The sequence below is a fragment of the Eleutherodactylus coqui genome, chromosome 2 (assembly GCF_035609145.1).
Source record: "Eleutherodactylus coqui strain aEleCoq1 chromosome 2, aEleCoq1.hap1, whole genome shotgun sequence".
Lineage (NCBI taxonomy): Eukaryota > Metazoa > Chordata > Amphibia > Anura > Eleutherodactylidae > Eleutherodactylus > Eleutherodactylus coqui.
Window position 1 is genome coordinate 217,462,068 of NC_089838.1, and position 208,445 is coordinate 217,670,512.

At 44.1% G+C, this 208,445-nt stretch overlaps 5 protein-coding genes across 13 annotated transcripts; 3 read left to right on the forward strand and 2 right to left on the reverse strand.

Moving 5' to 3' along the window:
• Positions 1–21,303: 21,303 nt before the first annotated feature.
• On the forward strand, positions 21,304–70,928 carry BNIP2 (BCL2 interacting protein 2). 3 transcript variants are annotated; one of them, XM_066592481.1, is made up of 11 exons: positions 21,304–21,495; positions 43,497–43,613; positions 46,600–46,661; positions 49,815–50,000; positions 52,955–53,131; positions 55,572–55,674; positions 57,052–57,183; positions 62,801–62,887; positions 62,990–63,088; positions 65,111–65,146; positions 68,036–70,065. In XM_066592481.1, the coding sequence occupies exons 1-11, from the start codon at positions 21,434–21,436 to the stop codon at positions 68,040–68,042; spliced, it is 1,068 nt and encodes a 355-aa protein (XP_066448578.1). In that variant the 5' UTR covers positions 21,304–21,433; the 3' UTR covers positions 68,043–70,065. The 3 variants fall into 3 exon arrangements, with proteins under 3 accessions (XP_066448578.1, XP_066448576.1, XP_066448577.1); XM_066592479.1 differs by lacking the exon at positions 68,036–70,065 and adding an exon at positions 70,081–70,928 and having other exon boundaries at positions 21,305–21,495; XM_066592480.1 differs by lacking the exons at positions 65,111–65,146; positions 68,036–70,065 and adding an exon at positions 70,081–70,928 and having other exon boundaries at positions 21,307–21,495.
• A 13,081-nt stretch (positions 70,929–84,009) lies between these two features.
• On the forward strand, positions 84,010–90,611 carry GTF2A2 (general transcription factor IIA subunit 2). The gene is made up of 4 exons (XM_066592482.1): positions 84,010–84,242; positions 87,803–87,907; positions 89,249–89,375; positions 90,332–90,611. The coding sequence occupies exons 1-4, from the start codon at positions 84,171–84,173 to the stop codon at positions 90,355–90,357; spliced, it is 330 nt and encodes a 109-aa protein (XP_066448579.1). The 5' UTR covers positions 84,010–84,170; the 3' UTR covers positions 90,358–90,611.
• A 6,815-nt stretch (positions 90,612–97,426) lies between these two features.
• MPHOSPH10 (M-phase phosphoprotein 10) lies at positions 97,427–106,967 on the reverse strand. Its single transcript, XM_066592490.1, has 11 exons — positions 106,827–106,967; positions 104,029–104,701; positions 102,268–102,440; positions 101,721–101,943; positions 101,387–101,528; positions 100,046–100,113; positions 99,657–99,794; positions 99,367–99,477; positions 98,302–98,409; positions 97,936–98,166; positions 97,427–97,690 (listed from the first exon to the last, which is right to left on the reverse strand). Exons 1-11 carry the CDS (start codon positions 106,907–106,909, stop codon positions 97,541–97,543), a joined length of 2,100 nt encoding a protein of 699 aa, XP_066448587.1. The 5' UTR covers positions 106,910–106,967; the 3' UTR covers positions 97,427–97,540.
• A 66-nt stretch (positions 106,968–107,033) lies between these two features.
• FAN1 (FANCD2 and FANCI associated nuclease 1) lies at positions 107,034–133,793 on the forward strand. 7 transcript variants are annotated; one of them, XM_066592484.1, is made up of 15 exons: positions 107,034–107,205; positions 107,911–108,078; positions 108,547–109,726; positions 110,348–110,488; positions 115,242–115,443; positions 115,540–115,773; positions 116,595–116,726; positions 117,071–117,179; positions 119,050–119,169; positions 123,473–123,637; positions 124,706–124,871; positions 125,570–125,673; positions 125,861–126,055; positions 127,713–127,841; positions 133,594–133,793. In XM_066592484.1, exons 3-15 carry the CDS (start codon positions 108,595–108,597, stop codon positions 133,729–133,731), a joined length of 2,967 nt encoding a protein of 988 aa, XP_066448581.1. In that variant the 5' UTR covers positions 107,034–107,205; positions 107,911–108,078; positions 108,547–108,594; the 3' UTR covers positions 133,732–133,793. The 7 variants fall into 7 exon arrangements, with proteins under 7 accessions (XP_066448581.1, XP_066448584.1, XP_066448580.1 ...); XM_066592487.1 differs by lacking the exon at positions 107,911–108,078; XM_066592483.1 differs by lacking the exon at positions 107,034–107,205 and having other exon boundaries at positions 107,228–108,078.
• A 4,086-nt stretch (positions 133,794–137,879) lies between these two features.
• On the reverse strand, positions 137,880–204,010 carry MTMR10 (myotubularin related protein 10). Its single transcript, XM_066592491.1, has 16 exons — positions 203,760–204,010; positions 203,446–203,506; positions 180,460–180,596; positions 179,696–179,768; positions 178,914–179,056; positions 173,262–173,352; positions 171,797–171,953; positions 164,674–164,761; positions 164,035–164,123; positions 163,339–163,469; positions 155,084–155,153; positions 151,069–151,139; positions 145,850–146,019; positions 143,169–143,339; positions 141,675–141,857; positions 137,880–139,236 (listed from the first exon to the last, which is right to left on the reverse strand). Exons 1-16 carry the CDS (start codon positions 203,814–203,816, stop codon positions 138,634–138,636), a joined length of 2,295 nt encoding a protein of 764 aa, XP_066448588.1. The 5' UTR covers positions 203,817–204,010; the 3' UTR covers positions 137,880–138,633.
• Positions 204,011–208,445: the final 4,435 nt, after the last annotated feature.

A 208,445-nucleotide genomic window follows, 5' to 3' on the forward strand; every position in this document is an offset into this window, starting at 1 on the left:
CTGCAAACAGTGTTGGTACCAAGGCTAACGGACCTCTTTAACGTCTTACTGGGGGGTAATAAACTCCCTAGACAGGCACAGGAGGCCCATATTACCCTTATTCCTAAAGATAATAAGGATCCTACACTTTGCGGAAATTATAGGCCTATTTTGCTTATTAATTTGGACGTAAAGCTATGGGCGAAGCTTCTGGCGAAAAGGCTCGAGGCCCTTGTCCCTTCCTTGATCGACGAGGAGCAGGCGGGTTTCGTGAGGGGGGAGGGATAACTGTCATAGATTACTACATGCAGCTTGTTATGCCCAAAACCACCAAATTCCCCTAGCCTTTGTAGGCACAGACGCAGAAAAGGCATTTGGTAGGGTGAATTGGACATATCTGAAAAGAGTACTGCTTAACTACAATCTACCTCCCGATTTTGTATCTGCTATATTTACACTCTACGCCAAACCCCATGCGAGACTAAGAGTAAATGATACTATGTCGTCTCCATTTGAAATAAATAATGGTACACGACAGGGGTGCCCTCTCTCCCCCACACTATTCGTTCTGGCTTTGGAACCTCTTCTGGTCGAGGTGAGGCAAGACCCGAATATTAAAGGCCTATCTATAGGGGATAAGGTATTGTCCACTGTGGCATTCGCTGATGATATTGTTTTTTTGGTCACCAACCCTATTGAGGGCCTCCCCGGACTAGTGGGACTGCTGAACCTCTTCGGAGAAATTTCAAATTTCAAAATCAACTTCCATAAATCCACCGTACTAAATATCTCTATCCCCCGCGCCCTTTCTAATACCCTCTCGTCATCCTCCCCCTTTACGTGGTCAGAGGTCTCACTGGACTATTTAGGAGTGATAATAACAAAAAAAGCGGAAGACCTGTTCAAGGCTAACTTCATACCACTAGTAAATAAAATTAAAAACCTGAGAACATATGATATACCAGTTATATCGTGGTTCGGCAGAAAGAACATCCTGAAGTCCTATATTCCCCCCATAGTGCTATATAGAAAAAGGATGCTTCCTATTCACCTTCCTACAAGCTTTTTTAAGACCCTGCGCACCATCTTTTCTGGTTTTGTATGGAGGCACCGGAGGCCGAGACTGGCCTACAGCCTAATGATAAGGAGGGGGCCCGAGGGAGGCATCGATCTACCTAACATAAGTGATTACTATAGGGCTTTGCAATTAAGCTACTGGATGAATCTAGTGAACCCGATAGGAGACAAGTTACTATCAGCAATGGCCCTGCAATATAACAGGGAGGCCTTGGAGGGCGATATATGGCTACCGGAAAAAAACTGCTATAGAGCAAAGAACTTTAATCCCTTACTGAGAGGCCCGTGTGAAGTATGGGATGGGGTGAGAGAAAGACTGGCTCCGTCACCCTCACCAATCCTCCCGCTGAACACAATACACAAATTACTGGACCTCAGGTCAGACTCAGTCATTGAGTCGATCTGGAATAAATTCAGAACCCATAAGATTGGAGACTTGTTCTCCATAGCTCATCTATCCCCTCCGGAGATTCTCCAAACCCTCTTGCCTTCGCACAAGCTGTCCTTCCTACACCAAGCAATGGTGACCAGGGTAATAGGAGAATTCATTAAAAGGTTTAAAGTGGCGAGACCTATGCTCTCCTTTGAGACTACTCTGAACAATAAAAACCCGAAATCAAGGAAAATTGCCCCGTTGCGTAAACGCTACATAATTCCTCAGAGTATAACTAAACCAGCCTTCATTAGCTCCTAGGAGAAGGAGCTCGGCGTCTCCCTATCCCAAGGGGACATCAATTCAATATTAGCAACATCATTGGTATCTCTCCCTGTATCACGGCTCAGGAAGCGTATTACAAACTACTTGTAAGGTGGTATGAGATGCCGCAGTGGCTTCATGCTTATAAATTAGCTTCCCAAGATAAATGTTGGAGGTGCGGTAGAGAGGTAGGGTAATACCTTCACCTATGGTGGAACTGTACCCCCCTAAAACCCTATTGGAGGGGAGTTGAGGAGATCCTGAAGAAAATGAAACCAAATTTTGCGCTCTCACCAGAGATATTGTTCCTTTGGAAGCCTTCCTCAACATTCCACCCCAGAAAGGACAAACTGATGGCCTTCCTGATAGACTCAGCAAAAGCATTAATACCACTGCACTGGCAATGCGAAGCACCCCCCTCGCTGAAACAATAGAAAGAAAGAGTAGATAGACTCTTTAATCTCGAGGAGCTATCGAGTTGGAATAATGGCACACACGACAGATTTACCAAAATCTGGACTCCATGGCGTAGTTTGAAGCTCTTGGACATCTTTGTCCACGGCGGTACCCCTCCTACTACCCGCACATGAACCCCCCCTCTTCCCCCCTCCCTTTCTCCTACCTCCCTCCCCTCCAATTATCCCCCTCCCCTTCCTTGCATAGTTGTATATTGAGAATTTTCTGTTTTATCTCACCGCCCTGGTCTCAGGACTGGTGTTAGGTGGCACGGAGAACCGGGATGAATGAGATGTAAAATGTTTACTTACTGTAACTGTAAGCAAATAGCTATACTTTAAACCTAAGCTTGTAATACGAACCAAATGAAAGTCTGTTTCTTGCATTTAGTGAAAATCTTACTTGCTTTTGATATCCTGTATGACTTGTTTGACAAAAAACTTGAATAAAAAGTGATTTGAAGAAAAAAAAATAAATGTCCCAGAGACAAGGAGGTGACCCACTGGAGGTCATGCTTAATTATTCTGTCAATCCAAGACTGCAAAAAGATTTGAATATGCCAAAGACTGGATGTTTAGATGTGGATAGATAGAGAACATTTGCAAGCGATTGTAAATGATCATGGATTCGGAATGAAGTGCTATGTATAGAAGTCCCCACTTGGAAAGATGTCAGATTATGGTCAGAGCATGTATAAATGAGAAAGAAAATAGTTAAATATGTTATAAAATTCTGTTACTTGCCTTGAAAGAGTAACTTTTTCTCAAAATGTCTTCAAAAGATAAGGTACATTCCAGTGCACTCTAGCCAGACAGCAGAGGGTAATTTTAGAAGTTGCATTCTCGTAATAACTGCATGTTGAAAATATGTGTGATTTAGTAGCCTATGATATTATTGCACAAAAGGTAGGATATAATTTTTGTTAAATCTGATCTTGTTATTTGACCGTTAATAATAAGGATTTATTTTTATGAATTTTTGTGTGTGTGGAGGGGCCATATATGCATCTTGTTTGTTATCTGTTCTATGATTCATGTGTACCATTGGACAGCTAGGCATAGACTAGGAAAGACACGCAAGAGATGGAGCTAAGTGATATAAGGGACTGGAGGAGATATAGGTAGGATTTCTCTGACGGGACAGTTTAGCAGAGGGGACACATATCTCCAATGGATGGAATATATGTGCATATATACATATATATTCTTGATGCGTGCACAACACAAGTACATGATATATTCAATATATTTGGTGAAGGGAGAGGGGGGTCCACAAAACATGCAGATGGGGAATACAGGTGTCCAGATCATCCTCAGTCAAGGGGGGAGAAACACTTCAGACTAACATGCATAATACCAAAAGATGAAATAAAAGATGAATAGATAACCAGCAACATATAGTAGGAGAGGCTGGTATTTGTATGCAGCAGAACGGTGTTGATTAGCTGTCATGGGGTGCCGCTTGAAGCTCCCCAAGTGGCACCCCATGACAGCTCCTCTGGTAACCGACAGCATGTAGCTGTCATGTCCACAGCACACGTGGCTTTAACCTTCAGGGGATGCATGTTTTTATGTCCCTGAGGATTAAGGCCCGTTAGGCAGAACATAAAAAGGCAATGGGGCAATCACTAAGAGGGTTAAATAAATCCTTGTTATTAATTTAATTCTGTTTGCAATATACTTACCAGACTTGTCAAGTACACAATTGTCTCATTACTGTTTAGCATCATAATTCAATAGTATTCAAATTAGTAAAACCCCTGGATAGCACCGATCACAATGAAGTCAATAAAAAGTTAAAGATTCAGCTGTCCTGATGCATCAGATCCAACAGGGCAACTGAGAGTACTCACCCCTGTCCTTCATGATGTCCCGCGGTGATCTGGTCCTCCGGGACCTGACGCCGCTCTTCTGCGCATGCGTGCCAGATGTATTATGTCACTCGCACGCACAGAAGGCTTGGAGCCCCAGCAAATTTTAAATCTCCTGGCTCACGGCTCCTGAAGGTAGCCGGGAGGCAGATGTCATCGGGGACCGCGCTGACCAGACCCTGGGCCCATGATGGCCAGTATCCAATGGATATCGGCGATCATAGAAAAGTGAAAAAAAAGTCTAAAAAAGTTAAAGTTTCAGCTGCCCTTATGGATCGGATCCATGGGGGCAGCTAAAAATATCCACCCCCGTCCTCCGTGATGTCCCACGGCGATTGGGACCTGTAGCAGGCTTCTGCACATGCGCAGAAGGCCGGAGAGCCCAGAAAATTTTAAATCTGCCTGCACCTGGCTGTCAAAGATAGCTGAGTGCAGGAAGATGTGACCAGGGACTGCTGTATGCGGTTCCCAGTCATATGATCACTGTTATCCACCGGACAACAGTGATCATGTAAAGTTAAAAAAAGTTGAAATAAAAAGTTTCAAAAGTTAGTTTCATCTCCCCTTAAGGATCGTGTCCGTGAGAGTTGATGAAATTACATAACTAAGGTCCCCGGATTTCTCTCACCATTGGATCTTTATTCGCAGATCTTACCAGGGATTCTGTGCATGCACCCGTCAACAAAATGACAGCTCCAAAATTGCCCAGGAAATTTAAAATCTCCCTGCTCTTGGCTACCAATGGTAGACAAGAGCCTGGAGATGTCACGGGGGGCTGCGGTAAATAGTTTCTGGTCATGTGATCGTCGTTATCCAATAGATAATGGAAATCACGTAAAAGTAAAAAAAGCAATCAGTGAGAGATTAAACTTTTTACAGGAGACCTATGTATTTAAACCCCACGCAATCCTCCTCCACGGACATTACCTGGATTCTGCGCATTCCCCCATCAGCAAAATGCCATAAACATGCGCAGGAATCGGGGAGGGCCTGGGAAATTAAAAATCTCCTTGCTCCCGGCTACCAAAGGTCCCCGAGAGCCTGGAGCAGTCACCAGTGGCCTCGTTGAGCGGTCCCCGGTCACATGATAAAAAGGTAGCGATCTACCTTAGCCGGTCTTATACGACCAGATAGGCATTACAGATTCCGCATGCGTCTGATCTACGGTTATAAGCAGATTAATCAAACGCACTGGATTACACAATTTCGCTCACATTAGCGGGTTTGAATTTCGTTATCCACTTGCAGAAAACTGAACGCAGCAGGTTCTATTTTACCCCGGATATCCACAACATAGAGCCCATGGTCGCAGATATACCCGCAGCCCATACGAAACTACATCGTGTACGGGCTGCGGGTACCCGTGTGATCACTAAGCAACGATGTGGGAAATACAAACAAAAAATGGTGTACTGCGCATGACCGCCAGTCTGAGTACGCAGTTATGCGCAGTACATTACGTGGCTGTACACAGGGCCACAGCCGAGCTCACAGCCGGGATCTGCTTCGAGCCTCCTGAAGCCCCGGGAACGCTCGCCTTCCTGCAGTTCCAGGAGCAGCCAGCTGAGTGCCTTCTGTCTGAGACCACCACACCTCAGCAAGCTTACGAAGCCGCACTTTTCACACCCTATCCCTGCCACTGGGGGCAAGAAACACCCCCAAAAAAGCATGGGAGGAGGTGGGATACCCAGTTTTATTGCCCCATGTGCCCATCCCAACCAAACCCCCGTAATTACCCATCTTCAGACACACCACACAGTTTACAATATTACTTTTATCTAAGATTTAGGGAGATTTAGGCGTGGAGTGGAAGGGATTATTTTTAGTAAGTCAATTTTTTTTCTGCACAAGTGAGCAATGGGGCCTGGAATTACGGTAATTCAGTTGTGCCCTGAAATCCAACGGGTGTGCCCTTGATTATAGGCCTAGCCATGTGTCCTGTAAGTAGATTAGGGCCACAATGGGTATGTTTCTGAACACAAGACAAACAGGGTATCCATTTTGGGGTGCATATCTTCATTTATATGTGTGTACTGTACAAAAAAAAACAGTTTTTATATTGACACAATTGCCAAAAAATGAAAATCGTAATTTTTTTCTTTCTGTTTTGCTTAGATTCATTCAAAAACTGTGGGGTCAAAATACGCAGTACACCCCTACATTAATTCTTTAAAGGGGTTGTCCCGCGCTGAAACGGGTTTTTTTTTTTTTCAATAGCCCCCCCGTTCGGCGCGAGACAAACCCGATGCATGTGTTGAAAAAAAAAAACGGATAGTACTTACCCGAATCCCCGCGCTCCGGTGACTTCTTACTTACCTTGCGAAGTTGGCCGCCGGGATCTTCACCCTCGGTGGACCGCAGGGCTTCTGTGCGGTCCATTGCCGATTCCAGCCTCCTGATTGGCTGGAATCGGCACACGTGACGGGGCGGAGCTACGAGGAGCAGCTCTCCAGCACGAGCAGCCCCATTCAACACGGAGAAGACCGGACTGCGCAAGCGCGTCTAATCGGGCGATTAGACGCTGAAAATTAGACGGCACCATGGAGACGGGGACGCTAGCAACGGAACAGGTAAGTGAATAACTTCTGTATGGCTCATAATTAATGCACAATGTATATTACAAAGTGCATTAATATGGCCATACAGAAGTGTATACCCCAACTTTGTTTTGCGGGACAACCCCTTTAAGGGGTCTAGTTTTGAAAATGGGGTCATCAGTGGGCTATGAGGCCTTAAATGCCTTCATGCAAAATTTCTGAAAGCCACAGGCTGCTCCTTTCATTTTGGACCCCATACATAGGATTAGGGCCACATTGGATAAGTTTCTGAACACAGGACAAACAGGGACATCCATTTTGGGGTATAAACTCTCATTTTCATGTGCACTATAGAAAAAAAACTGCCTTTAAAATTATGTATTTGCAAAAATATGAAATTTTATTTTTTCTTCTCTAAATTGCATTAATTCCTGAAAAAAAAGTGAGCTAAAAATACTCATGACACCTCTCAGCGAACACATTAAGGGGTGTAGTTTTTAAAATAGGGTCATTTGTGGGGGTATCTATCATTCAGACACCTACGAGCCGTTGCAAGTTGGCTTGGTGCAGGAAAACAAAATGTTCCACAAAATGTTGCTAATCAATGTTAAGTTTGTACGTCTCCTAAATGGTTAAAAAAACGAAAGTTTTTCAAATGTGCATCCAAAATAAACAGATGGAAATATATATCTTATCAAAAATTTGTACAGTATGTTTGCACATACTTGAGATATTGCAACGTGAAAAAATGATAATTTTTTCTTTCAATATATTTTATTGATTTTACAATATATATATATATATATAACTTTATCTTGTCAAAAGCGATAGAGTCGTGGTTTCGCTTCTCCATCGTCTTATTGTAACAATTAAAAGAGAACTTATGAAAACCAACAAGATATAATTGTTACATTCAATTACTTGACAGACAGAGGCAAAGGGGAGGGTGGAAAGTAGAGGTTGGGATGGAGGAGGGGGGTGTCAGGGGGGGGGGGTGCTCCAGGTTGGCCCCCTTGTCTAGTTTTACCACTTGTGGCGTCGTTGGGTCAGTCATAATTGCCATTCTGCAGCCACCTAGTGAATGAATGTGAGTTACGTGCGTCTATCCAGACCGCCCAGGTGTGGTAAAAGCTCTCTTGTCTGGTTATGTCGTCCTGTGTCCTCAGTTTCTCTAGTCGTTCAATCTCGTCCATCGCCCCCACCCACGCACCTCTGGAAATTTCAGTATCCTGCTTCCAGAATCTGGGAATTACTTGTCTTGTGGCCATAATGAAAAATTTCAGTAGGCCTTTTTTAAATGAGTGGGTGCCGGGTGGCGGGATAGACAAGAGTGCCACCTCAGGTGTCAGAGACAGCGGCTGCCCGCTCACCTTCTCGTATAGCTTCTCTGTATCTTTCCATATGGGTGTAATCATGGGACACTCCCACCATATGTGTAGCATCGAGCCCACTTCCCCATGGCACCGCCAGCAGGTGTCTGGCGTCGCTGGAAAGAGAGAATGGAGTCTTTCCGGTGTCATGTACCACCTTGACAAGATTTTAAAATTCAGTTCTTGTAACCTACTGGACACCGACATCTTGTGGGTGTGCTGGAATGCCTTGTTCCAGAGCTCTCCGGGGATGGGTCGACCCAGCGCCTCCTCCCACGCGGCAATCCACCTGGGGGTGTGGTCCCCTAATCGCTCTTCTAGTAGTTGACCATATAATAATGACACAGTATGTCTAGGTGCCTCTTCCATGTCACATAGTTTCTCGAATGGTGTGAGCGTTAAGTTCCACCCTCGTTCGGGTCTTATCTTACTCAGGTAGCTGCGGACCTGCAGATATTGCATCCATGAGCCCGGGGGAGTCCCCCCATTCCCCTGTAAACTCGCCATGTCACGGATGCCCTGCGCGTCCAGCACCTCCCCCACCCTTGCTTCAGTCCCAGAGGGCAAAAATCCCAGACTACGAGTGTCCAGCGTTGCCGGGATCTGTGGGTTTCCTGCTAATGGGGTGAGGGGACCCGGGATGGATGTCCGGCATCCCCCCTTCCATGCCCCCAGGAGCGTGACCATCAGGGCCGAGATCTCCACCCTCTCTCCTTTAACCCCCCTGACCCCCTTCGGGATCCAGAATGCCCCTTTTGGTGAGAAGGTGTTGCTCTCTTCTTCTATTTGCACCCACAATTTATCTGACCTGTGGTGGTATAGATCTAATATCAGGGTTCCGATTGTGGCTTTATGGTAAAGATATATGTCGGGGAGGCCTACCCCCCCTTTGGATTTTGGCTTGGTTAGGCTTTTGTAACTAAGCCTTTTAGCTCCTCCCCTCCATATGAAGCGGAGTATGTGACTTCTCAGTCTGTCAAAAAAGATTTTCGGGGGATTGCATGGTGCGGTTTGAAAGATATATAGGAGCCGTGGAAGGACATCCATTTTAACTGCATTCATTCTACCGAACCATGATAGTGACCCTCCCGCCCATCCCTCCAGATCTTTTTTCAAAGTTGACAACAGGGGTTTATAGTTTAATTCATATAGTTGGGTTGGGTCGGGTGGGATCTGGATCCCTAAGTATTTAATTGAGTCGCTTCCCCATTGGAATGGGAGGGCTGTGGCTATGTTCCTGGCTTCTTGTTGTGGGATCGTGATATTCAGCACTACTGACTTTTGGACATTTACTCTATAGTTGCTAAGCTTACCAAAGGTTGCAAACTCTTGCATGATGTTGGGGAAGCCTATGCGGGGTTCGGTGACATATAGCAGGAGGTCGTCTGCATAAAGTGATAGTTTATGTTCCTCTTTTCCGCTCCGTATTCCGCGTATTGATGGATTATTCCTGATGGCGTTTGCGAGTGCCTCCATAACCAGGATATATAACGTGGGGGATAGGGGACACCCCTGTCGTGTGCCATTCCTCACCTCAAATGGGGCCGACAGCTTACCATTGACCCTGACCTGTGCCGAGGGGCGGTGGTAAAGGGCCTGTATCCATGCTATTGCTCTGGGGCCCATTCCCACCTTCCGGAGGGTTGCTTCTAGGAATTTCCAGCTGACTCTGTCGAACGCTTTTTCAGCGTCGACAGATAACAGACATAGTGGGGTCCCTTCCTTTCTAGCCCGATCGATCAGGACCAGGGTCTTTATAGAGTTATCTCTTGCTTCTCTCCCCAAGACGAAGCCCACCTGGTCTCCGTGAATGATCCGGGGGACCGCGGGATTCAATCTATTCGCTATCATTTTGGAGAAAATTTTGAGATCGCAGTTGATGAGTGAGATTGGTCGGTAACTGCCACACGACAGGGGGTCTTTTCCTGGTTTGGGTATTAGAACTATATGTGCCTGAAGGGCCTGGGGTGGGAAGGGGCAGCCTCCGGAGACCTCATTAAATGCTTGGAGCATCATGTCTATAATCAAGTCTCCGCATATTTTATAAAATCTCGGGGAGAACCCGTCCGGGCCCGGGCTCTTCCCCGCTTTAATTTCTGAGAGTACCTGTCTGAATTCCTCTGGTTCGAAATCTCTTTCTAGTCCCTCGGATTCCTCCGGTGGGAGGGACCCGGGGGCGTAGAGGTCCAGATATTCCGATATTTTTTGTGCGTGTTGGGTTTCTGTCTCGGTCCCAGTCTCGCGTATGTTGTATAATTTGGAGTAAAATAATCTAAATTCCTCTAATATTTCCTGTGGGGAGTGAACCCGCCCGCCCCCTGAGGAATTGATGGAGTGTATGTGCGGGTGAGCTGCCCTCGGGTGTAACGCTCTGGCGAGCCATCTGCCACTCTTATCGCCGTACTCGTAGTAGCCGGCTTTCAGTTTGTCCCTTCTGCAGAGAGCTTTTTGATCCAGGATATCTAGTATTTTATGCCGGAGTTCTGATATCTCCGCTTGGAGGATAGTGGAGGAGGCTGCTTTGTTGGAGGTTTCTTTTGAGTTAAGTTCTTGTATTAATTGGGTGAGGCGCGCGGTGTGGTCCCTTTTGATCCTTGCACTATGTGAGATGAAAACCCCTCTCAACACACACTTAAGGGTTTCCCATTTTATTGGGGCGCTCGTGGGGTCTGACTTGTGATCTTTTTTGAAGTTTTCTATGGTCTTCTTGATGTCGTGCAAGCATGCGGTGTCTTTAAGTAAGTTTTCATTGAGACGCCATGTATGTGTCCCCCCCATGGTGTCCCCCGAGCCCAAGGATGCGTATATCGGGGAGTGGTCGGACCATAGGAATATGTCCATAGAGCACTTAGGAGCCCCATCGAGCAAACCATGTGAAATGAATATATAGTCGATTCTACTATACGAATTGTGCGCTGTGGAGTGAAAGCTGTAATCTCGCTTACCCGGGTGGAGGATGCGCCATAGGTCGATCAGATCCATACTCACGAGTATCTTTTGTACTTTGCGGATGGCTGCCTTGGCTAGTGCTGAGCGTCCCGTGGAGGAATCCAGCCGGGGCTCCATACACATGTTGAAGTCGCCTCCTAACACGATCGGAGTCCCCTCTGCGAAGTCTGAGAGTCCCCGGAGAGCCCTGGAAGCGAACCCCACCTGTCCTTGGTTGGGAAAATACATATTGGCAATTGTGAGAATTTTGTTAGCAATAAGTATCTTTATAAATATGTACCGTCCTTCTTCATCTGACTTCTGTGCCAGCACCTCTGGGGCCAATGACTTGTGCAGGGCTATAGAGACCCCACAGGTTTTGTTTTCTGGGTGAGTGGAGTGAAACCATTTGTTATAATATTTGTTTCTATTGCAGTCCGGTGCACCGGTTCGCGGGAAATGTGTTTCTTGGAGCATTACTATCATCACCCTTTTCCTGTGGAGCCTGTACAGCACCTGGTTGCGCTTGTTGGGACAATTAAGGCCCTTTGCATTGAAGGAGCATGTTGTTAGGTCAGTCATTGGGATGTGCTGTCAGTTGGCCATAGTGTTTGGGCGTCTTGGCCCTTTGTCTTACCCAAGGGTGTCGCCTGGAGCTGGAGGGGGATGAGGGACGAACATAAGGGTGGATCGGGGCGGAAAGGAAGGGAAACTTAAAGCCACATGTGGACATCGATAAAGAAACGATTATTACTATTATTGTCCAATGTGGTGAACCTTCTAGAACTAATAGACGACTGACGTCTATGCAACAACGTGATGCTGCGGTCCCTAGTGGGAGGGAGGCTGGGTGAGTCAAGTCCACGAGCCGCGCCTCCCCACCCCACGTCTGCTGTGAAACATTATGGTGGGCATCCAGACCTTTTACGAGATAAGAGTGTGAGGGACAGATAGGTATAGTAAGTAGGGAGAGGTGGTTTAATACACGTGTTAGTGTTAGAGCAGATGAGAGGAGTTTGTTGTTATTTGGGAAGGAACAGGGAGGTCCCCTTTTCCGTTGCGCCTAAGAGGGGCGCATTGTTGAGATGAGAGAAGAGCAGACAGATTATAGCGGAAAAATTCAGCGTGTGGAAAGCAGTTGGATGTCTGTGTTCTTGATTGGAGGTCCGATGTAATATTATGTCCTTTCCAGAGATGCGACTAGTCGGTCTCTATATGGTAAGTTTGATAGTTCTTTCCGTGATCCTTGTATTCTAGGCCACGGCTTATGCTTTGTTTTCCGGACTTGTCGTTAAGGGCGATGCTTGCGTGCGGTGGGTTCGTCCGGTCCTCTCTTCCGGTGGTATCGTTCGAGATTCGGTGGAACCTCGTGCAGATGCAAAACTAGGCCAGACTCATTTAGGGTGTTCTCTTGGTGGACGGCCCCTATCGTCCTTTTGTGGCTGTTTGCGTCTGGAGATAGCTACTTGCCACTGGTCCCGGGGGGGTTGTGGAGTCGGGGCGCTTGTTCTCTGCCATTCTGGTAGTGAGACCATCGGAAGTTTCAATGTTGTGAGGAACTTAGGTAAGTCTCCCAGTGTTCTAAATATAACTGTCTCTTTTCCGGCACCTGCTATCAGCTGGAATGGGTATCCCCATCTGTACAGAATTTCTTTTTCTTTGAGGATTGTCAATAGGGGTCTCAATGCTCGCCGTTGCTGGAGTGTTCTTTTGGATAGGTCTGGTAGTATAAGTAAATTCCTGTCGCGGAATTTTATCGGACCTTTGGATCTGATCAGACGTAGGATCTCCTCTTTTTCTTTATAGAAGTGGATCCTACACACCACATCTCTCGGTCTTTCAGGATCTATTGATCTGGGGCCCAGCGCCCTGTGGATCCTGTCTATCTCGATTGAGTTGTTCGGGGTTCTGTTCAGGAGATTGCCGAAGCATTTCTGTGCCCAGGCCTCTAGGTGTTTGTTCTCGACTTCCTCACTTAGTCCCCGTATTCTCAAGTTGTTTCGCCTATGGCGATTTTCTATGTCATCTAATTGGGTTGCTAACTCGGCGATTTGGCTCGCGTGTTCACATAAGATGTCATGATGCTCGTCTATTCGGTGGAACACTTGTTCTTGTGTCTCTTCTGTTTCCATGAGACGTTGTCCCATCTGGTGGATTTCTTTTTGTAGGGACTGTAGCGCGGATTTTTGGGATGAGGCAAACTGGGCAAAGAGGTTGTCTAAGTCCCTCTTGGTGGGGATGGATCGGAGATGCTCCTTCCAATTCCAATCGTCCGAGTCTGATTCGGACGATTGTATCTGGTTGTTGGCGTCCCCCTGGAGTTGGTGCAATTTTGTGCCCATGCTGCGTTTTTCTGACCTCGGCGTGTCTTGCTGGGCTGGGATTGCAGTTGCGGGGGTATGTCGTTCGGTGTACTTGTTATTGCCACTCATCTGGGGCATAGGTGTGTGTGGCAGCTCTTTTTTCCTTGCCCCTTGTCTCATGTGTGCTCCCCCTTCATGATCTTTCAGTGGGGGGGCCCACCATTCGGGGTCTCTGGGGTCTTTGGGGGGTTCCTTCCCCTTGTTTCCTTGGGGCCTTGGTGGTGGTCTTGGGGGGGCTGCCCCCTCCTCCTCACTGTCATGGGGGGGTTCCAGGGGCTGGTGTGTCCCTTTCAGGGCCTCTGCATACCCCTTATGTCCCGCGGTGCCCCCGCCCCCTGAGCCCGCCAGTTCTTTCTTACTGGGGGTTGGGGGGCTAATATGGCTCTCCCCCCTGTACCTGAGCGGTCTCCTGCCATCCCCCGGGTGTCAGCGCTTCTCCCCGCTGATGTTTTTGCGGCCGCGTCCCCGTCTCTCTCCACTTCCGGTCTCGGGGTTGGAGAAGATGGCGGCCGGGCACGCACTTCCGGTAGGGCCTCTCCGCGATGTAGCTCCGGTCTTGGTCGTCCTGCAGCCGCCGGAGGTGGTGAGTGCCCTCTGTCTGGTGTCGGGGGGCAGCTGGGGCTTTCCGGCAGCTCGCCGCTGGTGTTCTCCGGCAATTCGGGGTGTCCGCGCGTTCGCGCGCTTTCTTCCGGCGCCGTTCCGATCGGCTGGGCTGTGGGTGATGGCGGGCTTGCTTGCGGTGTTCCCCTTGGCGTCTGGATCGGGGAATTGTCGCTCCGACCGGAGTCTTCTTGGTCTGCTGGCCGGCGTTTTCTCCCCCTTCTCTCCTCCATCTGTTCCGCCGGGGGTCGCTTCCCGCCTCTACCCTCCTGCTGCTTGCAGCGCTCACCGGCGGCCGTCATGAAGCGATCCAGCGGTCCCTTGTCTTCTGCTTTGCTTTTTGCTGCACTGTCCCCTCTCTTCTTCTTGCCCATTCCTGCTTTTGGGCTGACTTTTAGGAGGTCTGGATGTCTTTTTTATTTGTTTTTATGGCGTGGGGAGGACGGAGCTCCTGCTACCTGCGACTTAGCTTCTCATGGTCCAGGCCACGCCCCCCAAAATGATAATTTTTTCAAAATGTTCCCAGTTTTGGCGCTTTTTATAAATTTGCATGAAATCCTATTGGTCTATGTTTATGACCTAAATGAAGTACAATACGTGGTGAAAAAACAATGTCAGAATCACTTGGATATGCAAAACCTTTAGGGAGTATTCTATGTCAAAGTGATTTCCAAAATTTGGCTCTGTCACTAAGGCGCAAACAGGCTTCGTCACTAAGGGGTTAAAGTGTATTACAAAGTTCATACTGAATACATGGAATGAATACGGTTATTTTTATGTACTGCTCATCTCATTAGGTGCAAGTAACTAACACTGCTTACTTGGATTGAATGTCTGACAATAAATAAAGACTTGTCATACTTTTCAAGTATGATGTATACACTCGATTGCCAAAGTAATATGTTCTAACTGTAATATGTATCTTTATTTTCAAGCGGTCATGTTTCAAGCCTTAGATAGGTGGTTTACTATTGTACATCTAGACAATGGCCTTTCTCATGTATTAGTGCCATAGCTTTTGTGCATCTCTCAAGTCACAGATATAATCCTGGAATATGATTTAATTCTATTTGCTCTTAATGGAGTTCAGGAAATTCATCAGACACAAACTAAGTATCTTTCTGCTGCTAGGCTCACTAAATACAAGGGTGCTCTCCTAACCCCATTTAATCTCACCATTAGGAGATGTTCTCTATTGAACCTACCTATATGGGTCTAAAGGGGGAGGAGAAAATACGAGAGGAAGCAGAAAGACGGTAAAGACTACAACTGCCTTTAATTCATGAAATCAGAAAATTAAGATATGTTAAAGAGAATTCCATTGTACAGATAGTCCCCGACTTGCGAACATTCGACTTACGAATTTCGCTAGATATGAACTATCTGTCCTGCACAGTATGATGGAATGCTATGGCATTACATCATACTGTGCAGGGACCGGACAAGCTTCTATCAAGCCTGATAGAAGCCTGTCCGGTGAGATCGCGGTTGCTAGGCAGCCGGGGCCTTCTGAAAGGCCCTAGGGCTGTCTATGCAGAGCGCCTAGCAAGCCGTGCGCTTAATGGGCACTCTGCATAGGCAGCCCTGGGGCCTTTCAGGAGGTCCCAGGCCGCCTAGCAACCGCACAGCGTCCCGCGATCTCAGCGTGGGACGCTGCACGGGCCCCCTGAACGTCGGGTGCAGGCTGTTTCTTACAGTGGGCACCCGGCGGTAGCAGTTCCGACGAGCCGCGCCGCTCGTCAGAACTGTTAACACTCTAAATACCGCTGTCAGAGCGGTATTTAAAGTGTTAACAGTTCTGACAAGCTCGTCGGAACTGCTGCCGCCGGGTGCCCCCTGTAAGAACAGCCGGCACCCAACGTTGTATGGAGCGGGATCCACCCGCGATCCCGCTCTATACTACCATTTGTTCGGACTTGCGAACAAATCGACTTGCGAACAGGTTCCTGGAACGGAACCTGTTCGCAAGTAGGGGACTATCTGTAATGTAATTTCTAAGTTTTTTTGTAGATGGCTTTAGATATTACAAAGACAGGATATGCACTGGCCATGTAAAGTGAAGTACTACCATGACAACCACTCCCAGCTAGGATGTCGGCCTAGGTGGTGGAGCTGAAGGCACTCACTGACACATGTAAAATGACTGGAGGTAAGGCTGTAAGCTACAGACAAGGTCCAGGTACTCTTTGAGAATTGCCCACAATTATGGGCCCATTGACGTAGTAGAAGCTTTGTGGGGGTCAGCGGCAGGGGCGTAACTATAGAGGATGCAGGGGATGCAGTTGCACCTGGGCCCAGGAGCCTTAGGGGGCCCATAAAGCCTCTCTTCTCCATATAGGGAGCCCAGTACTATGAATAAATCATTCTGGTTGGGGGGGCTTGTTACAGGTTTTGCATGGGGGCCCAGAAGCTTCAAGTTACACCTCTGGTCAGCGGACAAGCCAATCAAAAATGCATCAGACTTGTTGTCAGCACTACCCAAACATGTTGCAATTATCTAAGTCTAGGCTCATACCAAAGAGACCACTCCAGAGTCAAGAGGAAACAGAAGGGCGTATGAAGCTGCTAAGGCTGCAGCTCTATTGCCTCTAATTGAGGTGATGGTGTCTGCTCTAACACACCCTGAAAAGGGGATGGGCTTTCCTTGTCTTGCAGGCACAAGCACCACAGAGTGAGGTGGAGGAGTGGAAAGCAAAAGGAGCTGAACAAGGAGATAATGGTATTTGACACAGAGGTAAACTGACCTGCCTCCCATAAGTGTTATACCCCATGATGATGCATCTAATCCATGGACTGATACATCAGTCGGAGTAGGCAATGTGTGGCATAGTGTCAACAGTGTTGTAACAAGGTTTATACAGGCTGGTACTGTGTGTGCCTGTCATAGCCCGGGTGAAATGGTAAAGGTACCTGCCCAACACACTGTGTGACCATCTTACTCTTTTCAGAGACTGCAAGTGGTTCTCATCCAACTGCCAGAGGCGGGACGATATGAGAGTATCTTTGTATGTTTGGATCTCTTTTTAGGTTGTGACCACAGCTACAGAAAAGAATATGGCTAAGAAGCTTCAGTCTGAGGCTCTATTCACACGAGCCTATATACGCGGCTATGTAGGCGCGTTTTCAAAGCCGACCATCTGAGACATTGGTTTCCAATGCATTCGTTCACATGGGCCAATATGCAGCGCGTAAAAGAATTGCACTGTAAAAAATAAAACTTATGCGACCAAAATCCGCACCTACTATTATACGCTGGGTAAAAAGATAGTTCTGGTTCCGTCTTTTGACCAATATGTGCTTGTGAATCCCATAGACTCCTACGGGAGCTGGATAAAGAAGGGAGGTGCAGACAGTTTAGCAGTGTACAATGCTGTGAAAAGCTTACAGGTGCCTCTATTTAGGCATTTTAAGGATTTATGCCGAGCAAGGGATTTCCAGGCTGCCACGTATTTTTTCGCCAAAGCATCGCACATAGCTGTGTGAATGGACGAGAAAACGATAATTAAGCTCAGGACTTGATGGTGGAAAATCGTCCATTGATGCGAATTCACGACGTGTCCGAGTGAACGTAAAAACGCACACCCTCATGTGAAGGAACCCTAAGGTAGTATATCAATATAGAGTCCCCTGGGGTAATAGAGGGTGGTAGGGACCACATGTTGTTAATGGAGTTCTTGAGAGGATTCATAATCTTTTAATCATTATTCAACTTCACAGTTCACAAAGTAGTGGCAAAGAAGATAGACTCTGTGGGAGCCTCAAACCTAAGATTAGTGAAGCCAAAGAGGAGAAACAAAAACCATGGATAATGTCCACTCATTACTTTATACTCAGGAACACACCCAATGGAAGACGTCACTTAATCCTTTGAGATTTTGTTTGGCCAGACCGCTGGTATGAAGTTGGGCTTCCCACAACAGGCACACAGACGAATAATGGTACAAAGCACCTGCATTTGATGGTGATTTATAGTCGAACCATAAAAACTGGGACAGGCATAGTGCAAGATGATTTTTCAGGAATTACATATATTAGTTCAAACACTGTTAACAGCATGAAGTTGCATCACGGTTATTGTTAAATTGCTTATCAGATGTATACTGGAAATATTTATACCTTGTTTTCCTTTTCATAGCAGTAGACCTGTCAATGATGCCAGTCTGATACTTACAATCACCTCTCCTCTTTGTAAGACGACTCATCTTCAACAAAGAGACACAGCCAAATGTACACTCGCCAAAAAAATTAAGCACCTAGAAGGAGTTGTCACTTTGCTGAAAAACTCAGCATGTCGTTACATCTAAGGCAGATATGTGTTGCAGCCGTTCTGAGGCCTGCACCGGGCTTGCAGGCCAGACCAGGTTTTGGGTGTGCCCTTGCTTCTCCTGGAGCTGAGGGGCGTGATAGTTGCAGGAGTAACGTCAGTCAGCACCTGGTGCTGAGTAGCTTGGCTCCTACTTAAACAGTGCCAGCATAATCTCCTGTGCTGGTCAATCCTTCAGTTATCTGTGGACAGCGATGGAGGAACACACCTTGGCTGAAGCTCCTAGCTAAGTTCTCTTATGCTTTGTTTGGTTTTCGGTTTTGACTTTCTGTTGTGCTAGGGCTCCCCTATAGGGACTTGTCAGTGGCCCAGGCACGCGTGCAGGCTCGCACTTGTCAGAGCGGTCGGTCCGCCGAGTAGGCAGGGCCCCTCCCGGGTTAGGGGACAATAGGGAGAGCATTCCCCTTTAGTTTTTGTTTCCTTTTGCACAGTTGTGCCTTTTGTTTGTGTTTTACAGGTTGCATTTCCGGAGGATGCAACAATATGCAAATAATTAGTTCCCCCCTTGGCCTATAAAAAGGCTTTCAGAGGCTACTTGTGTGTAGTGACCACTTTTTCCGCTAGTATAGAGCTTGTTGACCATTAGATACCACTACAACACAAGATTTTGCCCAGTTACCAGAGGTTGAGAGGGTATTGTAGGGTCCAATGTTACCCAAGCTGTTTCTTCAGAAAGCATAGACACTTTATTGTATCAGTACATATGTGTTCAGTAGAATCGCTCCCAAAAGACTGAACCAACAACAAAAGGGTACATACTCTCTTATACAATTCACACAAAGACATTCCTTCCTTATCTAAAAATAAACTGATTGGTTGCATTTCAGTACAGTATTAGTACTACAGCAGTACAGGTGTAGTATACTCTTCAAACCTACAATTGCTGTCTCATCTCCTGTCCTAAAATAGGCATACTTCCATCCTCCTTTTTACAACACCCACCATCTAATTTAAACTCCTTCTTATCCAAATCCCAGCTATCACAAGGGGGCGCATTATTGGAATGCAAGAAGCTGGATAGTTGTGTTGACTAATTGTCCACCACCTCGGCCGTTCTGACCAGACTGTTTCCAGGTATAGGGACCAGTGGATGCATGAGGGTATGCACACAAGGTGACCGGGCTCAGGACGCCCTGGACAGACCACAAGTAGAGAGGAATGTCTGATCGCCCGACAAGCACGAGCAGCTCCAACTGTTTTATTGTCCACCATCCAGAGGCAAGTGGCACCATTGTTATAGGCCCCTGTATCTATCGGAACCATTTCCAGTCGCTTGACCGAAGGACATTTGGTCGCCCAGTACGTGTACTGAATTTGGCACCCATCATTTGCAGTGGTGTAGTAAACAACAAAACTGTTACGGAGTGGAACTGAGTTGCCTTCAGCAATGACGGCCATGTTCGTGTCTGGAGACCTTGCGGTGAGACCTCCTGCCTGTGCTGTGGAGCTGCACACTGCTGGTGTGATGGTCTGGGGGGCCATCACATACAACAGTCGGTCACCCCTAGTAGTGGTACGAGGGACAATGACAGCTCAGCGATATGTTCAGGACATTCTGCAGCCACATGTGTTCTTCTCATGGCGGCTTCCAGCAGGATAATGCTCGGCTGGAAACACAATAGTGTCACAGGAATGTCTTCACAACATTGTCCATGGCTGTCCGGTCACCAGGTTTGTCATCAATAGAGCATGTATGGGACCATCTGAGACGCCAACTGTGACAGCCTACGAGTTTGCACGATCTAGAGGCTCAGTTACAGCAAATGTAGAGCGATATGCCGCATGATACCATACAAGACTTTTTTGCCACCATACCCACCAGTAGGTCATCAGTATTTTAATCCTCTTTTCCACAGAATGACTGTCGTGTGTTAAAGAGCCCTCCAGACCTCCCAGCGGTAATCCCCCCCTGTTCTTCTACACAGGATCACCGCTCAGTAATGGGGGCGGCGCGGGAGAGCAGCCCACCCACCTCCATTCACAGTGAACATGCCGTTGTTGGCAGATGACCACTGGCATGTTTAAACAGAACGAGGCGGCACAACAACAATTTGATGGTCTGCATGAAAGATGCGATCAGTGAGTTATCACTGCTCGGTCTGTCACTGCATGCCCTGTAAGGGGCTTTAGTAGTTATCACTGCTCGGTCTGTCACTGCATGCCCTGTAAGGGGCTTTAGTAGTTATCACTGCTCGGTCTGTCACTGCGTGCCCTGTAAGGGGCTTTAGTAGTTATCATGGCTCGGTCTGTCACTGCTTGTCCTGTAAGAGGCTTTAATAGTTATCACTACTTGGTCTGTCACTGCATGCCCTGTAAGGGGCTTCAGTAGTTATCACTGCTCGATCAGTCACTGCATGCCCTTTTAGGGGCTTTAGTAGTTATCACTGCTCCGGTCTGTCACTGCTTGCCCTGTAAGCGGCTTCAGTAGTTATCACCGCTCGGTCTGTCACTGCTTGCCCTGTAAGGGGCTTTAGTAGTTATCATGGCTCGGTCTGTCACTGCTTGTCCTGTAAGGGGCTTTAATAGTTATCACTACTTGGTCTGTCACTGCTTGCCCTGTAAGGAGCTTTAGTAGTTATCACTGCTCCGGTCTGTCACTGCATGCCCTGTAAGGGGCTTCAGTAGTTATCACTGCTCGGTCTGTCACTGCATGCCCTGTAAGGGGCTTCAGTAGTTATCACTGCTTGATCTGTCACTGCTTGCCCTGTAACAGGGCTGTAGTACCAGGAAATGCCAATAATACTAACTGTACAGAGCTTTGTACAGAGGGGGAGGGGAAGGGACATTATGCCCCTCAACTCATTGTGGGGGTGCTGAGAGTTGAAGCCTCGACGGCTTATAAGTACCTAATAACCACGTTACATAGAAGTATATGCGTCATATAATATATATAAGAATACTTCTTGATCTCCCCCCAGTTACTTCAGACAACCCTGTACAGCCGTATATAGCGTATATGTCACGTGACAAGGCAGTTCCCGCGCATTCTCCCGCCCTGAGGCGCCCCTCCCCCACACGGCACAGAGGTGCGCCTCACGCCCCACACTGCGCAGTGACGTCACGTGATCTCAGCGGCAGCCCACCAGCCGAGCGTTCTACAAGGAGCGGTCACGTGGTGCGCTGACATCACGGTCATGTGGTCATGACGTCATCAAGGTCCTAGTAGAGGGTAGGAAGCGCCGCTACCCTCCGGGAGGCCGAGCGTGCAGAGGAGCGGGCCGCCACCGATGACATGCTTCATGGGGACGGACCTGCGGACATGTCTGCTGAGGAGCCCGACGTCCGGAATGCCGAGTGAGTTATCAGTGCGGTCAGTGGCCGCCGGGGGCGTCATCCTGATGTTACTGCGGAGCTGATGTGGTGGTGAGCGGTGTCCTCACATGTCTGAAGGGGCTGATTAGTGCTGGAGCCCTCGGAGCTGACCCCACAGGCAGTGGTGTGCTACAGCCGAGTACTGCCACCGGTGCTGGTACCGTATCACTTACAATAGACCGAACCAAACTATGGTGTCCTACACGAGCGTAACCAGCTGCATGCCGCCCGCGTGTGACAGTCGCGCAGCACGAAGAAATTGCGTTGCGTACTGACTGCCATGCGCTGTTGGGGTGTGTGTGTGCGCGCATGATAGATAGAATGTGCCGCCATCTTTATTGCGCAAAATCTGCGTGCAGTAATGTATGACCGCAGCCTATGGCAGAATGGTACGGCGTGTTCTGTGTGTGCGATACGCTATTCCAACGCGTTCGTGTGAAGGAGCCCTCGTACGGGTGACCCTCGAGGGGTGGAAAATGGGGAAGGTGAGGGGGGGGGGGGAGTAAAAGAAACCAAACAGTCCTTAAACACCCAGATCAGACAAGGAGGTTCTGAGGGTGATGTGGATGTGATCAGGCGGCCAGCAGCGAGCTACACGACGCACGCAGGGGTGCTGTGCCGTTATGGTAATAGGCGCTGTGTCACACTGGTGTATTTACGCGTGCAAGAAAAAATTGTGCGCACAATCCGCAGTAAATAGAGCGTCCTGAGATCCGTGGGGGCGCTCACACCCGCGCGTTTTGCACACTTTTGGCTCCGTGCAAAAAAAAAATGCACTGTCTTTCTGCACACCAAAGGTCTCCATAGGAGTCAATAGGGGGGAGGTGTGCAAACGCACGTGGAATACAAAAGGAGGGGAGTGAAAAACGTGGTGTAATTCTTCTAGAAAAAGAACACCTCCAGAACTAATTGGCCATTTCAATCGGCGCATTCGTTTGCGTGCGAATGAACATGTGGGGGCAGCAAGTACAGCAAAATACATGGATGCGGCACAGTAAGGCTGGGTTCACACAGGGCGCATTTGTTGCGGTTTTGCCGCAGAACTGCTTCAAATGTTTTTGTCTTGCGTATTTTCTTGCAGATTTTCCGCAGCGCTTTGTTACTTTTGCAGCGGATTTTGCTGCGTCCATAGAGGTCTATGGGCAAAAAAATGCTGCGGAAAAGACAAAAAATGGACATGCTGCGTCTTGAAAAACCGCATCGCAGCTGCATTTCCGCACTGCGGCAGTGCGGAAAAAATCCGCCCTGTGAGAACAGCTTTTTGCCCAAACACATTTGTACTGCAAACGCAGCCGTTTTGCCGCAGTGCGGATATGCAACAGCAAACCGCGGCAAAACCGCCCTGTGTGACCCAGGCTAAAGCCTCGTGCGTGGTGCATGGCAGCCGCGCTGAGGCGTGGGTGCAAACGCCTGTGTGCAGCTGGCCTAACTGAGAAAAGCTTTCCTTCTTGCGGTCCCCACATTGTACACTAATAGAAGCTGCCTGTACCTCCTGGAGGCGACATAACCTGAGAATGACCTTGTCAGAAGCCCTATGTCTGACACTGCAGGGGGTCTGTTCTCAGGGGTCTGGCAGTCAGACAACCACCAATCAGAAGCCTAAAACAGGATGAAAAAATAAAAGGTGCATTCTGGTCATTTAATGATGTACCCTCAGGATAGGTCATCAGTAGTTGATCGGCGGGCATCTGCCTTCATGATTCCCACCGATCAGCTGATTTCTCCCAACCCTCCCCTCCCTCCAGTCTTCTGTCAGTGCAGCGGGGCCGGACACCTGCATCGGTGGAAGTGTAATAGAAGGCATCCCTCCCATTTGAAGGCATCCCTGACCCCACTGAGCTGACAATAGGCCGGAAGATCAGCTGATTGGCAGGGATCCCGATCAGCAGACCCTGGCTCATCAACTGTGGATGACCTATCCCAAGGATAGGTCATCAATAGTACATGCCTGGCATACCCCCTTTACACCTTGGTGGTTGTAGCCATGTTTTGCTTATTTTCCTGCAGCATTGGCTTCGTGCCGTACATTCTACCATCACAGCATTTCCTCCTGTTGGCTTCAAGGACTCATACCACCCAAATAATTTATCCCTTAGCCACCGGATTGGTGATAAATGTATGGTCCCCGCAGTTGGATCGCTATTGGTCACCTATGGAGAGGATCTTGGTGGGATAACAGAAGTCTTGAGAACCTCATCTTCATGCTTCCTGCAGTAACTGGAGACCACAATGTAATGTCTGACCCGCTACACAATGGTCACAAACACCACCGGTGGCCCCATGGACTTACAGTGGGTCCTGCCCATTCTTTAGCAGATCCGTCACAGTTGTGGGCATAGACTTGGTAATATGCCACCACTTTACAGGATGGCAGGAACAGTCATGAAGCTGCAGGACTAGTCGGGCGCGGTCATACCTCCGGGGTTTAAAGCCAAAATTGGGGGTGGATCATAAAAGCAGAGACGGTAGAAAGGACAAGAACTGCTATTTTTATTTTATTTTTTTTTAATCTGCTCCCATTTCGGCTTCAAATGAACAAAACCCCCCACCCCTGTGACGACACCCTGACTTGCTGGCTGCAGACAGGCCCTTGTTCCGTAATTGGCGCCTGACTGGTGATGTCATCAGGCGGGGTGCTGCACACTGCTTTTTTTTGTTTGGCCTGAAGCAATGAATTTAGTAGGAAACCTGTCCAGGTAGACGCTTGTGAGACATGCTACACTTGTACTATGTGATCTGTGCTGTGTGAGGCCGGCTCACACGTGTGCTAAAATGTTGTATAAAACAGCGTCTTACCTGCGATCCCCCGCAACGTGTATAAAATGGCGCACATACGTGTTGTAATTGTGCATGCACAACATTTTCATACGTGCCCATAGAGAACAATAGGGCTCTATTGTGTGTAATAGGTGGTAAAACAGAACCTGCCGCCGCCTTACATGTGTAGTAGTATATATAGTGTATATACGGTAATGTGAAGGGATCAGTGTATGTTTATGGACTCCACCGCATAAGATGCAATAACATGACACTCGTCTGACCGGCTTATATGGTGGTGGAGCAGGAAACTAAACTAGCAGATGCATTGCAGCTGAGCCAGTCCTCCTGTGTAGGCCGGATCACCTCACCATATCTGTACCGCGTATCACACGGGCTCTGTATGCTAAACACGGCATGTTCTATTTTGTTGCATACGTATGTGAGAGCCCATTGTTCCCTATTAGCGTATATATGCGCAATTATATCGCGCGTGTATACGCGCTGTTACTTGGCGATGGGGGGGGGGGGAGAGGGGGGGATATCCAGACAGAAAACCCCAGGTGCACCGCGCATGATGGTATGCACGAGTACGTGGTCATGCACAGGACAAACTTTCCGCCATACGCTGTAGCTCATCCTGCTGCAGCAGCTCACGGGCTGGTATCCACCAAAATCTAGAATGTTTCATGGGGAGAAGAGTTCCTGCTTCTCTCTGTATCATCGCCAGTCTCCACCCACTCGTTAAGGAAGCCTAAGAATTTAGAGATACGGCCTGCAAAGTGGAACACTACTGAGAAGCATGCAGAATACGGGTCATAGAATGGCCAGATATAGTAACTATGATCAGGTGAGATTAGAACAAGTGTTCAGGAGTTTGGGGATGTGATGCATTAAAGTTGGAGGTGAGGTGACCGCTGGGCAGGAGACTGGAAGAGGGGTGATGGATTAGGGTCACTAGTAGGGTGAGGCAGAGAGAAGTCTAGAGACCCTGTGTTCTAATATTGCTACATAACATATCAAACAAGTGGTGGCTGAGTAATATCATATTTTCACTGCTGAAATGTATGATCCCCCAGCTGAATCCCTGAGACCAGCTAATTAATGGGGTTATCTCACTATTAAAAGAAATACATCTGACAGCTGGACCTGACATACTATATTTGCCTCTCTTCAGGCCCCCAGGACACAGCTGAGCAGTTCCCTGCCCTGGCACCAGCTCCTGGTATGTATGTCCAGCGCTCACATCTTGGGTGCCATGATGCCAGGAATTCTGGACGGTGGCGCTATGGCCTCTGATTAGCTGAAGTGGTCACCTGTCCTCTGCTGGACATACATCCTGGTATCCGGTGTGGGAGCTGCGCAGCTGTGTCCCGGGGACTAAAGAGAGGTGAGTATTATGTCTTTTTTTATTTTATGCCAGGTCCAGCTGTTAGAAAGTTGTTTTTTTTTTATCATAGTGAGAAAACCCCTTTAACTTAAGACTAAGTTGGGCCATCAATAGTAGATCCCCACAGATCAGCTGTCTACCTGGCAGTTGTGCTCATGCTCTGAACTGATTTCTGTAGGATACAGACAGCTCTGTTCTAATTACAGTGGCCAGGCTTCGTATTACAGGCAAAGTTCCCATTCACTGCAGTGGTTAACTTTACATGCACACTGGCCCGATGAACTGTTAATTAGCAGGGATCCCAGGAGGGTAGATACCTGCTGATCTGCTCTCTGCCTGCAGGATAGGCCATCAATAGTTTACAATTAGACAAACTCTTTAAACATTTTGCCCTCAGAAATACTTAAAACATAGTAACTATAAGCCTGGATTTGTAATTTTTCTATTAAAGGACCACGCCTGCAAAAAACACATTTTTGTTTCATGTTTGTCACACTCTGGATGTCTCCTGTGTATTCCAGGCACTTTCATTCAGAGCATCCTCCTTGTCTGATATTTATCAGCCATGACCTTGAGGGCTTATTCTGACGTGCGTATATCAGCTGGGTTTTCACGTGCGGCTGATATACGCTGTCCCTCTCTGCAGGGGGAGGAGGTGGGACGGGCTGGGAGCAATGCAATTAGCTCCTGCCCCTCACCACTATTTGCCCTGGGAGAGTGTGGGGGACGGGGACGGAACTTAGCTCCACCCTGTCCTGCCCCTCCCTTTGCAGAGGGCTGGAGAGGGGGTGGGAGCTAATTGCACTGCTCCGCCTCCTCCCCTGAAGAGAGGGATAGCATATATCGGCTGGGTGTGAAAACCCGTCCGATATACAGACGTCTGAAGCCGCGCTGAGAGTGAGATTTTTTAATTTAAAGGGGTTCTGTTATTAAACAAACTAAGGCTGGGTTCACACAGGGCGGATTTGCCGCGGAATTTCGCCGCGGCAAATCCGCCTGCGGCCGCTAATCTCGTGATTAGCCAGCCATGTGGATGAGATTTCTCAGAAATGTCGTCCACCTGGGACGGCCAGTCCGCTGCGGTAAGTCAGGCTGGAACCGCGGCTGCGGTTTCAGAATATGCAGCATGTCTATTTTATTTTTTTTTGGCCTCCGCGGCCGCGCTCTCCTCTATGGGAGCGCCAGCCGCAGAGGAAGAGCGAGCGGCCGGGCCGCTTCAAAGCCGCCGCAGGTTTTTCCGCGGCGGTTCTCCCGTCGGAAATCTCGCGGTTTTTGTTGCGGCCAAACCGTGAGATTTCCGGCGGGATTACGTCCCGTGTGACCCCAGCCTAAAATTCTATACTCCCCTATTCCTCCCCTGTCAGTCTACTTACCTCATCTTCTCCCTGCTGAGCTTCTTCTGCTTCCTATGAGGTTACATACATTCACAGGTAGTCTCCTTCCTGCCCAGCAATGTAGACTGCATCACAGTTCACAGCCTAGGAGGTAGTGCCGAGTTATTGCAGAGACTGCGCATGCGTCCTGTGTCTGCAATAGATCAGCATTCCTTCCTTCCCGTCAATGAACGCTACAGCATAGGGACCTGACCTGCCAGAAGAAGAATGCGAGGAATGCCCGCTTTAGAACAGGAAGCAGAGGCTTGCTGTTAGCTGATACGGGGGACTGGTTAAAATCAGCGAGCAGAAGATGTGGTAAGGAGTCTGCTTGTGGAGGAATAGGGGACTATAGATTTTTTTTTTTTTTACAAAACCCCTTTAAGGGTACATGCATATAGACAATTTAAAGGTGCCTGAAAATCTTGGGCGCAACAACTTACATCGGACAGCGCTTGGACCTAAATAAACTATAGACCATGAGTATACAGCCAGGAGGATGAGCGGTAATCTCCCCTATTATAACTGTGTGACAGGAGCTATGTGATCATCAGTAACTGACAGGAGTTTCTGTGTCCTCTGAGGAGGCAGTTTCACTGGTAAGGATCATGTAATGGCATCGCACAAACTGAGAATTTGACTAGAAAATGAACACATAGCCCCAAGTAGATCTGAGCTGGTCAGAACTGAGATCACATGACTATCCCTAGAAGAATCCAGGAGGTTCAGACAGTTATAACTAACAAGGTAACACTAGCTCACTTGTATATACTGGGGGGACAGCTACATCATGAATGATTTTTAAAAAAATTATTCAATCGGCGTGGCCCTTTAAGTTCTTAACAATATCTCTAGATGCTTCGCGGCCTCCTGGAAGTCCTGCCTGCCTAGTTATGTAGCGACGTGCCAGTAGAGCAATTTCGCAATTTCGCTGGAACTGGGTAGAGTCTTGCAGAGGTTAAGTGGCCAACTTTATTTTCCCCCTGTGTTTGATGATGCAGCTAGAACTAAGTGATGGCGTAAAGCCTTTAGCCTGTCATGATACAGAATTAAGAGGGATTGATTTTTAAAAAGGGGAAGTACTCTGATTGCCGTGCAGCATGCCGCTATACTAAGTGGGTTATGTGGGCAGAGTGTTCTCAGGACATATGTCATGCAGGCTGTTCCTGAGATGTACGAAGAGTTGTGTGCCTCGTCTTGCACCTGCAGGAACCATATTGGGGATGGCATTTTAAAATGCTGGTCGTAATAAACTTCCCCTTTTTAAAGCATATATAACTTTTCAGAATAAGCTGCCGTGTGTTCCTGAGGAGTAACACTATTTCCGGACATTATGTGGTTTGTTTCCTGTATCTTTCACCAGTTTTCCCTTCTGCAGGCTCTATCTCTAACTTTTAGTCTACCTTGAACTGGTGGGTGTAGACTACTGCTACGATGTCTCCCATACACTGCACTCAGTGTATGGGACAACCTTGTACAGCAGTACTGAGCAGTGTATATGTAAGAAGTCTTACACCATTGGATGTAGCAGAGTCTGCGTGAGTCTCCCTGCCTATCTCGCTCCTCCTCCAGTCTCCATAGACTTCTTTAGGCAGCATGAGACAGCAGCGAGCGGTCTTCACATGTCAGCAGGCAGTGGACAGCAAATAAAAAAGGGAATGCCTAGTAGCCAGCACTTTAGCAGGATTTTTCTGCACTGTTACTTTTGGTCACTTAAAGGGATTTGGTCTTTTTTTTTTGCTAATTATCATATCAGTTATTTGTTGGAAAGTTAGTAACAGTATGTAAAGTGAAGAAAAGACGCATATCCATCCAGTTCAGCCCATTACCCTCCCAATGTTGATTCAGAGGAAGGCCAAAAAAACCCCCAATGAGCTAGAAGTCAATTTTCGCCATTTAAGGGAAAAATAAACTGCTTCCTGCCTCCAACCTGGCAATTAGAACAATCCCTGGATTAGCGACCCTTCTGAAGGTATTTCATGATTAAAATGTATAGTATTGTTTCACTCAAGAAAGGCGTCCAGGCCCCCCTTTAACTCTTTTAGCAAATTTACTATTACCACGTCCTCAGGCATGGAGTTCCATAATCTTGGTCACTAAGGGGTTAAACCAGAATATTGTGTAAATTAAACCAGAAGTGTGCTTGTAGATGACATGGATTACTTCTTAGGCATATGTATGTCTTGAGATACATTGGGTAAATGTTGTGTCTTAAGCTGCTCTCACACAGGCATCTGTAAAAACGCCACGTCTTAAATGTGGTGTCTTACGTTTACAAACGCGTTCCACAGCGTTTTTAATGCATCCCATCATTGCAATGGGGGCTGAGGTGCATTAAAAATCACTGAATCAATAAAATGGAGCAGAGAGTTTGAAGGTCGCTGGTCTAAGAAACCCCATTGAAATCGGTGGAGGCGTTTTTACAGCGTTTAGCTGAAACGTTGCGCTAAATGCTGTAAAAAAAACAACAAAAAAACGGTCCGCGTGAGTGTGGCCTTAGGCCTCATGTCCACGGGGAAAATCGGGCCCGCTACGGATTCTACATGGAGAATCTGCAGCGGGTCCCTCCTGCCCCGCGGACATGAGCGCCGAAAATACGAATAAATAAGAATTTACCTATCCGTAGCGGGCGGCGAAGCTCTGCTCTTCCTCACGGCCGGATCTTTTTCGGCCGGCGGATGAATTCCTGACGCCGGCGGCACGTCGTCGTCGACGTGCCGCGCGCATGCGCCGGGCACATCCGCCGAGCCGAAGCAAGGGAGATGCGGCCGTGAGGAAGAGAAAAGCTTCGCGGCCCGCTGCGGGTGAGTAAATGCTTTTAATTCCTATTTTAGGTCTCCCGCGGATCCGGACGGCTTCCATAGGCTTCAATAGAAGCCCGCGGGAGACCCGCACGAAAATGGAGCATGGTCCAGATTTTTTCATGCTCCATTTTTTTTAAAATCCCTTTTATTGACGATCCGCGGGTATTTATGTACCCGCGGGTGGTCAATGCATCCCTATGGGGTGCGGATCCGCGTGCAGGTAATCCGTTGCGGATCCTAAATCATATTTTCCCCGTGGACATGAGCCCTACGGGAATCGCCTTAGTGGAAACTACATAGAATGGCCAGCTCATCTGTTCCTGTAGTCCCAGCCACTTCATGTAATGGAAGGGAACCAGAATGAGGTTGGAGTCAGGTAGAGATAAGTGCAGGTCCCAGAGCTGAGACCCACATCTATCAGACACTTATGGCAGATCCTCTCGTTCTGCCATATATTTCCAGGGTGGGAATATCCCTTCAAGGGTGAAAAGGCAAGTTTAATATTTTGGGGTAGACCTCCTCTCTTACTTGGCACTTTTACCCATCTCTACATACCTTCTTCCCTCCTCTGTAATCTTAGGAAGTTTAAAATGTTGGAAGGGTCTTTCTTCTTTTTTAATAGAACATGCTTCAAAATTCTGGCTAGTACAACTAAAGGGAGATCTGACAAATATTCATTAATGGAGGGTAAAATAAAAATTGATCGTGAAGGGTTAAATCCATCATATTCATGCTTTCCCACTCGCCTATATGGGCGCAACCTTCTGAAAGAGTCAAGTCGGATGTGTGTGCGCTGACCCAACCAGGGGGACCGGGTGACTGAGACACTGATCGCTGGACTCCCCATCATCTTAAACTACAAGTACTATAACCTACTGTATGGTGCTTCTTGTTGACAGGTTTAAATCGTAAAGAGTAAGAAAGGGACCTGCTCTTCATTTTATATATATATATATATATATATATATATATATATATACACACACATCATGACCGCTTTGAATACATCCAGACATACTTTCTAACAGCTTCAGAATGCATGTTATAGACTTGGGTTCTGCAGCCACGAATCATCCGAGAGATTAGATTTATTTCTCTGAACTTATTATAGGTTAGTTCAAGTTCCAGAATACCTTAACCTTTTCCAATCCAATTTTGGATTCGGGGTCTCCTAAAAGGCTTTCTCTTTTTGCTGTTCTACAACGGTGCCATCTGCTGGCTAAAGCCAGTATGTGTGCGCCAGAGCAGCTCAGACAGCAGAGTGTCTGGCAATAGACGGTAAGAATACCCTGTCAGACGTCTTCTGACATTGGAACTGTACTAGCTTCAATCACAATGTAGGAATATGTCAGACAGTGGATTGGAAAGGGTTAATGTCAAGGCTTCCTTGCTAACCGGTCCTTGGACCACAGAGCTTTATAAATACTCGTATGTTTCATTACTCATCGTCTCTGCAACCACAAGAGATGTTTGACAACAGTTGGGTGAGTCCTTTGAATGGCTGTTTTCAGGCCGGTTTGCTGCTCAGTATTTCCACTAGCATTTTACTCTACAAGTGATACTTTTGTAACCTTGGATAAAGGATACAAGAGGTCAGTTGGGGGATAGCGACGCTACATCTGGTTGGGGAAGTGAGGCCTACATAGATTACAAGTACATTCTCAATCATGGAAGTTCCCATAATATTAATATCCAGAACTTTTTAAGCCGCTTGCACATGGGCGGGTCGGACCCCGCATGCGGGATTCCCCTAGCGGAGTTCGACCCGTTGACCCCAGCTTACCGCTCCGACGGTCATCTCCTCTACGGCGAATGTGCCAGCCAGAGCATCAGTTGGCAGATACGCAGTACAGAGGATGCTGCGCCGTTGCTATGGCGATGGCATGGCCGCCTCTGCTGCGAATGTGCTGGCTGGCACATACACAGTTGAGAGGACACTGCGCCATCGCTGTGGTGATGATGCGTCTCCTATGGCCATTCTGCAATAATGATTGCAGAATGGCTGCAGGACAGACGGCTTCCATTGACTTCAATGGAAGCCGGCCGTGTGTAGCACACACGAAGTTGGGTTTTTTCCCAGTGAGCGGAAAATTGCAATCGCTTCTGCTTTTGGACAGAAAATCGTGTTTTCTCATAGCGTGCTATGGGCTGGAGGTGGAATCTCACTCCGAATTGTGCAATGCAAATCCGCCCGTGTGCAGGAAGCCTTAATTGGGATAGACATGTTTTTGAGAGATCCCAAGCTGATTAGCTATTAAGAGGATATTGAGTAGCATTACAGGATATCTATCAGGATTTCTACTGATGTATGTATAAGGTGAAGATGTTTGACAGATGAGAATATCACCTTTTGACAGTGAGGGAGATGAATGAGTGGAACAAGTTGCCACGAGAGGTTGAGAGTTCTCTTTCAAACAGAGGCTGTCTGGGATGATTTAGTGAATCCTGCACTGAGCAAGGGGTTGGACCTGATGACCCTGGAGGTCCCTTCCAACTCTACCATTCTAGGATTCTGTGCTCAAAACTTTCATTTTAGCAGGAAGAACTATTGCATATAATTGGAAAAAGTGATCCACCATCTGTATTATCGTGCATCCAGCTAATTCCTGAGAAACTGTATGGGGAAAGATACTGTATATCTCAGTGGTGAAACAATTGCATACAAACTGGAAAAGCGCCTTAAGGGAACGTTGCCACATTGTTTTTCCCTACACTGTAGTATTCTATCTGGGGGTGTTGTCGTCACTGTGACGGAGCCCCCCAAATGAAAAGGAACGGAACAATTCAATGTCATTAGCCAACGGACATCACTTTAGAGAAACCTAGTCAAATGGACACCAGTGTCTATTTCACTAATGACAGTGAAGGTTCCATGCGTTTCCGTTTGGGGGCTCCGTCGCAGTGCTGTCTTCGCCGGCTGTGATGGAACCCCCAGATGGAATTGCACAGCAGTGAAAACGTGGAGACACTGCCTACATAATGTAACTTCATGTAGAGAGATGGGGGGTGTTTGGATAGTGTTGTATGTCATCGCTTCGGTTATTGCTAAACGTGTCTGTAATATGCAGTATATAGAGGTGTACGCGGCACATCACAGGATGTCCAGTTGAAGGTGCTTCGTTCACACACGCAGCATTTCTGCCATGTTCAAGCTTGGCTGAAGCCTTGCATATGGGTGAATAAGACGTCTTAGAACTGGGTACCTGTTGAAGCGCTGTGTATTTGTGGACTGGATATCTAAGGCCGGTCTCACATCTGCGTTGAAACGTCCAGTCGGAGGTTCCATCGCAGATCCAGCCCAAAATACCAGAAGAGAAAGTGCTTCATGCAGAGCTTTAGCTTCCGTCCAAAAGCCGGGCAGCTGCGCCAACAGCGTCCGGACCCACTATAGTCAGACGCGGAGCCGGTCGGCTACGGGATTCCCCTTTCATACTCCCTGAATGCAAAGATGAAGCCTCATGAAGGTTAAGGCCGGGCTCACATGACCGTATCATAACAAGCAGTATTAATTTTGCCGCGTTTTTCTGTGTATTGAATTGTGTATCCTTGCGTATGCGTACGTCTTCACGCACGTATGCTTACAGATGTACTCTGTATTTTGGGCATGAAAACAAACGCAAGCAGGAAACGATCTGGGAAGTTGCCCAACCCCATGGAAACGTCCTTCTAGCGCTCAGATGATCACACAGGCGACATTTTTCTTGTGCTTTCTTGTGTTGTAAGAATCGTTAGCAGGGCTCTGAGAACCGTGTCCTCACCAGAGGGTGGCGCTCTCTTGGCTGGTTTTTGTCACTTTTGCACAGCTACGTCCGATGCATCAAGAGCAATGAGTTCACCCATATCAAAAGTATCCATAGTGTGTATATAATAGCCTGCAGTACCCGCAGACAGCAGCCGGGCCGGTGGGCCCTGGAGGCTCCCGCACCCTCTGCCTACAACTTACTGCTTTCTTTTAACTTCCTTCGCAGGTCTCCTAGCAACGTGTTGTGTTTTTTTTTTTTTTAGTTTTTTTTTTAAAAACCTTTTAAGGACTTATTCACACAGCCGTAAATCTCGCGTGAGTTTAGTGCATTTTGCGATGCACAGATATGAACCCTATTTTGAATGGACTTATTCACAGGAGCTTTTTTTTTTTTTTTTTTTTTTCCTTCCTTGCAACGATGCTGCCAGGATAAAAGTCGCAGCACGCTCTTTTGGTTGTTCTTGCAGAACGCCTCACTTTGTTTTAAACGTGACCTTTAAGGACCTTGCATGGCATTCACATTAAAGGCAATGAGAAACCCTTGCGATCTACTGACCCGCGTGAAGCACGCTCCTGAGGTTCCTCATTTCACAGGAGCCTTTTTGAATGAAGAAGACCTTGCATTGGTGTGAAAAATGCTACTTTGCTGATACGGCGCTCACCTGTATGAATGCAGCCTTAGGCCGAATGCACACGGCCAGGTCGGTGCCGCCCACTGACCCCCGCAGCAATTTTACGGCGACATTTTGAAAACAAAATAGATCATGCTGTAATTCTTCTTCCGTAAGTGGAAATTACAAATCACTTCTACTTGTGTGCATGAAAAATCCTTTTACATAGGATGCTATGCAGGGATATTTCTACAGAATCCGCTGCCAGGCGCACCCTGCGGATTTTGCAGCGAAAATCCCTTAAGCTGCAATAGCCAAGCCCGTGACAGGCCTTTTATTACACCTGCGTTATAAGCTAGTGTCCTGCATCTGCTGACCTGAACTTGTATCAGCGTTCACCATGGCAGTCACTCCGGCCTGTTCCTCTAGAATAGGCTAATAAAATGGGTGTATGACACCGCTTGCACACGAACGGGTCGGATTCCGAAGTGAAATCTGACCCTGTGCCCAGCTGGTGACCCCACGTACCTGTCCGCAGTCCACTTTATACTATGGATTGTGGATGGTGATGATGCGGATCCTGCAACCTTTCAGCAACCGTGATTGCGGAAAGGCCACGGGTCAGACGGCTTCCATTGACTTCAATGGAAGTAGTCTGTACAGATTCTGCCTGAAAACTTTTTTTTTTTTTGTGTTCGCTCTGAGTGGAAAATCGCAATTGATTTCCGTTGGTGTGCAGCCGGCCTCAGATTACTGTCCTGACATCTCAGCATTATTAGACACTACTGCTACTAGCCTCAGGATGTCTGTGGTGGAGGCTACATGCCAGTACTATTGTAAGCTGCACTTGCTGATAATGGGGGCCATTGACCAGGCTTTTCAGTTTGCAGGAACACTTCGCTATTGCTAGAAGCATGTGAGTGGTGAGTCATGTGAGCGCTGAACTCCATCACATCTCAGGAAATTGGTGCCGTCACGGGGCGGCTAGATGGTGACCCTGCCGGCCACATCCCCACAATGTTGTATTGGGAGCTGATTTATAGGGTTACAGGAGTTGTGCTCTGATGCACCAGCACTTCCCTGCTTCAGGAATCTGTTATGTAACTTTATACTGTAATATATAAATGGTTTTTGTTTTTTTTAAAGGGAACCTGTCACCAACTGTGAGCACCGTAAACTTATGTTATAGCACTCCTAGGGCAGATATCCAGAAGTCTGGGAAGGTATTTAACTTTTTTTAGTAGACTTCTATGGGAGAACGCGAGCACAGCAATCTCAAGAAAGTCAGATTTTTGTGCACTGCACGACTTTAAGACGGGGACACCACCGGAACTAAGGAGCAATACTCGCCTATGCTGTCTGGGTCCCAGCTGCTGTTCTCTGCCGCTGCTCCAGGCTTTTCCTGCACTGACAGATCTATTGCTGTTAGTGATGTTTCAGAACCCCGCCTCCAGCAATAGATTGCTGTGGTTGGTTCTCGGTGCTGGCTCGATGCCCAATCACAGCCATTCATTGACTGTCTCAGCCACTCAGCTGGCAAGCTCACATCGCACTAGCATGCACATCACACACACTGTGCGATGTGTTAGCCGGCCCCATTGAAAACAATGGGAGAGGCATTCCGAGAGGTCATAGGCACCGCAATGTAGGGGGAAAAAGCACTCTTGTACAGGACCCCATTTAAAAGAATGGGGTTCACATGCGTGTGAGATTTGTGTGTCTTGCGGCTCCCAAATCTTGCACAATTTTCTCAGCCATAGGCTAGAGTATTTCTGGCTAAGACTACCATGTTGTTTTTGCTGTCTATCCTTATATATATCTCACCCGTATAATGTGTAGCGCGGTACGTCACATAATTGTGGCACTTGGTTTTCTGCATTTATATTTAATGAGTCTGCATTGTCTGCACGGATAATTGGGCACAGTAGTATGAATATTCCATGACTTGGCCACCAACCAATATACAGACCTTATTCAGCAACGATCCATATTTGCCGTATTCCTATACAGTATATGATAGCCTGCACAGGCGGGGGGCGGGGGGGGGGGGGCGGGGGGGTGAGTGTACCTATAGATCTGTGTCCTAGGAGTAAACAGTTAGTGATGCGCTCCTCCCCCGATGTGTAGAGATGACGGGCTGTCCTCGGTGTAGTGGCAGCCCTGCCGGTTTCCTGCTTCCTCTCTGCTTTCCTCCTGGGGTTTCCTGTCCTACTGCTGCACAGCTGATGATTGTTTGAAGCTCATTGTTTTGTCTTGTTCCCAGGGACGTGTCTTCTTCCTTCGGCAGTCCAGGATCTCCTCTTCGGCCCGTGTGTTCCTAGACTTGAGTTAACGACTTGGCAGGATCTTGTATAGAATCTACGTGAAGTGACCGCTGCCATTTGTTAGCGGCTCTGATGGTGGAAAGCTAGAACTAAGTGGCTGAGGATAGATGAGGGCTTTAGTTCATGTATTTGTTAGCGCTGTTGTACTTAGTAGGGTTGCTCTAGTCATGGTGGGTACATGACCAAAATTAGCAGGAGATACAGTATCCGACAACTTCTAAAGCTATGGGATGTATGAGTGTGTTAGTATTGGGAGCCTATGATATGCTGACACTTGGTGCGGTGTAATGCATCGGTCAGCTAGTACTACAGTGGATGGCAAATATCATCTCAATGTTTGTGGAAGAGAGTTTGTTGAATGGGTTTCTTGGCTGTAATAATTAATTTTCCTGCTTGCGAATCAGTCTCCAAACTGTTCGTGTCACGGACGACACGATCCTTGCAGAAAATAGTAGCATCCTAATGTATGCATATCTATGAGTGCAGCGTTTTTGCGAAACGAGCAGTGTTTTTATTCTTGTGGCACGAATCGGCGTAGTTTACTGTACTTTTTCCTCACATTTGCGCAGTAATAAAATACGCACAGATTAAAATCGCTAATTAGTCCAAGTTCCAGATATGTTCTTTTTCGTGCGCAATTACGCAGTGTTTCACACTTTTCTAAGCATATTCTGCGTGTGTTTGTGCATCCCCATTTGGCTTCTATAGGGACTTTTGGTGCAGGTAAAAAGAGCACACTTTTTTTTTTTTTTTTTTTCCATGACCCGAAAGTGCTGGAAAAATATGCGTACTTCTTTCGGACGCAGGATTTAAATCTCCTTTTATAGAATTTTATAAAATTGTGATCATTACACTAAAGTCTCACACACACACACGTACTTTTTACTGCAATTACCGTAATTGCTTCCATTGAGTTCAATGTGGCATTGCAGACCTGAGCTGGAATGTGGCGTTTTTCTTATGCCGTGATTTTCGAGCGCTGTCTGCTCTATTTCGGCGCATTTTAGCTCACCTCATCACCCATCACAATGACGGGGATGTGTTAAAAAGCACTGTTTGAAACCGCTGATAAAAACTGCGGCATTTTACCGGCGCTATGTGTGCGAGTGGCCTAAGGCCTCATGTCCACTAGAAAAATACAATCCGCGCAGAATCTGCCGCGGATTTCCATCAGATATCCGCACACATTGTTATTAATGTGATAGCAATGTGGCCGATCCCGCGCGGAATCCGCGGCAGAATGGAGCATGACGCATTTTTTTTCCCCGCGCATGGAAAACGCAATTCTTTTAAAATGCCATCCGCGGGTGCAAAAATCAACTTAATGGAACCGCGGATGGCCAATGATTCTCTATGGGCAAAATCCGCAATTCCATTTACCCAGTGGACATGAGGCCTTAGAGACCCAGTGTTTATTTCTGGTCAAGGGAAGACTCCCATGGGATATACTTGTAATTGTCCTTGTCACCGTGTCCTATAATGGGTACCTCATTACCTGAGGAGGGCGGCTGGGAAGAACTATGACCTGTGGAGCAGAGCATTTGTGAACTGCCGTAAGAGATCATTGACCACTAGACTTCTTTCATTTACACAAGTCCATGCAAACAGAGTTCAATAAATGACCCAGAAACATCTAGTAGTTTTTGATGTCGGACTAAGGTTTATTTAGAAAGCCTAGACTCTATCCCCCATTGTACAGAGTTTCCCGAAAATAAGACTGTCTTCTATTAATTTTTGCCCCAAAAAGACACTAGGTCTTATTGGGGATGTCTTATTATACTTGCCTAGAAGACTCTGTCTAGGTCCCTCCTGCTGCTCTCCACAACTCCAACGCGCTTCCCGCAGTCCAGGGACGCTCATGATTAGTTCTTCGATCACTGCTTAGCTAGTCAATGCGATGGCTGTGATTGGTTTATCCAGGGCTGCACTGATTGGCTGAGCAGTGGTCGAAGAACCGGTGTCAGCCGTTGCTTTTTAGAGGTGGGATTTATAAATCTCTCAACCAGGAAGTGATGTTGTACAAGCGGATGGGGACTGCGGGAACCACGTTGAACCTCTAGAGAGCAGCGGCAGGGACCTGGACCAGCCTGCTAGGTAATGCTGCTTTTATGTAGTGTAACTAAGGCTTATTTTTGAGGTACAGCTTTTCTTTCAAGCCTCCCTGAGAAGTTGGCTAGGGCTTATTTTCAGGGTATGTCTTAGTTTCAGGGAAACAGGTTGTGAGCAGTTGGTTGGAGAGTTTCCCACAGTATACTTCCAACTGAAAGGCTCCTAAGTATGTCATAGGCTCCATGTAACAAAGGAATTCCATGCGCAGGGTGTGCTACTTTTTTTTTTTTTCTTCCAGAATTCCTGCATAACAAACTACAGCTACAACATATCCTGCTTATTAGCAGTGTGACTGAGGCCAGGAGGATACTGTCTTCCCCTACATCTATGTTTAAGGCACCTATATGTGCCCAAGCTTTTCCAACACCTGCGCTAGAACTACAGCCAACATGGCCTTGGGAAATCAGTTTTATGCATTTAATATTTCATAAAAATACTGTAATGGAGATGCTGTCATTTTTTGTCACTTTGTGTCGGAAGCTGCCCCCATCCAGCAGATTGATGGGCAGTCTTGGTCACTCGGAGTGATTGACTTGAGGCCTGTTTTGGCCTTCCGCCCCCCAAGCTCTTGGTGGATATTTCACTTCATTATGTTTTGGACGTCCAGTAGCTTTATATATAAATATTTTATGCAGTATCTATTATTCATGCCCACATTATTGTAATAAACCCCTCCTCCTGTATTACCCAGTAGTAATCTGTGTATTGAGAGCACACGCTGCTTATGAATACTGTATTTGTCCGGTAGTCGCCCATGCCTGCTTACTAATAGAGACGACTATAGTGCTGACGTGTCCTGTAAGTAAGGGATCAGCTTCCCGGTGGCCAGCACACAGACCGCTAAATGAATGTTGGACATGCATCCTATTAGAGGACCCCATGCACTATCCTAGCAAAAGCATTTGCACACCCCTATCAGTAGAATGGATCGTGTTTTATTAGCATGTCACGTATCCTAAGCCATGCTACATATAAGATGCAGGTCCTTGGAGGTGTCAGCCATAGTTTGTGATGGGAACTTCACGCTAATGGATATACGGATTATACCGCTGTGCAGAAGCCGTCTATCACAAAGCACAATGCATCGGCCCGTCTACAATGGAGCAAGGAGTGGTGTCATTGGACAGTTGAGCAATGGAAGGACGATCTGTGAAGTGATGAATCCCACTACCCCATCTTCATGTCAGATATATATACCTGGTTGTGGGGAATCCTGGGGAAGCCTTTTGGCCGAGTGTGTTGTGCCAGCCATTTAGAACGGCGGAGGTCCGTTATGGTCTGGGGATGTCTTACGTGGCATGGACACGGTCTGTTTGTTGTGGTGGCAAGAACCGTAAACACAGAGGTGTACCTTGACTTTATCAACATTATTGTTATGCTGACAATGTAGCAATACCTCCAATAAGCGACCATGGCTTGTCACAAAGCCAACGCTGTTTTATGTTGGTTTGAGGATATGGATGTCCCCCGATTGGACTGGCTGAACAGAGTCCTAACCTGAACTCTACTGAACATCTTTGGGATGAACTGGAACATCGGGTCAGGAAATATGAACAGCATTCATCTTCTTTGAGAAAACTTGGCCGATGTTTGCAGGATGAATGGAGGGAAATGACAGCTGAAGTGCATCAGATTTTAGTAGAAAGTATCCGATGTCATTAGGGCCAATGGAGGCCCCAATAAGTATTAACATATGTAAATAAATACATTTGATTCTTGCTCGGATGTCCAATTGGTAGGATGGTGTACTTGTGGTATTGTGCAGCCAGCCATGTACATCTGTGTAGCTGCAGTCACTCTTCACTGAACATCACAAGGAAATGATGCCAACACATGCTACACTTCTGTGTTGGCATCAAGACGCGCTGCTTCTAATCACCGGCTGCATGTTGGTGATTCTCACTTATTTCTTTATCAAGTTCAATGAATTAGAATTGTCATTCAAGCAGAGACGAGACTCTTCTGTGTGCGTGTTCTTAAAGGGGAACTACAGACTGCTTGTGACATGCCCAGATACATGTTGGTGTGTGTTTTATGGCCCAGTTTCACATCTGTTTAAGTCACCATTTGGGCACATTACATTTCTGGTTTTGGGCAGAATCATTGAATCCATTGTATTTGCAAGGAAGGATGCTACATAGGGAGAAGAAGTTGCGGTTTCCCCAACACTGCGCAGATCTTTGATGCCGGTAGTGTGCTTGGCAGTTGTTACAGCCTCTCCGTGCCTCAATTCTCCCAACTATGAAGTTATAGTAATAATTGGTTTTAAGTAAAACCATGCAAAACTGGAAGCTGTTAATTACCCCTCCCCCCCCTATATATATATTTCTCCACACAATGGCACAGATTTATCAAAACTGTCTAGACGAGAAACTGTCTTTGTTGCCTATAGCAACCAATTACAGCAGTCTGAGAATTGAAAGCGGACCTGTGGTTGCTATGGGCAACAACGACTGTTTCTCTTTTACTGTGTTTTCATAAATAAGGCACTATATGTGTATTACTTCATTAAACCCTATCCTTATGCACAGCAGTTCCTAAAGGGATATGTGCCATGTACCCTAGATAATGGTACCCTCCTCTTACTTAATGTGGCTGCATACAGTGATGTGAGCCGGGAGGAGTCTAATATATTGCGCGTGCCTCCTGCCGCCAGCTATGACGGTGTTCTCTTTGCTATTGTTAATCCTAGCTAGGTGTCATGACTAGGAATCCTGCATTGAATATATAAATATATTGGACTCCTTTTGGCATCAGCTGCTTTTAACAAAAAAAAACGGAATAACCTATATGCTGGAAAAAGAGATTTTATTTTTGGCATATTGCCCAGCCCTAGTTGGTGTTGGTCTGTGATCTGGAGTCACCACTGATTTCCAGAACCAATTTCTATTCCTGAAATCCGCCCCAGGCTTCTCGGTGAAGTGCCGGCGGAATGGATCTTGGCTTAGAATTGTGTTAGATTTTCATCACTATGTGGAGCCCTTAACTTCTGGGAATCGTCTTTGCTTCATCAGATTCTTCATCCCAAAACTTCTGCTGCCCAATGAAAATAAAAGCAGCAATGCAAGTTGGTGTCAGTGCCAGGGTGTTTCCTGGGGCTCTGGAGTGGACATGGGGAGACCATCCAAAAAGATTTTCTCCCTATGTCCACTTCATAGCCCCAGGAAACACCCTGGCACTGACCTTTACTTGTATTGCTGCTTTCATTTTCATTGGGCAGTAGCAGTTTTTTGGCCATTCAGTCTTGAGGAGAGAGGGTTGGTTGTGCTGGATGTTTTTCAAATTATCATCTTTTGTTTTAGCTTTTGTTTTTAGAGGACCCCCCCCTTTTTTTTTAAATATATATAGCAATGATCCCTTTTGCAAGGAGCTGGAGAATTCTTGACAGTTCCCATTATCCTCAAACGCCTTCAATTAACCCCCTTCCCACTATAGGACGTACATTTACATCCTGCAGTGTCTGGGTATGTATGAAAGATTGCAGGACGATATTTCTTCATACAGCGCGGGTGCCGGCTGTTTATTACAGCCAACACCCGGCGGCAACAGCTCCAGTAAGCTGCGCAGCTGATTGCAGCCATTAACCCATGAAATGCTGCCGTCAATTCTGATGGTGGCATTTAAATCGTTCAGGGGTCCCATATGACCCTCTGCGATGAGAACGCAGGAGGTCGTGCAGGTGTCATGGCAGCCGGGGGGGTCATCTGAAAGGTCCTAGGGCTGTCTTAAAAGAATGCCTATCAAGCCATTCCCGTAGGGTGGCTTGATAGGCTGCCTGCCCAATAGCAGTATGATGCAATGCTATGGCAGTACATCATACTGCAGGAGTGATCAAAGCATCGCAAGTTGTTGTCCCCTCTGGGGACCAAAACAATAAGTAAAAGCAAGAAAGAACAATAATAACAAAGAAACAGATTTACAATAAAAGAATCTACATATACATATTTGGTATCGCTGCGTCCGTAAAAGTCCCATCTATCAAAGTAATGCATTATTTACCCTGCAAGGTTAACGTCGTCAAAAAATAAAGCACGCAAGAGTTCTATCTCCAAGGAAAAAAATGCAACAAAAAGTGATCAAAAAGTCGTAAGTATTCCAAAATGGTACTAACGCGAACTACAGGACGCCCTGCAAAAAATGAGCCCTCGTACGACTTTGTCAGCGGAAAAATAAAGTTACTGCGCACAGAAGATGGTGGCAGAAAATAATTTTAAAATAAATGTAAAAATAAAATTCGTACAGCATGAAAAAAACTATGTTTGGTTTTGTAGTAATCGTACTGACCCAATGAATACAGTTATCATCTCCCCTTTGTTGCAGTCTGTGCACTGTTGAAAAAAGATGGCGGAATTTGGTTTATTTATTTTTTCATTTTACTCCACTTAAAGTTCTTTAAAAGTTTTTTTAGTACATGATATGGTGCATTTAAATAATACCATTGAAAAATACAACTTGTCCCACAAAAAAACAAGCCCTCATACAGCTACTTCGATGGATAAATAAAGGAGTTATGACTTTTTTTTTTAAAAGGGGGGGAAGGGAAAAACGAACGGGGGCGGGGGAAAATAAAAAGCCGCGTTATTAAAAGGTCTTTTCCAATTACCTAAATCTGCAATTTGAAGTAATGGGAAAACCCCTTTAAGGAAACTCTTATTTCCCTGTAATACCCCAAACTTCCACTACCACAGACACTGAAACGTAAATTGGGTGACGAAACATTATATTTCCCTTAATTTCAAATGCAGCTTGTGTCTTCTGAAGCAGTCACATTGGTACACGTGTGTGATGGTTTACTCTCTTCACGTTATGATGTTTGGAGTACCCTGTTCTACAGTATATTGTAGTAGTCATTTATTTGTGGTTTTTATTTTAGCCAAGACCCCTTTTCTGGATCCTTCGACAGACAGGAGTCTGTGGCTACTACTGAAGCAAGGCTCAGGATGGAAGGCGTAGAGCTTAAAGAGGAATGGCAGGATGAAGATTTTCCAAGGTATCCAGATCTGTTGCTTTTGTTTGAATTTACTGCAGTTTAGGGGAAACCGTATTCATTTCTCGTAGTTTATCCTACATATACCTCAGTGCTATACATAGATCATAATTGCCTAGTAGAGACCTCAGACCTCAGACACTCATATCTACATATTTTACATCCCTTTAGAGTTCTGTCCCCATGGGAGTTCACAATCTCTATTCACCTATCTGCTTGCTTTTCGCTTGTGGGAGGAAACCAGGGTATCGGAAACCCATGCAAACAGGGGGAGAAACATATAAACTCCATGTAGATGTTGTCCTTAGTTGGATTTGAAAAAAGGACCCCAGTACTGCACAGTGCCTCAGTGGTTAGCACCGTTGCCTTGCAGTGCTGGGATCCTAGATTCAAATGTCACTAAGGACAACATCTGCATGGAGTTTGTATGATCTTCCCTTGTTTGTATTCCTGTTTACTCCCACACTCTAAGAACCTATTGTGAGCGTATATTAAAGGGGTTGTCTCGCGCCGAAACGCTTTTTTTTTTTTTTTTTTTTTTTTTCCAATAGGCCCCCCCCCCCCCCCCCCCCCCCCCGTTCAGCGCGAGACAAACCCAAGGGATGGATTTCAAAAAAAAAAAAATATATATATATTACTTACCCGAATCCCCGCTCTGCGACGACTTCTTTCTTCCTTCTCCAAGATGGCCGCCGGGATCTTCACCCACGATGCACCACGGGTCTTCTCCCATGCTGCACCATGGGCTCTGTGCGGTCCATTGCCGATTCCAGCCTCCTGATTGGCTGGAATCGGCACACGTGACGGGGCTGAGCAACGCGATGACGACGTGGGACCAGCTCTCCGGCACGAGCGGCCCCATTCACCAGGCAGAAGACCGGACTGCACTAGCGCGTCTAAAAACGCCAGACGACAGCGAATTTAGACGGATCCATGGCGACGAGGACGCTAGCAACGGAGCAGGTAAGTGAATAACTTCTGTATGGCTCATATTTAATGCACGATGTATATTACAAAGTGCATTAATATGGCCATACAGAAGTGTATAACCCCACTTGCTGCCGCGAGACCACCCCTTTAACTTTTTTCACCAGACTTCTGCTCTATTCAGCAATTCCAGCAACCTGATTGATGTTTGGGTTGGCTGATTCACCGCCCCTTTACTGCCCCCTTTGATTGCGGTGTATGTGGTGTGCTAGTGCGTGCTCATGTTTATGCAATCCATCTATCCTCGTGCACATCTCAAAAGGTGGCAGTGAAGGGGCGGTGAATCAGCAAACCCAAACAACCAATCGGGTTGCTAGAATTGCTGAATAGGGCAGAAGTCTGGTGGAAAAAGTTAATATGCATTGGGAACCCTATCCAGGACAGAACCCAAGATCAAGTTATGTACATGCGCTGTAAAGGATATGGCTAATTTACTACAAAGGCAGTTCACTTATTAGAATGTTTTGGAGTGTGTAAAAACTGTAGTATGCAGAGGAAAACCACGTGAACATGGCCAGAACATATTGCCAAGGTAATTAGCATGGCATTGCCCGGGATGCATACCACAGGTCACACCTCAATGTAAGCAGCCTGGGCACGGACTTTGCAAACTCAAAGGTGTTAATATTCTATAACGTGAGGTGCAGCTATACAGATACCGGCCATTTCAGGTACTAATGCACAATAAAAGTTGCATAAAACGGTTCTAACTACCAACTGGTGGGCTATTCCGTCCCAGCCTAAACCACATTAGCAACACCAGTCCAATTGTAACCCCTGTACTCACTCAGTCTTCAGAGTATAGCAGTTTCCAGAGCTTTCAGTGTCAGAGACTGCACACCTACTGGAGCTGACCCATTAACTAGCAGGTGAGCTTACTCTATGCTGCTTTAGGCTTCATGTCCATGGGCGGATCAGATTCCACTCTGGGCTCCCTGCCCTGACCCTGCCCGCGGCGGAACTTCTACTTACCCATGCGGGTCTTCTGCAGGGCTCATCTTGTCTTCACTGTGGTTGTGTGCGGAAGCTTCGGCCGGTGCGCTGCTGCACATGCGCAGTGAAGTGTTTGGTTTTTTTTTTTAAACACCTGCTTTCCCCGCAGGATCTGCAGTCCATCTGCAATTCAATTGCGGACAGGCTGCGGATCAAACGGCTTCCATTGACTTAAATGGAAGACATCCGTGCGGGATCCGCAGTAAAATGGAGCTGGCAGCAATTTCTTTTTTTTTTTCTCTCCAGACCAAAAGTTCCGCTAATCAAATCCACATACTTTTATTTCACTTATGGACGCCCATGTTTCCCTATGCGCAAGTGACTCACAAATCAGATTCGTCTGTGGACAAGAGGCCTTACAGAATGATAGCAGTCTGGGAGAAGTGTACCTCTCATCCACTACAACTCCTATCATCCTGTCATATTAGAAGGTCCATGAAGATGTAATCCTTGGTGAAATGTGAATTTTTACTTTTGTTCTTCAGTGGTTAACCCTAGTTGGTCGCATAGACATTTAACTGTATTTCTTAATGCTATCATGATTGGAAAGCACTTTAAAAAAATCTCAATGAATGAGCACGGCGCACCTGATAGACTGGTTGGGGACATTAAATGCCAGCCATTGCATTTACAATAGACAGACCAGTCCGCCGGATTGGTTCTCTATCCTAACTTGTAGAGAGCAGCCTCCTCGGTCATGTCTGTCTGTCCTGTATGCCCTTTAAATATAGATTGAGCATAAAGACAGAAAGAAGGGGCTAATTTAATTCCATGAACTGGTAGAGTAATACCTTTATATTGAGTTTTCAGGTTTGATGTAGGATTTATATGTATCTTTCCTTTTCAAGTCTTACTATTCCACCTTTCACTTAGTTTGCACACAACCTGATGATTACTTTATCATATGGTTTCATAGGCGGCTGTTAAAAGCCTCTAATCGCACAAGGGCAATACTTGGTTTGCTTTTAGCTAATTCTTTTTAAACCTTTTACTTTGTTCTTCTGAATAGACCACTTCCAGAAGATGATCATATTGAAGGAGATTTCTTGTCTGGATCAGATGGCAGGCCAGGTAAGCGACTAGTTGGCATTTATAATGATACCTGTATTGTATTGTTGTAAATGATATATATATATATATATATATATATATATATATATATATACATTAAGAAATCCCAGTATCTTGCCATTTCATTCAGCTCTATGGGACTGCCAAAGATAACCAGACGCTTGTATTCTGCTGTCTCCGGCAGTCACATTGAAATGAATTAGGCAGCAGTGGGTTTTTTTTTTCTTTGTTTTTTTTTCAGGCATTAGGCTTTTAATATAACTTCAAAAACTAGTGGAACATGTGACAAAATGCCACTAAAAACACACGTAAAAAAAGGGGTTTGTTTACGTGCCCTTTTGAAACCTACAAAAAAAAACTGCTGTGCATGGATGTTTTTGGCTTTATCGATCGTACTCTAGTGAAAGTGTCCTTGGTGTCTATAACGGCCAATTGCATTTCATGTTTTCTCTTCTAAGCTGCAGTCAGTTTTGCTATGAGACCGTTCTATCCATCTCTTCTGTGGACTTGCAGATCTTACTACTGTAAAGAGATGTTAGAACATCTTTGTCCGGTGTCAGCCCATACATGCATACGATTCTGATGGTAGCAAGTCATTGCTGATACTTCAGGATTTTAGATCCATAGACTACTACACTGATTCTCAACCATAATAAAGCAAGGGGAATCCTACATTACATCAAAGAAGCTTGGTGTAGAGAAGAGTAAAGACTGTGGAACTCTCTGCCTGAGGACGTGGTGATGGCAAAATCCATAGAGGAGTTTAAGAGGGGACTAGATGTCAGAATATTACAGGTTGTTAATCCGGGTCTTATAGTCGGGTAGAAACTATCAGAGGTTGATCCAGGGATTATTCTGACTGCCATTATGGAGTCGGGAAGGAATGAGGCTAATTGGCTTCTGCCTCTTGGTTTGTTTTTTTTTGCCTTCCTCTGGATCAACAAGGAGGTTGAAACAGGCTGAAATAGATGGACATTGTCTTCATTCAGCCTAACATACTATGTTTCTATAATTGTCCAGTGATGTGATGTGGCTTGGATACATTTAGCTTTGCTGCATCATTGAGCAGGCTGAGTTCCGCTTGCCTTCCCTATTGTAAAAGTTACAGGTTTTTTACTGTGCTCTGGGGAACCCCTGATCAAGGCTCAAAGAACTCCGGGCTCCCCGGGAACAGAGGTTGGGATTGGAACGTTACGTCAGTGAGCTCTAACACTTTGTCTTCTTGCGTGTTGTATCTCAGTTAATACATAAGTTCTTTCAAATGATTATTCCTATGCACATGTGGTCTTGGAGTAATTTCTACTACGTACAAAGTACATCTCTAAATGTCTCTTGTTTTGTGTCCCTTTGTCTGTGGACCCTGTATGTCTGCTTTAGCTTGGGCATATCCAGTGCTGGATCAGTCAATTTACTGTATCCCTTACTCAGCATCTCATAACTCACGCAAGTATCTACTCCTAGCTCTATCTGCATGTTACTCAATCTGCCTGTCTGTGCCTGCTATATTAACAGCCATCTGTGGTTTGACCTATTGTGTGCACCCTCCTCAGTCACATCCTTTTTAATGAAGAATTAGGTAATTCATGACAACCTTCATACACACGCATTTGGGATCCTATCGTACGATATAAAAATGATATATGTGGATATACTGTACATAATGGGAAAACTTAATAGCCAAAGGAACCCCATAGAATCTCCATGCTGATGATGTCCTCTACTTGTCTCACGGAAGTTAAGCCGTAGTGACGGTATGAAGTGGAGAACATGCTGTTTAAAGGGAAAAAAAAACTAAGTGGCACGCTTTAAAAATACAATCCACACAATGTTGTTTCTTAGTCTTGTTCAGTACAACTTCATATCAGGAGGACATTGTAAATTACTGCGACGCCCAAAAGATTTAGATGGTTATTGCCATTTCAACAGACTAGGCATAAATCAATACAACTGAATGTAAGAAACTTTGTAATGTATTTTCTTACAGAAAAAAAGACCCTTTCTCAGTGTCTGTCTGCAGCTGCTTCCTCCACCAGAGAAGTGGCTATCGTGTGTTCTATCTCAGCTCAGTGCTGGATTTACATCTACACTGCTCAGTACTGCTGTATAATGTCCTCCATGCTGCTGCTTTTGAGGGTGTGTTACAGAGATGTAGAAGAGCACAATCTCCTCTTCTCTGTGTGCAGTGTATGGGAAAATATCATCGCAGAGGGTCTCCTCCCACCGGGTTCATCATGATCCTTTTTTGAGAAATGAATGATTGTGGAAGTCAATGGGAGTAAGATTACAAGACTGATTACATTGACAAATCGTATACATCAGTATAAAGCAGTTACTACTAAACAAATGTGACCCAAGCCTAAATGCAGTATGTTTATCACTGGAAAACCAGTATACAGTATCTTGATCCCTTTTATAAAGCCACAATATTTTAATGGTGTTGACTATTTTTTTTTCTGTTTTGTGGTATGAAATATCCTAGTAGACTGCAGTATTCCGTATTCCACGCAAAGAAAAAAAGCTTGTAGGATTTTTTTTTTTTGGTTTTTTGTTTTTTTCTTACATTGCCAACAAGCTACAACTGTATCTTATTCTCTACCTAAATATACATTTGGAACCCCGCCCCCTTCCTCCATCCTTTTTGCCTGGGCATACATCAGGTGTAGGTTCTAATAGGGATGCAGACAGACCATTAGATTGATATTTTTGTCAGAATGCCCAAAAAAACTTTTAGAGGGGTCTATAAAATTAGGAAACCCTGGCTGCTTTTTCCCAGAAGCAGTGCTACCACTGTCCGTGGACTTGTCTGGTATTGCAGCTTAGCCTTAATGAAGGGAATGGGATTGAGCTGTAATGTTAATGTAATAAATGACTTCATATACTGTAAGAAAGCCATAAATTTCAATCGCCCTCATGCTCAAGTAGCATTTCACAAGCATACAGAGAAGTCCTGACCGCTGCATGCTAAGAGCAGTCACACGTTACAGACTTCACGGTTCTTCATGCTTTTATTTCTTGTGAGTTGTTCTCATCCCACCTTTTCTTCCATCCGTGTTGCGATGGACACGTTCCAGTATACCACAAGAGGGCATCGCATTTTACAGAACTGTTATAAAGTCCTGACATATATCGCCTTCTATATTTTCTCTCTATTAGTACCTAGTCCCGTTGAAACAAATGGCGGTAAGAAAGCAAAGAAGAAGCTGGTGGCTCCCAATCTAAGCCTAACACTAGATCGCAGTGACTGCTCTATCTTATCTGAAGACTTGGATGAAAGTGGAGATTTGGATTTAGATGATCTAGATACACCCTCTGAAAACAGCAATGAATTTGAATGGGAAGGTAATGGCTTCATGGTTTCATGTTGTGTATTTAATATCCTTCATCTGCAATTATTTTAGAGTTAGTAATGACTCTGCTGACAATATCCCCCATATCTGAGATACGGCATTACTGATTGTGACATGCAGTGTATAATGACTTTTAGATGCCAGAGGTGCTTAACTCATGAGCTGTATGGCTTAGGGAGACCTTGAATACACAGAGTTGGATTAGTGATAATCCCCTGAAGGCAGCTTACTTATAGAGAAAGATTTTTTTCCCTCAAATACAAGAGTTATGACGTATAATTCCTAGTTAAACTCTTGTAAAGCCAAATGTCGTGATTTTTTTGTCTTTTTCTGTATGTGCATTGAACAAGAAAAAATAGTTTGGGCCCTTTTTTTTTTTTTTTTCCCTTCCCTTTTTTTTTTTTTTTAATTTCCAAAGCATTTTTTTTGCCTTTTCCTATACTTTTGCAGTAGTTGCGCTCTTCGTGGTGTGATGCAAGATGAGGGTGACCTCATCCCAATCTAGCCCTAGCAAGAAACCCTTCCCAGTGAGCTAATTGGGAATAGTTGAGTGTGATTTTAAAAAATGAGATGCCAGTGGACACCAATAAAAAGGTACAGGGTACAAAGATCAAAAAATGGATCCCAATATAGCGGGTACTGTTTATGGCAGTGCTGCTTTGGGCAGCTATAGTATTCTTTTATATGGATTTTTCATTCTAATGCATAGAAATTGTTATGCTTTAATTTTACTTAACCCTTTCCAATCCACTGTCTGACCTCTGAAGACATTATGATTTAAGGCTGTACAGCTCCGATGTTGGAAGATGTCAGTCTGGGTTCTCGTACTGTATATTGCCAACCTCTCTGCTGTCGGAGCCTATCCAACGTCTCACCTCATGCAGTACTGGCTTTAGCCAGCGGATAGCGCCGTTTTATAACAGCAGGAAAATCTATACCTCTTGATGGATTTTTCTGTTCTATAAACAATAACAATCTGCTAACTGTGAACTACCGGTGGTCTACGACTGGTCCTCACAATGTAGCCACGCTCGGAGGGGTACTTGTACAATTGCTGGTTCTAGGCTAGAGACACCACCACATTGAAAGGCAGAAGTGACATTTAGGTGTCTTTTTACCCCTGCAGGTATAGGCAGAGGTACATCAGAGGAAGGGGGATGCATATACAGATAACAAGCCTCTGTTTCTGTGATGCCCAAATAATAATTTTTGGCCAGTTAAAACATAATGGGGTAGATTTATTAATCCCGTAATAGCCAGTGTAAAACTAGACTGGGCAGTCTAAAGATGAGCCAAATTGATTACAGTGGCTTATACCGGATGATGCATTTGTTGCATCTTTAAACACGTTTGTCTAATATTACACAATCATTATTTCCAGACATGCGCCCTCCTGGTCAAGCCAAAGCTTTGTTTCCCTTTTCGTTAATAGAAATAAATACAAAAGGGGTGTATGGAGTTGGATCAATTATGTCTGTTCTTGTGTGGTATTTTTTCTTCAGTACTGATGTTTTCCTGAGCTGTTAAATGGTTTCATGGGTCCTCTCTGGCACGCCAGACATAGGCACCAAAGAACCATTAACCAGCCTAAAGTGTGCCCTCCTTTTAAAGACACTGTAAAGGGTTCCTGTCTGTTTCTTTTTTATTTTTTTTTTCATTTTCTATGCTGCTGTTTCCGTTGTCGTGGAGGATAGTTTCCTTTAACAGCTAAGCCTAGGAAACGGGCAACTAACAGTAGGTCACTTCCTCCTTGTTTTGTGGTAAGGCCGCAGGCTTCTTGGTTTTACCAAAATCATGAAAATCTAAAATTAGCCACATAATCAAGCAAAATATTGTGTAACCTCTTAATGAGATGCTTTGTCAGTGTATATATTTAGCTGTGATCTGGCGCATGTCCACGTGTTAATTCATATCTGATTGTATGCTTGCCTGCTACACGGCACCATTAGTATGTCTTGTGCAGCTTTAGCCATTCAATGGATAAGCAGTTGATAGCCCCTGTCTGTGCAAGTAATCACTCTCTCTGAAAGGACTCTGGAAACAATATGAACACATGCGTTACATCAGGCAATACCGAGTGGGGAATTCTTCTACTTGAATTTGGGAGACAACACAATGAATGTGATATTCGGGGAGGAAAAGGGTACTAAAATATCACTGATGTCTTTCAGTGCCCGATTTTGTTCAAACATTGCATAGATATCCAATACTAAAATTTGGCGCATTAAAAAAAATAAATTTTGTTACTTCATTCTAAATGGTAATTTGATCATATCACCACCTTTTACTCCCTGATTGTACTTAATGTATTCTCTGCACGGACATTAAAATGCCAATGGGGGCTTCCAATCTACTGTGAAAGCAGCTGATCACATAAATAGTGGTCATTATCTAAGGTGCAGTGTTGTCTTCCAAAATCAATGCATCGACTCTTACTAGTGGTGTGGTTTATTTATGGTTGGAAGTGTATTACAAATTGTCGGTAATTGCCCAGATCAATACTGGTCACATCTATCTATCCATCCATCCATGTTCTTAGTTAATCGAAAAGAATAATGCTTGCAGAAAGCATTGTTCCCAGAGATCCAGCTGAAGGAAAGTGGTTAAAAGAGTTTTCCAGGCTTTTTTTTTAATTGATGATCCATTTTCAGGATAGGTCATCAATATTAAATCTGTATTGCAGACTCTCTTCACTTCAGTATGCCTGAGCTTGCAGTACATTCCCCAAACTGTACTAGTTTCCAGCATGCAACTGCTTCAGGAAACTGCTGTTTGTTGGGGCTGCCCGTTGTTGGAACCCTGCCAATTTAATATTGATGACCTCCTTTGATGATGGGTCATCAATAAAGCAAAAAATTTTCAAAAGGCCTGGAAAACCCTTTTAAAGATCTTAAAATGTTATAATCTCGTAAATGTGAATCTTCAGTTAGTTCTATGTTTTGACAGATGACCTTCCAAAACCAAAATCCACTGAAGTACTTCCAAAAGGGTCCATCCCAGAGTATACTGCTGCTGAGGAGAAGGAGGATAGCAGACGCTGGCGTATGTTCAGGATTGGAGAGCAAGATCATAGGGTGGACATGTCGGCCATAGAACCCTACAAGAAAGTGATCAGCCACGGAGGTAATCTAAAGGAGAGAAAAATTGGACTTGGCATCTCCTAAAGGTTGGGTGATGGATGGGTGTATTGTGTCTGAATAATCAACAGAGAGGATAGCTGCTGCCGCCTAGTACGCTGGTTGGCCATTGGTCCTGCTAGCATCACAATTTAAGATTGAGAGATGTAAGACAACTGGCACAACCAGTTAGTAGGCATAGACTGAACCTGCTGGTTCTTACTAAAGTATATTTTTAAGAGAGTCCAACAGCATCAACTCCACTTTGGGTCTACGTCTACCAATGAGTTGCACCAGAGCCTTCATTCTCTTACCTCTTCATTTTAAATGGTGGTGATCTGGACTGTGGCCTTGCTGTGTGTACTTGGCTTTCTGTATGATTCATCATGTTTCAAATTCAATAGTAAATGTTGTCACTGCAATAAGGACAATGGGAACAATATGTATTTGAAGATATCTGTTGTATAAAGTGATGAAAAGGCATATCACAATAACCGCCCCTATGACCTGCACAAAAGCATTATACAATCTGACATAACATAGAGCCTGATAACTAGTAGAAAGGGGCCATGCTTCTATTCTGGGTGTTTTACCCCTTTTGACTTGGGGGTTCACGCCAAAGCGTGAAATATCCATTTTCTCTTATCAACTCGCAACATTTTTTTGGGAGAATTGCGCCAAAACACCAGCTTTTGTTTTCCACATACTACTAGGCTTGACCTTTTCTTATCTTTGAGCTATGCCTTTTGGATCTCCCTCGAACTTCAGTGAAGCCGGCTCAGGTACGAGAAAGTAGAAATAGTAGAACTTCTGTGGGAGGCAAAGTTTAACAGTACTGTACGTGTTCCAACTGCTGCTCCGTGAATTTGAAGTCTACAAGTAGTTTGGGGTTATTTATATTTCCTACTGACATGTAAAGAGATAACTAGCAGAAAAAGCAGCCAGATACAATGTATGTACTACAGGAAATGTTCACTCGCCATTTGACCTGATAGCATGCAGAAAGCCAGATTGCTTTATAGAGGAGCAAAAAAAACTTTTTTTGACCTGTAAGGAGGCAGCAGGTCTTACATTCCATTAGATGTCAAGTAAGTAATGCTTAGACTAAGGGTATGTGTAATTAACAAGTGACTTAAGCAGTGTGTAATGTTCTATGCAAAACAACATATTTAAGAATAGTGTTTTTGTGTGTGTGTTTTGTTTTTGTTTTTTTGTCAATATGTATACTAAAAACTAATCCTGACTTCTTGCAGTTTTTACACTGAGCACCAAACCTAATAATTAGGCTGATTCTCTGGCCCAATGTCTGTGCAGCAGGGCTGGATATCCTCATCGGTTGTCAGAGCGAAAGTGTAGTAGATGGCTTTGAAATCAATGCGAACAATACCTCCTACAACACTTCCAGCTCTCACTGCAATGAGGAGCCAGAAACTGAGAGTGAAGTTACTACTTTGATCACAGATCAATGACATCCAGCCCTGCTTCTCTGACAGTGGGCGGAAGGATTAGCGAGGATCCCCCAGTGGCCAATCCCCGATGATCAAATACTGATGAACTATCCTAAGGGTCGGTCATTAGTGTTAGAAGCTTAAAATATCCCTTCAACAGCAGCTATGGCAAAATGGCCACCCCTGTAGTCCTACATAGATATTTTAATATATTTTCGGTAATCAAAAATGTTATAGTATCTTGGCTTAATTGGTTGGTGTATGCATGTAAAAATCTGATACATGCCCTTTAACACAATGAGCTGATCTAGGATACACTCAAAAATTAGTTACTCCCTTCCCTCAATGTGGACCTGTCAGACACTGACTACAGCCACTCTGTTCCCAGGTAATTCTTAAAGGGGTTTTCCGGGTTATTTTTTGTTGATGACCTACCTTCAGGATGACTACACACCCTGTGTGTTGCCAGTTACAGCAGGTGCCGGAACAACTGATGGGACTGGGGTCCCGAGCAGCAGTCCGCAGCCCATCAATAACAATTGCCTGGAAAACCCATTTAACTACTACTACTACTACTACGGTGTCTGATTTCTAGATTTCTTTTCTGTACTCTTTACCTACTGAACATGCATGCCTAGGCTTATGTCATACAAATGTATTCCCACCGTGTTTTGCACATGTAATACGCAGTGAATAAAACCCATTGACTTCAATATTTTCGTTCACATGAGCATATTTTGTGCACACATTTCGTGTCCCCCCCCCCCCCCCAAAAAAAACAAAAAAATATGCAGCATGCTCTATTTTTCTGCACATTTGTGCATGAAAATAGCACATAATTAATTTAGTAACTTGCCTATTTCAATGGGTGTGCTTTTTATTTTTATATTTTTTTGCGCACACATGCACTACTCCCATCATGCAAATACACAGCGTAAATGCGCTTACGCCCGTGTGACGCTGCCTTATTGAAACTATCCCACTTCTGTTCTGTTTCAGGTTACTATGGAGATGGCCTGAATGCTATTATTGTATTTGCTGTGTGTTTTATGCCAGACAGCGGTCAACCAAACTATCGCTATCTAATGGACAATCTTTTCAAGTAAGTGATGTGCTGCTGAGATCCGGATTGCAGTCCTGTATGTAGGATTATTTCATGATCTGTTCACTCTGTGGCTGTGTTCGCATTGCAGTTTTTTTAGATTGCAAGACTAGGTGATATACCCCTACGTTGCATATATAATAGGTGATATACCCTGCGTTGTATATATAATAGGTGATATACCCTGCGCTGTGTATATATAATAGGTGATATACCCTGCGTTGCACTGCTATTTTATGAATAGCGGTCCTGGAATGTACAAAGGGGGCCACAAATAGGAACCGAGCACCGCACTGTTATGGAAGCTGTCCAAAAGAAAATCTGTGTTGCCCATAGCAACCAATCACAGTGCAGCTTTCATCGTATCTCAGCAGTATAAGAAATAGTGACCCATCGCAGCACAGCTTTCGTTTTTTGCTTCGGCAGCGTGAGAAATGGCAACCAATAATAGCCCAGCTTTTATTTTACCTCGGCTGTGTAAGACATGGCAACCAATCACAGTGCAGCTTTCATTGTACCTCAGCTGTGTAAGAAATGTAAGCTGCACTGTGATTGGTTGCTATTGGCAACAAAAATTACAAGGGAAGTCGGTGAGTTTTCGTTTTTCAATTCTGCCAGTATTCGCCGTCTGGTGCTGAAGAACGCTCATGCGAAACTACACTCAAATTGGACCAGAACGGTGGATTTGTATACGACACACAGGTTTTATGTATAAAATAACATTCTAGGAATAAGAACTAGAAGGTCCAGCTGCAGTTGTAACTACTTCTGACACGCCTGAGGATGTAGTCACACCTGACAGGTTTGTTGCAGATCTTTCTGGATCTGATCGTTCCATCCATGTGAATGGGGTGGTCCCTGCAGGAAGAGCCCGGCCTCATGCAAGATCTTCAGATGGACTGGACAAAAAGAAATCTGCTGTGTGTGTTAGCAGCCCTTATGGGAAGGGAACATAAATCTTCTGGCCATTTTAGTAGAACGCTGCTGGCTTTGTTGGCATCATTAATTATAATTGTTATTTTGATCCATCCGCCTTCTTTTGGTCCTTCTGGAGGAGAACAGAAGTGTCTAAAAATCAAATATCATGCAAGCTGTTGATTGAAAAGAAATCTTTTTTGCTTGTAAAGTTATTGTAGCATATTTTATGCTCCCTACTGATGGTCATTGAGATGTGGAGCGTCCCAGAGAAAACATGCCTGGTGCTACAACCTCCATTACCCCAGCCTATGCAAGACAGGCAAGGTCTAGGGTACTACATGAAGTGAATACTGGACGTTACTGATATTTTTATGCACTTATACCGTTTTGTCATACATTCTGTCTTCTGTTTTAATATATTCCATGATGTAACAGTCCTAGTGACACTTGTTTTGGCAGGTATGTTATTGGCACTTTGGAGATGCTAGTTGCAGAGAACTACATGATAGTCTATTTAAATGGAGCCACAACCAGGAGAAAAATGCCGAGTCTTGGCTGGCTGCGGAAATGCTATCAGCAAATTGATAGACGGTAAGGCTGATCTCACAGTAATTTCCTTCCTTTTTTTTTCTTTCTCCAGAATGTCTACATTTTATGTCATAAACACTATATTCTGATTCCTTAGCATGGCCATCTCTGATTTTAAAGTGTTCCTGTTCTCAGCTTACTAAATGTATTTCTAGGTTCTGTTCGCCTCTGTTTGTCACTTCAGTTGTTCTGCTCCATCATAGGAACAGAGCAACGAAATTCATAACCATGCTGGGTCCGTTACATGACTGACGCCACAGGGCACCCAATAGACTCCTTTGACTATAATTGGATGTGTCAGATTTCTGCCATGGTGACCATCATGTTACTGGATTTTTGGTGGAATCAGATGTGAACACAGCCAGTTTTCACACTTGGTTGGGGATTCCGCTTCCTGTCTTTGGATGCAACTGAACGGCGGAGGGGGGACCCCTTTGACTATAATGAGGTCTGCCTCTCTTCTGCCCAGTTTTAGGACTGAAGAAAAAGTGCTGCATGCAGTCGCATCTGTGACAGAACCACCAGCTGCAGGATCTGACGCAGATGTGAAACCAGCCTTACAGAGAGATTTACTTACATATAGTTGGCTTCACAAATATAAACTTTTAATTAAATGACTTTTTAAGATTTGTCATTTTTACATAAACATAATAAATAAACCTCCCCCCCCCCCCCTTCCTAAAGTCCAACAGTCCTTCCTTTATCCTCTCATCTTCCCATAATTGTGGGACCATAGAGGTCTCCTGTATTGCAGATTCTTCATACTTAAAAGTGGAAGCTAGAAAAAACACCCAAGGAATGCAAGGACTTTCTTGCTACCTCCAAGAGTTTGTAAGGTACTACAAGGTCATATCATAGTTCATCTCCCACTTTTACATAACTACCCATTTAACAATCTGAATGTAATACAGAGCAATTAGGAGGAATTAATGGATACTGCCTTGCATCAGAGTATGGTCAGTTAAACCTATTCTATCTAGCGCACACATCCTTATCTTATTTGTTTCTATGATTAATATTTTCTGTGTCCATCACAATCTCCGTCAGCCCACCCAGTTCCTACATATTTGCACAGAGATTAGCTCACTGGAATATTGCTGAATACATTCAGTGGCATCTGACCATGGGCACTTAGCAGTTTTAACCATATCTTGTTGTACTTTGGTCCTGCTTTGCGCTTAAGGTATCTCCCTCTGTGCCATGGCAGGAGCCGATTAATCTGGTCTCTTAGTGTAGGGAAGGTATTAACATACTAACATAGTATGTTAGGCTAAAAGAAGACAGTCCATCTAGTTCAGCCTGTTTCCAGCCCCCCCCCCCCCCCCCCCGCCTTGTTTATCCAGAGGAAGGCATAAAAAAAAACAATGAGGCAGAAGCCAATTTAGCCATTTGGGGGGAAGGATTCCTTCCCGACTCCATAATGGTGGTCGTCATACTCCCTGGATCAATGTTTGAAAGTTCCTACCTGACTCTGAGACCCGGATCAACAACCCCGCTGGTTATTTAATGTGTATATCCTGTAATATTATAACGCTCTAGAAACTCATCTAGTCCCCTCTTAAACTCCTCTACTGATTTTTGCCATCATTACGTCCTCAGGCAGAGAGAGTTCCACAGTCTCACTTCTCTTACAGTAAAGAACCCCTTCTGTGTTGGTAATGAAACCTTCTTTCCTCTAACCATAGAGGATGCCCTCTTGTTACAATTGCAGTCCTGGGTATAAACAGATCATGGGAGAGATCCTTGTATTGGTCCCTCATGTATTTATACATGTTTGGTCTCCTTAACTGTCTCTTTCCATGGTAAATAATCCCAGTTTTGATACCCTCTCTGGGTATTCTAGTCCTCCCATTCTGTTTATTAATTTAGTTGCCCTTCTTTGAACCCCCCACAAGCACTGCAACCTCTTTCCTGAGCACCGGTGTCCAGAACTGTACACAGTACTCCATGTGAGGCCTGACAAGTGCCTTGTATAGTGGAAGAATAATGTTCTCGTCCCTCGCCCCTATACCTCTTTTAATGCACTCCAAATCTTTATGTTCTTTTGCAGCAGCTGACTGGCATTGATTGCTCCAGTTAAATCTACAGTCAACTAGTAACCCCAGGTCTTCCCCCTTTTTTTGTTTTTTTTCTCCCCCTTTTAAAAAATCATAACTCTTCTATTTATACAGCAACGTAGATATCGGAGGTTTTTTTGCAGGAAGAGTTGTATTTTTCAGTGGTATGATTTAATGTACATATTGTATGCTTGAAAAAGGTGTTGCATATCCTATTTATTTGGTCAATAAAATAGAAAATCGCTATAGCTTATTTTCCCAATCCATCGAGCACGGAGAATTTTTCTTTCTGGTCTGTATCATTGGGTGACACAGCTTTGACCTTGGGTATGTAGCACCTGCTGACTGGAGGCGGACACTAAGCAGACAAATGTGTTGGTTCCTCCCACTTGCTGTATACTCTCTGCAGGTACTCAGCTAATCAGTTTTTAGCTTAGTGTCTGTAGGAGACAGACCTTTTCAATCAAGGTCTTCAGGTCTATAGGGATGTAGGGGACAGGCCAGGGTTTCTCCATCGGTATTAGTGTATCTTGACGCCACCGGAAGCTAGGGGCTTGACAGGAGGAATGCCTCTGTCACACCCCCAGCTCCTGATAGGGTCAGGCCTACAAGGTCCACACTGTGCATTGTTTGTTGCTGGCTGTGGTGGCTTAGGGTGAGGGTAATATTTCAGTGTAGGCTTACATTACGAGCTGTAATAAGAAAACAAACCCTCTCCTTAAGCCACCAGGGACAGTAAAAAGTGATGAACAGGCTTACCCCAGGACTCGCTCACCGCTCTTGTCGACACGCTGCTTGTGTGCGATGGCTTCCGGACGGAGGATGAGGGATCAGCGACGCCTGGGGGCAGTGTGTTGCGTCTGTTGCCACCTCAGTGGTCCGTTACTCCACTTCCCCTTGCGCATACTTGCTATGCATGTTCCGCCGGCTGCGCAGACTGTCCTGCTGCTGTACCGCATCACACTGGGATCCCTGGTGTCATGCTGCTGTCCTGTGCGGTGGGGGGCTACAGTAAAACAGGGAGGGGGCTTCTGCCTTCTGGCTCTGTAAGCCCCTTGCAGCAGGGGCTGCTGCATGGCTTTTAAGCACATGTATAGTGCCCTTCCAGGAGCTAGAGCTTTTGTATCTGGCCAGCCAATCGGATACAGGGGGCGTCACTGCCCTGCCAATCTTGACTTCACCAGCACTTGCTGGTGGCGTTAAGATACACCAATGCAGTCTCCATCTCCCATTCCCTCTGGTAGCAGTAGCTCCCATGCATTCATCTGGGGTGCTTCCTACTAACCCTTCAACAGGGGTGCTGTCGTTATGGCAACTTGCCTAGCCGGGTGTTTACAACCTGGACTCCAGCGGACCCTGATTTTCAGTTAGGTTGCTTGCTGGGGGGGCCCCAAGCTTTTTTAAGTTTCACCCCCCCCCCCCCCCCCCCCTTTCTGATGGTGCTAATGTCATGTCCAGCTCGCCCAGTCTGCTCGTCTCTTCTAAGCGGGAGGCGCTGTCCAGCGGAAGTTTCTTTGTCATCAAAAGAAGGTCGTTGCCGTCCTATTGCATGTTACCTCACTGCATGTGGTATCTTGGCCCCGTGTTAATGAAGACTAGTCCCATTGGACGAGCATGTCACAAATAGGCTAGGTCATAATGTACAAATTTAACTCTAGTGTCATTCTTCAGTATTCTTCAGCTCTCTGGTGGTGTTCCCGACAACACAAGTGCATCGTTGCATTTCCTAGGTCGGTTCCTCGCACTGGCGCTGCTTCGCGGCAGTGCAGGGTTACCGTGCCAGCAATATCATTTGTTCAGGCTGTGTTATCAGGCTGTGTTACGGCACATATTTCTCAACAACGGGTGCCTTGTTGAAAGCTCCTCGTCGGAAGCCTTTTTCCAAGTTGGGGGATGGATCCGTTTTCTCAGGCCCCTTTTATGTTCCGCTCTGAGCATGCTGGATGCCCAGGCACCCATTAACGCTAGTTGCAGTTAAAGAGCTGATTACGCTTCTTTACACGTGTGGTTTCTTATATTTTCCCAGCCCTTGGGTACTGTTCTGGAACATCCCACAGTCAAAGCTGTGTTCCCCAATGATCCAGACGACAAACTAGATTTTGTAACGAACTTGCCGTAAAATCTTTCTTGATATGTTCATTGGGTGACACAGCACCCACCCGATAGGGGTACTTTTTTTTTGTCTATGGTCGCACTGGTGCCCTCCTAGGTTATTTTAAGCACTACCATTTCGTAACAAGCCCCACTGGGGTGCTCCTACTGCTTGCGTACAAAACTGATTTAGCTGAGTACCTGAGTATGGCAAGTTCCCTACAATTTTTTTTTTCTCTTCGCATCTATTAAATGACAGCTGGAAATTATATTGCAATAACTATTTCCCAAGTGTTCCTGCACCCCCATGATTCTGTCTGGTTTGTTGAGTAAGGTACTTCTCTTTTAATTGTTCTCAAGAACTTACTGCCCTTGTAAGCTTCGCAAGTTTCGTCTTCCCATATTATAACCGAGTAATTAAAGTCCCCCATAATAATTACTTCATTGCGTTGACACCTCTTCTGTTCTCCTTAACAGAAGAAACTGAAAACTTCTTAATGTTTTTTGTGGCCTATAGAAAACCCCTATCAGGATTTTGTTATTTTTCCCTCCCTATGTCTACTCATAAGGATTCCACGTGTTCATCTCCTACACCTATATCTTCTTGCCTTGGCATTAAGTAGGATTTAACATACAGACATAACCCTTACCCCTTTGTTTCTCTTCTGAAGATAAATAGAGCCTTCAGCCGACCACAAAGTCGCGCCATTTCTCCAGGAACCCAAACCCCTCCTTCCTACGCTAACTCTGGAGCCACTTTATTTACCTCCCTAATCTCCTGCTGCCTTTCTGGTGTGGTTTGTGGTACAGGTAGTATTTCTGAGAAAACTAATTTGGAGGTCCTCACCCTAAGCTTAGGTCCTAGGCCCCTGAAATTTTTTTTTTTGTCTTTTTAATTTAGCCAATGCTGAGCTATTAATTTCCTTGTAACATATAGAAATCTTGCGATTAGCAGCTGTTCATGCTCCTCCACAGGTAAATCACTAAGACATCCAAGGACACATACCTATTTAGCTTTGGACAGTGCCAAAAAAGGGTCCACAGATTTGGGGGCAGTGACACAATGTACATAATTTAGCCTTTGTACACCACCACAATGGATTTTTGTATTAGAGAGCCTTGTTTGGCACAGCAGAAATTGAGTCCTAAGCTCTTGAACTCGCATCCTTCCGAGGTCTGTAACATGAGTACATCCAGGCTGTTTTCATTTATAAAGTGGGAAAGTACTACAGAGGGATCACATTATCCTGATCCCTACAAGTTTTTACTATATTTTCTTGTTATATATAACCGATTTTGTCTAATAAAGTATGTATTGTTGGCCTGCATATTTTTTTCTTCTTCTATAATGTTGCTTTCTTTAGTATAATTACCGGTAGTCAGTTTTTTGACCCATATACTTCACATGTAAAAGGTTATGGAAATCCCTGTTACTATTTTATTTATTTGAATATGTGTTACTTTTTTTGAAGGCTACGGAAAAATCTGAAGTCTCTGATTATAGTGCATCCTTCTTGGTTTATCAGAACATTGCTAGCTATTACGAAGCCCTTCATTAGGTAATGCTGATTGATTTGTTTTGTTCAACTATTTTGTAAGCTGCTTGTTACTATATTAATTCTTGTTTGTTTTTCCTTTGTCTTTTTTTCTCCCTTCTGCAGCTCAAAATTCAGTCAGAAGATCAAATACGTCTTTAGCCTGGTAGAGTTAGCGGAGCTTATTCCTATGGAGTATGTTGTCATACCGGAGTGCATAAAGGAGTATGTAATATTAGAATTTTTCTTTTAGTTTTGTTTTCTGTTTTTATCGCAACAATCTTTCAATTTAGACTTTTACTGGAGAAATATTCTCTTTTAGAGCATTGATCCCCAGCCTGTGGCTCTCCTTCTGGTTCATATATGTAACACACCGCATGCCATGACAATTGCAGGCTCTCACAGCATGCTGGAAATGGTAATTTGCAATAGCTGGAGAGCCACAAATTGGGGACTACTGTTCTGTAATCACGCTAGAAAATGTATTTACTTCTTGGAATAGTGTTATGACTATTTTTTTTGTTAGCGTCTTATTTCTAATACCTGAATGCAATATTCATAAGAATTAAAACACTACATTCTGCAGCAATAGGAGTTCTTGATATTGCAGCATTGTTATTGTTTGCCCCCACATGTAAATATCTAATCACACCTCCATTCAGAGGTTCCACCAAGGGATTCTAGCATAAATTTTAGGAAAACAGTAATCCAGTACAGTTTTATTTTTGCAGCACTATTTTTATTGTACAACAATCGGCATCTGACTGAACCCACTATGGTCAATTGGGTTTGTCAGGCGCTGTTGGTGTCCATCATATGACAGATCCGGCACGCCAAGCTCTTATCGCTTTTCTGTTCCGATGAGGGAAAAAGAAAATGTAAAAATCTTATGTAGATGTGAAAAGAGCCTAACCTGTGCCATTACAGCAAGGAAGATAACTATATATTCATTGCTTTAATTATCTCTACTCTAGGCCCTCACACTATACAAATAGTGCTTTTGCCCCACTAGTACATGTTATCCCTGTGATCTAGTAGACCTACCTTTACTATGTATACTAGTGACCAGAATTGTGGAAACTTTTGAAAAGCGGTGCATTTTTTTATATTTGATGGCTCATAACGGCAGTTTTCCTTGTAGTAATACCATACAATTACCGTATATTCCGGCGTATAAGACGACCCCCCCCCCAACTGTCACCTTATACACCGGGAATACAGTGTAGGGGAAAAAAAAGCAGCACCTCCCCCGGCGTTCTGCGGCGCTGCTGCAGGCTGTCTCTCCCTCCTGGTCCCCGACAGAGCATTGCTAATGCTGTGATTGGCTAACACACGTGCTGTCTCTGGCTTTGTAGTGACTGAATCATCTTGGACCTCTTCAAAAGTTCTTTAGATGCCTCCTTTTGGGGGAGTTATCACGGTGTTTCCTTCTAATTTCATCATAAGTATAGCCTTGGTCACGCACAATCACTATCTTGCATCGCTTTCTGGGTGACCAGTCAGCCCTTTGCACGGTTTTTATTTATTTTACTAAGTTCTACAAGCTCTTTACACAAAGGAAAGCAAAAAAAAGTGACCAACTTGATAAGAATCGCACAATGTAAAGACAATGGCTGCTTTAAAAGATGACCTTCAGACCTGAATGCTATTGTGACCTCATTGACTCCTTGCCAATAACACCTAAACAGTTCTACTCATTGGTTAGATTCCAGTCAAAGCCGGCTCATAAAGCCTGAGGCTGTTGTGCTTGCTGCTTCTGATTATTTACCTATAACGTTGTATAGAATTCAGATAATTGCTCAAAATTCTACATTTACATTTTTTCCAATTTTATATAAAATTTTATGGTATTACAAAAAAATGGTATGAAAGATCAGCCTTTAAAATTCCCCTTTTTTTCAAAAGGTTTGCACAATTTTGGCCACTTGTGTAGAAACACGTGGGGTACATGATATCTGCATGACACGACATACTGACCTGCAGATGCCCCTGCCTTCTCTGATTTTTGTGTTGGCGGTGGTACTTTGCACCATGTGACTGGGGGAAAAAAAACTATGGAAATGTAGTTGAAATTAGGTGAAATGTCCTTTATAGCATAAACTGTTGGCTATATAGAAGAACCTTGGCTAATGGTTAGGATTATTGTGCCGATTTCCTTTAACTGATGCTAATCTAACTTCTCCTTAGTCGTATATGTTGTGTAGCGGTTGTTTCTGTGTACTGAATTTCCGACTCTCTCCTACTAAGGTATGACGACGCAAAAAGTAAAAAGAATCCCAAAAGGTATCTGTACACCTTCTTTGGGTTGCACCAAGACAAGTCCATCTGCTCTGCACAAACTAACCCCTCCCTTATTGGTTGGCTTGGAGAATACCATATAGCATTAGTAAATACAAACATGCACCATAGACCTAGTCACACTGTAATTGGTCAGTGTTAATAAATCAATGCCTAGGATTCTATTCACAAATGGTCCCTGTAGCTTTGTCCACTTTCTTTTTTTAAATGAGTTTGATAGAGGAGGCTGTTGGGGTACGGTCACATGTAGTGGAAATGCTGCGGTTCAGGTGACGCACCAATGTCCGCATAACCTGATTGTCGGCCGGCGGCAGGTTGAGTAGCGGTTACTGGGTGAGGGATGTACGCTGCAGTGCTAAAATCTGCTGCGGATCTGCAGCTGAAACGGAGTCAAAATCCGCACCAATGGTTTTTGATGCGGAAATGCTACTGATTTTGCCCCAGATGTTTTTGCATTCCCGCTACATGTGAACGTACCCTAAAGCAGTTATAACTTGTTAATATTTCAGCGTGCTGTTCGATAAATAATCTAGGAATATATACTGCATGGCCTGACCTTTGCTGTTCTGCACACAGAATAACCATTCATATGACTGTTTCCTTCTACCCCAGTGCAATGTTTGTATTTGCTGTGCTGGAGTGTTCAGGCAAACTAGTTCACCATAGCGGAGAATGTTCCTCATCCCTTCTCTTCACCTTTCCCCAGCTTTCATCAACCGTTAGGCAGTGACATGCACTTTCCAATCTGCATAATTTTCTCCTGCCTGTAATTGCTTGCATGAGTAACGTTATATTAACAGAATATTGATGGATCATTTAATTGACAAAACAATCCGTTCAAATTATTTCACATTTTATTCCACTTTTTATGTGCTTTTTAAGATTTTATTTTTGTTTGCTCACTGCTCTTTATTGCTGACTCTTACAAATTCTATCCTATAGAGTTATTGAACAGTGTTGCCTCTTATTAATTTAGGTTAATTTTGGTAAAACATCACCACTAGGGGCGAATACAGGAAGCAGATTTATATAGGTTCATTGAACGTTTGTCTTTAGAGCACACACCCCTAATGGCAATAGCAATGTGGAGGGATGAGAGTAGACTGATCTGTGTACTAAAAGCTGGGTTACCCCAGGTACAAGCTTGCAAGTTTTTATGTAAACTCCTTGTCAAAAAATAAATAAAATCAAGCACCTAGAAGGAGTTGTTGGAATCAAATGAAATGTTCTCTGTGTGATTGTAGTGTGGAAATAAGTGATTACAATATCAACGCAAAATGATCTATTGCACAAAGCTGAACACTTGAAGGGAGGCTCTAGTACCCTGTCGTACCACTTCTAGCTTGGATACAAGATGTGATACTGGTGGGCATGGTGGCTGTAGTACCCTGTTGTACCACCTCTAGCTTGGATACAAGATGTGATACGGGTGGGCGTGGAGGCTCTAGTACCCTGTTGTACCGCCTCTAGCTTAGATGTAAGATGTGATATGGGCAGGCATGGAGGCTCTAGTACCCTGTTGTACCGCTTCTAGATTGGATGCAAAAAGTGATACGGTGGGGCATGGAGGCTCTAGTACTTTTTTGTACTGCCTCTAGCTTGGATATAAGATGTGATACTGGTGGGCAAGAAGACATACAGGTTCTGTATGGTATTCTGCAGCATATCAGTGCACATTTGCTGTAACTGAGCCTCTAGATCTTGCAAACTGGTAGGCTGTTGAAGTTGGCATCCCAGATGGTCCCATATATGTTCTATTGGCGACAAATCTGGCAACCGGGCAGCCACGGAAGTGTGGTAATGTTGTGGAGGCATTACTGTGACCCCCTTGTTGTATATGGCTGATTATTATGCTGCTGGAAAATGCCTCTTGGAAGCCACCATGAGAGGAACACATGTGGCTGCTGGATGTCCAGAACATATCGCTGAGCTGTCATTGTCCCTTGTTCCACTGCTAAGGGTCACAGACTGTTCTATGCGATGACCCCCCCAGACCATCACACAGCAGTGGGGGCAGACTGCCGCTCCACAGCAAAGGCAGGATTGAGGCCCCCTCATGCCTAGGGCTCCAGACACGAACACAGCCATCATCGGTGTCCAAACTAAAGCTGGATTCATCGTTGAAGACAACCCAGTTCCACTCCATAGCATCCAGTTTTGTCATTCACAACACCACTGAAAACTGAGGCGACCAGGGCTGTCAAAGACAGTACACATAATGGGCGCCTTGAGACCAAGTGCCTTTTGCACCCAATTCCTGGTGTCTGGCTGACGGACATGGGCTGTAACAATGATGCCACCTGTCTCTGGATGGCGGACAATGAAACAGTTGGAGCCGTTTGTGCTTGTTGAATGACCAGACGTTTCTCTTTACTGGTGGTCTGTTGAGGGGGTCCTATGCCATCCACTGGTCCCAACACCTCCTAACAGTCTGGTCAGTACTGCCCAGGGGGCGGGCAATTTATCGATATGACCATGTAGTTTCTTGCATTCCAATAATGCACTCCCTCTCAAACTGGGCTAAATCTTTTCAATTGCATCGTAGAGGCGTCTAGTGGTCAACAAGCTCTACAGAAGGGGAAAAAGAGGTCCATTACACACAAGTAGGCTCTGAGAGCCTTTTTATAGGCAAATTGTGGAACAACTTTTAGGGCCTCAGGCATCAAGACATTTTAGCTAATCACTCTAAAACCTGAATCATTTGCATATCTGCCTGAGATGTAACTGCCTGTCAAGTTTTGCAGCAAAACGACAACTCCTTCTAGGGGTTTGAATTTATTTTTCTTTTTTTTTTTTCTTTTAAAAAGTGTATTTATGTCCTAAAATGAATGCAGGTTATTTTTATGATAAAGATATGTTCCATGTGCAAAACAGGCCGTAAATGTACAATTTGGACGGAAAGGACAAGTTGAGAGCATTATCGTCTTGGCATCTCATGGTAAAAGTTGTGGTTCATAAAGCTCTGCTCAGCTTGAGTTGCATGTAATATTGCAGTAGCTTTTCTTTTGAGGCTTTTCAGCTACTTTAACGAAAAGCAGCCGTCGCCCATACTGCCCCAGTGATTAGGCCCAATGACTAGTACGGAGTTTGTAATGATGAAGGAAAATAAAAGCAGCTAATGCTATGCACAAGGTCAATCCTTTCAATTTAAGTCTTGCAGTCCTCCGCACAAATTCATCTCCCATCAGTATAACACACAGTTGTGTTAAAACATGTCCGATTATCCCAGAGGGCCAAACTGCAGCTCATTTACTGGAATCTCGGAGGAAAAACTTATCGGCCATAATTGCATGGTCACCTGTGAAAACATACTGTATATTTTATCTGTGGTTTCCTTTGCTGAAATTCTTCCTACTCAGCTGTAAGCAATAATCCTCTAGGTAAAAGCCATGAGGTAAAAAAGTAAGGTTAAAAAAAAAAAAACCCTTCCCATCATTAACAAAAAAAAGCTGTTTGGTATTGGCATGTCCATAAAAATCCAATCTCTTAAAATGACGCATTTATCCTGCCCAGTGAGTGCCAGCGGAGAAAAACACATAATACCAGATTTGCACTTTCTTGGTCATCCGAATCTCCAAGAAAAAAACTTAATAAAAAGGGGTCAAAAAGTTAATTTTATGCCAAGATTTTTTCCCCAAAGTGTGCAGGAAAAATCAATGGGAAAAAATAATTCTGAAGTTTAGGGGTTAAGAAGGGAAGTAAGAAGGCATCTTCTAAGTCGTTGGTTCCCTCCGTATTTTAATGCTTCACTTAGCCATTTAAAGGGGCCAAGGATTCGGAGGCAGAGGGAGATCGGAAAATGGTGCGAAGACATTGAGGATATCTAATTTTGCTTGTTTATACATTATAAAAGCCTTCAATAAAAGTAGACTATTAAGAGGGGTTTACCGCATTGCGGTACCATACATGGTGGTCATGTCTAGTGGTAGCATGGTCACATATAGAGAGTTGATGGAGAGCACAACTGACGTTACTTGTCCTCAAATACCTTCCATATGCTTATTAGGAAATCAACCCATTAATATGCCTAATTGGGCTTTCCGTCTAGTTCCTTTTTAATTCGTTGACCACCTGGATTTGCATTGCATAAAAATAGTGGACCCCCGCTCTTAGCCTTTCAGCAATTTGTTGAATTATTTTAATTATCTCATGTGAGAAACTTAATGCGATGTGAAGATAAAATTGACCAATTTGAAGATGTGTGGAAGCTGTGGCTGTGCTCACTCCCCTGATGTAAGGTATTATGTCTCTATCATATGAATTCTATGAAGATGCTCCTTGCCCTACTGATGGCATTTTTATTCATCCACAAATCTTCTAGCTGTATGCACTACTATGCCTTTGTTCTGCCATTTTAGTGTAGCTTTTACCATGGTTGGAGATGTCTGATATTCTATTCCAGGCATTTCTGCACATTGTTTGTATGCCTTTCTTCTTTTGGGTTTAATACATTTAAACCTTTTCCAGACATTTACTATTGAGGACCAAGACCTATTCTCAGGATTGGTCATCAATACAGTTGAGCGGTGAGGGTCCACGGCTCAGGATCCCCGCCTATCGGCTGATCCTCCAGCCTGCTGTCAGTGCAGCAGAGCCGGACGTCATCAACGTGTTTTGAACCAGAGATGTAATTGAAAGGGTTTTGCTTCCATTGAAATCGATAGGAGTATATAGCCTCTTACATTTCTGGCTCCGACTCTAATGATGACATCTGTTTTACCTGCACTGACAGCGGGCCGGAGGATCAACTAAATGGTGGGGATCCCAGGCAGTGGACCTCTGCCAATCAACTTGGTCTTCAATAGTAAGTGCCCAGAAAACCCCTTTAAGCAGAGCCCAAGTATAGTTTCCAAATAGTTTTATACATTTTCTTTTAAAACAAAAGAAGTAATTTTTCAACTTTTACCTTTATTATCTAGAGTTGATAAAGACTTTAACAAGAAGGTTGAAGACCAAACCAGTGAGCAATAAGATTGTAGAAGACGCACCATAGAACTGAAGAATGCCCATGAAGATGGGGAAGAGTGTTCTGTTTGCAGTATACTGTCCATTTTCCTTCTCTGAAATGTGCCTTTTCAGATGTGACTGTTTCCTTTTTCAAAGGGAATCCTGGTTCTTATTTTCATACTGTTACAACTCTCCAGAGGCGCTAGACCAGTTGCAATAGACTGTTAATCCATTGCTGGTGCCCTACTTTGAATAGTTAATGTATGTTATCGTGCGCACACCACATGGTTCTACCCGGAGAAGAAACCATTTGTGAAGTAGACACGTTTCCTTGGTGAGAACGGCACAAACTGTTGAAAGCCATCGTTTAGGAGTTGCTTTTAAGCCACTGCGTAAGTGTTAAGACATTGGTAATGAGCTTGTTTGAGTTGTTAGATGCACCTTTGCTATATCGGTTTTTGTCATATTTATCTATTGTCTGATACATCTATTGGTGGTATAAATTGCATGTCCAGTGGGTTATATTAGGTGAAATGCTTTGTCTTTGAAAAGAAAACCTGATTGTTGACCTAAGAAAAGCTTTGTTCGCTTTAGAAATCATTATGGGTTTCTTGTGCAAGGAGTATTAATTGTGAGTTTCCATGGTTAGCGCTTGACGTAGTGTCACATTAGCTAAAAGGATTAGCAAATAGTATGATAATTAAGTGAAACGCAAACCGGTGAACAATTTCAAGTATAGCCGTCATCCACTTTTCTATTTTTTTTTTTATTTTCTATTGCAGCCTTTTATAGTAGTAAATGAACACACCTGAACTCCCTATATATGCTGTAAGGTCTATTTTAAATCTGTTTTCTTCATACATCCTCACTGAATACACATCTGTGTGAATATCAGACTTGCTCCCTGCAAAAAAGGTGTAGGAGCACATGATGAGAACATTGTTCTTCCTCTTTACAAGTCACTGATCAGATCACACATGGAATATTGTGGACCGTTTTGGGCGGACTCAAAAAGGACATATCAGAGCCTTAGCGGGTACAAAGGGGGGCAACTAAAGTAATAAATGGAATGGGTGGACTACAAACCTAGAGAGGTTATGAAAATTGAGATTATTCAGTTTAGAAGAAAAAAAGACAGCTGACGGGTGACGTAATAACTATGTATAAATACAATAGAGATGTCTGCTATCATCTGTTTATACCCAAAACTGTGCCTGTACTAGGGGGACATCCTCTGTCTAGAGGAAAGAAGAGTTCTACACTGACATATAGAGGGTTCTTTACAGTAAAGTAGTGAGACTGTGAAACTCTCTGCCTGAGGACATGGTGATGGCAAACTCACTAAAAGTTGAAGAGGGGCCCGAACTCCTTACTTGAGCAATGCAATACTATGTTATAATCATTAATAACTTCAGAAGAGTTATTGATGCCACATTGAAGTCTGGAAGGAATATTTGTTTTTTCCTTAAATGGGGAAGATTGGCTTCCACCTCCATTGGGTTTTTTCCCCCCCTTCTTCTGGATTAACATTGGGGGGTGATGGGCTGAACTGGATGGACATTTTTTCTTGTCCTATGTTACATTAAAAAAAAAACAACTTAATATTTACAATTCAGTGGCGTATTTCAAGTTGTCCGTCCTTGACCTACCAGCCTGTCAGATTCAGGCAATTCTACAGCCATTCAGAGTACATATACCAATCGTAGGCTATGCTAGACCGTTGTCTGAATTCTAGGACAGTGGTATGTGTGTATTACTGGATAGCTGTCATTATCAACTCGGAGGATTACAATTTAAGCTCCCTAAGTTCCACCAAAACAAGCTATCCCTTATCTTCCGAATAAAGGATAACAGCCTGGGTGGGTCTGACCTCTGAAACCCCCACTGAACAGGAGAATGTATGTCCCGAAATTCACTCAACAAACGAAGCGGCGGATAAGTATGTTAAAACTACCACTTCTCATTTTTATCTACTCCTGTTTCCTTCAAACATTGACAGTATAACTGTTGGTGGTTCTGTTTCTGTCATAAATGTCCCTAGAGCATATACTACTTTTAGTGGCATGGAAATCTGCACCCCACACACACACCTCTTCCCCCACCCCGAAGTATTTTTTTTAACAGTAGTCTTATTTAACCATAGACTTATGAACGTTATGTAAAAATATGGAAACTCATATAAACTCAGTTGTTTACAGACCGAAAGTCACGCATATTGTAGAGTACACATAAGTTCATTAATATTGGTTATAATTTGCACTTAATTTATAAAGCCATTTGATATTTTGCATGAGTTACTGCATGAAGGGTGAGAAGTAATGGGCTGTGATAGGCGTCCTATTTTTTTTATTTCCCGCTCATTGACTGCTATGAATATTGTACTTGACATGTAAGTAGAAGAGGCTGTAAGCCTCGCATGGCACAGATTCCTTTTAGTCTGGACCTGTGGTGGAGTAAGAATTTGCAATGTTTGTGTTTGGAGAAAAAAGTAGAAAAAACTTGTGATGTCCCACAACTACCAGATTTTATCATGGTGTTCACGAACACCCCTTTTGAGAGCCCTATTGAGTTACGTGCTCCATTCAGATCTGTAGACAGGCAAATATGTGTAAATGGTACAATCTGTAGGAGCCACGTGCAGTCACTATTGGGTCATTCCATGCCAAGTGGACCAGTGGTCCCCACTCGGCCATCTCCGATTTTGCTGAAAATTTATAAGGATGTACATGTATGTTTGAAACGAGGTTCTGTAAAGTTCTAGGGCCAGATATCAAATACCTGGGACACTGTTGCCCTTTCACTGGAGGTCCCAATGAGCGCGCGGCTTCAGCTACGAGGATTTTGCAAACTTAAGCCATACTTTGGTTAAATATATCTCAAAACCAAAAACCATTGGTAATTTGTGCTTTGACCAGTACACCAAACAGCTATATGGCTTTGTACTGCTGCAATATCACGGTCAAAGCATATGTATTTGTGAAGATATTCACACCCACATATGATGAAAAATGTTAAATGATCAAATCTGACCTATTTTTAAGGTCAAATATCTAAAAAAGGGTACCCCTCAAATCTATTTATTTTGATATCAGTCGAAAGAGCAAATTTTTCTCTACAAGGATCATCATTTTATTTTTTGGAGTCTTTCAGTTTAAGAAAAGAAAAATGCCACTGAACATGGCGTTTTTAAACATACGCAATGAATGATAAATGCACTATTCAAACCCTTGCGTTGGTCCATGGTGGTTATACCACTACCAATTCCCTAAGAATTGGTATTATAATCCTATTAAGAATTGTAATAATGCCAAATCTTTTGAGAATTGGCAGCCCCATCGCCTAGGGGCCACGCCCGATAGCCGTGCAAGGCCAGCCACGGGCGGTCTCTTTATCACAGGTTCCGAAGCCTGAGGGTGGGTGTCTTAGCCTAGGATCCCAAGCCTAATATTGGGTCTCTTTTGTTGGTTCCCAAGCCATAATGTTCAGTCTAAGTGGTCTGGAACTGTTGCTGAATTTGCAACATAATTGGCTCCAAGAAGCTGTATTGTCGTCCCATTGCTGTTGCAGCTGGTGCTGGCAGTATTGCAATGATTGACTGCTCAGGAATCCAGCAGGTATCATTTCTCACAGGCCAGTGAAAGAAGCTAGCTGGTCCATGAGGATGCATGAAATTTATTAATGCATCATGGTCGTCGACGGAAATTTCAGAAATATTTCCAATCCACCAGTTGTTATCGTAAATGCAGGCAATGTATTGCCCTGGCTGGAGGTTTGCAATTGGCACAAAAGGCATTTCTGATCTGACAGATCGATCTACATGGGCAATGAAAGATGATGTGTCATTTGACACCCTTGAAATGCGAATCTTTTTGTCATCAATTGGCACAAACTGGTGATTTTCTCGTGTTCCAGCAATTGTATGTCCATCTTTGAACCGTTCTTCTTGAACTACCCGTATTTCATCAATTTTTTCTTTTGGAACAAACAAAAACTTGATTCCATGCAGTTGCTCATTGCAAAAGTTGAATAAATCCACCGGGGTCAGTATTTGGTTTTCAGTTGGGCGTTGAAGACTGGCACGAGCTGCCAACCTCTTTGCTGTCCCTCCAATCCCATCACAGGGCGACTTTCCATGACTGGTACCAAAAAAATTCCATTCAGCACTGATATTGAAATCAGCATTATGGTGGCACAAGTTGAGAAAATTTTTGTACTGGGCTGCAGATCCATCGCTGAAGTAGTGGATATGACGAATTCCATAGATGAGAGTCTTGAGATACTCCACAATTACTGTTAAGAAAGTGTGGACTGCAACTGTGTCATGTCGTGAGCAATCACTGATTATGCACAAGCTGATGTTCTGCGCAGCTTCATCATTTAACTCCTTGAAGTAAATGACAAATGGGTGTACTGTAGCTTGACTATTTTCCCAGTGGAAACCTTGAACGGCATCTTGAACAATGAATGAGTAATTTTCAGCAAAGTCCATAAGGATCACAAGCTCTCCAGGTCTCAGATTTTCCTTCAATGATTTCAGATAGCAACTTTGATGCTTGGCAATGTAGTGATGGCTGCAAAGGTTAGAAATTTTTGAAACCAATTCTTCAATGAAATCTTCTATAGTCAATTGTCTTGTATCAAGCATGTCTCGATCAGTGTGAATCCATTGTTTGAACTCAATAATATCATCAGGGTCACTGTTGACAAACACATTGACTAGAAATTCTTTTAATCCTTCAGGACCTGGGCATTTTTCACAACGGCCAAGCATACAGTCCTTGGATTCAATTCCACAGACCATTTTGCATATGAGCTCTTTGTAGTCATCATTGATTGGGCTTGCTGCAAGCATTAGTTTGACATTTTGGTGAATGGTACACACACAAACAGAATGTGTTCCAGCGGATCCAACGGTAACGCACCACTTTGGCCGAAGCTCACAAAACTTGGAAAATCCAATTTCAGGCCCATTCTGATTTCGATAGGCAACAAACATTTCCCTCATATTGCTCAGTAATAGTCGCTTTTGCATCTGCTTTTTTTCTCCTGCTATTCGCACTGATACATAGTCTTTTTTACCAGGGCACATTCGACTGAATTCATCATCCTCAAAAAATGCCTGCACCTTTTTCTTCACTTCCTCAGAAAGTTTCTTGCCACACTTGATTCCTGGTAAGGCTAAGATTCCATGTTCACATTTAAGCTTTCGAGCTTGTTTGACCATTCGTTCAGAGACACCAAATTCGTCTGATGTAGCCTTAATGGACCAACTTTCAGGTGCCAATGTCAAGATTTGGACCTTTTCTGCCCGACTGGACACCTGCAGCTTTTGCTTCAAATCTGCCAAAAGGTGATTGTAATCCAGACACATTTTGCACTGTGCTGTTTTTGGTTGCTCAATGTCTTTCTGCTCAAGTCCTCCAATTGAAGCAATCTTGCTAGTAAATGCATTTTGCACCTGGCTTATCTTTCTCCTTGCATATCCAAGTGAATCTCGCTGGCTTACCCGTTGAAATTTCAGAGGAGAGATGCCAATGGATGTTAAGCTTGAATTTAGACTTGTAGAGCATTCCATTCCATCTGGATCAGATTCAGAGGAAACTGGATCAGCTGATTTTTTGCTTTTAGCAAATTCTTTTCGACATGATGCACACATCTTCTGGCCAGGCTTCACATCATTCTTTGTAAATTCTTTCAACTGGTCAGCTGCTAACAAATTGATAGCTCGCAAATTCTTTTTTGTGTTATGAGCTTTCTTTCCAAAAGGATTGCAACACGATTTTTGCAAATGCTCATATTTGGTCAAGAATGAAGCTTCATGGTGTAAACAGATTTGTGAATGTTCGTCAAAATTTATTCCCACTCGTCGACGCAGCAATGTCTGTTCATCCAATCCAAAGCTTGTAAACAATTTCAACTCGTCCTTGCTATGGGTGAATGTCTTAAGGTGGCACATCGAATTGTTCGCAAGGCCAATAGAGCACTGGACCGATTCTTCATCAATTTCATTCTCCATCGATAAGAAATCAATAATATATGCAATAAAAATGCAACAATAGTCAATAAGTTTTCCTAAATAAAAAGGTTTATAGGTTATTGATTATAATAGACATTATTAGCAACAATATGACTCTGTAATCAAGCTAAGAATGTGATAAGAATCTGAAAATCAAATGCAAAAACAATGCATTACGCGCGTAAATAGCACCATGTTTAAAGTCATTTTTCTTACCTTAGCCTAAAAGACTCAAAAAAGAAAAGAAATGATTCCAGTAGAAAAAAATTTGCTCTTTCCACTAATATCAGAATAAACAGATTTCAGGGGTACCCTTTTTTAGATATTTGACCTTAAAAATAGGTCAGATTTGATCATTTAACATTTTTCATCATATGTGGGTGTGAATATCTTCACAAATACATATGCTTTGACCGTGATATTGCAGCAGTGCAAAGCCATGTAGCTGTTTGGTGTACAGAGCAAAGCACCGGTTACAAGTGGTTTTTGGTCTTGAGCTATACTTGGCCAAAGTTTGGTGTAAATGTCATGCGGCGTGATTTTCAAGCTACTTTGACACAAAATTGTGGCCGATATATTCTTTTGTGATAGCCGGTACTAATTTTTTTGTGTTCACCAGCAAAAGTTGAGCTAGTATGTCCAATTTCAGCATCATAGCCAGTATATTTCTATAATGCCTATGTGCCAAAGTTTGCAAAATCCTTGTAGCTGAAGCCGCGAGCTCAGTGGGACCTCCAGTGTAAAGGCGACAGTGCCACAGGTATTTAAGATCTGGAGCTAAAACTTCACAGAACCTCGTTTCAAACATATACATATATCTGAGTAAATTTTCAGCAAAATCGGAGACGGTCGAGTGGGGACGATTTTGAAAATTGGTCCAATTGATGTGGAATGACCCTATTACAGTGGTATCTGAATACATTTCCAGCCTAACCTATTTCACCGCCATGGTCTACAGGAGAGAGGAGCAGGACGGTAACTGGGATATACTACCGTTTGCAATGATCGATGATGAATTGGAATCCCAATCTGATTTTTCTCTGACCCAATCCTTTTATAGTTTACCTTTTATGTTTCACTTTCTTGTTGGGCCCATTTATTATTTAATCCATTCTTAAAAATTGTAGGTTTTTTTTTCCTTTTACTTGACCCCCATCCAATGCCAAGTGAGTTTAGGACATTACTGGAGAATTTGGTGTCCTGTGCTGAATTATTTGGCAAACATGAAAATGGGTTTTACGGTATGCCCCACATGCATGCATGTAATAACCTGCAAATACTAGTGTAAAGGTGGCCATACACATTAGACAGAAGTACGCTGAGGAATGAATGACTGATGAACAATCGTATTTTGGTCCATGTTGGCCATTATATTTGTTCAAACTGCCCATACATGCTCAATAACAATGGACGATGAACAAAAGATTTTTTTATGAGAGTGCTCTTTTGGAGCTGTTAGAAAAAAAAAAAACTTTTGTGAGAACTCTGATCTGAATGTTAGACAATAACATTTAATCATGGCGGACTTCTTTCCCAATCATGATGGTTTGTGATCGCTGGCTAAATCAATCCTTTGTTAAATTCACCTGCTCATTTTTCATTGACTTGTTCATTTGCATCCACTTTAGTCTATTGTGTTCTGGTCGCCTTCAGGCTGGAGTCACACATGCAGTTCTTGATGGACTATTTTTGAACCAAAGGCAAAAGTAGTTCCAAGAGTGAATGTGAGTGTGTAAAGGTCTGACTAAGGCCACTTTCACATGTGTATTTTTGCTCCTTTTTATTAGGTCTGAGTGGACTGTAATACAGAGCTTTTGTACGTCTATAGGGATAATCACATGACTGTATTTTTAAATTTTTTTTTTGAAAACTTATCCCGATCCATTTTTTGTGGATTTGCCTTTGCATTTATCTTTTCTTTTGGGCAAATACTGATCAGTGTTTGCCCAGTAGAGAATGATAAAAATATGGAGGCCATTACGAATCTGTATTACGGACGTGTTTTTATATGTTCGTCCAAAATCTGCCCAAGCATAGAACATGCCATGATTTTTTTCCCCCCCGCACTGCAAGGTGGAAAAAAATAGCTCGTGTATATGACCCTATTCAAAAGAATGGGGTTCATATTTGTACATCTCGCAATGCACACATCTTGTATAATTTTCTCGGCCATGTGAAAGCGGCCTAAGGGAATTGTCTAGTGCGAACAATCACTGTTTTAATGTTCCCCAGATACACTGATTGCAAGAAAAAGTGGACTCGATACCACTTTCCTGCCAGCTGGGTTCAGTCACCCAGCATCTTGGTGTGCATCCAGCCTTTCATCTCAGGATGGACGAACACTATAAAATACGGGGAGAACCCAGCGTTGCAGGAGAATTTATTACATAATATTGAAATGGAGAGGACTTTCAAATGGGGGGAACCCCTCTATTAACTCACAAGACCCTAAAGTGGTCTTGACTAGACAACTCCCTAATATCCTTTTTGAGGAGCTAATTGCCTGAAGTGTAGTGCAACAGGTAAGTACTGGTGCCTCTACAACATTACAGTATGTTACAGGGAAATGACTGGTTATAGGGGGAATAAACCCTTGGAGCCCGGATCCCAAAGCGACTAGAAAGTGAACTTGCATTACTCTGGATGTTACAAGGCTGTCAGATGCACAGGAAACTAATGTGGTTTACCATAAACATACCTTTCTAATATTGTATGGTTTTATATTTTATCATGTAAAATGGTCAGCACCCCTTTTCTCTTGTTTGTTCTTTCATGTACATAGAATGCACTCTTGCAACTTTTATCTGGAGGATGCACGTTCTTTAATGAAATATTTATATTCATAATGAGAAGGACAGAGCTAATATATATTTTTATGACTTTTGTGAACAATATTTTATAATGTACTCACTACCCCCGGCAAGTGTTCCTCTATGACTGTTCAAAAAACAAAACAAACATGAAAAAAGGCGCCTATATAGCTGTATTGTAATGTGGGGTGTGTGGTCAGACGATGTTGCTGTTCTTACAAATGTGCATTATTGGCAAATAATTTGCTCATATTCTCTGTTGTTTTTATTAAACATAATAAAATTCTGTCAGGAAATACGTTTTTCAGCCTAGATTGTGTTCATGTGAATAGGGCACTCTTCCCTCCTATGGGGGTTGCTAGCCCTTTGTGGCCTAAATTACTAGTCACAGTTGTAGCTGACTGGTATCTGAAATCTTAGTGTCTCCGTGATGTCTGTTATTCATGGGTCCTGTGTAATCAAGGTAGGTAGAACCTAAGATTTATTTTGGTATGACTTGGTGAAGAACGGTCAGCTCTAAAATAAAGAAGCCATATCTGTTAAAGGGCGTTTCAGCTTTTAAAAATTGATGCCGCTCTACAGGATACATCATCAGTAGCAGATCGGGGAGGTCTGCCGCTCGGGACCTCAGACTATCAGTTGTTCCCCTGGAGCACCTCGCACCTTGTAAAGAGCTGGACGCAAATGGAATTTTGCGCAGTGAATACACAAGATTCCTGTGTATTTGCTCCCGCCCATTCACTTCAATGGCCTTTTATGGTGCATAATGGTACCAAAATAGGTTATGCTACCTAGAATCTGCTCGTGTGAAGGAAGGGTTCTATTCACTGTGTATTGCACGTGTAATACGCTGCAGAAAAAATGCTTTGTGTGAACAAGCCCTTTGAAGGCAACCATAAGGCTAGATCTCAAATAGGCAAGTGTGATTTCGGGGTGAGAAACTTTGCCCAATATCGCGCTTTCCAATGTGCATTTTTCACACCGATGCAAAGCGGTTTTTGGTCAAAAACTCCTCACGTTGCTTTTGTGAAATTGCAATTGTCACTGCAAGGAAAAACTACTCAAAAGGATGGAGTTCATATGTGTTTTTTTGTGTGTCTCGCAACGCACACCACTTGCATGATCTCACCTGTGGGAATAAGCCCTAAGGATGATGTGGTCCTCAGTGAAAATGAGTTTGACGCCCCCTGATCTGGTGGTTTCTCTGTGCTGTCAGAGCTAACGGCAAACACTTCTCATTCTCAACCGGCCTCTTCTGTACGGATTTACAGTTTGAATTTTGGCACTTTTGCATAAAATAATTTATACAAAGTTCATGACCGCCAAGACCAGCAAATAACGTGCATGTAAGCGCATCCGGAACTGTTTAAGGGGCTGCTCACATTTTTGTTTTTAATTCCATCCAGCGTTTTCGGAATGGTTTACGTCTGAATCGCCATAAACTGAATTCAGATGGAACCATCGATGAAACCTGCCTAAACAGGTCTAGTAGATCTGTTTTGGTAACTCTCCATACTTTCCATCATTTTGAGCCAGAAAGAGTAATGTAGCAGAACCTGTTCTTTCCAGCTTAAAAAACAAATAAAAAGTTAGCCAAAAAGAAGAGCTGTTGGTCTCTGGTTTAGCAGCTTTCTTCTATAGTGGTCAGTGGTTCCATCTGAAGCCTGTTTTTAGGCATTCAACCGTAAACCACTATAGAACCCCCATGCAGTCTGAACAAGATGTGAACATCCCCCTATGTGTAGCTCTAGAGCAAATATTCACATGGGAAAACCTTGACAGAAAAGTCTAATATGGGTTTGCATTGAAAACTGTTGTAGAGCCAGCCGTGAATTGATTTTATTTCATGGGGTGTATTTGCATTTGGAAAAGCCAACATGGACTCCAGGTTGAAAGTGATATATCAAAACTTTTTTTTTTGTTTTTGGATCTTGATTCTGCACAGAAAAAAAATCTGCATCCCATAGATTAAAGGGGTTGTCCCGCGCCGAAATGTGTTTTGTTTTTTTTCAATAGCCCCCCCCCCCGTTCGGCGCGAGACAAACCCGATGCAGGGGTTTAAAAAAAAAAAAAAACGGATAGTACTTACCCGAATCCCCGCGCTCCGGTGACTTCTTACTTACCTTAGTAAGATGGCCGCCGGGATCTTCACCCACGGTGGACTGCAGGTCTTCTCTCATGGTGCACCGTGGGCTCTGTGCGTTCCATTGCCGATTCCAGCCTCCTGATTGGCTGGAATCGGCACACGTGACGGGGTGGAGCTACGAGGAGCAGCTCTCCGGCACGAGCGGCCCCATTCAGAAGGGAGAAGACCGGACTGCGCAAGCGCGTCTAATCGGGAGATTAGACGCTGAAATTAGACGGCACCATGGAGACGAGGACGCCAGCAACGGAACAGGTAAGTGAATAACTTCTGTATGGCTCATAATTAATGCACGATGTACATTACAAAGTGCATTAATATGGCCATACAGAAGTGTATACCCCCACTTGCTTTCGGGGGACAACCCCTTTACCATTCAGATGAGTGAGACACTTGCCCTTTAAGGACGCAGCCTCCCTTTCACCTCCCGTTTTTGGTTTCTTTTCCCCACTTTCAAAAAAAATCATAACTCTTATTTTTTTGCCCGCATAGCTGGACAAGATGTATTTTACAATTACTATGCAATACCATACTTGTTGTACTGTTAAAAATCCTAAATGGAGTGAAAGGGGGAAAAAATGCAATTTCCCCATCTTTGTGGGTGTGGCTCTTATGGCAACAATTCTAGTTTTGTTTTCTATATTGAATTATATGATGTAATCGGGCATTCTATAAAAGTGAACCACTGAGCCTAGACAAAAATGGCCGAACCAGCTTCTCTGCATTCCTGATGCATGTTATACTAAGGATGCATACTTATGCATAAGGGTTCATGCCTATATGTGTATGTGTAAAACGCTGCAGATCTCCTGTGGTGGTTTACACATAAACAGCCCCTACCCTCTGCCTGCATAGACTGTTTATGGGCTGCGTATTGCACTGCACATGCCTAGAAATCTGAAGTCACAGACTTGCGCAGTGTGATTTTTAGTTTATTTAATTCCCTGCTCTGCTCAGAGCAGGGATGCATAATGAAATGTTGCAAGTACACAATGTATTGCATACGGCCAATGTATCATACGCAGAGAAATAGAGCAAGCTGCGCTTTATTTCTCTTGTGGGTGGATACACGCTGGTGTGCATAGAACAATAAAAGGCCATTGACGTGCATTGCCTCCATTCACTGTGTATCACGCAGGCCTGCAATGAAAATGTAATACGCAGTGAAAAATCCCCCATGAACATGAGTCCTAAGATGCTCGGCTCTAGCCCAGTGATGGGCAGTCAGCAGTATGTAGTGTGTAACGACTCCCACTGCCTACTACTGCACAATCTGCATCCGCTAGTTGGAAAAGCAGCATGGCCATCTTTGTTTGTTGCTGGCCTGGAGGGTCATTTTAAGATCAGCCGCAGGGTTACTATTAGTGCTGAGGGCCCCTGGGTGGGGGAGGTACTATTAGAACTGAGGGCCACTGTGGGGGGCATGATTACTACTGAGGGACATTATTACTATGAAGGGCCATTGTAGGGGGACATTGTTACTACTGATCACACCGTGAGCAACCTTTACTACGAGGGCCGCTGTGGGGGAGGAGGGGGATACTGTTGTTGCTGAGGGGGAGGAGGGGATACTGTTATTACCGAGGGCCGCGGTGGGGGAGATACTATTACTACTGAGGGGGTGGAAACGATTACTGCTGGGGGGGGGCACGTGGCATGATTACTAGGAAGGGCCCCTGTAGGGGGACATTATTACTACTGATGACACTATTACTACTGCGAGCCACTGTCGGGGATACTATTACTACTGCGGGCAACTGTGAGGGAGATGAGGATACTATTACTACCGAAGGCCGCTGCGAGGGAGGAGGGGATACTATTACTACCGAGGGAAGAAGAAGAAGAAGAAGAAGAAGAAGGGGGGGGGGGTGCGCGTGGACGTGCGTGGACTGAGGGACATTATTACTACCGAGGGCCGCTGTGGGGGAGGAGGGGATACTATTACTACCGAGGGCCACTGTGTGTGTTGGTTGTTTGGGGGGGGGGGGGGGGGGGACTTTATTACTACTGAGGGCCACTGTGGGGGGTGGGGTATACTATTACTACAGAGGGCCGCTGTGGGGGAGGAGGGGATACTATTATGGTAGTACTGAGGGCCACGGTGGGGGAGATCCTATTACTACTGAGGGCCACTGTGGTGGTGGGCAGTATTACTACTGACGGCAACTGTGGGGCCCACTATTACTAGTGAGGCCACTCTGCACGGGGCTGCGTACCTCAAGCTGACTTAAAGCATGTTTACACATAATGAACTTGCTTCGAAATATCCGCAGCAGACATTTTGCTGCAAATTCCGCAGCATTTCTGCATCCAAAAAACGGTCACAATCTGCACCATTGCTGGAAGCCTTCACATGAGGTGAGGGGGGGCGCTGCACAGTATGAGAGCAGGCGCGGGTACACGGCTGAATTCCAATCAATATCTGCGCCAATTATACAGATTCTGACTGCCTTTTGAATGCAAAAATTCTGCGGAATGTACTTTTTTTTAGAGGCCCTGTGCGGTTTATAACGAGGGGGGTAACATTCTCTGCTGTGATAAGCTCCGCCCCTCACACCTCGCCGGCCACCTTTGACCCTGGGAAAATCTAGTCACCCTAAAACACGTTGGTAGCTTCCTAGCGTGCACCAGATAAAACAGCATGTTGAGCCCAACTCCAGTAGTGTCCCTGAGGAAGCTAGTCCCCCTGCTGCAGAGGTATGACAGCAGCGCCGAGCAGACACTTCCCATATCACTGTGGGGAAGCTACAACGGCTTCCTGCGACTTCTTCACTATGTTTGTACGTCACGTTCTTACGACACTGGTTTACGTCCTAAGACGCTGTGCACGTGACTACATGCAGCCGCTGATTGGCTCTGCCGTTTGCGCGTCAGGAAGTGACCTTCGACTAGAGCCAACCGCGCACGCGCTGGAAGTAGGTCAGCACTGGCGCATGCGTAGTACTGCATTCTGACTGCCCAAGAACTTCCGGTGTTGTTTATTGCTGGGAAGTGCCGGGATTTTTCTACGTTACCTAGAACGGGAACCGCGCAGCAACCGGACCGCTGGCAGCTCGGTAGCGGTTGGTCAACGGGGTTTGACCACCTGAAATCATGGCGTATCAGCTCTATAGGAATACCACTCTGGGCAACAGTCTGCAGGAGAGCCTGGACGAGCTAATACAGGTGAGTGCGGGCTGATCACGTGGTGTGTGCTGGGTGGTAAGTACACAGCAGTGGTCAGTAGCCATGTAGTAAGTGAGTGCTGTCACTGGCACAGCTAGGTAGATGTTGCCCACGTGACCCTATCCTTGGCCCCTCCCTCACTGACACCTGGGGGTGACCTCTATCACAGATCCTGGGCCTGTAGAGTTGTCAGTAGTGTACCCACACATCGGGGGCAGTAGATCTGCCGCTTGTCCACTGATCCTTGGCTATACCGGGGTTATCCAGACGCTTGCTGTTGATGATCGCCCCTCCTGATAGCTCACCAGTTGATGATCGTCGGGGATCCTTGCCAGTTAGGTGAACGCTAGGCCTGCTGTCAGAGTGGACCGCATTCGCATTCGCTATGGGAGCTGTGCCTGCAGTTCCAAAGTGGGCCACTGCAAGGCAGACAGCGCTGTCTGCTTCTTTCCTTACTGATGATAGACCTGGCAATCAGCTGATCAGTGCCGATCCCCAGCAGCGGACCACCACCTGAGGATTGTCCATCAATAATAATAGTCCAGACAACCCTTTTAAAGACGTTACCCGACTGCATAAAGAAATATCTGCTGTATGCGCACGACGACAAGAAGAAAACCAGTAGTACCTTGTTTTCTCTGGTGATCAGCATTCGCTCTCCCATAATCCCTTGTAAGACTGGGCTCACACAAACCGGTCGGGTTCCGCATGCAGATTTCCGCAGAGGAAGACCTGTGATAATCCGTGGAGAGTAATTGTGAATGAGTGCCGAAAATGCAAGCGTCTTTTTGCGTGGATGTATGCTATGCACAGCGTATCATCCGCTCGGAATAATGATTCCTCTCTCCTTCAGCCGGCTTTGTCTTTGAAGTAACGAGCGTGTCATCCGCCCGTATGCGATGGTAATGGTGTATGGGCGAAGGAACACTCGCATTCGTTGACTTCAGTGGGGGTCGTCCGTGCGGCATCCATGCTAAAATAGAGCATGCTGCGATTTTTCTTCTGCTTGCAGAATACGCAATTCATCATAGCAAGTGTGAAGGGAAAACCTAAAATGCGTGCCTTTCAATGCCCGCGTTTTACTGCGGATGGCGATCGCAGATTCTGCAATTAAAATCCGCCCATGTGAGCCCGGCCTAAGAGTACAGATAGTCCCCGACTTCCGAACGCTCCAGTTACAAACTTCACAAGATACGAACAATCTGTCCTGCACAGTATGATGTAATGCTATGGCATCACATCATACTGTGCAGGGACCGGGCGGCTTCTATCAAGCCTGATAGAAGCCTGTCCGGTCAGATTGCGGGACGCTGTGCGGTTGCTAGGCAGCCGGAAGCCTTCTGAAAGGCCCCAGGGCTGCCTATGCAGAGCGTCTATCGAGCCGTGCGCTTGGAGGGCACTCTGCATAGGCAGCCCTGGGGCCTTTCAGAAGGCTTCCGGCTGCCTAGCAACCGCACAGCGTCTCACGATTTTATCACGGGACACTGTACAGGACCCCCGAATGTCGGGTGCCGACTGTTTCTTACAACGGACACCCAGCGGCAGCAGTTATGACGAGCCGCGCCGCTCGTCGGGACTGTTAACGCTTTAAATACGACTGTCTATTCTGACAGCGGCATTTAAAGTGTGAACATTTGCGATGAGTGGCGCGGCTCGTCACAACTGCTGCCGCCGGGTATCCGTTGTAAGAAACAGCCGGCACCCGACGTTGTGTGGAGCGGGATCCACCCGCGGTCACGCTCCATACACCATTTGTTCGGATTTACGAACAAATGTACTTACCAACTGGTTTCTGGAATGTTGGCAAATAGGCGACTACCTGTAATCTAGCCGCTGTTTCTGCACGCTATCCCTCCGGGTTGATCAGAGTCGCTTGACTTCTGCACATTATTCCCCAAGGTTATTCTAGTTCTCTTAGAAGGCTCATGAGAGCGGCCAAAAGCAGATCCGGCTGCCGGCCCTGGTGTGTGGTGGGGTATGGACTAATATATGCAGACCTCCCACAGATGTCATTTCCTGCATAGTCCTGTAGAGTAATGCTGCGCTTCTGTTACTAGAGTTGGACGGCTCTGACCACTGCTTTACGTTTCTGTATATGAACTCCGCATATAATAAAAGTCTTCAGAAGAGCTCCGAGACACCAGAGTGTTTCTCGCTGTGTTCTTCTCCAATGCATTGACTAATATAATTGGGTATCCCTGTTTGACAAGACTACCTACCTGTTGAGTATCACCTAAAGTGAACGTATACGCTAACATAGTCTTTGTTTACGAGCGGGCACCATGTGACCACTGCTGCCCCTCAGTGGCCGTAGCAGGCACATGCCCTACTACTGGCAATGGGAGACGTAATGCCGGGAGTATTGCACGTGATGGTTGCATTGGTCACATGCGGTACATTACTGCTACTACCGCTACGGGGAGTTGGTTCTTTTTTGTGTTACATAAATAGTAGCTGTTTTTATTTTGCAAAGTCAGATGACCCCTTTAAAAGACAAATCAACTTTGTGTGAGGACTTTAAGCCTTAGAGGAACTGCACTTTTTAAAAACTCTTCACATGTTAGAGCGACGTGACTTTTGATCACTGGGGGTCCTGCTGCTGAGACCCCGTTTATTGCCCACATGAGCGCTGTGCCCGTTTGGCTAGGCTTGTTGCCTTTCAGCTCAACTCAGCAGTTGAAGACGGACTTCGTCAGACATCTATGTGTCCTTGTTCAGCTGCCGAGAAGAGCCAACAGTCATCGAAGACAGTACGGTCCTTGGGTGAGAGCTGTACCCCCTGTATTTCAGTCATTCGCGGGAGGCCCTCACTGATCAAATCCTCTGATGCATCAAACTTCATAAAAAGTGCAGTTACTATTTAAATTTTCCAGTCAAAAACTGATTATTTTTTTTATGTGTGTTTTTGTTTTTTTGCATACAGGCGTCATGATGGTAGTGTGAACACAGCTCAAAGCATTCGGTGGCCTGTAGCCGAGCTAGCAGGAAGTGTCTGCTACGCTTTGTGAATAATAAAGTTTAGTGTAGTTGGTCTTTACCAGATTTTGGTTATAATGGACCAGTTGAAGGCGCCTCCAATCCATCCGCCTCCAGGGGTTGTGTTCTGTCTAGCAGGGCCTGTACCATGTGTAGGAATAGAGCAACATTCCCATCTAATCCCTAACTACTTGGCTGCTGCAGACATACCCCCGGGATCTGCTTGTATGCAGCCTCCGTGTTCCTGCTCGCCCGTCCCTGCCGATTGCAGCAGCCTGTATCCTGTTAGCGGAGCGTTGATGGATATCTGTATGCTGGTGGACAGTCGGCTCCAAGTGCATGGGTTTTATCATTTGCATTGTTCATGGGGGTTTATTGCAATACTAAGGTTTTTCTGCAGAAATCATCATTTCTGATGTAAGTGTGTTTGTGTCAGCTTGGCCCTATTACTATGTGTTTGTGTTATGTTGGCCCCCACTTGGAACATGTGACTGCGTTCTGGGTATTGCAGTGCAGGATATGGTGAACTCGATGGTTATGATCTGCAACTTATGGATCTTAAATTATCTTTTAATATGTTTCAGTCTCAGCAAATCAACCCACAGCTTGCTCTGCAAGTCCTGCTACAGTTTGACAAGGCAATCAATTCAGCATTGGCACACCGGGTCAGAAACAGAGTCAACTTCAGGGTAAGAATCTGGGAAGATGGCATGTCAGTCACCTCTGGGGTCATTCACATTGTTGTTTTGACACTTTCCCCTATAGCTGCGGCATCCATGGGAGCCCCAGTTACAGGGGAAAACATCCCCTGCAGTGACAGTAGTCATTGGCAGAGCTGATCAGGGGCTGCTAGGACCCTGTAGCTCTGCTGTGACAGGGGATCCCGGTGCCACGTGACTGCCAGCTCGGGTCACATGGCGGAACTAACGCTTCCACTTTCACTTTTTAGTATATAGTGCTCATTGAGTGCTATGTAGCCTGGAAAGGAGAAGGCAAAAGTGGTTAAAAACTACTTCTGTTTTCACCTCGGGGTTCTTGGCTGTAACTAAAGCCGCATGCACTCGGGTGAGTCGGATTCCGCATTTCGATTTCTTCTTTCTGTACAGCAGATGGTACGCACTGCTCGCCATCGGACATGCTCTGTACAGATTTTTTTTTTTAACTCCTACTTTTCCCGCAGAATTCGTGGCCCGTCCGCAATTCAAATTGTGAACGAACCGCGGTCGGATGGCTTCAATGGAAGCAGTCCATGCGGGATCCGCAGGAAAATGAAGCATGCTGCGATTTTTCATCCGCGAGTGGAAACCGCAATTGGTTTCCGCTCGTGTGCATGAAGAATCACTTTTGCATGACATGCTATGGGTGATATTTGCTGCCGAATCCGGAGGCGGTTGTCCGCTCTGGATTCTGCAATTCATATCCGCCTGTGTGCATTCACCCTAACAGCTGACAACCCAAGCCTGCTGCTTTATTGCAGGAGCACCACTGTATTTTTTACTATCAGCTGGGATTAAAGCCCAGGACCAAGTGCTGTAAATTTATGGTGCTTAGTCCTTAATGGGTTAATGAATGCAGTCAGTGCACCTCCAACCCCTAGTGATTCGCGCAATGTCTAGCTATTGCAGCCGAAATGTAGCAGTACATGGCAGCCGTCCTTGTATGGAAGGGCTAGACTTGGCAATGTGACTCTTCTTACTTGGCAGGGGGACCCCGCATAAAACATATATATGTACAGGGGTGGCCGTTGTCTAGCTCCTCTGTCAGCTGTGATCACTGGAGGAATCCATATCTGGCTATACCTTTTACCTGAAATAGCTGCTGCCGTGGAAATGTAGAACTACACGGTGACTTTACACATGGCCAGTCCATGGCCTCACTAGATATCCCGGATCTACCATAGTGGCCCTCTGAGGGAAGGGATGTACCTTGTTGAGTCGCTGCATTTTTAGTATATGTACCAATGTCTTTGTACTTGAATTAAACTCTCTGTAACTCTTGTATAACTTCTCATCCTTGTGTTTTCCGTCCAGGGATCATTAAATACGTACCGATTCTGCGACAATGTCTGGACCTTTGTTCTGAACGATGTGGAGTTCAGAGAAGTCACTGATCTGGTGAAAGTGGACAAAGTAAAAATTGTAGCCTGTGATGGAAAAAGTAAGTTCCTTCTATTAACCTCTCCGCTATCCAGCTCCCTTATACTATTTGTCTCCCAGTTGTACTTCCACAGTCGTTCTTGCTGGCAATCCGAATCTGCTCTTCATACTCTGGTGCAGCCAGCTATGGGTCCTTTTACAGGAGACGACTGCCGGCCCAGCGATTAGGATTATGAATGCGAGCAACGCTCAGTGAATGGAGGCGGAGCGGGCTGGAGATCGCTTTGGACAACTGCCTCCGTTCACACTAAACGGGCCATCGCTCATACATGGACGACTAACTGATGACACGGGCCGATCTTCGTCTGATTTTCATGCCTGCAGACACTGAATGACGAATAAAATCATTCATCGTTTAGTTGCTGCTGCCATTTACACTGAACGATTATCATTCATATACCCACGATTAATTATTCATTGAATAGCTGTAATTGGTTCAGGAGCGCTGCCTCAGCCAATCAGAGCAATCGCTTGCTGAAGGTGGGGTATTTAAGCCCCGTCACCAGCAAGAGATGCTCCGTCGGCATTGAGGACTGTATAAAAGCCTGCCAGAGCGCCGGTGACCAGCGGGAGGGACCTAGATTGCGTCTGCTAGGTGAGTATAAGACACCCCCTGAAAATAAGACACTGTGCCTCTTTTGGGGCAAAAATGAATATAAGACCGTGTCTTATTTTCAGGAAACACTGTAGTAGTGTTGGTTTATAAAGACTGATGTCCCAGCTAAGCAGTAGGCTAACTCTGCACGTTGAGGGATATAATTTTCACTCCTAAGCACAGCCACTATTCAGGACGTCATGCTGCACCCCATCTTCCAATGCAGCTCTGGCAGATATGTGATGTAGCGCATTGCCGCGGGCCCCAGATCCTGTGGGAGGGGTTACACCACGCATATCAGTCATACAAAGGAAACTCCGTTCTACTGGGGAATGTAACAATATTTTTCTTTCCCCTTTCAGATACTGGTTCGAACACGGCAGAGTGAGCGGCACAAGACAATACTTTCCCGTTTCTGTTGATTTGTGGCCTTCCCCAGAAGCCATTGACAAGACTGTTTATTTATGACAATGATCGTGTCCAGGAGCTGTCACATTCATACAGGAGTGCAAAGATTTTGGTAGTCTTACCTTCTAGTTCTCAAAGGTTGCTATACAAACTTTTTTTTAATACAAATGTGAAGTTGCCTTTTTGTTTTCATTTTTGGAAATATGTCTAATAAACTTTTATTTAATAAATGTGGATGAGAAGGGGAACTATTTTACTTCATTTAAATGGCTCTAGAAACCAGAAAGTTAGCTTGAGTTAGTAGTTAAAGGAGCACAAACTGTACAATATACACAAAAACTCTCAGAATTCTCCCTCATCATTTTTTATTCCTGCCCTTTGAAACTATTTTGCTTATATTGATGACTTCTTTGAGTGTTCATTTTTTCCCACCTCCAGTCCTCAGGGACCCCAACAGGTCATGTTTTCAGGATTTCCTCAGTATTGCACAGGTGATGTAATTATTGTCAGTGCCTCAGACATTCCCACAGGTGTTCTTGCTATAGGAGATCCTGCAAACATGACCTGTTGGTGGTCCCTGAGGACTGGAGTTGGGAAACACTGCCCTAGGAGACCCTCTTATTTATCCTCTTCTGACAAACCTTAGAGCAGGCAACAGACTATAGCAGCAGCTCTTCCCCACTGCTCTATTTGCAGTAAGAGACCATATTACTGCAAATTGAATCGCTGTGATTGACTCATCGAGCGCCGGCTATGATTGGCTGGCGCTGGATTTGCTGGAGGCGGGGTATTCAAAGCCCCGTCTTCAGAAAGAAGCTAGGTTGTCACAGCGGAGGACACTGCAGTTTGCCGCAGCGCCACCAGAGACCATCGCGAGGCATCAGGACACCTCGGACCAGGTGAGTATTGATTTTTTTTTTTTTTTAATAATGCACGTTAGCTAGGGCTAATTTTCAGGGGTGGGTTTATTTTTCAAGCCTCCCCCCCCCCCCCCCCCCCGAAAACCAGGGTAGATCTTATTATTGGGGAAACACAGTAGTAGTATAAAATTAGTAGAGAAATTATTGAGATAAGGTGCTGCCAGTCGAAATGTCACAACAGTATATAATGGGGTGTGAAAGTGCAAATCACAAAAAATGATGGACTGTAGGAGCAGCCCTTAAGCCCCATTTACATGGGACGACTGTCTGTACTGAATTGCTGCTGTTAAAGTGAATGGAGAGGGGATGGAGGAAAGTGAGGAGTGAAATCTCCAGCCGCCCCGCTTTGAGGCAGTGATACTCGCTCCTGTGCAACAGCATGGTAGCGAGTACATACGGGGACGAGTGTCGGGCATTGTTTGCCTGATAGTCGTCTCGTATCAATGGGGTTTTAGAACAGAAGGCTCTTTAAGGCAAGGGAATTAACCTGGTTCTTTGTTGACTAATTAACTGCTAGCATTATTAATAAAGAAGAATCTGGGTAATTGCCTCATCTTAATGAGCCTTCTGTTCAAAAATTGCATGAAGACAGCCGTGAGTGTGAAGTGCTGGATGACATTTTTACGATGTGCCAGGTGCCTGCATTCAGAAAATATAAGGGTATGATACAATTCAGGATTTGCTTAGGTCAAATGTGTGCGAGTCATGATGCATTACAATGAGGCCACCTTCACACGGGTGAGCGCGATATCGGACCAAGACACCCGGCCTAATATAACGTTTGTCAATGTGCGTTTTTCATGCAAAAACGTTTTGCATCACTCCTCTGGAATTCCAATCCTCCAGCACTACTTTCACATGTGTTGGAGAAACGGCAAGTGTTTCCTATTGTTTTCAATGGGAAAGATCTCATCGTTGCATGGGCGACAAAAATATGTGCTATTTTTATTTTATTTTTTTTACCTTTCGGCATCGCTCATGTGTATGACTCAAAAGTACTTATTTGTGTGAGTTTTGAGCAATGTACAAAACTCTTGTGAGATTTGGGGTCGTGTGAATGTAGCCCTTGGAGTCCTTGGCAGTGAAAACCAATAATAGGCAATAAGTAACCAAATTAGGGAATATGGCGGCAGCACTTCATTAGTGAAAAAAAAGATGTCTCAGTTCAACAAAACTTTTCTCAAGTGAAGGTTCTATTGAAGTGAAACATTGCAGGGGTGAAATAGTCTTTCACTAAGGAAGAGCCGCCTTCTTCGTTTGGCTGCTTGTAGTCTTGGGAACTGTGGTTCAGGTTCTCTGAAGACAAGCACTCAGATAATCTACCTCCGTGCTGTGTCAGTGTTTGAGATTCAGAAATCGACAAGAAATGTAGAGAAACTTATGCCCTAGCCAAAATAGTTTCCCATTAAATTCTTCATGGATGGCATCGTGTATCAGCTGAAGACTCCTGCAAGTTTGTGGGACTTTGCCACACTTAGGACCCTATTTACACTGAAAGATGATCGCTCAAAAGACAGTTTAAGTGACAGTTTTGAGCGATCAACTTTGCATAGTCTATAGTAGGTAAGTAGCTACTTAAGAGCTATGAAGGCTGAGCAGGACACCGCCGCTATCGCTCAGCGAACAATACAGCTATTCTGTATAAGCAAACGGCTGTATTGTTCTCCAAGATGACCGCTCGTGTCCTGCTGTGAACCACAGGCTGAACTAGATGGACATTGTCTTCATTGGGCCTTACATACTATGTAACTATGTATGTTACGGTATGTATGACACGAGCTGAAAGAATCTTATCAGCGCTGCCGACTGTGATAACAGCCTGCACCGCTGATAAGTTCATCGCTCAATTCTAGAAAACTAGAATTGAGTGAGGAACGAATCGTGCACGAAAACTGCACAATGTCCATGCATTTAGACGCAAGGGTAATCGCTCAAAAGATGGCTTTGAGCGAATTTTGAGTGAGAATCGTCTAAATGAGCCTTAGCATATGATCTTGTTGAAGCCAATTTTCAATTTTTTCTTCTAATGTAAGTATATGTATGCAATCTGGACGGCAGAGCGCCATTCCACTGTTTTATAGAAAAAAATGTTTAATATTTTCTGGCCAAATATGTGCGTATCATAGGGTGCATTCACATGAACAAGTTTCACATGCTGTGAGACTTGCAAATCTTGCGCTGAAATAGATCCCATTGTTTTCTATGGGTCTATTTACATGTGTGATTAGCAGTGAAGAAAGATCACAATATGTTCTATTTTTCTATCAGTCCACAGAAATCCTGGCCATTGTTTTCAATGGGCAAAAAAAAAATTTGCATCCCGCTCACATGTACTTGTGCGCCTCATGTGACTGCAATTTTTGCTATTAAAAATGCATGCAATTTTGAAACGTGTGAAAAATGTGCATGAGAATCGCAAGTTCAACTATGAGATTGTCTAGTGGATCGTAACACACTCGCATTGAACACTGCAATTTTACAAGCATAATATCCGTCCCAGTTTCTTGGTATGTCACTCACCCAGGTAAATACACCTTCACAGAGTTTTGGGTGCTGATTCCAAATTTGTGCACGGATTTTGACAGGAACAGATTTACAGACCATCACCTCAACTGTAGAATAAAAGTGTGGATATACACTCATTGTAAAAAAAATAAATAAATAACCCTCCCCTAAGAGTTGTCAGAATTGGATGAAACTTTCTCTGTGTAATTGTAACGTTGATATAAGTAAATTATTACAATATCAGAGCAAAAGAAGAATTTATTGTGGAAAACTGAACACTGAAGGGAGGCTCTAGTACCCTGTTGTACCAGCTCTAGCTTGGATGTAAGATGTGATACAGGCCGGCATGAAGGCTCTAGTACCATGTTGTACCGCCTCTAGCTTGGATACAAGATGTAATACAGGCGGGCATGGAGGCTCTAGTACCCTGCTGGGTCACCTCTAGCTTGGATACAAGATGTGATACAGGCAGGCATGGAGGATCTAGTACCCAGTTGTACCGCCTCTAGCTTGGATGTAAGATGTGATACAGGCAGGTATGAAGGCTCTATATGGTATTCTGTGACATATTACTCTACATTTGCTGTAACTGAGGCTCTAGATTGTTTAAACTTGTAGGCTGTGAAAGTTGGCTTTCGAGATGGTCCCATACACGCTCTATTGGCGATAAATCTGGTGACCGAGCAGCCGTGGACTTTGACAGTGTTGTGTGTCCGGACAGGTATTATTCTGTTGGAAAATGTCTCTTGGAAGCCGCCATGAGAGGAACACATGTGGCTGCAGGATGTCCTGAACATATCGCTGAGCTGTCATCGTCACTAGTACCACTGGTAGGGGTAACCGTCTGTCGTGATAACCTTCAGACCATTGCATCAGCAGCAGAGGAAGGATTAAGATGCTTACCCTTCTAGACGTGAACATGGCCATTCCCAGTGCCTAAACTAAACCTGAACTTGTTGAAGAAAATCCGGTTCCACTCCATAGCAGTCCAGTTTCATCATTCACAACACCACACATAATGGGCGCAGCGAGACCAAATGTCCTTCAGTGAAGTGCTTGGAAATGGTTCAAACAGACAGACGCTTATGGTGGACAATTAAATAGTTAGAGCTGATTGATCAAATGATCCTCTCTACTCATGGTCTGTTGAGGCATCCTGAACTCTGTTGCCTTGTGTCCATTACCTCGTGCATCCACTAGTACCAACACCTCCTAACAGTCTGATCGGAACGGCTCGAGAGGGGAGGACAACTTGTCCGTAAGACCATCCAGATTCTCGTATCTAATATAAATAAGCCTACATGTTTTTTCCTGCACCACACTTTAACCCCTTTGCTTTAACTTTGGTGTCATTAGCTGAGGCACAGGCTCACCGATGCCGCAAAATCATTAAACTTCAGTTTAATAGCTTCAGTGAGCAGGCCGGTGAGTGTAAAGTTACAGTGTAAAGTCTGTATCAATGCCAGAGTTTATGCAGCTTTGTGTTAAGCAACACTGATAGGAAGCAGTCACCAGCAAACAGTGAGATGGTAATCTGGGATGGGGGGGGGGGGGGGGGGGGGGGGGGGGGAGGAGGAAGAGACACAGGACAGTCAGTAAAGCTACAAGCGGGAGGGGGGAGAGAAGGCAAAGAGTGCAGCTGCACTGAGGGGGAGAAGAGACACCGACACATGATAGCAGTGAGGAGAGACACAAAGAGACAGAGCCAATCAGCAGAGACACACAAAGAAGACAGCGCGATCAACAAATGACACATGTATAACAAAGACCTTCTATAAGTGGCATGAAAATATGGGAAGTGAGATGCAAGGTTTACATAAATCCCTTCTTTTCTGTCCCCCCTTCACCAGGCATCCACACAGTTAGTCAACTGCCCCCTATGTCTTGGTGAAAGCTTTCACCATGCTCAGCTGATCAGTCACTGCATCTCTCCGGGAAGTACTGGTAGACAGTTCTGATAAATGAAGCCTGTAGTTTTAATGGTCACTATACAAGATAGTGTATATCCTACTTTCTTATAATGTCTATAACTTCATTATCTTGTCTGACAATTTCAGTAGCCGTATTTGGATTCAGCACCCTGAATATATGCAAGAACACAAAATATACCCTTGTAACACAATGATGTCCGTGTACAACTATAGTAATGTGCTGTTAGGCCCTATGGATGACATAGAGGTCAGCTGCTCTGCTTTGAGCAGTCATACCATACTGCAGTGGAAATGCTTTCCTGGAAGCAGGACCAATGTTAATCAGCTATGGCTGCATTTTAAAAATGGTGGCTGTCACTCATGAGACAATACCTTTAGGCCTCCTTCACACTGGCGATTTTTCACGTTGCTACAAATCGCATTTATGTGAAGCCCATGCTTTCCTATGGGTTAATTCACACCTGTGACTTTGTGTAGCATGCAATATCCCGACAAAAACCTTGCGGGTCCAGTTATATGCACGCGACTCGAGAGGTTTTGTAGCCCATGTTTCCCTATGGAGCCTTCCTCTGTTGCATTGCATGAAAATGCGATTTTCATGTAATGCAACTTTGATGGTAGGAAATCCTACTGTCAAAGCCATAACCTAATCCCTGGCTGCAGGAAAAAATGTTTTAAAACAAAAAACAGTATACAATTACCTTAGAAGCACTGTCAGCCCGGCCGCATCTTCTCACCAGTCCTCAGCATGGTTTCTCTTCATCTCTTCTGGCCATTGTCAGAAAGTGGCCCCTATTGGGCTTCCTTTTGTGGTAACATGACCATTCAGGTGATTCTCAGCTGTGGCAAAAAATATTTTCAGAATCAGCCTTTGCAGCAAATCAGCATCTTTATTAGGGCCCATTCAGACGGCTATGTTTTTGGGCTTATTCCAGGGACAGCATAGATTTCCACAATAGCCTATGAATGACTATGTCTTATTCTAATTCATTTTCAGGCACAAGAGTAGGAATGCAGCCTATAATTCTGCATCCAAAAGTCTACATGTCAATTTTGTTGCAGACTTCAAAAACGCAAAAAAGGTTGAAATTCAGCACACCCCCTAAAATGCATGCAGTTTTTCTGTAGTGTGCTGGGTTTGGGGAATACCCTGTTCAGTTGCACGGTTATAGAACGTCCTACAAATTTTCTGTGCACTGAAAAAATTGCAGTCTTTGGTGTTCTGAAAATGCAGAGATCTTGGTAGACCCCATAAAAGGTGCCCAGGCATACTCTGCTGCCTAATCTGGTGCAACTGCGACCACTTGGTCCTATATGTCCAGTGTGCATTCACTTCTCTCCATTCCCAATATCAGATTAGGCAGGAAGAATATGCCAGGACAACTGTTTTTAAGCCATTAGTGTTGTAAATAGCAACCAATACGATTCCACTTCTGTTTTTCACAACACATGTGAACACAAAAGTGATCAGATAAGTTGCTACACTAGATCTTGTCTCCATGTAGTTACCAGTTCTCTGGCATGAATGAAAACACAAGTATTTTTTCACTTTTGTCAACTAGTAAGTGTCTTAGCCTCCCAGAAACACAAGTACGATGGATTTATTAAGTCTTCTCCACCAATTTTCTTCAAGCATATGTAGTCAGACGAATGCTAAATCTATCATGAAAATCACAACTGGATGCAAAACAGATCCAACCTAAAAAGTTTTATTTTTACAAAAAGGTAGAGATATATTTTTTTGGCATGTGCCTTATAGTTTCTGAACCAACATAAATAGGACAGTCCAGTGAGGGAGAATAGACCGCTATAGCTTCAGTTTATGTGCAGAAAGTTCATTAGTTTTCTTTGGTTTCTTCTGTGCAGTCTTGGCACCTTTGATCTGTAATTTGACTTGATCCTGAAGCTGCAAGAAGAACGCCTGAGAAGACTTCAAGGCTTTATCCTTGCCTTCATCCTGTGACAGAACAGTTACAATGAAATATTTAACACCAGAAATACAATCTACTGGGCAAGAAAATCGGGACAGCTTTATTATACGTGGATCAAAACTCTCTAAAATAGGTTATTTCATCCAGAGCGCTACTGTTCATAGGCCCTAGTAGAGAATATCAGAGATCTACCAAGTCAGAGCAGATGGCAGCCTGCCCATTTATTTGCTATATACAATGGTAGTGCCCACAAAACAGATAATCCTGTTACCTTCAGCATCGTGGCTTTTCCTTGCTTGGCAAGTTTCTTCACACTAGCTTCTGCATCTTGCCTGCTTCTTCGCTTTCCCTTTTCTTCCCTTATCTTTGCCGACAGTTTCTGCCTCTTCTCCTTTTCTTTTATTTTAATCTTCTTTATAAGCTTCTTCTTCCTCCTCTCACGCTTCTTGTCTGTGACCGTCTTTTCAGCATTTGTCTTAATGTCTCCAGCTTTGTTCTTTTCCTGTGAAATGATACAGCAGAACTTGTCACTCTCACAACTGATCACCATTTCCCTGCGAGTTATAAAAGCGCTCAAACACTTATCAGGCTCTGCGTTCACCGGGGGTACCTGCAGTCTCCAAATTAAGGGCCTTACCTTGATTTCTTCAGGAGCCAGGAGAACGGCCTCGCTCACTCCTACTGGGGCCACGTCCTCCATACTAATTGCAGGGGCATTGGAAACCACTTTTATTTCTGGAATCATCTGAAAGGGCAAAAAGACAACTATACTGTGTCACTAGTACAACGAATACACAGTGCAGAAGCAGGACAGGAGCATATCATCTCTAGGCAACACAGCTTTATCCGGCCTGTTTTCTGTGGGACAACTTGTAGTTTTTATTGCTGCTATTTTGATGTGTATACACAACTCTTTAATTTTTTTTTCTTCGCATTTAGAGGATGCAACATTTTTTTAATGGTTGTTATGGATGTAGCAATACCCATTATGTGCACTTTTGTGTTGTTGATTTTTTTCAATATTTAAAGCCTTGTGTAAAAAAAGAAAAAAAGTTTAGTTTTCTTTTTTTTTTAATACATAAAAAACATTTAGATGCCACGATCAGCAATGACTGCAGCATGACAAGGGTTAAATAGTGTGGAGGAGTGATTACATAAGCAAGTCCTCATCGTTTCACTCCTTTTCTGGGAAAAACCTCATACGTGACAATCGGAGAGCAAATATGTTCTCTGTTTGATGGGCGGTGATAACATGATGAACAATTCATGCTCCCCCCAGGGGAATCTATAGGAGAATCACAGAACTTTGCCCCGTCCCCCTTACCTAGACACCGACTAAAAACAACAGCTGTAAATTCAGTATTCCTGACCCCATTTTAAAATCGCTGTATCTCAGATTCTGGGTGCCCTACAGACATGCTTGTGGTGTCATTTTAAAGCCAGGACTCTTAGTATGTTGTTAGCTCTGATAGAACCAGAGTTACAACTGTTTAAAGTAGAACATGTAAACTGTAATGTCCATCTAAAACAAGTAGAGCTCGTCCAAAACTGCTGGGGAAGTTAAGGTACCCGTGCTATTGCCAAGAGCCATCATTACCAGAACTTTTAGAGTTCCGTATCTTACCCCTTTAAAACAGGCTTTTCTTATTGTGTCAGCTACTTGTTTAACCAAGCTATTTGATAAGGAGAACAGCGTTATTACCGGTTTGGGTGTAAAATGGAAGTTTGATAGAGCATCAAGTTTCAGGAAAAGCGTGTCCATAAATTTCGTAATTTCTACGTGCCTCGGGTCTTCTTCCTCCTCTTTTTTTTTCTACAATGAAATGGAAAAATAATAGCTGCAGCTTCTGACTGTTTCTATCTGTATTCACTTCCATTATTTAACAAAAACAGAGATTGTTCACAGCAAGAAGAATCGACAAAACCTCTCCATTCCGTTTCTCTATTTTAATTCTAAACATACATCTTTAGGTAAACGACAGACAAGGTTACCTGGTTGAGTTTTAAATACTCCTGTTCATAAATTTCGGCAAGACTCAGTTTGCTCTTATCATGGTCCAAGGTGAGTTTCTTCTTGTACTCAATGGCATCCTCCTTCGGCTTCTCCTTGCGCACCACATCATCCCACACCTTAGAAAACAAAAAGCAATTGAGCCTCTTTAACTACGTTCTGCAGCAGCTGACCTGCTTGATGATGGTTTTCATGCAGCAACTTATGATTGTTTTCTACACTTACAGTAATGAAAATCAGTACAAGGGTAAGGATACATTACAAAGATGCAAGACATTACATTTGCTGACTATAAGGACCAAATGTTAGTCGATGGTGAATTTAGATGACTACAGAACGTTTGAGTATCTCCTATAAATCGTTCGCCTACCTGGTCTTTTATTCTTTGTTTGATGATGTCTTCCAGTTGCAGCGTTGTCTCTTCTGTGATTACGGGTGCTAGACATAAAAAGTAGACGAACTTCAGTTTGACCAACTCCTTTCTGAATTAGGAGGACTAGGCTGTCGCACATTATTTTTAATTGTATTTTTTTATAACTGATCCCAGAGAAAATAATAACATTTTCCTCAGGCCGGTTTCACACTGCTGAGAAAATTGGGTGAGATTTGTGCGTTGCGAGAAGCACAAATATGAGCCCATGAATGGGGTCATATACATGAGTGATTTTGTCCTGCATGGCACCGCACTGCGAGGCTATGCTATGCAGGAAAAAACAAAAAATCATAGCATGTTCTTTTTTGCGATATTGCCTTCAACGTGGCCGGCATCAGCAGCGCCGACCCCATTGAAAACAAGGGAGAATATCACGATCCTCTGCCGCGGCTATGACAGCAGTGCCGGGGGGATTCCTTCAGCCCTGCAGTGATGCGAGGCTGGTTTCTCTCAGTCTGAAGGCTTTGTGGTATCTACTGAAGCATGGTTTATTTTTAGAGATGAGCGAACGTACTCAGTAAGGCCGATTTCGCAATCGAGCACCGCGATTTTCGAGTACTTCACTACTCGGGTGCGCTGTGGGGCGGGGGGTTGCAGAGGGGAGCCCTCTCTCTCCCCCCCCCCACTTTCCGCTGCACCCCCGCTCACCCACAGCGCACCCGAGTACTTTTCACCCGAGTGAAGTACTCGAAAATCGCGGTGCTCGATTGCGAAATCGCCCTTACCGAGTACGTTCGCTCATCTCTATTTATTTTAATTATAAGTTACATCATTGTGTCTTCTCCATGCAAAAAACAACATTCAGTACCCAGCTGAGTCGGCGAATCAGTAGACTCCTAGGTTAGTTTTCCCACAAACATGAAAAAACATTATGCAATGGTTATACACTTAAAGGGGTTGTCCCAAAATACAAACTTATCCCCTATGCACAAGACAGATGATAGTAGGGATCTGACCATTAGAGCCCCCTACCAATCACAAAATGGGCGTACCGTGCATGCTAGACTGCCAATCCATTCCTATTAGATCACATGGGACCCTGTTTTTATGGCCAGTGAGGGTTTTAACGGTCAGACCTACACAACACCTAACCACAACATAGGAGTTATGTTTATATCTTGGGACAACCCCTATAAATGGGTTTGTCCACTGTTGAGCTAACAAAGGGTAGTCTCCCAATTGAAACCATGTCAGTAAGGGCTTACACACAAAGACATATTAGCTGTAAGTCTAAAGTCATTAAAGTCGAGATTTAGGAGAGCAATGTCTTCTACTTACCCATTCTGGAGGCATGGTCAAAAACCAAGGACTCATTCAAAAGACTGTTCTCTGGCCTCTTCTGCGCCGTCACCTCTCCTCCCAGCTGCCAAGATTTCTCATCCAACATTTGTTTTTGCAGAGCTTGAATCTTCTCCGCCATCTGCAGTGCAAACAGTTATGAGAACAGACCCCGTAAATATACATTTGTAGCATACATATTTGACTGTCTCCACTCAAACGTGTACTTTTTCTAGGCAGCCTGACCAAATCCTTCTCAGGGTGTCTTTAGAGGACATTCCCTGGGAACAGTGTAGCGGTTACTCTTATGCGTCCACAAGGCTGTCGCACTGACCTTCTCTTCCCTCTTTTCAAAGGATGATTTTACTACACTTGGTTCCTGGTTTCCTTTACTCTTCTTTCCACCACCAAGTATATCAGAAACATCTTCTCCTTCACTGCCATCAGACAGGTCAAACGTCACCCGCTTGAAAGACTCCTTGGCTTTCTTACTCTCCTCAGTTTCCTCCATCACATGCTCATCATCCTCCTCCTCGCCAAGATCATCATCATAGTCTCTGTAAAAGGAATTACAGGCTCAGAATTTAGACCAAGATTAAAAAACACAGAAAAAGATGTAACTCAAGATATGAAAAGGCCATCACAAGTCTTGGTGGCTTCTGAAGCTGCAGTGGGACCATTATTCACAGCGATGTGCGATAAGTATGTAGACCGCCGCATGCGAAGGGTGCAATGACACGAGTCCATAATATACAGGGAAGACATCGGTGAGGCTTACTAACCACAGAGGCTCCTGACAACCTTCCTATCTACTATTGTATAGCAGGGAAAAGCAGCAACGTCTGCCTTCTGCATGCCATTAAACAGCCCAAACGTCTTACTGGTCAGCAATGTCCTCTTCCTCATCAGCACCTTCCTCCATTTCCTCTTCATCATCCTCATCTTTAGGGTCGTTGTCCTCCTGACCGCTCCGCTCTCCTTCTGTGCCATTCTCATCATCTTCAACAGGGTCAAAAAAATCTTTATACTGAAGGTTTCTTGAACTTTTATCAGCCTAAAAAATAAATGAGAACCGTTTCATTCCAGAACACACATCATTCTAGGGGGACATGAGAAGGTCCCCTGCAACAGCAGATTCTGGATGTTTCCGTCAATTACTTACCATTATCGTTTGTACATACAACCAACAAAGGGGAGATGATCTGTCAGATTTAATCTACGTATTGTGTTATACGAAAGGTGTTTCTGATCTTCCCTCTCTGACTGGGAGTGCTCACCATTCGGCTCACGGTATGCCAGGGGTTAAATGGCTTTAACAAAAATTAAAAAGCTAAAGTTTTCTATTTGTGTTACTTCATCACTGCTTATTAATATCATACACAGGGGTGGTGTATGACTTGTCTGTGATAAAATGACACACCAATCTTGGAATGGCTTTTATGTGGCTATTAGGAACATGCCGCCTATTAACCCTTTCCAATCCAATTTCTCTGCCACCCACATACTCCCCTCTGTGAGTGAGCCAGCAATACTAGTTCCTGTGTAACAGCACGGGAGAGAGTACATGCGGGAACGACTGTCGGCATCGTTTACCTGACATTCGTCCCATCTAAAGGGACCTTAAGTCATGCAGAGGGCTTGGCACACTTTTCTAAAGAACTAATACTAAAAGAGAATCTAGTCTCACACCACATAAGAATGTATGATAAAGACTGGCAGTGTGTAGATTCTGAGCTGCTTACATCTTATGAAGCAAATATCATTTACAATTTGAAGGGGTATTTCCATCTCCGTCGTACACAGGATGGGAACACTGCTGATTATGAGGTGGTCAGGATGAAGGAAACAGACGAGCGGCACCGTTTCTGTAACTCCTATAGAAGCTCCCAAGTTACAGAAAAAGTGTACCTTCTGAGCTACGCCATGAGTGTAACTCCTATTAACTTTTATGTAAGTTATGGAAACAGTATCTCGTCTCTTTGCGTCATCCCGACCACCTCTGCCACTAAATTCATGGTGACTAGAGTGGCGGGGGCCCTAAAACAAGATAAGTGCTGGGCAGGTCATGTGAAGCATCTGGGGTGTGCAAAGAATTGGGAGGCAAGTGGAGCACTGCGTTTGCCAAAGTCAGCTGCAGATACGCGACTTATTTTGAGTTAAATTCTGCACCAACTGTGTGGATTTTGACTCTGTTTTGGATGCAGAAATGCTGCGGAATTTGCAATGGAGATTCTGCAGCATTTCTGACCCGTGTAAACACACCATTATACTCACTCACTCCCTGGTTCCCGCCAATGAAGATCATGCACACCGCTGAAAAGCTGACTCTTTTCACAGTGCCGTGTGTGCACTCTCCCAGACTTGCATGGCATAGCGTGCTCATGGCACTGTGAAGAGAGTCGGATTTTCAGTGCCATGTCTAATCCTCAGCGGTGGGCACCGCAGGAACCAGGGAGCGGGCGAATGTATAATATACCACCTCCTGCTCCTTGTCACGTCTCTAACAGCATTGTAACTTAGTTTATGGTGCTGTGAGGATGTAACGGGGTCCCTCTAAAGAGAGTAGACTTTCTCATGCAGATCTGTGCCGGCTTTCATCTCTTCCATCCTCTCTCTGATCTTACTGTATAAAGATATTTTACCTTTCTTATGTTATTGAACTGAATCTCATCATCCTCATCAAACGAGTCAACTTCTTCAAAATAATCCAACTCTTCATCATCATCTTCATTTTTCCCCTCATCTTCCTTCTCAACTGCCTCCAAAAAAGCTTCCATGTCTGCCAATTTAAAGAACTTGTCATCCACTATGGATTTTTTTGTAGGTTTTTTTACAGCTTTTTTAATGGGAGTTTTCTTCTGTTCTTTTTCCAGCTTGTCAATATCAAAGTCCATGTCCGAGTCATCGTCGCTGTACCTTTCTACTGTCGCCTTTTTGCCGTTTTTAGCAAGTGACTGTTTACCCTTTTCCCCTTTATTTTGATGCTGAACATTTTTTATTGGAGCTTCTGAAACTTCTTCCTCCTGGTCAATCTCAGATACTTCTTCTTCCTCCTCCTCCTCTTCTTCTTCTTCCTCTGACTGATGGAAAATAGATATGTCCTCGTCTCTCATAGTCTGGCCGACGGCCTTCTTGAAGTGGCCAAGAATTGCACTGTTCTGAAGCTCAAGCTGCTGCCAGATTTGCTCTTCATCAAAGTTTTCGATGACCAGTTCATTCAGAGGACTCCCCACCCGAAGAGCGCCATCGGCTTTATGCAAGTCATACAGCGCTTTGGTTAGAGCCGTGAAGTCAGAGGCCAGTCCTTCCTGAACACTAAACAGCAAAGAAAAAATGAAATAAATCAACAAGGATATTCGATCAAGGGGCATTCTCCTCACACCTAATCCCCATAGTCAGAGTGATGGAATACCTTACACATTTCTGACAGTTTGATAATAAGGAAGATGGAACAATGCCTCTGCAGCGCCACCTATTGGATAGCAGCATTCCTGCAAATCAATGCTTGACCCTTTATGCAGGTCTGTAGAGCAATGATTGGGGATTGAAAACCAAGCCAGGATCCATACACAGACAGCTGTTTTGGGGTGTTTGCCCTTCATCAGTGTGCAGTAGGATCCTAGCTTGGCTACTGAGAGACCTATGATGTGGGTCAGGAGGAGTAACATCACTCCTTTAGGGAGAGCACTAATAAGGTGAGTGAGGAGACTTTTAAGGCCATGCATGCTCCTCTAAGTAATATGCAAATAAGGAAGATGGAACAATACCTCTGCAGCGCCACCTATTGGATGGCAGCATTCCTGCAAATCAATGATAACTGACACCCTGTTCACCTCAAAAACAGCATATAGAAGGGCAGGTGTAACTGCACATATGTGTGCTCCCAAGAACTCAACCACACTCTGCAGAAGCAGGCCAGTGGCATCTCTACAACCATCGGTGCTGGAGTGTGGGGGTGACTGTAACCAATGCGAACGGACAAAGAAAGGGACGGGGCCGTGTGAATGGAGGATAACAACAAAATAAAGGGATATACAAAGCCACTCGAGAAGATGAGACTATCCCTTTAAAGTCTGCGTGGAGTCAGGTCTGTATGCAGGGCAACTGCACATCTTATATATACACACACATGACGTGGTGCAGTTTGTTATGAAAACAATTCTGCCATCTTGTGTATGTATTATGTAACTACACGCTACGCCTCACACTCACTCATCATCACCATAGCATCTACAGGGTGGCCACGGAAAAGTAACCTGGCACCACACTCATATGGAAGCTGTATACAAGAAAAATCTGTCTTTGTTGCCAATAGCAACCAATCAGAGTGCAGCATTCATTTCTTAGACTGCTGAGGTAAAATGAAAGCTGCGCTGTGATTGGCTGCTGTAGGCAACAAAGATTTTCTTTTAGACAGCTTCCATAAGACTGTGGCACCGGGATACCTTCCCGTGGCCAGCGTGTACATTCGTTAGAATGTGGTTTACTGGGAAAAATTTTAATTGGATGCCTGAAAAATAAAAGGAAAGTCCGCGGAGGCTTCTGGGAAATTCTGAAAAGTAGACCAGTGCGCCAACACGCAGAGGGACCCCCATGTTGGTTGGTGCTGAGTGTTTCGCGTATTGGGAACAGCTGATGCCTTTATATTATATCGACCATTCCGAATTCCAATTCCACTGAGTATCTATCTATGGTCGCTGGCCTGGGAGGGCTTTCTCCTAGCTTCCATACATAAACTGGCAGTGATACAAGTTAGGGCTCATTCACATAACTGTATGCGTTAAATGCTATGTGCGCCGCGCAGCGTTTTACCGGTCAGTGTGAGCCAGCATGTGCCATGTCTGTCAGTGAGCTCACCATTCGCGCACGCGGCCATGCTCAGTGTGACTTCTGTTAACTCTCCGTTGTCATATAGCGGGGTTGCGTATGAATCGCCACCCACAGTGTATTGCATAGAGACGGCGTTGCATACGTTGCCAGTATAGAAGTACAGTGCTGGCGCTGCGTGGTACACGGTAAAATAGAGCATGCCGCCATTTTTCATGCACATCTACACGCAAGGTTTACACGCTAATGTGAATGAATCAATGCAAACCCATGGACTTTCCCTGACTGCATTTACCGTGTATCACGCGGCCGCGCATCGCAGATGTAAGACGCAGTGAAAACACAGCCGCATGAATGAGCCCTAATGACAGGAGTGGTGTGGAGGAGGTGCCATCACCGCTGCTGTACACAAGCCATCAGTATCCATGACTAGGGCATATGGGCACTAAATTGTGGGCATCCCCTGCAGGGCAGTGCCCACACCGAGGCTGCACATGGCAGCAGCCGCCACTACACTGCTGCGCAGGGTGATGTGGGAATGCTCAGTCTTGTCCACCCGTAGAAGTGCTGATACCAAGGAAACCTTCCCAGCCAGTACAGCCCTCCTACATACCTCAGCAGCCGCTCGGGGTGGGCGTCCACCGCCTCCAGCGCCCCTAGACACCGCCAGGGCCCCGGCCTCAACTCCGCTGCCATCTTCACTCTACAGAGCTGCTCAGAACTCACATGGGGAACTTTTCACCGGATGTGCAGCGACAACAACCTCCCGGCCGGAAACTGCAGCCAGTATTAAGGGTCCTATGTAAACTGTTCCGCTGTCTTCGCTCCCCAATACTTGATGCCGCATTAGAAACGGTTCATTTATCACCATTAGCATTCCAATATCTGACTTATTTTCGTGCCATTTTTTAAATATCTAACATTGCGTCCGTTTGCATAAAGCTTGGTTTGAACTCTGACCCCAAGATGGCGGCGCCCATGCTGTGTGACGGGTGAGGGAGCCGAGTGCTGGGGATAGTGCCCTCATATCTGTGTGGTGTAGTACAGGTTGTGGGGATGGCAGGAGGGAGGAGTATTGTAGGAGCTGTTCCTCTTCACAGGAAATGAGGGTTGGAGAAGCTTCCACTGACATGTCGCCCCCCTTAAGGGGCTGTGTGGTCTAGTAGGGCTCCATATTCAGGAGCTACAATGGAGGCGGCTGCGGGACTGTGGAGGACCGGCTGTACACATCACCCATTCAGCTTCTAAGCACATGGTGTAATACTCCACCTGCCCTGCAGGGGCGCTGCAGGTGACATGTATACGTGCTGCTCGGTGCAGATGGCAGTAGATCCCTGGGTCCAGCTGTCATCATTGTAGTAATGTATATATTATTATTTACTCCTAGTGATGCACTAATATCCCAGCTGTTGTTTCCATATCAGATGGCAGCTGCGCCCCTCTCAGCCTCTGGGGTCTGCATACCTGTGGCGTGCTACTACTAGGCTGTCCAGAGGAATGCGCTGCGGACTACGTAAGGCACATGTCTCTTGCGGATACGTGTCACCGCGCACACGTCTGTCTCATGCAGCGGACCTACTTGTGAGCTCAAATTAGTTTTAATTGCACGTGTTTAACCCCTTAAGGTCCAGGCTGTTGTGGTCCTGAAGGTATCTGTAATACCAAGCATAAAACATACTGAAATGTCTTTTCTTTAGACTAGCAGTTACTGCGCTGACTCTGGGTAGAGATGAGGAGCCCAAATAGAGGGTTCAGTTGGGGACCTTTCACATGGGTGCAGTTATTCCACCCGGACGCACAGTGAGATGGAAAGCTAGTTGCAGATTTTGCAGAAAAGAAATCAGCATATTCCCGAGTTCCAGTTAGTAAGTTCTACAATGTTTTCTCTCATGCTTGAAGGGGTTGTCACAGATATGTATCGATCACATTCCTTCATTGTCCGACCGGTATGAACCTTGCTGATGGTTAGAACAAAATGACGGTGGCAATAGGAAACCTCTGCGCCACTTCCTCTCTTGACAGCGTGCTGTTCTTTAGAAGCTGTATGGTTGGTCATTGGTTATAGCGGGTTGACTGTAGGGCTTCTACAAAAAGCCAGGCGGATCCAACGGTACGCGGAGCGGAACAACACTTTCTTAGCACTACTGCCGTTTCATTCTAGCCATCTGCGAGAGTCATAGCGAACATTGATGGAATATCTTATCTATACGCCAAGTTATGGGGGGGGGTTTGTATGTTCTGAAATTGCGTTGCTCCAAGACGTCTATAACATTTGCACACAGCCAACTGTGTGTACAGGTCAACTAACTTTTCCATCCTTGTGTTTTCTGTAGATGAGGCTATACAGGGCTTAGTATGTGACCACCGTTTCTATTTTCATTATGTCACAAAACAAGACTCCTGAAAAGAAAAAGTCACGTCTCTCCTTATCGAAAACTAGAAAAGGATCGCCAGCAAAACCTTCAGCATCTCCGTCAATTGCTGCTCTCTTCAAGAATGCACCTCCACCAAAACTTTCCTGTCCCCTCTGTGGCGAGATGGTACCAAGGTTTGGTTTAAACAAGCACATTGATGAGACCTGTCCCAAAGCAAAGGAAGAGAATGATGATGTTGTACTGGTTTGTGAAACAAATTCACGACAGACCACCTCTACAAGTCCTCAAGTGCCACCAAAACCTAAGACCTCACCAACCAAAACTAAGGATAAAACCGATCCAAGCGTCCAGGTCCATGTGAATACTGAACAAGCTAGCCCCTACTTTGGAACAAATGTCTCCATTAGAGAACCCCCTATAGATGTAGAGGTTGTGGCCACTGTACCGCTGGGAAGTCTTGCATCCAAACTATCCAGGAGATATCAGACTCGGAAAGCTAAGGGTGATGCAAGCCAAGACATGTTACATGGTAATGACTGCACAAACGAGACCTCAGACCCACCAGAGCAAGGAGGCCCTGGCTACTCTGACAACATGACTTTGTCCTCAAGCTCTGACAGTATTAATAGTGTACATGGAATTACTAATCTGCCAACTGGAGAAGGAGTTGGATTATCACCTTCTGGTGCCAAACGTAAGTCTTCAGAGCAGTTGGACTGTGTAACAGATAAGGACATTGACTCTTCAAGACTTGGGCCTGGTGATGGCTTCTTTGGCCTAACCAGCAATTCTAAAAAAATGAAATGCGGCCATTCTTTGGAAACCAATTCTAATATTTCTGTTGAGAACCAGGAGGGTGGAGATCATGTAAATGTGAGTTCTACGGAGGACGGCAATAACCTTTTTGGGAAAGATGATATTGTACTTGATGAATTTCTTAAAACATTCAGTGAAACGGAGAGTCAAGTTGAAGTGAGTGATGGGGGCACAAAGGAACCTGCGTCTGAGCTCAGCATACCACCCTACTACCTGAGGAACTTCCTAATGGTGCTGCAGGCCATCATGGAGAATGAGGAAGATATGAGTCTATTCAGTGAAGAGGATACTGTAACTTTAACAACATTTTGTCAGCTGTCCGGTACCCTGCTCTGTATTTCTCTATACAAGTGTTTCCATTTTTAAGGGGCTTAAAAAAAAAAATTAAAAAAAAAAAAGGGCTTCTGACCATGTCTGTCATTAGACCAAATGCCCACATAGTCTTTGTAGTTAGTATTATTTTAGTATTATTTTGTTGTAGGGCATTGTTTTCAACTTGATGCTCTGTTAGGGCAAAAAGCTGGAAGATAAGATTTGCTTCTATGCCGGATTATCAGGCCAGGCGTTGGGGCTTGTGTGAGTCTATCACTCTGAATAAGCACAAATGCCCATTGGCAAAAAGGTTTCTAAACAACGGTTTGAACTTCATTGAACAGTAATGCAAGACTGTTCACACTGTTGTTGGAAGCCTCTGTGAGATGATTTTCAGTTTTGATGAGCAGAGCAGCACAGCATGCTATGCTATCCTTACCATCAAATGAGGAAAACCTCATGGTTGGTGCAACCAGCACTAAATGGAATAGAAAATCTGGGCTGCATTTTCAAAGCCCTTTAGTGAACAAGATTGGGTTACCAATGTCCCCCCATGCTATTTCGATGATGCAATTGGTCTTGTGTTTGTCTGACGTTGCCCTCTTTTATTTTCCTTTTGTGAATGTTGAAGCTGGAGGACAAAAGCTGTACGTTCGGCTCTTCCAACGCAAGCTGAACTGGATAAAGGTGAACAAGATAGAATATACGGAAATAGGCTCCGATCTGATCCTATTCATTGAAGAACTGAGTCACCATGGTTTTCTGCAAACAGGTATCGTACTCCATGTAGTATTGCTTTCTGTTAAAAGCCTGTTACTGTCACTCATGAGAAACTATCGCAATTTTTTCTAAACTCAGTACTTGTGTGAAACTTTTTTTAATTCCTTTAATGTCATGTAACCGTCTTGCAAATTTATATTTACTCAGTGTAACTGCGCCAAGTGCTAACGCAGCATAAATGCAGTCCTAAGCTCTCACTCATGACCTGGAGGTTGTGGGTTCAATCCCTGCATGGTTCAGGTATACAGCTCAGCCTTCCATCCTTCCAAGGTCGGTAAAATGAGTACCTAGCATGGTGGGGGTTAATAAATGAATTACTCGAAAGCCAAATAAGTAATTCAAATAACAAGATTTATTTATCTCTCAAAAGACATTAAAAGCTATGGACACCTTTAACATGGAAAAATAATTTGTACATGTTAGTGGAACTTTCACTCATGCTAACCTCTAAGGGTCCTTTTACACAGGATGATTGTCTGGCACTTAAGCACCCAACAATCGTCCCAGTGATAGTAGCTCCTATACTTTCACACAGGACCGATGATCGATCAGTAAATGGAGGTGGAGCCGGCTGAAGGGGTCTCTTCCAGCCATCTGCCTCCTTTCACAGAAAAAGTTGGTGAAAGATGATGGAATGCCAGTTTACATGGGCTGTCGATTTATGTATATGTGTGTAAATATACGTGTAAATTTACTTACCTGAAATTTCCATTTCCTGAAGTCCATAGGCAGTACAGAAACAAATGGGTTTTTGTGCTGCCTATGGACTCTTGGAAATAAAAAGTAAACTTACAATTTCCTGATCGTCCTACGGCAAAACAAAAGCAAATGGGATTTGATAAGCTATAACTTCTATATAGGTGTGGGGGGTGAAGACGTAATTTTAAACACTCTCTTGCCACAGATGGAACTTTCTGCTGCAAGTCTGTGCAACCAGTAGCGATTGATAAAGGTGGTTGTTGGTGATGACCCCATGGCGGTTCTGCAAATCTGCTCCAATGGGATATGTCCTCTTTCTGTCCAAGATGTCGCTGTAGCACATGCGGAATGAGTTCAAATTTTCAGTTGGGAAAGTCAAGCTGAAAGTTCATAGCATATTTACTTGTAGCTCTCACCCATCTTGCTAATGTATACTTACTAGCCTTTTGCCCTTTATTGGGGCCTTAATGTTGTAGAAAAAGGGCCACTGACTTCCTAAATGTACGTTAGTACTGCACGGCTAACATCCAGAGAATGATTGTTATCTTGAATCCTAATTTGCGGATCCGGAGAAAAGACTGGCAAGCACATTTTTTGACTAATATTATCTTGCGAAGCCACCTTGGGCATGAACCCTGGCATAGTGCGGAGTATAAGGCAGTCCCCCATATCCCTGAGGTAAGGCTCTTTTTGTACGATAGGGCCTGTAATTCACTGATACGCCTAGCAGATGTAACAGCCACAAGAAAGACATAGTTGTGAATGTCAGGAACTTAAGAAGAACTTTTTTCAGTGGCTCAAAAGGTTGGTTACATAACTAAAGCAGACAAGACTACAGATAAATCGCAAGACTGAGAAGGATCCTGAAAGGCTGGTGATAAATTCTTCATTCCTTTGAAGAAGATTCTGATCATGTTGTTGTTATTGGAAAATTTGTCAAGCAGCTGCGCATTAATGGAAATAGATTTGACCTTCTGAGTGTTTAATTTTAAGCTTTTCTCCAAGTCCCCTTATAGAAACTGTAGAATAGATGACAGAGAGTCCAGAGGAAAATTGTTGCCTAGGCATCACCTTTTAAGGAGTGACCAGGCTCTGTTGTATACTTTTACTGTAGCCATTAATGTTGTAACCCCAAGTGCTTTAGAGATTTGAAGCTGACGGCCTAGAGGGGTGTGAGGATGAAGAACACCGTTTTGGAATACAAGATCTTCTCTGGGTGGAACCCTACAGAAATCGCCCTTCGCTAGAGTCCGTGCTAGGGAGAACCAGGCTTGTCATGGCTAGAATGGAAGAATGGCTATTGGTTCTGTTTTTTCTTCCAACACTTTCCTGAGGACTCTTAGTATCAGTGGAAGAGGAGGAAACACATATACAAGTGTATCTCTAAAGGCCCATTTAGACACAACGATTATCACTCAAAATTCACCCAAAAGCCGTCTTTTAAGCGATAATCATTGTGTCCAACTGCACTGACATTGTGCAGTTTTCGTTAAACCGTCACTGATCTTCTCTTTCAGCGTGCTGAAGGACAACGATGAGCCTTATCAGGGATTCACAGTGGGATACAGCTGATACTATTGTTTCAGCTGTATCCCGCTCCCTGATGACAGCTGGGTATGAAGAACAGAGCGGTCCAGCTCTGTTCTCTATACCCCGCACGGAGCACTCAGCTATATAACAGCCAGGCTCTCCAAGCAGAGAACAGCTGGATGCAGAAGACAAGCGGGGACACCCCGCTTGTTCTCTGCATCCTCCGCTCGGAGTGCTCGGCTGTATAACAGCCGGGTGCTCCGAGCGGGAAACAGCTGGATGCAGAAGACAAGTGGCCCCGTTTGTCTTCTGCATCCTCTGCTCAGAGCAAAAGCTGATCGCTCAACGTTTGAGCGATCATCTTGCGCTGTAAATGACATAACGATTATCACTCAAAAGACATCTTTTGAGCAATAATTGTTATCTCAAAATGGGCCCTAAAGCCTCTATTTACACGACACGATTATCATGCAAATTGCTCATTAGATCGAGCTGTTTGCACAATAATTGTGCTGTGTGAATGCACGCAGTTAAAGACTGAGCAATGATAAGGATGATTGGATCTTTCATGCAGCCCTAAAAATCATTGTTGCTCTGCCGCTGTATTTTTCAGTTGAAACATGCGACCGTTCCTTTATGAGCGATAACCTGGTTACAGTAAATGGTGGTGGGCAGACCAGAACGATCCCCTGACTGATCAGCTTCCAGTCACTGAGCGATGATCCCCCTGTATAAAAGCACAAGAGCCCTCATGGTTGGGACAGCTGTCAGGCACTGAAGTACCCCACACTTGTCCCATGTAAAATATAGGAAAATTAGGAGAGCGCCCCATCTGTGAGTAAAAACTTCTGTGGTGATTGAAGATGAGGACACCCACCTGTCGTGGTGGTCGTCCAAACCACCACGTCATACGTAAGAACGCCTTGATACCACACTGTAATTCCTGACAACCAGATGGAACCAGGAAGAGCACACTCGAGGAAGCAGACAGCCAAAACAGGGATTGAAAATATTAATTATCATTCGTACTGAGTAAAACGTACAGGAGAGCCGGGGTTATTTACACATTATGTCCCATGTTAAAAGGAGTTTAGGACCAACAATGGGAAGGGAAAGAAGGGAGTACTAAGAAAGGAGCATTGTTTTCTGAGATCTATGTCTGATTCAGCAGGACAGCCCGCTTTGTCAAGGAGTTACACAGACTCTGCAGCAAGAAATTGGTAGGAAATTTTTAATGAAGACTATTTTTGGAAAATTGCTCAATTTTAAATGTAAAAAGCCAGTGAATAATACAAGTTCAGTATAAATAATACAAGTTCAGAATGCTATCAGCACCCCCGTGTGGAGAAGGACTGATAAAACTGATTGCTAAAATCAAGCTCACTTGATTTTAACGATCAGCGAAAAGAGCCCGAAATGCATGTGCCCTGTGCCCATTTACATCGATTATCGCTAAAACGATCACCGATGAGCAAAGTTTTAGCAATAATCGTCCAGTGCAAATGGGCCTTAACAGGCGCTGTCCGCTCTGCCACGCTTCTCCTCCGAAGCTCCAGCACACTTGTCTGCAGTCTTCAGCCAGTGCTTCCTGGTAAGGGGCTTCAAAAACCCCACCTCCTGGAAGAGCTGGCTCTGATTGGCTAAGCCGCGGCACTCGAGAACCAATCAGAGCCAGGTGGGGTTTTTAAAACCACTAACCAGGAAGAGCTGGTTGAAGACTACAGACAAGTGCCCGGGGATGCTGATGAAAAGACGACGCCTGTTAAGTGATGTATTGTTTTTTTTGTTTTTTTTTAAATGTAGCTAGAGGTTATTTAAGGGGAAAGAAAAGGATTTCCTACTGTAAAAGTTACATCACACCACATGAAAACCACGTTTTCGTGCGATGCAACAGAAAGGAAGGCTCAATAGGGAAACATGGGCTACAAAACATCGCAAATTGTGGCAATATTTAGCGTGCCAAAATTTTTTTTTTCCCAAAATGTCGCAGCCTTTAAAACCTTGCTAATGTGAAGGAGCTCATTGAAAAGCATGGACTTAACATACTTGAGATTTGTAGTGCTGTCGCTTCACGAAATAATTGCGTGATTTTGTTGCCCGTGTGAAAGCAGCCTTATTATTACTCAACATGACCTCAGCCGTAACACAAAAATGGTTGCAGTTATTGGAAAAAGTGACAGCACTTAGCAATTACTGATGAAATTCTACCCTTAAATCATGTATCCCATGACCCCCTTTCCATTGAAGTTCCTTGGACTGAACCCAAGATGGCTGACCGGCATCACTATAGTGCCAAAAAAAAAAACATTTTCCCCCCACTCATCTGTGTTCTACAAAATCTGTACTGGTATTGCTTTTTGTTTAGAATATATATTCATGTGGCCCTGACTTTTGAATCGCCCTGTATATTACATGAGATTATAAACTAGAAGGGAACCTATTTAGCCACTTTTACTTCCCATTTTAATGTAAGCAATTAGTCTTCATTTGAGTCTTTTCTTTTGTTTTTCCTCTAGACAGTGACTTAGAAGAACTTTCTGAAGCGCTCGACCTTCTGTCTGCACCAGAGCTAAAGAACTTAGCGAAGACTTTTCATTTGGCAAATCCAAACGCCCAAAAGCAACAGATTGTCAAAGAATTCCTTCGACTTTCCCGACAACGTTCAATCTTCAATATGAGCAAGAATCAGTCTGGCATTGGTGCCTCTATTCTTAAAAAGTAAATCCTTCCATACATTACATTACGCTACAAGTCCTCAGTTTTGTCTTTTTTTTAACATTTGTCTGCACTTTGTAATAACTTTGTTAATTACAGAGCAAAAGATGCTGCCGGGAGAGCCGTGCGGCTGTGCAAAGGTCCCAGGGCGGTATTTTCTAGAGTTCTGCTCTTGTTCTCTCTGACCGAGTCCATGGAAGTAGAAGAAGCTGCTAGTGCAGGAATGACCTCGCTCTCCACAGTGTTCATGGTTAATGTGGGGCATATGAAATTCCCACATTACACTGTGCAAAGGAGTACTAGGATATTCCGGGACAGAGAAGACCTTATCAGGTAGGGTTCTGAGAGGTTTGTACCACAGATACATTTCATCCTTCTGATATCAATCATTAATGAGTAGAGCACCGCCATGATGTCATAGATGTCCCTAGCAGAGCATGCACAGCTAATGATGTTGGCCTGCATGCTATTAGAAAAGGGAAGACTTGTATCAGATCAGCACAGATGGGATCTTCTGTGATATGAAATATTTAGTGTACAACCTAGGGTCATTCATTCATTCATAGTAACTTTGAGAGGTATATGATTTCAAGGTGTTTTCCAGGCAATTGTTATTGATGAGCTATCCTCTGCATCAATAGCTGATCGACTGCAGTCCGCTTCTTGGGACCCTGACCGTTCAGTTGTTTAGGCGCTTGCTGTCTGTCACGTGACAACACACGGTCACAGAGTGGAAGAAGATCACTTTGATCCCAGTGTAGTGGCCGGTGCTGGAAACTGCAAGTGTAGCTTTCATTAAAATTGGTTAGAGCTGAGCCTACAATACAACTGCTAGCCACTACTCTGTGGTCGGAGCTATCTGCTTCCGCTCCTTACCCCTGTTTGTTGTAGCACTGACAGCAAGCACCTGAACAACTGATCACTCAGTGCCCCAAGCAGCGGACCCCAGCCAATCAACTATTGATGACCTATTCTGAGGATAACTCATCTATTAGAATTGCCTGGAAAATGCCTTTTAATAGTTTAGGAAATTGTAATATTTACTTTATATGTATTCTAATTAGAGTTTAGAATTCTGCTTGCACAAGTGTAGGGGTGATCTTGACATCTTGATTCTGCAGTATGATATACTTGTATATTCTGGCATTTTATAGATACGAATCTGCAATGCACAAGCTGATAGATATCGTTGTCGCTATGAGCAATGGCAACTGGAAAGAAGCACATTTGATGATTCAGAGTGCCAGAGGGGAGTGGGATCAGCTGAAGAACGAGCCAACTTTAAGGTATAGTCAAAATCTCTGTGGTTGAAGAATTGGTGTAGGCAGAAATAATGAACATAATGACTTAATGTGGCGTTTCCCAACTCCAATCCTCAAAGCACCAAACAGGACATGTTTTCAGGATTTCCTCAATATTACACAGTGATGTTATAATTGTCAGACATTGCCACAGGTGCTATAGGATACCATAGGATATCCTGAAAACATGACCCATTGGGGTGCCTTGAGGACAAGAGTTGGAAAACTCTGGTTTACTGTGTTTTTCTTCATCCAGAGCTGTACCCAAGTTCAGGGCAAGAGTGCAATATGTAATGTAGCTTCCATTTCTTCATTTGCCCATTCTATAGGTACCATACAGAGCTGCCATTATACCTGCGCTGTTTTACTGTAGGCTGGGTGTATACAAGGATCCTATCACGAGGAGTAGAAATCCTGCAGAGACTCCATCATTACGAGGTAGCTGTTGTTAAAAAAAAGTTAACTTTTGTGTATGTAGCCAGGTCTGTGCTTGTGAATCTACAGGCAGAGTATAGCACAATTCTTCATACACTTTCAGGTATGTCTGTTTTTTTTTTAACTCAAAAGGAGGATTTGCTCCTGTGCACAAGTTGGGGACATATTGGGGAATGTGTGTCCCTTGGGCTGCAGTCCAATCCTCCTTTTTACTTCTGCCCTGTCTTCCTATTTTCATTAAACAGTATTTCTGATTATTATAAGAATTGGTGGCAGTAAAGGTTGAGGTACATATAAAAAAAAATGCTCACCCTTCCACCGCTCCGGTCTACTATTTATTTCAGCTACAGAGGTCATTTCGGTTGTTGACTTACACGGCTGCTGCAGCCAATAGAGGGCTGGATAGGGACGTCTTTAGTGGCGTCCTGTAAACCTGCCTTAGGGCTTGGAGCTCACGTGACAGGTTTACAAGATGTCGCCCATCATATGCTGTGGCGTTGGACCACCGAAGCGTGCACAGGGAGCCCCCCAAAAATTTACATGTGCAGAATGTATAACACTCCCCTTTTTTTTCTCGTCAACTTTAACTGGTATCTGCTTTTTTTTTTTATTGTTTTTTTTCCATATGATTACTGTAGATTAACCCATCCGCATCCTACTGCACTTGATCCTATTTTTTTGCTTTAATACTACCATACTAAGGCAGTTAAATGTACTAATGTCTTCTACTGCTACTGTAATGGTACATCTGCATGTCTTGGTAAGTTAGACTCCTCTCATATTTGCATTATGGTTTCTATTATAACGGAAGCAATGGTGCATCACTGGATCGCTCGTAGAACAAACATCATTGACTTACAGTGGGTTCTGGAAATCTAGTGCTGCGTGCAATGCTATTTCTCAATAGGGAGGAATTTACTAAGGAGGTTCTGTATGGAGCCTTCAACGCAGATGTGAACAGAGTTTGGCCGTAAGCTTCAGCCAAATAACTGTGCATGTAATTTGTATCAGGTAAACAAAGTGTTACTTCCCCTTTATTAAATTTGCTAAATATGTAATGACCAAATATTCCTCACTAAAGTATTGTTTACGGCTCGCAAGACAATAGCTTGGAGATTGGTGGATGGGCGGCCCCCAACGCTCTCAAAGGGGCAGAACATTGTTAATTCCAACCTGCCATACGAAAAGATAGTCAATAGATAATGCCCAAAGACATTTAATAGGGTGTGGGGGATATGGTGTGGCTCATCAGATGCAAACCTCACACTGGATCTGCCTCAAGGCATGTTGAGTAGGACTGTATCTAGGTCTGTCCAATGAAACGGGTATCGACTGTTAAAATTCTAATGTTATGGAAACTTAGTGTACCAGTGTGCTGTATTTGTATGTCTGATACGGATGTTGTATCTGTGTAACTCTCCCCTTAGGCTGCCTGCAGATGGCCGGTTCTGATCCGGCTGCGAGAATTCTTGCAACGGGACCCGACCCGAGCGCCTGCAGAGAGCACCGCGGACTTACCGGCTCCCGCAGCTCCGGCTCTCCCATGTGCCGGCGGTCGGGCAGTGACGTTTCTGTACAGGGCTCAGCGAGCCCCGCACAGAAATAGAGCATGCCGCGGTTTGTTTGCTGCGCGTGATTTTGCACAAACAAACCACGGCCGTCTGCATAGGATTGCGTGCTATAATGCAATCCTATGCAGACGTCCAGGGGCGGAAATTCTGCGGGAAATTTCCGCCCTTCTGCAGGCAGCCTTAATCTGAAGAATTCATGATATAGGCACAGTTATTTAAGTATATACTGTATGGTATATTTCTTGTTCAGTATGGCTAAATATAAGGAAATTGTTGGCAATGTTTCCCCTTTTGTATTGCAGGAAGCTGTTCAGTTACTACAAACCCTTTTGTCCCAACATGTTTACTGCCCAGACAGTAGGGGGCACTGGTGGGATCGACTTGTACTGAATTTACACCAGCATTTGAAGCTCACTCAGAAGGTGCGTATGCTGCTAGTATTAATAAAGTCTGGTTGTCAGCAGTGGAAGATGTAGAACAACTGGAGCATAAATAGGTGTCAAACTTTCATAGATGTGGGAAACCGCAGTCCAGACTATTCAGATCACTGTTGTTAAACAATCTTTAAATCTATTTAAAGGGGTTTCCCATAACTTCTTGGTTGCTGCTGACCAGGACATGTGACTGCTGAAGCTAGTGATTGGCCACAGCAGTGACCTTCTATAGACAGTGATTGGCAGCAGACCAGGACATGTGACTGCTGCAGCCAACCAGGAAGGACCGAGTGGTTGTGAAGCAATTTTAAGTTGTGGGAAAACCCTTTTAAGACCTACAAATAATAATAACGCTTTCTCATCACTATTCTCATTATCAGACTGGTGAGTGTAAACATCCTGAATTACTTAATGACATTTGCTTATCGAGTATTGCTTATTTATTACTGTGCATATACATGAGGTTCAGCAGTATGTCACTACAAGGTGTGCACTGCATGCAGGCCTTATATAGCATATTCATTATGATATCACACTGTTATAGTAGATGCAGTGTGCAGGTAATACGCCAGGTCCAGGCACATAAGGCACATCGTGACCTCCTGGGATGCTATTATTCAGCACTTGCATTTACAAGTAGACGTTTGATGACTTAAAGGGCCAATCTGGCAAAAGCACATTTTTCCATCTCTGCCCCCTGACCTGATGGTCCATTACACTCTGGAGGACTCCTCTATATATTGCATGTAGTGCCCCCCCCCCCCCCCCCCCATGATGCTCATCAGGCACCTACTTGATGTTGCTTTTCCTTTCACATCAGTCCTGTTATGCATCAGCACAGCATCACATGATCAGCTACAGCCTGTAATATCTGTACAACACTGCCATTACCATCTGTATTCATCTACTTAAACTTTTTTTTTCTGCGTCTGATTTGCGAATAGGTTAATTTACCTAATTTTGGGGTGCTGATTTCAGTGGAAGAATCAGATTCTATCTATCATGTCACATTTCCGAGATACACAGCACTAATACGGAGACAATAATACAGTATTGGCAAATATTGACTGGATTGAAATACAAAAAAAAATGACACTCAGTAATGTTTTTCTGGTAATGTATTTGTAAACGTGAGACCAACAGAAGCACTAAGATTGACATACTGCAACGTTCAAACTGATTTGGTTTGCCAAAATGGGATGATGAAGCTTTACTCTTTCATCACTGAAGGCACCCAAATTTACCGGGAAGAAATCAAGGTGTGATTGTAATAAGTGAATTTTTAGGGACCTTCTACATCTCATGTTCTTGTAGCTGTCCAACAGTTCACTCATGATGGATACATAGTTATTGTCTTTTCTGTAGCCCAAAAAGCCATGCACAGTCGCTTTGAAAGAGGACTAAGCGGCTAATTCGAGATTTGTGCGTTTTGTATCAAAGGTTGTATTTTTCAGTAATATTCGTATTTGTGGCCCAACATCAGTGCCCTCTTTTAGCTTTCCATGGCTCAGTTTGGGAAACCTTTCTTTTAAATGATTGAATGCTTAAACTTCTTTATCAAGAGCTTTTACGAAGTTCTTCATCAGGCCCAACTTGATATGCAGCGGAGGCAAAATGCCTTTATTCAGCTCAACCAATGGAGTATTCTTCACATTTTCTTCTCCAGGTATATATGATTTCCTCACAGGCCATTCCTTGAGTATTTCATAAACCCACCCTGTTAAGCAGTGCTGCAACCGTTAAATCGCAGCATATCTGCCTCTAGGAAAGGCAATAGGGTTCCCAGCAGCACTGCAATAATCCTCCAACAGAGTCAGGCAAATAGAGGTGCAAATGCCAGTAACGGAGCCCAAATCAGATAGGCTCCACAAATGCAATCCAAGTAAAGGGAGTAATAACTGGCAGCAATCCAGGATGTAGAAAAACACAAAACTTGTTTATTTACCCCATAACATAGAAAAAAGCGACGTTTCGGTCAAGTAGACATTCCTCAAGCTAAGCTTAGCTTGAGGAAGGTCTACTTGACCGAAACGTCGCTTTTTTCTATGTTATGGGGTAAATAAGTTTTGTGTTTTTCTACATCCTGGATTGCTGCCAGTTATTATTCCCTTTACTTGGATAGCATATCTGCCTCTCATGATCTTTATATTTTATTGCCTTCCGTATCCAAGCCATGCTTTGATATCCTTCTCTCATGACCGCTGCATAGGCCAAAGGCAGTGATGGGAGTTGGTTGCCTTTATACAATAGCACTGCTTTTGTACTGGAAGCAGTAAATAGTCTCCACTCCTGTGAGTTATGCTGAATACCCAGCTCCATCATCAAACCATTCACATGTATACACACACACACACACATTGACTTCTGCACTTCAATGTATTCAGATAAACAGGTGGTACTTGATCAAAAAGTTGAAATCTTTCTCTCTTTAGCTCGAAGGTTCCATGGCTTCAATCTAGAACCCAATAGTTCAGCTTCCTATTTCTAAAGTTGTAAATCTGGTGATCTGTCATGAGTCAGGGTTGTACTCTTCTACAGGTCGGCATCTTCTGATTAGCTTTCCTCCGTTAGGTCCAATGCAGGGGTTTGTAAGTTACGGACAGGAATAGGCAAGCCTTCCCCATGAGGCACAGGTCTATACAATGAAGACACATCTGCATGTCTTACTTTATGTCTGGTCTTACTGGAATGTCCTGCAATATTTGACGCAAAAATACCAATCTGCATGATTAGTTGGCTCACACCAAACCACTGGGACAGCCAGCGGCATGGCTCGGCCCCTTCCCTTCATCCATTCTGTTAGAGCAGTTGGGCAGGTTATACAAAGTTTTTATCCTGATCCCCGAGAACACAATCAAAATACAATATAAGCTTTCTTAACTAAATGGGTGATTGGCTTCCTTTTGAGTTTTGGAGTGAAGTTTACCAGTTGCCATAGTACTAGCTATAACTCTGATATGTCAGAAAGTTTCACTAGCTCACACAGGAAACACAGATAAATGCAAACTGAGATAATGGAAATGTTAAAAAATACCGACACGCTGAAGTAACAATGAAGAGAAGTGCTTCATGCAGATTACAACATGCACTAAACAGCAAAACCCCTATAGGCTAATGCCGTACCCTTCCCGCACAACTACGTTGTTCTGCCATCTAGTGACCATTTCTTTTAGAATTTCCTCCACTGTGTATTACATCCAAATAAAGAGTTTTTAGCATAGTCAGTAATTTAATTTTATACACAGAATTCACCAGAAAAGGAGCAAAAACACACAAAAAAAAACATTTTAAAAATAGAAAAAAATCTAAATTACATAAAAACCTTATGCTATACGGAATTTCCAAAGGCAAATTCACATTCTACACCCCAAAATCCATAAGAATTGATGTATCACATAGAAGTTCCAAAAAGCTGTTGACTAGTGTAATCAGTAACTGATGTCTTTGTCCCCCTTTAGGCAGTTTCTGTGGTAGGGTCCATTGAATAGCATCTCACAGACTGAGAAACTGACTTAATTTAATAGCACATAAAGCAAAGGAAATCTGAGCTGGTCAGAAGTGAGATCACATGACCATTATTTGGTTCTGTCGTATTGAGGAGCAGGAAGTGTAATAACAGCGTAGCGCTCCCGTTGATTTCAATAATAATGAAACCAGCACTCCCACTTCCTGCCCTGCCCACTGATGACGACTTCTGACCCCCTGCACCGACAGTGTGACAGATGACCAGCTGATGGATGAGGATCCTGAGCAGCAGACCCCCCCCCCCCCCCCCCCCATCCATCAGCTACTGATGACCAAAACGAGAGGATAAGTCATTAGTTGAAAAGGACCAGAATACCCCTTTAATTATAAAACCAAACCAAGTTAGTCAAACTACTAACAGCCACCTGTCTGTAAGCGACTTTGTGAGTTACATGTGATGTCACGGTCATGTGATCAGTCACCGGACTCTGGGCTCTGCCCCTGATCACATGACTGTGGCGTCATCACAGGTCCTAAAACATGCAGAGCCTGACGGCAGCCATGTGCTTGCAGGACCTGTGATGATGTCACCGTCATATAATCAGGTCAGGGGCAGCGCTGAGAGCCCTAGTGACTGATCATATGACGGTGACATCACAGGTCCTGTAAGCACACGACTACTGCCCGGCTCTGCTGCTTTAGGACCTGTGACCAACTCCAACTCCTTTCACTATATTATATTAGTAAGTGGCGCATTGCTAGTAATGTACATGTTTGTAATAATGACGTGTTAGTGTTTGTGTTTATTTGTTTGCATTGTATTTAGGCAATTACCTGTATTCTGGAGGGCTTGTCAGATCCCTATGTACGAACAGGTCATCAGCTGTCTCTGTACCAACGAGCGGAGAGAATGAGGGACTCTGCAAGCTGTAAGAAGTATCGCAGTATGTTCAATGACCTTCCCGAGATCAATGTAGAAGATGTCCCACATGTGAGCATAATATGGAATATTTCTGGGGTGGGGGTGGGAGTGTTACAAGAATAAAACAAGTATTAAAACATTGGGGTAGATTTGTGTCACTACTATGAGTGTGCTTAAAAGGTCTTATTGTTAAAGGGACTTTGTCCACTCCTGTGAGCCTACTGTGGTGGTGGTGGTGGTGTTGTTGTTTTTTCTTTTATAGCACAAAAATGTCATTTTAGGTAAATAAAGTGATTTGCACTTTTGCTAGTTTATCAAGCTGGATATCATATTAACATAAGTTATCTCAAAGTAGGGTGACAATTTAAGCATAAACATAAGCTGGTCGCCGAGGAAAGAAATATACAGTTTTTGTAACGCGTATAAGGAAAATGTTATGAGAACATGTTCTCAGAAAATTTTGCGTTTTGCCTCCTAAAAAAACGCAATAAAAGTGATAAAAAAAAACATGTGTACCCCAAAATGGTACCAATAAAAACTAAAGCTCGTCTCGCAAAAAATAAGCCCTCATAGAGCTCCGCCCACGGAAAAATTAAAAAGTTATAGGACTTTGAATACAGCGAGTTTAGAAAAAAATAATAATTTCCAAAAAAAAAGTGTTTTTATTGTGGAAAAAACTAAAAAATATAAGAATTTTGGTATCGTTGTAATCGTACCGACCTGCAGAAAAAAATGTAGTGTGTCATTTATGCTGCATAATTAACGCTTTAAAAAAAAAAAATCTATGGCAGAATTGATGCGTTTTCTCTACCAGAAAAAAAATAATGAAAGTTTTACAATATAGTCTATGTAACCAAAAAAAGTACCAATAAAAACTACAGTTTTCCACACAAAAAAACAAGCCCTTATACGGCCGCGTCGACGGAAAAATAAAAAAGTTATGGCTTTTGAAAAATGGAGATGAAAAAATACCAAAAATCGTTTGGTCCTCAACGCCAAAATAGGCCGCGTCATTAAGGGGTTAAAGAACTTACAATCACAAAATACAAACAAATATGGAAAATGTTTCACTAACTAGTTCTAAGTAGTAAAATATATAGGTGATGTGTTTCCTTTATTGTGTTGACTTCTGATCAGGTTACCATCAAAGGCAAGATGTATCCCCAAACTGGTATGGGAAAAAATGTATTCCTGAGGGAGGACTTGACCGAGGAGGATGGAGAAGAAATATCCCTGTCCACCGTCATGTGTTCAGTTGAAGAGCTGGCCTTGGCACATTATCGAGCTCTTGGCTTTGACCAAGGTATGTTTTATATGTTACAGATCTTCTGCATTTAGTTAATAATTTTATTATTATGGCCTATACTCCAAAATTACATGGGTGACTTTCAAATGGTCGTCAGTCTTCAGCGTTCCCATTGAAATGAATAAAGCAACATCACGCTTGTGCATCCACTGCTCCATTCCTGCAGGGATCTTTGGGTCCCCATTCTTGGGATCGGTGGGAGTCCCAATGGTTTGACCCTCGCCTATCTCTGTCCTGTGGTGGGAGATCACTTTTCTATAATGGCACTACTCGTTTAGCTGGAGCAACTCTGCAAGTCAGTGGTTTTAGTATCCGGGTCTTGGAGTCAGGTAGAAGCTATCAAAACGTTGATCCAGGGATTATTCTGACTGTCGTTATGGGGTCGTGAAGGAATTTTTTTTCCCCCAAATTGGCTGATTGGCTTCTGCCTTATTGTTTTTTTATTTTTTTTACTTTTTTCCGGATCAACAAGGGAGGGTGGAAACAGGCTGAACTGGATGGACTTTGTCTCCCTTCAGCCTAACCTACTATGTTAGTATAGAAAAATGGCCTCTGGAGTGACATTCTGGCACCTGCCATTCTCCTCTAGTATTACTGGTTTCAGAAATCAAGAAAGATACATTTTGTTTGAATGAATATGATTTTTTTTTCCACATGTATATGTTACCAAGAATAATGTTTCATCCCCTTTTCAGGAATTCATGGAGAAGGGTCGACATTCAGCACGTTGTATGGCTTGTTCATGTGGGATATAATCTTTATGGAGGGTATCCCTGACGTCTTCAGAAATTCCTATCAGGTACATGTGACTCATTGATTTTTTTTCTGTATGATACGGATAATACAAGCATATAGTTGCTGCCACCAGTATACAGTAATATGACCAGCTATACTGCCTATGGATGGATATTCATGGCCCGTGATCAAGACGGAATGATCTCTGCAGCAGTTCTATGGTGTCATTTGTATTCTATGTGGTTTTGCAGGCATTTCCCTTGGATCTTTACACAGACAGTTTTTATGAGAATAGAAAGGATGCCATAGAAGACCGTCTCCGGCTGCTGCAGGACTCTCCTACGGAGGTTCTGCAAGACATGATGGCTGAAGTGTGGACTGCACATCTAGGAGAATCGGCAGCACTAGTCAGTTGGGAACGTTTCTCCTCTCTACAACAGGCTCAGGTATTGGTTCAGTAGTATGAGTTCCCCAACCAGTCACACACAGTTCTTTGCAAAAGTATTTACCCCAGTGGTATTCCTTCTGTTTTGTTGTTTTACGACCTGGAATTAAGAATGTATTTTTGGAGAGTTTGTACCTTTTTTGATTTACACAACATCTCTGCCACATTGAAGGTACAAAATATTTTTGTTTACTGTGACACAAAAATTAAGGCAAAAAAGAGAACTTCTAGACACGGGAATTTTCGCCTGTTCATTCAAGCAGTATTGCTCCAAGTTCTTCAGGTTAGATGGGTCATGTTGGTGTACAGCAGTCTTTAAGTCATGCCATGGATTCCCAATTGGACTGAGGTCTGGGGTTTGATTAGGTCATTCCAAGATTTTTACAGGTTTCCCCTTAAATCGCTCCATTGTAGTCTTAGCAGCAAGTTTAGTGTCATTCTCCTGCTGGACGGTGAACCTGGTTTTCCTCCAGAATGGCCCTGTAAGTAATGCCATCCATCTTTCCTTCAGTCCTGACTAGTTTTCCAGATCTTGCTGATGTAAGGCAACAGTATGGTGCTGACACCACTGCACTTCACTGCTTGAGTAGGAGTAGTGTTCTTGGGGTGATGGGAAGTGTTGGGTTTGCAGCACACCTAGTGTTTACCATGGCGGCCAAAAAGTTCAATTTTAGTCTCCTCTCACCAGAGAACCTTCTTCCATGTGTTTGTGGAGTCGGCCACATTGTGTGTGGTCAACTCAAAACATGTTTTTCTATATTTTTCTTCAAAAAACGTTTTTGGTTTTTTTTCCAGACGCTCTTACATAAAGTCCCAATCCATGGAGTGTACGGCTTATAATGGTCCTATGGACAGATACTTCCATCTCCATTGTAGATCTTTGGAGCTCCTTCAGAGTTATTGTTGGCGTCTTTGAGTCTCTGATTAATGTCCTGCCACCTGAAGTCCTGAAAGTAGTTCTACCCTTGGCCTGTGGATAGGTGATAAAATTGAATTCTGATACAACTCCTTTAACCCCTTCCCGCTGTAGGGTGTACATTTACGTCCTGCGGGGTTGGAGTATGTATGAAGGGAGATCACGAGGCGACCTCCTTTCATACAGCGTGTGTGCTGGCTGTCTCTTACAGACTACACCCACCGGCATCAGCCCCACTAAGTCACGCGGCTGAACAGAGCTATCAACCCTTTAAATGCCACTGTCAATTCTGACAGCGGCATTTAAATCTCCCGAATGATGTTCAGGAGTGCCGTATGGCGCCCTGCGAGAAGATCACAGGGAACTGTGCGGGTCTCATGGGAGCCAGGGGTCTTCTGGAAGGCCCCCAGGCGGTCTTGGCAGAATGCCTATTAAGTCATTCCCGTGGGGTGGCTTGATAGACTGCCTGACTGATCGCAGTATGATTTAATCCGTCCGGGACACACTGCTGCACTCCATATGTGACGGGCATCTATCTGCATGCCATAAGCAAACTGGCATGAAATGTCACACAAACCAAAAGCACTACATCTTCTCCAATAACAGGTGCTAACTAATGTAACAAATATTGTCTGATACTTGGGACTATAGTTGCTAAAGTAAATAAAAGACAGAATCCGCCAGTATAGATTTTGGCCAATGTATTTTGGATTTCCCGTGAGACTTGTTGCTCTCCACACAGGGCCTGGTGTCCTGTCTCGGTGGGCCAATATTAAGTGAAATATGCAGGAAAATGTCCAAAGATATTCGGCACTGTAGAGGAGGACTCCCTGATCTAGTGGTGTGGAGCGTCCAGAAGAAAATGTTTAAGGTAAGTTGATGTTTGTGGCACAGTGTAAGGATGGCAGCAGATGGGTAAGTGTCCCTGCCGGTACACATTTACATGCTCATTGATGCTTACTGCATAGAGAGATTGAATCTGGATGTCATTTAAAATGCATGTCCTCTCTGTATACAACGAATGATCACTTAGTGAACTGCTGATTTTGGGTTGTTTTGAGAAAAAATAAATTTCCTGTCATGTTTGGTAGATCATGTGGAATTTAAAGGGGTGTTTTCCAGGGAGATACTATTAATGAGCTCCTCAGCATCGGGCATCAATAGTTGATCAGCTGGGGTCTGCTGCTTCGGACCTCGGCCAATCAGTTGATGAGGGGCTCACTGACAGCACTACTACACACAGGGGTACATAACAGAAGCTGCTGCTCCACAACTGTGTAGTGGTCGGCACTTGTAATTGCAGGCACAGTTCCCATTGATTTTAGAGAGATCTGTGTCTGTAGTTATAAACGCCAAATACTACACGGGTCGGAGAAGCAGCCTCCGCACTGACCTCTGTGTATTGCGGTGCTGACAGTGGGTGCCCGATCCGCTAGGATCCAGCGTGGTAGACCCCGGCCCATCAATTAATGACCTATCCTGAGGTGGTCCTCAATAGTACGCTTTGTAAGAAAAAAAAAATGTAGCCCCTAGAAGGAGTTGTCGTTTTGCTGCAAAACTCTACATGCTGCAGATATGCAAATGATTACAGTTGTGATGTGATTAGATGAACGGTCTTGTCACCTGAGGCCCTAAAAGTGGTTCTATCCTTTGCCCATAAAAAGGCTCTCAGAGTCTTCTTGTGTGTAGTGGACCTCTTTTCCTGCTTGTGTAGAGCTTGTTGGCCACTAGACGCCTCTACGACACAGAGAAGAGATTTCACTCAGTTAACAATTTGAGAGGGGCGCATTATGGGATTGTGAGAAGCTGGATGGTCGTATTGATGAATTGCCCACCATCTGGGTCATTCTGACTAGACTGTTAAGATTTGTTGGGGCCAGTGGATGTGTGAGGGCACACAAGGCGATTGGGCTCAGGGCACACTCAACAGACCTCCAGTAAAGAGGATCGGCTAACGAGTACGAGCAGCTCCAACTGTTTCATTGTCCACAATCCAGAAACAGGTGGCATTGTCACAGGCCCCTGTGTCTGTCTGAACCATTTTCTGGCACTTGGCAGAAGGACATTTGATCTAACGACGCCCATTACATGTACTGACTTTGACACCAACCCACCATCGCTTCTGTTTGCAGAGGTGTTGCAAACAATGAAACTGGACTGCTATGTAGTGGAACTGGGTTGTCTTCAGTGTCAAACCCAGCTTTAGGACACAGAGGATGGCCATGTTCATGTCTGGAGACCTCGGGGAGAGCGCCTCAATCCTGCCTTTGCTGTGGCGCGGCACACTGCCACCACTGCTGGTGTGATGGTCTTTGGGGGTCATTGTATATGACAGTCGGTCACCCCTAGTAGTGGTACGAGGGACAATGACAGCTCAGCGATATGTTCAGGACATCCTGCAGCCACATGTGTTCCTCTCATGGCGGCTTCCAAGAAGGATTCTCCAGCAGGATAATGCTCGGCCGCACACAGCAAGGGGGTCACAGTAATGCCTCCACAACATTGTCGCACTTCCATGGCTGCACAGTAAACAGACTGACTGCAGTCTGTCAACAAAGAGGACAGAGCCACGGGGCTGTCACTGCCAGGAGAGGTACGTATTGGATCTTTTTATTATTTTCAGGCAGGCAAAACAGGAATTTTAAAAAAAAATTAACTCTGACAACCAAGTATTTTTATTAAAAAAAAAAAAGAAGCCTACTCCAGCCACCAGGTGGCACTGTTTCACCCCAACCTATATAGAACATTTAGGATAGCTACACGCTCCTGCTATCCGTTCAATAAATGTTCCAATGGAGCAGGCAAAGCTGCAGCATGTGAACGTCTGGATTGTTTTCACATAATGCAGAGAACCATTTGCTTCTTGATGCTTATTATTTTTTCAACGTTGGGGGAAAAATAAGCAGAAGCCGTATAAAATAAACAATTTTGATGCTTCAAACTTGTGTAGAGAAAGAAACAAGTGGGGAAAAAAATCTCACAAAAATGAAGTTCAAAAAATGTTAAGAGTAGATCCACATATGGCGTGTGAGGAGCGCCATGTTTTTGGGGTGTTTTTGATTTTTGTGTGCCTCGATGCTACTTTGCAGTTTATAGTTTGGGGATTGCTGAGCGTTTATAGTGTTCAATCTCTGATTCTCGCATTGCAATGAATAGAGCAGCAACAGACAACCGTGTCCGATGCTCTAGTCCTATGGTTCATGGTTATCCCCATTTCGGTACAACCCCTTTAAAGGAACCCAGTCAGTAGACTCTTGTTGGTTGAACCTCGGCTAGTATGATACACAGCCATTATAATGAACTGTATTTTACTTGAAAAAACTTTACTTTGGAGAGAGCTGGCCAGGGGGAGAAGGGTCAGCCGGGCTGAAGGCAAATCAAGAGAAGGCGAGCCACGCCGGGTGATGCCAAACTACAGATGAGCGGGGTGGCACACTGCTCCGTGCTCAGCGCTTTCTAGAGCTGCTGCAATGTTTCCCAGTACAACCTAGTTCTGGGATCATTAATCTGATACTTTGGTTCCCTTTTTACGTTCTTCTTTTTAAATCGTCTTTCTGCTGTGAGCAGGAAACTCTCTGCCATAATGGGCGGCAGCCAGTTACTGAGAGAAGGAAAGAAACCCACATGTACTCTGCTTAAACATACATGGGCTTTATGTACTCCGAAGCCTGTGTATATCCGCATCAGAAGTGTGATCCGAGGCTGCGGCGCAGACCCAGCACGCTGCGGCGCAGACCCAGCACGCTGCGGCGCAGACCCAGCACGCTGCGGCGCAGACCCAGCACGCTGCGGCGCAGACCCAGCACGCTGCACTGTTTTGTCTGGGGAACTAACTCTGTTAGTTCCCGTAAAAGGATGGATCCAGCATCCCGTTTTCCTGTTTGTTCACGCTTGTGTTCAGCTTTCTTGTGCAGTGATAGAGTCCAAGCTGGTTTGGGTTTTTTAGAAGTAAGAGAAGGCAGCCAGTATGGATCAGTTCAAGTTTGAAGATGTAATGCAATATCTGGAGTGAAACACATTGCGGAGGGTGAAATATGTGGCCATTTCACTGGATCATTGGCAGCCTGTGGATTTTCAGCATGGCTTGGGATCAATTTAGATTTTTTTTCTTTGTCACTACCTGTGGATGGGGTTTTAAACCCCCCACCCCACCCCACCCCACCCCACCCCCAGATGTGTTTGGTAACCTGTTACAGGCTTTCAGTGCAAAATCCATGCCGAAGATTCAGGCAATGATAACAAATCAGCTAATTACTCTGAACAACTAGTTTCTTTCCTAACTTGCCTGATCACTCCATAATTCAGATCTTTTCATCATTGAATGTGATTGCCTAGGCTCTATTGACATCTCGTCTGAGCTCAGATCCAGCGATGGTTTTTATGCTGAGTGGAAGTCAGCGATAAGAAATTGTGAATTTACACTGCATCATTATTACCCAAATTCATTCATTACTTCAGCGATGCTGCAGGAGCCCCTGTCTGGACACATTGGAGCAGAATGACTAGTACTGTCTAATAGTCAAAGGACAGCATATAGCTGAGGGCTCTTTCCCACGAGCGGATATACGGCGATGGCGTTTTTCCATTTTCACGTCTGCTCCATATAAGTGCCTAAATGGACAGCAATTTTTCGTCCATTGACACAACCACAAGCATCGTTTTTAGCTTAAAAAAAAAAAAAAAAAAACACACCACACTCCAGAAAACCCTCGCTCTGCCAAATTCCTCAGGATGCCTTCCAATGCCTATATAGATGCACCTGTAAGCTGTTCGCAGGGTTGGATGCTGCAATACTGCCCTCCGCTCCCTTCTCTTTCCCTGCTACCATAGGAGTCTATAGGATCTGTTAGTGTATATTGGCCAAAACATAGTGCCAGAGCTATGTTTTGACTGAGCGTATATGTGCCGGTCATGTATATGTTCACAGGGGTAGCGTATATACGCTCGGGCGTGAAAATGCGCTGTATATGCGCTTGTAGGGATTAAGCCCTAAAAAAAAAAAGTCTTAAATTTGCCAGTTTTACCACGATGAATGATAAATTTGGCCCATATTTACTGTCTAGTCTATCTTTTTATCACCTTTTAGCTCAGTTTAACTTTTTGGAACATTTTTTGTGAAAAAAGTGACACCCCCTTTTCAAACTGGGAGGGGAAAAAGTGTCTAAAACACAAATCTAGTGCAAAGCATGCTATACTTTTCTGGTGCATTTTCAATAATTGTAAAAGTGCAATATCTATAATTTGCATTGTGTAAAAAAAAAAAAAAAGTTATGTACATACCAACATGATTGATTAAAATAAAATGTATGCTCTTTGGCCCTCTAGCAAGTGAATAGGTATATATATTTTTTTTCCATAGGTCCAATCTACTTAGAAAATGTGCTGCTCCTTCCAGTGCCAGATTTCTCTCTTTAAAGGCCCCTTCACATAACAGCCCTCTCTGATGAAACGGATGACAAAGTTGATCCCATAAATTATCTTGGGAAAAGTTTGAATCCAGCAGCTTCAAGTGTGCGAGCAGATGTCTGTCTGTGCATGAAGGTGTGCACAACTGTCATCAACTGCTGTATGTGACGTCAGTGTAACGAGCCGAGCAGCTCCACAAGGCATTCATACTCAGTGAGACAGACTGCAATAAATCTATCTAAACCAGTCTGAAGTTGTGCCAAATCTATCAAAATAGCACGGACTGTGTGTGATAGATTTGCTGCATCTTGATGGACGTAAGACACTTTTCTCTTCTTTACACAACCTCTTGGCCGACTCAGTTTGATCATGTTTTTTTAACTAAATATTGCAGCACACTATGCAGAAAGGCTTCTTCAGATGGGTGTATTTTCCATCCATGTTTCGCAGACAGCAGACAGATGACCTGGTGGGAAAAAAAAACTTGGTGCATGTTCTATTCTGGTCCGCATCTTGGATGATGAGACATTCAATGGGCACTGTCCTTGCAGCTCGACAGCACATAGATAGGGGTGTTGTGTGCTGTCTGATGGGAGTTGGACCTGTAGCCCTCAGGCACAATTTCCAATATAGCCATCTGAATTAGGCCTAAATTTGGTACAATTTAGGAATCTCAGCTATGCCTTTATTTTAAGATTTTTAGCAAGACTCTAGTGAAGAGCAAAGAGTGTCTAAAATTTGGAATAGATCTTGTGCAGCTCTGTAGGCTGTCCCTGTATATTAGAAAGATGCATATACTTCAGTTACAGCTGTCCCACAAGTTAAAATGAGCAGCCCGGAACCAATTAATTTAAGTAGTTTTTTTTTTTTTCTCAATGAGATCATACCACATTGGAAAGCTAGTAATTGGTTTTGATTTTGAACTCCCCAAAGTGTCATCCCAAAATATAAAATGAAGATTAAAGAAAATTAAGTAGTTAAGAAATAAGTATCTTATCACTAAAATTCCCATTTTGATTGACTTGAAAATCCAGTCAATCACACATGCTGCAGAATCGGACTGGCATTCTATACAGTTTTGTATGAAGGTACAAGGCCCAGAGCAGACCATCTTATGTCCTGTAAAGTCACTGTATATAATCATATAGAGATGGTTTTCCTTCATTCCTGACTTCAGATACAATATTGCCTTTAATAAATTACTCTTCCTCTTGCAGCTGGTGGAAGTAAAGGGACCCAACGATCGCCTGTCACATAAACAAATTGTGTGGTTGCACGAGCTGAAGAAGATGGGAGCAGCTGTAGAAGTATGCCATGTCATTTCCATAGGTGCAAAGAGTAACAGACTGAATTGACTAGCTACTGTACAAAGTGTATATGAACTGATACTTGCCAAAATAAAACTTCCACAATGTAACTTTCTCACTTGTTATTGAAAGCTATTACTGTGGGTATGAAAGTCTGCCCATAGGAGGCAAATACTAAGCAGAAAGTGTTGGGCTCCTGCACAGCCTATAGGACTTGTTGGAAGCAAGCTCATCGGTTTTAGTTGCGGGTGAGACTTCAATGTATGTGACCACATCGCATGTACCTGCGGTGGCCAATTGTGCTAGGTTTCTAAAGAAATAATGCAGCTATTCTGGTCTTGTTAAACAAACAATAGGAGCCGAAGGTCAAGCATATGTATGGGAAAAAAAAAAAACCTACAAAGTATACTTAAATAAAGATACAATGGCTTGGTGAACATTCTTAAATGGAAAGAAGTTGGGATACAATGCCCCAACTAGGTCACGGCTGCCTGTTGCTTATGCGATTTTCAGCCACACTGTGGGTGGTCAAAGATTGCAGCCCTAATCTTGTAAATATACCTTTTAATGGCTAACAAAATACATGATTCTAGAGCCAGCTTTCGAAAATACTCCGGGTTCTTCCTCAGGCATAATGAAATAGATTCGAAGATCTATGCATACATACACACATATGACAAGGCACAGATGTGATCTTTTAAGTGCAAATTAATCACATCATAACAGCATAAAATAGAGCAATAAATTGAATTAGCCCACTGATAAAAAATGTGAGGGTTTTATGGTCTCTTAATTAATGTTAGGGCGTCACCAGTCCTGTGTGTTATCTGTGATATAGATTTCCTATACTTCCCAGTCATGCATGAATCCTCTTGATGAATTTTATCCTCTGTTGAAAGTGTCAAAAGTTATAAATTTGTACTCCCAAATTCTTCTGTGGCTTTGGGATTTGAAATAGCCTTTAAAGGGGTTGTCTCGCGGCAGCAAGTGGGGTTATACACTTCTGTATGGCCATATTAATGCACTTTGTAATGTACATCGTGCATTAAATAGGAGCCATACAGAAGTTATTCACTTACCTGCTCCGTTGGTAGCGTCCCCGTCGCCATGGATCTGTCTAATTCTGATGTCTTCTGGCGTTTTTAGACGCGCTTGCGCAGTCCGTGCTTCTGGCTGGTGAATGGGGCCGCTCGTGCCAGAGAGCTGGTCACCGCGTCGTCATCGTAGCTTCGCCCCGTCACATGTGCCGATTCCAGCCAAGCAGGAGGCTGGAAATCGGCAATGGAACGCACAGAGCCCATGGTGCACCATGGGAGAAGACCCACGGTGCACCATGGGAGAAAACCGCAGTGCATCCCTGGGAAAGGACCGGCGGCCATCTTAGGGAGAAGATTTTTATAACTCCATATTTCGTCAGATCTGTGAGTAGCAAGCGGTTTAAAAACCCCTTTAAATTGCTATTTTATGCCAGGGGGGTGACGGGGAATGGGGTAAGGTAAAATTTTGAGGTTTGCCACGAGACAACCCCTTTAAGTATAATACCTTTTCATGTATTCTATGTTGTATCCGTGACTAGAAAATTGCTCCCCACAGCTAATTCTGTCTTCCTTTAAATCGTGTGGCGATGTGAACTCATCCTCTTTCAGTTTTTGTCCTGTTTCTCCAACATAAAGGGCTCCAATAGGACATGCACACAACATCAAATGTGGAACATGTGAATGTCCCTGGAATCTTATAGTCCTGCTGTGTGTTGGGGATCCGTAACCTGCCCGCAGTCAGTACATGGGAGCAGGTCTTACAGCTCCTTACATTACAGGGAGAAGTTCCTTTTTTTGTGTTAGAGGGCAATGCGCTCCTGTGTATAAAGTTCCTTAAATTAGGAGGTTGTCTGTAACACAGAAGCGGAGGGTCCGGGAATATGGTTTTCAGACGGTCATCCTTGTGTAGGGTAGGATGGAGTTTCTTTGCAGTTTTCCTTAGTGCCTCTAGCTGTGAAATGTAGGCCACTACCAGAGGTACACGATTGTTTTCTTCCTTCCCTGTGTATCGGAGTAGTTGATTTCTGGGGAGGCTGGTGGTCCTGATGATTTGGTCATCAACTGATGTGGGATGGTAGCCCTGATTTAAAAATGTCCTTTTAAGGCCTCATGTCTAGGGATGAGCGAGTATACTCGCTAAGGCACTACTCGCTCGAGTAATGTGCCTTAGCCGAGTATCTCCCTGCTTGTCCCGAAAGATTCGGGAGCCGCCGCAGCTGACAGGTGAGTTGCGGCGGGGAGCGGGGCAGAGCGGGCGGGATAGAGATCTCCCCTCCGTTCCTCCCTGCTCTCCCCCGCAGCGGCACCCGAATCTTTCGGGACGAGCAGGGAGATACTCACATTACTCGAGCGAGTAGTGCCTTAGCGAGTATACTCGCTTATCCCTACTCATGTCTATAGGCAGGTTGGAATCAGTGGGTGGGATCCCACAAGGACTGCAGCAAGAGGACATTACTTACCAGTCCAGATCGTCTGGTTGGCGTGCGGGTCTTCAGTCTTCTCCTCTATGGATGTGGACGGGCCCACCGTCTGGCACCTCACCGCACATGTGCACTGGAGATTTTTTTTCCCCCTCAAATCTCCTGCTTTCGTGTGGGATCCACGGCACGTCTGCAGTGTCAGCTGTGGGTGTGTCGTGGATCGGACTGCTTCCATAGACTGCAATGGAAGCAGTCCCTGCGGGATCTGCAGAAAAATGGAGCATGCTGTTTGTTTTCCAGACCAAAAGGTCCACAAAACAAATCCGCATGCTTGATTTTGCGAGCGCCTAGGTCTCCCTATAGGTAGCTTGATTTGCGGGTGTCCCATGCATGATCCGCAAATCAAACCGGCTCATAGGGAGACATAAGGCCTTAGATGGTATAGACAACAGTCTATGTGATAGCAGTATATGTTCTATTAAATATTTAGTATGCAGTCAGATATTATAGATTTAAAGGGGTTGTCCCACTCATAGCTGTACATTGTGCAGTGGTTTGAGTTGGTATTGCAGGCAGAGTTCTGCTGACTTCAATAGGACTCAACCTGCAGTACCAACCTGAGCTGTCTGCTTCCTGCAGCAAAGAGCTAAAAGTGGGACAACCTCTTTAACAAGAACCAGTCACAGAAATAAAAAAAGAATTAATAAACATTTTGTTGCCAAATTAGTAAACACTTAGTGTTGTAGTTACCATAGAGCTGGCAAAATGCTCTGGGGCATGTTGCTCATCCCATGATTGACTTTCTTTTGCAGGAGCTACATGGTGACAATTAGTTTTGTGTGTATCGTGGAATTTTCACAGGACTAAAGCCGGTCTCACATGACCGAATTCAATTTGGGGATTCCACGATCGCCGTCCGCAAGGACGATCCGTGGTACGAGGCGGGCATTAAAAGGTATATAGTTTTGAATTTCCCTTCACACCCACGGGCACAAATTGCATAATCTGCGAGCGGAAGAAAAAATTGCAGCATGCTTTGTTTCACCAGGGATTCTGCGTGGACAGCCTCTACTGATGTCAATGGAAGCATACGACCATCAGCCCATACACAGTTAACATTGTGTATGGACTGCGGGCACCTGCATCATCGCTAAGCGACGGCGCAGGAAATATGAACGAAGAAACCTGTAATGTGTATGAACACCTTTGTGCCTCTGCAGTCATATGCAATACAGTTACTTGCCATATGCAGGCTCACCGGCCGGGCTCACAGCCGGAATCTGCTGCTGGCCTCTCGCATGTGAAACCCACCCCAGTTGTGTGAGCCTGGCCTAAGGGTGCTGTTAAATGGAAAGATTAATGTTCAAATGCATGAACGTTACTGATAAATCATTCGGTCTGAATTGACTCTTTCCCTTTTCATTCGTCATTCAGTTTCTGCAGGCATAAAAACCATCATTGGCTCATTCGCTTATTGTACAATTTAAACAGCAATCCTTCAGACCCTGTATAAGTGAATGAGAGGGACTTACGATTCTCGTTTAGGCAAATGCATGGTTGGCTCGTTCAAACAGGCTGCATAAAAGCGAACAAGTTAGCGGTGACTTCACTCGCTCAAACAAGAATCGGCTCAACTAAAAGATAAATGTCTAACAAAGGAAAGGCATTCATTGCTTACTTCTGCGAAGAATAACAATTCATGCACAATTTGAGATAAATGACTTTCAGCCACACAGTGTCCATTGATCAATTAAAAGTCTTTAATAACAAAACTCCATTCCTACTGGCATTTTAAATAAGTCCTATCTATCCTTTAGTAAGCAGTCAATGCAGAGTACCAAAATTAAAACTCCTGTTAAGTCAGAACTATATACAACTTTTAATTTAAAAATGTAAAGGCACTTCTACAACTAGAATTCTGTAACTTAAGACTTATCTACAACAGTGCACATCATGTCCATTTTACTCCTAAACTGGATCAAGGTTTAACATACCACAAATGGTAATGGAGTGGGGCAAAAAGCTTTTGGAGAAAGTAAAATAAAGTTGCACAATGTCTTCTGCAATGACATTACATTGCCCAAAGAAACCCATTCTCATACAGTATCTGTTTATGTCGAATGTCCTTGGAGAACCTCGGCCAAAAAAGAAAGCCATCATACAAACTGATGTAACATGGTGCTAATATTCCTACAGCAAAAGGCCTAAAAAATACAAGTCAGTGATCCAATGCCGTCGCTTCCCGAACTAGCTTTTCACATGGTAATGGTAACCAGTACCTACAAATAGAACTGTAAGGAATGGATGTTAATGTTTTGGTTATACGGCTTTTCTCATGGAATATTGTGTGTGAATCTGAAACCTGTCGCTTTAGATTATGTAAAGGGAAGGAAAAAAAAAAGTCAGTGTATAGCTAAATATACAAATTGCAGCACATCGGACTATCAGCTGAAATCTGTTACCCAATCAACCGACTACTCTACAAATAACCCTCAATCCTCAGTGGCAAGTGTTTCGGTGGATAACCAGATTTTGGCACCATTTAGAAATTTGCTTAATGGTGTGCCTAGTATACTCCGGCGACAAAGATTCCCAACTGGAGAAAAAGGGAAAGAAGAGGAAAGAAAGTCCACACTCTCACAACTGCTTTGTAAGTCATCGGCTCGGAAGAACATTCTACTTTGATCACCATCAGGAGAGGTGGCCTGAGACAATGGGAAACTTCGATACTGACGCAGACTTGTTTGCAGCATCTCGATCTCATCGGCCAGCAGGGAAATTTTATGGAAGGCAGTGATGAAACCACCGTGGCTAATCTGGGTCTCAGGAATCCAGCGAAGATATAAAAGTTTCCACAGTTTAACGTGGGGACCATTAAGCCGTGGTAAGATGACTCCATGCAAGTCCACTGGCTTAGAAAAAAAGTTTTTGAGATAAAGTTGGAGTCCATTGTTCTGGATTTCTGGAGCTTGATGGACCAATTCAGGTCGTAATCTCAATATCAGCGAGTTCCTGCGTGGCATTAACGCCGGTTGAGTGATAATTCCATTCTTCAAGGCCGGAGGCATTCCCCGTAACGTAGAGCTGTAATTTTTCTGTAAATGGAAGAAAAAGGATACAGTCTTCAGCAACTTTAGAGAAAAGGGAAGCCATTGCTTCTTCTATTACAAAATAATGTAGCAGGTGAATAGGTTTTAACTACTGGATGGAGCTACTCGAGTCATTTAACATAGCAGGGCATTACATATTTTACGCTGCAACACACTTTTCCAAGATGCTCTGAACATTACTTGTCCTAAACACTGCAGGAAGTAACAAAATAGCTGCATGTTACTGAGCAAATAGCTGAATGATGTCATAAAACCTATTTGCTCAGACTTCCTGCTGTCCCCACCCCTGTACTCTGCGCATAATGCTGCCAATACCAAGAGCTTTCTGCAGCACTTTAACTGCTTTCTCCTAGATTTGGACCAGCAGCAGACAGTAACCTGAAAGTGAAGCACGATCGCCGGCTTCAGAACAATGTAAGAGAAAAAGGTGTCATTTTTGCAACTTCTTCTGTGTAGCCCAATAATTAGCAGCCATTTCCTGGGATGCGAAGAAGTTATATTGTACAGAGCACCCAGGACATATGTATTTGGGGTAAAACCATGAACGAATAAAAATGGACTCTCTGGCATGTTTATTTAGCCCTCTTACTTTTAAACCAACCCTCCAATCCTTAACAAAGAAGGCCGAACCTTCTCTAACTACTTAATACACACTGTACCTTAGTATGCATCAATAGTCTAAAGGTACCTTAAACAGGGCGAGTATCACCCAAATCACTGGAAACCGTGAATTCAGAGGATAGTCCTGTGTACAAGCGGCCACCGACAGTGCACTGAGCGACAAATTGCTCATTTGTCATACTAGTTTGGTTTTTAACTCAGCTAAAAACCAAGTGACTGTCGGCCCGTGGAAACAGGAGTCCCTCAATCTTTGAGCGACTGCCTGTTTACTGTGAATGGAAGCAGGTGACTGGAAAAGATCTCCGACCCACTCCACCTCCATTCAAAGAATGACTATTGCTCCTGTGTAAAAGCACAGAAGTGAGTCACTGGGATGGCTGTCGGGCGCTTATATATCAAACAGTCGTCCCGTGTAAAGGAATCGCAAGACAATACATGCTGCTCTAACTGGCCAGCGCTGCTCACATGGGCAGCACAGGCCAATCAAAGCAGTATGTGTCCTAAACTAAGAAAAAATGCCTCAAGAGCGCCAACTATTAGAAGGCAGCATTCCTAACCTTTTAACAGGTCTTGTAACGATGACTGGAATTATAAGGCAAGGCCAGAGTCCTCTCCAGAAGGAAGAGATAATGACAGTTTAGGGGTTTTGCCCCTTATCATTGTACAGTAGGTCAGACCCCGACTTGCAAGAATGCTACCTTCTAATCGGTGGCGCTGTTAAGGTATTGTTCCATCTTTTCATTTGCTAACATTTTCCAGAGGAGCATGCATGGCCTTACAAATCTCACACCTACTAGGTGTCCTAGGGAAACATTACCCCTCTTGATCTTAGACTACTGCTGCATATTAATTCAGATAGTCGGAGAAGTGAACTGACCACCACTGTAAGTAAGCACTGAAGCTGTGCTCAAGTTCATACAATGTGTTTTGCAAGTCTTCATATTTTTTTTACATTGTGGCCAATGCACTCAATATCCCATAATGGCAAAGTGAAAACAGAATGCTAGTTTAGAATTTTTTTTAAACATTTGCAAAGATTCTACATTGACATAAGTCTTTAGACCCTTTAATATGACACTTGAAAAAGTAGCTATCGGAGCCTCTCACTTCTCTTGATCATCTTTGAGATGTTTTTACACCTTGATTGGAGTCACCTCTGGTAATCCAGTTGATTGGACTTCATTTTAAAAGATACACCCCTGTCTACATTAGATTTTACAGCTCACAATACATATCAGAATCACAAGCAAGTCATGAGGAGGAGGAAAGAATTGCCCGCAGAGCTCAAAGACAGGATTCTGTCATTTAGGGAAAGCCGCGACGGAGAATCGCAGAGTGTCTTCCATTGTTTACAATGGGGAAACCTTGCATTGCACCGCGTGCACCTAGCACAAGGTGTGATGCTGCCGCCGGCCTCATTGAAAATAATGGCTGATCGCTCATATGTATAACCCCATTCAAAAGAACGGGGTTCATATTCATGCGTCATGCAACACACAAATCTCTTTACGATTTTCTCAGCTGTGTGAAAACAGCCTAAGCTCTAGCATTACTATAAAGCACTAGTCTCTCCTCCAATGCAGCGTACACCATTTTGACAAATGAGTCACAATTCATACAGCAGCTTTAAAATTATCGCAGTTGATCCCCATCATATTCTTCAATATATTTCGACCAGAAAACAGGGGTAAACCAGTGATAAATACCCCACTGTACCAACACTGTCTGTCAATGATCACTTATTACAAGGGACGATTGTTCAGCTGGTAAAGATAAGGTAGTAGCAAGTCAGTTCTTCATACCTTTGTCCTCTTGAAACTTTTTGTAAGTCCATTCTGAATGCTGGGCACACTCTTGCCAATATACAAGGGGTTATTAAATAGTGCACGATCCTTCAATGAAAACTGCAGCGACCAATTCCACACAGGTGGAAACTTCAATCCTTTCTCATCCCCGAGCTGAATATTTTTACCAATTGCAAATTCCTAAGGGCGGCAAGAAAATTTTTGAAATGTAATTTAAGAGAAAGGAAAAATTGTTGAGCTAAATTTCCAGTTAAAAGACCCGTTGTATCCCCAGTTAAAGGGAAGCGGTACCTCAGAGGAGCACTGTGAACCAGGCTATGGTGATTTTAGGGGAGGTGACGGGGAACAAGGGATGTAAAGTTTTACACTCGCCCACTCCTGCGGCGTCACCCAGTGAAGATCACGCAGTGTCTAAATCTGACTCTTGCGCCGCCCGCCCTCCCATATGAGGTGACAGGTTCCCTTTAAAAGTTTATTTTGTTCCAAACAAACTTTGTAACATAAACTTTACTTCTATTTTGAGCTTTCATAAGTTTCGTTAAAACATCCAGCAACGTAAGTTCTACTAGTTTTCATTCTGGTTGCCATGGATATGAAAAGATATTTTTTCTAAAAGAGAGCAATAGTTCAAATGAGTAATTAAGTTACTTCCATTTACAGACATGTTGGCCTTTTTTCCTTTTTGTGCCAATGTCTATTTATTGCAAAAATAGCTCGTTCTCACCTACATAACACCTTCCTGGTAGTTACTTTGGCTGAACATGCTGACCAAATGACAGTTTTACAGTCAGTTACAGAGAAGCCAATTCAAAAAGGACAACCCATTAGGATGCAACAGCAACAAAATAGAAAAATATCCCTATAATAATAATATTCTGGGTAGCAATCTTTCAGGTAAAGATTCTCTCATAGGGAGTGCATAGATGTAGTGGCAGAATGTGTAAATTACCCCTCATTCATATAGGAATATATAGCTTCCCCTGACTAATATTCCCTCAGAACTGCTGCTGAAGCCTTATGGCAGCAGTCTATTCCCCACTGAAACAATCGATCTTGCAACATACTCCATCTTTCCCCCCCACCCCCCCTTCCGTTACATCTGCTGTCAGGAAGCCCCAATACGCATAATGGCTATTTTACACTGGACGACTATTGGGCACATAAGCGCCCGACAGCCATCCCAGCAATTATTGCTCGCTAGATGGAGGGCGCTAGAGATCTCTTCCAGCTGCCCACCTCTATTCAGAGCAACCAGGCAGTCGTTCATAGATGAGCCTGGTTACAAGTGTCAATAGTCACTTGGTTTTAAGACCACCCCCCCTATTCTTGCAATTAGTGGGGTCCCAGAAGACAGACTCCCACCAATTAGTTTAGTTACTTCATTTTCAGGGACCAGCCCTTTTAGAATAGTAAAACTTCTCTTGCAAGTTTTGTTGACATCACATTAAATCAACCAAGAGAGAAAACGTTGCAGACATGTTGTATACTTACAGTACTCTGCTGAACTCGTTGGTGTGGACAGTTGAAGAGGAATGTCCCAAAGAGTGAGATGCAAGTGCTGTCATGTAGCACAGTTAAGTAGGTCTCCGTAAACTGGAAAGCTGCCGGGTATTGCTCCAGGAGCTGCCATACACAGTCCAGGAATAGCACAAACAGGGGGCACTGGGGAAGAGAAGCAGATGCTTGACAATACTGCATGACACACAGAGATAAGGGAGCAATCACTGGAGAGCCATACAAGAGTGCTGGGGTTGTAGATTGCAGCCTCTAACCTGCCTTAGGCTGGGTTCTCACAGGGCGGGTTCTTGACGGAAATCCTGCGGTTTGGCCGCAGCGAAAAACCATGAGATTTCCGCCGGGAGAACCACTACTGCAAAACCCGCGACGGCTTTGAAGAGGCCCGGCCGCTCGCTCTTCTGCTGCAGCCGGTGCTCCCATAGACTAATCCAATTTTGGAACAAAATTAGAATGGTCACCATACCACGCACTGGCCTCTTAAATTTGAGTACATTTACATCAAGCAGAACGTCACATTAAAGTACAGCAACTCTTCACAAGAGCTACAACTTTGCAGATACAATATGTGAGCCTGTTGGACTTATGTGCGCAGTGCTGCCATTACAGCACACAATGCAGAACAAAGCCAAACTAAATATTTATAGAAGTGTCAAAGCAATAAGGAGCAGGAATTAAAGCTGCTGTAACAAACCACTGCGGATTCTGGAGAAGGTTACTTTGTGTTAGTTCTAGAGAAAATACAGTAGACTCCAGGATGCAGAAGCAGAGACCCGAGATGGGGAAGAGCGCATTGATCTGCTGCAGACATTAAGACTCTTCTCTACGGTATTTGGTGTAATGCTTGCTCATCATTAATTTAGAAGTGCACACAGCACAAAGCTTTCATTATACTGGGTACTAATTAATAAAAGGTGTATTCGCCAAGTGCTTAGGGCATTACTAATAAGAGGTATATTATTATTATATAAAACAAGCATGGTGCTCTATATGTATACTGTGTAGTAAAGCAGTGTGTGCAAGTAAACCTTAGTGTGGTAGCCTGGACGGATTGTGCAAAGCAAGTACAATACAGCTGAAAGCTTTTTGCTCTGCCGCCTGACTGGAGCGGTGATTGACACACACATAACCAAGAGATGCAAAGAACCACAATACTACTACTACTTCAGATGTAGATGGAGTAGGGGCTAACTATAGGGGATACAGAGGATCTGATTACACCCGGGCCCAGGAGCCTTAGGGGGCCCATAAGGCCTCTCTTCTCCATATAGGGAACCCAGTACTATGAATAAAGCATTATAGTTGGGGGCCCTGTTACAGGTTTTGCATTGGGCCCAGAAGCTTCAAGTTATGCCTTTGGAGGTAGTACACAGAAGCAATTATTAATATGACGTGCTAGGATGACAAATGATGAAGGTGCCAATCTATGTGATGTACAGGATGCTCGAGCATCTTAATGGGACCTCTCTCCATCAATGTCTGAAGCACCTGTCGTTTTATTACTCTGTGCATCCATAGATTAATATTATGGCACACACAGTTGCCAATGACTTTTTTTTTTACTCCAGTTAGACTTTCATCCCAAGTACTATATTAGAATATAGTTTATACTAGGCAGAGCACTGACAGTATTCAGCATCATTAAGAAATTCTTCACAGCACCAATGGGAGCACAGTATTTTACTCATATATGATACTAGCGGATATACCCGGCTTCACCCGAGTTAATTTGGTACTGGTGTTTATCTGGTGTTCACACGGAAAGTCTTATGAAGTCGTGGTTACTTTAGAGATACTGAGGAAAAACATATGTTCACCATTTTGCATAGTTCTCTGCGTTACCCAGGAAACACCACGTGGAGGTAACCATGCGATGTTTCCTTCATATAAAATGACATCAGGAAGTGAGAGAATTAGATTACGTACATAAAATTTGGACGCTAATTCTTTTGCGCATAGAATTGAATAATCGAGTTGGGACCCATTAACTTTTCATATTTATGACCCAATCAATGCTCATGCCAAATTTCATGTGTCTATGACATTGGGAAGTGATTTAGATTACGTACGTAAAATTTGGACGCTAATTCTTTTGCGCATAGAATTGAATAATGGAGTTGGGACCCATTAGCTTTTCCTATTTATGACATAATCAATGCTCGTGCCAAATTTCACGTTTCTATGACACCGGAAAGTGAGAAAATTACATTCCGTACGTAAAATTTGGACGCTAATTCTTTTGCGCATAGAATTGAATAATGGAGTTGGGACCCATTAGCTTTTCCTATTTATGACATAATCAATGCCCGTGCCAAATTTCACGTTTCTATGACATTGGGAAATTAGAGTTTTAGATTATGTACGTTAAATTTCGACGCCAATTCTTTTGCGCTAGAATTGAATAATTGAGTTGGGACCCAATTACTTTTCCTATTTTGGAGATAATCTATGGTTGTGCCAAAATTTATGTTTCTACGACATCGGGAAGTTGGAGAACTTTTGGCGAGTCAGTCAGTGAGTCAGTGAGGGCTTTCGTCTTTATATATATATATAGATATATGGCTCAAAACACAATAAGGACCCAACCTAGGGAGAGAAGTAAAGTGAGTAAAGAAGCCAGGATAGCCAATAATTTCAATAGCAGATTGGTACTTTACCTCCTTCTCCGGTTTCCTTAAGTGGTTGCACCTATCAAGAAATTGATATCCAGCCATAACCCACTCCTTCTGAATCAGACTCTGAAATCCGACAATAGTCCTGAAGTACGGGTCCAACATCAACTGAACAAGAGAGGCCACAAGGCAGCTGAGATCCCGGCCTTCTTCCTCTATAAAAACAAGAAGAATATGAGCCCTGACAATGCCATACTGGATGACCTACAAAGATAAAAGAGTACTTTTCTCCAAACATATGAATGTAAGTCAATTAGTATGCATACACTGAATGGGCCTTTATTAGAGAAACCCATCTAGTAGCACCTTGAACCTCCTTTTGGCCCTCAGAATTAGTCATGGCATCCATTCACAGGTGCCAGAGAATTAGGGGTGTTGCAAGAAAAATATTTGCCACACCATAACTCCACCTCCACCAGCCTAAGCTGACGGCACCCAACAGGAAGGGTTCGTAGAATAACCGCGAAAAAAAAAAAAAGTACAGTGACGGCGCCCCCCCCCCCCCCCACAAGTACAGTGACGGCGCCCCTCCCCCCCCCCCCCCCCCCACAAGTACAGTGACGGCGCCCCTCCCCCCCACCACAAGTACAGTGACGGCGCCCATGAAAGGGCACAAGTTTCTAATAAAGGGCCCACTCAGTGCATAATGATGGAGACCCTTCTATAGATAAGGAGGCATTACAGAACATCCATAATGTTAAGAATGCTGCAGCAAACTGAAAAGGGCAGATTTTGTGTACAGATCTCATCAATGGACACCAAATAAGCAGTGTGCATATTTAGCTGTAAAACTGCAAATGTTAGACAAATCCCCGCAGGGTAACACCCTTCTAAGTAAGACACGTCGTTTCAGGATGGATTCCGTCCCTTGGTTACCATCTGATGTGTTCATTTAGTAAAAGGGATGGGACAGACAGAACGGCAGCTTGGAAAGGAGCTGGAATTTAATGATTTGGCTGCAGATGCAGAACACTTTCACGAAAATAGCAATTTTCTGACTAACAGCTGGACAAGCCTCAGCAATCAGCTGACTTGGCAGGAGAGAAAATGAGTCACGGAGACTGTCAGCAAGCCCAAAAGGGAAATCCCTCTGTATTCAGCACAGAGGTCTGAATTCCCTTCATTGCAGGGCTCTCTGGAACAAACATCTGCATTTGATAAGTGATGTATATACAGTTAAATGCTATTTAAAACATCCACAAGTTGTAGAGAATACCAATTTATTGAAACTTTTTTGTATTAGGAGTGGCATGTTAAAGCGACAGATCACTAAAGCCACACCTACAAATGTGGGGATACGTTGATCACTTCCTTCTAACACGCATTAAAATAAAATATACTTTTAGGGGATTTTTAGGAAGCAGCATAAAAGAGGCCCTGACATAGAAGAGGAGCCGGCGTGTCACTGCTGGTGATATGAGCAATCAGCTCTTCAGCCAACAATCGCAGGGATCCTCTGCTGGGACCATCTAAAGCTCAGCTGTTGGCCGAGCACCTAGCAAAACAAAGCCAGACAATCCCTTTAAGTGAGTTACTGTGAGGAATGTTAAAGTGACTACCTTAGCCCTGGTTTCAACTTAGATGCTTTTTCCAAAAAGACAGTAAATCGGTCCACCACCCCCCTCGCCAACTATGGCCAATTTTGTTTGTGATCACGATATCGCTATTTCATGTTAAACGCAAGTTTGTGCTTTGCAATTTTTGTACAATACATTTTTAACAATAGAAAGTCCCATTAACATTTGCGTTAAAAAAATGCAGCGGTATCGCGATCGCAAGTGTGAAGGCGCCCTAAACCCCATAAGGTAGTCTGAGAGTTTCTAGAGATAATTCATTATTGAGGTTTACCAATATGTGAATATTTGCCTGCTACAGAGGATCATTGCAGAAAAAAGTTTAAGTGGGACAGATACATTTCTCTCCATGGAAATGATCATTTCCACAAAAGCCCATATCGGTAAGAGTTAGTCATATTATAGCTGTGCAAAAAAATTTAAAAATGTCCTATTTTAGCTACATATAGTTTGGAAACCCTGAATGCAAAGCGCTGAACTCCGCCAGCAGCATTCTGGGTGACAACCCCTGTGGGAATTACAAAAATGGTCACACAGGGTTTCAATTTGCTTTTTCAAAGAGAGCTGCAACTTGAGAGACAATAAAAAGAATTCTAAGTAATTTGACAAAAAAGGATTACTTAAAGAGGACCTATCAAGTCCTCCCATCGGGGAAGGGTGGGGGGTGGGGGGTGGTCGGGATGCCTAGCGGCACAGCTGACTTCAGCGATTTTTTTTTTCTTACTCCCTCCCATGCCACCATACTGGCTCCTCTTAGTTTTAACCCTTTGCAATCCAATTTTGAATTTAGGGTTACCTAGGGGCTCTCTCTTTCTGCCATTATACAATGGCGTCATCTGCTGGCTAGAGCCAGTACTGTGGTATGTGACATGCTGGAGAGGCCCCCCGACAGAGCGGCCAGTAATCTACAGCAAGAATACACTGTTGAACGTCTTCCGACAGCAGAGCTGTACAGCCTTCAATCAGAATGTCTTCAGACGTCACAGTGGATTGGAAAGGGTTAATGTGAATGTGTCAGGTAGTCGGTTCCCACCACTGTCTATCAAGTCTGATATCACCCATTGACAGCGAGGACGGCTGACACATTCACAGCTCTAGGAACTGAAATTAAGAAGAGCCTTTACAGGGGAAAGGGTGGGAGTAGAGGGAAAAGAGGAACATCATTGGAGTCAGCAGTGTCATAGGGGGCAAAGCCACGCAGCCGACCCCACTGACATAAGGAGGTGACATGTCCTTTAACCCTTTGCAATCCAATTTTGGATTCAGGGTTTCCTAGGGGGCTTTCTCTTACTGCCATTATACAATGGCACCATCTGTTGGCTAGAGCCAGTACTGCGGTATGGGACATGCTGGAGAGGCCCCGGAAAACAGAGCGGCCAGTAATATACAGTAAGAATACCCTGCCGGATGTCTTTCGACATCACAGTTGTACAGCCTTCAATCAGAATGTCTTCAGATGTCAGACAGTGGATTGGAAAGGGTTAAGGGACCATAATCATCAGAGTTTAGTTGTCTGGACGCAGCGATTTCGGATGAAAACTATATGTTGGTTTCTCAACATCCCCCTCCCGAAAGAGAATGCTGGAGGAAAAGAAGGTTTGGGTGTGCTTAATTTCCATGCCCAATCCTGAACATTTAGCTAACAGCTATTGAAGGTATATGTGCACCTTATGGGAGCGGCACATTTTACAGGTTTTTCCTTTATGTACTCCTAGGCAACAAAGCAAATGAGTTTACAATTAATACAGCGCTAAAGACCAATTCTACTTGGTGTATCAGTGGCCACAATTTTTATACATGTATAGTTATCCTACACAACATACTGGACCACCCGTGATACAGAAAGGGACAGCAATATGGTGTCTCGTCATTGCAAAGGTGGTAGGACATGTGCTGGCGACGTCGAGCAAGTCAAGATGAAAATCTCCATGCAGTTATATGGCTGAGGGCTCTGTACTACTGTGACATACTTGGTGCCTATATGGAGTCAAGCTGGGCAAACATATTAACCCCTTAGTGACGGCGCTATCATAAAACTACGTCCTGCTGTTGCAGGACGTGTATGGAGGGAGGTAGCGCCGCTATCTCCCTCCATACAGCGCGGGCGTCAGCTGTTTATTACAGCTGACACCCGCGGGCAATAGCCGTGCTCGGCCGTTCGCGGCTATTAACCCTTTAAATGCCGCTGTCAATTCTGACAGCATTTAAATCCCCCGAACAGCGTTCGGGGGTCCCGCACGCCCCCCCCCCCTGCGGTGAGTTCGGGGGAGCATGGCAGCCGGGGGCCTAATGAATGGCCCCAGGGCTGCCTTAACAGACTGCCTATCAAGCCATTCACACAGGGTGGCTTGATAGACTGCTTGTCAAAAAGCAGTATGACGTAATGCTATAGCATTACGTCATACTACAGGAGCGATCAAAGCATCGCATGTTAAAGTCCCCCAGGGGGACTTCAAAGTAAAGTAAGAAAAAAGATCAATAAAGTTTTTTTAATTGTTAAAAAAAAAAAAAAAAAAAAAAAAGTTATAAAAGTTTAAATCACCCCCCTTTTGCCATATCTATTATTAAAAAATCTAAATCATGAAATAAAAATATGTATTTGATATCGCTGCATCCGTAAAAGTCCAAACTATCAAAGTAGTGCATTATTTTTTCTGCACGGTGAACGTCGTCCGAAAAAAAAAAAAAAAAAAGGACGCCAGAAATACACTTTTTTAGTTACCCTGTCTCCCAGAAAAAACGCAATAAAAAGCGATCAAAAAGTTGTATGTATTCCAAATTGATACTATCGGAAACTACAGGACATCCCGCAAAAAATGAGCCCTTGCTCAACTATGTCGACGGAAAACTAAAAAAGTTATCGCGTGCACAAAATGACCGCAGAAAATAATTGAAAAAAATTAAATATCTTTAAAAAAAAAAAATACAAGTACTACAGCAAAAAAAAATATATAAGTTTGGTATCGTAGTAATCGTACTGACCCATAGAATAAAAATATCAGGTCGTTTTTGTTGCAATTTGTGTGCCGTAGAAACAGGACGCACCGAAAATGGTGGAATGTCGTTTTTTTTCCATTTCTCTCTGCTTAGAATTTTTTTTAAGGTTTTTCAGTAAATTATATGGTACAATAAATAGTGCCATTGAAAAATACAACTCGTCCCGCAAAAAACAAGCCCTCATACAGCGACGTCGATGGATAAATAAAGGAGCTACGATTTTTTAAAAGGGAGTAGGAAAAAACAAAAATGGAATAAAGCAAAAAAGGTTCCGTCACTAAGGGGTTAAACAAAGACCATGCCGGCAGATGTCGGGGGATCGAAGAATCTGGCATATTGAACTGAGTGTGCATATTTATGGGGAAGTGAAGATAACTATTGGCTAAGCCAGTACTCGACTGACAGCAATCTTATGTTTACGGCTAGCCTTAAGCCCCTATAACATGGGACGACTGTCGGGCACTATATTCACACAGCACGATTATCGTGCAACCCACCCGATCTAACAAGCGATTTGCGTGATATTCGTAGATAGATTGGTACTACAGTAAACAATTAATTGCAATTTAATTCTGCAGTGATAGAATAGTGAATGTGAGACACAAAGGAGAAGATACAATTAGAGAAATTCACCTTGTATGACAACTGAAAGACGCTTGGAGTCCATGACATAGACCAGCTCCACTGCTTGCTTCAAAAACACTCTGTCAAAGGAAAAATGAACAGGGCAATTATATTAAGATACCACCATGAAGGGATATTGCTTTTGGCAGGTGACCATATTCTGCAGTGCTTTACAAAGAGGAATTCAGAAATTACATACGATATACTTAGTTCATGGTGCTTGTAGCATGTGATAGGTTCCCTTTAACATTCACTCAAGTGAACATTCTTTAAAGCGGTTGTCCAGCTATAAACTACTAATAGCCTATCCTCAGGGTAAGCCACCAGTAGTAGGTCAGTCATAGGAGCGGGTCAGTCGCTTGGGATCCCTGCCAATCAGCTATTCACTGGGCTGGTGCATTTGTGTAGTGAGCCAATTACATTCTCACTGCAATGGCTAGATTTGCTATTGCAGACAAAGCTTCCATTAAAATAAATGGGAACTTTGCCTGTAATACCAAGCCTGGCCACTACAGTAAGAACAAAGCTGTCAGCTTCCTGCAGAAATCCGCTCGGTACACAAGCACACCATCCAGGATTGTCAGGAGTCCCAGGTGACAGCAAACTACCCATTCACTATTGATGACCTATCTTACGGACAAGCCACCAATAGGTTACATCTGGGCAATCCCTTTAAGTATAAGCCATATGGACATCTGCAAAGTCTTTTTGATTGATAAAGACAGTAGCTGCATAAGGCCTCATGGGATATTTTGTAAAAATATCATGTTACATCATCCATTGCACAAAAGTTTTTTTTTTTTCCACAAAAGAGTGAGTCCAGGAGGACTGATGAAGAAGTATTCTCTTAACTCTGGGGATAGCCTGTGTTCTTCAATGCACCCAAATTCTAGCCCACATCATGGATGAAAAGTATGATCTTGTATTGCTTTTCTATATCTTGCCAATATACTATATCTCCTGTTTGTATCTTTTGATATTTATAATTTTCTTTTATGCTTTTTCGACATTTTCTCTCTTTTAAGGCCGTATGCACACAGCCAGGTTGGATTCCGCATACGAGATCCCGCAGCGGAATCAGACCCTATGCCGGCCGGTGACCCCCACGAGTACCTGTACGGATTGGTCTTCTGTGTGCTGCAGATGTGCTGGCTGGCGCACATGCGCAGTGCAGATAATGCAGTGCGAGCGATTATGTGGATCCGCGGCAATTTAGCAATTGACATTTTGGAATCGCTGCGGGTCGGACGGCTTACATTGACTGCAATGGAAGCCGTCCGTGCAAGTTCTGCACAAAAATAGAGCATCCAGTGATTTCAGCTCGTGTGTATGGAAGAATCATTTTACATTGCATTCTATGGACGAACATTGCTGCAGAATCCGCGACCAGATGCCCGTTGCGGATTCTGCAGCAAAAATACTGTATTGTGGATGACCGATGTCTCACGTCGGTCATGTGTAGTACAGATTTTTTATTTTTTTTAAATCCACTTTTCCGCGATGTCCCTAGGCGATGACGCAGGTATCTGCGACCTATCTGCAATGTCAATTACAGATGGGCCGCCGGTTCGGATGGCTTCTATTTATTTCAATGGAAGCCGTCCGTGCAGAATCCGCACAAAAATAGAACATGCTGCGATTATTTCTGTGGGCATGTTAGCGGACATGCGGATGTTTTTTTTTTTTTTGAACGAATGCGGAATACTGCGTATTGTCCACAATTCAAATCCGTTCATGCAAGAATGGCCCAAGTAAAGTTTATTATTGCTTAGCCTTTGTGTATGACCCTATATATTTTGACATACGTGAACTCACTGTAAAAGACTGCTCAATAGAGATAAGCAAGCACACTTGTCCGAGCTTGATACTCGTTCGAGTATTAGGGTACTCGAGATGCTCGTTACTCGAGACGAACACCACGCGGCACTCGAGTGAATTTCATTTTCCTTCCCCGCATGTGTAGCACTATTTTCTAGCCAATCAACACACAAGGAAGGCATTACCACTTCCTGCTGTGACGTGCCAGCCCTCTGTTTTAGCTATATGGCACAAATAAAATGAATGACTTGGATTGGGCGCAGAAGGCTTCCCCATTGCGGTGTTCTGCTATCTGACACATACACATAATGAAGTGTGTGGGGACACATGGATTTCCCATTGCTATGTAACTCACGGCACCTTGGGTCACACAAGGTGGAGGCTGGGACCAAGCCTGACCCTGGGCCCGCACATGTGCTTCCCACACAGAGTACTGCGGGTCCTACCTCGGTCACGGTTTCTCGGGCTTATTATGCCACCTCCTCCTGCTTGGGGTCAGGGGATCTGCGCTGGTCGAAATGTATTATCTCTCGTGCTACAAATTACCACAGTTATCCGAGATACAGGATTGGAGCATTCACAGGAAGGGTTAGTGATTTCATGAGACTTTCACAGGGTCACTGTATACCTGTGGTGGCTACTTTAGCGACACCTCCTGCTTCAAACCAATCTTTGGTGTTAGTATGCGCTGCTGCATTGTGGAGATGTGTAGAAGTGCTGGCATCCGAGTCCCCTTTATGCCCAAGTTTGCGGCTCCTGACAATTTTGTGACGGAGGTGGCACGGGATTGGAATTATGAACGGATGTCGATTTATCATCAATTCTCAGCAGCATTGTGGGCTATCACCCACACTTTTAAAGAGGTTCGCTGCCAGACCCTGCCAACCCTCTGCAGTGTGTGTCTCCGGTTCCTCCTCATCGCAGACGCACTTATAAATCGACATGAGGGTGGTGTGGCTATGAAGCCAGCGTGTGGCATGAGGGCAGCTGAACGCTGCGCAGGGAAAATTTTGTGTGCGCTGTGGATGCAGGATCGTGCGGGGGGTTGGACAGCAATGCCAGCATGTAACGCAGGAGAAGAGGCAGCAGTGTCATCCGCAGGCGGTGATTGTCCTTGGTTGCAGCTAGTGTGGTGCTTAGCCAAGATGTGCCAGTGCGTGTGCCTTGCTAATGATGGTCTGTCCCAAGTAAATTGTTAGGGGGGGGGGGGGGGGACCGCCAGGCTCTTGCCCCCAATTTGGCTTAATAGTGGGACCAGGGTGCCTCAGATGCACCCATGCATGCTGCCCCTGCCGTTCCCTATCCGTTTCTGTGGTGTTTCAATGACTTTGATGTTTTCAGGTGTTCTACACAACCTCCCCTATGCGGAGCATCGGTCAGCTTCAAAAATGCTCGAGTCCGCCATTGACTTCAATGGGGTTCGTTACTCGAAACGAGCTCTCGAGCATTACGAAAAGTTCGACTTGAGTAACGAGCACCCGAGCATTTTGATGCTCGCTCATCTCTACTACTCACCCATCAGCAAATGATTGCAAAAGATATTAAAATAGCAAAATTATAGAAATGATAAAAAAGACACAAATTGAAAGTAATAGCATGTTTGTGTACCTCGACAAATAACATGAGGGAGAAAGAAAATGAAAGAAAAGTTCAGACCAAGACATCATCCATAAATAAGCTCGACCCTCAAACGCCTGAACCTCACCCGGTAGAAAATCACGTATTTCTGCTTAAGGGCACAACTCCACAGATGGCCTCCAAAATGACCAGTGGTGACTATACACTAACTTTTCCCCATTTTAGCACTGAATATAGGAGCCCTGCACAGAGCATTATTACAGCGATACATTATATGAGGTTATACGTTATATTTGTATTACGCAGTTCCCAATGTCTTGTGGGCTGTAGACCAGGGAAGGGTGCCATCAACAGGCAAGCATAGGTGAAGAGCCTTGCTTCCATTGTGGCTGCACCGCTGCCGTCTCCAGTAGGGCCCCATAGTAATTACACTGCCTGCTATACCAGTAGTTAGGCTCTAGCAGCCTGCAATTAGCCTTTTAGAATGTATCATTTTAGTCTTTCCACATTAAACATTTTGTTGTAAGCCCTTTCGTTCCTTTAATTCTGTGTCTGGTTGGCTTTCCTAAATGCACAAATAAATACCAATCAAGTGTAAGAAGCGGGCAACAGGAAAAAGAAGCCTTACCTGATGTACTCCAGCCAGCGAGTATTCTCCAGGGATGAAAACCACCGCTCTTCCGTTTCATCAAATGGTTCTATGGAATGAAAACATGAAGGATACGTCACTGCCATTCAAATCTAGAGGACTTATAGTCACACAAGACCAGACTAGTACATGACTGATCCAGTAGACCACACACAAATAAGTACAGCCACATACTTCTATTAATTAGCAATGGAGCAACAAGAACTGAGATGAACTATTTTTTGCATTCATCTGCATTTCCTTGCACTAATGCCCCTTTCACACAAGCCGAGAATCTCAATTCTCATTTGCCCGAGCGAATGAGCCGATGATGTAATTACCACCTAGTCAGCACTGGGCAGCTAGTTTAGACTGCACGACGCTCATTGAGGATTGTGCCTTTCTCATTCAGGGCTCCCACACACTTACGTTTTTTTAACACGGTTGTCAATGGGCCCTTCTAATGTTAAAAACGCATCACACGTTTGTGCTTCGCGATTTTTGTGTGATGGGTTTTTAACATTAGAAAGTCCCATTGACAATGGCATAGAAAAACTGCAGCGATATCGGAGTTAAAAAAAAAAAAACGCAACTGGGAAAGCGCCCTCAGTTTCACATTGTAAAACATTGAATGACCAGCGCTCAAAATGCACGAGCCGGCACCAATTTTTATGCTGCCTCAAATGGAACGAGCAAAGAACCTCCCGACTCTCGTTTGTCACTTGTTTATAAACGTTTCTGAGTAACCATCCAGTCTAAACACGGCATTATTTGTGTAAGTGTCCACAGCGTCAATTACAAAAAGTTCACATAAAGCACGTAAAGATACATTGGAGGTCGGCGGTTTCACACACCAGTTTCATTTTTGGTTAGTTTTTTTTTAAAAAGGAGCAATTTGTGGCACTTTTAGTTGGTTTTTTTTAGCCAAAACCAGAAGATTCAAAATGAAAGAGATATATAAAAAAAGAACAACTTCCGTTTCTCCTCCCTGCTAAATCCACTTCTGGCTTTGGCTCAAATAACTGCATCAAAACCTGTACGGAAAAAAAAAAAATAATAAGTTTTTGCAGCAGTTTTTTTTTAGGCCAGGCCACTTTCACACGTGCAGTTTTTTCCAGTGTTTAATGCTGGGTTTTAAAACGCAGCGCTAAACATTGTCCAACGCCACCATTGATTTCAAAGGAGCTTCTCAGACAAGCGCTAAAATGCAGCATTTAACGCTGCATTATTCAAGCGCTGTCTGTTCCATTTTAGGCTGCCTGCACACAGCAGAGTCGGATTCCACATGCGGGAGCCCACAGCAGAATCCAGCCCTGGCGGTATGTGCTGCGGATCCCCCCCCCCCCCCCCTCCTATGTGCAGGCAGCCTTACAGGAAGTGGTCAGCATCTCCAGCTTCTCACAAAGATAAAGCCAGTGCAGAGAGAATACAGGAGGAGAAGCCTCGCCTAGACATGTGTGCTTCGTAGGCCTCATAGGGAAGAAGCCAGCTATTTGGGATACAACTCCCCTCTCTACAAAGATCACAGCGCAAAAGAGCAGGCGTGGGAAAATCTGGCTGCAGAAGTGCACCCAGTAGTGTGGCGGACTGCCACCATCAAAGCAAAAAAGGACCTCAGTCCAGTATATATGTCTCTTGATATGCGTGATTACAGTACCAAACTTTTTGATGTGTAGTGCATCAAATGCTTTTATTGTTTGTGCCTGGGGATCTAGGGGTGAGCCACCACAATATTGTAGCGGCACACGGCCGGCCCCACTGCTAGATGCTGGGGGGCTGCCATAGTACTGCAGCGATGCGAGTCAGGCCTCCTTCAGACGACCGTATTTCTGACACCAGAAGATGAACCCAGAACCTCGGCTTCTTCCTCCGGCATCGGACATGGCAGTAAACTGCGATCATCCACAACCCAGGCCAGCAGCACAAGACATCCTCAAGAACACCGCTAGCACTCAACTAAGCTCACGTAAACGGCCTCAGTGCGCTCATCTGACCGGGCTGGCTCAGTTCTGGCATTATCAGCTTGCCTAGCTGCATTTATTACTGCGCTGAAAAAACGCAATCAGGTGCTGTCAAAAACACACATCAACACAGTGTTTTTACAAGAGCATGTGTGAGAGTGGCCACTCTCACATATGTGTTTACCAGGGGGGATTAAACACTGCCGTAAATGCGGTATAGCGCTCCCATTGACTTCAGTGGGGTTTTGCAGATGTGCTGTCTGCTCCATTTTCGTGCTTTTTAAACACACCTCATCACAATGATGGGGTGCATTAAAAACCGCTGTCAGACACAAGTTACTGCTTCCTAAAGCAGCAGTGAAATCATACAAAATGCTGCAGCGTTTTGCCGACGCTATGCGTGAGAGTGGCCTTAGTCGTTCCTTTATATTTCTATATCTTTTGCATTCATTTTTGGCTTTCACTCAAAACCAGTCAAAAAAAAAACCTGTGAGGCTTTTTTCACACGAGCGCATAAACGGCGACATTTTACGCCTGACCGGTGTACGCAACCAGCTGAGCCATTGCTTTCGAATGCATCCGTTCACATGGCGAATATATGTTGCGTACAAACGGTGAATCGTGACAAAATGGAACATGCGCAACCGAAATACACACTGGTGCATAATCAGTAGGCAAAAAGATAGTTCCGGAACTATCTTTTGCCCAGTTTATGCTGGCGGGTCCCTTAGTCTCCTATGAAAGCAGGGGGGGGGAAAGAATAAGGGAGAGGGAGGCATTTTAGCAGCGGCCAAGGCTGCGAAAAGCTTACAAGTACCTCTATATAGGCATTGGAAGGCACCCCGAGGGATTTCCGGGGTGCAATGTATTTTTTTTTGCTAAAAACAATGCTCGCAGTCGTGTAAATGGGTGAGAAAACGCTGACCGTGAGCGCGGAAAAATGCCCATTCATGCAACTTTACAGCACCGGGGGCAAACATAAAAACACCTACGCTCATGTGAAAGAGCCCCGAGATAGCATGATAGTACCCTGTGTGATAGTGCTGGAGTCTATAAATTATTACAAGACACCTGACAACTATTTCTGTGTTTGTACAAAGTAAATAATCTAATCAAGGTAATTCATGATATCTGCAAGAGTAGTCCTGCAGACAGACAGCTGGCAGGCAAGGTAGTCAGTCTACAGGAAGGACATTTTGCAATACTTTACAATAGATACAAAGTATCATAGTTAAATGCAGATTGTCCTATACTGCATCAACCTACAAGGGCTAAAGCACAAGGATAATATACCGCAGCAAAAGGATAATATACCGCAGCAAAAGGATAATATACCGCATCTTCCCTTTTTAACCTCTCAAGGATCAGACTATTTGGGGCCTGAAGGACTAAGCTATTTTTGGTTTGGTTTCTCTTTGCTTTCCAAGACTCATGTCCACGGGCAAAAGAAGAATTAAAATCCGCAGCAGATTTTAACTCTTCTCCTCCCCGCGGATCCGCACCCTATAGGGATGCATTAACCACCTGGGGTAGATAAAGACCCGCGGATGGTCAACAAAAGTGATTTTTTTAAAAATGGAGCATGAAAAAATCTGGACCATGCTCCATTTTCGTGTGGGTCTCCCGCGGGGACGGCTCCTGCAGGCTTCTATTGAAGCCTATGGAAGCTGTCCGGATCTGTGGGAGACAAAATTCGGAATTTACTCACCCGCTCCGGTTCTTCCCTTCGCCGCGGCTCCATCTTCTCTTCGTCGCGGCCGGATTTTTTTTCTTCGGGCCGGCGCATCCACCGGGCCGAAGAAAGAAGATCCGGCCGCGACGCAGAGAAGATGATGCCGCGGCGAAGGGAAGATCCGGAGCGGGCGAGAGGTAAGTTAATTCTTATTTTCAGCCCTCATGTCTGCGGGGCAGGAGGGACCCGCTACGGATTCTCCATGGAGAATCCGGAGCGGGCCTGATTTTCCCCGTGGACATGAGGCCTAAACTTTTTATTTTTCTGTCAATATAGCTGTATGAGGGCTTATTTTTTACGGGATTAGTTGTAGTATTCTTCACTGGCAGCATTTTAGGGTACACATAATTTATAGGGCGGGAAGGGGGGGGAGGGGGGAAGAGGCAGGGGGGAGTGGAAAAAAACTGCAATTCAATCTTTGGTCTTTGCATGTTTTCAAATCTCATTTACCATGCTGTAGAAATAATGTATTAACCATCTAGTCCTGTCCGTAATGAGGAGCAGGAAGTCTAATAGCAGGCATCGCTCCCATTGAGCTCAGAGTGAAGCAGTTAGTGCACCTCTTCCCTTAACCACTGACAGAGTCCAGCCCCGCTGCACTGATAGTGAGCAGCACAATCAGCTAACTGCTGGGGATCCTGAGTGCCGCATCCATGCTGATCAACTACAGAGGATCAGTCATCAGTTGTAAAAGCTTGGATTAACCCTTTAATGTAAAGAGAATATATTGTAAAATGTGTAGCAACACAAACAAGGGCTGGATGAAGCTCTTTTAGAACTCCCCCCTATGCCATCAGTGCTGTGGTTAAGGGTCCGTTTAGGCCTGCTGATTTCTCATTTGAACAAGCCAACAATGTCAGAGTTCAGTCGGACAGCCTGGTTGTACAGATACATTGTTAGCTCAAACGAGAAAGTGGTCAGTCCTTCACATAAGGCCCAATGTCCACAGGCGGATCTGATTTGCGGAATACACACGGGTCACCCACGCGGAAGATCCACAAATCAAACTGCCCATAGGGATACATGGGCGTCCACAAATGTAATACAGCATGTGGATTTGATTTACGGAAAAAAAAAAAAAAATTCATCGCAGCATGTTCCATTTCAGTGTGGATCCCGCATGGCCGGCTTCCATTGAAGTCAACGGAAGGGGTCTGATCCACGGCCTGGTTGCAATTGAATTGTGGATGGGAAAGGGAAGAGCAGGAGTTAAAAAAAATTTTTTAAGTACTGTGCATGCGCAGTGCATCAGCAGACCAGGAAATAGAAGACCCGGACAACACACAGAAGACCTGGTCATGTAACCGCCGTGACCTTGGCCAGGGTCGGATTCCGCTGTGCGCTCCCACATGCTGAGGTCATTGACATGAGGCCTAAGTGACTGAGAACAGCTGAGCGATCAGCATTTACACTGAACAATTAGTGAACGAGCCAACGATGATTTTTATGCCCGCATAAGATAAACGATTGACTGCGTTTCCATTGAACAATTCTCGTTAATTTTTGCTCGTTTGAACGGTAATCATTCAGTGTAAAAGGGCCTTTAGTTCACTTGGTGTGAAGCTGTAGGTCTTTACATCCCTTGGCAGCCTGATCATCAAGTCCTCGTGAATAACTAAGAGTTAAACAAATTCTAACAATGAGGAATTGATGCAGAAGTTTATTACAAGGTTGCATAACGTTTCATTATAAGTTTACCATTGTATTTGCTGAAAGCAGGAAACATCTGATTAAATGGATGTTCTGTCTTTACTAAATACCCAATAACCCTTCTCACTACATCGTACCAATTGTTCTCAGACCGGTTCATTCTTGACTGTACTTCGCGCATCATCCCCCATGGTGTAATTAGAATGACATTTACAGCCATTAAAATGACAACCACCTATAAGTGAGTCCTATTAGGTCATTATAATTAGCAGGTATATCACTCTATAAATGGTCAATAATTACACGTTCAGAGCTGCGGATTTGCGTGGCCTCTAGACATGAATAGTCATGCCCACACTGGATAATTAATGCACATCTTTTTTTGATGACTGTTCATAGACTAATCATAGGCAAGGGTTAAACAAAAAAATACAGATATCTATTTACGCCAAACATAAAGGGGGAATTTAAAATGTTCAGCGTTTCACATCCTCCTTCTTAGTAAGTTCTTCCCCCTCTGTTTACTTCTCATTTTTTGCTTCTGCCTATGAGCTAAGCCATCGTATTTCGAGCCAGCTACTGTAGGGTAACGGCATATTGTAGGCTTTGGGTGAATATGATTACGGAGTGCGCTCTGTAGAAGGATCAGGTTGCCCGGGGGCCTCTACTGGCTCATTCCATCCACTCAGCACATTGCTGTGCAGTAAAACATGTCATGCTGAACAAACCTGTGTATAGTTTTCCAACTGAATGGATGAGCTAAATGACCTGGTGAAATAACCTGGCACAACCACTTGTGAGGCTTTACAGCAATTACACGCAAACAATCAACCTCTCTGTGACCACCCTGCAATCAATATACATGCAGGCAGGGTTCACCAGCAGCAACTGGAGGTCAAATCATGTTCTACCCCCAGGGCACTCTCACTGCACATACACCGAGTAGTAGGAAGCACGTAGCTGAAACTACAAAACACAAAGCTGTACAAATATTTGCTTCCTTCAAAAATCAGTATATATAGGAAATTGCAGAAAGAATTACCAGCACTAAAAAAGAAAAAAAAAACCCGACGAGGACATAAAGTTCACTTTTTTTGATCAATTATACAAATTACGATTTGTAGAAAGTATCGCTGAGCTGCCAGGGAACAACTTACACCCCTCTTCCTATTGATACCATATGCAAGCTCAATTGGCCGAGCGGATGGTGTATGTGTAATAAGGGATCGAGTCTGGGAGGGCCAGCTATTGAAGGTGTATAACCTTGCTGTAGCGCACAAGTCCATTAAATGTATTTCACATTGCTCTAGTTCAGTTATACCTTAAAGAGGTTCTCTCATTAGAAAAAAACATAAAAAAATGGTATACTTCCCTATTCCTCCCCATTAAGTCTTCTTACTGCATCTTCACCTCCCCGATCTTCTCCTGGCTCCTCCAGGGGTCACCTCAACGCCAGCTGCACTGATCCTTCTCTTCCTGCAATGTAGCTCCCATTTGCTACATCCTGCTTCCTACAGGTAGTATACACTATGCCACTAGTGATATAGCATTAACTACCTAGCGGAAAATGCTGAATCTTCGGCAGCCTGTTTTAGGGCGCAGGCATGGACTACTGGCGTGATGGTGCATGCGAGGTATCTCGCCGCAAGTGTTCATATAGCATAGTTTAGCCTGGGTGCTAAAACAGGCCGCCGAGGATTCAGCAATTCCTGCTAGTGCATTGCCCTGCAGGAAGCAGAATGCAACGAATGGTTGCTACATCACAGGAAATAGAAGATTTGGCCGGCTTGCAGTGACGTGACCTGGGAGACTGGAAGAAGGCCGGGGAGAAGATGCGGTAAGAAGAACAATGTGGGAGGAATAAGTATGTATAGAATTTATTTTTTCTAATGACAATCAACTTAAGGCTAATTTCACACGGGTGAGCGCAATATCGGGCCCAATATTGCGCTCCGGAATATGCGATGTCCCAGCGGACGGGAATTGTTTGGGTTTCAAAAACGCTTTGCATCACTTCCGTGAAAGCCGTGCAGAGGATCAGCAAGTGTTTCCTATTGTTTTTAATGGGAAACCTTGCATCACATCGCACTCGCGTGTACCTCACACGTTGTGCAACGGTTTTTTCAGCCTCACTGAAAACAATGGGGAGGCGTTGAGGGAACACCCAAGGATAGGACATGCCGTAATTTTTTCCAGCACCGCGATGTGAAAAAAAAAAAACATAATAAAATCGCTCATGTACATGGGGTTCATATTAATGCATCTCACAGCGCACAAATCTAACGCAATTTTCTCGGCCGTGTGAAAGCAGTCTACAGCTAGCAGAACAGCTGATGAATCAGAAAAACAATTTTGTACGCAGTTTTGTTCCTTTCACATCTGCGCTAATCATTTCCATAGTCCTACTCTGTAACAGGAGTGGAGCAAAAAAGTGGCTGCAGTACCAGATCAGGCAGACTCCAACAGCACCCCATGGACTATTATGGGACCCATCAGGTTTCCATCATGGTGTCTGTCATCTAACCAGACAAAGTAATGCATCATGCTGCGCTATTCTGTCCAGCATCATCTTATGGAATCTGTGATGAAGAACCCATTGCAGAAATGGATGAAATTGAACATAAATTCCAGCTGTGCAAATGCCGACTCCTAGTAATCTCCAACTCTTAAGACTATGCTAATTCCCCTGGCACACACGATGTATTAAGGAACTGCATGATGGGTTTCATCTGCAGAATCGTTTCTGCTTGTAGTCAGATCAGAGCAGGGAATTGAAAGATGAATCCCTTACAGAGGTTTGACAATCTAATTTACAGTAGTCTGAACTCCGTAAGCAAATACAGACTGGCATCCAGTCCGGTGGTAATTGAGCTAGTACAAGTGTCACTGAAGGCTATACAAGCTTCACTCACCATTCACACACAACTGCTTGAGTTTGGTGAAAGCAGCCTGAATATCTTGAAGAGTTGGAAGACCATGATCCAAGTCACATTTGTAAACATCACTCCGTAAAGGGTGACTGCGAGTGATTCCACCACAAATCCTAGCCAAGAAAAGCAGAATATTTTAGAAAAGCATTAGTGTATGAGCAGGATGGGCCAGGGAAAGAAGGTTAAACGTGAGCGCTATGAGCGGGAAATCTTGCACATATAGGCCGCCTGCACTCGGACTCCGCAGCAAATACCTGGGAAGGTAAAATAACAGGAAAAAGCGATTTTTCCTGTCCATGAGCGGAAATCAATTGCAAGCACTCGAGTATTGCTCTATTTCAGGGCGGATTCCGTGCAGCCTGCTTCCATTGAAGTTAATGGATGCCATCCGACCCGTGGACCCGCCCTTTCACAATCACAGCGGAAAGGTCGCAGGATCCACATTAATGCTGTGCCATTGCTAGGCGATATCTGTAATGCACCGGCCAGCTCATCTGCAATACAGATAAGATGACTATGGACAGGTACGCGGGGGTCACCGGCCAGGCACAGGGTCGGATTCCACATGCGGAATCTGACCTGTCCGTGTGCAGGGCGCCATAAAGCTGCACATGAACAAGTAAAAGAATAGGGCACAGCAGCTCTGGAATTACTACTGTTGCCCATATGGCCACTCACCGTTGATCTATCTTGCGTTGTTGTAACAGGTCTTTGATGCAGGACATCCTCACCAGCGCACTGCCATTAGAGTGGTTCCAGCACCACAGCTGGAGGAAACAAAGGCAAGATTGAGTTTTTCAGTTGGGGCGCGCTGTTACACGAGTGCTAGCATTTACCCGACAGTTGGCGAGCTGACTTGGCAATTAGCGCTGTTATAGAGCATTAATGGTGCTCATTTAATGGAAACTCTTAAGCTGAGCTCACATGTGTGTATCTTGCAGTGTGACGGCTGTGAGAAATACGCACACGGCATGCAACCAGTCCGCAATGACATTGCTTACTGGCTGCGTGCCGCCCATCGCCATGTACTATGTTGGTGTGTAGAACATGCTGCGATATTGCTTGCGTGCATATTTTACACAATTCATGTGAGAAGCAACATGGCCCCCTACGGGATATTAGTGCAGTGTATTATCCACGCTATGACCATATGCTTGTGTGAAATAGCCCTTACGGTGCAAGCACACGCAGCATTTCTCCTCCACAACGCTGATTGTGTCCGGCACCCGGACTTTTCAATTCAATCATTCATCATTAGTAGATGTAAACTAAGTTCATGTTATTGCCTGTAAAGAATAGCAATCAAAACATACTCACTGGCATACGTCTTCCGAAAAAGGAGTATGAATACTGCTTTAGATCCGTATCTGCCAGAGATGAAGGAACAACAAAATATTCTGGAAGGCTACAAAGAAATACAAAATAATCCAAAATGAGACACCAATAAGTGGGGACCACAAAACGTAATCAACTCACTTTTACAGGACCGACTTATATAGAATATTATTTTATTTTTCTTCATCTCAGAAAAAGACTAAAAAAAACAAAAAACTCTGCATATTGAGATGTTGTTTAACAGTACTAATCTTACACCGAAAATAGTGAGCTCTTTCTTCATAATGGATTAAATTTTTTGCATCTCAAACTAGGGTCACAACCACATGCTTTAAACGAACCTTGACAATAGCCTCTGCCAAAAAATGCCCAATTAAAAAAAGCAAAAAAATAAAAGAACACACTTCTGCTTTGTGTATAGAAAAGGTATGCAATGTAAGTTGCGTACTGCACCTTTAAGAGATACCAACTTTGGATTTGCTTTGGCGTTGCACAATTAATGCAACTCTAAAAGATAAGGTGATGAAATCAGTGTTTAAATGTCCTATGACTATCTGTTAGTGGGTGTAGTGAATACATATCAGTATTTATGCAAGACTCCTAGAAAACTGGAACAACAGCTTTTACTACGGTTTCCTAGTATGGCCAAAGGGAGTCAGTGGAGAATGCTCTTCCATACCAAACTTACTTCCCCTGAATAAGAAAATTGATAAGAAGTGAATATGGAAACTAGAGGAGGATGTGGCTGCAGAACTAAAAGGTGGCCATATTTTTTTAGATAGCTGTTGGAGAGCCAACTTTTACCCCCTACCCCAACCCTCTTCCTACACAGGCTGGTGAGCATTCATGTGCTGTAAAGGGGAAGAGGGAAGGACGACTCTAGTAATGGCTTATCTCCCATGAAAGCAAAAGAATTGTGGGTATTGAATTCCAACTCCCAGATCTTATCCTCTCCCAACATCTGCCATCAGTGGGAGATTCAGGAGGCCTCCATACACATCAGCTGTTCGGAATAGTCTGCCAAACCTGCCATCCATTAGTATAATGCGTATAGTCCGCTTTAGAATAACACTGCACCCGAAACCATTGGTACATATAAAGAAACCAGACGTAATGCTTAGGAAATCTATTCCAGCATTAAAGCATAACACACTGCAGGGTACATTCAGTTCACTATTGAAGTGTTTACACTTTAGTTCTGATACATGGTACTAAAACGAGAAGACAGGTCAAATCTGGAGGCACTAAAAAGGTAGGAAGAAGATATCACGGCTGTACATGTTCCACAATCTGCTGCACGCATGAGTCCCCCCACTTGCAGCGAATGTCATAGCAGATTGACAGCCCAACATCCTCCAAGACAGATGCTGCTAATTAATTCGGCAACGCTGAAAACAGACAAATCCTGGCTAACAATAATTGCAAATTAGACTATGTGCTTTGCTGCATGGTTATGTGATAATAATCCTAAGAGTCAGGAATCTGTTCTGTATTCTGACTCATTTCTTCATATTAAAGGAACATATGGCATAAACAAAAGGTGCTTAAAATAGACATCCTTAAAGGGTTTAGCTTTAATCTGCCTTGCTGGCAACCTTCATGAGTCTGGATACTAGGTGAAGACAGTGAGACAGGAAAGCACTGCACCTCTATTGCCAAGATCATCCCACTTGCTCTAAGAAGTCAAGGCCCTTTTACACGCAACGATTATGGCTCAAAATTCGTCCAAACTGCCGAAAATGAGCGATAATCGTTACACGTCAATGCGGGCATTGAGCACTTTTTGTTTGAACGTTGGATCTCAGTTCACTTAAAATCCATCATTCAGCAGCTAAAAGACTGAGCAAATACATTCCATTTGAATGCATTTCGCTCATCTTTCAAAAGGCTGGAGGATGTTCCCCCCGTGGGCGAGGAGAATAATAGAATGTGCTGGCAGCTGTTTGCACAACTGGAATTGTGTTTAAACACACACTGGGCTCTGCAGACAACTCTTGCAGGTCCTTTTACATGCAAATGATGATAAAGTGTTAATGGCCATTAACACTTTATGCAAATAGATCCCTAAATCTTTCATTCATTTGAAAGATTATCTTTGCGTGTAAAAGGCCTTTATGTACTTCAGACAATTTTCTAAACACAAGCCAGAGATCACCTTCCCCTCTAACAAACATGAACCTAGACATCTAAAATATCTAAACAGGGTATCAAAAACTGCAAGTCTCTTTGTATAAGGCCTTGTTCCCACGAGAGCTGTTTGCATGCGTTAGAGGTGCGTACAGAACGCGCTTCTTTAAGAACCAATGGTTTCCTATAGAACCAGATATATGAATTTTAGACGCGCAAAATACTCACACCTATCAAAGGCCGGACATGCAAGTGCAAGGTCGCATCTAAGCTCCGTGGTGTGTGCAAAGATAGGAACTGACCTATCTTTGGTGCGTGCTTTACATAGACTCTTATGGGAGCTGGAAAGCACACACCACACACCTCGGATCATAGAATGGTAGAGTTGGAAGGGACCTCCAGGGTCATCTGGTCCAACCCCCTGCTCAATGTATGATTCACTAAATCATCCCAGACAGATGTCTGACCAGCCTCTGTTTGAAGACTCCTATTGTAGGGAAACTCACCACCTCCCGTGGTAACCTGTTCAACTGATTGATCAACCTCACTGTAAGGCTGGGTTCACACGGGGCGGATTTGCCGCGAAAAATTCTGTGCGGAATTTCGCCGCGGCAAATCCGCATGTGGACGCTAATCCCGGGATTAGCCAGCCATGTGGATGACCGCAGCATGTCCATTTTTTCCCCGCTGCGGCCGCGCTCTCCTCTATGGGGTTTTGAAGCAGCGGTTCTCCCGGCGGAAATCTCGCCGTTTTTCGCTGCGGCCAAACCGCGGGATTTCTGTCGGGAATCTGCTCCATGGGAACTCAGCCTAAGAAAGTTTTTTCTAATATCTAATCTGTGTCTCCTCCCTTTCAGTTTCATCCCATTGCTTCTAGTCTTTCCTTGTGAAAAATGAGAATAGGGCTGATCCCTCTGCAGTGTGACAGCCCTTCAGATATTTGTAGAAAGCTATTAAGTCTCCTCTCAGCCTTCTTTTCTGCAAGCTCAACATTCCCAGATCCTTTAACTGTTCCTCATAGGACATGATTTGCAGACCGCTCACCATCTTAGGCCTTCTGTCCATGGGCGTGATTCCGCCAGCGAATTACGCTGTCTGAAGCTTTCCGTAGTGTTGCTATGGAAAACACCGCCCCCGTCTACGAGCTAAAAATCATAGCGATTCTCCGCTGTGGCCAACAATTCGCAGCATGCTGCAAATTGCCGCGTTTCTCCATGGTCAGCCTATCCATCAGATAGGCTGACAGCGGAGATCCGTCTGCCGGCTACTGCTCCCTGACGGCGGCTACCGTGGACAGGCAGCCTAACTCTTCTCTGAACTTGCTCCAGTTTTTCGATGTCTTGTTTAAAGTGGGGTGCCCAGAACTGGATACAGTATTCCAGATGAATGTATCATGTGAATGAGCAAATTCAAATAGCTAGAATTCACCAGTTCATGCGATCTTTACTGCAGTAAAGCCGCAATCTTTTCATGTGAACGAGCCCTAAGAAACAATGGCACCGAGCCTACCGATTCCCTATTTGCTAAAGTTAAAGTATTGTGGGTGAACCTTTAGCATAGGATGCAACTTCTCCATAAATATTAAGAACCCATGTACACATATGTGTTGGACATATCTATAATGTGAAGTCCATGGACTGCCTGAACAAATTCTATCTATTACATTTCACAAATGTTTTACCTTCTCAACATCTATATATATATATAATTGAATGTATGTCTGTCTGTCTGTTTGTCCTTTATGCGCTACTACATCATTCATCCGATCGCCATGAAACTTGGGGAAGTTGTTGAGTGCACTCCTGGGAAGATTACTGGCATAGTACATTTATGCTACGATAAATGGCGCGCGTGCGTGCGTCGTCGACAGTTACGACCCCCCCCCCCCCCACGTAGATCATTCGATTTCCAACATTGGCACTAATTCTCTCACTTCCCGATGTTGTAGAAACATGAAATTTGGCACGGGCATTGAATATGTCATAAATAGGAAAAGTTAATGGGTCCCAACTCGATTATTCAATTCTAAGCGCAAAAGAATTAGCGTCCAAATTTTACGTACGGAGTCTAATTCTCTCACTTCCTGATGTCATCTATATATATATATATATATATATATATATATATATAAATGAATGTATGTCTGTCTGTCCTTTATGCATTACTATGCCATTCATCCAAATCGCCATGAAACTTTGGGAAGTTGTTGAGTACACTCCTGGGAAGATTACTGGCATAGTACAACTATCCTACGATAGGTGCCGCGCGTACGAGCGTCGTCGACAGTTATGCCCCCCAGACAAAGATCGTTTGATTTCCATCTCAAGCACGAAAGCAAAAGGCATTACAAGCAACGGGATGCGTGTTCAACTACAAAATGATGCATCCGCCGAACGTTTCGCAAGACAATTGCTGGATATTGAGAATGCTGAGGTAACATGAAAGCTGTGCTGTGATTGGTTGCTACTTCTTATACTGCTGAGGTAAAATGAAAGCTGTGCTGTGATTGGTTGCTACTTCTTATACTACTCAGGTTACATGACAGCTGCGCTGCAATTCGTTGTTATATATTATACCACTGAGGTAGCATGAAAGCTGCGCTGTGATTGGCTGTTATATATTATACCGCTGAGGTAACTTGAAAGCTGCGCTGTGATTGGTTGTTATCTAGATATATAAAAACGAATGTCTGTCTGTCTGTCTGTCTGTCTTCGCAGCAACGCGCGACGGGTAAGCTAGTCTATATATATATAAAATTGAATGTATGCGTGTGTATCTGTCTGTCTGTTTGTCCTTTATGCGCTACTACACCATTCATCCGATCGCCATGAAACTTGGGGAAGTTGTTGAGTACACTCCTGGGAAGATTATAGGCATAGTACATTCATGCTACGATAAACGGCGCGCGTGCGTGCGTCGTCGACAGTTACGACTCCCCCACGTAGATCGTTCGATTTCCATCATTGCCACTAATTCTCTCACTTCCCGATGTTGTAGAAACATGAAATTTGGCAGGAGCATTGATTATGTCATAAATAGGAAAAGGTAATGGGTCCCAACTCGATTATTCAATTCTAAGCGCCAAAGAATTAGCGTCCAAATTTTACGTACGGAATGTAATTTTCTCACATAGAAACATTAAATTTGGCACGAGCATTGATTATGTCATAAATAGGAAACGCTAATGGGTCCCAAGTCGATTATTCAATTCTATGCGCAAAAGAATTAGCGTCCAAATTTTACGTACGGAATCTAACTCTCTCACTTCCTGATATGTCCGTCCGTCCTTTATGCATTACTACACCATTCATCCAATTGCCATGAGACTTTGGGAAGTTGTTGAGTACACTCCTGGGAAGATTACTGGCTTAGTACAACTATCCTACGATAGGTGGCGCGCGTGCGAGCATCGTCGACAGTTATGCCCCCCAGACAAAGATCGTTTGATTTCCATCTCAAGCACGAAAGCAAAAGGCATTACAAGCAACGGGATGCGTGTTCAACTACAAAATGATGCATCCGCCGAACGTTTCGCAAGACAATTGCTGGATATTGAGAATGCTGAGGTAAAATGAAAGCTGTGCTGTGATTGGTTGCTATTTCTTATACTGCTGAGGTAACATGAAAGCTGCGCTGTGATTGGTGGCTACTTATACTACTGAGGTTGCATGAAAGCTGTGCTGCGATTCGTTGTTATATATTATACCACTGAGGTAACATGAAAGCTGCGCTGTGATTGGTTGCTATATATAATACCGCAGAGGTAACATGAAAGCTGTGCTGCGATTCGTTGTTATATATTATACCACTGAGGTAACATGAAAGCTGCGCTGTGATTGGTTGCTATATATAATACCGCAGAGGTAACATGAAAGCTGCGCTGTGATTGGTTGCTATTTTTTATATTGCTGAGGCAGAATAAAAGTTGCGCTGTGATTGGTTGTTATTTCTCTTACTGCTGAGGTAACATGAAAGCTGCACTGTGATTGGTTGTTATATTTTATACTGCTAAGGTAACATGAAAGCTGCGCTGTGATTGGTTGTTATTTCTCTTACTGCTGAGGTAACATGAAAGCTGCGCTGTGATTGGTTGTTATATATTATACCACTGAGGTAACATGAAAGCTGCGCTGTGATTGGTTGTTATCTAGATATATAAAAACGAATGAATGTATGTCTGTCTGTCTTCGCAGCAACGCGCGACGAGTAAGCTAGTTTCAAATAAAATCCATGAGAATATGTACTTCGGCATATTCCAACACATGCTGTACCCTATAGGAGAGATCAGAACCCCAAATTCTTTCCTACTGCTCATGCAAATTAGGCTTTCAGTTTAGGACAAGCGCAGTCTGAATCTACATGTTATGGGTTTTGGCCAGTCACATGACAAATTAGCTTATCTTATGGTGATACCATATGATATCCAGGCACATGTGGGACTTCCCTATAAAGCAATTTGCTAAAATAAAACTGCCATTGTTCACAGGATGCACATGCTTCACAATGTTTATTTCATATGACAGTGACCGTTACAGGTGGTCTGAATAGGTCATCAATAGTGGATTGGTGAGGATCCCAAGTGGCAGACCCCTACCAATCAGCTGATCCAAACCCCGTTATCAGTGGGGACAGCGCTGTCAACACTGCAACAGCAAGTTTAGTCCTACAGCCCGAGCTCCCATTGAAATTAATGGGAGCTACACCAGCAGAACTAAACTGAGCTCCTGCGATAAGGACAGCACTATCTGCTTCCAGCACTTGCAGCAAGCCTGGGGATCAGCTGATCAGTGTGGACCCAAGTAGGGGATCCCCGTCAATTGGGTGATTAATACATACAAGTCCAGGAAAATCCCTTTAAGAAACTGTTGAAAACAAATGATTTCTGAATAGATATGAAATGCCACCTAGAAAAACTGCATGAGCTTCAATAATGCCAGCGTACAACCACAAAAGTTATTTTTTTTAAAGGTATACATACCTTTTTGAAATCATATAACCCTCATTTACTGAGCAAACTCTCCATTCAGAGGCGCCAGTTCTTTTAATCTCTCTGTCCCAGTCAGAAAAGGTTTCAAACAAAGGAGTCTTGGGACCGGTATCTCCTCCTCCAGGATCTATCCCATTAATTCTGTCTCCTGTGAATAGAATTTGACGTTTCAGTAGAGCGTCCAAGTCATTATTATGTTAAAGTGTCATACAAAAACTGCTAAGATATAAACAGAAGAATAGAAAATGAGAGAGTGATCATGGCAATCAGCCAGACTCAGGATACTATTGGAGAATACCCCGTATTGGGGTATTAAAACATGTAAAACCAGAACTCCATATAGTTAGGAAGAATGCTAGGGCTGTGGGGCTGAATACACAACCACGGCTTCCCAGGGTTACGGCTGGAGATTAGATGTAAATACAATGCGGTGTGCCAGCCTCTTCCCAGTGCAGATTCATAGGCAGGGTACAATAGTGGCAGGTCAGCCTTACATGTTTTTTGACACTTTTCTATCTATAAGGCAAGACTTCAAAGCTTCACCCACTCTTTCCCACATTTATATTTGCAACAGTTAAACTTTGTTATGATGCAGATGCAATCATTAGTGCACATTAGTAGACCAATGATTATACCTAGACATACCAGGTAAAAATACCGGCTCAATTATATGAATTCCATGCAAAATTTAGTCACTTCATACTATTTTTTTCAGATGAAATTAAATTGTTCTGCTTATAAAAAGGATTCTAGGGATTACGGTCCCACATTACTTCATGGATGACTGGCAAAACCTAAGGAGATTGTGACTATTAAAAAAAAAAAAAAAAAAAAAAAAGGCATCTACCGACCCATCATTAGCCGGGAATTGTTGCAAATTTTAGGCATGGGGTGCTTTGCAGCATCCTAAAGGGTCAGATGCTCTTCTCTTGGCATCATGGCTCCCAGGATCTAGACGGTGATATCAGAAGAATGGCTGCAGTTGTCAGGCGGTAGCCATTCCTGAACAAAGACCCAGAGGACCATAGGGCTACAGCGCTGAATCGCCGAGGAAGAGGATTTCATTGTTTTAGTGGATTTAGATCCGTTTTTAAGTTGTCTTGCACCTGGACAACCCCTTTAACTAATGCCAATATGTCTATCAGTAATGCTCTGTTTACACTAGTATCATCAGATTCTGTTTTAGAGTAACAGCAGCCACCTTGTAATGGTTTTCTGATGCCGATAAGTCCTGATGGACCCCACTGATTTAAGGAAGTGTGTCAGGGGTTCAGTATCCGTAGCATCAAGAATATCACTACAGACAGCTCTCTCTATGCAATCAGAAATAGCAAAAAGGCTGACAGAGAGCTTCAAAGCAGTGTGAACAGAACCTAATAAACCTTACACACAAATATTTAAAAAGCGCTGCTGCTACTCATTGACCAAAAGCCACCGCTGAAACCTCTTCACCTACCTTGTTGATGATACAACTTGGCAACATATTCAAAAGCAAAAAGCAGTTGAAGATCTGTTGGCTGTGAATAGTGCGCCAACGCAAGACAAACCTGGGACAAAAGATACAAACACTGATCAGCAGGGAACAAAACTAGAAGAATATATACATAGGACAGAACAAAACGCTACTATCACCTAAAGCAGAGAAATCTCAAGTGATAGTATGTATCAATGTATGAAGCTAACGTGTGCAGCCACCTTTAGACGGTTCAGCAAGTATACAACTCATCTAGGCACCAACTAAAATTATACGTGTGTAAGGTCTATGCACGCTGTGTTTGCAGTGCAAGTTCATCGTATCCAACTGGAAATGCTCCAGCCACATATGCCGAAGGGTGCCTTTACACCGAGCAACGACGGTATCGTTCAGACAGTTGCTCAGAAAAGCCTCCGCCGTGTACAAATGACAGTCCGGAAGCTTTTACACTGAACACATTGCTTATTAGTTGTTCACTGAGATATGGTTCATAGAGGGTGCCTCCGTGCAAGAGTGACCAACTGCAACTTTACGAGGGAGGACTTGATTAACCAGCAACTACCTGTTGATCAAGGAGAGTTGAAACAAGTGAACCAATTACTGCTAGTCACCTTCTTGGTGGCCATGGTTGCACAGAACGATGGTCGTTGGCATTTGTTTTCTCAAGCTATTATTTGGCCAATTGACACCCAGTGTAAAACCACTTAAATGTGTTCATAGACGACCAGTGACCCAAATGGAACTAAGCAAGTGTCCTTTTGGCATAAGGCATATTGTATGACATATTGGGATGAGCCAGTATACTTTTTGTTGGCTCTATAGGAAAGAGCAGCCTGCAGAGCCAGATTCCGTATGCAGAATCCGACTGCAAGCAGAGGGGTCTGGGCGTACTTGCTCTGTGGCCGGGGAATCTGTACTGCAGATGGACCTGGCAGCTCGCCATTGCAAATGCGCACTACAGATTTTTTTTTTCCCCACGTGCTGTCGCTTGGCGACTACGCGGATTCCGCGACCTGTCCAAACGTTCATTGCCGACATGCCACGGATCGGATGACCATCACTGACTTCCATTTAAACAGTCCATGCGGAATCTGCACAAAAATGGAGAATGCTGTGATTTTTCATCCACAAGCGGAAATCAGTTGATTGGAAAACAGTGTGGAGGAAGCAGCGAGTCTCCATAGTAATAATGGATAGTATCTGCTGCGGATTCGCGATGTGGACGCCGACTGTGGATTATGTAGCAAATATCCACCTGTGAGCAGAAGCCCTAAGGCATTTCCCAATGTATATTTCAAAAGCCTTCCAAAAACACAGTGTGATCCTCAGAGAAAACCAATTGTGTCTTTCCTTCTGTAGTCTATATATGTCAGAGTTGTTCCTGACTATAAAGAGAGGAATGCCATTACTATTACTAGAGAATAGTTCATAACATAATTGTCTACTATTACTACACGATACTGTATGTAGACTCATATCCTGCACTTTATGGCCAGGAGTCGCTAGAGATAAGTTTACTGGCAAAAATAAGCAGAAGTTCCATCCAGTTCAGTTCTGGGAATCCTGGCCAACTCATTCATCGTGATTCAGACCACTCAAGCCATATGGGATGTTTTCAGAAAGCGCAGAAAAGTAATTCTGTTCACCCCCTCCTGAACTCCGAAGCACCAGTTTGGCAGGTTGGACGGAGCAGGGGAGCAGCACTCAGCTGCCAGAGGAAATCTTGTCCTACGTGATTTCCAGGAGACAAATGCAGATTTTACTAATCAGTGAATGGGTCTTATATGAAGCTAGGAATGCAAGTGAAGTCCAGAAAGGAAATTGGCAGATACATGGCTTTTCACACTAATTTAAGCATCGGCACAGGTGTTCACACATACAGTCTACAGGGTACCATGAACGGAGAGCATTCAGAAACCCTCTAATGCACAAGAGCTCCATAACCTCCTACACTCCTGTAATAAGAGATTGTTTGCTGCTATTAATGGGGCTGGCTGTAATAGACAACCACTTCACATAGTTTTAATTAGGGCACACCTGACTACGGCCGCTTTCACACCAGCGTTGGGGCATTCAGTCACAATTCTGTATTTCTGTTCACTTGTTGGAGCAGAAAAACAAAAATTTTAAATGTTTCCAGGTTTTTTTCTCCCCCATTGATTTCAATAAGTAAAAAAAAAAAGTAATGCTGTTAGTTTGACTTTACTTCATTATGTTTTTTGCTTTTTTTCTTTTAAATTCTTTATTTACTGAGACGGTACATCAGAAAGAGGGGGAAGGGCAGAGTCCCTTCCAAAAATCCAGATAGGAAAAAAAAACCCCTCAAAATACAATATGGACAGAGATTAGGCCTCATGTCCACGGAGAAAATCAGGCCCGCTACGGATTCTCCATGGAGAATCCGTAGCGGGTCCCTCCAGCCCCGCGGACATGAGCGCTGAAAATAAGAATAAACTTGCCTCTAGCACGCTTCGGATCCTTCCTTCGTCGCGGCGTCATCTTCTCTGCGTCGCGGCCGGATCTTCTTACTTCGGCCCAACGGATGCGCAGGATGACGTCGGTGACGTGCCCCGCACATGCGCCGGCCCGCAGAAAAAAAGATCCGGCCGCAACGGACAGGAGATGGAGCCGCGTCAAGGGAAGAACCGGAGCGGGTGAGTAAATTCCTATTTTGGTCTCCCGCGGATCCGGACGGCTTCCATAGGCTTCAATAGAAGCCCGTGGGAGACCTGCACGAAAATGGAGCATGGTCCAGATTTTTTCATGCTCCATTTTTTTTTAAATCACTTTTATTCACCATCCGCGGGTATTTATCTACCCGCGGGTGGTCAATGCATCCCTATGGGATACGGATCCGTGGGCAGGAGAAGAGTTAAAATCCGCTGCGGATTTTAATTCTTCTTTTGCCCGTGGACATGAGGCCTTAGAGGAAAACGCGTGAACAAAACTGTGTATGCTAAAACATAATACTGTTGGACCAATGGAGGCCCACACCTCGGCACCACCAAAGGGAATGCAATACAAGTGTTATAAAAAAAAAAAAAAGGTGATGAAAGGGAAAGAAAGCCAGGAAAGATGAAAGAGGGGAAGTAAGGAGAAAGAAAAAAAGAAGAGGGGGGGGGGGGTGGACATCAGACCACTGAACAAGTCAGAGTAAGATGAGGTCCAACAGGGTATGTGCCCCAAGAGAAGAGCGTTCAAGCCATGTCTCGCAATAAGTCCACATGGTCTGGTGAATTTTGGAATTCCAACCAATAGCACCAGATTTTATAAAATTGGTGATAAAAGTCAGACATCAAAGACGTGAAGTTCTCCATAACGCATGACGTCATTTATTTGAGAACTGGAGAGGCATCAAGGAGGGGGCTGGACTTTCTTCCAAATGACGCAAGAGCAATCTCTTGTACACAGAGGCCTCTCACAGTGATGGAAAACAAGCATCACCAATGCCAGTCCAATTGAGGTTCCAGTAACCTATTGAATAACCTGTTGTACCCTATCCCAAAATGAAGTTTGGGCCCAGTATGACCAAAAAATGTTGACAAAAGGAGCACTCTGCTGGTGATATGGTGAGGCAAAGAGGGTCAAGTAGCAGGAAAAAGTGCATGCAGATGGAAAGGAACCAAGTACCACCTGGAAAGAACTTAACTATTCCACATAAAATCGAAAACAAGAGGGCACAATAAGCGCTACAGACCGCCATATTTATATAGGTAAAAAAACACAAGCATAACAGAACGGAAACAAACGGACACGATTCCTGTTTTTGAAAACCCATTGACATCACTGAGGAAAAGAAATAAAAACATTTACGGCAGTTCTATTTTCCTTCTTCAAAAATGAACCCGAGATGAAGTTATCTAAACATCCATAGCACTTGTATTAAAGTCAATCTCTAGTGTCCTTTTGATAATCTACAGCATTTAATAATCTAGAATTTGTCAAGCCTTGTTGATTATGCATCATGTCGCAAAGTCATGTTGTGTCCAAGAGGAGGTAACGGCATGTGGATTGTTGCCAATTACCATTCTTCTCCTGTTCCTGCCATGGTTTTGAGGGAAGTACAAGTGAAGGATGACAATTAGGGGCAATTTGCCAAAAGGTTACTATAGAATGACCACAATGAGCACAGATACCCCAAGATGAAAATGTACTTAATTACTGAATGCAGAGCTTATGTTTCAACAATACTTGAAAACAATACAAAAGCATACAAGTTCAAAAAAATGGAATTAAATGTTTAGTTGGCGCTAATTAACGACAAACTGCCCTTCATCATATTGGAAAATACTTGTCTTGAAGATCAAACGAAATCATGCATAAAAAAAAAAAAAAAGAAATAAAGATCAGAAGCACAAAGTATGTTAGATAATACAGAAAACTGCCGTAAAATCAAACTGAACAAAGATGACAAAAACTCATTCATGCTAAAACCATCCGTACATGAGCCATGCCCCATTTTCGAGTTCAGCTGCCTTCGCATCAAAGAGATACCACATCTCTTCAACTAGTGCGCCACGGTTTCTGGAACCCCTTTTTTTTCTAATCCTGAACAACCCCTAAAATATGGCATGCAGATTAAGGAGAGCTCAATGAAGTGATAAAGGGCTCACACCCACTAGTGATACGATATCCTTGAGATGCAAGAGTGAGTGAAAACGCATGATAATGAAACCAATCATTTTTAATGGTTTCATTCTTATTAGTGATGTTTTCACTCTAACCTCGCATCGCAAAGAAGAATGGGCGATATCGCCCATTGTTTTCAATGGAGTTAGCGGCAGCAGCACTAGCACCATTGAAAACACGGAGTACATTGCACTCCCCTGACATAGCTATAGAAGGGGATTCCTTCATCCCCACCTCCAGAAAGCGCTGCCTCTGACTGGCTGAATGCTGCACCAATCAGAGGCAGCACTCAGCTGTCATTCAATGACGGCTGGGCGCTGCCTCTGATTGGCCACAGTGCTCAATCAATCAGAGGCAGCTCTTTCTGGAGGCAAGGATTTTTCAATCCCCGGCCTACTGAACACAGAAGACGACTGCTGTGGCCGGAGAGAGGAGCTGGATCGGCTTTTCTAAAGGAGTTTTTTTTTTTACAGCTAGCCGTGATTTTCAGGAAAGTGCTTATATTTCAAGCCATTCCCCGAAAATCATTGCCGCAGTGGTAGCCTTCATTCCATTTCTTTCAATGGGGCTGCAGCAGCGCCGGCGCCATTGAAAGCAATGGGATAGCATTGTGGATCTCTGCCACAGCTTTGACAGGGCATTCCTTCATTCCTGCGGCCCCTACGGGGATGAATGAGTCCACTGCCATAGCTGTCACAGCTGTGTCAGGGAAGCGCAATGTACTCCCTATGTTTTCAATGGGGCTAGCGCTGTTGCTGCCGCCCCCATTGAAAACAAAGGGAGATATCGCAGATTCTTTTTTGTGATGCGAGGTTACAGTGAAAACATCACTAATGAGAATGAAACCATTGATTTCATTATCATGCGTTTTCACTCACTCTCGCATAGCAAGGATATCTTATCGCCAGTGGATGTTCACCCTAAAATATATAAAATAACATACTGCAATATTTTCTCCCAAGCAACACTCTAAAGCAGAAACTTCTACAGTTACAACCAAAGTACCTTTTTTGCACTTTCTGGGCCAGATTCATCAAACCTGAATCGAAGAATACGGAAGTCTTTACAGTAAATGATCAACTCAGTTGGGTTGAATTTCAGTTTTTTGTTGAATGAGAGGATCTTCTGCTTCCTTTTGGTGTCATTTACTAGAAAAAAAAAGTAAATTGAATAAATAGGTACAAATTCACATCAAATAAGGCCGAATGCACATGGTAGTTATGGCCTACACAGAATGGCCTAGACAGTAATACAGACTACCTACTACAATTTCCCTTTATACTCCTTAAGAGCATCCTACAGATCTCATTTAAGCAAATGCCCACTCTACAGTTCTTACAACGCGAGTATTGATGATCTTTACAATGTATCTTGCATCCAGCCGAAAACAAAAATTAGGAGGAACGCAGGGGAGAACCATACTTGTCTTCTGCTCTCATCAAATGAGCAACACCGAGAAGAATCCAAGTTATGGTGACTAGCTGAGAGCAGCCAAAAGCTAGAGTGGCTCAAAAAGTCCTTTATAGCTGGATTTCAGGAACAGTATACAGCCCCTTTAAGCTCTGGTTTTAGGAGCTGTATGAGGGGCGTTCTTTGTATAACTATTACATTAAAGGTGCCCACGCACTTTCAGTAGCTGCTAGCAGACTGCCCATTTGGCCTACAGCTTTTTTGTCCCAATTCCCCATGAACACTTGATTCAGCCCAATCCCCCTCCTCCCCAAATCATCTGTGCCGTGCCTCATTATCATGAAGAGCAGATAAAACAGCCACATAAGTATACATACCTACAACAATTTGCTCAATACACGTCAGCGGGACATCATGCTCCCCAAGGAGGTGATTCTTATAGTGGAATTTCTGGAAGACGAGAAGAGGTCATGTCATTGTAGCTGTAAGGTGGCTGACAAATGGGGGTAAAGAATGCTATAGACTCATGTGCATTGTATTACTCATAGAACAATGCATTTGTTCTGTAACTAGTCTTCAAATGGATACCCATGGAATAGTTACAGTAATACAACACAACACAACACAATAGGGCAGAAGTACTTGGAGTTTAGTTTCATAATTATTGCAGAAAAAAAATCCTTCTCACATTAAAGGCAGAGGGATTGTGGGCTTAGAAAATGGGATCAAGAACAGATGACAGAAAAATAACTAAACTTCTACAGACAGACAAATCATAGATCAGAAACCAAGAAACGACTTTCCATCTGCCAAGGAACGTTACTGTACATAAGATAATTGGCCTTTAGAGAGAAAAGTGGACGTCTAGAGTTGCTACCCTGTGTTAGGAACCAGGGTAGTGTTATGTATTGAGTTACCAATGGAAAAGCCACATTGAGAATACTACAAGATCCAAACAGCTGATCCCAAATGGCAGCGTCCAGTGGATGAGAGTACTCTGTTTATGCCCTGAGAACCCCAGGAATCAGAGATGGCGACAAATTCACATGTTGCCGACAACAGATTTTTGTGCAGCCCAGCTAAAAGCATTTCCAAAACGTCTTATTCTTATAGTATAAAGAGTAGAGTTTACGGTGCATACCTGGAAGGGCATAGGAGTATCTGTAATAAATGAAAGCTTAAAGTTGGTGCAGGTCAACTTTCCCCACAGGTCATAGAGGCTTGTGTCCGAAGCAATGCACTTTCTAACAAAGTTCACTTCATTGACCACAATTTCACCTAAGGAGATAAAACAGTAACATCCATAAGGCTGGCGTATAGCTACATAGCATCTCGGCACAAAAAATGCATATAAAATGAAAGATTTCATCTGTGCATGCGATAAAATATGTTTAAGACTGGCATATGGTCATTTCAGATAGTCCACTAATTGGTACCTTATAGGAATAGAGGGGGTTTATTTACCCAGAGTAGAAAACAATATGCCAAAAAAAAAAAAAGAGACACTACTATCTCCAATATTCTTAATCCAACAGTTATTACACTATAGCCATGCTGCTCCTGTGGTCAGTCTCTTACAGGGTAAATGTTGGAGTGCTTTCACATGGGCAAGTGCAATACCTGTCCGAGAGAAAAATCAAATCGCTCATGTGAATTACATCATTGAAATCAATTATTTTCATGCGCAATATCTGACCATATCACAAGGAGTCAAATATGGTGCGTGAAAATAGTCTATGTGAATGCACCCTTATCAATAGTTACCTTAAGCTCCATTTAGATGGGACGAATATTGGGCAAATGTTGCCCGACACTCGTCCCTGTATCCCCGCGCTCCCGTGCTCCTGCACGGGAGCTAGTAGTGCTGGCTGGCTCACAGAGCGGCCAGCAGGGGGGCGGGGAGGCTGCAGGAGATTTCACTCCTCGCGCTCCCCCGCCCCTCTCCACTCCCCTGTCACTCAAACTATCGTTTGAGCGACTTTTGAGCGATCATCTGTCAGTGTAGATGGGGTTTTAGGGAGAGATGAGCCGTTCCCAGATGCCCTCAGTTTGGGGTAGGCCAGGCAATGCCTCATCATTAGACAGCCACAAGGCTGAAGTTTTGGTATGAATGTTGTGTTGGGCTTTTGGTATTACAGATAGGAAGGGCTACACCTCATTAGCGAAGGACATCATCAGAGGCTAGACAGACAGGTTTCCTTTTATGTCAAGGACGTGCAGAATAAAGACAGAGGGCAGTTTAAAAGAAATGCAATATATTAGACAGAATTTCCTGTGTGTGACCCTATGACCCCAGGAACGATGATCCCATGAGCTAACTGACCCCCAAGTTGTCAATAGAATATATAAGAGCCCCTCTTAACAGAAGCCCCTTACCAATGCTAGTGTTTGACAATACATGCTGAGCTGCAAAGAAATTAAACCTTCTCACCTATTACCCTGCAAATTTGGGGGAAAACTACTGTTTATAGTAGTCCATAGCATATAAAGAGGATAAAGATCTCAGAAAAATGCGTTTTTGGACATATGATGAACTTGCAGAAACATTTATATTCAGCATCTACTGCTAAAAGGGGATTCTGTTTTTTTATTTGAAGATATCTATTCAGACATTTCCCCATCTTCTTATACTGTATGACAACTGTAGCATGCTCCATTGGGTATAGTATGGCGTTGTACAGGCTCCTTTCGAACTACAGTACAGGACTCTGTACCATATGCAGAACACAAGCCCTCCCACCACAATATAATTTCTACATCAGTAATACATCTCCTTGGCTGGGCTCAGTCGTAATTTACTGCGTAAGTCTTACTTCATACGGGCAAGCACGATATGGGGCTGCGAATCTCGGCCCCATATTGCACTACCCACTATATGAATTCCCTCTGTCAAAACAGCCTCACTTCATTTCAGGAATATAGTGATCCTCTGCCGCAGCAGTCAGCCGCAGCAGTGGATCACGGAGTTCCTCATATTGTTTTCAATGGAGACCTCGCATTGCATGCACCTAGCACGTGGTGCGATGCTGCCGCCGCCTCATTGAGTACAATAGGTGCTGCGATGCAAGGGCATGCCCAAAAATAGGACATGCTGCGATTTGTTTCCTGAATCACATCACGGTGCCATGCAGGAAAACATTACTCATGTGTATGACCCCATTCAAAAGAATGGGGTTCATATTTGTGTCTCTCGCAACGCACAAATCTCCCGTGATTTTCTCGACCCATGTAAAGGCACCCTAAGGAGCCAGAGTGCACATAAGGTAGTTGAAAAAAACACTACAGCCATTTTTGTTTGTCCAGTACCTAAGAGTTGCTTCAATCCTTTCCAATCCAATTTGTATCCTGGTTTTCCTAGGGGGCTTACTCTTTTTCTGCTGTTATACAACGGCGCTATATGCTGGCTAAAGCCAGTACTGCATGAGGTGACACGTTGAATAGGCTCCGACAGCAGAGAGGCTGGCAATATACAGTAGGAGAACCCCGACGGACGTCTTCCAACATTGGAGCTGTACAGCCTTAATTCATAATGTCTTCAGAGGTCAGACAATGGATTGGAAAGGGTTAAAGGTTTACTCACATGAGCGTATTTTGGCTGCATAATACTCAGTACATAAATAAAGTCTTATTTGTGTAGCGCCACCTTATTCCGTAGTGCATTCAGGTAATTTTCTTTATTATCCCCCAGCAAGCTGGGTACTCATTTTACCGACCTTGGAAGGATGGAAGGCCGAGTAAGGATGAGTCAACCTTGAGCCGGCTACTTGAACCATGTGAGGATTGAATTCTCAACCTTCAGGTCGTGAGTAAGAGCTTAGGACGGCATTTCTGCTGCCTTAGCACTTTGCGCCACATGGGACTCTAGCAAATACTCATGTAATGTGCATTCACTGCTTATTTTATGCACCAAAATAGGGCACTCTGCGTTTTTCCACATGGGTAATTAGAAAAATGCAGGTCTGCGTATTATGCAGCCAAAACATGCCTCTATGAGTAAGCCCTAAGGGTCTGCTCCCTGTTGATGACTATGGGGCATGGACTACAGGGGAAAGGGTTAGGCAGTACATAGACCCTGTATAAATATCAGTAAGGCCGCACAATGGGCAGAATTCACTGCACTTTCGGAAGGATCTTGTGAGGAACACTTCTGAGTTGTGGCCTCCCTGCCTCCTACTGATAGGCACATATTTGTGTTAGGGCTAATGCCCATGGCTGCATTTCTGCCGTGTTGCACGCGGCAGAAATCCGCTGCGTTGCCCTGGAGCTTTTAGGTTCTATTGAACCTAATCGTTCAATGTTCGTGCTGCGGAATTGCACACCGTGAAATAAACCATGGCATGTTCTAAATGCCAGGGGAATACGCGTGGCCGGCTTCCATTGTAGTCAACGAAAGCTGGCTGTCACGCTGTACTTCCGCTATAGGACAGGGGAAGTATCGCGTGAATACATGGCTCGCCCACCACCGGCTACGTCATCTGACACTGGCTGTGCGTCATGCGCTGTACTGCACATGCACGACGGCCCTCCATACCGGACGCATACGGAGGATCCAGAGTAAAAAGTATGGGGGTTCTCAGGGGGGCGCCGTGGCGGAATCCGCTGCGATACTACGCTGGTGGAGTCCGTCAGGGCCGTGCGCATGAGCCCTTAGCCTTTCTCTAGACTAGTCCTCTACATTAGTCCTATCTCTACTAGTGTTAGCACTGCTTAAGTTTATATGAAAAGCTCATATTATGACTACAGTATTTAGTAATATAGCCTATATGTAAAGGTTTTACACAATATACTATATACCCATTAGTACAATACTATTTGTTACTCATGATATTTTGATGAATGTTCTTCCTATACCTCAATGGGTTGATGTAAAAGTGGGACAAGCCATTATTGTATAGAGCGCTTCCATCTTGCAAACAATAGAAATCATCAGTGTATTTGTTTGCATTGTGATTCTAAACATTTCCTCGCACAGACACATCCATATGTCAGCTCTATTGTGTTGTAGACCATCAGACCACTAGAATTACATAAGTTTACACTCCCTGGTTCAGCGCCCAAACCGTTAACTTTGCTGCATAGTTTGTGCATTATACGGAATCTTCCCAAACACTGGCCATCACAGGCACACATTGTTCTGCTTCCATAAAATGGTTACAATGTGTCCCAGACACTGCGTGCCGTCATCACATGTGACTTGTAACAGCAACAGATCCCTTCATGTACTCTGCAAGAAAGCAGCGCTTATTTGGCGGACAGCTGACAATTTACAACTTCTACATTGGAAAGGCAATGAGACATGCAGAGTCAGGGCTGAAGGTAATCAGGGTGTCATGGACAGAACAAATAACTATGGCCATTAGTACTTCCAGTTTTGAAAGAAATGTGATATTGTTCCTACGCAAAAGGGCCTTTTAAAGTGTCTGAATAATCCCAATCACTATCTAATGTAAACATGTGCAGCAACCCAGACTAAGACTAATGTTACTCGCTGTTCACGCTCATTGCATCTTTAAAAAGGGCATGATCACATAAAGGCACAGGCAGGGCTCTGCAAACAACTCTTGGAGGCCCTTTTACATGCAAATGAAGATGATAAAGTGTTAATGGCCATTAACACTTTCAAAGGATTGAAAGATTTTGTAATCTTTTTGCATAAAGATTATCTTTGCGTGTAAATGGACCTTAAGACTCCTCCATCATCCACTGTTACTGCAACTTTAGCAAGTAAGAGGCGAGTTAAGCCTCTTCACGCGAGCATATTTGCGAGCGTAAAATATACCTGTGCTAAATACAGAATAGAACCCATTGATTCAAATGGTTTGCTAATCACAGTGAATAGAACCTATTGATTTCAATAGGTTCGTTCTCATGAGCGGGTTTTGCATGTGCGGAAAAAAGTAGGAGAACCAGAATTCTTAGAAAAATCTCTCCTTTATTGAAAATACATTCAAAATTTCCACGTGCACAGGGGGAAAATGCTAATGCGTTTCAGCTGTCATGCAGCCTTACTCATAAAAAAAAGTAGGTCCTGCTCCATTTTCCTGCGTTTGGCGCAACAAAAGATCCCATAGAAGTCTATGGGAGGTGTGCAAATCCATGAAAAAAAAACAAACACATCTAGACCTCATTAGGCCGATAGCCTTTTAATCCACGGAAAGGGTGTGTTGCGCCCACACATGTGTGTACTGGCCATCAGTGTGCAGAAGTACAGTATTATCCACAGACACACAAATGTACCTTTTCCAACCTCGTCAATGCACAAACACATAGTGCCGTGGCAGGCGGTTTTGCTATGCTTAAGTACCAGTGTACACTAAATGAATGATTCTCTATATTATATGCGGCTGCTTAATGTAAAGAATGTGCAAGACATCAACATGAGAACTCCTCAAAAATAAAATTAGAGGAATAAAAGGACTAATTTGGGCATTTGTAAAAAACCGCTTCATCTATGCTACCAATATGGGAATCTTCCCATATACAATCTGCTAGAAGTAGAAAACACTAATATGAGCCACGATACAATATAACAGAATAAACCTCCGTCTTGTTAAAGGATCTGACTTGAAATTCCTTGTAGCTTGGCAGGCAGAACGGCTGACACATGCATGAATTCTTAGTCATCCTTACAAGACTGCGCCAGCAACATTCCACTTTGTGAAAGGTCCAGAGACACACAATTCATTGTCTGACCTTGGCGAGGAGCACAGGATCCCAGAACAAAATAAGTGATTAATTCAATGATGAAGGGACTGGATCAGAAAGTTACATCTTCCTGTGTACACCGCGTATGGAAACAAGAATGGGAGCAACAAAACAAAGTCAACTTTTAGTATTTAAAGGGGTTGTCCGGCCATAAACATTAGGTCTCATTACTTCTGTTTGCCCATTTCCATGCACTTTGTAATATACATTGTGCATGGAAAATGAAGCAAACAGAAGTTTTGGACTTACCTGAAGGGATGCCCCCCCCTGTGTTGCTCCTCCGTCGTCCCTGGTTACCACAAGAATCTTCTCTTCTTGTCGGGCCAGCTCTTGTCGGCGCGGGAACGAGCCCCTTCTCATCCGCGCATGCGCAGTTCTTCTCTCTGCAGCCGGGACCGATATACGATCTTCTTGTGTGCAGGGGGGGGGGGGGGAGGATGGAAGAGCCTCAGAGCAGGAACTGAGCTCCCGCCCCCTCTCTGCCTCCTCTCCGCCCCTCTGCAGTATTTGCAATGGGGAGAGCCGAGACGGGGGCGGGGCTAATTCTCGGACCTTAGCCCCGCCCCCGTCCCGCCTCTCCTCATTGAAAATAGTGCAGAGGGGCGGAGAGGAGGCAGAGAAGGGGCGGGAGCTCAGTTCCTGCTCTGAGGCTCTTCCATCCTCCCCCCCTGCACACAAGAAGATCGTATATCGGTCCCGGCTGCAGAGAGAAGAACTGCGCATGCGCGGATGAGAAGGGGCTCGTTCCCGCGCCGACAAGAGCTGGCCCGACAAGAAGAGAAGATTCTTGTGGTAACCAGGGACGACGGAGAAGCAACACAGGGGGGGGCATCCCTTCAGGTAAGTCCAAAACTTCTGTTTGCTTCATTTTCCATGCACAATGTATATTACAAAGTGCATGGAAATGGGCAAACAGAAGTAATGAGACCTAATGTTTATGGCCGGACAACCCCTTTAATCATTAGCAAAAAAATCTGTATGCCAATGACTATAGATGGCCCAACAAAGTCAAGAGAGCAGCAAAATAAGGGAGGCTTGAAAGGACAATGACTCAACTCTTGCAACACAGACCCCATGACATAACAGACATGGAATTAGAGAGATCCTCCAAACTTTACCAAGCTCCTAGGCAACAGTGAAGATCCACAGAAAGCAGAAGGAAGAGGCGTGGTGGTCAAGTTACTAACATTTACATGGAACCTGAATTTAAAGGGGTTGTCCCGCGAAACAAAGTGGGGTTATACACTTCTGTATGGCCATATTAATGCACTTTGTAATGTACATTGTGCTCCGTTGCTGGCGTCCTCGTCTCCATGGTGCCGTCTAATTTTCAGCGTCTAATCTCCCGATTAGACGCGCTTGCGCAGTCCGGTCTTCTCTGTGTTGAATGGGGCGCTCGTGCTGGAGAGCTGCTCCTCGTAGCTCCGCCCCGTCACGTGTGCCGATTCCAGCCAATCAGGAGGCTGGAATCGGCAATGGAACGCACAGAAGACCTGCGGTCCACCGAGGGTGAAGATCCCGGCGGCCATCTTCACAAGGTAAGTAAGAAGTCACCGGAGCGTGGGGATTCGGGTAAGTACTATCCGGTTTTTGTTTTTTATCCCTGCATCGGGTTTGTCTCGCGCCGAACGGGGGGGCTATTGAAAAAAAAAAAAACCTGTTTCGGCGCGGGACAACCCCTTTAACTTTCTGTATTAGCAGCATATCATCAAGCAATGAAGATTTCTGTGGCTCAATTTCTGTGTGATCCCACATTAGAATGGGAAAAAATTAAATATCAAATGATTTGAGTGATTTTGGATGAGGCATGGTCATCAGTTTTAGATTTTATGGGGCTAATACTTCAAAAACTGGCAACCTTATGGGTTTTTTTCGTGCAACAGTGTTGAGACTATACAGAGGGGTGTGATAAAATAACCTTACATACAAGGAGATCTTGTGGCTGTAGACAACTCAATGAAAAGGGGTCAATAGAGGATGTCCAGAACAATTCTGAGAAATAGGCGACACACAATCGAACAAATTGCACACAGGTGCTCCAACTAACGTGTCCAAAAGCATAAGTCCTTGTTCCTTAGTATGCTCTGGCTATAACAGCAGATGACCAGTTCGAGTACCGGTGCTAAGAGAATCAGAAAAGACAGACTTCAGTGGGCAAGACGGCACAAAAATTGCATCACTGAGCAGTGGAAAAACATTGCCTACTCAAGTGAATCCATTGACCTACGTGCACCACACTGATGGCATGGTCAGAATCTGGCACAAGCAGCACGAATCAATGAACCCTTTCTGTCAGGTGTCAACAGATGATGTAGATGGATGACTGGTGTGGGGCACAGGCTGGGTCCTCTGATACCGGATAGAGGCCACGACGAACTGCTGTGGTCTTGAAGGCCACAAGAGGTCCAACGTGTTACTACGGTAGTAAAAGTGGTCATTTTGTGTCCAGATTGTGTAAAATATCATACGAGCATTAGAGTGCAACCACTTGTGCAGTTTTGTAAAGCAAACGCAGAAAAGGAGTATAGAAGTCTACCCATCATACTTATCTTCCTTTTGGATTTATTTTTGGTCAACTTAAAAAACACACACACACACACACACACACACACACAATAAATGCATGTGTGATTCCAGCCTCAAGCTCCTCTTCAACTCACAAATGGAAAACCACACACTTAACAAGCAAACTGTGATGCCCAGTACAGTATGAACACAGTTCAAGCAGCCACTAGAAACCTTGCACCCACCACCAGGGGGCATCTACTGCAGGTTGAGAACTTAGGCAGTAGTCCACTGAACTGTAAATGTGTCATAAGGTCCTTTATATCCAAGTACTAGTTATTAGCATTTACAGTACCAGTCTTTCTGGTGGCGTAATGCGCCACTTGTAATATAGTGAATGACATCACATGTAACTCACTGAAAGGACCTGTGATGATAGTTGTAGTCGGTCAAAATATTGAAGGACCTGTGATGTCATCATCATGTGATCAGAGGTGGAGCATGTAACTCACTCGATGAAGGACCTGTGATGATGTCACTATCATGTAATCAGGGGCAGAGCATGTAACTCACTCACGGACATGTGGTCGTTAGTACTTTGATTACTCAGAATGATTAGTATTTAGGCAAGACGTTTATAGAAATATGTTCAATAATTTTCTGATTAACTGGGCATAGAATAGCCTCACATAGTTCCCTTGCCAAGGGGCTCATAAACTTTCCAACTAAAGGGCTATGGATATTCTGTAAGGGGGTGCTTCTAGGGGAGAATACAGCATCCAATGGTGCATGGCACATTTTTCTCCATAGGGCCCATATGGAAATGATCAAAGAATTGTACTTGCACATTTTTTCCTTTATTCTACCACACTCTACGATAAAGCAGCATAGCCCCAACTCTTTGATCATTGGGCATTGGTTAGTGGCTGTATGTGACAAGCACCCATATCAAAATCTGATTAAATTCTCATTGGACATGCTGGCCATCAGCAGAATAATGTAGCGCTGCAGATGTCATGAGGTTTCCACTTCCAGCTTACCCATGCTCATTACACAAGCCACAGAACTGCTCTTTACCATTGATGCTAACAGCAAACATGTGTTTTATGTAATACACAACTTTCTGGCATCGGAGCTCCCAGCTGCATTGTGCACAGTAGTAAACGCTAGAAAGCAGGCTGCATCCCCTCCCGTCAACCAGCAAATTGTTAAGGCTTTCATGGCATGGGTGGGGGTGGGGGTGGGGGGACTTAGGGTGCCTCATTCTTAGGACATGGCAATCTTTCTGCCAGGTTAAACACAGGCACCCAACTTAAAAGTTGCATTGAGAATGTGTAATTACATTATTGCACCCCCTGTGAGGGGAACTTCTTGGCTGATCACTATGCAATAATTCACTTATCTTTTTCCTAATAATCATCAGTTGAAATTAGAAGCTGCATTGAGGTCAGTAAACTTCAGTTCCATTGACGTATAAAAGGAGGGATCACGGATTGCGCTGCTGTCAGATTCCTTTTGCAGCACACGTGGCTCTGAAAGTATGCTGATGTTATACAGTTCAAGGCTGAGTGACATCAGGGAATATCAAAAAGAACAGAAGCCAGGCAGACAGAAAGTAACCATATGAAACGGTTGGAAAATAATCAGCATTACATCCCCTCTTTGTAGCCACGTAGTTTCTGGGAAAAAAAGTGTGAAAAACTGCTCTAGAAGGTCAAGCACCAACTGATCATCCCGCAGCCAGATGAGACTGCCTTCAGCGAGAGAGTCACCTTGCAGATATGATACCTTTTAAGGGCTAACAAAAAGACATGTTAAGCCTGAGGAAGAACCCTAAGGCCGCCTGCACACGGCAGAGCCGGACACACGTACCCGTCTTTTCTGTTCTTCATCTATACTGCGGATAGTCGCAGCAAGCAGCCGTCGGACATACGCAGTACAAGTTTTTGGTTTTTTTTTTTCATAAAAAAAGGTCACAGTCCTGTGCTGCCGCCAGGCCATGATGCGGAATCCGCAACCTGTTCGCAATGTCACACAGGCACAGAGTTTAGTATAATGTCCCCCCAGTGCACATAACAGTTGAAGAGGCCCATGGCTCTTTGTGTACTAGGCGTATCCCCGCAGCTCAACGTGCCTTACAGCAATATACCCCTGGTCCCAACCAGTAGTACATTTCATGCAAAATTCATACGTTTCTTGTGTAAAATTATACATAACGTTTTTGGTGTAGGCCAGCCACTCCCCCTTCCAACAAGCCCTGCCCACTCTCCCTGAAAGTGGATCAGCCAGCGCAGAAGGCTAAAAAGGCACAAAATTATTGTGCGAGCGACTCTTGCACCAAATTTCACAAATTTTCTACGACAGTTTTCTGGCGTAAAGCCTTCTGAAATATCCCCAAAGTGTCTTCAGAGTGCTGGTCATGCAACCTGGAGGCTAAAAGAGAAGTGCAAGATGTATAGCTTGGTGGGTTGATCTACAAACGCTGCAGACCTCAACCTCTGTTGCCATAGAATGGGTACCTGAGTGCCAGATGTTCTGTTCTATACAAAGTGACCCCACCCTGACCGGTTTCATTCAGGTCCCTGCAGGATTTTAAATGAAAACCCCAACGAGACCCCTGGACAGAAGCCATAAGGAGGAATGAACAGGCCCTTCTATTGTTTATGCAATGAAATACACATTACTACATTGTGACCCTAGTAAACAAACAGAGCAGCTAATGCCTAGGTTTATTTACTGAAGAGTTCCGGATGAAGCCTAGTAATCTCCACTAACCTGTGTTTATCTATTCCTGCCTCAAGGAAGTACCTTCTGCAGACTGTTTTCTAAAAGCCGCCGTGTTTACTGACGGAAAAGATAATTTACACCTACTTTAATTTATATTTGGTTACATGCTAAACTGGGAGCAAAGCAAAATAGACACAGCCCATGCAGTAACCGCGGATCCACACCCTATGATTGAAATAGGCCCAACTCTGGAACACATCTGGACCTCTCAACACAAGCCTGCTCCAAATGCCAAGACTTCAGTCCACATTAGTCATTTTATAAGTGAACATTTTCAAACCTCAGAGGCAGATTTTTGGCCGTAAGTCAACTATGAACACGGCAGAAAAAGAAGACCGTGCACATTTCAGGGATTTCTGAAAGGAATGACCCTCGATTCCATTTATATACTAATACTATAGCCATCTACAAATCAAGAACAATCCATAACCTCACAGCATTATGACTCAGGGCAGGCATTTCCCCGCAGGTCATTGGATCTCATAACGGGACACCAAAAATACTTCTGACAAACTACTTGTGGTTCAAGGTGGAAGTCAAAACAACCCAAGAACACACATCCCTATACAGCGAATTCCACAGAGAAACTTACTTAAAATCCAGCTAAGGGTTCTTTAAAAACACAAAGATACATTTGTGAAAATGAGCACTAATCAACTGTTACTAGTGAGTTTAACATTTGAAAGACCGGCATTTATATGTTGCAATCGTATAAACTCTTTTTTGCAATCGAAGACTCCTCCAAAAAGAGGCCTTTTGGATTGACAAATTGGATTGTTTGGCACCCAAGGGTCTTAACGAAAATTTGTCATTTGTTCCGTTTATTTAAGAATTCTGACCTTGGGTTATCTGTGATGCACCCCCACTACTCAGGTGCTTTAATCCCTCTTCTTTCTTGTTTCAAAAATATACTGAACCGTTCTTGTCCCTGTCTACTATCATCACACTAGGAGATAGTTACGTCATTTGACTTAGTAAATTGGACAATTTTCTATTCAATCATATGGTACCCTAAATCTATAGATCTTTCCCAAGGGGCTGATTTATCGTAATTCCATGACCTACCTATAAAGCACGTTCATGCTGGTCCAGCAATTTCTTATAACCATATGTTCAACAATAACACTTATGGGCAGACATTTTTTGAGGTAGCCATGTGGTAAAAAAAAAAAAAAAAAAAAAAAAAAATAAAAAAGGTTTTAATGCCTTCCAATAAGGTTGTTTCTAACTGTAATTCGACAATAAATAAACAATGTATGCAGAGTGTCTTCGATAATTTCTACGCAATCTATATCCCACTACAGTGCTTTATTATACCAAATAATATCTATATAGTAGGTCCCACAACACTTCATGCTGGGGATCCAAATAATGTGTTGAGCTGCATCATAATGCATATTGTTTTGTTTGTCCTTAGTAGTTAACAAACGGTGGCTGTCAGTTTTTTCTGTGACCTGTTAGCCACGCCTTCTCATACCTTACCTCTGTCAATAATGAATGAACAATGTGTTGTACTGGAACACCTCTGTATTGAGGAATTCCCTAAGTGACAGTCATGTCACACGGAGGGGGCGGAGCTTGCGCTCAACGGCATCACGTCAGACGCTGCAGCTCTGCTGGTAGGCCGATCGGTAGCTGAGCAACGAGCAGCGTTGGTAGCGATGCACATAGGGGGCGGAGCTAGCGCCGCAGCGTCATCACTCCACACGCTGCGGCCTCACCCCTAAGCCGTTCGGCTGCCTAGCAACGCACACGGCATGTGGCGACGCGTCAAGCGGCCTGACGTGTATATATATATATATATATATTTTTACGAATCAACTAGGTGTTGCTTAGCAACAAACCATGCGTCCTCCTCCCCATAATGGACATGTCATTCTGGACCTCCCATGAGTCTCTTGCCCAATTGGAAACACAGGGTATCTCCCTCCCACTAGGAGGAGCTAGCCCTATATGAACAGACCAGTTTCAGACAGTTACCAGGTCTGTCAAACTGAAGTGCTGTCTCATAGGGGCTAGTTGTGTAGTTTAGCCAGCGGTCACTACCTTGGACCGCGCTGTAGTTTAGCTGTGGTTGGGTGTTTACTAACACAATTCTAAACTGACTCTTTTTGGCTCTTTACTGTGTCTGGAAGTCAATCATCAGACTCCTATACAATTAACCAGCCGACACTTTGAAAAAAGTTCGTTATATAATTATCAAATAACGCACTCATTCAATATAAGTGTCGCAGGCCAGAATTTGTTCAGCTATATGAACCCAGTTTAGCGGCTATTACCCGGACGGCATTATAATGTGCTTGCCCGTGTGTCCATCAATACTACACTAAACTAGTCCTTGCAGCAGCGTCTTAAGTGTATTGAGCATCAGCTGTCAGGCATCAGCATACAAAATCAGATCTGTGCAGTTTGATGCTCACTACACAGATTGATCAACAACAACAAATCTAGTATAATTTAATAAATTGTCTCAATTTCGTCCTGATGAAGCAGCGGTAAATTTATTTTACCCGTGCTGCAGAAACGCGTCGACGATTACGGACGACTTCTGTTGGCTTTAGTCGGTATTAGACTACAGCGTTTGACACACACATGAATCAAGTGTGTGTCTGTCGTGTACTATTTATACTATAAACGTTGTTGACTCCTTCTGATATAATTGGCATAAGGAATTGTCAACACCACTTTAGTCCAGCTTTTTATTAAAACATTTAGATCGCTGTCAGACCCAACATAGGTTGGGATTATATCACATTTTTGGGTCTTGACGGACCGTTGCCCCTATCGGAATAGCAATTGTAGCAATTGTGACATATGGACACAGGGCATTGTTGTCACAATTGGATATGAATATAATAATATTTTTTTGTGTAATGGATTGCTGAGTATCAGCACCCCTTACTTAATACTGTGGAGTGGCAATATATCCTGGTGTGAACGAGGCCCTCTAACATAACGCGCACGTTTCCACCAGTGGATAATAACCATAAACTAATTATTTAGTGACCACCTTTCTGGCCCCCTTTCACAGGAAACGGCCACCGCTTTCACTAATTCATTTTACGCCCTCACAGTATTAGCTACCTCTAAAACCAATGAGGTCGGTATGAATTGATGTATCTAAGCCAATTGCTTAAATTCCCATAGGTTTTTTGTGTGTTTGTCTCTTTGTGTCTGTTTCGGGTCTCAATTACCCCCGGAATCTAGAGGGGTTTTTTATCCTTTAAATTAATAAAGATTATATTTTATTTTCGGGCCTTTTTCAGTGAGAAACTTTTTTGCAATTTCAATTCATTTTTTGAGATCACTCGTCTTCCTTCCGTTTCTTCCGTCAACGGCTAGCAGATAGGACACCGACTAATGACTATGTCTAGGGTATTGTAAAAGATCAGAAAACACAACACTAATTCTCGCTGCACACATTAACACTGGATTGGGAACATTTTTCTGATAGTGATTTTTACATGATAATTGCCCCATAAGTCCTTTAGAAACACACAACCATTACATAGTAACATAGTGTATTAGGCTGAATGAAGACAATGTCCATCTAGTTCAGCCTGTTTCAACACCCCCCCCCCCCCCCCCCATGGATCCAGAGGAGGTAGAAGCCCATTAGCCCATTTGGGGGAAAATTCCTTCCCAACTCCATAATGGCAATCAGAATGGGAAAGAAAAAGGGAAATAGGGCAGATTAACTAATCTTTTTGGGTCACTCTTCTGACTTGTACTGTGCCAGATTTTTGGAGCACTTTATTTTAGTCGGATTATAGTTTTGCCAAAAAGGTTACTTTTTGACACTTGCCACATGGCTTCATATATTAGGAATAAGGGTATGGCTGTGTATAGACATAAAATGTGCCAGATTAATGGTAAATGCCAGTTTGTGGTGCAAAATACAATACCAAAGGGGTGACTTAAAAGAAAGGTCTAATACACCATAAGGTTTGCCAAGGCAAAAACTGTCAGGAATATATTTGGTATTTCATTAGTCTGGCTCCTATAGCTTTAGGCCTTCTTATTTTTTAAGTCATTATTACTAAATCTGTCCCATTATGTAACATTTAAAGAGGTCTACCAAGAAACAACATTGAAGGCCTATCCTTAAGATGTGGGGGGGATTCAGACAGTTACTCATTGGTGGCCTATTTTAAAGGCCCATTTACACGCAAAGACAATCTTTCAAACGATTGACAGTTTTAGCGATCATTTTGCATAAAGTGCTAATGGACACTAATGTCCATTAGCACTTTATCATCTACATTTGCATATAAACGAGCCTCCTGGAGCCTCCCAGGTGGTCTGAGTTCTGCAATCAGCTCCATTGTCCTCGCAAGAACTGCTGGAAGAATAAAAAGTAATCTCCAGCTCCCATGGAGATAACAGCATTCAGTCTGAACAATGGATTTTAAGCTCACCTAAAAATCATCATTCAGATGAAAAGTGCACTATGCTAGTGTTTACACGCAATGATCACTCATAGGCCATCATTTGAATTAATTTTGAGCGAGAATCATTGCTTGTAAATGGGCTTTAAGGAGGTGCAGAAGAAGAGATGGGTGGAGCAACCTTCTTGTATAGATAAGGCCTAAAATATTATAGAATGGCCATGAGAGATTGAATACAAGAGTATCAAAAATGCTGTAGAAGCAATGCCTACCCAATATACACCCAACTAAGTGGGCATGAGGGAGCACAGGTAAAGAAGCAACAAAAATTGGTAAAATAGTGCAAACTTCCAGAAAGGAACTTGATGGCAAGGAGTATAACCCAACATTTATCTTTAACAACCAGCAGTAAAATGCGTTTTGGGGCGCAATGATCCTTCTTCAGGTATGCCGAGATAGACAAAGTGGTAATAAACCTGGGATAAACTGTACAAGCAGGGGCTAACTGTGAACACACCAATTAGAAGGTTTACTTGTCCTCCACCTAGACAGAGATGATTTTTCTTGCCTTCAAGTTCTTCTCTGTAAGTTTGCGCCATTTTACCAGTGTTTGTGGCTCATTTACCCATTTGACAACGTCAGACCCGCTGCACTGGACTAGACAAGCAGCAGCGGACCCTCGTCCATCAATGACTGATAACCTATCCTCTGGAACAGGTCATCAGAGGAAAAGAGGACAGACAACCCCTTTAATTATTAAAGGTCTGAAGGTCAAAGCAATAAATAATTGGAGTTTTCTAGAGTTCTACTACAATTCTGCCAGTATAGGCCGGTTCACAAGTTCATGTGTTTGCGAAGGAATCAGACTCGCTAGGGTATCGCTGACAGCTAATCTTCACACATTGTAGCTTATCACAGTGGAAGCAGTGATTATTACAACAGCACGCAGCGCACGGACAAAACTAATGTACAATTCAAGAGCCGGCAAGAACATTCATGTCACGGGATAAACAGCCGCATATAAACCCCCAGCCACGTGCCAACTACTAATGCAAAGTGTTGAAAACCACGTAGTCTTATGTAAAGATATAGGAGGGGAGGGAGGGGGGGTAAAGATTACCACCTCCGAGAGGTCATCTGAGAAATGGCAACCACTACATGTATAAGGTCCGCCATTGTGGGCGCCAGCTGTGAAACGCATACATAGTGCCAACAGCAGCTGTGAGGGTTTTGTAAAGGGTGAATTGGCACACTCGCTATTGCTATAAACTACACTTCAATTACTATTCACCCAATCATAAACCAAGAGTACCTTGATGTAGGAGGATATAGAAAATATTTACACCTGTCGCACTTTATTAGTTAAGTTTCCGTTACTGTAGCTCTTCATCACATTGCGCCAAGTCCTATATATCAGCGCATGATTGTCCTCACGCAATGTTTTATTGCCACAGACTCCTTACGAATATCAGGGCCATTTATACATCACACTGACGTCACGGGGTATCCGTGCCGCCGTACATACAGTCTGTATTTTTCCGTGTACAGATTTTAAAATCCATATTATGGAAATGAACTGCCATGTCCCCACGATGGGTGGCCGCATGCAGGTCTGCCACACCAAATGGAGTTAAAGCCACGGCACAATTCCAAGATAAAGCCTTGAATTTCTACCGCAGATTATTACGGGGGATCGATGTCTGAAGAGTAAGACGTGGATCCGCCAGGGAAAGAAATAATGCATGTGCAGCAAAATTGACAAGCAGTATGGATTTTAAAACCACAACGTGTCAATTTATGCAACGGATATTCAGCGCAGATTTGCTGCAAGGAAGGGGAATAGCTTGTGTTAATGAATTCATTCAAAGAGTGGCTTTCATATTTGTGCAACTTTTGTGCACATTACAAAACTCATGTGAGAAGATCACCTAAGAGTTATTACAGTCATTCTTATCAAACCGACGCAAGCCGGCTCCTAGATCTGTCCACTTTTGCACGTATGTTAACTATTAAATAAGACCTATTTATGGACAGGGCTCTTGGAAGTCATCATTTGAACTTGGCTATAATTTTTGAGAAAAGGTGATATATTTAGGCGTTACACCCAAAACTGGAACTGTATACAAGTTGGTGAGATTTCTAGCTTGTGCAGCAGCAGCATGACATCATCAGGTTATTAACCATTCCAGGCACATATTGCCTTCCTCAGCAGACTCCCAGAATGCATGGAGTGAAAGCCAAACCTGCCATCTATTCAGCATGCCTGCAGCCTGCCCCGGTAACAGCCATGGGAGGTGGCACATTACTTTGTGAGCAGGCAGACAATATACTTTCACATGCGATGTGTTCTCACATGACATGCGCTCAAAGGAAAATGGCAATTGTAAGAGAGGATCACTTCTGCGGTGGCCTCTCTGGACGGCCAGAAATCAAGGGCTTTCTCAAGTGTCAACTGTGAAAAGTATCTTAGGAGGTTACTGAAACACTGACATGCAGGAGATCCGAAAGCAAAGGCAGCGATTATATATATATATATTATATATATATATATACTATTGACTATAGAAGAGCAATTAGTGAAAGTGTCCAAGGGCTCACACCACCACATCACCTAAACCTCACATGTGGTGACAACCAGGTTTGTGGGGTTTGAAAACCACAGGGAGGAACCCAACAAGTCCCAACTTCTGTTTGGCAAGCTTGGTGGTGCCCTGGCTGGCACTGCATGGCACTAGTGCTTCTATAGCCCTTTTATTTGGGCAGTTCTTTCTGCTTTCACAAAACAGGGATCCCCAAACATTGCTTAGTCTAGGGGTCCCTCACATGTGTCCATCTAGAAGTACTGGTTATGCGTCAGCACTAACGCACACAGCAGGGCAATTCAGCATTACACTACATTGGTACTGAAGCCTTTATTTACAAGCTTTGCAACTAAGTTCCGATCACAATTTTATTTCTTACTTTTTGACATCTGTTACCCTCCATTGGTTTGCACAACTATTTATATGACATTTGGCATTAAAATAAACCATCGAATCATATTAAAGCTGTATTCTCGCAAGCTCCGTGCCCCACCCTTACACCCCACGCTGCCGTCTGGTAGGTTCATTTTAAGAGAATTGATAATTGCCAGCAGTAGGACAAATTATAATTTATAGCAAATTGTATTTTATCAGGAAACGCTGTTAAACCCTACGAGCCGCAATTTGCGCTCCTTGTCATTATGAACACGAGGCTTTCAATAGACGGTATAACAGATCGTTAAGCCCTTTTACGGTTATTGGTTTGGCACTCGATCTGCTGTACGCATGCTTGGTTTCACGATTTGTTTTCCTGTCACACAATAAGTTCTCTCCGGCATGTAATAAAGCAGTCAGTGAGAAGATACAATGTCCTTCCATTTCTGCCCAGTATGGTGGCAGTATCAGCGGTGGCGTTACTGAAGTGGAGGTGTCCGCTGAATATGCTCTCCTGTGTAATGGTAGCATATGACAACCCCGCCACGGGTAGCCACAGCTGGCACAAACTCCTCAGCACTCCTAGTTACCAGACGGCACAACTTTTTTGGCTAAAAGGAACAGAGAGCTGTAGATGTAATATGTTGCCAGTAGGGCTTCAACAGAGGACAGCGCTTTCGGAACGTTTTGCGGCAATGAAAAATCACGCTCAGAAAAGGTGACAAAGTGAAGCCATTGATTTCAATGGTTACATTTTTACGGGGGTGTTTCTCACGCACTATTTCTATTTATGGAAAAAATTAGGTATTGCCCCATAGTTTTTAAGATGGGCGAGAAAAGATAGGCTCGGACCTATATCTCTGGCACGATTTTTCCATGTGCAATAGCACAAAGTTTAAAGAGTAAAGAGTGAAGGGGGGGTAGACTTGACAGGTTCATGTACAAATATGCACCGTCGCCACAAACGTATTTGCGCATGTGCTTGTCTGAAGAAGCCCTTCCATAGAGTATATTCAGCTGACACATCTGCTGTAAGTGTTTTATGTGTAAATAACCGTGTAAGTCACGTTTTGCTTAGACACAAACAGTGGCAAGATGTCAGCTATATGATACAGGCAGAAACCTATTACAGGCTTAATTTATAATAAGGCTTATAACGAAAGCCACAATGTCGTGCCGCGTGCATCACGCCAAAAGCACACAATGGTATTTTTCATCTCGGAAGGACAGGATCTGTAAAGGAGGCCCCTAAAGTCTAGAGTCACCTGGGGTCAAACACTGTGTGTATATGTGACTTGGTCATACAAGTAAACATTAAATTTGCACATATGAGCATACTTTACCGCATGCTATGATGCTGGTCCTACACAGTCTCAGCGCAGAGACACGCCAGCGGATTCCGAGATACGCTTGCTCCTGCTCAAATTTTTTGTGCAGAGAACGAGTGTATTTTGCACGAATGCCTGTACAAATACTGGGCACATTTGCGCAGGCACCACTTCTTCATCTCCCATAGGACTCTATGGGGCTCTCTAATGTGCAAAATAGAGCAGCTCCTATTTTTTTGTGCCAACGTGAACCGAGAGCAAAAAGGGAAATCAGAATGAAATGAATAGGCATGGCATTTTTATACGCGCAAAAATAAGCTTGTCTGAAGGAGCCCTCATCCAGCAGACAACCAAGAATAAGGCTGCGTTCACACGTGGCGTTTTGTGTTGCAAAATCTAAGTTTCGGCCTTGGATTCCTGCCATGGGCTCTTCGCAAAAGGCGACCCAACGTGCTTTCTGGTTTCATATAACTGCAGCTTGTAACAGGAAGGAAAATATTTCTATTCAGCAACAGCAAACAGAGTTCCTGAAAACGTTGAGCTACTAAGGGCTTAAACACACGGGCAGGTTTTAGCCTGTTATGGGACCGTGAAAATAACGGCCGCATAACGGGACGAAACGAAAACACTGGTTTCATTTCCACGAATCAATGCTACATGTGAAAAAAAGGAGGATTTTCCCTAACTTCACACTTTTTTTTCTATCTAACTTGCGTGCAAGAGCGTCGGGTTTGAATGGTAAAGACCAAGTTCATGCGCTGATATGCTCCATGGTGGCAAGCACATTAGCGCATGCACATATGTGCTTTTGCCCTTAAACCCAAAGTATATCAGACAGGATCAAGCAGTCACAGCACTCTCCCTCTGGTAACATCATCAGGGTGTGCAATGAATGTCGCGTTTATGTTTGCAGGACTAATATTTTGTCCCATATTGTATCAATGCCGCTGTATACAAGTCATCCCATCAGAAGACCATGTAGTGTGGTTATAGTACGGATGGGGACGGGGGACTGACTAATGCTGACCATTACCTAATGCCTGGGGGTCTCCATCCACATGGTGAAACCCCCAGACTACACTGCAGGATGTACTATGCTTGGCATATGTTCTATGTCCTCTGTATGTACTATGTTTACATAACAAGACTCTCACTCTAAATGGAAACTTTGTATCAGAAGCAAGTTGTAGCCAAGTGTAACAAACTGTCCAGCGCTGCACCCACCTGTCACTCAGCTCTGTGCCATGTATTCCTGATGGCACCCTGCAGTCCGTACTGCTACAGCCCACTAGGGAGATGTATCCATCACCACTCCGGACAGCTCATCAGCCATGGCATGAGCCGCCCTGGTATAAGCATCTCCTAGACAGTGGGGGCCTTTCATTACAGCAGATGGTAGCAAACAGGCACGCTGGCATGAATGGAGCAGGTTTAGGATGTTTGGGGCATCATTTTTACAGCATGAGTAGTTATGGCATAAAACTTTGTAATTAGCCATAAAAGCAGTGAAATTCTCACTGGTCGCTGTAAAATACGAATCCAACATCTGCAGCGCTATTTGTTCCGGGAAAACCAGAAACAGAACAGAAGCAAACGGAATTGTGACCGAACGCAGGTGTGAACGTACGCTAAGGGCTCCTTTAGATCAGCGGGTTTTAGCGCTTTTGCGTGTGGGAAAATCCTGTGCGGAAAAAAGGCAAGAATAGAACCCATTGATTTCAATGGGTTCGTTCTCAATTGTTTTTTGTGCATACGGTTCTCCAAGGGGCAAAATAAAGGACTTGCTATATTTTGAATACGCGGGTATGCGCAAAACTCTTGCATTTAAATCCCCCAGCCAAGTGAACAAGCGGTGCTTCTGCAAATAACCGCAGTATTTGTGCAGACCTGCGCGCAAAATATTATGGTTCATAGTGCAAAAAGGTTGCACAGGAGCGAGAGTATTTAGATATACACCCATCTGAAGCCGCCCTTAGAAAAACACACACACTAATTATATATACACACACACCTTAGTGTGTCCCAGAAAATACCGCTTCCTCGGATCTTTCTGAACTTCGTACGGTCACTCTCACACGGGCCTTTTTTTACGTTTAGTGCGACGTTTGAAACGCTGTGAAATGCCTCCATTGCTTCCAATAGGTCTTCTCAGACGAGCGTTCACATGCGGCGTTTCTAACACCGCAATCTTCAAACGCTCTCCGCTCTATTTTACTGCGTTTTTAACGCCCCATATTACCCATTGCAATGATGGGGTGCATTAAAAAACGCCATTTAAAAATGCTGTAAAACAACGTTTAAGACACATCGGTTTTTAAGACGCCAGTGTGAGAGTGCCGTAGACTTCATTGGGAAGGTCCGTGCAGACACTGGACTATACGGAGAGTTTGGACTCGAGGAATCACCGAAGGAGGGCCACTGAAGCCACCTTTCTCCCAACAGGTGAAGGTCCCAAAATAAGTCCGCCTTCACACATGGCGTAATGACTGTGGATTTCAGAAGTCTCCTTCACTTGATGCAGAAATTTTCTGCAAGGAATCTGCAGCATTTTTTTAAAAAGCCGCACATTCTAAATCTGCAGTTTGTCTATTTTAGCGGCGGAATTCAACCCTGGGAATACAAGGGTTAAATCCTGCAGCAGATCCGCAAGAAAAACGGTGGCCAAATCCATTTCCACTGGGTAATGCCCGCAGCAATAATGTCGGTTTCACATCCGCGTCGGACCCTCCGGCCGAAGGCTCCATCACAGCGGCAGCAGGAAATACCGGAAGAAAAAGCGCTGCACGCTATTTCTTCTGTCCAAAAGCCGAACGGCTGGGCAGAAAGCAGGCAGACCCCATTATAGTCAGTGGGGTCCGTCCGCTGCTGTTGGTTCCTGCCAGAGACTGAACCTGTCGGGCGCTGGGATTCAAATTTCCTTCCCCCCCCAAAACGGAGCAATAAAGTGGAAGTCCCTACGGTGATGGGGCTTTCTCACACGAGTGCAAAAACGCTCGCTCCTGTGCAATGCATTTGCGCAGCGGAGTATTTTTTGCACTGTGCCAAAAAAAATTGCGCAGGAGTGATCATATTTTTGAATCTCTGCCCTCATACGCAGTAAGATAGACCATTCTGCATTTTTTTTCACGCGCGTATTAGACGCAAGCATGAATAAATCAATGTACTTTCACTGCCGCCATTCACCGTGTAATACGCTATTAAATCCCACGCCCTAATCAACATATGCGATGATGTCACTGTGACAACTTCCAGGCTCCGGCTGATCCCAACTTTGACGTATCCGTGGACAGCGTCCCAATTACTTGTCAAGCAAAGTCGAAATCCAGCGTTCCACCTGACCCAGCGCCGCGCGCCCGTCCGTCCCTACACTGCGCGCCCGTCCGTCGCTGCGCGCCCGTCCGTCCGTCCCTACACTGCGCGCCGTCCGTCCCTGCGTTGCGCGCCCGTCCACGCTTACCTCGCAGCAGCACTGGTTTCAGCTTCTTAATTTTCATCTCTGGGCTGAGTTTGTCTTCATGCTGAAAAACATGGGAGAAACATGAGCGGCGTCCGTTCACACAGAGTCATCCGCAGCGCATGGGGGGACACGACATTGCCCAACAGGGCCTGCTGGGAGTTGTAGTCCGACAACAGCTGGAGCGCTGCAGGCTTTTATAGGAAGTCATTAGAAAGTTTAACCCAGTAGTGGCACTTGGCTAGCAGTAAGACCCCCCCATTAGCCCCCTCCAGTGATATAACCCCATGCCCAGTGCAGGCTCCCCCATCACATACCTGCGGCGGCAGCAGATACGACCTGAACGTCGGCTTCGGCTGTTTAATGGAGAACATATTGCCGGCGAGACAAGTGTGAGCCGCGTCCTGGCGGAGCCGCTTATCCTGCCCGCTGCATGGCTGCGGGAGGCTGCTGGCTTTTGTTGTGTCTCAGGCCAGACATTTCCCTCGCCCTCCGAGTGTCTCACTCCCACACGCACTTTGTATTTGCATTCTCGCTGATTTCCTGTGAGTCTGTCCCTTTCTTTTCACAGTCTGTGCACATGTGCAGAAACCCATCCAGGAGGCTGCTCTGCAGCGCCATCTAGTGGCCATCCCCGGTAACAGCAATTGGCTTCAATCACAGCTTGAAAGATTTGATTTGATCTTTGCTTGTGTTATAAAATATTTACCTATCACCACTGCTAATACGACTAATAGGTCTCTCTCACACGGGCGTATTTTTACAGCTTCCAACTCAAAACCACTAAAAACGATGCACTAAGGCGCCATTCATTTAAGTGGGGCTTCACAGACAAACATTTAACGCAGCATTTATACCGCACGCTGTATGTTCTATTTTCAATACTGCATCAGCCATTGAAATGAATGGAGTGCATTAAAAATAGATGCTGCTTACTATGCCAACAAGCCTTATAACAATGCCTGGGAATTGAAAACCAAGTAGGAATCCATACACAGACAGCTGTTTCGGGGTGATTACCTCTTATCAGGGTGCAGTAGGTTTTTGGCTTGGCTAGTGATAGGCCAATAGATGTGGGTCAGGAAGGGTATAATTTCTCATTAGGGAGAGCACATAAATGGTGAGTGAGGAGACTTATAAGGCCATGCATGCTCCTCTGGGAAATATGCAAATAAGGAATTCTTGGTTTTTCAATTCCTAGTCATTGTTATAAGGCTTGTATAAAGACTCTAAGGGCCTTTTTACACAGGACGATTATCGTTCTGGTTGTTCAAAACCCCGGGGTTTTGAACGATAATTGTCCCGTGTAGGAGCATGCAGAAACTGAATGACTGGCCAAGAATCGTCCAGTCGTTCAGTTTAAGCACACTTAAAAACTGAATGATACATGTTTCAGTGTAAACAGCAGTCGTTCAGTACTGAACAACTGCTGCTTACAGTTAATGGAGAGGGGTGGGGGAGAGCGAGGAGAGATATCATATTGACTTGCAGGAATACTGACTTCCAATAGGTGGCACTATAGAGGTATTTTTCCATCTTCCTTATTTGCATATTTCCCACAGGAGCATGGATGGCCTTATTAGTCTTCTTACTCACCTTCTAGGTGCTTTCCCTAAGAAGAAACAGATACCGTTCCTGAAAAAAAACGCAAGCATGCTTTTGTGGCAATTAAGTTTAATATGTGCTACTGTTTTGCGCATTACGCATAAAAACAGAACATGCTGCATTTTTTTGGCACGACAGAAATGCGTACACAAAAAATGCACGTGGCCAAACCTACTGAAATCAATGAGTTCTATTCACTTTGTACTGCGTGTGCAAACTTTGCAGACGTAATATTCAGCACAAATGCATTCATGTGAATAAGTCCGGAGTCTTTTAGTGAGTTCACCATCATCACGTCCTCGGGCAAAGGTTTCCACAGCCTCACTGCTCTTACAGTAAAGAACACCCTTATATGTCGGTGTAGAAACCTTCTTTCCTCTAGACGTAGAGGATGCCTCCTTGTTACAGTCACAGTCAAAGTCCTGGGTATAAATAGATGATGGGAGTGATCTCTGTATTGTCCCCTGATATAGTTACACATAGTTATCTGGTCGCCCCCTCAGTGGTCTTTTTTCTAAACTAAATAATCTCAATTTTGATAACCTCTCTGGGTATTGTAGTCCGCCCATTCCATTTATTACTTTAGTTTCCCCTCCTTTGTACCTACTCAAGCTCTGATATGTCCTCCTTTAGTACCAGTGCCCCAAACTGCACACAATATTCCATGTGTGGGCTGACCAGTGGTTTGTAAGGAGGAAGAACAATGTTCTCATCATGTCCCCCCACACCTCTTTTGATGAACCCCATCATCATATTTGCCATGGCAGCAGCTGCCTGACACTGGTTGCTCCAATTAAGCTTACAGTTAACTAAACCCCCAAGTCCTTTTCCATGTCAGTTATGCCCAGAGTTTCCCATTTAGTGTGTAATGATGACATGTAGTTCCTGCCCATGTGCAGAACCTTACATTTAACAGTGTTCAACCTCATTTACCACTTTCTGCATAAAACCTCCAACTTAGAGCTCCTGAACACTTGCACTTTTCTTGCACGTTTTTTTCACGCAATTGTCAATGGGACTTTCTAATGTTAAAAACGCATCGCACAAACATTGGAAAACACCAACTTGTGATGCGTTTTTAACATTAGAAAGTCCCATTGACAATCGCGTGAAAAAAACGCACAAGAAAAACGCAAGTGCGCAGGAGCCCTTATCCAGATCCTCTTGCGATCTCCTTCTGTCCTCTCTTGTGTTAATTTCTTTACATAGTTTTGTATCTTCTGCAAATATTTATATTTTACTGTGCAAGCCTTCTACCAGGTCATTAATAAATATATTAAAGAGAATATGGACCAATGCTGCCCCCTGTGGTACCCTTCTAGTATTGGTGATCCAATGAGAATATGTGTGTAACCCCCCTCTGTTTTCTACCACTGAGACAGTTACTTAGCCACTTAGGCCAGGCTTACACGACCATATCTTGCGCAGATACGTGCGCAGCATGTAGCCAGTACACAATGACATATACTATCTCGGTGTGTAATATTCGCCAAGATAGAATGTGCTGCAATTTTTCTTGCACGCGGATTTCACACAAGTCGTGTGAGTGGCAACATGACGGCCTATAGGAGATTGGTACAACATATTTTGCGCGTGGAATGCGCTATACCAACATGTTTGTGTGATCCCAGCCTTACACACATTCTCACCCACAATAATAATAACATCATAGACCTCTCCATCCCAAGCACTCTCAACATTCACCATACATACACTGAGACAACCACTAAATACACTGACCTCGCGAGGAGGTGAGACGCCTGCGGAGGATGGATAGGTACTTATTGCTCACTGACTTAGGCCAGTTTCAGACCAGCGTACTGTAATTCTTCCATAATACAGACCTGTTACAGATGAGATTGTGCAGCAGGCTGAAGTTAGCAGGTGTAACCTGAGGGGATCGCTTCTGATTCAGGCTCTGTCACAGTGGTTGTTACTCTTCCTGGAATGAGGGCCCATGCAGCTAACAGCTCACACAAATATGGTCGATGACCACAGTAACAGAAGTTCTTTGTGACGCCAGTGCCTCTGAGTATGACGTAACATCAGGACAAAAAAAGAGTCAGTAGTCAAAGCGTTGTTTGAACCGGAGGCACACGGTTTACTTATCACTTGTAAAGTTGGGTTTCAATACATGCTGCGGCAGTCTTGGGTAACAACAATTCTAACAGGTTTTCCTATCAGGCACCAATAAACCTTTACTTGTTAACTTTGCTTCCCAGGGACGTTGTAGCCATCAGTCTCAGTTATCTGAGGGTGAATATCGGGACACGTACTCGGGGCATTGGAGGGAAAACCAGACAAGCTCGTTCTGTTGTACAGACCCTCTAACAGCTGACCTAGTTGATGTGCCGTACATTCACTCATGCCAGGTACATCCTCCAACTTGAATACGTGGAGTCTGCTCTGGCTTGAAGTCTCACTTGAAGCAGGAGAGTTCACAGAATTCTCCGCTGGCTCTCTTTCTCTCCGCTCCTGTCCCTTTTCTCTTTCCTCGAAGGGGTCACAACTCATTCCAGGTGGGGCAGACTTGAGCTCAGCCCGGACGACTTCGTGGAGGCCTAAGCCAACTCCACGTGTTTCCCTCCTCTGACTACATCTCTGCTCTTCTCTTCTTTCTCTACCCTCTCTACTTTTACCTGCCCACTCTAGCCACACACCCCAAAAAACACTCACCAGTGACCCAACACAAAGCAGGCTAGGGTGATAGGGTTGCAGACACATCCAAGTTTGGTAACACAGACACTCGACATTGACCTCTTGGAAACCCGAACAGACAGACACGCACACCGCCATTTACCGACAATAACACAGACAGATACACATTGACAGTTCACATGAGCTAGCCAAACAAATGCTGTGGGGGCCCTAACTCTGGGCCACTACAATTGCACTGTATGTCATCAGTATTTCATAACTGTTTAATAGTAATTGTCTCTAAATTTGGTGTCATTGCTTTTATGTTATACTGGGAAAATACTGATCTGTATTCCACCCATAGAAAATAATTCAAATGAATGCAAATACTGAGGCAAAAAGGAACGAAAATAGGTCATGCTGCGTTCTTAAACACGGCCATGAGAAATTTAACCATGGGAATACATAAACAGATTAACATTAGCGGAATTCGCGGCCCGTCCGCTATGTCAATTGCGGACAGGCCGCAGATTATAGGTCCTTCATTGACTTCCACAATTCAAGCCACCCATAGGAAAGCATGGGCGTCCGCAGCTGAAATAAATCATGCAGATTTGTTCTGCGGAATTTCGGTGCAGAAAACAAATCGCAGCATGCTCCATTTTGCTACGGTTCCCACATGGACAGATTCTATTGATCTTCCAACGCGGGTGCCCTGCAAATGAAAACCGTCCGTCCGTGGACATTGGGCCTAAAGCTAA

Coding starts and splice junctions, on each gene's coding strand:
- BNIP2 (XM_066592479.1), top strand. CDS start 21,434: ATGCTTCATGGGGACGGACCTGCGGACATGTCTGCTGAGGAGCCCGAC. Junction 46,662..49,814: donor TGGATCAGATGGCAGGCCAG/GTAAGCGACTAG, acceptor TCTCTCTATTAG/TACCTAGTCCCGTTGAAACA. Junction 57,184..62,800: donor TATCAGCAAATTGATAGACG/GTAAGGCTGATC, acceptor CTTTTTTTGAAG/GCTACGGAAAAATCTGAAGT.
- GTF2A2 (XM_066592482.1), top strand. CDS start 84,171: ATGGCGTATCAGCTCTATAGGAATACCACTCTGGGCAACAGTCTGCAG. Junction 84,243..87,802: donor GCCTGGACGAGCTAATACAG/GTGAGTGCGGGC, acceptor AATATGTTTCAG/TCTCAGCAAATCAACCCACA. Junction 89,376..90,331: donor TGTAGCCTGTGATGGAAAAA/GTAAGTTCCTTC, acceptor TTCCCCTTTCAG/ATACTGGTTCGAACACGGCA.
- MPHOSPH10 (XM_066592490.1), bottom strand. CDS start 106,909: ATGGCAGCGGAGTTGAGGCCGGGGCCCTGGCGGTGTCTAGGGGCGCTG. Junction 104,702..106,826: donor CACCCCGAGCGGCTGCTGAG/GTATGTAGGAGG, acceptor TTTGCTGTTTAG/TGTTCAGGAAGGACTGGCCT. Junction 98,167..98,301: donor TGGCTCCTGAAGAAATCAAG/GTAAGGCCCTTA, acceptor ATCATTTCACAG/GAAAAGAACAAAGCTGGAGA.
- FAN1 (XM_066592484.1), top strand. CDS start 108,595: ATGTCACAAAACAAGACTCCTGAAAAGAAAAAGTCACGTCTCTCCTTA. Junction 117,180..119,049: donor AGAGACTCCATCATTACGAG/GTAGCTGTTGTT, acceptor TTTGTATTGCAG/GAAGCTGTTCAGTTACTACA. Junction 126,056..127,712: donor CCTCTCTACAACAGGCTCAG/GTATTGGTTCAG, acceptor CTCTCCACACAG/GGCCTGGTGTCCTGTCTCGG.
- MTMR10 (XM_066592491.1), bottom strand. CDS start 203,816: ATGTTCTCCATTAAACAGCCGAAGCCGACGTTCAGGTCGTATCTGCTG. Junction 164,762..171,796: donor GGTTATATGATTTCAAAAAG/GTATGTATACCT, acceptor ATTTCTTTGTAG/CCTTCCAGAATATTTTGTTG. Junction 146,020..151,068: donor TCTTTCAGTTGTCATACAAG/GTGAATTTCTCT, acceptor TTGTTTTTATAG/AGGAAGAAGGCCGGGATCTC.